The following is a 245,687-nucleotide window of genomic DNA, read 5'->3' as shown; positions in this document are numbered from 1 at the left end:
TGGGCGCACGCACAGTCCAAAGTCGGCTAGTTACTGTTCCACGTTCATTTTTTAAAGCCATTCTTACCGAAAATGGCATTAATTGACTGGAACTTACAGCACCAAAATGGCTACACGGCCCATTTGATCCATGCCAGCGTTTGAGCTCCACACGACGCCTCCCCAATTCACATCATTTAGAACAATTGGAATAAAGAGTAATGCTTTTGGGGAGGGGAAACACAGCAAGAAAATGCACAAGAAACGGGGGTGGGTGGGGGAGATTGAGAGGGGTAGAAGTATTAAGAGACATTGGAGTGCATGCCCACAGGTCCTTGCAGACGGCAGTAGAGGTATGTAGAGTGTTGAAGAAGGCATATGGAATGCTTTCTTTTATTGGCCGAGGGAAAGAATACAAAAGCAGGAATGTGATGCTTGAATTGTATAAAACGTTGGTTAGACCACAGCTTTAGTATTACGCACAGCTCTGGTCACCACATTACAGGAATGACATAATTGTTCGGGAGAGAGTACAGAGGAGATTTACAAGAATGTTGCCTTGGCTTGAACTTTTCAACTAGGAGGAAAGATTGGATCGGCCAGAGTTGTTTTCCTGAGAAGAGAGGAGGCTGAGGGGTGACCTAATTGAGGTGTACAAAATTATGAAGGGCCTAGATACAGTGGACAGGCAGGACCTGTTTCCCCTAATGGACAGGTCAATTAACAAGAGCACAGATTTAAGGTGATTGGAAAAAGATTTTACACCCAGAGGGATGTAGATGTCTGGAATCCACTGCCAGAAATGATGGTGGAGGCATAAACCCTCAACTCATTTAAAAGATACCTGGCCATGCACCTGAAGTGTTATAAACTGGAATGCTATGGACCAGGTGCTGGAAGGTGGGGTTATATTGGGCCGCCACCTTTTTTTCATCCGGTGCAGGTACGTTGGACTGAATGACCTCCTTCCATGCCTTAATTTTTCTGTGGTTCTATGGGTAAAGTTCGATGTTCATTTCTCCCTTTCTGCTTATCTAAGTCAAATGTGTGCATGTGACTCACCTCCAATACACCTTGCGTTAGCAAGTTCCACAATCTAGCCACTCTCTGGTAAAGAATTTTCTGCTAAATTCCCTATTGGATTGGTAGTGACAATTGTATATTTATAGCTGCTGGTTTTGCTTTCCCCGCACATGGAAACATCTTCTCCAGATTTTATCTATCTAATTCTTTCATATACATAGATGGGGATCACATCACTACTCAGCGTTGTCTTATTATTGCTACTATATTTATGCGGTTTGTGGTATATGAATAATTTCAGTCCCACACTAACATGGTTGACATTGTTTGTGTGAGAACCTACTGGATTAGGGATACATTCCGTTCCCTGAAAGCCATGAGTGTAACAATTAGAATTTACCAGCTCTCCAGCAGTTGTGCGCGTTATTTTTGCTCCGTCTTGGCAAATGGCCAGTCATTAGACGTTATTTCTAGTTTAATGGTTCAGTAACGCAACCAACCCAATGACCATTCCCACCTGATCTGCAGGGAAAAGTGACTGGAAATTCTTCCAATGAAACTGCCGTTTGGAACGGTAATGGATAAGGTTTGAGAAGTTAATTATGATGTGTAACTGCTGAAAAGGAAGTACATTAGTTCCGTCAGGATATTGGAAAAGGGGTTGCAATATTAATTCGGATTGAAAGAGTTAAATGTTTGATAAACATGTTACGAACTTGAAACCAGCAGATGCATGACCGCGTTTGGGTTACCAAGCATGCTTAGCCACCATGACTGCAATAGCCACAATTCTTTGAATGATTGATCACTTACGATATCGTTCGTGGAATGATTGACTGCGTGCCTGTTTTCTGGATGACGAGATAACTTCGTGAACGGCAGGAAGTGAAGCAGAAGCGTTATCAGATTGGATATTCCAAAAAAAGGGAAGTGGTGAGAGATCTGTTAGCCAGGAGCTATATTATACAGAGATCTCAAGAGTATTTTGTGCAACCTTGTGTTTGGATATTTAACCCTTTCATTATCAATTCTACTGTCATTGTAAGCAATACTGCCCAGATTTTCAGATCATGCGAATGTATGCAGCAGTGGCCTCAGCAATGTTCCCCGAGCTGTGCAGCTGAAAGTCCAGTGCAGGATGAGCACAAGATGGCCCCTTTTGAGATACCGCGTTACGGCCGCACGAACAAAAGAAAAAAAATGATTGGTGGTTTCTTAAACGAATTGGCCAGACAATGAAAAATAAAAGAGTATGTCTTGGTCCTCAGAAAGAATTATAACAGCCGCTGCTCTTTCATAATGAGCTATGTGGGCGTGGCTGGCAGACCAGCAACTGGTTGCCCATCCCCAAATACCCGTGGACCGAGTGCTTTGTTGAGACATTTCAGAGGGCAGGTATGAATCAAACACATTGCTGTGGGACTGGAGTCTCATGTCAGATAGACCAGATAAGGACGGCAGATTATCTTCCCGAAAGGACGTCAGTGAACCACGTGGCGATTTACTACAATCACTGACAGTTGCAGTACTACTGAGAGTAGATTTCAATTCCAATTTGTTACCTAATTGGATTTAAATTTCAGCAGTGCCCTGGTGGGATTTAAACCCGAGTCCCCAGGGCATTAGTCTGGGCCTCTGCATTCCTAGTCGAGTGGTACTGCCACTACGTCACCATCTCCCACTGGTCCCACAGCCATGGTAGCAAGCTCGGAGGCGACTTGGCTGCAAACTACGGCATTGAGACGGATCCAAGATGGAGTCCCTTCCTCCCCCAGCCCACTGGGGAGGTTTCCCAGGGTAAAACAGAAAGTCATGTGCACCGGCAGCCGAGCCACGGAGGCGGGCAGCTCATTTGCATAACGGAAGACACAATCGGTGTGAGTTTCCGGCGTCGCTGGCGTTTTGCCGGCGGCGAAGGGGCCGCGCCTGAGATGAGGAGGCTAGCAGCTCCGAAGGGGTAGCCCCATTGCTGCAGTCTTGGCAACTATCGGAGAAAGAGACTCCATGCTTCAAAGAGTGAGCCGTGGATAGGAAAGTCATCCCCGAAGGCCAAACAATCCAACATTATTCTTACGCCGTTTTGTTTTCATTTGGAAGACAGTACTTTACAAGTAACTGGGGGGGAAAAAACAACAATAATTTTCAAAATGGATATGGAAATAACTTCGGAAATGATAAGGATGATCTTCTGAGGATGTACTTAGAGCTTGGAGTGGTACTTGGAACTATGATGTTGTTGCCATTTCAGAGACTTGGTTGAGGGATGGACAGGATTGGCAGCTAAATGTTGCAGGATTTAGAAGCTTCAGGCGGGATAGAGGGGGGGGAAAGGGGTGGGGGAGTTGCATTACTTGTTAAGGAGAATATCACAACTGTACTACGGGAGGACACCTCGGAGGCGTCGTGCAGCAAGGCAATATGGGTGGAGCTCAGGAATAGGAAGGGTGCAGTCACGATGTTGGAGGTTTTCTACTGGCCTCCCAACAGCCAGTCGGAGGTAGAGGATAGGATATGTGGACAGATTTTGGAAAGATGTAAAGGTAACAGGGTTGTAGTGGTGGGTGGTTTTAACTTCCCCTCTATTGACTGGGACTCACTTAGTGCTAGGGGCTTGGATCGGGCAGAATTTTTAAGGAGCATCCAGGAGGGCATCTTGAAACAATATGTAGATAGTCAAACTAGGGATGGGGCCGTACTGGACCTGGTATTGGTGAATGAGACCAGCCAGGTGGTCGAAGTTTCAGTAGGGGAACATTTCGGGAACAGTGACCATAATTCCATAAGTTTAAAGGCACTTGTGGATAAGGATAAAACTAGTCCTCGGGTGAAGGTGCTAAATTGGGGGAAGGCTAATTATAACAATATTAGACAGGAGCTGAAGAATTTAGATAGGGGGCGGCTGTTTGAGGGTAAATTGACATCTGACAAGTGGGAGTCTTTCAAACGTCAGTTGATTAGAATCCAGGAGCAGCATATTCTGTGAGGAAGAAGGATAGGTTTTGCAAGTTTCGGGAACCTTGGATAACGCGGGATATTGTGAGCCTAGTCAAAAAGAAAAGGGAAGCATTCATAAGGGCTGGAAGGCTAGGAACCGCCGAATCCCTTGAGGAATATAAAGACAGCAGGAAGGAACTTTAGCAAAGTGTCAGGAGGGTTAAAACGGGTCATGAAAAGTCATTGGCAAATAGGATTAAGGAAAATCCCAAAGCTTTTTATCCGTAAATAAACAGCAAGAGGGTAACTAGGGAAAGGGTTGGCCCACTCAAGGCAGAGAAGGGAATCTATGTGTGGAGCCAGAGGAAATGGGCGAGGTACTAAATGAGTACTTTGCATTAGTATTCACCAAAGAGAAGGACTTGGTGGATGATGAGTCCAGCGAAGGGAGTGCAGATAGTCTCAGTCATCTCATTATAAAAAAGGAGGAGGTGTTGGGTGTCTTGCAAAGCATGAAGGTAGATAGGTTCCCAGGGCCTGATGAGAGCTACCTCACAATACTCCGCGAGGCAAGGGAAGAAATTGCTGGGGCCTTGACAAAAATCTTTGCATCCTCATTGGCTACAGGTGAGGTTCCAGACGACAGGATAATAACCAAAGTTGTTCCCTTGTTTAAGAATGGTAGAAAGGATAATCCAGGAAATTATAGGCCGGTGAGCCTTACGTCAGTGTTAGGGAAATAATTAGAGAGGATTCCTCGGGACAAGATTTACTCTCATTTGGAAACAAGCGAATTTATTAGCGAGAGGCAGCACGGTTTGGTAAAGGGGAGGTCGTGTCTCACTAATTTGATTGAGTATTTTGAGGAAGTGATGATGATGATTGATGAAGGATGTTATCTATATGGACTTCAGTAAAGCCTTTGACAAGGTCGCTCATGGCAGACTGACACAAAAGGTGAAGTCACACAGGATCAGAAGTGTGATGGCAAGATGGATACTGAACTGGCTCAGTCATAGAAGACAGCGGGTAGCAGTGCTTTTCTGAATGGAGGGATGTGATTAGTGGTGTTCCGCAGGGATCAGTGCTGGGACCTTTGCTGTTTGTAGTATATATAAATGATTTGGAGGAAAATGTAGCTGGTCTGATCAGTAAGTTTGCAGATGACACAAAGGTCGGTGGAGTTGCGGACAGTGATGAGGATTGTCAGAGGATACAGCAGGATATAGATCGGTTGGAGACTTGGGCTGAGAAATGGCAGATGGAGTTTAATCCGGACAAATGTGAGGCAATGCATTTTGGAAGGTCTAATGCAGGTGAGAAGTATACAGTAAATGGCAGAAGCCTTAGGAATATTGACAGGCAGAGGGTTCTGGGCGTACAGGTCCACAGGTCACTGAAAGTGGCAAAGCACGTGGGTAAGGTAGTCAAGAAGCCATACAGCATGCTTGCCTTCATCGGTCGGGGCATAGACTATAAAAATTGGCAAGTCCTGCTGCAGCTGTACAGAACTTTAGTGAGGCCACACTTAGAATATTGTGTGCAATTCTGGTCGCCACACTACCAGAAGGACGTGGAGGCTTTGGAGAGGGTGCAGAAGAGGTGTGCCAGGATGTTGCCTGGTCTGGAGGGCATTAGCTATGAGGAGAGGTTGGATAAACTCGGATTGTTTACACTGGAATGACGGAAGTGGAGGGCGACCTGATAGAGGTTTCCAAAGTTATGAGTGGCATGGACAGACTGGATAGTGAGAAACTTTTTCCCAGGGTGGAAGAGTCAGTTACTGGGGGACATAGGTTTAAGGTGAGAGGGGCAAAGTTTAGGTGGGATGTGCGAGGCAAGTTCTTTACACAGAGGGTGGTAAGTGCCTGGAATTTCCTGTCGGCGGAGGTGGTGGAAGCAGGTACGATAGCGACGTTTAAGAGGTATCTTGACAAATACATGAATAGGATGGGAATAGAGGGATACGGTTCCCGGAAGTGCAGAAGGTTTTAGTTTCGGCAGGCATCAAGATCGGCGCAGGTTTGGAAGGCCGAATGGCCTGTTCCTGTGCTGTACTGTTCTTTGTTCTTTGCTCTTGATACACTTGCAGGGCCATGGAGAAGATGCAGATGAGGGGCAATAATTGTCTCATTGTTCAAATGAGCCATCACAACCATGATTGGCCGAATAGCCTCGTTCTGTGGTGTATGCTGCAATAGTTCTTGGAGGAGCTATCATTTCCCTCTGCAAACACCGTGTGGCAGTCGAGCAGAAATGTTGCCCACTTGTGATCTGATTCACAATATCAACCAAGCATTCTTCATGATTCCTGCTTAATAATTGTGAGCTTGCATACAGTTTTGCTCGTTCAGGTACTGAAGCATTCCGTGTAGAAATGCAGCAAGACCTGGACAAAGGGGGAAGGGCAAGAAGAACAAAAGGGAAGGCCATTAACATTCCTTCTGAACAATGCTTTTGTCTTTCAACGCAACTTTGTTTTGTGACATCTTTGTCATTTAATCTCTCCTGCAGGACTTTCTCTTTTGTTCGACTACCCCATACCATTTTTCACTCGCTCGAAGCCTATTAAATTGCTTACCTGTGCCAGTTCCGAGGAAAGGTTACCGACCTTAAACGTTGACTCTGCTTCTTTCTCCACAGATTTTTCCAGACCTGCTAAGTATTTCCAGCACTTTCTGATTTTATTTTGGATAAAGAGTTATGTGAAACTGGGAGGGGAAGCTAATTTTTTGGAGCTCAAGGGTGGTCAGAATTGTGCAGGCAGATTGAAGATGTGCAGTAAGAGACTGCCCAAAGGTAGGAAATACTGACTGGACAGAAGAACCAGCACGTTCGGATATCCCCTTTTAATTGTATCATTTTTAATTTGATGTTTGTTTGGAAGGATGACTACATTTACGATGTCCCAGTGTGTCACTCAGTCGAATTGTGACATTAAATTTTGGATGTCTTTTGATTGCAATATTATTGCCGTTTAACTCCCAGTTCTGTAAATCTCCATTGATCCATCCTCTGGTGTCGAGTGAATCGGAAACATAGTTCATATAACCTGAAATGCGACATTTGCTCCACAGGGGGAGCATTTCACTTACATCGGAAAAAAAGGATCACCTCTGCAGTCCCATAATATTCTGGTACTGCACAAACTGCAAACTTCATCATAGACATCCGAAGCAAACAATCTACAGGAAGCTATAGGTGCCGGTATCCAACTGAGATTCTTGAAAATATGGTGCATTCGCCATTCAGCAAAGACACAAAGATTACTGTAAGATTTATGAGAGTTCGGTAATAACATATAACAAGACAAGGTTTAGGGCGATAATGTCTCAACAATGATCTCGTCGAATTAAAATGTGCAATTAAATAATTAATATGCCAACCGCCTAATAAGGATTTCCCTACAAAAGTAAACTTTGGATAGATGGTTGATAAATTGCGCTAATATTTTCTATCCAAGCTCAATGGGCTGGAGGAACTAAGAGCTGGACATATTTGAGTACTAAAAATATCACAAAAATAAACTGCTACTGTCCCCAAATGTCTTTTTTGTTTCTCTGGCCAGATAACTTTAAGAAAGGCAGGAAGTAAAACAGATCCTTTATTAACTGGATGCTTCATCAAGGAAAGTGGTGTGAAATTAGTTAGCCAGCACATATGATACACTGACATCTCAACATGAGTTTGTGCACCTTGTCTTTGGATATGTAACCCTCCAATTGCCCAAGTTGCTGTCATTGTAAACATTAATGTCCAGCGTGTCAAATACTTTTTTGCATCCTTCTATCCCGCAGCTGCTAGCTCAGGAAACTTGCTAAGAAATTGCAAAGCTCCCACTCGTCTTTGATGCACCACCCCCAAGTGTTTTCGCAATCGTGAGCAAGCAGGAAGGAATGAGTAGGCTGTTGCTGCAGTCTCACAGTCACATTGTTATCAAGAGAAGCTGACAGCTTATGAATTGCTGATGATCTTCTCCTTTGGTCACATTCCACACTGCTTCCCGCTTCATACTGGTGAGTACTCACAAATTCAAATAGTAATTCACACCTACTGCCCAGGTATGTAGACGACTGTCTTTTTTGCTTCCACTCACTGTTGGCATTGTCATGGTATAAGTTTTGTTTTTCTCTTCTGTACAGGCAAAACGCTACAGTTAGCATTTTATGTGATTGTACGAGCTGCAGCAGAAGCCTCTGTCTTCATGATCATGTCAGTTATGGGGCATTTTTGATAATCAAACACTGGTCAAATTTATAGGAACTCCGCCTCTCGAAATGGTGCGTTAAGATCATTGTTTATTTCTCGTCCCTGCCTGAAATTAGCTGACATTGCTACTTAATTGATGCACCGTTTGATGCAACAGGGAAGGTTTTCAGCCTCATTTCTTGAAAATGATTCTTTTATTCTCTTTGGAAATAACTACCTTTGGAAAGAGTAGATAAAACAAAGCTTTTCTTAGATTAATTAATGGAAATTCAAAAGCGTCCTGTGGTTAGATTTCGCCATTTTCTCTTTTATTTCTCTCACGGCATTAGTCATCATCATTTCCCCAGAGCATTAGCCGCACTGCTCATCTCAAATCTCCAAGAAACATGCTGGGCAGCAGAATCTCTTATAAACACTTGGTGCATGATGCCAGCTCTGATCAAACATTGCATGCAATACAAACTCTGCAACTCAACTAGCCATCTCCATATTGCTGAACACCGGTTCTGTAGATCAGAGAAGAGACACACCATCTCTTCTCAACTTCTCCTGGAAATAACCTCTGCATTTGGACAAGAAATGTTTAGATTCCCGACTAACGAATGGTCGTGAATATAAGAGGTATGATCAGTAAGTTCACAGATGACAAGAAAATAGGTGGTGTCGTCAATAGTTAGGAGCATAGTCTTAGATTACAGGAACGATTTCGATGGGCTGGTAGGATAGGTGGAGCAGTGGCAGATTGAATTTAATCCTGAGAAGTGTGAGGTGATGCATTTTGTAAGTATTAACAAGACAAGGGAATATAAAATTGATGGTAGGACCCTAGGAAGTACAGAAGGTCAGAGGGACCTTGGTGTACTTGTCCATAGATCACTGAAGGCAGCAGCACAGGTAGATAAGGTTGGTTAGGAAGGCAAATGGCATATTTCTCTATATTAGCTGAGGCATAGGTTATAAGAGCAGGGAGGTTATGATGGGGCTCAATAAAACGCTAGATAGGCCACAGCTGGAGTACAGTGTACAGTTCTGTGCACCACACTATAAGAAAGATTTGATTGCACTGGAGAGGGTGCAGAGGAGATTCACCAGGATGTTGCCTGGGCTCGTGCGTTTCAGCTATGAAGAGAGACTGAAAAGGCTAGGGTTGTTTTCTTTAGAGCAGATAAAGCTGAGCAGGGACATGATTGAGGTATACAAAATTACGAGGGGCATTGATTGGTTAGATGGGAAGAAACTTTTTTTCTCTTAGCCGAGGGGTCAAATACCAGGGTGCATAGATTTAAGCTAAGGGCAGGAGGGTTCGAGGGGACATGAGGAGAAAAAAATCACCCAGAGGGTGGTTCGACTCTGGAACTCACTGCCTGCCGAGGTGGTCGAGGCAGGAACCATCACGGCATTTATGAGGTATTTAGATGAGCACGTGAAACGCCATAGCATACAAGGGTACGGGCCAAGTGCAGGGAAATGGCATTAGAATAGTTAGGTGCATGATGGTTGGTACAGACACAATGCACCGAAGGGCCTGTTTCTGTGCTGTATGACTCTATGACTCTCTGTCACATGTTATCTGTTATAAGCAAGACCGTGGGTGTACTTTGGAATTACTCATGCATTAGATAGCATCCTGCTTTGATTACACAAAGGATAATGGATATGTTGATGGCATCACGTCTGTACCTCACCATTTTCTCACAGTATTGCTGGAAAAAAAACCTTACATTGGTCAAACATGACTGTTCCTGCAATGAGTTCTCAAGTCCATATTTGCAGGAGAGGCGGAAGCATTGTAGTAATGCCACTGGACTAGCAACACAGTGTTCCAGGCTCCTTCAATGGGGAGAGGGAGTTGAATCTCACTATGGCAAATGGTAAAAAATGAATTCAATTTATCTGGAAATTTTTAAAAAAGGGTAATGTAATGGTGAACATGAAAAAATTGTCGATTGATGCAAGAACAGGTTCACTAATGTCCTCTATGAAAAAAAAGTTACCGCCCTTACTGGATATGGCCCGCATGAGATTCCAAACACACAGGCGTGTGATTGACTCTCAACTGCCCTCTGAAATAGCCTCGCAAGCCACTCAGCTCAAGAGCGGATAGTAAATGCTGGCCGAGGCCGCAATCCAACTTGAAGAAGCATGTTTTGAATTTCTATCGAACTTCATAAGATAGCATCACCCAAGGATATTATTCAGAGCTCTCTCTCTCACTCTCACCGTCCCTCTCACTCCATCCCTCTCCCTCTCCCTCTTTCTTTGCTGGTCGTTTGATGCAGCAATCCGGATGGCATTCCAATACCGTTCTGGTTACCCATAACCTTGCACCTTCCGCTAAAAAAGATGTCTAATCCCTTCTGCTTGGCAATGGACACCGCTCGCCCTGCTGCTGGTGTTGTTACCACTTCAGTATCCTTACTTCTCTTTCTCGACACTCAGTTACTAACTATTACATGTTACTTCTGAAGTCGTGCCTTTTCTTTTGCTTTTTTTGTTTTGGTTTTTTTATGCCATTCCATCAATTCTATTCTTAATGGGGCAGTAAGACCATGGATACAAATGGGTCGACAAACTCGAAGCAGGAAGTTGGAATAATTATTTATCACTCTGGAAGGAACTATATACGGTGTCCCCCAGGGCTTGGTTATTGATAACAATGCTCTTTTTTGATATATATATATATATATATATATTGACAAACCACATATTAACAAATAAATTAAGAGCAGAAGCAGTTGACTCGGCCTCTCGATCCTTCTCCTCCATTCAAAAAGATTGTGCTTGATCTGATTGTCACCTCAACTCCACATTCCTGCCTACGCCCAATAACCTTTCATCCCCTTGTTGATAATCTACCTACCTCTTCCTTGAAACTATTCAAAGACTCTTCTTCAACCGTCTTGTGAGGAAGAGAATTCCAAAGACTGGCGACCCACTGAGAGAGAAAAAATCTCCTCATCACTCTTAAATGGGCGACCCCTTATTTTTAAACAGTGACCACGAGTTCGAGATTCTCCCACAAGGGGAAACATTCTTTCCACATCCACCCTGTCAAAACCCCTCAGGATCTTATATGTTTCAATCAAGTCGCTGCTTACTGTTCTAAACTCCAGTGGATACATGCCCAGCGTGTCCAGCCTTTCCTCAAAACAACCCGCCCATTCCACGGATTCGTCCAGTAAAACTTCTCTGAACTGCTTCCATCACATTGACATCGTTTCTTAAATAAGGAGACCAATACTATCAACAATACTCCAGATGTGATCTCACCAATGCCCTGTATAACCTCCCTACTTTTGCATTCAGTTTCCCTTGCGATGAATGATATCTTCTATTCGCTTGCCGAATTACTTGCTCTATTTGCAAACTAAACGTTTTGTGATTCATGTGCTAGGACACCCAGAACCCTCCGCATCTCAGAGCTCTACAATCTCTCACCATTTAGATAATATACTTTAAAAACAATTATTATTCATGCAAAAATGGACAATTTGACATTTTCCAACATTATAATCCATCTGCCAGATCTTTGCCCACTCACTTAGCCTAACAATATCACAGTGTAGCTTCCTTATTTCCTCTTCAAAACTTACTTTCCTACCTATCTTTGTGTCGTCAGCAAATTTAACAAGCATACCTTGGGTCCCTTCATCCAAATAATTTGTAGAAGTTGTAAAAGGATGTCGCCCCAGCACTAATCTCTGTGGCATACCACACGTTACATCTTGCCAAACAGAAAATGGTCCAATTATGCGTAATCTCTGTTTCCTGTTCGTGAGCAAATCTTCGCTCTATGCCAAAATGTTACCCCCTACACCATGTAGTTTTATTTAATTTTCAGGAAACCTAAGTACAGTACATCCTTGAAATGGACAGATAACATAATACCTTAACTTTAATGTGGAGAATGATGAAGTTAAGCAAATTAAAAGCAATAATGATGAGACGCAATATAAATTAAAAGGAACAATTTTAAAGGTAGTGCCTGCACAAAGAAACCTGTGGGATCATATACACAATCGTGCAGATGATTGGAGGAGCAAATTAAACAAAATGAGTACGCAGGTATAGCCTTCATAAATAGAATTCTAAATAAATTACGGAAACAAGGATGTTATGCTAAACCTTTGCAAATCATTATTTGGAAATTAACTTTAGTATATGTTCCGCATTTAGGCACCATATTTTAAGAAGGGTGTCAGGTAATTTATCAGAATGGTATCGGGGAAGCGGAGTTGCATTTATGTTGGGTACAAGTGAAGTTGGTAATTGTTTCCACTGTGCTGCTTCACTCTATGATTCTGCAACTGTTCATCCAAACCTAATTATTCTAATATCATAATGTGACCTCTGTTTCTTGACAGGACATCAGCCAGAAACGTTAACTCTGGTTCTCCCTACACAGCTTTTATTTCATTCATTCAGGGATGTGGGCGTCGCAGGTTAGGCCAAAAGTTATTGCCCATCCCTTATTGCCCTTGAGAAGGTGGTGGTCATCTGCCTTCTTCAACTGCTGCAGTCCATTTGGGGTAGGTACACCCACAGTGCTGCTAGGAAGGGAGTTCCAGGATTTTGACCCAGCGACAATGAGGGAACGGCGATATAGTTCTAAGTCAGGACGGTGTGTGACTTAGAGAGGAACTTGCAAGTGGTGGTGTTCCCATGCGTTTTCTGCCCTTGTCCTTCTAGTTGGTAAAAGTCGCGGGTTTGGAAGGTGCTGTCTAAGGAGCCTTGGTGCATTGCTGCAGAATATCTTGTAGATGGTACACACAGCTGCCACTGTACGTCGGTGGTGGAGGCAGTGAATGTTTGTAGATGGGGTGACAATCAAGCGGGCTGCTTTGTCCTGCATGGTGTCGAGCTTCTTGAGAGTTGTTGGAGCTGCACCCAGCCAGGCAAGTGGAGAGTATTCCATCACACTCCTGACTTGTGCCTTGTAGATGGTGGACAGGCTTTGGGGAGTCAGGAGGTGAGTTACTCGCCTCAGGATTTCTAGCCTCTGATCTGCTCTTGTAGCCACGTATTTATATGGCTACTCCAGTTCAGTTTCTGGTCAGTGGTAGCACCTAGGATGTTGTTAGTGGGGGATTCAGTGATGGTAATGCCGTTGAATGTCAAGGGGAGATGGTTAGATTTTCTCTTGTTGGAGATGGTCATTGCCTGGCACTTGTGTGGCGCAAATGTTACTTGCCACTTATCGGCCCAAGCCTGGATATTTTCCAGGTCTTGCTGCATTTCTACACGGACTGCTTCAGTATCTGAGGAGTCACGAATGGTGCTGAACATTGTGCATTTTTTATCAGAGTACATCCCCACTTCTGACCTTATGATCGAAGGTAGGTCATTGATGAAGCAGCTGAAGATGGTTGGACCTAGGACACTACACTGAGGAACGTCTGCAGTGATGTCCTGGAGCTCCGATGATTGACCTCCAACAACCACAGCCATCTTCCTTGGCGTTAGGAAGGGTTTTCATCCCGATTCCCATTAACTTCAGTTTTGCTAGGGCTCCTTCATGCCATACTCGGTCAACTTCTGCCTTGCTGTCAAGGGCAGTCACTCTCACCTCACCTCTTGAGTTCAGCTCTTTTGTCCATGTTTGAAACCAGGCTGTAATGAGGTCAGGAGCTGAGTAGCCATGGCGGAACCCAAACTGAGCTTCACTGAGCAGGTTATTGGTAAGCAAGTGCCGGTTTATTGCACTGTTGAAGACACCTTCCATCACTTTACAGATGATTGAGAGTAGGCTGATGGGGCGGTAATTGGCTGGGTTGGACTTGTTCTGCTTTTTGTGTACAGGACATACCTGGGCAATTTTCCACATTGCAGGGTAGATGCCAGTGTTGTAGCTGTACTGGAACAGATTGGCTAGGGAAGCAGCTAGTTCTGGAGCACAGGTCTTCAGTACTATTGCCAGAATATTGTCTGGGCCCATAGCTTTTGCAGTATGCAGTGTCTTCAGTCGTTTCTTGATATCAGGCGGAGTGAATCGAATTGGCTGAAGTCTGGTATCTGTGATGCTGGGGACTTCAGGAGGAGGCCGAGATGGATCATCAACTCGGCACTTCTGGCTGAAAATTGTTGCAAATGCTTCAGCCTTATCTTTCGCACTGATGTGCTGGGCTCCCCCATCATTGAGGATGGGGATATTTGTGGAGTCACCTCCTCCAGTTCTTTGTTTAATTGTCCACCACCATTCACGGCTGGATGTGGCAGGACTGCAGAGCTTAGATCCTAAGTTAAAGCTGCTCTAAGGCCTGCTGAGAATTTCCAGAATTTCCATCTTTCAGTTCAGATTTCCATCATTCACAGTATTTTGCTTCTGCTTTTCAATGCATGTGCACAAACTCAATAAGAGTAATAATATTTCCACTGATCCGAACATAAACCTGGTTGCCACAAGAATCCCATCATTCTTCCGAAAGTGTAATGGCCAGGTCTGGATGCAATCCTCTAGTTGAGACCCGAACAAGAGCTTTTCAAAGTTTCAGGGCAACCTGACTGCTTTGGGACTCACTACCTGTATTTCTGAAGTCAAAAATCCCAAAGGTTTTGCCAAATAATCTCTCGATATGACTGCCACCTTTTAATATCTGTATGCATGAACCCCTGCAAACACTTTAGAACTGTCCCATTCAGTCTATCTTGCCTATGTCAATTCTTTTTTGCCAAAAGTCATAACCTCATAGTTCTCTGTATTAAATACCATTTGTCATTTCTCTGGGTCTATTATGCTCGGCATTCTATGTCCCTTTGCAGTTGATTGGTATCATCCTTCTTGCCTGCATCGACGTTTGGGATCATCGGCATGTTTTGGAATTTCATTCCATCTTCCAATATCCAAGACATTTTGGATATCAAAAAGCAGTGGTCCTAGCAGTGAACCTTGGGTAACATCACTGCCGACCATACTTTGGTCTGAAAAACAAGCATTTCCCAAGACTCATTGTTTTCTTTCCTGAGCCGTTTATTTAAATCCTTGCTCACACTCATCCTCCTATTCCGTGAGCCTTAATTTTGTTCCCCAGCCTTTATGCGATACTTTTTGGAAAGCTTTCTTAAAGCCATATAGACAGCATCCTTTGCAATTCCTTCATCATCCATTGCTGTTACTTCATCAGAACATCAATTAGATTTGTCAAACAGGATCTGCCTTTTACAAATCCGTTCTCCCTAATAACTCACACTTCTTCATCTGCCTCTTGATTTATCCCCTTAATTATTGTTTCTAAAATCGTGTCCACATCAGATGTTAAACTGACCAGCATGTGGTTGCTAAGACTGGCATTAGGCCTTTTCTTGTATAAGGGTGTGACATGATTGGGAAGGGAAGGTGCAGCGAGACTTGGGTGTCCTTGTGCTCCAGTCGCTGAAAGTAAGCATGCACGTGCAGCAGACAGTAAGAAGGCAAATGGTATGTTGGCCTTCATAGTGAGAGGATTCGAGTACAGGGGCAAGGATGTCTTGCTGCAATTATACACGGCCGTGGTGAGACTACATCTGGAGTACTGTGTGCAGTTTAGGTCTCCTTCTCTGAGTAAGGATGCTCTTGCTATGGAGGGAGTCTAGCAAAAGTTCACCAGGCTGATTCCTGGGATGGCAGGACTGACGTATCAGGAGAGATCGGGCCCATTAGGCTTGTATCCGCTAGAGTTTAGAAGAAGGAGAGGGGATTTCATAGAAAGCTACAAAATTCCAACAGGACTGGACAGACTAGACGCAGAAAGGATGTTCCCGACGGCGGGGAAGTCCAGGTCCAGGGGTTACAGTCTAAGGATAATGGGTAAGCCATTTAGGACAGAGATGAGGAGGGATTTCTTCACCCCGAGAGTGGTGAACCTGTGGAATGCTCTACCATGGGAAGCAGTTGAGGACAAATCAGTGAATGTATTCAAGAAAGAGTTTGATATAGTTCTTAAAGTTCAAGGGATACGGGGAGAAAGTGGGAACAGAGGACTGAGTTTAGATGATCAGCCATGATCGCATTAAATGGCAGTATAGGCTTGAAGGGCCGAATGGCCTACTCCTGCTCCTATTTTTCCATGTTGCTATGTTTCTATATGAATTTCACGAACCATTTGGCACCTCCCCGGTATCTAGAGAAGATTGAAAGTTGATGGCAAGTGCTTCCACCATCTCACTTCCACTTCCAAATGGGATGTAAGCCATCCAGACCAAATGTCTTATCCACTGTGAACATAGCCAACCTTTACAATACATCCTGCCCACCAATGTTCAACTCGTATGTTATGTCTACCATCTCTGCTGCCAATGATAATGTGTGCCTTGTTTCAGATTCGAATTGGTGTTGCTGCGACCACACCGCAAAGTATTAACCATTAAATTTTCGCAACTCCAGAAAATTTGCTGTGGTCGTCATACACAGACCACAGCAATACTTGTTAAAGAACAGCAAAATAGCGCAGATGCTGGAAAGTGGAAATAAAAACAGACAATTCTGGAAGTACTCAGCATCTGTTCAGGGCTGGAGAGGAATGTACAATGGGAAGGCGAGGATCCAGTCACCGTGGTCCATGTAGGCACTAACGACATAGCCAGGACAAGTCAGTACGAGGAGCTAGGCACCAAATTAAGAAGCAGAACCTCAAAGGTAACAATCTCTGGATTATTACCTGAGCCACGTGCAAATTGGCATTGGGCAAATAAGATTAGAGAAATCAATATATGGCTCAAAGACTGGTGTCGTAGAAGTATATCCGGATCGTGGGGCAATGGCACCAGTACTGGGGAAAGTGATGGCTGCACCCTTGTGATTGTCTACACATGAACCGTTCTGGTGTCAGTGTTCTAGCGAGCAGCACAACCAGGGAAGTAGAGAGGGTTTCAAACTAAATAGTGGTGGCAAGGGATTAAACTTAGGAAGATATCATAAAACAAGGAGTAGAGACAAGGCAAGAGAGAAAATTATTAATATGGGAAATAATAAACAGACTGTGGCAGAAACGGATAGAGCGTACAAATCTAAGATTAAATCAACAGATAAGGCAACAAAAATAATTTTAAAAAAAATCAAACTAAACGCTCTATATCTGAATGCACGAACCATTCAGAAGAAAACAGATGAACTGAGAGTGCAAATAGAAATAAATGTATAAGTACGATCTAATAGCCATTACAGAGACATGGCTGCTTACGATTATAGGAAATAGGGGCAGGGGTGGGCCATTCGGCCCGTCGAGCTCACTTAACCATTCAAACGAAGTATGGCTGATCATCCAAATCTACATCATTTTCTCCCACGATCTCCATACTCCTTGACAGACAGAGCGGTAGAAAGATACAGCACCGAAACAAGCCTACGGCCCAACGAGTCCACGCCATCCATCAAGGACCATTTTGTACTGGTCTTGCATTAATCACATTTCCCCCCTCTCACATCTCCACCTTCCCTCAAGTTTCCTACCACGTACTTACACTAGGAGCAACTTTTTCAATGGCCAATTTACCTATCAATCTGCATTCCCTTGGCATGTGGGAGGAAATCAGAGCACCCGGAGGAAACCCACGCAGTCACAGGGAGAACTTGCAAACTGAAAACAGGCAGTACCCTGAACCGGACCCAGGTTGTTGGAGCTGTGAGGCTGCGGTGCTAGCCGCTACGCCACTGTTGATTTTGATTTTATTTTTGATTTAGAGATACAGCACTGTAACAGGCCCTTTGGCTCACCGAATCCGCGTCGACCATTTGTACTAATCCTACACTAATCCCTTATTCCTGCCACATCCTCACCTGTCCCGATATTTCCCGACCACCTACCTATATTAGGGGCAATTTCTAATGGCCAATTTACCTACCAACCTGCAAATCTTCTGGCTGTGGGAGGAAACCGGAGCACCCGGAGAAAACCCACGCAGACAGAGGGAGAACTTGCAAAATCCACACAGGTAGCACCCAGAATTGAACCCGAGTCGTTGCAGTTACGAGGCTGCGGTGTTAACCACTTTGCCGCCCCAAATGCTGCGGTGGCTCAGAAATATTGAAGGAGGTGGCTATAGAGATAGTGGCTGCCTTGGTTGTTATCTTTCAAAATTCTATAGATTCTGGAAGGGTTCCTGCAGACTGGAAAGTAGAAAATGTAACACCACTATTTATGAAGGGAGCGAGGGTGAAAATGGAGAACTACAGACCTGTTCGATTGATCTCAGGGAATCTGTTATAGAGGATGAGGTAACTGGACACATGGAAAATAATAATATGGTTGCACAGAGTCAGCATGGATTTGTAAAGGCAAATCATATTTGATAAACATGTTGGAGTTTTTTGAGGATATTTCTTGTAGCATAGATAAAGGACAACAAGTGGATGTGGTGTATTTGGATTTATAGAAGGCTTTTGATGACGTGCCACACAGGAGGTTAGTAAACAAAATTTAAAAAAACATGGGATTGGGGGTAATACACTGCAATGGATTGAGAATTGGTTAACAGGCAGAAAGCAGAGAGTAGGAATAAATGGATCATTTTCAGGAAGCCAGGCTGTTACCAGTGGGATACCACAAGGGTCAGTGCCTGGGCCAGAGTTGTTTACAATCTACATAAATGGCTTGAATATGGGGACCAATTGTAATATTTCCAAATTTTATGAAGACGCAAAACTATGAGGGGATTTCGACGGGCTAAGTGAATGGGCAAGAACATGGTAGATGGAATATAAAGTGAGTAAATGTGAAATGATACACTTTGGTCAAAAAAAATACAGAAAGGCAGAGTATTTCTTAAATAGTGAGTGTTTGGGAAGTGTTTCTGTCCAAATAGACCTGGGTGTCCTTGTTCAGGAGTCATTAAAACTAGTATGCAGGTGCAGCAAGCAATTAAGAAGGCATGTGGTATGTTGGCCTTCATTGCAAGGGGCTTTGAGTGCAAGAGTCAAGATGTCTTGCTTCAAATGTATGAAGCCTTGGTGAGACCGCAACTGGAGTATTGTGTACAGTTTTGGTCGCCTTTTCTAAGGAATGATATACTTGCCATAGAGGGAGTGCACCGAAGGTTCACCAGACTAATCCCAGGGATGGTGGTATTGTCTTAGAAGGATAGATTGCAGAAATCTGTCCTGCATGCTCCAGAACTGCGAAGAATTAGAGATGCTCTCATTGAAACTTACACAATTCTTTCAGGGCATGACAGGGCAGATGCGGGTAGGATGTTTCTTCTGGCTGGTGAGGCGAGAACAGTCTCAGAGTAAGGGGAAGGCCATTTAAGACTGGGTGAGGAGAAACCTCTTTGCTCAGAGGGTGGTGAATCTGTGAAATTCTCTAACCCAGGGGGCTGCGAAGCTCAAACAGTGATTGTGTTAAAGACAGAACTTACTGCTTTTATTCCTGGTGAAATATGGATACTTTTGATGAAACGCAGTTCAGGAAATGCATCATTTGTTTTTCACAAGTTTTTGAGGCTGCCTTGCAAAACACTGGCAGCAGAGTGATTCGAACCCACGTCCCAAATGTGACTGGAGCCTAAATCCAGCCCCTTAGACCACTCGGCCACGCTACCACATGAAAACGCGTTTTACGAGTTGGCTGACAGTCTAAAGTAGTGGTACCGCGAATTCATTGACCTCTGCACGCATTGTTTTGAATTTAACCCTCATCGTTACTGTCTTACAGGATCGCTGTGTTTTATAGTTTTCCAACACATGAAAGAATCTTGCATATGAGTCTCATTATTCCGCAAACCATAATGGGGGCGGGGTGGTGGGCTGTACTTGGTTATTGATTGCATTGCTGTCTTCCTCTGTTTGCTCTCAGCTGCAAATTCATCAGAATTGGATGTGTCACAGTTTTGCAGCCCCTCAGTCCGAGGCTCATCCGAACTTGGCCTCAGAGCACAGTTTAACAGTGGAGCTGAGCCATTGCAGCCTCTTGTGCCTCCACAGGCAGATCGCTTGCGGTCGAGGATCAGATGCGGGGCTGCATGATGGAAATTGCAGGGAAAAGGAAGGGGCACCAGGGAGGTTCAACGGGGAGAGGAGCAATTTCTTTCACCACTTCAGTGGTACTTTTATAGACCCTGTGTTCATAAATGGAATGAAAAATGTTGGGTTCGCACAGTGCAAACTTCCAGTTTCTCAGACATTTGACGAAGGCTCACTGAAACCGAACAAGAAACTTGCTGACACGCTCCAGCCCCAGACACTGTGTGATATCCTCGGGGCCTGGACATTGGTGCCCATTCTCGGGGCTCAGACACTGCTTCACAATCTCGTGGCCCATAAATCTTGATCACATCCTCGGAGCCAAGGCGCAGTGTCACATCCTCGGCGACGAACAGTAGTTTACATCCTTGTATTCCTGAAACCAGTTCACACCTCTGGGTCCAGACGCTGCTTCACATCCTCGGTGCTCAGAAATTGCTTCATATCCTCGGGACCGGCGCACCCTGATGGATTTAGCCCGCTTTATGAGGGTTAAAACAAGGATAACGTTCCAAGCAACCCTGATGCTGTTTCAATGCGAGAAGTATAACAGGTAAGGCAGATGAACTTAGAGATTGGATTAGTGCTTGGAAATATGATGTTGTTGCCATGACAGAGACTTGGTTGAGGGAAGGGCAGGATTGGCAGCTAAATGTTCCAGGCTTTAGAAGCTTCAGGCGGGATAGAGGGGTATGTAAAAGGGGTGGGGGAGTTGCATTACTTGTTAAGGAGAATATCACAGCTGAACTGCGGGAGGACACCTCAGAGGGGTCATGCAGCGAGGCAATATGGGTGGAGCTCAGGAATAGGAAAGGTGCAGTCACGATGTTTGGGGTTTACTACAGGCCTCCCAACAGCCAGCGGGAGGTAGAGGAGCAGATATGTAGACAGATTTTGGAAAGATGTAAAGGTAACAGGGTTCTAGTGGTTGGTGATTTTAACTTCCCCAATATTGACTGGGACTCACTTAGTGCTAGGGGCTTGGATGGGGCAGAATTTGTGAGGAGCATCCAGGAGGGCTTCTTGAAACAGTATGCAGATAGTCCAACTAGGGATGGGGCCATTCTGGACCTGGTATTGGGGAATGAGCCCGGCCAGGTGGTCGAAGTTTCAATGGGGGAGCATTTCGGGAGCAGTGACCATAATTCCATAAGTTTTAAGGTACTTGTGGATAACGATAAGAGTAGTCCTATGGTGAAGGTGCTAAATTGGGGGAAGGCTAATTATAACAATATTAGGCAGGAACAGAAGAATTTACATTGGGGGCGGCTGTTTGAGCGTAAATCAACATCTGACATGTGGGAGTCTTTCAAACGTCAGCTGATTAGAATCCAGGACCAGCATGTTCCTGTGAGGAGGAAAGACAAGTTTGGCAAGTTTCGGGAACCTTGGATAACATGGGATGTTGTGAGCATAGTCAATAAGAAAAAGGAAGCATTTGTAAGAGCTGGAAGGCTAGGAACAGATGAAGCACTTGAGGAATATAAAGACAGTAGGAAGGAAATTAAGCAAGGAGTTAGGTGGGCTAAAAGGGGTCATGAAAAGTCATTGGCAAATAGGATTAAGGAAAATCCCAAGGCTTTTTATACATATATAAAGAGCAAGAGGGTAACCAGGGAAAGGGTTGGCCCACTCAAGGGCAGAGATGGGAATCTATGTGTGGAGCCAGAGGAAATGGGCGAGATGCTAAATGAGTACTTTGCATCAGTATTCACCAAGGAGAAGGATTTGGTGGATGAAGAGCCTAGGAAGGGAGTGCAGATAGTCTCAGTCATCTCATTATCAAAAAGGAGGAGGTGTTGGGTGTCTTGCAAAGCATTAAGGTTAATAAGTCCCCAGGGCCTGATGGGATCTACCCTGGAATACTGAGGGAGGCAAGGGAAGAAATTGCTGGGGCGTTGGCAGAAATCTTTGCATCCTCATTGGCTACAGGTGAGCTCCCAGATGACTGAAGAATAGCCAATGTTGTTCATTTGATTAAAGAATGGTGGCAAGGATAATCCAGGAAATTATAGGCCGGTGAGCCTTATGTCAGTGGTAGGGATGCAATTAGAGAGGATTCTTCTGGACAGGATTTACTCCCATTTGGAAACAAACGAACTTATTAGCGAGAGACAGCATGGTTTTGTGAAGGGGAGGTCGTGTCTTACTAATTTGACTGAGTTTTTTGAGGAAGTGACGAAGATGATTGATGAGGGAAGGGCGGTGGATGTTGTCTCTATGGATTTTAGTAAAGCCTTTGACAAGGTCCCGCATGGCAGACTGATGCAAAAGGTGAAGTCACACGGGATCAGAGGTGAGCTGGCAAGATGAATACAGAACTGGCTCGGTCACAGAAGACAGAGGGTAGCAGTGGATGGGTGGTTTTCTGAATGGCGGGATGTGACTAGTGGTGTTCCGCAGGGATCAGTGCTGGGACCTTTGCCGTTTGTAGTATATATAAATGATTTGGAGGAAAATGTAGCTGGTCTGATTAGTAAGTTTGCGGATGGCACAAAGGTTGGTGGAGTTGTGGATAATGATGAGGATTGTCAGAGGATACAGCAGGATATCGATCGGTTGGAGACTTGGGCGGAGAAATGGCAGATGGAGTTTAATCCAGACAAATGTGAGGTAATGCATTTTGGAAGGCTAATGCAGGTGGGAGGTATACAGTAAATGGCAGAACCCTTAGGAGTATTGATAGGCAGAGAGATCTGGGCGTACAGGTCCACAGGTCACTGAAAGTGGCAATGCAGGTGGATAAGGTACTCAAGAAGTCATACGGCATGCTTGCCTTCATCGGTCGGGGCATACAGTAAAAAAAATTGGCAAGTCATGTTGCAGCTGCACAGAACCTTAGTTAGGCCACACTTGGAATATTGCGTGCAATTCTGGTCGCCACGCTACCAGAAGGACGTGGAGGCTTTGGAGAGGGGACAGAGGAGGTTTACCAGGATGTTGCCTGGTCTGGAGGGCATTAGCTATGAGGAGAGGTTGGAAAAACTCGGATTGTTTTCACGGGAAGGACGGACGTGGAGGGGCGACATGATAGAGGTTTACAAAGTTATGAGCGGCATGGACAGAGTGGATAGTCAGAAGCTTTTTCCCAGGGTGGAAGAGCCAGTTATTCGGTGACAGATGTTGAAGCTGCGAGGGGCAAAGTTTAGAGGGGATATGCGAGGCAAGTGCTTTACACAGAGGGTGGTGAGTGCCTGGAACCTGCTGCCAGGGGAGGTGGTGGAAGCAGATACGATAGCGACGTTTAAGAGACATCTTGACAAATATATGAATAGGAAGGAATAGAGGGATATGGACCCCGGGAGTGCAGAAGGTGTTAGTTTAGGCAGGCATCAAGATCGGTGCAGGCCTGGAGGGCCGAATGGCCTGTTCCTGTGCTGCACTGTTCTTTGTTCTTTGTTTTTTGAATCTGCTTCCACCAGCCATTCAGGCAGCGCATTCCAGATCACAACAACTAACAGTTATAGTTAAAATGTTAAAGTATTTTGTACAATGAACAATTCTATGCTTACTTGTTATCGACTATAACTGGATATGAAAAAAAGACATCCTCAGCTCCTTTCTCACTGTCTCTTTGGCCAATTAATGCCAAGAGCTGGAAGTTGAGAGTAGAATAAATAAAATGTTTCAGCCAGTACGGACATGATGTGCTGAATGGCCTCCTACTGTGCAGAAATGTTTGCATGTTTCTATATTCAATCTCCGTCCTCTGGTAACAGAGAGAGGGGGATGGTGAGAGAGAGAGAGCAGATAGTGACAGATGGAGAAATTGAGAAGCCGAGAGCCTCTTTCTCCCACGTTGGCCTTGGAACTATTTAGAAAATAAAAGGGAAATGATTTGCTTTTTGAAGGTGAACTTAAAACCTTAACAAAATGCTTTCAAGACCCAGTGGTTATTTGAACTCACAGCCTCTCATTTACAAGACCAGCTCTAAACCCTGATGTATGGAGCCACCTGTGCCCCAGTGCTGGACATTCCCCAGTTAGTGCTGCATGTTCGAAAAATCATGTGCATGTCAGTTACGCAAAGATTGTCACAGAATCACGGAATTTTTGCAGCACAGAAGGAGGCCATTCTACCCATCGTGTCTTTGCTGGCACTCTGAACGACCAATTAACCTAGTGCCAGTGCCCCAACTTCTCCCCATAACACTGCACCTTCTTCCATTTCGCAAAGCAATCAAATTAACTCTTGATTGCCTCAATTGATCCTGCCTCCACCACACTCAAAGGCAGGGCATTGTGGAGATACGAGAATAACAGAACCACTCAGTCACTCTCCCTGTGGAGATACTATAATAACTGACCCACTCAGTCACTCTCCCTGTGGAGATTCTATAGTAATAGACCCACCCAGTGACTCTCCTTGTGTAGATAATAAAATAACAGACACATTCAGCGAATTTCTCTGTGGAGATACTGTAATAACAGACCCACCCAGTCACTCTCCCTGTGTACATACTAAAATAACAGACCCACTCAATTACTCTCCCTGTGCAGACTCTATAATAACAGGGCCACTCAGTGACTCTCCCTGTTGAGATACGATAAAAACAGACCCACTCATGACTCTCACCGCAGGGATATAATAATAATAATAGCCCCACTCAGTCACTCTCACTGTGAAAACACTATAATAACAGACCCACTTCGTCACACTCCCAGGGGAAATAATGTAATTACAGACTCACTCAGTGGCTCTCACTGTGGAGATATTATAATAACGGATCCACTCAGACACTCCCATTGTCCTGATACTAACAGAGCCATTCAGTCACGCTCCCTGCGAAGAACCAGTAATAACAGAACCACGCATTAACTCTCACTGTGGAGATACTATAATAACAGACACACTCGGTGTATCTCCTCGTGGAGACCCCATAATAAGAGACCCTCTGAGTCACTATCCCTGTGGAGATAATATCATAACAGACCCACCCAGTGCACGGTTTGGGGTATAAAGGCATAATTACAAAGCTTGTAGCTGACAGGAAATTCAGAAATGTAAGGACGGTGAGGGGTTTCAGACTTCAGGATGACTTGGACAGTCCGTGAAACGGGCAGGCACATGGCAGATAGCATAAATACATACAAGTGTGAAATAATGTATTTTGGAAGGAGAGATGTGAAGAGACAGGGTAAACTAAATGGGATCATTTTAAACGTGGTGCAGGAAGGGAAAAAGACACATGGTCTCATCTGCATAAAGTCAGAAAATTATGTAAGAAATGGGGGGGGAGATAAAGACATTTTCACTCAATCAGTTTGTTTGATATGGAATTCACTGTCTCAAAATGAACTGAAAGCAGATTCACTCTTATCTTACAAACGGCAGGTGGCTGTATACTTGGAAAGGAAACATAGGGAAGGCTTTACTGAAATAATAGGTGAGGGGGAATAGGTGGATATTTCTATCGTGGGGCAGCACATGAAGGAGTGGCCGAATTGCCTTGGTACGGGCTGTATGATGGTACAGTTCCATGAGGAATTGCGTCTCCTTCGTCATCCCTGCCTAATAATTGTGAGCTGGCATGCAGTTTGCACTGCTGAATTCTGCTCGGATGATGTGAATGTGAGCGACAGTGCCAAGAAAACAATTTAATGTTGAGAGTTTTATGTTATTTCAAATTCTTGTCAGTGGTACCAAATTCGCTTGTGACAGGTGTCACGAATGGTCAATGTTGTTTGCTCTGAACAGTACATAATTCTATTAAACGTTTCTCCATCCAATGCACCCTTCTGAGTGGAATGTGGGAATATGACAAGAACCAATGGAAACAGGCAGGAAAGAGCTAATAACGCTGCAGCTGCAGAGTTTCACAGTTGTGAGCGCCCTTAACTGAAGCTTGGCGCTTCAGAATTGCTGATAATTTTCTCCTGTGGTCAGAATCCACATTTCTTGCTGCTGGTGGCCAATGAGTGACAACATGTTGCAACACTAATCTAACGCAATTAACTTTGCCATCTCTTTGGTGTAAAGGCTGGGAGTGGGCAAGGCAGGCAAAATGGTGCAGGAAGGAGTCGGGTGGAGTGTCAGTTGTCTTCCTGCTGCCATGCCATCTTGGTAGCAGTGGCAAAACTGGCTGATGACCCACCTGCCTGGAATCCAATTGAGCCACTGATGTGGCCCATTAAGGCCTTCTTCCTGCCTCTGTTGGCATTTTACCAGCTGGTAGGAGGCTCGCTGCCATATGGGGAGAACGCCCAGTGAAACCTGGCGTCCATCAAGCGGGCTCCTGGGAAGCCTCAATTTTGGGCACTTTGTGTCCCACAGAGGGACCCCCAGGCGACAATGGCAGTTAACAGGGCAATAGCGCTGCCTGCACTCAGCAAACAACAGCCCCCCCCCCCCCCACCCCTCCCCGCCCCCAACCCCCTTGCCGGTACCTGAATGCTGGACCCCAAATTACAAAGGGAGGTATTTTCTTTACTTATTAAAACACTTGAAAACGTCACACTGCACCTATGCAGTATACAACCCCATTTGATGTCAAAAGCCTGGCAGTTAAATGTTGCGAATGCCTCTCCGGTTCAATGATTTGAATCTTCGAGGCATTTCTCAAAGTCAATGTCCTCTTTGCTCACTTCTCCGATCACTTTCGAGCTGGACATCCATGAATAAGGCAATTGCTGGTGATGCTGTTGGGCTTTACCTTCTCGATAAACCTCAACTGTCAAGATAGGTTCAATTCTTTTCAGTAAAGCCTGGCTACCTGATCAGACCCGACTACATGTGTTAGGTTCGGTTCGGGTCAGGCTGGACTGTATTGTTTAGCTTTGGCAGTCTTGGCACCATTTATCATGTCTGCTTATATGAAAACCCCAATATAAATACATATTATGTATTAAAACTTAAGTGTGACATTTTTAAACTAAACATTTCACCGATATGATGTAAAAAATATATGGGAACACCTTTATTTTTCCAGACTGGTTTTAAGTCCGGAAATGTTTGTGAATTACATTTGTAAGGCAATTGTATTCAAAATGAGTTCAGAGTATAAAGTTCAACAACACACATTAGAGGCTGCCTTTTCTGCACAAAGGAAACCCAGGAGTGGATTGTAAGGTCCATTCATATTTCAATGAAAGGGGCTGCCAAATGATATGACATTTAGTGGATAATTTGAGTGACAGTCATGCGAGTTAAAATTAGCCACTGAAGGAATACTAATGACTCATTTTATTCATAACACATGCTTATAATATAATTCATGAACTTGTTTGCTTTAACATTGCAAGAACGGAATTGGAAAAATAGCTGCAGTGCCCTGTCCAGACCACCTGGTTGTAAGTATGTTGATGATTTTTCTTAACTTACAAAAGGCAAACAATTTCAAGAATTCGATCTACCCAGTTATTGAAAGAAGACAAAAACATTAGTCTACCACGAAATTCCGTGATGGGATTGATTATATAGAAAGTCTTATTGCAGCTGTTGTGATGAACATCTGGAAAGCTGCCAAATTATGATTGAAAGCGAGTGTCACTGACCACATCAATGGATGTTGTGGACAAAATTCACTAGGAATTATGTGAAAAGCCAAAATGCAGGATCCAACTTACTTAATTCTCATTACTGAGTGGATGAGACACTAACTTATACCCAAGTTATCTCAGTTTTGATAATCCAGTGTTTCAAATGCAAATATTAAAAATGAAGATGCATAGAACCAATAATTATTGTATCTAGTCTAGACGTTAATTGGCATTGTGCACATTGTGTTTTATCTTGAATATGGGGTTGGTGGGGGCGGGGGATGGAGGTTGAATAATTAACACTGGCCATCCAAGTATCAATTCTAAATCTTCCACAGTAATGAATTAAAACACCCTGGCATATTAATCTGCCGTTACAGTCTATATTAGTCAAACTAATAATTTGTGTTCCTTAAATGAAGTATTCCTCTGATTCTAAAGGGCTGGTATTCTGTTCCAGGGAGTGAATACAGAGTTGGCTATTTCTAGAAACTTCGGTTCATGTCAAAACCATTTGAAGGCATTGAACAATGTAGCATTATTAATGCAATATTTCCCATCAAATGCTGATCATTTCAAACAAGCTATAATGGCTGTAGAACTAATGTTGATTGATTTTCAAAAGCAAGCCTTTGCCCCATTTGGGACCAACTGATTGTTGCACAGTCGCAGACAAGTAAAAATGCAGAGAGAACTCCATCAGATTAGATTAGAGATACAGCACTGAAACAGGCCCTTCGGCCCACCGAGTCTGTGCCGAACATCAACCACCCATTTATACTAATCCTACACTAATCCCATATTCCAACCAAACATCCCCACCTGTCTCTATATTTCCCGACCACCTACCGAGACTAGTGACAATTTATAATGGCCAATTTACCTATCAACCTGCAAGTCTTTTGGCTTGTGGGAGGAAACCCACGCAGACACAGGGAGAACTTGCAAACTCCACACAGGCAGTACCCAGAATCGAACCCGGGTCATTGGAGCTGTGAGGCTGCAGTGGTAACCACTGCGCCACTGTGCCGCCCATCGCTGAGCTTTTTTTTTTAAATGCATATCAGATCACGTATGTTAGCTGGTTCTTTTCCCAGAGAATGTCGAGCCTCGTGAATACATTGTCAGCTGGTGTAGTGGGTGCTGACCTTCTCAGTGGCTGCAAGAGGGAGCTCGATCTGTTCCTGACTGTGAGAAAGATTGTGTCATATAGGAGATACGTTTCTTTATAGGTAAAACGTGGTCCATGTAATCTCCTGGACAGGTTTTGGACTGCCAGGGTAGCAGGGCATTGGCGAGGACGTTTGCTGAGATTTTTCCCCACGTTGGCCCAGGGTTATTAAGTTTTTTTGTGCCACTCCTAGTAGATTTATAGGTGGGTTAGGGAGAAAGAAGAAGTGTTTAGCCGTGATGGTCCAGCGATATTAGTGTGAGACAGTTTTGATGGGCCAGCTAGTCTTCCTGCGGCATTCACATAAGATTGTAAGCTGGAAATTTTCCTCTGTATCGACTCAAATTGTACAGGGACCTTAATGCAATAAATGCTACAAGTGCATCCTTCCTCAATATTGTAGACAAAGAAAGAAGTAGCAGTGGATATAAAACAGACAAAAAGTTGGTTGAGCTCTCTGACAGCACCATGAATGGTTTCCTAAACTGTTTACAATGGAAGCGGAATGTGGATGTCACATTCTCACACTTGTTGATTCATCTTGTCTACCTTCGGCACCCTAACAGAGTTTGGGAACTCTCTGACAAAGTACTACTGGTATAGATTTCCCAATTGTACTACTAAGTGCCGTTCTCATGAGCTGGTGGTATTGTTTTATTTTTAGTCCACATTTTTTTTTCTGTTTCATTAATATGCTTGAGATTTTCGAGTCGTGTTGGGCATCAAAAAAAAAAGACTCTGGTTGGGTTTTGATTGGCTGTTGTCAGGTCGGACACGGTTCAGGTTTTAGCTTTACACCTTAGCCAGGCTTCACTTCACAGCTTTTCACTTTATCGTTATTCTCTGTGAGCAAGTTTTCATTTCTCTGTCCATAGAGGCTGCCACTGCAGCTGTCTTCCTTTCTTTCAGTCTGCTCTGAGGCTGCCAACTGCTTGTCTTATGTCTGTGCCTTCAGAAAAATTGTTACATTTAACTGGAATAAAACGTCAATAGATCATTTTCCCTTTCCATTATGCAAAGTCCAGAAGCCTGGCATCAAATGAAGTTGTGTGTGGAATCAGAGGAGATAGGGGAAGCGTTAAATGAATATTTTTCGTCAGTATTTACAGTAGAGAAAGAAAATGTTGTCGAGGAGAATACAGACTACTAGGCTAGATGGGATTGAGGTTCACAAGGAGGAGGTGTTAGCAATTTTGGAAAGTGTGAATGTAGATAAGTCCCCTGGGCCAGATGGGATTTATCCTAGGATTCTCTGGGAAGCCAGGGAGGAGATTGCAGAACCTTAGTCCTTGATCTTTATGTCATCATTGTCGACAGGAATAGTGCCGGAAGACTGGTGGATAGCAAATGTTGTCCCCTTGTTCAAGAAGGGGCGTAGAGACAGCCCTGGTAATTATAGACCTGTGAGCCTTACTTCGGTTGTGGGTAAAATGTTGGAAAAGGTTATAAGAGACAGGATTTATAATCATCTTGAAAAGAATCAGTTCATTAGTGATAGTCAGCACGGTTTTGTGAAGGGTAGGCTGTGCCTCACAAACCTTATTGAGTTTTTCGAGAAGGTGACCAAACAGGTGGATGAGGGTAAAGCCGTGGATGTGGTGTATATGGATTTCAGTAAGGCGTTTGATAAGGTTCCCCGCGGTAGGCTATTGCAGAAAATACGCAAGTATGGGGTTGAAGGTGATTTAGAGCTTTGGATCAGAAATTGGCTAGCTGAAAGAAGACAGAGGGTGGTAGTTGATGGAAAATGTTCATCCTGGAGTTTAGTTACTAGTGGTGTACCGCAAAGGATCTGTTTTGGGGCCACTGCTGTTTGTAATTTTTATAAATGACCTGGATGAGGGTGTAGAAGGTTGGGTTAGTAAATTTGCGGATGACACGAAGGTCGGTGGAGTTGTGGATAGTGCCGAAGGATGTTGTAGGTTACAGAGGAACATAGATAGGCTGCAGAACTGGGCTGAGAGATGGCAAATGGAGTGTAATGCGGAAAAGTGTGAGGTGATTCACTTTGGAAGGAGTAACAGGAATGCAGAGTACTGGGCTAATGGGAAGATTCTTGGTAGTGTCGATGAGCAGAGAGATCGTGGTGTCCAGGTACATAAATCCCTGAAAGTTGCCACCCAGATCAATAGGGCTGTTAAGAAGGCATATGGTGTGTTAGCTTTTATTAGTAGGAGGATCGAGTTTCGGAGCCACGAGGTCATGCTGCAGCTGTACAAATCTCTGGTGCGGCCTCACCTGGAGTATTGCGTGCAGTTCTGGTCACCGCATTATCGGAAGGATGTGGAAGCTTTGGAAAGGCTGCAGAGGAGATTTACTAGGATGTTGCCTGGTATGGAGGGAAGGTCTTACGAGGAAAGTCTGTGGGACTTGAGGTTGTTTTCGTTAGAGAGAAGGAGGAGGAGAGGTGACTTAATAGAGACATATAAGATAATCAGAGGGTTAGATAGGGTGGATAGTGAGAGTCTTTTTCCTCGGATGGTGATGGCAAACACGAGGGGACATTGCTTTAAGTTGAGGGGTGATAGATATAGGACAGATGTTAGAGGTAGTTTCTTTACTCAGAGAGTAGTAGGGTCGTGGGACGCCCTGCCTGCAACAGTAGTAGACTCGCCAACTTTAAGGGCATTGAAGTGGTCATTGGATAGACAAATGGATGAAAATGGAATAGTGTAGGTCAGATGGTTTCACAGGTCGGCGCAACATCGAGAGCCGAAGGGCCTGTACTGCGCTGTAATGTTCTATGTTCTAAATAACCGCCTGGGCATTCTATTGTTTCCAAGTTTTTACAGATGCCATGCACATTTGCCTCCTCAGAATCACTGACTCCATTTTTACGATCCAAAAGGCTGGGACGGTGAAAAACATTGTTCTTCAGGTGTTATACCCTGGCAATCTCTGTTTGTTTCAGTTAAAAAAATATTATTTGATCTGTGTTCTCTGTTGTCCTGGTAACCAAGATGTCTGCCTTGTCCTTCAGCAGAGTGCTTGTGAGGTCACCTGACTTCTCAGACATTATCTTAAACTTGAAAAAAATCAAAGTATTTTTTTAAACATAATCATTTTAAAAAGTCCAGCGTTCATAACATCATCATGCCCTAAATGTGTTGCAATTCTGCATGCAGAACTTTTCGGACGTTGCAAAAGAATTATTGTGTGTTTCCATTTTTTTTTTCTGAATTTGGCTGTGATGTTGTTTAATTGTTGCATCATGCAACTCAATGTGGTAGATTTCTAACTTCCATTTCCTCAAAACATCTTTTTTAAGTCTGGAAATAACTCCTTTTTGAAGGAGTAATGTAAGCAAAATTTCCCTAACATTGCCAGACACTCAGTCGTTTCCTTGTTGACTGATTCACCTCCGTCGTCAATTTCGCATCTCCCTCAGTATCTACCCCAACTACCTCCCCGTAGCAGTTACCATTTTATTCATCCAAACTTACAAAACATATGATGGGAGCAACAGCTGTATGCAGGCTTGCTCACCTTTTTCCAGCACTGATAACCGACTCTTCAAATCTACTGCAGCCTCCTTCTTAATGCACGACGATTCTGGATGACAGGACAAGTACAAATAGCACTAATTTGCCCCTAATTCTGTTCTCCCAAAGCCTCTCCTTTGTTTGGAAAGGAAACTGTATGATTCAGCAAGAATAATATAATATCGTGTAGCTTGCACTATTGGAAAAGACAAAGCAAGAACTATCACTCAAATGCAGGTATGCATCTCTGACACCGTTCTTCCAGAGTCTTGGTCTTCCTTTGAAAGGAACAGGTAGCATTCATTCAGACTTTGGTCACTTAATATCCTGCAGGTTGCACGATTACACTAGACCAAAAATAAACTGAGATTACTGTTCTTTTTGAAATATATTTATAATCTGCGTATAAACTGCTTAATTTCAAATGGCTAGATATATGACAACTGAAATTTAATGCAGATGAATATGGAGCAATGTATGTTTGAAGGAAGTATAAAGAAATGTTATGAACATTAAGTGGTATGATTTTAAAGCACCAGGAAATACAGCGAGACATGGGATCTCAAGCAGGCAATTGTAAAAGTTTCAGGACAATTTCATTTATCTCGTAAAGGAAAAGGGATACAGAATTTTGGGTTTTATGAATAGACGTATAGTGAGCAAAGTATTCTACATCAAGAATTCCTAGACATTTAAGGCATGCTTGTATTATGAACGCTGGACTTTGTAACATTTTATATTTTTTAAAACTGTCACTTTTAAAAGTTTAAGATGCAGTCCGAGAATCAGATGACCTCGCAAGCATTTTGCCTAAGGACAAGACAAGAATCTTTGTTACCGGGACAACAGAGAACATAGATCAAACACTTTAAAAAAAAACACAGAACCTGCAGGGTTTTCACCCTCCCAGATAAAGTGGAAGTCCTGTACTCAGAGAATACTGATAAAGGGAATGTCTGCGAAGATTGAACGTGTTTTGAAAGTTGAGGTTTGCAGACAAGTAAAATGCCAGCAGGATCACCAGGAATTGACCTATTCACGGACGTTCAGTTCGTTAGTGCATGAAGAAATGAGCGAAGAGGACATTGAATTTGGGATGGTCTGGGAGTTCCATCCCATTGCAACTGGGAGGAGTTTGCGAAGGGTAACCCTCAAAGACGACTGTGTAACATATAGATGTAGTGTGACGTTTAAAATAATAAAAGTAAGGATATTATACCACACTTGTAAAAATCATTGCTTGGAATGTGGGTCCAAATCTGGACATTTCTTTTTCGGAAGGGTGCCATGACTTTGTACATGCTGCAGAGGAGATATGCCAGATTGTGTCCAGGGATGAGGCACTTCAGTTACATAGTAATTCTAGAACATAAAATGGACCTCTTCTCCTTTATAGAGCTGTGCAAAAATATGATTAGATTTAATAGAGTAAATGAGGAAAAACATTTATAGCTGGCTGGAGAGGTGGTAACTATACGAAAACAAAAGAACCTGCGAGGAGATGAGGATTTCTTCAAAGCAGCGAGTTTGAAATTCATTGTCTGAAAGTGTGATCATAGCTGATTAGATTGTATTTTTTAAAGGGAATTGGGAATGAATGACTGACCCTGGTAAAACGGAAGTGGTGGGAGCCTAAATGATAGCTGTTTCAAAGAGGTGTGAGCTGCAGCATCGCCATCTTCTTTGTTTCTTCTCTATATGATTCTAAAACTGTTCAGCTCAAATAATATACTTCTAATATCATGAAGCGACCTGAAACGACCTGTTTATTTATTCTTTTACACTCCACAGATGCGACCATATCTGCTGAGTATCCCCAGCATTTTCTGTTTTTACTTCAGCCTTCCATCATCGGCTGTATTTATCTTCTGCTTATCCATTCGTGTGCACCACATCAGTAAATGTGATAAACTTCCCTGTGCTCCGGATAGTTGACACTGGTTGTCACAACACGGGTTCTGAAAGAATACAGGGAATATATAATTATAGGTCAGGGCAACGGAATATAACAAGGTTGATAGGTTAATTGGCCATTATAAATTGGACTTAGTATAGGTAGGTGGCAGGGAAATATAGGGACAGGTGGGGATGTGGTAGGAATATGAGATTAGTGTAGGATTAGTATAAATGAAAGGTTCATGGTTGGCACAGTCTCGGTGGGCCGAAGGGCCTGTTTCAGTGCTGTATCGCTAAAAAAAAAGCAAGTGGGTTTCCTCCGGGTGCTCCGGTTTCCTCCCACATGCCAAAGACTTGCAGGTTGATAGGTTAATTGGCCATTATAAATTGCACTTAGTATAGATAGGTGGCAGGGAAATATAGGGACAGGTGGGGATGTGGTAGGAAGATGTGATTAGTGTAGGATTCGTATAAATAGGTGGTTGATGGTTGGCACAGACTCGGTGGGCCGAAGGGCCTGTTTCAGTGCTGTATCTCTAAACTAAACTAAACAAGATGTTCCCTATATTCTATTATTAAATCAGCGATCAACAGCCATTACACCGTGCGAAATGTAACTATACAGTCAGAAATAGGAGACTATGCCATTCAGACTCTCGGGGACGCTCAAAGTTCAATTACATTATGTCTTAATGCATCTCAACTCTGTCTATCTTCCTTTACCTCATTTCCCTGAATATCCTTACCGAACCAAAACTATCCAGCATAGTCTGAAAAGTTCAAAGTCACCCAGCATCCATGGCATGTTGTGTCTGTCCTGATGTTGCTGCTAAACGGTCTGGCACTTCTCTTGCGATAATGGCCTCTGGTTCATAACTTTCCCACTTGACTTCAACACGATTTTTGCTTCATGAGATTGTCTCAAGCATCTGCCATAGACAACCTCTCAATCCTCTACACTTCAGGAAATGCAAGCAAAGTCATGAAAAATGTCCTTCCAAGGCAACCGTCTAAGCCCCAGCCTTATTATGATACATCTAGGCTGCAACGCTAAGATGTTCGGCGTCGTGACTAAAGCTGAAAGCAGTACTCGAGATGGGGTCTAATCAGAGCTCTGTCTCACTGTCACATAGCTTCCATACGTTGTTTTCCAGGCCGCTTGGCACCAATGTATCATTCCCCCAGCATTTCTGGTTGTTTTCTTGTACCTCTCTTTTTATTTTAACGATTGAGCACTTGAGCTCCGAAATCTCTGATGAAAGGTCACATAGACCTGAAGCGGTAACTCTATTTGTCTTTCCATAAATGCTGGTGCCTGGTGAGGATATACAGCATTATTTCTGTTTTTTTCCGCAATCTCCTTGCTCCCTAGTCTTTCGTTTATTGCTTTTTTGGGAAATATTCCTCTTTATCTTTATTGGGGGGGTGGGAATAAAACGTGGATGAGATCCTTCTTTCGCAAACTGAACTTAATCCAGCAGGGAATTAACCACTCAATTCATCTGACCATGTCTCTTTGAGACTTCCAGCACTACTTGCTAACCCTCATAATTGACTGCAATCTATAAACAAAACAATGAATTTACAACTCTCCATTCATACTTCTGAGTCATTAATAACTAAGGTGAGAAATTGAGGAACCAGAACATACCCCTGGGGATTACGATTTCCAAATCTTGCAATGGCAGTCTGTCTGTCTATCTATCTATCTATCTATCTATCTATCTATCTATCTATCTATCTATCTATCTATCTATCTAGCTATCTATCTATCTATCGATCGATCTATCTATTTGTATATTTATCTGGTCATCCAAACATCTCTTTATCCATCCATCCATCATATTGCCCTGTATGCTGCAAATCTCCCTTGAATTCTGTGCACATTAACAATATCAACAAGCAGACTAGCTTATGCCTTTTACAGTGGTAGGAGTTTTGTTGCTCAGTCCAAGTGATTGAGTGCTTAAGTCCTACTCCAAAGACATGAGGACATAATATTTTCTTACAGCTCAGTTCACTACATTTCTGCCCATTCTGAAAGCAAGTTAATTTGAGATTCTGTGTGCCATTTAAGGTATATCTGCAACAAGAGAACCTTATGGTTCTCCAAGCTAGTCATGCAATACATCAATTGAAACAAGAATTGAATCAAACTAATTGTTCCTAAACTGATGTGTAACAACAACTACAGCATGCACGTGGTGGATTTCAGGGAGTACATCAACCCCGCAGAGAAGCGGACCACACTCAAGAGTGAATTTTAAATCTGAGGAATTGAAATAGATTTCAAAGGCAACTGACAATAAAATAATACCCATAGTGAAGATCAAAAATGTGTTACTCAGTGGAAAATTAAAAAAGGGAAGTGAAACCATCCCTTAGACTGATGGTAAATGCTTTCTTTTTTTTAAGATTGTCCAGGAGAATAGCTAAGTTAAAACCTCCAAAGCAATGGTTAAAACTACTGTTAGAAATTAATCATAATTTCTCTATTCGATGAATGAGAATTTGATTTTATTTTTGTTACTTACGTGTGGATCTTGGGAACCAGCATAGACTACCACCAGGACAGAATTTGGTTCGGTACGGGAGGTAATGAATCGATCAAGATATCGGACGCCAACTCGGTGTTCATGATTAAGAGGGCTTGCCAGCACTGGCACTCAGATCCTGTGTTATTTCATATCTGTGCCTGCTTGTGCTCTCTACTGCAGAAATTCAGATTGGCAATGTTTTTTTTTGTTGTAAGAATATTGAAGGGTTTATTTAATTGTGAACGCTAACTTTTTATTTAGCTTGTTCCATGTTTATAGTTATATTACATCATCTTTCTCAAAAAAACCTCGTGCTATTCAGTTCAGTGTGTGGTTAATAAGCATTGGTCTGTATTAATTTACGATTATTACGATTACCCTGTTAAGTTTGGAAGACTGAAATTTCATTAGTGGCCACAATGTTTAATCTAAAATATTGTCTTCCCTAATGGAGATGTTTTCTATTGAAGATGATAATGTTACTCATGATTTTTATTGTTTTCAATGCCTAAGGATACAAAAAAAAAGAGCTTTGGGAAAATCTGTTGAAAATTGAGTTTCATTAGTTCTTTTGCGAGTGGGGAAGTTTAGTTTGAAAATAAAAGTTGCATAAATTAGGAATATTTTGCTCCACCACTTTGAAAATGAGCAGAGCCGTTAAACCTTTGTACTGGCAAGATTTTTTTTCTCATTGAATTTGCCACAGACATTTCATATTTCTGAGTGTAAATGTTCGTATTGGACGTTAATAAAATGTAAGTTCCTAAATTAGCACATTTGTTTGGACAAATTAGCCCATGGGATTTTGAGTAGGACCAAATGGATTCGTTGTGATTTTTACAGCAGACAACAATGGTCAGGACAACATGCATACAGATCCTACCACAAGAGATTTCGAAGTTTATTTTTTTAAAGAATTTATCTGCATACGTCAAATGTCACAGCATGATGGCGCTTTGGACGAAAGGTTTTGCCACACAAAGACTTAGCCTTAAGCCGTTCAAGCCATTTGTTATCTTCCAAGGATCATAATTTTAGAAGGATAGATATTGAAGCCAGCTAGAAATATTAAATCATCAGTCCTGGGGATAATTCTTTTTGAGGTTTGAATCGATTAAAATGAATTGATATGGCTAGCTATTTCAAGCGCTCAAAGGCAACATTTACCTGAAATTTAAGGAGATAATCAAATTTTAATTGAAAAAAAAAACCTGATAGCAAGGCAGTCTAGGTGGTGCTTACTTATATAAATAAAGATTTCCTTTGGGGATAAATATATTGAACAGTAACAAAACCTGCCAGCCCAATAACACTGTTATTTCAATTTGGAATAATTTGTAATGCAAAATGGTCAGTGCAACTTAGCAAGCTACTTATAAGAAAATAAAATATACTTGTGATAAAAAAAAACAACAAACAAGATATTTTAGCCCAAATGTGAAAAGAGAAGCAGAGTTAACGTTTCGGGTCAGTGACCCTGGGAGTTCCGAAGAAGGGTCACTGACCCGAAACGTTAACTCTGCTTCTCTTTTCACAGATGCTGCCAAACCTGCTGAGTGGTTCCAGCATTTCTTGTTTTTATTTCAGATTTCCAGCATCCGCAGTATGTTGCTTTTATTTAAGATATTTTAGCCGCCCCCCACCCCCCAACATCCGGGTTTGTGGCGGGGGGACCCTGAAAATACTTCCATGACAGGCCTGCCACGCTACCCGATGCCGGGGAGATCCGAGGCGGCCCGCTGGTGAGGAGGGAGAGGAGTGAAGTGTTCAGCAAAGGAAGGGAGGAGCGAGGAATACCATTGCTATTGGTTTATGGGATGGTGGGAAGGGATTGAAGGTCAACGTTACTAAAGATGGTGAGGTGGGAGAAGTTCGGTATCAGAAGAAATGATTTGTTGGGGGCGTGGGCAATTAATAAACCTATTAGTCATAAGGGGGTGGGTATGACAGGTGCTTGGAACTTTGAATACAATTTTGATCATATTTTCTGAAGAACCGTGTACTTTAAAAATTAAAATGCCTGGGAAAGGCCTGCAAACCTTTATTAATGGCACCAGCGCCTGTGTGCCGGTGCCGGATGCCATTGCCGGGGACAGAGCACATGCACTCTCCATGTAAATGAGCCAGCATACTAAATATCGTGGAGGCTGGGGAGCACATCTGACGCATATGCTGCGCCATTTTTGAAGTTCGCTGCTAAGATCGGTGGCGAGCTGTAAAAATTCAGCCTATGCTAATGCCTGGAATCAAATAGAACTGTTTGATTTCTGTTTAAAAGATAATATGAATATTGGACTGTACGTTCCTCCAGGTTTCATGAATGAGATAGAATGGTAACTAATGGGATGTTTAAAACGGCATGAGACTAAGTGATGAGTGTAAGTGATAGAGGCAGGAAAAATCAAACTAAAGAATATGAATTGGAAGAGTTAGGAACATTTGGTTAGAAATTGCATTTAGTAGTTTTCTCTTGGAGATATTTGCACCATTGCCGATTTTGTTTTAAATTCATTGGCTAGTCTGACTACTATAGCAGGACCATGCAGTGGGAAATAATCAAAGACCTCAGACAACGCACCCCCCACCCTTGATCGTGTGATATGATCAATGGAGAGTTAAGAATATGTGACTTGATGTCGGGACTCCGGTGTAAGTGTGGAAACGTAATTTGCCACGTGTTAAAATAAATAACATGCAAAATGCATGATGACTTGCACAACTGGACGGGTCTCAGACATGCTTCACTATTTGACACAGTACGACAGGAAATGGTTAAAGTGACCAGTGGAGTGAGAAAACAGTTTAAACTATCAAGGCATTGCTGCATACTCCATAGAGAAACTGACTTTAAAATCAGGATAGAATGGTACCTGTCAGAGGGGTAAAATTGTTGGGCGCTTAACATAAAGAGGGATATGGAATCTTGATTAAGGCAATCGAGGGCTAGGTCTAGTACTTAGAAAGAACGATGCACAAAATTAATATAGGTAAAGAGATAGCTGTCGAATCGTTTAATTTTATGTATGATATGTTACTTGAAACGGAACTTTCAACATGACAATAATTTAGAATGAACATCTCTTCAGCAAAAAAAGAAAGAATGAGGAATGTTTTTGAATGGGATGATTTTTAAGTGGGGAGTGCCATTCACTCAAGTATAAGAATAAGCTACACGCAGATCAACCCCACCCACCCCCCCCCCCCCTCAATGAGCTTACATATTTCTAAGGTATTTCATGACAAAAGGTCAACACGCTATGAATATTCAGCTGGGCTTGCGATCTACCCTGGGTTATGCAGTCGTTCGTATGACCTAGTGGGCGCACCTCCTCCAAAAAGTAAAAACAACCTGATTTTTCTGTCTAAGACATTGATGCCGAAGAAAGCAGCTGTCTGTGCAGTGAAGTACCGAAAATAGTGCCTTAAAAATCAGGGTAATTCTATACTTGTGGGTAGGCCAACATCACGTCAAGAGTCACCTCATTATTCGCCCCTCCACCAAAATACGCTTACAAACCAGATACAGACTCTAGCCACCAGATTGGAAAATACCACTAAAAATGTAGATAAATTGCCAACCATTATGCAGGGGTTCATGACCGACCCAGAGCACTGACGGTCAGATGGCTCAGGCTTCGGGACAGTCAGTAGGGGCCAAGGGGGATGCCCCCTCTGAAGGAGACAGCCCCACAAACACATGGCCTGAAGTGGGGTTCAGACGTGATGAGAATGGACGGCTCGTGATCACCGTTATGCTGTCCCGGTGCCAACAACAATTTATGCTGGTGGACGCTGGAACCACTGTGACAATTGCTCGTACCTCAGACCCTGCATGTCAACTCGCAGTGTGTAAGGGTGGCTTTGCTAAATCCAGCGCCAATTGGGCCCAGGCTTTGGTGCGTCCCAATTAATCTACTGTTGTCTCTATTCTTTGGGGGTAATGGGAATTTATATACGACAACCAGGGATAGACGGTGTTGTCTGGGGAGTGATTCGTTACAACATCCCAGCTCACCCAGACTCACAAGTCTGATTCAACAGCCCTCCTCCGCTTTCGCCACTTCTAAAGATGATTGTGGATGACTGATAGGGAAGTATTAATGGCCCAGTCTATCAGTAAACAGTATCTTATTCCTAAAGAGAGCCTCCCCTGTCTCGAAGAGGTTATTGAGTCCTTTGGTGAGCAAAGTGTCTTCTGTGCAGGAACGATCATGAAAGATTTGAGACAATGTTTATTGATCGCAGGTACATCAAGGCTCTTCTATTCTAATCTGATTGAAGGACTGCAAGTAAGGGATTATGACGATTGATAAGGCGTTTGTAGATGGCGCGAGGAATCAGTACATGAATACTTCATTCTCTAGGTGGGGACTATAAGGTGTAGAGAATTCGCAACTTAATTTTATGAGTAACTTTTTAATTCTTTTTTCTAAGGCTGAATGTAATGGCAAGGCTGGATTGCAAAGCATGACGGTCAGAATCGCTGAAATATGACATTTTGTCAATGTTGAGATGTGCTTGTGTGTGGAACTGCATGTAGCCTAAAATGGAAAGGGGAGGCCATGCATCTGCAGAGGGGCTCACATTGTAAAAGCTATGGACATATATTACGTTTGTGAAAAATTAAGGACAGCTAAACAAATAGTACTAATTATATGCTATGTACACTAATGCATTGAAGTCTAGTTGAAATAAAGCCTGCTTTATCATGAAGTGTTTTTTTTCTCAAGGCCATACTCTGTTTAAACCTTTGTGTAAGAACAGTGGGAGAGATGGGCTGAAGAGTCCTTACAGGGGTGGAGATGAGATAAGTGTGAAACTGCAGAATTGACAAAATGTTTAGTATCAGCAATAATCTGGCATTTACGATCCTTGATAAAATAAAAAGAACCAGGAAACATCTGTAAAGTGTATAGTTTGAAGCATTAACTAACATGGGTCCAACAATGATGTCAACCAGGACAATTAGGATACCTGGAACAATTCATAAACTAATGTGGTAAGATCCCAGCACCCCAAGAAGTGTAAAAGAAAGGGTGTTACAGGATACACGTAGAACGAGAAGATAGACTACAGTGAACAAAACACAACATGAGAAGAAGAAGGAGAGAAGTCTAGGGCCCAGTGACCTCTGAAGAGGAACCGGTGTTGATCGTTGCTGATAACCTATCGCCGTTGTTAAGTGTTAGCTTTGTATATGTTAGGTAAGCCTAATAATCGTTCTGACTGGATCACAAAACTTGAATCTGTACCTTGGTCAAGAATCCCATGGTAAGACCTGTTGGGTGTCCTCTGTCTCACCTTTATCCAGATAACACCAACTGAAAATTAAAAATGTAACAACTTTAATCAAGAATGGAGGGACAGGAAAACTGCAGACCAGTTATCCAGACATCAGGCACACAGGAAATGCTGGCATCTATCAGTAAGGACGTCTTAACAATACACGTAGACATTCATAACATGATCAGACAGAGTCAACATGGTTTTAAGAAACAGAAATCGTGATTGACAAATTTACCAGAGTTTGTTGAGGATGTAACTGTTAGGGTAGATAAAGGGGAGTCACTATGTGTCGTATACTTGGATTTCAAAAAGGCATTCTATAGAATTGCCACGTAAAAGGTTAAAATGCATGTTCAGTGCTCATGGGGTTGGAAGTAATATGTTTGTATGGACGGATGATTGTTCAACGGGCAGGAAGCAGAAAGTAGGGATAGACAAAGCATTTTCAAGTTGACAGGCTGTAACTAGTAGAGTGCCACAAGGCTCAGTGCTGCAGATTAGCAATTTGAATCTATATTAATGACTTGGATGAAGAGACTGACAGTGACGTATCCAGATTTGGTGATGATGCAAAGCGAGGCGGGAATGTAAGCTGTGAGGAGAAAGCAAAAAGGCTGCAAAAAAGGTAAATGAGTGGGCAACAAGCTGCCAGATGAAGTGTAACGTGGGAAAGTGTGAGGTCAATGTGAAAGGCATGGAACTTCTAAATGTTGATGCTCCTTGAGACTTGGATGTATTCGTACAAAGACACAGAAAGTTAACAAACAGGTACAACAAGCAATTAAGAAGGCACATGGCATGTTGGCCTTCATGACAATGGGATTGGAGTGCATAAATAACTATTTCTTGCTACAATCGTCTAGGGCTTTGGTGAGACCACACTTGGAGCGCTGTGCACAGTTTTGGTCTCTGTATGCAACAAATAATATATTTTCTTTGAGGCAATACAAAGAAGCTTCACTCGATTGGTTTCTGGGATGAGAATTGTTGCCATATGATCAGATGCTGAGTAAATTATGGCGATACTCTGGAGCTTAAAGCAACGAGAGGTGACCCCATTGAAACAGGTAAGATTCTGAAGCGGCTTGAAAGGGTTGGCACTGAGGGGTTGTTTCCGCTGCCTGGGAAATCGAGAACACAAGGGTGCAGTCTCAGAATCCGAGGTCGATCATTTGGAACGGGAACTGGAGAAATGTCTGCACTCAGAGGGCTGGGAATGTTTGGAGTTGTTGTCCATCTTCGACATTTAAGGCAGAGATAGAATGGTTTTGGTCTCTCAGAGAATCACCGGGAGCAGGCGGGGTGTGGAGAAGGATCATAAAGTCATAGAGTCATACACCACAGGAACAGGCCCTTCGGCCCATCGGATCTGTGCCGGCCATCAAGCACCTAACTATTCTAATCGCATTTTCCAGCATTTGGCCCGTAGCCTTGGATGCTGTGGCGTTTCAAGTGCTCATCTCAATACTTCTTAAATGTTGTGAGGGTTGCTGCCTCTACCACCTCTTCAGGAAGTGCGCTCTAGATTCCAGCCACCCTCCAATCGATTTTTCTTCCATTCAATCCTCACTATTCCTCCTGCCCCTTACCTTAAATCTATGCCCTCTGGTTATTGACCCCTCCACTAACGGGAAAAGTTTCTTCCATACTAACCTATCAATGCCCCTCATAATTTTGTATACTTCAATCATGTCCCCCCTTGGCCTTCTCTGCTCTAAGGAAAACAACCCTCGGCTTTTCTGTCTCTTTTCATAGCCGAAATGCTCCAGCTCAGACAACATCCTAATGAAACTCCACTTCACCCTCACCAGTGCAATCACATCCTTCCGATAGTGTGGTTCCCAAAATTGCACACAGTACTCCAGCTGTGGCCTAACTAGCATTTTATACAGCTCCATCACAACCTCCCTGCTCTTATATTCTATACCTCGGCTAATAAAGGCAAGTATCCCATATGACTTCCTAACCACCTTATCTACCTGTGCTGCTGCCTTCAGTGATCTATGGACAAATACACCAAAGTCCCTCTTACCCTCTCGACTTTCTAGGGTCCTACCATCCATTGTATATTCTCTTGCCCTGTTAGTCCTCCAAAAATGCCTCAACTCACACTTCTCAGGATTAAATTCCATTTGCCACTGCTCTGCGCATCTTACCAGCCCATCAAAATCGTCCTGCAATTTAAGGCTTTCATCCTCACTATTTCGTGCCATCTGAGAACTTACTGATCATACCTCCTATATTCATGTCTAAATCATTAATATAGACCACAAACAGCAAGGGTCCCAGCACCGATCCCAAGGGGCAGAAGACCTGCCATTATCGAATTGAATGGCAGTGCAGGCTCGGGGAGGCTTGTGGTCTATTACTGCACATTTTATTGTTTTTTGTTCTGATCTGAGTCACTAGATGACTGCAGTAGGCACTCAGATCACGATTGATCCAGTATTCTTTTTACATTTGACGTCTTTCCCATGTGAAATGATAGCTGTGGCAAAAGCTGCTGACAACCATTTTCACAGCCACAGCATCAGTAATAAGAAGACGTGTTCACTGTGCAGTTTGTTTTAAATGAAAGAGGGAAGTGCAGTTTATGTACTTACATGCTCTCAAAGGCAGCAGCTAAGGTTATTTGAATCGTATTCATCTCTGCTGTGTTCTTTGAAGGTAGGTTAGTATTGCAGTAGCTGTGAATCTTCAGATATACTTATATATATATATATATATATATATATATCTCGAGATAGCTATCAACCAAATGCTCATCTTGTCTCTCAGGGACACGAAAAAGTTTTAGAGTGAACTAATTAGCGACGGCTTTTCTGAGAACATTGTAGTCAATCATTATCTGAAATGGGAGATGTGTAAAATGTTTTGTACAATATCTCTGGGGTTTTCGTATGAACGTGATCAGCCGTGTCATCAAGCATTCCCTTTCAATACTCTACCGACCACAGTAAAACCACAGGCTGTCTCAAGTAGCACGGGAACTAAATCTGTCACTAAAACCAAAACAGGGTTCTTGCATTTTAGAAGAGATTTTATGAATACAATATATGCACAAAGAACGTGATGAAGTCAGTTATACAACAGACAGAATCTAAAAGGGAAACCACCCAACTCGGCGTGTTCCTATGACAGCATCCGTTACTTTTGACTTCGAATTCGATATCCTTTATTATTAGAACAATGTCTCCAATAGTGAAAAATCTTTAGCGAGGTGAAGGAAAAATACTGTGATTGCCTAAAATGCACACTGGTTTCTTTATGTCTCATGCAAGCATATATACTGGTGTAGCATGCCAAATCTGTGGCAGAAGGAAAAGGTCTGGTAACATTATGTACTGTCCACTGAAGGATGTTCTTTATTCCTCAGTGACTGCTTGACTAATTCTAACACCCTGCTATAATTTGTGACACAGTATTCTTGACTATTATGTTGTAATCTCTGTTCCCGCAGCTGCAACCACGCCATAGGCATTATCCAAAAATAAGTCACAACAAGAAATAACAAAAGCTAATTCTGACAAGAGTGTGCCAACCTGAGTGGAACATGTTTGCTTTCTCAGTTGTTCTTGGGATCGGTGAGTATGGGTCTAACTTTTTTTTTCATTACCGCCTTGAAAGACAAGTTGGCCAGATGTTTATGCCCTGCTCCAGAAGCGGACGCCGGGGGAGTGGGGGGAGGGGCGGGGGGACGGTGAGGGGCGGGGGGGAGTCAAATCCAGCTGCCTAACCACCACCTCCCCCGCCCCTCGCTATTTTACTAGCGAAGGGTGTATGGGAGTGGTGGGTGGTGGTGGCATACGGCCTGTCCGACCCAAGCCAACTGAGACCCAGTAAAGTGCCACTTACGGGCCTCCTTGCTAGTATCTTACCAGCAGCTGACGGGAACTTCAGCACCCGAAGAGGAGCAGGATGCAGGAAAACCTGGCAGCCGACTTGAGGGCTGCAGAAGGGCCCGCCTGATCTGGCACCCTGTGGCTTGTGGTGGGCTCCTCAAGCTTCATGGGCTGTCCCCTGCTAAAACCACCCCTCTGCCATAAACTCCCAGCCCCCTACCCTTGCGGATAAAGCCTGATCCCCACTTTCTTGTTCCGAGGGGAAGTCCATCACACCGCCTCTCTTTGGGTGCAGTCCCAGCAGTAACCGCTGCTCCTGGTTGCACTGCTGAAGAGTTGCCGTCTGACTGGCTGGCAGCTCTTGGAGGCGGGACAGCCAGCCTCAGAGGTGCGGATGTCCCGACCGAGGACAATTAAGGGCTGAGCCACGCGAAAATACTGGCGGCGCCCAACAAAGGTGGAGGCAGCTCTCCCTTGACTTTTAAGCCAAGGATCTTTCTTTCAATAGAACTTTTAACAGTTCAGAAAGCCGCCTGAACTGAAGCCTTGCAGGATCAGGGCTCAGGTCGGAGAAACTACTTTTTCTTCAAAATTCACATATTAGACATACTTATTGAAATTATAGGGATTATAAATACAACTTTACAGGGTAAAGTCCGAAAATCGTGGTCTTAGATCATCACAGAGGGAAACCACATACACTCCAGTCATTTTTTGACCACTCTCCTCATGAAAGCAAGCTGAACGGAAGCAAAGGCAAGATATGTGTTCCCAAAAAAGAAAAATGATATCGATATATTTAACTGGCTTTATGTCCATCACTCACTTTTTCTGTCTACTTCACCTTCCATGTGTATATAGCAATGAATGCAGCTATATTATTATTATATTATTATTATATAATGAATGCAGCTATCTGTTTTCGCCATAATCTAGAGGTTACGAAAAACAATTTAGTTCCACTACATGACAGAGTGAGATTCTTTCAAAAACAAATCATTTTCAACGTGACCAGAGTGAGATGATTTTGTTCATCATGTAATTACGATTCAAGATGTGTGCGTCATAGTTCATTGATGCCATGAGAAAATATTGCCCTTGGCAGGAGTGCTGCGCCTCGTCCCGGACATGTTACCTGGACCCCAACTAATGACGAAAGCTTGCATTGCCTGGAATAGAGAAGGCTAAAAGATTATTTTGATCGGGATTTTTAAGATTTTGACAATAATTGAAAATATAGAGAAAGAAAAAGTTGTTCACTGTTGCAGAATCCAAAACAAGGATCCAAGCACTTGAAATCACCTCCAGACCCTATAGGTCCGAATTAGGGAACTCGTGTTTCCCCAAATGGGCGGTGGAATGCAAAAGATGCTATCTCAATGTTTTTTATACCTTGAGGTGCATAGTGCTTTACGCGCCAAGATGATTAAATTTCTTATTCAGAGATTATGGAGCCAAGGCTTGCATATGGAGTTCGAATGCAAATCAGAAATTATCTTATTGAATGGCGTAACAGGCTAGGGGCTGTTCCTACATTCCTTTGCTCCGAGAAATGCAAACTTTATGTAAAGCATGAGAACAAACTGTGTAAATATGCCTTGCAGTCTTTGAGTATAGAAGATTACAGGTTGATCTGATCGAGACACGAATAATGAAAAAAACTGGTTCTACTATAATGGGGAACCTAAAAGCAAACTAAGTTTTAGAAGAATCGAGAACACACAACTTGCAATTGAGCACTCAGCGATTCAGGAGAGAACTCAGAAAGTACTTCCTAACACAGTGGGCATCTGTCGCATTCTCACCCAAAATAAACACTTGGGTGTAAACCGTCAACTTGAGCCTTCAAAGCTGAGATCAATAGCTGTTACTTTGGGTATTGAGGGCGATGGAGTGAAGTCAGGAAAATGAAGCTGAGATACAGGTGAGCTATTATAAAATTGAACAGTGGGGCAGATGAAAGAAGTTTAATGACCTTCGCCTCTTCCTCATGTTCCTAATACAATGATAATTTAGGAAGTGGCTATATCGATTCTCTGAGAATTGGTACATTTGGTTGGAGATCATTAAAATATCGATGTGCATTTTTTTTTACTTTCTTCGTATTTTGTTTTTTCTGCAGTTCATCTCCATTTGCTAGTCGGACAGGGAACAAACTGTGAGTCTTCAGAAGTAAATATTACTAACCAATTCACTAACCTGAACCTGAGGGTACTTTTGGCATGATACCCAACGACTTAGTACTGGGGAAAGCTGTAAAACTGCAGGGCGCACTGACCCTTTACATAAATTGTTATGGGAAATTTTGCAGTAGTTTCTTCAAGTTCCAATATTCCGAAAGAGATTGTCCTCACTATCCAGCAAATATCGTGTGTTAAATTGTATTAAACAACCATGCGCTTTGCTCTCCAAAAGCATGCAGTTTCGCTTTAGCCTTTCTTGTGGTGTAATAAATAACTGTGTTTAAATTGTTTACAAGTGTTCTTCTTAGGTTCATTGAAACATTTGTATCATTATTACGACCTTAACCATAATCAAAAATTGTTTGATAATTCAAAGCTATTTAAAAGCAGAGGGCGTTCTGTCTTCTGACACTATCGTCATTGCAGCACGGATGCGTTTCTTGTTTTGGTAAAGGTCACATGGAACTTTGTTTATTATAATAAGCGAAAAGCAAATTTACGAAAAGAATTTCGTCGATAAGCTGTTCTATTTGTCCATTCCTCAGATGTTTTACCGAAACCAACCTTATCTCTGAATCCACCCTTCAATGGTTTCCTAATGGGGGAAAAAATAAACTTGACTTGTCGTTGCCAGTGTCCCATCACGAGGATCCACTTTTACAGAAGTCAGGATAGGGTCAACCAAAGTTATATCAACCACGGGAAGTGTGAGATCTCATTAGCTTTCATAGCAGGCCATGCCCATGACGGGAATTACACATGCCAATGTATAGTCTTGAAGAATAATGAATGGAGATATTCAAATGAAAGCGACGTTGTTCAGATACATATTCGAGGTACATATTTGATTAAGGGTTCTAATTGTCATGTTAATTACAGGGGAAACTGTTCTCGTCACTGGTGCTTAAGGCGTAATTCATGGACCCTCGGACGTCAGTTATATTTGCGTGTTCGTCTCGTTATGCAAAGCAATCCGGGGTACATCGATTTGAAACTGACGGTGTTAAGCAGTCTATAGGTCTTTTTAAACTCCAATTTCATATGGAACGGTTTTGGGTTAGGAGCCTGCTAATGGTGGACAGCTCTAGCAGTTGTCGGCGCATATTTGCTCATTCTGAGAAGGCATTTCCGCTGCTTTCCTTCAACCTGCAGAAAATGTCTTTTTTTTAAAATAAGCGACCCCTCTGGCAGTCGGAGAGTGAGTCGAAGGCAGAGCAACCCTTCAATATAATCACTCTTGTCATCTCCTTTTTGGCGCTTCTGGTAGAGGAATAGCAACGGGCCATTGGTGTATTTGCACTTAAATGTATTCATGCATTGTTAAATACTGCAGCTAAGTGAGGATATGATATTGAACTGGAAAGTTTGATATGTGATTCAATCAGTCACTTGGTTTTCTACAGAGAAACTGGAGGCTAGTCAAATCAGCTGGGGCGGAGGTGTAAAACGTGCAGTATCGCATCGACCGACATTACAACATTCAGCCTCTCGAGCCTGCACCACCATTTAACAAGATCATAGCTGATCTGTTTCTGTCTCGAACTCCACACTCCTATCTACCCCTGATAACCTTGATTCCCTTGTGTCTACCTCCACGTTAAAAAAAATACAATGATCCCTGCCTCCACCACCTTCTGAGGCAGAGAGTTTCAAAGTCACACAACCCTCTCAGAAAATAAAAACTCCTCATCACTGTCGTAAAAGGGCAACCCATAATTTAAAAGTGTCCCCTAGTTCTGGACTCACCAACAAAAGGAAACATCCTTTTCCAAATCCACCTTGTTACGGCCGTTCAGGATCGCATATATTTCACTCAGCTCTTCCCTCACTCTTCAAAACTCCAGTGAAAACAAGTCCCGTCTGACCAACCTGTCCTCATAAGAAAATCCTCGCATTTCAGGTGTCAATCTAGTAAACCTCCTCTGAATCAACTCCAACGCATTTACGTCCTTCCTTAAATAAGGAGACCAAAACTGCACGCAGTATTCGAGATGTGTTCTCACCAATGTCCTGTATAACTGAAGCATAGCATCCTTACGTTTATTTCCAATTCCTCTCGTATTAAAGGGTAGCATTCCATTGGCCAACATTATGCAAAATGCCCGTAATTGCAGTGAATGGAATTAAATATGTGGCATGGTATGAAACGTGCACCCGATCCCTTCAGGCCCAGTCTGTAACACTTTCTGAGATCAAATTCTAGTCGGTAGATTTGAAGACGCATCTCAAAGCAAGAAGGAGATGTGGAGAGGTGGAGTGGTTTAGGGGCAGAATTCCAGAGCTTTCAGGTATGGTAATGCAGCATTTATGGTTGAACAGAGAGACAGTTGCAATGTGCAAATCAGGGGCAAAGACTTCAGAAACTGAAGCGTTAGAGGTGAAGAGACCCAGATAAAGAGTGACGTGAGAATCGAAGGGGAATGGTAAACTTTTGAGCTCAAGGATGGTCAAGATTGAGCAGGCAGTATAGACATGTGCACTAATAGACTGTCCAAGGTTCATTCTTGAAAGGCAGCGAAAGGTGACTGGACGAAATAGCCTGCACATTCGTATTTACCCTTCTCAGTATCCGGTTTATTGTTTTGATTCGATGTTTATGTGGAAATAGGATTACATGTTGAATGTCTCAATGTGCCATTCCGTCGAATTGTGCTATACAATTTCATATGTTTGTTTTTTTTCTGTTATGCATTCCAATATTGTTCCAGAGGAAGTCGCAATGCCGAATATTGTCACGAAGCCAGCCTCTGGTGCCGTTTCAATCGGAGAAAAACTCCATATAAGCTGCAAAGGCGACATTCGCTCCGCAGGGGGGACATTTCACTTATACAAAAGTAACAAAAGGTCACCTCTGCTGTCCCATAATGCTTCTGATGCTGCTCGAACTGTGACCTTTACCATCGACATTCAAAACAAACAGTCGGCAGGCAATTACAGCTGCCGATATCAAACGGAGATTCTCAGAAAGTTGGTGCATTCGCCATTCAGTACAGAGGCGAAGATTACTGTGCGAGGTAGGGAGCAACACATATCAACACGTGTTTTAATGTGCTCATGTCTCAATATCAGTCATTTTAGAATGAACGCAGGCGATGAACTAATTTGAATTCCAACCCTCATGTAAGAATTTATCTGCAAAAGTCAACTGTGGCTGAATTGTTGATCTATTGTATTAACATTTACTATCCGAGTTCCATGCGCCGGAGGAACTAAGCACTAAACGGGTTTAGAGCAGAATAATCCTAAAACTGATCCTACAGATGGTCATAGATGGTCGACTGGATCGATGGCGTGAAGAGCTAATGGGAGCCGAATGGAAAAAGATTGGTGCAAGAATGTGAAATTCAATTCACGCCTCTTAATCACAAAGGTTCCACGTTCAGTTCCCGCTCCAAGATTGAGCACAAGAAAGGCTGACACTCCACTTCAGTACTGAGAGAGTGCTGCACTGTCGTAGATGCTATCCTTTGGATGAAAAGTTAATCCGAGGTTCCATTTGCCTGCTCGGTTCAATGTGAAAGACCCCCTGGCAATAGTTCGAACAAAAGCATTGCAGCTAACTCTGGGTCCTGGCCAATATTTAGCCCGCAATCAATATTAGAAACACATAGATTATCTGGTCATTATCACATGGCAGTTTATGGATGTCTGATTGCGCAGGTTGACTGCGACGTTTGCTACATTTCAGAAGCTGCAAAACGGTTTGCACGTCTGGTGGTCATGAAAGGCGCTATATAAATGCAGTTTTTCTTTAAATAAATAGACAGCGGATGGTTAGGACTGTCCATACAGAATTGAGAATCTATGTAAGTGACCACTCTGTGTTCATTATTGAACGAAGACAAAATGGGATGCACTAAATGCCCTGCAATAAAATAAAGAATAGGCACAGTCGGTTTCACGCTTTTTACCATCCTATCTTATATTGTAAATATTACCTAATAGCAACATTTATGTGAAACTTATGTCATATACTTTTAGTTTTAACTGAATGGCACAATTTGCAATATATATATATTGCATAGAGTATAATTTAAGACGCTGGAAACATTTTGTAGGACATTTGTTTTTGAAGTAACTATGTTGCAAATAAACTTCAAGTGCCGGGAATCTCCATGGACCTAGAGTACAATGCAGTTTCAAATGGAGAAACAGTTCATACTACCTGTAAACATACCATGCCCCCCACAAAGGGGTATTCTACTTATACAAAAAGCATAAAAGGGAACCAGTCGCTTAATACATCTGACGCTTAGCCGAATGCGACCTTTGCCATAAATACACTTTATAATGGCTCTAGATTTAATCGTAGTTCTTGATATCAGTCAGTTTAGCGAAGGTCTGATGGAGTCGCCATTCACTTAAGATACAGGGATTACCATGCAATGCATGGGTCAACAAATATCAAATATTTTATAGCAATTTATCTGAAAGAATTATTCCTTCGATCATATCAATGTATAATTGGTAATGGACTTCAAATGCAATACAAACGACATTTACGAACGTGCTTGGAGAGATTCACTTGGGATTAGTTTTGATCAACTGTCTTACCTTTTCCTTGTTGCATGGGCTGCATAAGTTCGCTCCTCACAGTTTTAGCGCAAAATATGTCAAAGCAAAGAAAACTAAAATTGCTGTTTAATTTATTTTTATTATTTAGTCGTTTGGAGGATGTGGGCGTCACTGGTTAGGCCAGCATTTATTGCCCTTTCCTAATTTCCCTTGAAAAGGTGGTGGTGAGCTGCCTTCTTGAACCGCTGCAGTCTTTGGGGTGTTGGTACACCCACAGTGCTGTTAGGAAGGGAGTTCTAGGAATTTGACCCAGTGACAGTGGAGGAACGGCGAAATAGTTCCAAGTCAGGGTGGTGTGTAGCTTGGAGGAGAACTTGAAGGTGGTGGTGCTCCCATGCATCTGATGTCCTTGTCTGTCTAGTTGGAAGAGGTCATGGGTTTGGAAGATGCGGTCGAAGGAGTCGTGGCGAGTTGCTGCAGTGCATCTTGCTGCTGGTACACGTTGCTGCCACTGTATTTCTGTAGTGGAGGGAGTGAATGTTGAATGAGGTGGATGGGGTGACAATGAAGTGGGTGGCTTTGTCCTGGAGGGTGTGTGGCAACTTGAGTGTTGTTGGAGCTGCACTCATCCAGGCAAGTGGAGATTATTCCATCAAACTCCTGACTTGTGCCTTGTAGATGGTGGATAGGCATTGGGGCGTCAGAAGGTGAGTTATTCGCTACATAATTCCGGGCCTCTGACTTGCTCCTTTAGCCACAGTATTTGTGTGGCTGGTGAAGTTCATGTTTAGGTCAATGGTAACTCCCAGGAAGTTGATAGTGGGGGATTCAGCGATGGAAATGTCATTGAACATCAAGGCCAAATGGTTAGATCATCTCTCGTTTGAGATTGCCATTGCCATGCACTTATGTGGTGCGAATGTTACTAGCCACTTATCCGTCTGAGCCTCGATGTTGTCCAGGTTTTGTTGCATCTGGACACGGGCTGCTTCAGTATCTGAGGAATTGCGAATGGTGCTAAACATTGTGCAATCATCAGCGAGGAACTGTGCTTCTGACCTGATGATAGAGGAAATTTCATTGATGAAGCAGCTGAAGATGGTTGGGCCCAGGACATTACCCCAAGGAGCTCCTGCAGTGATGTCCTGGGACTGAGATGATTGACCTCCAGCAACCACAACCATCTTCCCTTGTGCTAATGTAGTGAAAAAAAGTTCACCAAACTAAATATGCCTAATATTGATAATGTATGCAAAACAGTCTATATACACTTAGGAACTCTTACGTTTTCTACATGGTCTGATGGACTTTCAAGTTTTTCCCCAAATAAATAACACCATCTCCATCCAAGCAGCCCTCATAATTCCATAAGTATAGTGAGGAAAATTGGTGCATGTATACAATATTATATATATATAGACTCCTCTAGCCTTAAAATTCTTATCCTTCTGTTCAAATCCCTGCATGACCTCGACACTCCAGTCTCTGCCAGTCCGACAACAATTCGGCATCTGTGTAATCTTCCAATTCTGGACACTTATTCAGCTCCAATTTTTATCGTTCCAGGATTGGTAATGTGGATGTAGTCACCTGCATAGCTAACTTTCGAATTCTGTCTGCAAAATTTCTGCTAAATTATGGTGGGAAATTTACAACAGTTTCTTAAAGTTTTAATATTCCCAATAAAGTCCCTATTACGAAGCGGCAATCATGACGTTTCCCCTATTTTAAACTGCATTTAAAACCCTGCATGTTGCTATCAGAAATCATGTAATTTCCCCTTCAGCCTTTCCTATGGTGTAATAAATAACTGTGTTTAAAATGGCTGCTGTTGCAGTTTTCTTTGTTCGTTGAAACTTTCATGTTATTACGGCCTCAACAGTCATTGGAAATTATTCATTAATTCCAATGATAAAGCTCTTTAAATGCAAAGGCACGTTATTTTTTGGTACTATCGTCATTGCAACACAGATGAGATTTCTGTAAAAGGACACATTGCACTAGGTTTTTCACAACAATATAAATGTAGATTCATTGAAAAAAAATGTTGATAAACTGTTCTGTTTGTCCATTTCTCAGATGCTTTATCGAAGCCAACCTTAACTCTGAATGCACCCTTCAGAGCTTTCAGAACGGGAGAGAAAATAACCTTGACTTGTCGCTGTCAGTGTCCCATAATGAGGATCCACTTTCGCAGAAATCAGGATAGGATCAACTACACTGATCTTAAAGACGGAAAGTGTGAGACCTCTTACGATTTCATAGCAGGTCATGGTCATGAAGGGAATTACACATGTCAATGTTTAATCGCAGAGACTGGAGAATGGAGCCATTCAAAACACAGTGACCCTGTTCAAATATATATTCGAGGTATGTTATGAAAACAGATTCTGTCACTGAGATTACTTGAATTGGGGGGTACTTGCTCGCCCAACAAGAGTTCCAATTGCCCTGTTAAACATAAACGTAGGGAAAACTGTTTTTGTCACAGGTTCTTAAAGCGGAATTCAAGGATGCGTGGGCAGGGGTTATGTTGCCCATCCATGTTGCTGTGCAAAGCAATCCGGGATACATCGATTTGAACTTGCTGGTGTAAGTCAGGGCAGAGGTCAGGTTAAACTGCACTTGCTAGTGCAGTCTGGTTTATAACGGGTTAGGATTAGGAAACTTGCTGGTCGTGGCGAGTTCCAGCAGTTACTGAAACATCTTTCCTCAGTGTAAGAAGGCACTTCAGCCGCTTTCCTTCAACTTCCCGAAAAAACTCCAGCGTTTGGAGTAAGAGACCACGCTGGCAGACAGTGTGTGGGTGGAAACCAGAGGAATCCTTTCATATGATTCCACTCTTACCCAGTGTGCGCACAACTGCGTGTTAATGGTTCTGGTCAAATAATATCTTTCGTAGATTTGTAGTAAACTGTATTCACGCATTTTTCCACATTCTAGCTAAATGAGGACATGGCGTTGAACCGGACATGTCTATATGTGACTCAATCAGTCATTTGAACTTCTGTAGAGGCATCTGCGCTGAAGAAAATTGGGGGCCGGGAAAATTGTATCGCGCAGCTGGTGCAAAATGTGCACTATCTGATTGACCACCATTATGTGCAGTGCCTGATATTCAGTCCCATAATGGATTTGAAGATTTGGCGTGGCTTGGAATGGGCGACCGATTGGATATTGTCCATTTAGCACCATCGCCACAGACCAAATTCTAGCCCCTATGTTGAAAGACGCATTTCAAACGAGGGAAGCGATGTAGAGACGTGAAGTGGTTTTGGGGGTGGACTTCCAGCAGTCAAGGCCTCGACAGCTGAAGGCATGGTCACCAATAGTGGAAGAATTAATATTGAATATTACAAAGATAAGGAGGGAAGAGACCACGCCGGGATTTGAAAACAAGAATTCTTTTTTTTTTAAATTGAGTCCTTGCAAAATACACAGACAGATAATGAGCAGCACTATGATCTTTTGCAGCCGTTAGTCAGTTAGAAGCACCAAATGAAAGTTCAGTAGCAACCAGATAGTATCGACTTGGATACGGTGGAGAACTTTCAGGTGTGGTAATATCAAATCAGTGCACTGAACAGAGAGAGACTTGCAATGTACATATCGAAGGCAAAGACTCAATAACCTGAAGTGGGCAGTGGTGAAGAGAGCCAGATAAACAGTTATGTGAGAAAGTAGAGACAAGGTGATCTTCTGAGATCAAGGGTCGCCAGAATGAAGGCTCGATCCCCACAACCCTGCAAGTCTATTTCCCTTCAAGTGGCCATCTAATTTCCTTTTGAAGTCATTGAATGCCTTCACTTTCGCCGCACTGGGCAGCGAGTTCCATATCATTACCATCTGCTGTTCTTCCTCATATACCCCAGGCATCTCTTTCCCAAAGCCTTCAACCATTAGTTAATAGGAACATTAATCCCTAGCTAACATATTAAAGCCTGTCATAATCTTGTACACTTCTGTTAAAGCTCCCCTCGATTTCGTTTGTTCTTTTAATAAGACTTCAATGGAGGGTTTACATCCAGGGTTGTACAACATGCAGCCTGCAGGCGAGCATACAGCCATTGGTTCCCATCCAGCCAAAGAATATTTTCCTGAGTTGAGAAGTTGTCTTCTTCTTTCAGACCGGCTTTGAAAACATCACGATGTGAGTTTCACAGCTGACAGATGTTTAGGGCGGGGACTGTGTTTTTCCAACTTCAGACAGATTCGGGGCTTGCCAACGGATTCGAACTTCTTTTTTAAAGGCAGCCAGAAACAAACAGCGCGACTTCAAAAAAAAACTAACCAACCTCAAAGCTTATGTGCTGAGCACTCCAGCTCCCAACAACTGTCCGAGATAGAGCGAGAGGGACAGAGAGGGGAGGGGGACAGAGTGAGAGAAACAGGCTTCTGAGCCTGGTGTATCTTATGATCACTGCGTATTTCAATGACTTGGGTGTGGGCGTGGAGGGAGTAATGCCTAGCAGAGAACTGTGTCTATCCCCGCGATTGTACTAACTCCTCCTACCACTGTGTTCCTATTTACTACCCCCCCTCGAATGGCTCCCTGTACCAAGGTGCCATGGTCAGTTTGCTCATACACACGCCAGCCCTCACTATCACCCATACAAGTTGAAAGGACCTTAAACTTGTTGAACAATAGCAAGGGCTCAGGCTCCTCTACTTCTGCCTGCTTGTCCCCTTACCTGCATCACTTGCAGTCGCACATCCCTGACCACTGATCAAATCAGAAGACGCAATCGCACGGGGTGTGACTGCTTTCTGGAGCAAAGTTTCCAGGTATGGTCCCCCTCCCTGTCCCCCTCCCTGATGCCTAAGTATTGCCAGATTCAATCCGCGTTAATGATTCTGAGATGTAAACTTGTTTTGTAAAGACAAACTACACTTAGTAATTGTCATCTGAATCTAAGAATCCTTGGTGCAGTGGATGAACAGCATCAATCGGGATATGGGAACATGAAATTAAAGGTCAATGAAACCATCAGAGTAAAAGATAGGTTTAACAACAATGTAAAAGCCTAACAGTACTAATTATCTACTTAAAAGATTAACACGTTATGAAAGACCCAGGTTAGGACTGGAATGCACTGCCTGAGAGTGTGGTGAGGCATATTCAATAGAGACCTTCGAAAGAGTACTGGATAAATTTATGATGAGAACATTTTCCAGGGCTGCGGAGGAAAGGCAGGGCAATTGGACGAAGTGAGCTGCTTTCGCAGAAAGCGGGCACGGACAGGACAGGCTGAATGGCCTCCTTCTGTGCTGTAACCATTGCATGCTTCTATGATTCTATACATTAATGAAGGTTCCTTCTATTCATCAATTCCAGACAAATAGTTCAACATGTTCTAAGAGAATGTGCTAACCAATTTGACAGAAAATTATTAATCTTCTTCAAGTATTATTATGAATGTAACTTGTTATTACTGTTTTTTATTGTGTTTTTTTAGTAAAACAAGTAATACCAGCGGGTTTTCCAACGTTTTTGAATAAAGAAAAATAAACAATTCTTCTCCATTTATAATTGTTTTTTGGAAAGGTTGAATTGTAACATATGTCACGCATACATCAAAGAAAAATATTTCTCCTTCTCCACAGGACAACATCTCACAGCTGCCCTCGTTCAGCTCTGCCTCAGTATCTTATTGCTTATCGTGATTTTGATCATCATTGTTGACCATTTTGTTAATGTCATTCCGCCAGGAGGTAAGACACTGAAAGAAAATGCTAGATGTTATTTCTCTCTAAATGGATATTCTGTGATATTCTATATCTAAAAAAAGTCAAATCAATGGTGTTCTGTCTAATGCAGAGCCTGCAGGATATCATCTTGCACTCAAACACAGATTGAAGAAGCTAGCTATCTCTCTTTGTTTTCCCCGAAAAGCAACTGTTGTTTGATAGAACAATCACAGAGCCACTGAGCCTAGATGACCCTGCTGCAGTGTCACAAAAAGAAATGCAAGTTAAGGATAAAACTTGCATAAAACCTCCTTCATTCTGATGTGCCAATCTAATGTCCATCTAAAGAAAAGCAAAATATTGTGATTGAAATTATCACCATAAATGCTGGCCATCCCCAGTAGGTCAGGCATCCATTGTGGCAAGGGAAAATGTGTCATTCTTTTAGATATGCGACCTTTCATCAGAATTAGAAAATGCTGGCGAGTAATGGTTTTAAACAAGCTTAGAGGCACGAAAATAGGATAGGAAGGAACGAACTAAATGGAAGGTCTTCCATAAGGTGGAAAGTAAGAATGGTAGAATAATGTAACAGATGATGATGATAACGATGCTGGGCAAATAAAGGATGGCAATGGTCGAAGTTAAGAAACAAAGCACTTGTCTAAATAGATACCTATACATTTGAAATTTCTACAGGAGTAAAGGCATTGGACAATACTGGCTCCCCTTCACTTCGCAAAAGACCAACACAGGACTGAAATTTCCTTAGAATGATTCAGTGTCTCAAGGGTGCCTTTTGAAGATCAGCAGAAGCATGTTTTGCAGTGGATTTAGACCTTTGCATCTTTATTTCTGTCATGGGAAAAGCATTTCTGATCTGATACCCTTCTCTCTAATTTCTGACGTTTCATAGACAATCAAGTGCTGCACAACTTATGCTTATTTTATCAGAACATGGAGCATTTGATGCCATTTTGTGAAAATCAAATGCATTTTGCAGTTGACGTTGTGCCAAGTAATGATACAAAACTCAGCTTCAAGCTCTCTGGCTCTTGGTGTTAACACAATGAATGTTTGTTTCATCCCACATAAACAGCTGCGCAGTGTGAGATTTAAAAGAAACAGAAACCTGTCTATGACAATCAGAAGATGTTTCATTGCTGTCTTTGTGTTCTGACCCTGAGGGGTCCAAATCATACGGATGAGTGCAGCTCCATCAACACACAAGATGTCCAACACAGCCCTGGGCAAACCAGCCCGCCTGAGGCCTCCCCACACCACTTTGGACATTAATTACCTCCACCACAGTAGCAGCAGTGTATATTATCTATATGATGTTTTGCAGCAACACGTCAAGGCTCCTTCGAAACCACCGTCTAATCCCTCGGACTCTGCCACAGAGAAGATAAGGAAAGGCAGCAGGCCTTTCCTTAGAAATAACATTACCTGCAATTCCTCTCCAAATCACAAATCATCCTAACATGGAAGTATACTTTCACTGCGGCTCAGTCAAATACTGGAACTCCGCCCTTAAAAGCATTGTGGGTAACAAACGACATAGACTGACGTTTCAAGAGCATGGGTAGCCACCACTTTCAAATGAGCCGTTAGAGATGGTCAACAAATGTTGGCATTGTCGGCGACAACCACAAACTATGACAAAATGAATGACAATGGCTAAGCGCAGTTATGTTGCTGAGAAAATGGCAGGAGTGTTGATGAGTTGCATCAGCACGGTCCGGTTATTTTTTTTTATTTAGAGATACAGCACCGAGTCTGTGCCGACCATCAACCACCCATTTATACTAATCCAATACTCCTGCCACATCCCCCACCTGTTCCGATATGTCCCAACCTGTACTAGGGGCAATTTATAATGGCCAATTTACCCATTAATCTGTGGGAGGAAACCAGAGCACCCAGCGAAAACCCACGCAGACACAGGAAAAACTTATAAACTCCACACAGGCAGTACCCAGAATTGAACCCAGGTTGCTAGAGCTGTGAGACAGTGGTGCTAACCACTGCGCCACTGTGCCACGCTGGGTATCGCGGCTAAGGAATGGAAACTAATGTAGAAATCTGTCACGAGCCTCACCCTCCAAGGATAGCCCAGAATATCAGACTGTAACTGGCCCTTGATGCTGGGCGTGCAAACAATATGCAAGTCAGATAATGTAGCATGACTCTACGCTTTGACTGATGTTTTGACTGAGAAAATCTATCCTTCCCACAAACCCAGTTTACCTGGGAGGGCAAAATAGAGGTCCGTTCAGAATCTTTTTGTTTATTGCACTTTACATTCAGATTCCCTTTCCTCTCTTGTGCATGGTTAAATGGGTATTTCATTGCAAAACGCAAATCAGTTTAGATTGTCTTGCAAGTGGAATACGACCATAGAAAAAGCTGGATGTGGCATGATATATCAAATCTCTGTTGGGTATTATGTTCAACATTCGACAAATAAATTATCTTCAGGTCCGAGTATACCTGCGTCAGGCTCAGTCTTTCTAATGCAGCACGAGCTTAACAGGGACTGTTTCTGTGTTATAGACAGGTCAGCAAGATGACCCAATTTAAGTAATAGTATTTATGCAGGCGTTGACAACTTCATAATCAGAATTGTTGGTACAAGACAAGGATCAACTCCTGATTGATGGAGTTGAAAACACTGTGATCTTCTCTAACTCTTGTTAAGATTGAATAATATTAAGGAAAAAGTCGGTCTTTCAACACCAATAGCTCTGGTAATAACCACAGAGTATTGGGCGCACGCACAGTCCAAAGTCGGCTAGTTACTGCTCCACGTTCATTTTTTAAAGCCATTCTTACCGAAAATGGCATTAATTGACTGGAACTTACAGCACCAAAATGGCTACACGGCCCATTTGATCCATGCCAGCGTTTGAGCTCCACACGACGCCTCCCCAATTCACATCATTTAGAACAATTGGAATAAAGAGTAATGCTTTTGGGGAGGGGAAACACAGCAAGAAAATGCACAAGAAACGGGGGTGGGTGGGGGAGATTGAGAGGGGTAGAAGTATTAAGAGACATTGGAGTGCATGCCCACAGGTCCTTGCAGACGGCAGTAGAGGTATGTAGAGTGTTGAAGAAGGCATATGGAATGCTTTCTTTTATTGGCCGAGGGAAAGAATACAAAAGCAGGAATGTGATGCTTGAATTGTATAAAACGTTGGTTAGACCACAGCTTTAGTATTACGCACAGCTCTGGTCACCACATTACAGGAATGACATAATTGTTCGGGAGAGAGTACAGAGGAGATTTACAAGAATGTTGCCTTGGCTTGAACTTTTCAACTAGGAGGAAAGATTGGATCGGCCAGAGTTGTTTTCCTGAGAAGAGAGGAGGCTGAGGGGTGACCTAATTGAGGTGTACAAAATTATGAGGGGCCTAGATACAGTGGAAAGGCAGGACCTGTTTCCCCTAATGGACAGGTCAATTAACAAGAGCACAGATTTAAGGTGATTGGAAAAAGATTTTACACCCAGAGGGATGTAGATGTCTGGAATCCACTGCCAGAAATGATGGTGGAGGCATAAACCCTCAACTCATTTAAAAGATACCTGGACATGCATCTGAAGTGTTATAAACTGGAATGCTATGGACCAGGTGCTGGAAGGTGGGATTATATTGGGTCGCTACCTTTTTTCATCCGGTACAGGTACTTTGGACTGAATGACCTCCTTCCGTGCCTTAATTTTTCTGTGGTTCTATGGGTAAAGAATGTTCATTTCTCCCTTTCTGCTTATCTAAGTCAACTGTGTGCATGTGACTCACCTCCAATACACCTTGCGTTAGCAAGTTCCACAATCTAGCCACTCTCTGGTAAAGAATTTTCTGCTAAATTCCCTATTGGATTGGTAGTGACAATTGTATATTTATAGCTGCTGGTTTTGCTTTCCCCGCACATGGAAACATCTTCTCCAGATTTTCTCTATCTAATTCTTTCATATACATAGATGGGGATCACATCACTACTCAGCGTTGTCTTATTATTGCTATTATATTTATGCGGTTTGTGGTATATGAATAATTTCAGTCCCACACTAACATGGTTGACATTGTTTGTGTGAGAACCTACTGGATTAGGGATACATTCCGTTCCCTGAAACCCATTAGTGTAACAATTAGAATTTACCAGCTCTCCAGCAGTTGTGCGCGTTATTTTTGCTCCGTCTTGGCAAATGGCCAGTCATTAGACGTTATTTCTAGTTTAATGGTTCAGTAACGCAACCAACCCAATGACCATTCCCACCTGATCTGCTGGGAAAAGTGAGTGGAATTTCTTCCAATGAAACTGCCGTTTTGAACGGTAATGGATAAGGTTTGAGAAGTTAATTATGATGTGTAACTGCTGAAAAGGAAGTACATTAGTTCCGTCAGGATATTGGAAAAGGGGTTGCAATATTAATTCGGATTGAAAGAGTTAAATGTTTGATAAACATGTTACGAACTTGAAGCCAGCAGATGCATGACCGCATTTGGGTTACCAAGCATGCTTAGCCACCATGACTGCAATAGCCACAATTCTTTGAATGATTGATCACTTACGATATCGTTCGTGGAATGATTGACTGCGTGCCTGTTTTCTGGATGATGAGATAACTTCGTGAACGGCAGGAAGTGAAGCAGAAGCGTTATCAGATTGGATATTCCAAAAAAAGGGAAGTGGTGAGAGATCTGTTAGCCAGGAGCTATATTATACAGAGATCTCAAGAGTATTTTGTGCAACCTTGTGTTTGGATATTTAACCCTTTCATTATCAATTCTACTGTCATTGTAAGCAATACTGCCCAGATTTTCAGATCATGCGAATGTATGCAGCAGTGGCCTCAGCAATGTTCCCCGAGCTGTGCAGCTGAAAGTCCAGTGCAGGATGAGCACAAGATGGCCCCTTTTGAGATACCGCGTTACGGCCGCACGAACAAAAGAAAAAAAATGATTGGTGGTTTCTTAAACGAATTGGCCACACAATGAAAAATAAAAGAGTATGTCTTGGTCCTCAGAAAGAATTATAACAGCCGCTGCTATTTCATAATGAGCTATGTGGGCGTGGCTGGCAGACCAGCAACTGGTTGCCCATCCCCTAATAACCGTGGACCGAGTGCTTTGTTGAGACATTTCAGAGGGCAGTTATGAATCAAACACATTGCTGTGGGACTGGAGTCTCATGTCAGATAGACCAGATAAGGACGGCAGATTATCTTCCCTAAAGGACGTCAGTGAACCACGTGGCGATTTACTACAATCACTGACAGTTGCAGTACTACTGAGAGTAGATTTCAATTCCAATTTGTTACCTAATTGGATGTAAATTTCAGCAGTGCCCTGGTGGGATTTAAACCCGAGTCCCCAGGGCATTAGTCTGGGCCTCTGCATTCCTAGTCGAGTGGTACTGCCACTACGTCACCATCTCCCACTGGTCCCACAGCCATGGTAGCAAGCTCGGAGGCGACTTGGCTGCAAACTACGGCATTGAGACGGATCCAAGATGGAGTCCCTTCCTCCCCCAGCCCACTGGGGAGGTTTCCCAGGGTAAAACAGAAAGTCATGTGCACCGGCAGCCGCGCCACGGAGGCGGGCAGCTCATTTGCATAACGGAAGACACAATCGGTGTGAGTTTCCGGCGTCGCTGGCGTTTTGCCGGCGGCGAAGGGGCCGCGCCTGAGATGAGGAGGCTAGCAGCTCCGAAGGGGTAGCCCCATTGCTGCAGTCTTGGCAACTATCGGAGTTAGAGACTCCATGCTTCAAAGAGCGAGCCGTGGATAGGAAAGTCATCCCCGAAGGCCAAACAATCCAACATTATTCTTACGCCGTTTTGTTTTCATTTGGAAGGCAGTACTTTACATGTAACTGGGGACAGGGAAAAACAACAATAATTTTCAAAATGGATATGGAAATAACTTCGGAAATGATAAGGATGATCTTCTGAGGATGTACGTAGAGCTTGGAGTGGTACTTGGAACTATGATGTTGTTGCCATTTCAGAGACTTGGTTGAGGGATGGACAGGATTGGCAGCTAAATGTTGCAGGATTTAGAAGCTTCAGGCGGGATAGAGGGGGGGGGAAGGGGTGGGGGAGTTGCATTACTTGTTAAGGAGAATATCACAACTGTACTACGGGAGGACACCTCGGAGGCGTCGTGCAGCAAGGCAATATGGGTGGAGCTCAGGAATAGGAAGGGTGCAGTCACGATGTTGGGGGTTTTCTACTGGCCTCCCAACAGCCAGTCGGAGGTAGAGGATAGGATATGTGGACAGATTTTGGAAAGATGTAAAGGTAACAGGGTTGTAGAGGTGGGTGGTTTTAACTTCCCCTATATTGACTGGGACTCACTTAGTGCTAGGGGCTTGGATGGGGCAGAATTTTTAAGGAGCATTCAGGAGGGCATCTTGAAACAATATGTAGATAGTCAAACTAGGGATGGGGCCGTACTGGACCTGGTATTGGTGAATGAGACCAGCCAGGTGGTCGAAGTTTCAGTCGGGGAACATTTCGGGAACAGTGACCATAATTCCATAAGTTTAAAGGCACTTGTGGATCAGGATAAAACTAGTCCTCGGGTGAAGGTGCTAAATTGGGGGAAGGCTAATTATAACAATATTAGACAGGAGCTGAAGAATTTAGATAGGGGGCGGCTGTTTGAGGGTAAATTGACATCTGACAAGTGGGAGTCTTTCAAGCGTCAGTTGATTAGGATCCAGGAACAGCATATTCTGTGAGGAAGAAAGATAGGATTTGCAAGTTTCGGGAACCTTGGATAACGCAGGATATTGTGAGCCTAGTCAAAAAGAAAAGGGAAGCATTCATAAGGGCTGGAAGGCGAGGAACAGCCGAATCCCTTGAGGAATATAAAGACAGCAGGAAGGATCTTAAGCAAAGTGTCAGGAGGGTTCAAACGGGTCATGAAAAGTCATTGGCAAATGGGATTAAGGAAAATCCCAAAGCTTTTTATACGTAAATAAACAGCAAGAGGGTAACTAGGGAAAGGGTTGGCCCACTCAAGGCAGAGAAGGGAATCTATGTGTGGAGCCAGAGGAAATGGGCGAGGTACTAAATGAGTACTTTGCATTAGTATTCACCAAAGAGAAGGACTTGGTGGATGATGAGTCTAGGGAAGGGAGTGCAGATAGTCTCAGTCATCTCATTATAAAAAAGGAGGAGGTGTTGGGTGTCTTGCAAAGCATGAAGGTAGATAGGTTCCCAGGGCCTGATGAGAGCTACCTCACAATACTCCTCGAGGCAAGGGAAGAAATTGCTGGGGCCTTGACAAAAATCTTTGCATCCTCATTGGCTACAGGTGAGGTTCCAGACGACAGGATAATAACCAAAGTTGTTCCCTTGTTTAAGAATGGTAGAAAGGATAATCCAGGAAATTGTAGGCCGGTGAGCCTGAGTCAGTGGTAGGGAAATAATTAGAGAGGATTCCTCGGGACAAGATTTACTCTCATTTGGAAACAAGCGAATTTATTAGCGAGAGGCAGCACGGTTTGGTGAAGGGGAGGTCGTGTCTCTCTAATTTGATTGAGGTTTTTGAGGAAGTGACAAGGATGATTGATGAAGGATGTTATCGATATGGACTTCAGTAAAGCCTTTGACAAGGTCCCTCATGGCAGACTGACACAAAAGGTGAAGTCACACAGGATCAGAGGTGTGATGGCAAGATGGATACAGAACTGGCTCAGTCATAGAAGACAGCGGGTAGCAGTGCTTTTCTGAATGGAGGGATGTGACTAGTGGTGTTCCGCAGGGATCAGTGCTGGGACCTTTGCTGTTTGTAGTATATATAAATGATTTGGAGGAAAATGTAGCTGGTCTGATCAGTAAGTTTGCAGATGACACAAAGGTCGGTGGAGTTGCGGACAGTGATGAGGATTGTCAGAGGATACAGCAGGATATAGATCGGTTGGAGACTTGGGCTGAGAAATGGCAGATGGAGTTTAATCCGGACAAATGTGAGGCGATGCATTTTGGAAGGTCTAATGCAGGTGAGAAGTATACAGTAAATGGCCGAAGCCTTAGGAGTATTGACAGGCAGAGGGATCTGGGCGTACAGGTACACAGGTCACTGAAAGTGGCAAAGCACGTGGTTAAGGTAGTCAAGAAGCCATACAGCATGCTTGCCTTCATCGGTCGGGGCATAGACTATAAAAATTGGCAAGTCCTGCTGGAGCTGTCCAGAACTTTAGTGAGGCCACACTTAGAATATTGTGTGCAATTCTGGTCGCCACACTACCAGAAGGACGTGGAGGCTTTGGAGAGGGTGCAGAAGAGGTTTGCCAGGATGTTGCCTGGTCTGGAGGGCATTAGCTATGAGGAGAGGTTGGATAAACTCGGATTGTTTACACTGGAATGACGGAAGTGGAGGGCGACCTGATAGAGGTTTCCAAAGTTATGAGTGGCATGGACAGACTGGATAGTGAGAAACCTTTTCCCAGGGTGGAAGAGTCAGTTACTGGGGGACATAGGTTTAAGGTGAGAGGGGCAAAGTTTAGGTGGGATGTGCGAGGCAAGTTCTTTACACAGAGGGTGGTAAGTGCCTGGAATTTCCTGTCGGCGGAGGTGGTGGAAGCAGGTACGATAGCGACGTTTAAGAGGTATCTTGACAAATACATGAATAGGATGGGAATAGAGGGATACGGTTCCCGGAAGTGCAGAAGGTTTTAGTTTCGGCAGGCATCAAGATCGGCGCAGGCTTGGAAGGCCGAATGGCCTGTTCCTGTGCTGTACTGTTCTTTGTTCTTTGCTCTTGATACACTTGCAGGGCCATGGAGAAGATGCAGATGAGGGGCAATAATTGTCTCAATGTTCAAATGAGCCATCACAACCATGATTGGCCGAATAGCCTCGTTCTGTGGTGTATGCTGCAATAGTTCTTGGAGGAGCTATCATTTCCCTCTGCAAACACCGTGTGGCAGTCGAGCAGAAATGTTGCCCACTTGTGATCTGATTCACAATATCAACCAAGCATTCTTCATGATTCCTGCTTAATAATTGTGAGCTTGCATACAGTTTTGCTAGTTCAGGTACTGAAGCATTCCGTGTAGAAATGCAGCAAGACCTGGACAAAGGGGGAAGGGCAAGAAGAACAAAAGGGAAGGCCATTAACATTCCTTCTGAACAATGCTTTTGTCTTTCAACGCAACTTTGTTTTGTGACATCTTTGTCATTTAATCTCTCCTGCAGGACTTTCTCTTTTGTTCGTCTCCCCCGTACCATTTTTCACTCGCTCGAAGCCTATTAAATTGCTTACCTGTGCCAGTTCCGAGGAAAGGTTACCGACCTTAAACGTTGACTCTGCTTCTTTCTCCACAGATTTTTCCAGACCTGCTAAGTATTTCCAGCACTTTCTGATTTTATTTTGGATAAAGAGTTATGTGAAACTGGGAGGGGAAGCTAATTTTTTGGAGCTCAAGGGTGGTCAGAATTGTGCAGGCAGATTGAAGATGTGCAGTAAGAGACTGCCCAAAGGTAGGAAATACTGACTGGACAGAAGAACCAGCACGTTCGGATATCCCCTTTTAATTGTATCATTTTTAATTTGATGTTTGTTTGGAAGGATGACTACATTTACGATGTCCCAGTGTGTCACTCAGTCGAATTGTGACATTAAATTTTGGATGTCTTTTGATTGCAATATTATTGCCGTTTAACTCCCAGTTCTGTAAATCTCCATTGATCCATCCTCTGGTGTCGAGTGAATCGGAAACATAGTTCATATAACCTGAAATGCGACATTTGCTCCACAGGGGGAGCATTTCACTTACATCGGAAAAAAAGGATCACCTCTGCAGTCCCATAATATTCTGGTACTGCACAAACTGCAAACTTCATCATAGACATCCGAAGCGAACAATCTGCAGGAAGCTATAGGTGCCGGTATCCAACTGAGATTCTTGAAAATATGGTGCATTCACCATTCAGCAAAGACACAAAGATTACTGTAAGATTTATGAGAGTTCGGTAATAACATATAACAAGACAAGGTTTAGGGCGATAATGTCTCAACAATGATCTCGTCGAATTAAAATGTGCAATTAAATAATTAATATGCCAACCGCCTAATAAGGATTTCCCTACAAAAGTAAACTTTGGATAGATGGTTGATAAATTGCGCTAATATTTTCTATCCAAGCTCAATGGGCTGGAGGAACTAAGAGCTGGACATATTTGAGTACTAAAAATATCACAAAAATAAACTGCTACTGTCCCCAAATGTCTTTTTTGTTTCTCTGGCCAGATAACTTTAAGAAAGGCAGGAAGTAAAACAGATCCTTTATTAACTGGATGCTTCATCAAGGAAAGTGGTGTGAAATTAGTTAGCCAGCACATATGATACACTGACATCTCAACATGAGTTTGTGCACCTTGTCTTTGGATATGTAACCCTCCAATTGCCCAAGTTGCTGTCATTGTAAACATTAATGTCCAGCGTGTCAAATACTTTTTTGCATCCTTCTATCCCGCAGCTGCTAGCTCAGGAAACTTGCTAAGAAATTGCAAAACTCCCACTCGTCTTTGATGCACCACCCCCAAGTGTTTTCGCAATAGTGAGCAAGCAGGAAGGAATGAGTAGGCTGTTGCTGCAGTCTCACAGTCACATTGTTATCAAGAGAAGCTGACAGCTTATGAATTGCTGATAATCTTCTCCTTTGGTCACATTCCACACTGCTTCCCGCTTCATACTGGTGAGTACTCACAAATTCAAATAGTAATTCACACCTACTGCCCAGGTATGTAGACGACTGTCTTTTTTGCTTCCACTCACTGTTGGCATTGTCATGGTATAAGTTTTGTTTTTCTCTTCTGTACAGGCAAAACGCTACAGTTAGCATTTTATGTGATTGTACGAGCTGCAGCAGAAGCCTCTGTCTTCATGATCATGTCAGTTATGGGGCATTTTTGATAATCAAACACTGGTCAAATTTATAGGAACTCTGCCTCTCGAAATGGTGCGTTAAGATCATTGTTTATTTCTCGTCCCTGCCTGAATTTAGCTGACATTGCTACTTAATTGATGCACCGTTTGATGCAACAAGGAAGGTTTTCAGCCTCATTTCTTGAAAATGATTCTTTTATTCTCTTTGGAAATAACTACCTTTGGAAAGAGTAGATAAAACAAAGCTTTTCTTAGATTAATTAATGGAAATTCAAAAGCGTCCTGTGGTTAGATTTCGCCATTTTCTCTTTTATTTCTCTCACGGCATTAGTCATCATCATTTCCCCAGAGCATTAGCCGCACTGCTCATCTCAAATCTCCAAGAAACATGCTGGGCAGCAGAATCTCTTATAAACACTTGGTGCATGATACCAGCTCCGATCAAACATTGCATGCAATACAAACTCTGCAACTCAACTAGCCATCTCCATATTGCTGAACACCGGTTCTGTAGATCAGAGAAGAGACACACCATCTCTTCTCAACTTCTCCTGGAAATAACCTCTGCATTTGGACAAGAAATGTTTAGATTCCCGACTAACGAATGGTCGTGAATATAAGAGGTATGATCAGTAAGTTCACAGATGACAAGAAAATAGGTGGTGTCGTCAATAGTTAGGAGCATAGTCTTAGATTACAGGAACGATTTCGATGGGCTGGTAGGATAGGTGGAGCAGTGGCAGATTGAATTTAATCCTTATAAGTGTGAGGTGATGCATTTTGTAAGTATTAACAAGACAAGGGAATATAAAATTGATGGTAGGACCCTAGGAAGTACAGAAGGTCAGAGGGACCTTGGTGTACTTGTCCATAGATCACTGAAGGCAGCAGCACAGGTAGATAAGGTTGGTTAGGAAGGCAAATGGCATATTCCTCTATATTAGCTGAGGCATAGGTTATAAGAGCAGGGAGGTTATGATGGGGCTCAATAAAACGCTAGATAGGCCACAGCTGGAGTACAGTGTACAGTTCTGTGCACCACACTATAAGAAAGATTTGATTGCACTGGAGAGGGTGCAGAGGAGATTCACCAGGATGTTGCCTGGGCTCGTGCGTTTCAGCTATGAAGAGAGACTGAAAAGGCTAGGGTTGTTTTCTTTAGAGCAGATAAAGCTGAGCAGGGACATGATTGAGGTATACAAAATTACGAGGGGCATTGATTGGTTAGATGGGAAGAAACTTTTTTTCTCTTAGCCGAGGGGTCAAATACCAGGGTGCATAGATTTAAGCTAAGGGCAGGAGGGTTCGAGGGGACATGAGGAGAAAAAAATCACCCAGAGGGTGGTTCGACTCTGGAACTCACTGCCTGCCGAGGTGGTCGAGGCAGGAACCATCACGGCATTTATGAAGTATTTAGATGAGCACGTGAAACGCCATAGCATACAAGGGTACGGGCCAAGTGCAGGGAAATGGCATTAGAATAGTTAGGTGCATGATGGTTGGTACAGACACAATGCACCGAAGCGCCTGTTTCTGTGCTGTTTGACTCTATGACTCTCTGTCACATGTTATCTGTTATAAGCAAGACCGTGGGTGTACTTTGGAATTACTCATGCATTAGATAGCATCCTGCTTTGATTACACAAAGGATAATGAATATGTAGATGGCATCACGTCTGTACCTCACCATTTTCTCACAGTATTGCTGGAAAAAAAACCTTACATTGGTCAAACATGACTGTTCCTGCAATGAGTTCTCAAGTCCATATTTGCAGGAGAGGCGGAAGCATTGTAGTAATGCCACTGGACTAGCAACACAGTGTTCCAGGCTCCTTCAATGGGGAGAGGGAGTTGAATCTCACTATGGCAAATGGTAAAAAATGAATTCAATTTATCTGGAAATTTTAAAAAAAGGGTAATGTAATGGTGAACATGAAAAAATTGTCGATTGATGCAAGAACAGGTTCACTAATGTCCTCTATGAAAAAAAAGTTACCGCCCTTACTGGATATGGCCCGCATGGGATTCCAAACACACAGGCGTGTGATTGACTCTCAACTGCCCTCTGAAATAGCCTCGCAAGCCACTGAGCTCAAGAGCGGATAGTAAATGCTGGCCGAGGCCGCAATCCAACTTGAAGAAGCATGTTTTGAATTTCTATCGAACTTCATAAGATAGCATCACCCAAGGATATTATTCAGAGCTCTCTCTCTCTCACTCTCACCGTCCCTCTCACTCCATCCCTCTCCCTCTCCCTCTTTCTTTGCTGGTCGTTTGATGCAGCAATCCGGATGGCATTCCAATACCGTTCTGGTTACCCATAACCTTGCACCTTCCACTAAAAAAGATGTCTAATCCCTTCTGCTTGGCAATGGACTCCGCTCGCCCTGCTGCTGGTGTTGTTACCACTTCAGTATCCTTACTTCTCTTTCTCGACACTCAGTTACTAACTATTACATGTTACTTCTGAAGTCGTGCCTTTTCTTTTGCTTTTTATGTTTTGGTTTTTTTATGCCATTCCATCAATTCTATTCTTAATGGGGCAGTAAGACCATGGATACAAATGGGTCGACAAACTCGAAGCAGGAAGTTGGAATAATTATTTATCACTCTGGAAGGAACTATATACGGTGTCCCCCACGGCTTGGTTATTGATAACAATGCTCTTTTTTGATATATATATATATATATATATATATATTGACAAACCACATAGGAACAAATAAATTAAGAGCAGAAGCAGTTGACTCGGCCTCTCGATCCTTCTCCTCCATTCAAAAAGATCGTGCTTGATCTGATTGTCACCTCAACTCCACATTCCTGCCTACGCCCAATAACCTTTCATCCCCTTGTTGATAATCTACCTACCTCTTCCTTGAAACTATTCAAAGACTCTTCTTCAACCGTCTTGTGAGGAAGAGAATTCCAAAGACTGGCGACCCACTGAGAGAGAAAAAATCTCCTCATCACTCTTAAATGGGCGACCCCTTATTTTTAAACAGTGACCACGAGTTCGAGATTCTCCCACAAGGGGAAACATTCTTTCCACATCCACCCTGTCAAAACCCCTCAGGATCTTATATGTTTCAATCAAGTCGCTGCTTACTGTTCTAAACTCCAGTGGATACAAGCCTAGCGTGTCCAGCCTTTCCTCAAAACAACCCGCCCATTCCACGGATTCGTCCAGTAAAACTTCTCTGAACTGCTTCCATCACATTGACATCGTTTCTTAAATAAGGAGACCAATACTATCAACAATACTCCAGATGTGATCTCACCAATGCCCTGTATAACCTCCCTACTTTTGCATTCAGTTTCCCTTGCGATGAATGATATCTTCTATTCGCTTGCCGAATTACTTGCTCTATTTGCAAACAAAACGTTTTGTGATTCATGTGCTAGGACACCCAGAACCCTCCGCATCTCAGAGCTCTACAATCTCTCACCATTTAGATAATATACTTTAAAAACAATTATTATTCATGCAAAAATGGACAATTTGACATTTTCCAACATTATAATCCATCTGCCAGATCTTTGCCCACTCACTTAGCCTAACAATATCACAGTGTAGCTTCCTTATTTCCTCTTCAAAACTTACTTTCCTACCTATCTTTGTGTCGTCAGCAAATTTAACAAGCATACCTTGGGTCCCTTCATCCAAATAATTTGTAGAAGTTGTAAAAGGATGTCGCCCCAGCACTGATCTCTGTGGCATACCACACGTTACATCTTGCCAAACAGAAAATGGTCCAATTATGCGTAATCTCTGTTTCCTGTTCGTGAGCAAATCTTCGCTCTATGCCAAAATGTTACCCCCTACACCATGTAGTTTTATTTAATTTTCAGGAAACCTAAGTACAGTACATCCTTGAAATGGACAGATAACATAATACCTTAACTTTAATGTGGAGAATGATGAAGTTAAGCAAATTAAAAGCAATAATGATGAGACGCAATATAAATTAAAAGGAACAATTTTAAAGGTAGTGCCTGCACAAAGAAACCTGTGGGATCATATACACAATCGTGCAGATGATTGGAGGAGCAAATTAAACAAAATGAGTACGCAGGTATAGCCTTCATAAATAGAATTCTAAATAAATTACGGAAACAAGGATGTTATGCTAAACCTTTGCAAATCATTATTTGGAAATTAACTTTAGTATATGTTCCGCATTTAGGCACCATATTTTAAGAAGGGTGTCAGGTAATTTATCAGAATGGTATCGGGGAAGCGGAGTTGCATTTATGTTGGGTACAAGTGAAGTTGGTAATTGTTTCCACTGTGCTGCTTCACTCTATGATTCTGCAACTGTTCATCCAAACCTAATTATTCTAATATCATAATGTGACCTCTGTTTCTTGACAGGACATCAGCCAGAAACGTTAACTCTGGTTCTCCCTACACAGCTTTTATTTCATTCATTCAGGGATGTGGGCGTCGCAGGTTAGGCCAAAAGTTATTGCCCATCCCTTATTGCCCTTGAGAAGGTGGTGGTCATCTGCCTTCTTCAACTGCTGCAGTCCATTTGGGGTAGGTACACCCACAGTGCTGCTAGGAAGGGAGTTCCAGGATTTTGACCCAGCGACAATGAGGGAACGGCGATATAGTTCTAAGTCAGGACGGTGTGTGACTTAGAGAGGAACTTGCAAGTGGTGGTGTTCCCATGCGTTTTCTGCCCTTGTCCTTCTAGTTGGTAAAAGTCGCGGGTTTGGAAGGTGCTGTCTAAGGAGCCTTGGTGCATTGCTGCAGAATATCTTGTAGATGGTACACACAGCTGCCACTGTACGTCGGTGGTGGAGGCAGTGAATGTTTGTAGATGGGGTGACAATCAAGCGGGCTGCTTTGTCCTGCATGGTGTCGAGCTTCTTGAGAGTTGTTGGAGCTGCACCCAGCCAGGCAAGTGGAGAGTATTCCATCACACTCCTGACTTGTGCCTTGTAGATGGTGGACAGGCTTTGGGGAGTCAGGAGGTGAGTTACTCGCCTCAGGATTTCTAGCCTCTGATCTGCTCTTGTAGCCACGTATTTATATGGCTACTCCAGTTCAGTTTCTGGTCAGTGGTAGCCCCTAGGATGTTGTTAGTGGGGAATTCAGTGATGGTAATGCCGTTGAATGTCAAGGGGAGATGGTTAGATTTTCTCTTGTTGGAGATGGTCATTGCCTGGCACTTGTGTGGCGCAAATGTTACTTGCCACTTATCGGCCCAAGCCTGGATATTTTCCAGGTCTTGCTGCATTTCTACACGGACTGCTTCAGTATCTGAGGAGTCACGAATGGTGCTGAACATTGTGCATTTTTTATCAGAGTACATCCCCACTTCTGACCTTATGATCGAAGGTAGGTCATTGATGAAGCAGCTGAAGATGGTTGGACCTAGGACACTACACTGAGGAACGTCTGCAGTGATGTCCTGGAGCTCCGATGATTGACCTCCAACAACCACAGCCATCTTCCTTGGCGTTAGGAAGGGTTTTCATCCCGATTCCCATTAACTTCAGTTTTGCTAGGGCTCCTTCATGCCATACTCGGTCAACTTCTGCCTTGCTGTCAAGGGCAGTCACTCTCACCTCACCTCTTGAGTTCAGCTCTTTTGTCCATGTTTGAAACCAGGCTGTAATGAGGTCAGGAGCTGAGTAGCCATGGCGGAACCCAAACTGAGCTTCACTGAGCAGGTTATTGGTAAGCAAGTGCCGGTTTATTGCACTGTTGAAGACACCTTCCATCACTTTACAGATGATTGAGAGTAGGCTGATGGGGCGGTAATTGGCTGGGTTGGACTTGTTCTGCTTTTTGTGTACAGGACATACCTGGGCAATTTTCCACATTGCAGGGTAGATGCCAGTGTTGTAGCTGTACTGGAACAGATTGGCTAGGGAAGCAGCTAGTTCTGGAGCACAGGTCTTCAGTACTATTGCCAGAATATTGTCTGGGCCCATAGCTTTTGCAGTATGCAGTGTCTTCAGTCGTTTCTTGATATCAGGCGGAGTGAATCGAATTGGCTGAAGTCTGGTATCTGTGATGCTGGGGACTTCAGGAGGAGGCCGAGATGGATCATCAACTCGGCACTTCTGGCTGAAAATTGTTGCAAATGCTTCAGCCTTATCTTTCGCACTGATGTGCTGGGCTCCCCCATCATTGAGGATGGGGATATTTGTGGTGTCACCTCCTCCAGTTCTTTGTTTAATTGTCCACCACCATTCACGGCTGGATGTGGCAGGACTGCAGAGCTTAGATCCTAAGTTAAAGCTGCTCTAAGGCCTGCTGAGAATTTCCAGAATTTCCATCTTTCAGTTCAGATTTCCATCATTCACAGTATTTTGCTTCTGCTTTTCAATTCATGTGCACAAACTCAATAAGAGTAATAATATTTCCACTGATCCGAACATAAACCTGGTTGCCACAAGAATCCCATCATTCTTCCGAAAGTGTAATGGCCAGGTCTGGATGCAATCCTCTAGTTGAGACCCGAACAAGAGCTTTTCAAAGTTTCAGGGCAACCTGACTGCTTTGGGACTCACTACCTGTATTTCTGAAGTCAAAAATCCCAAAGGTTTTGCCAAATAATCTCTCGATATGACTGCCACCTTTAAATATCTGTATGCATGAACCCCTGCAAACACTTTAGAACTGTCCCATTCAGTCTATCTTGCCTATGTCAATTCTTTTTTGCCAAAAGTCATAACCTCATAGTTCTCTGTATTAAATACCATTTGTCATTTCTCTGGGTCTATTATGCTCGGCATTCTATGTCCCTTTGCAGTTGATTGGTATCATCCTTCTTGCCTGCATCGACGTTTGGGATCATCGGCATGTTTTGGAATTTCATTCCATCTTCCAATATCCAAGACATTTTGGATATCAAAAAGCAGTGGTCCTAGCAGTGAACCTTGGGTAACATCACTGCCGACCATACTTTGGTCTGAAAAACAAGCATTTACCAAGACTCATTGTTTTCTTTCCTGAGCCGTTTATTTAAATCCTTGCTCACACTCATCCTCCTATTCCGTGAGCCTTAATTTTGTTCCCCAGCCTTTATGTGATACTTTTTGGAAAGCTTTCTTAAAGCCATATAGACAGCATCCTTTGCAATTCCTTCATCATCCATTGCTGTTACTTCATCAGAACATCAATTAGATTTGTCAAACAGGATCTGCCTTTTACAAATCCGTTCTCCCTAATAACTCACACTTCTTCATCTGCCTCTTGATTTATCCCCTTAATTATTGTTTCTAAAATCGTGTCCACATCAGATGTTAAACTGACCAGCATGTGGTTGCTAAGACTGGCATTAGGCCTTTTCTTGTATAAGGGTGTGACATGATTGGGAAGGGAAGGTGCAGCGAGACTTGGGTGTCCTTGTGCTCCAGTCGCTGAAAGTAAGCATGCACGTGCAGCAGACAGTAAGAAGGCAAATGGTATGTTGGCCTTCATAGTGAGAGGATTCGAGTACAGGGGCAAGGATGTCTTGCTGCAATTATACACGGCCGTGGTGAGACTACATCTGGAGTACTGTGTGCAGTTTAGGTCTCCTTCTCTGAGTAAGGATGCTCTTGCTATGGAGGGAGTCTAGCAAAAGTTCACCAGGCTGATTCCTGGGATGGCAGGACTGACGTATCAGGAGAGATCGGGCCCATTAGGCTTGTATCCGCTAGAGTTTAGAAGAAGGAGAGGGGATTTCATAGAAAGCTACAAAATTCCAACAGGACTGGACAGACTAGACGCAGAAAGGATGTTCCCGACGGCGGGGAAGTCCAGGTCCAGGGGTTACAGTCTAAGGATAATGGGTAAGCCATTTAGGACAGAGATGAGGAGGGATTTCTTCACCCCGAGAGTGGTGAACCTGTGGAATGCTCTACCATGGGAAGCAGTTGAGGACAAATCAGTGAATGTATTCAAGAAAGAGTTTGATATAGTTCTTAAAGTTCAAGGGATACGGGGAGAAAGTGGGAACAGAGGACTGAGTTTAGATGATCAGCCATGATCGCATTAAATGGCAGTATAGGCTTGAAGGGCCGAATGGCCTACTCCTGCTCCTATTTTTCCATGTTGCTATGTTTCTATATGAATTTCACGAACCATTTGGCACCTCCCCGGTATCTAGAGAAGATTGAAAGTTGACGGCAAGTGCTTCCACCATCTCACTTCCACTTCCAAATGGGATGTAAGCCATCCAGACCAAATGTCTTATCCACTGTGAACATAGCCAACCTTTACAATACATCCTGCCCACCAATGTTCAACTCGTATGTTATGTCTACCATCTCTGCTGCCAATGATAATGTGTGCCTTGTTTCAGATTCGAATTGGTGTTGCTGCGACCACACCGCAAAGTATTAACCATTAAATTTTCGCAACTCCAGAAAATTTGCTGTGGTCGTCATACACAGACCACAGCAATACTTGTTAAAGAACAGCAAAATAGCGCAGATGCTGGAAAGTGGAAATAAAAACAGACAATTCTGGAAATACTCAGCATCTGTTCAGGGCTGGAGAGGAATGTACAATGGGAAGGCGAGGATCCAGTCACCGTGGTCCATGTAGGCACTAACGACATAGCCAGGACAAGTCAGTACGAGGAGCTAGGCACCAAATTAAGAAGCAGAACCTCAAAGGTAACAATCTCTGGATTATTACCTGAGCCACGTGCAAATTGACATTGGGCAAATAAGATTAGAGAAATCAATATATGGCTCAAAGACTGGTGTCGTAGAAGTATATCCGGATCGTGGGGCAATGGCACCAGTACTGGGGAAAGTGATGGCTGCACCCTTGTGATTGTCTACACATGAACCGTTCTGGTGTCAGTGTTCTAGCGAGCAGCACAACCAGGGAAGTAGAGAGGGTTTCAAACTAAATAGTGGTGGCAAGGGATTAAACTTAGGAAGATATCATAAAACAAGGAGTAGAGACAAGGCAAGAGAGAAAATTATTAATATGGGAAATAATAAACAGACTGTGGCAGAAACGGATAGAGCGTACAAATCTAAGATTAAATCAACAGATAAGGCAACAAAAATAATTTTAAAAAAGATCAAACTAAACGCTCTATATCTGAATGCACGAACCATTCAGAAGAAAACAGATGAACTGAGAGTGCAAATAGAAATAAATGTATAAGTACGATCTAATAGCCATTACAGAGACATGGCTGCTTACGATTATAGGAAATAGGGGCAGGGGTGGGCCATTCGGCCCGTCGAGCTCACTTAACCATTCAAACGAAGTATGGCTGATCATCCAAATCTACATCATTTTCTCCCACGATCTCCATACTCCTTGACAGACAGAGCGGTAGAAAGATACAGCACCGAAACAAGCCTACGGCCCAACGAGTCCACGCCATCCATCAAGGACCATTTTGTACTGGTCTTGCATTAATCACATTTCCCCCCTCTCACATCTCCACCTTCCCTCAATTTTCCTACCACGTACTTACACTAGGAGCAACTTTTTCAATGGCCAATTTACCTATCAATCTGCATTCCCTTGGCATGTGGGAGGAAATCAGAGCACCCGGAGGAAACCCACGCAGTCACAGGGAGAACTTGCAAACTGAAAACAGGCAGTACCCTGAACCGGACCCAGGTTGTTGGAGCTGTGAGGCTGCGGTGCTAGCCGCTACGCCACTGTTGATGTTGATTTTGATTTTATTTTTGATTTGGAGATACAGCACTGAAACAGGCCCTTTGGCTCACCGAATCCGCGTCGACCATTTGTACTAATCCTACACTAATCCCTTATTCCTGCCACATCCTCACCTGTCCCGATATTTCCCGACCACCTACCTATATTAGGGGCAATTTCTAATGGCCAATTTACCTACCAACCTGCAAATCTTCTGGCTGTGGGAGGAAACCGGAGCACCCGGAGAAAACCCACGCAGACAGAGGGAGAACTTGCAAAATCCACACAGGTAGCACCCAGAATTGAACCCGAGTCGTTGCAGTTACGAGGCTGCGGTGTTAACCACTTTGCCGCCCCAAATGTTGCGGTGGCTCAGAAATATTGAAGGAGGTGGCTATAGAGATAGTGGCTGCCTTGGTTGTTATCTTTCAAAATTCTATAGATTCTGGAAGGGTTCCTGCAGACTGGAAAGTAGAAAATGTAACACCACTATTTATGAAGGGAGCGAGGGTGAAAATGGAGAACTACAGACCTGTTCGATTGATCTCAGGGAATCTGTTATAGAGGATGAGGTAACTGGACACATGGAAAATAATAATATGGTTGCACAGAGTCAGCATGGATTTGTAAAGGCAAATCATATTTGATAAACATGTTTTAGTTTTTTGAGGATATTTCTTGTAGCATAGATAAAGGACAACAAGTGGATGTGGTGTATTTGGATTTATAGAAGGCTTTTGATGACGTGCCACACAGGAGGTTAGTAAACAAAATTTAAAAAAACATGGGATTGGGGGTAATACACTGCAATGGATTGAGAATTGGTTAACAGGCAGAAAGCAGAGAGTAGGAATAAATGGATCATTTTCAGGAAGCCAGGCTGTTACCAGTGGGATACCACAAGGGTCAGTGCCTGGGCCAGAGTTGTTTACAATCTACATAAATGGCTTGAATATGGGGACCAATTGTAATATTTCCAAATTTTATGAAGACGCAAAACTATGAGGGGATTTCGACGGGCTAAGTGAATGGGCAAGAACATGGTAGATGGAATATAAAGTGAGTAAATGTGAAATGATACACTTTGGTCAAAAAAAATACAGAAAGGCAGAGTATTTCTTAAATAGTGAGTGTTTGGGAAGTGTTTCTGTCCAAATAGACCTGGGTGTCCTTGTTCAGGAGTCATTAAAACTAGTATGCAGGTGCAGCAAGCAATTAAGAAGGCATGTGGTATGTTGGCCTTCATTGCAAGGGGCTTTGAGTGCAAGAGTCAAGATGTCTTGCTTCAAATGTATGAAGCCTTGGTGAGACCGCAACTGGAGTATTTGGTACAGTTTTGGTCGCCTTTTCTAAGGAATGATATACTTGCCATAGAGGGAGTGCACCGAAGGTTCACCAGACTAATCCCAGGGATGGTGGTATTGTCTTAGAAGGGTAGATTGCAGAAATCTGTCCTGCATGCTCCAGAACTGCGAAGAATTAGAGATGCTCTCATTGAAACTTACACAATTCTTTCAGGGCATGACAGGGCAGAATGTTTCTTCTGGCTGGTGAGGCGAGAACAGTCTCAGAGTAAGGGGAAGGCCATTTAAGACTGGGTGAGGAGAAACCTCTTTGCTCAGAGGGTGGTGAATCTGTGAAATTCTCTAACCCAGGGGGCTGCGAAGCTCAAACAGTGATTGTGTTCAAGACAGAACTTACTGCTTTTATTCCTGGTGAAATATGGATACTTTTGATGAAACGCAGTTCAGGAAATGCATCATTTGTTTTTCACAAGTTTTTGAGGCTGCCTTGCAAAACACTGGCAGCAGAGGGATTCGAACCCACGTCCCAAATGGGACTGGAGCCTAAATCCAGCCCCTTAGACCACTCGGCCACGCTACCACATGAAAACGCGTTTTACGAGTTGGCTGACAGTCTAAAGTAGTGGTACTGCGAATTCATTGACCTCTGCACGCATTGTTTTGAATTTAACCCTCATCGTTACTGTATTACAGGATCGCTGTGTTTTATAGTTTTCCAACACATGAAAGAATCTTGCATATGAGTCTCATTATTCCGCAAACCATAATGGGGGCGGGGTGGTGGGCTGTACTTGGTTATTGATTGCATTGCTGTCTTACTCTGTTTGCTCTCAGCTGCAAATTCATCAGAATTGGATGTGTCACAGTTTTGCAGCCCCTCAGTCCGAGGCTCATCCGAACTTGGCCTCAGAGCACAGTTTAACAGTGGAGCTGAGCCATTGCGGCCTCTTGTGCCTCCACAGGCAGATCGCTTGCGGTCGAGGATCAGATGCGGGGCTGCATGATGGAAATTGCAGGGAAAAGGAAGGGGCACCAGGGAGGTTCAACGGGGAGAGGAGCAATTTCTTTCACCACTTCAGTGGTACTTTTATAGACCCTGTGTTCATAAATGGAATGAAAAATGTTGGGTTCGCACAGTGCAAACTTCCAGTTTCTCAGACATTTGACGAAGGCTCACTGAAACCGAACAAGAAACTTGCTGACACGCTCCAGCCCCAGACACTGTGTGATATCCTCGGGGCCTGGACATTGGTGCCCATTCTCGGGGCTCAGACACTGCTTCACAATCTCGTGGCCCATAAATCTTGATCACATCCTCGGAGCCAAGGCGCAGTGTCACATCCTCGGCGACGAACAGTAGTTTACATCCTTGTATTCCTGAAACCAGTTCTCACCTCTGGGTCCAGACGGTACTTCACATCCTCGGTGCTCAGAAATTGCTTCATATCCTCGGGACCGGCGCACCCTGATGGATTCAGCCCGCTTTATGAGGGTTAAAACAAGGATAACGTTCCAAGCAACCCTGATGCTGTTTCAATGCGAGAAGTATAACAGGTAAGGCAGATGAACTTAGAGATTGGATTAGTGCTTGGAAATATGATGTTGTTGCCATGACAGAGACTTGGTTGAGGGAAGGGCAGGATTGGCAGCTAAATGTTCCAGGCTTTAGAAGCTTCAGGCGGGATAGAGGGGTATGTAAAAGGGGTGGGGGAGTTGCATTACTTGTTAAGGAGAATATCACAGCTGAACTGCGGGAGGACACCTCAGAGGGGTCATGCAGCGAGGCAATATGGGTGGAGCTCAGGAATAGGAAAGGTGCAGTCACGATGTTTGGGGTTTACTACAGGCCTCCCAACAGCCAGCGGGAGGTAGAGGAGCAGATATGTAGACAGATTTTGGAAAGATGTAAAGGTAACAGGGTTCTAGTGGTTGGTGATTTTAACTTCCCCAATATTGACTGGGACTCACTTAGTGCTAGGGGCTTGGATGGGGCAGAATTTGTGAGGAGCATCCAGGAGGGCTTCTTGAAACAGTATGCAGATAGTCCAACTAGGGATGGGGCCATTCTGGACCTGGTATTGGGGAATGAGCCCGGCCAGGTGGTCGAAGTTTCAATGGGGGAGCATTTCGGGAGCAGTGACCATAATTCCATAAGTTTTAAGGTACTTGTGGATAACGATAAGAGTAGTCCTATGGTGAAGGTGCTAAATTGGGGGAAGGCTAATTATAACAATATTAGGCAGGAACAGAAGAATTTACATTGGGGGGCGGCTGTTTGAGCGTAAATCAACATCTGACATGTGGGAGTCTTTCAAACGTCAGCTGATTAGAATCCAGGACCAGCATGTTCCTGTGAGGAGGAAAGACAAGTTTGGCAAGTTTCGGGAACCTTGGATAACATGGGATGTTGTGAGCATAGTCAATAAGAAAAAGGAAGCATTTGTAAGAGCTGGAAGGCTAGGAACAGATGAAGCACTTGAGGAATATAAAGACAGTAGGAAGGAAATTAAGCAAGGAGTTAGGTGGGCTAAAAGGGGTCATGAAAAGTCATTGGCAAATAGGATTAAGGAAAATCCCAAGGCTTTTTATACATATATAAAGAGCAAGAGGGTAACCAGGGAAAGGGTTGGCCCACTCAAGGGCAGAGATGGGAATCTATGTGTGGAGCCAGAGGAAATGGGCGAGATGCTAAATGACTACTTTGCATCAGTATTCACCAAGGAGAAGGACTTGGTGGATGAAGAGCCTAGGAAGGGAGTGCAGATAGTCTCAGTCATCTCATTATCAAAAAGGAGGAGGTGTTGGGTGTCTTGCAAAGCATTAAGGTTAATAAGTCCCCAGGGCCTGATGGGATCTACCCTGGAATACTGAGGGAGGCAAGGGAAGAAATTGCTGGGGCATTGGCAGAAATCTTTGCATCCTCATTGGCTACAGGTGAGCTCCCAGATGACTGAAGAATAGCCAATGTTGTTCATTTGATTAAAGAATGGTGGCAAGGATAATCCAGGGAATTATAAGCCGGTGAGCCTTATGTCAGTGGTAGGGATGCAATTAGAGAGGATTCTTCTGGACAGGATTTACTCCCATTTGGAAACAAACGAACTTATTAGCGAGAGACAGCATGGTTTTGTGAAGGGGAGGTCGTGTCTTACTAATTTGACTGAGTTTTTTGAGGAAGTGACGAAGATGATTGATGAGGGAAGGGCGGTGGATGTTGTCTCTATGGATTTTAGTAAAGCCTTTGACAAGGTCCCGCATGGCAGACTGATGCAAAAGGTGAAGTCACACGGGATCAGAGGTGAGCTGGCAAGATGAATACAGAACTGGCTCGGTCACAGAAGACAGAGGGTAGCAGTGGATGGGTGGTTTTCTGAATGGCGGGATGTGACTAGTGGTGTTCCGCAGGGATCAGTGCTGGGACCTTTGCCGTTTGTAGTATATATAAATGATTTGGAGGAAAATGTAGCTGGTCTGATTAGTAAGTTTGCGGATGGCACAAAGGTTGGTGGAGTTGTGGATAATGATGAGGATTGTCAGAGGATACAGCAGGATATCGATCGGTTGGAGACTTGGGCGGAGAAATGGCAGATGGAGTTTAATCCAGACAAATGTGAGGTAATGCATTTTGGAAGGCTAATGCAGGTGGGAGGTATACAGTAAATGGCAGAACCCTTCGGAGTATTGATAGGCAGAGAGATCTGGGCGTACAGGTCCACAGGTCACTGAAAGTGGCAATGCAGGTGGATAAGGTACTCAAGAAGTCATACGGCATGCTTGCCTTCATCGGTCGGGGCATACAGTAAAAAAAATTGGCAAGTCATGTTGCAGCTGCACAGAACCTTAGTTAGGCCACACTTAGAATATTGCGTGCAATTCTGGTCGCCACACTACCAGAAGGACGTGGAGGCTTTGGAGAGGGTACAGAGGAGGTTTACCAGGATGTTGCCTGGTCTGGAGGGCATTAGCTATGAGGAGAGGTTGGAAAAACTCGGATTGTTTTCACGGGAAGGACGGACGTGGAGGGGCGACATGATAGAGGTTTACAAAGTTATGAGCGGCATGGACAGAGTGGATAGTCAGAAGCTTTTTCCCAGGGTGGAAGAGCCAGTTATTCGGTGACAGATGTTGAAGCTGCGAGGGGCAAAGTTTAGAGGGGATATGCGAGGCAAGTTTTTTACACAGAGGGTGGTGAGTGCCTGGAACCTGCTGCCAGGGGAGGTGGTGGAAGCAGATACGATAGCGACGTTTAAGAGACATCTTGACAAATATATGAATAGGAAGGAATAGAGGGATATGGACCCCGGGAGTGCAGAAGGTGTTAGTTTAGGCAGGCATCAAGATCGGTGCAGGCCTGGAGGGCCGAATGGCCTGTTCCTGTGCTGCACTGTTCTTTGTTCTTTGTTTTTTGAATCTGCTTCCACCAGCCATTCAGGCAGCGCATTCCAGATCACAACAACTAACAGTTATAGTTAAAATGTTAAAGTATTTTGTACAATGAACAATTCTATGCTTACTTGTTATCGACTATAACTGGATATGAAAAAAAGACATCCTCAGCTCCTTTCTCACTGTCTCTTTGGCCAATTAATGCCAAGAGCTGGAAGTTGAGAGTAGAATAAATAAAATGTTTCAGCCAGTACGGACATGATGTGCTGAATGGCCTCCTACTGTGCAGAAATGTTTGCATGTTTCTATATTCAATCTCCGTCCTCTGGTAACAGAGAGAGGGGGATGGTGAGAGAGAGAGAGCAGATAGTGACAGATGGAGAAATTGAGAAGCCGAGAGCCTCTTTCTCCCACGTTGGCCTTGGAACTATTTAGAAAATAAAAGGGAAATGATTTGCTTTTTGAAGGTGAACTTAAAACCTTAACAAAATGCTTTCAAGACCCAGTGGTTATTTGAACTCACAGCCTCTCATTTACAAGACCAGCTCTAAACCCTGAGGTATGGAGCCACCTGTGCCCCAGTGCTGGACATTCCCCAGTTAGTGCTGCATGTTCGAAAAATCATGTGCATGTCAGTTAAGCAAAGATTGTCACAGAATCACGGAATTTTTGCAGCACAGAAGGAGGCCATTCTACCCATCGTGTCTTTGCTGGCACTCTGAACGACCAATTAACCTAGTGCCAGTGCCCCAACTTCTCCCCATAACACTGCACCTTCTTCCATTTCGCAAAGCAATCAAATTAACTCTTGATTGCCTCAATTGATCCTGCCTCCACCACACTCAAAGGCAGGGCATTGTGGAGATACGAGAATAACAGAACCACTCAGTCACTCTCCCTGTGGAGATACTATAATAACTGACCCACTCAGTCACTCTCCCTGTGGAGATTCTATAGTAATAGACCCACCCAGTGACTATCCTTGTGTAGATAATAAAATAACAGACACATTCAGCGAATTTCTCTGTGGAGATACTGTAATAACAGACCCACCCAGTCACTCTCCCTGTGTACATACTAAAATAACAGACCCACTCAATTACTCTCCCTGTGCAGACTCTATAATAACAGGGCCACTCAGTGACTCTCCCTGTTGAGATACGATAAAAACAGACCCACTCATGACTCTCACCGCAGGGATATAATAATAATAATAGCCCCACTCAGTCACTCTCACTGTGAAAACACTATAATAACAGACCCACTTCGTCACACTCCCAGGGGAAATAATGTAATTACAGACTCACTCAGTGGCTCTCACTGTGGAGATATTATAATAACGGATCCACTCAGACACTCCCATTGTCCTGATACTAACAAAGCCATTCAGTCACGCTCCCTGCGAAGAACCAGTAATAACAGAACCACGCATTAACTCTCACTGTGGAGATACTATAATAACAGACACACTCGGTGTATCTCCTCGTGGAGACCCCATAATAAGAGACCCTCTGAGTCACTATCCCTGTGGAGATAATATCATAACAGACCCACCCAGTGCACGGTTTGGGGTATAAAGGCATAATTACAAAGCTTGTAGCTGACAGGAAATTCAGAAATGTAAGGACGGTGAGGGGTTTCAGACTTCAGGATGACTTGGACAGTCCGTGAAACGGGCAGGCACATGGCAGATAGCATAAATACATACAAGTGTGAAATAATGTATTTTGGAAGGAGAGATGTGAAGAGACAGGGTAAACTAAATGGGATCATTTTAAACGTGGTGCAGGAAGGGAAAAAGACACATGGTCTCATCTGCATAAAGTCAGAAAATTATGTAAGAAATGGGGGGGGAGATAAAGACATTTTCACTCAATCAGTTTGTTTGATATGGAATTCACTGTCTCAAAATGAACTGAAAGCAGATTCACTCTTATCTTACAAACGGCAGGTGGCTGTATACTTGGAAAGGAAACATAGGGAAGGCTTTACTGAAATAATAGGTGAGGGGGAATAGGTGGATATTTCTATCGTGGGGCAGCACATGAAGGAGTGGCCGAATTGCCTTGGTACGGGCTGTATGATGGTACAGTTCCATGAGGAATTGTGTCTCCTTCGTCATCCCTGCCTAATAATTGTGAGCTGGCATGCAGTTTGCACTGCTGAATTCTGCTCGGATGATGTGAATGTGAGCGACAGTGCCAAGAAAACAATTTAATGTTGAGAGTTTTATGTTATTTCAAATTCTTGTCAGTGGTACCAAATTCGCTTGTGACAGGTGTCACGAATGGTCAATGTTGTTTGCTCTGAACAGTACATAATTCTATTAAACGTTTCTCCATCCAATGCACCCTTCTGAGTGGAATGTGGGAATATGACAAGAACCAATGGAAACAGGCAGGAAAGAGCTAATAACGCTGCAGCTGCAGAGTTTCACAGTTGTGAGCGCCCTTAACTGAAGCTTGGCGCTTCAGAATTGCTGATAATTTTCTCCTGTGGTCAGAATCCACATTTCTTGCTGCTGGTGGCCAATGAGTGACAACATGTTGCAACACTAATCTAACGCAATTAATTTTGCCATCTCTTTGGTGTAAAGGCTGGGAGTGGGCAAGGCAGGCAAAATGGTGCAGGAAGGAGTCGGGTGGAGTGTCAGTTGTCTTCCTGCTGCCATGCCATCTTGGTAGCAGTGGCAAAACTGGCTGATGACCCACCTGCCTGGAATCCAATTGAGCCACTGATGTGGCCCATTAAGGCCTTCTTCCTGCCTCTGTTGGCATTTTACCAGCTGGTAGGAGGCTCGCTGCCATATGGGGAGAACGCCCAGTGAAACCTGGCGTCCATCAAGCGGGCTCCTGGGAAGCCTCAATTTTGGGCACTTTGTGTCCCACAGAGGGACCCCCAGGCGACAATGGCAGTTAACAGGGCAATAGCGCTGCCTGCACACAGCAAACAACAGCAACCCCCCCGCCCCCCTCCCCGCCCCCAACCCCCTTGCTGGGACCTGAATGCTGGACCCCAAATTACAAAGGGAGGTATTTTCTTTACTTATTAAAACACTTGAAAAATTGTATTCAAAATGAGTTCAGAGTATAAAGTTCAACAACACACATTAGAGGCTGCCTTTTCTGCACAAAGGAAACCCAGGAGTGGATTATAAGGTCCATTCATATTTCAATTATAGGGGCTGCCAAATGATATGACATTTAGTGGATAATTTGAGTGACAGTCATGCGAGTTAAAATTGGCCACTGAAGGAATACTAATGACTCATTTTATTCATAACACATGCTTATAATATAATTCATGAACTTGTTTGCTTTAACATTGCAAGAACGGAATTGGAAAAATAGCTGCAGTGCCCTGTCCAGACCACCTGGTTGTAAGCATGTTGATGATTTTTCTTAACTTAAAAAAGGCAAACAATTTCAAGAATTCGATCTACCCAGTTATTGAAAGAAGACAAAAACATTAGTCTACCACGAAATTCCGTGATGAGATTGATTATATAGAAAGTCTTATTGCAGCTGTTGTGTGATGTACATCTGGAAAGCTGCCACATTATGATTGAAAGCGAGTGTCACTGACCACATCAATGGATGTTGTGGACAAAATTCACTAGGAATTATCTGAAAAGCCAAAATGCAGGATCCAACTTACTTAATTCTCATTACTGAGTGGATGAGACACTAACCTATACCCAAGTTATCTCAGTTTTGATAATCCAGTGTTTCAAATGCAAATATTAAAAATGAAGATGCATAGAACCAATATTTATTGTATCTAGTCTAGACGTTAATTGGCATTGTGCACATTGTGTTTTATCTTGAATATGGGGTTGGTGGGGGCGGGGGATGGAGGTTGAATAATTAACACTGGCCATCCAAGTATCAATTCTAAATCTTCCACAGTAATGAATTAAAACACCCTGGCATATTAATCTGCCGTTACAGTCTATATTAGTCAAACTAATAATTTGTGTTCCTTAAATGAAGTATTCCTCTGATTCTAAAGGGCTGGTATTCTGTTCCAGGGAGTGAATACAGAGTTGGCTATTTCTAGAAACTTCGGTTCATGTCAAAACCATTTGAAGGCATTGAACAATGTAGCATTATTAATGCAATATTTTCCCATCAAATGCTGATCATTTCAAACAAGCTATAATGGCTGTAGAACTAATGTTGATTGATTTTCAAAAGCAAGCCTTTGCCCCATTAGGGACCAACTGATTGTTGCACAGTAGCAGACAAGTAAAATTGCAGAGAGAACTCCATCAGATTAGATTAGAGATACAGCACTGAAACAGGCCCTTCGGCCCACCGAGTCTGTGCCGAACATCAACCACCCATTTATACTAATCCTACACTAATCCCATATTCCAACCAAACATCCCCACCTGTCCCTATATTTCCCTACCACCTACCTAGACTAGTGACAATTTATAATGGCCAATTTACCTATCAACCTGCAATTCTTTTGGCTTGTGGGAGGAAACCCACGCAGACACAGGGAGAACTTGCAAACTCCACACAGGCAGTACCCGGAATCGAACCCGGGTCACTGGAGCTGTGAGGCTGCAGTGGTAACCACTGCGCCACTGTGCCGCCCATCGCTGAGCTTTTTTTTTTAAATGCATATCAGATCACGTCTGTTAGCTGGTTCTTTTCCCAGAGAATGTAGAGCCTCGTGAATACATTGTCAGCTGGTGTAGTGGGTGCTGACCTTCTCAGTGGCTGCAAGAGGGAGCTCGATCTGTTCCTGTCTGTGAGAAAGATTGTGTCATATAGGAGATACGTTTCTTTATAGGTAAAACGTGGTCCATGTAATCTCCTGGACAGGTTTTGGACTGCCAGGGTAGCAGGGCATTGGCGAGGACGTTTGCTGAGATTTTTCCCCACGTTGGCCCAGGGTTATTATGTTTTTTTGTGCCACTCCTAGTAGATTTATAGGTGGGTTAGGGAGAAAGAAGAAGTGTTTAGCCGTGATGGTCCAGCGATATTGGTGTGAGACAGTTTTGATGGGCCAGCGAGTCTTCCTGCGGCATTCACATAAGATTGCAAGCTGGAAATTTTCCTCTGTATCGACTCAAATTGTACAGGGACCTTAATGCAATAAATGCTACAAGTGCATCCTTCCTCAATATTGTAGACAAAGAAAGAAGTAGCAGTGGATATAAAACAGACAAAAAGTTGGTTGAGCTCTCTGACAGCACCATGAATGGTTTCCTAAACTGTTTACAATGGAAGCGTAATGTGGATGTCACATTCTCACACTTGTTGATTCATCTTGTCTACCTTCGGCACCCTAACAGAGTTTGGGAACTCTCTGACAAAGTACTACTGATATAGATTTCCCAATTGCACTACTAAGTGCCGTTCCCATGAGCTGGTGGTATTGTTTTATTTTTAGTCCACATTTTTTTTTCTGTTTCATTAATATGCTTGAGATTTTCGAGTCGTGTTGGGCATCAAAAAAAAAAAGACTCTGGTTGGGTTTTGATTGGCTGTTGTCAGGTCGGACACGGTTCAGGTTTTAGCTTTACACCTTAGCCAGGCTTCACTTCACAGCTTTTCACTTTATCGTTATTCTCTGTGAGCAAGTTTTCATTTCTCTGTCCATAGAGGCTGCCACTGCAGCTGTCTTCCTTTCTTTCAGTCTGCTCTGAGGCTGCCAAGTGCTTGTCTTCTGTCTGTGCCTTCAGAAAAATTGTTACATTTAACTGGAATAAAACGTCAATAGATCATTTTCCCTTTCCATTATGCAAAGTCCAGAAGCCTGGCATCAAATGAAGTTGTGTGTGGAATCAGAGGAGATAGGGGAAGCGTTAAATGAATATTTTTCGTCAGTATTTACAGTAGAGAAAGAAAATGTTGTCGAGGAGAATACAGACTACTAGGCTAGATGGGATTGAGGTTCACAAGGAGGAGGTGTTAGCAATTTTGGAAAGTGTGAATGTAGATAAGTCCCCTGGGCCAGATGGGATTTATCCTAGGATTCTCTGGGAAGCCAGGGAGGAGATTGCAGAACCTTAGTCCTTGATCTTTATGTCATCATTGTCGACAGGAATAGTGCCGGAAGACTGGTGGATAGCAAATGTTGTCCCCTTGTTCAAGAAGGGGCGTAGAGACAGCCCTGGTAATTATAGACCTGTGAGCCTTACTTCGGTTGTGGGTAAAATGTTGGAAAAGGTTATAAGAGACAGGATTTATAATCATCTTGAAAAGAATCAGTTCATTAGTGATAGTCAGCACGGTTTTGTGAAGGGTAGGCTGTGCCTCACAAACCTTATTGAGTTTTTCGAGAAGGTGACCAAACAGGTGGATGAGGGTAAAGCCGTGGATGTGGTGTATATGGATTTCAGTAAGGCATTTGATAAGGTTCCCCGCGGTAGGCTATTGCAGAAAATACGGAGGTATGGGATTGAAGGTGATTTAGAGCTTTGGATCAGAAATTGGCTAGCTGAAAGAAGACAGAGGGTGGTAGTTGATGGAAAATGTTCATCCTGGAGTTTAGTTACTAGTGGTGTACCGCAAAGGATCTGTTTTGGGGCCACTGCTGTTTGTCATTTTTATAAATGACCTGGATGAGGGTGTAGAAGGGTGGGTTAGTAAATTTGCGGATGACACGAAGGTCGGTGGAGTTGTGGATAGTGCCGAAGGATGTTGTAGGTTACAGAGGAACATAGATAGGCTGCAGAGCTGGGCTGAGAGATGGCAAATGGAGTGTAATGCGGAAAAGTGTGAGGTGATTCACTTTGGAAGGAGTAACAGGAATGCAGAGTACTGGGCTAATGGGAAGATTCTTGGTAGTGTCGATGAGCAGAGAGATCGTGGTGTCCAGGTACATAAATCCCTGAAAGTTGCCACCCAGATCAATAGGGCTGTTAAGAAGGCATATGGTGTGTTAGCTTTTATTAGTAGGAGGATCGAGTTTCGGAGCCACGAGGTCATGGTGCAGCTGTACAAATCTCTGGTGCGGCCTCACCTGGAGTATTGCGTGCAGTTCTGGTCACTGCATTATCGGAAGGATGTGGAAGCTTTGGAAAGGCTGCAGAGGAGATTTACTAGGATGTTGCCTGGTATGGAGGGAAGGTCTTACGAGGAAAGTCTGTGGGACTTGAGGTTGTTTTCGCTAGAGAGAAGGAGGAGGAGAGGTGACTTAATAGAGACATATAAGATAATCAGAGGGTTAGATAGGGTGGATAGTGAGAGTCCTTTTCATCGGATGGTGATGGCAAACACGAGGGGACATTGCTTTAAGTTGAGGGGTGATAGATATAGGACAGATGTTAGAGGTAGTTTCTTTACTCAGAGAGTAGTAGGGTCGTGGGACGCCCTGCCTGCAACAGTAGTAGACTCGCCAACTTTAAGGGCATTGAAGTGGTCATTGGATAGACATATGGATGAAAATGGAATAGTGTAGGTCAGATGGTTTCACAGGTCGGCGCAACATCGAGAGCCGAAGGGCCTGTACTGCGCTGTAATGTTCTATGTTCTAAATAACCGCCTGGGCATTCTATTGTTTCCAAGTTTTTACAGATGCCATGCACATTTGCCTCCTCAGAATCACTGACTCCATTTTTACGATCCAAAAGGCTGGGATGGTGAAAAACATTGTTCTTCAGGTGTTATACCCTGGCAATCTCTGTTTGTTTCAGTTTAAAAAAATTATTTGATCTGTGTTCTCTGTTGTCCTGGTAACCAAGATGTCTGCCTTGTCCTTCAGCAGAGTGCTTGTGAGGTCACCTGACTTCTCAGACATTATCTTAAACTTGAAAAAAATCAAAGTATTTTTTTAAACATAATCATTTTAAAAAGTCCAGCGTTCATAACATCATCATGCCCTAAATGTGTTGCAATTCTGCATGCAGAACTTTTCGGACGTTGCAAAAGAATTATTGTGTGTTTCCAATTTTTTTTTCTGAATTTGGCTGTGATGTTGTTTAATTGTTGCATCATGCAACTCAATGTGGAAGATTTCTAACTTCCATTTCCTCAAAACATCTTTTTTAAGTCTGGAAATAACTCCTTTTTGAAGGAGTAATGTAAGCAAAATTTCCCTAACATTGCCAGACACTCAGTCGTTTCCTTGTTGACTGATTCACCTCCGTCGTCAATTTCGCATCTCCCTCAGTATCTACCCCAACTACCTCCCCGTAGCAGTTACCATTTTATTCATCCAAACTTACAAAACATATGATGGGAGCAACAGCTGTATGCAGGCTTGCTCACCTTTTTCCAGCACTGATAACCGACTCTTCAAATCTACTGCAGCCTCCTTCTCAATGCACGACGATTCTGGATGACAGGACAAGTACAAATAGCACTAATTTGCCCCTAATTCTGTTCACCCAAAGCCTCTCCTTTGTTTGGAAAGGAAACTGTATGATTCAGCAAGAATAATATAATATCGTGTAGCTTGCACCATTGGAAAAGACAAAGCAAGAACTATCACTCAAATGCAGGTATGCATCTCTGACACCGTTCTTCCAGAGTCTTGGTCTTCCTTTGAAAGGAACAGGTAGCATTCAGTCAGACTTTGGTCACTTAATATCCTGCAGGTTGCACGATTACACTAGACCGAAAATAAACTGAGATTACTGTTATTTTTGAAATATATTTATAATCTGCGTATAAACTGCTTAATTTCAAATGGCTAGATATATGACAACTGAAATTTAATGCAGATGAATATGGAGCAATGTATGTTTGAAGGAAGTATAAAGAAATGTTATGAACATTAAGTGGTATGATTTTAAAGCACCAGGAAATACAGTGAGACATGGGATCTCAAGCAGGCAATTGTAAAAGTTTCAGGACAATTTCATTTATCTCGTAAAGGAAAAGGGATACAGAATGTTGGGTTTTATGAATAGACGTATAGTGAGCAAAGTATTCTACATCAAGAATTCCTAGACATTTAAGGCATACTTGTATTATGAACGCTGGACTTTGTAACATTTTATATTTTTTAAAACTGTCACTTTTAAAAGTTTAAGATGCAGTCCAAGAATCAGATGACCTCGCAAACATTTTGCCTAAGGACAAAACAAGAATCTTTGTTACCGGGACAACAGAGAACATAGATCAAACACTTTAAAAAAAACACATAACCTGCAGTGTTTTCACCCTGCCAGATAAAGTGGAAGTCCTGTACTCAGAGAATACTGATAAAGGGAATGTCTGCGAAGATTGAACGTGTTTTGAAAGTTGAGGTTTGCAGACAAGTAAAATGCCAGCAGGATCACCAGGAATTGACCTATTCACGGACGTTCAGCTCGTTAGTGCATGAAGAAATGAGCGAAGAGGACATTGAATTTGGGATGGTCTGGGAGTTCCAACCCATTGCAACTGGGAGGAGTTTGCGAAGGGTAACCCTCAAAGACGACTGTGTAACATATAGATGTAGTGTGACGTTTAAAATAATAAAAGTAAGGATATTATACCACACTTGTAAAAATCATTGCTTGGAATGTGGGTCCAAATCTGGACATTTCTTTTTCGGAAGGGTGCCATGACTTTGTACATGCTGCAGAGGAGATATGCCAGATTGTGTCCAGGGATGAGGCACTTCAGTTACATAGTAATTCTAGAACATAAAATGGACCTCTTCTCCTTTATAGAGCTGTGCAAAAATATGATTAGATTTAATAGAGTAAATGAGGAAAAACATTTATAGCTGGCTGGAGAGGTGGTAACTATACGAAAACAAAAGAACCTGCGAGGAGATGAGGATTTCTTCAAAGCAGCGAGTTTGAAATTCATTGTCTGAAAGTGTGATCATAGCTGATTAGATTGTATTTTTTAAAGGGAATTGGGAATGAATGACTGACCCTGGTAAAACGGAAGTGGTGGGAGCCTAAATGATAGCTGTTTCAAAGAGGTGTGAGCTGCAGCATCGCCATCTTCTTTGTTTCTTCTCTATATGATTCTAAAACTGTTCAGCTCAAAGAATATACTTCTAATATCATGAAGCGACCTGAAACGACCTGTTTATTTATTCTTTTACACTCCACAGATGCTACCATATCTGCTGAGTATCTCCAGCATTTTCTGTTTTTACTTCAGCCTTCCATCATCGGCTGTATTTATCTTCTGCTTATCCATTCGTGTGCACCACATCAGTAAATGTGATAAACTTCCCTGTGCTCCGGATAGTTGACACTGGTTGTCACAACACGGGTTCTGAAAGAATACAGGGAATATATAATTATAGGTCAGGGCAACGGAATATAACAAGGTTGATAGGTTAATTGGCCATTATAAATTGCACTTAGTATAGGTAGGTGGCAGGGAAATATAGGGACAGGTGGGGATGTGGTAGGAATATGAGATTAGTGTAGGATTAGTATAAATGGGAGGTTCATGGTTGGCACAGTCTCGGTGGGCCGAAGGGCCTGTTTCAGTGCTGTATCGCTAAAAAAAAAAGCAAGTGGGTTTCCTCCGGGTGCTCCGGTTTCCTCCCACATGCCAAAGACTTGCAGGTTGATAGGTTAATTGGCCATTATAAATTGCACTTAGTATAGGTAGGTGGCAGGGAAATATAGGGACAGGTGGGGATGTGGTAGGAAGATGTGATTAGTGTAGGATTCGTATAAATAGGTGGTTGATGGTCGGCACAGACTCGGTGGGCCGAAGGGCCTGTTTCAGAGCTGTATCTCTAAACTAAACTAAACAAGATGTTCTCTATATTCTATTATTAAATCAGCGATCAACAGCCATTACACCGTGCGAAATGTAACTATACAGTCAGAAATAGGAGACTATGCCATTCAGACTCTCGGGGACGCTCAAAGTTCAATTACATTATGTCTTAATGCATCTCAACTCTGTCTATCTTCCTTTACCTCATTTCCCTGAATATCCTTACCGAACCAAAACTATCCAGCATAGTCTGAAAAGTTCAAAGTCACCCAGCATCCATGGCATGTTGTGTCTGTCCTGATGTAGCTGCTAAACGGTCTGGCACTTATCTTGCGATAATGGCCTCTGGTTCATAACTTTCCCACTTGACTTCAACACGATTTTTGCTTCATGAGATTGTCTCAAGCATCTGCCATAGACAACCTCTCAATCCTCTACACTTCAGGAAATGCAAGCAAAGTCATGAAAAATGTCCTTACAAGGCAACCGTCTAAGCCCCAGCCTTATTATGATACATCTAGGCTGCAACGCTAAGATGTTCGGCGTCGTGACTAAAGCTGAAAGCAGTACTCGAGATGGGGTCTAATCAGAGCTCTGTCTCACTGTCACATAGCTTCCATACGTTGTTTTCCAGGCCGCTTGGCACCAATGTATCATTCCCCCAGCATTTCTGGTTGTTTTCTTGTACCTCTCTTTTTATTTTAACGATTGAGCACTTGAGCTCCGAAATCTCTGATGAAAGGTCACATAGACCTGAAGCGGTAACTCTATTTGTCTTTCCATAAATGCTGGTGCCTGGTGAGGATATACAGCATTATTTCTGTTTTTTTCCGAAATCTCCTTGCTCCCTAGTCTTTCGTTTATTGCTTTTTGGGAAATATTCCTCTTTATCTTTATTGGGGGGGTGGGAATAAAACGTGGATGAGATCCTTCTTTCGCAAACTGAACTTAATCCAGCAGGGAATTAACCACTCAATTCATCTGACCATGTCTCTTTGAGACTTCCAGCACTACTTGCTAACCCTCATAATTGACTGCAATCTATACACAAAACAATGAATTTACATCTCTCCATTCATACTTCTGAGTCACTAATAACTAAGGTGAGAAATTGAGGAACCAGAACATACCCCTGGGGATTACGATTTCCAAATCTTGCTATGGCAGTCTGTCTGTCTATCTATCTATCTATCTATCTATCTATCTATCTATCTATCTATCTATCTATCTATCTATCTATCTATCTATCTATCTATCGATCTATCTATTTGTATATTTATCTGGTCATCCAAACATCTCTTTATCCATCCATCCATCATATTGCCCTGTATGCTGCAAATCTCCCTTGAATTCTGTGCACATTAACAATATCAACAAGCAGACTAGCCTATGCCTTTTACAGTGGTAGGAGTTTTGTTGCTCAGTCCAAGTGATTGAGTGCTTAAGTCCTACTCCAAAGACATGAGGACATAATATTTGCTTACAGCTCAGTTCACTACATTTCTGCCTATTCTGAAAGCAAGTTAATTTGAGATTCTGTGTGCCATTTAAGGTATATCTGCAACAAGAGAACCTTATGGTTCTCCAAGCTAGTCATGCAATACATCAATTGAAACAAGAATTGAATCAAACTAATTGTTCCTAAACTGATGTGTAACAACAACTACAGCATGCACGTGGTGGATTTCAGGGAGTACACCAACCCCGCAGAGAAGCGGACCACACTCAAGAGTGAATTTTAAATCTGAGGAATTGAAATAGATTTCAAAGGCAACTGATAATAAAATAATACCCATAGTGAAGATCAAAAATGTGTTACTCAATGGAAAATTAAAAAACGGAAGTGAAACCATCCCTCAGACTGATGGTAAATGCTTTCTTTTTTTTTAAGATTGTCCAGGAGAATAGCTAAGTTAAAACCTCCAAAGCAATGGTTAAAACTACTGTTAGAAATTAATCATAATTTCTCTTTTCGATGAATGAGAATTTGATTTTATTTTTGTTACTTACGTGTGGATCTTGGGAACCAGCATAGACTACCACCAGGACAGAATTTGGTTCGGTACGGGAGGTAATGAATCGATCAAGATATCGGACGCCAACTCGGTGTTCATGATTAAGAGGGCTTGCCAGCACTGGCACTCAGTTCCTGTGTTATTTCATATCTGTGCCTGCTTGCGCTCTCGACTGCAGAAATTCAGATTGGCAATGTTTTTTTTTCTTTTGTTGTAAGAATATTGAAGGGTTTATTTAATTGTGAACGCTAACCTTTTATTTAGCTTGTTCCATGTTTATAGTTATATTACATCATCTTTCTCAAAAAAACCTCTTGCTATTCTGTTCAGTGTGTGGTTAATAAGCATTGGTCTGTATTAATTTACGATTATTACGATTACCCTGTTAAGTTTGGAAGACTGAAATGTCATTAGTGGCCACAATGTTTAATCTAAAATATTGTCTTCCCTAATGGAGATGTTTTCTATTGAAGATGATAATGTTACTCATGATTTTTATTGTTTCCAATGCCTAAGGATACAAAAAAAAGAGCATTTGGAAAATCTGTTGAAAATTGAGTTTCATTAGTTCTTTTGCAATTGGGGAAGTTTAGTTTGAAAATAAAAGTTGCATAAAGTAGGAATATTTTGCTCCACCACTTTGAAAATGAGCAGAGCCATTTAACCTTTGTGCTGGCAAGATTTTTTTTCTCATTGAATTTGCCACAGACATTTCATATTTCTGAGTGTAAATGTTCGTATTGGACGTTAATAAAATGTAAGTTCCTAAATTAGCACATTTGTTTGGACAAATTAGCCCATGGGATTTTGAGTAGGACCAAATGGATTCGTTGTGATTTTTACAGCAGACAACAATGGTCAGGACAACATGCATACAGATCCTACCACAAGAGATTTCGAAGTTTATTTTTTTTAAGAATTTATCTGCATACGTCAAATGTCACAGCATGATGGCGCTTTGGACGAAAGGTTTTGCCACACAAAGACTTCGCCTTAAGCCGTTCAAGCCATTTGTTATCTTCCAAGGAACATAATTTTAGAAGGATAGATATTGAAGCCAGCTGGAAATATTAAATCATCAGTCCTGGGGATAATTCTTTTTGAGATTTGAATCGATTAAAATGAATTAATATGGCTAGCTATTTCAAGCGCTCAAAGGCAACATTTACCTGAAATCTAAGGAGATAATCAAATTTTAGTTTTAAAAAAATACCTGATAGCAAGGCAGTCTAGGTGTTGCTTACTTATATAAATAAAGATTTCCTTTGGGGATAAATAAATTGAACAGTAACAAAACCTGCCAGCCCAATAACACTGTTATTTCAATTTGGAATAATTTGTAATGCAAAATGGTCAGTGTAACTTAGCAAGCTACTTATAAGAAAATAAAATATACTTGTGATAAAAAAAACAACAAACAAGATATTTTAGAACATATGTGAAAAGAGAAGCAGAGTTAACGTTTCGGGTCAGTGACCCTGGGAGTTCCGAAGAAGGGTCACTGACCCGAAACGTTAACTCTGCTTCTCTTTTCACAGATGCTGCCAAACCTGCTGAGTGGTTCCAGCATTTCTTGTTTTTATTTCAGATTTCCAGCATCCGCAGTATGCTGCTTTTATTTAAGATATTTTAGACGCCCCCCCCCCCCCGCCAACATCCGGGTTTGTGGTGGGGGGACCCTGAAAATACTTCCATGACAGGCCTGCCACGCTACCCGATGCCGGGGAGATCCGAGGCGGCCCTCTGGTGAGGAGGGAGAGGAGTGAAGTGTTCAGCAAAGGAAGGGAGGACCGAGGAATACCATTGCTATTGGTTTATGGGATGGTGGGAAGGGATTGAAGGTCAAAGTTACTAAAGATGGTGAGGTGGGAGAAGTTCGGGATCGGAAGAAAAGATTTGTTGGGGGCGTGGGCAATTAATAAACCTATTAGTCATAACGGGGTGGGTATGACAGGTGCTTGGAACTTTGAATACAATTTGATCATATTTTCTGAAGAACCGTGTACTTTAAAAATTAAAATGCCTGGGAAAGGCCTGCAAACCTTTATTAATGGCACCAGCGCCTGTGTGCCGGTGCCGGATGCCATTGCCGGGGACAGTGCACATGCACTCTCCATGTAAATGAGCCAGCACACTAAATATCGTGGAGGCTGGGGGAGCACATCTGACGCATATGCTGCGCCATTTTTGAAGTTCGCTGCTGAGATCGGTGGCGAGCTGTAAAAATTCAGCCTATGCTAATGCCTGGAATCAAATAGAACTGTTTGATTTCTGTTTAAAAGGTAATATGAATATTGGACTGTAACGTTCCTCCAGGTTTCATAAATGAGATAGAATAGGAACTAATGGGATGTTTAAAACTGCATGAGACTAAGTGATGAGTGTGAGTGACAGAGGCAGGAAAAATCAAACTAAAGAATATGAATTGGAAGAGTTAGGGACATTTGGTTAGAAATTGCATTTAGTAGTTTTCTCTTGGAGATACTTGCACCATTGCCGATTTTGTTTTAAATTCATTGGCTAGTCTGACTACTATAGCAGGACCATGCAGTGGGAAATAATCAAAGACCTCATACAACGCACCCCCCACCCTTGATCGTGTGATATGATCAATGGAGAGTTAAGAATATGTGACTTGATGTCGGGACTCCGGTGTAAGTGTGGAAACGTAATTTGCCACGTGTTAAAATAAATAACATGCAAAATGCATGATGACTTGCACAACTGGACGGGTCTCAGACATGCTTCACTACTTGACACAGTACGACAGGAAATGGTTAAAGTGACCAGTGGAGTGAGAAAACAGTTTAAACTATCAAGGCATTGCTGCATACTCCATAGAGAAACTGACTTTAAAATCAGGATAGAATGGTACCTGTCAGAGGGGTAAAATTGTTGGGCGCTTGACATAAAGAAGGATATGGAATCTTGATTAAGACAACTGAGGGCTAGATCTAGTACTTAGTAAGAACGATGCACAAAATTAATATAGGTAAAGAGATAGCTGTCGAATCGTTTAATTTTATGTATGATATGTTACTTGAAACGGAACTTTCAACATCACAATAATTTAGAATGAACATCTCTTCAGCAAAAAAAGAAAGAAAGAGGAATTTTTTGAATGGAATGATTTTTAAGTGGGGAGTGCCATTCACTCAAGTATAAGAATAAGCTACACGCAGATCAACCCCACCCCCCCCCCCCCCTCCTCAATGAGCTTACATATTTCTAAGGTGTTTCATGACAAAAGGTCAACACGCTATGAATATTCAGCTGGGCTTGCGATCTACCCTGGGTTATGCAGTCGTTCGTATGACCTAGTGGGCTCACCTCCTCCAAAATGTAAAAACAACCTGATTTTTCTGTCTAAGACATTGATGCCCAAGAAAGCAGCTGTCTGCGCAGTGAAGTACCGAAAATAGTGCCTTAAAAATTAGGGTCATTCTATACTTGTGGGTAGGCCAACATCACGTCAAGAGTTAGCTCATTATTCGCCCCTCCACCAATATACGCTTACAAACCAGATACAGACTCTAGCCACCAGATTGGGAAATACCACTAAAAATGTAGATAAATTGCCAACCATTATGCAGAGGTTCATGACCGACCCAGAGCACTGACGGTCAGATGGCTCAGGCTTCGGGACAGTTAGTAGAGGCCAAGGGGGATTCCCCCTCTGAAGGAGACAGCCCCACAAACACATGGCCTGAAGTGGGGTTCAGACGTGATGAGAATGGATGGCTAGTGATCACCGTTATGCTGTCCCGGTGCCAACAACAATTTATGCTGGTGGACGCTGGAACCACTGTGACAATTGCTCGTACCTCAGACCCTGCATGTCAACTCGCAGTGTGTAAGGGTTGCTTTGCTAAATCCAGCGCCAATAGGGCCCAGGCTTTGGTGCATCCCAATTAATCTACTGTTGTCTCTATTCTTTGGGGGTAATGGGAATTTATATACGACAACCAGGGATAGACGGTGTTGTCTGGGGAGTGATTCGTTACAACATCCCAGCTCACCCAGACTCACAAGTCTGATTCAACAGCCCTCCTCCGCTTTCGCCACATCTAAAGATGATTGTGGATGACTGATAGGGATGTATTAATGGCCCAGTCTATCAGTAAACAGTATCTTATTCCTAAAGAGAGCCTCCCCTGTCTCGAAGAGGTTATTGAGTCCTTTGGTGAGCAAAGTGTCTTCTGTGCAGGAACGATCATGAAAGATTTGAGACAATGTTTATTGATCGCAGGTACATCAAGGCTCTTCTATTCTAATCTGATTGAAGGACCGCAAATAGGGGATTATGACGATTGATAAGGCGTTTGTAGATGGCGCGAGGAATCAGTACATGAATACTTCATTCTCTAGGTGGGGACTATAAGGTGTAGAGAATTTGCAACTTAATTTTATGAGTAACTTTTTAATACTTTTTTCTAAGGCTGAATGTAATGGCAAGGCTGGATTGCAAAGCATGACGGTCAGAATCGCTGAATATGACATTTTGTCAATGTTGAGATGTGCTTGTGTGTGGAACTGCATGTAGCCTAAAATGGAAAGGGGAGGTCATGCAGCTGCAGAGGGGCTCACATTGTAAAAGCTATGGACATATATTACGTTTCTGAAAAATTAAGGACAGCTAAACAAATAGTACTAATTATATGCTATGTACACTAATGCATTGAAGTCTAGTTGAAATAAAGCCTGCTTTATCATGAAGTGTTTTTTTTCTCAAGGCCATACTCTGTTTAAACCTTTGTGTAAGAACAGTGGGAGAGATGGGCTGAAGAGTCCTTACAGGGGTCGAGATGAGATAAGTGTGAAACTGCAGAATTGACAAAATGTTTAGTATCAGCAATAATCTGGCATTTACGATCCTTGATAAAATAAAAAGAACCAGGAAACATCTGTAAAGTGTATAGTTTGAAGCATTAACTAACATGGGTCCAACAATGATGTCAACCAGGACCAATTAGGATACCTGGAACAATTCATAACCTAATATGGTAAGATCCCAGCACCCCAAGAAGTGTAAAAGAAAGGGTGTTACAGGATACACGTAGAACGAGAAGATAGACTACAGTGAACAAAACACAACATGAGAAGAAGAAGGAGAGAAGTCTAGGGCCCAGCGACCTCTGAAGAGGAACCGGTGTTGATCGTTGCTGATAACCTATCGCCGTTGTTAAGTGTTAGCTTTGTATATGTTAGGTAAGCCTAATAATCGTTCTGACTGGATCACAAAACTTGAATCTGTACCTTGTAAGTCTAACTTGGTCAAGAATCCCATGGTAAGACCTGTCGGGTGTCCTCTGTCTCACCTTTATCCAGGTAACACCAACTGAAACTTAAAAATGTAACAACTTTATTCAAGAATGGAGGGACAGGAAAACTGCAGACCAGTTATCCAGACATCAGGCACACTGGAAATGCTGGCATCTATCAGTAAGGACGTCTTAACAATACACGTAGACATTCATAACATGATCAGACAGAGTCAACATGGTTTTAAGAAACAGAAATCGTGATTGACAAATTTACTAGAGTTTGTTGAGGATGTAACTGTTAGGGGAGATAAAGGGGAGTTACTATGTGTCGTATACTTGGATTTCAAAAAGACATTCTATAGAATTGCCACGTAAAAGGTTAAAATGCAAGTTCAGTGCTCATGGGGTTGGAAGTAATATGTTTGTATGGACGGATGATTGTTCAACGGGCAGGAAGCAGAAAGTAGGGATAGACAAAGCATTTTCAAGTTGACAGGCTGTAACCAGTAGAGTGCCACAAGGATCAGTGCTGCAGATTAGCAATTTGAATCTATATTAATTACTTGGATGAAGAGACTGAAAGTGGCGTATCCAGATTTGGTGATGATGCAAAGCTAGGCGGGAATGTAAGCTGTGAGGAGAAAGCAAAAAGGCTGCAAAAAAGGTAAATGAGTGGGCAACAAGCTGCCAGATGAAGTGTAACGTGGGAAAGTGTGAGGTCAATGTGAAAGGCGTGCAACTTCTAAATGTTAATGCTCCTTGAGACTTGGATGTATTCGTACAAAGACACAGAAAGTTAACAAACAGGTACAACAAGCAATTAAGAAGGCACATGGCATGTTGGCCTTCATGACAATGGGATTGGAGTACATAAGTAACTATTTCTTGCGACAATCGTCTAGGGCTTTGGTGAGACCACACTTGGTGCACTGTGCACAGTTTTGGTCTCTGTATGCAACAAATAATATATTTGCTTTGAGGCAATACAAAGAAGCTTCACTCGATTGGTTTCTGGGATGAGAATTGTTGCCATATGATCAGATGCTGAGTAAATTATGGCGATACTCTGGAGCTTAAAGCAACGAGAGGTGACCCCATTGAAACAGGTAAGATTCTGAAGCGGCTTGAAAGGGTTGGCACTGAGGGGTTGTTTCCGCTGCCTGGGAAATCGAGAACACAAGGGTGCAGTCTCAGAATCCGAGGTCGATCATTTGGAACGGGAACTGGAGAGATTTCTGCACTCAGAGGGCTGGGAATGTTTGGAGTTGTTGTCCATCTTCGACATTTAAGGCAGAGATAGAATGGTTTTGGTCTCTCAGAGAATCACCGGGAGCAGGCGGGGTGTGGAGAAGGGTCATAAAGTCATAGAGTCATACAGCACAGAAACAGGCCCTTCGGCCCATCGGATCTGTGCCGGCCATCAAGCACCTAACTATTCTAATCGCATTTTCCAGCATTTGGCCCGTAGCCTTGTATGCTGTGGCGTTTCAAGTGCTCATCTACATGCTTCTTAAATGTTGTGAGGGTTGCTGCCTCTACCACCTCTTCAGGAAGTGCGCTCTCGATTCCAGCCACCCTCCAATCGTTTTTTCTTCCATTCAAATCCTCACTATTCCTCCTGCCCCTTACCTTAAATCTATGCCCTCTGGTTATTGACCCCTCCACTAACGGGAAAAGTTTCTTCCATACTAACCTATCAATGCCCCTCATAATTTTGTATACTTCAATCATGTCCCCCCTTGGCCTTCTCTGCTCTAAGGAAAACAACCCTCGGCTTTTCTGTCTCTTTTCATAGCCGAAATGCTCCAGCTCAGACAACATCCTAATGAAACTCCACTTCACCCTCACCAGTGCAATCACATCCTTCCGATAGTGTGGTTCCCAAAATTGCACACAGTACTCCAGCTGTGGCCTAACTAGCGTTTTATACAGCTCCATCACAACCTCCCTGCTCTTATATTCTATACCTCGGCTAATAAAGGCAAGTATCCCATATGACTTCCTAACCACCTTATCTACCTGTGCTGCTGCCTTCAGTGATCTATGGACAAATACACCAAAGTCCTTCTTACCCTCTGTACTTTCTGGGGTCCTACCATCCATTGTATATTCTCTTGCCCTGTTAGTCCTCCAAAAATGCCTCAACTCACACTTCTCAGGATTAAATTCCATTTGCCACTGTTCTGCACATCTTACCAGCCCATCAAAATCGTCCTGCAATTTAAGGCTTTCATCCTCACTATTTCGTGCCATCTGAGAACTTACTGATCATACCTCCTATATTCATGTCTAAATCATTAATATAGACCACAAACAGCAAGGGTCCCAGCACCGATCCCAAGGGGCAGAAGACCTGCCATTATCGAATTGAATGGCAGTGCAGGCTCGGGGAGGCTTGTGGTCTACTACTGCACATATTATTGTTTTTTGTTCTGATCTGAGTCACTAGATGACTGCAGTAGGCACTCAGATCACGATTGATCCAGTATTCTTTTTACATTTGACGTCTTTCCTATGTGAAATGATAGTTGTGGTAAAAGCTGCTGACAACCATTTTCACAGCCACAGCATCAGTAATAAGAAGACGTGTTCACTGTGCAGTTTGTTTTAAATGAAAGAGGGAAGTGCAGTTTATGTACTTACATGCTCTCAAAGGCAGCAGCTAAGGTTATTTGAATCGTATTCATCTCTGCTGTGTTCTTTGAAGGTAGGTTAGTATTGCAGTAGCTGTGAATCTTCAGATATACTTATATATATATATATCGAGATAGCTATCAACCAAATGCTCATCTTGTCTCTCAGGGACACGAAAAAGTTTTAGAGTGAACTAATTAGCGACTGCTTTTCTGAGAACATTGTAGTCAATCATTATCTGAAATGGGAGATGTGTAAAATGTTTTGTACAATATCTCTGGGGTTTTCGTATGAACGTGATCAGCCGTGCCATCAAGCATTCCCTTTCAATACTCTACCGACCACAGTAAAACCACAGGCTGTCTCAAGTAGCACGGGAACTAAATCTGTCACTAAAACCAAAACAGGGTTCTTGCATTTTAGAAGAGATTTTATGAATACAATATATGCACAAAGAACGTGATGAAGTCAGTTATACAACAGACAGAATCTGAAAGGGAAACCACCCATCTCGGCGTGTTCCTATGACAGCATCCGTTACTTTTGACTTCGAATTCGATATCCTTTATTATTAGAACAATGCCTCCAATAGTGAAAAATCTTTAGCGAGGTGAAGGAAAAATACTGTGATTGCCTAAAATGCACACTGGTTTCTTTATGTCTCATGCAAGCATATATACTGGTGTAGCATGCCAAATCTGTGGCAGAAGGAAAAGGTCTTGTAACATTATGTACTGTCCACTGAAGGATGTTCTTTATTCCTCAGTGACTGCTTGACTAATTCTAACACCCTGCTATAATTTGTGACACAGTATTCTTGACTATTATGTTGTAATCTCTGTTCCTGCAGCTGCAACCACGCCATAGGCATTATCCAAAAATAAGTCACAACAAGAAATAACAAAAGCTAATTCTGACAAGAGTGTGCCAACCTGAGTGGAACATGTTTGCTTTCTCAGTTGTTCTTGGGATCGGTGAGTATGGGTCTCACTTTTTTTTTCATTACCGCCTTGAAAGACAAGTTGGCCAGATGTTTATGCCCTGCTCCAGAAGCGGACGCCGGGGGAGTGGGGGGAGGGGCGGGGGGACGGTGAGGGGCGGGGGGGAATCAAATCCAGTTGCCTAACCACCACCTCACCCGCCCCTCGCTATTTTACTAGCGAAGGGTGTATGGGAGTGGTGGGTAGTGGTGGCATACGGCCTGTCCGACCCAAGCCAACTGAGACCCAGTAAAGTGCCACTTACGGGCCTCCTTGCTAGTATCTTACCAGCAGCTGACGGTAACTTCAGCACCCGAAGAGGAGCAGGACGCAGGAAAACCTGGCAGCCGACTTGAGGGCTGCAGAAGGGCCCGCCTGATCTGGCACCCTGTGGCTTGTGGTGGGCTCCTCAAGCTTCATGGGCTGTCCCCTGCTAAAACCACCCCTCTGCCATAAACTCCCAGCCCCCTACCCTTGCGGATAAAGCCTGATCCCCACATTCTTGTTCCAAGGGGAAGTCCATCACACCACCTCTCTTTGGGTGCAGTCCCAGCAGTAACCGCTGCTCCTGGTTGCACTGCTGAAGAGTTGCCGTCTGACTGGCTGGCAGCTCTTGGAGGCGGGACAGCCAGCCTCAGAGGTGCGGATGTCCCGACCGAGGACAATTAAGGGCTGAGCCACGCGAAAATACTGGCGGCGCCCAACAAAGGTGGAGGCAGCTCTCCCTTGACTTTTAAGCCAAGGATCTTTCTTTCAATAGAACTTTTAACAGTTCAGAAAGCCGCCTGAACTGAAGCCTTGCAGGATCAGGGCTCAGGTCGGAGAAACTACTTTTTCTTCAAAATTCACATATTAGACATACTTATTGAAATTATAGGGATTATAAATACAACTTTACAGGGTAAAGTCCGAAAATCGTGGTCTTAGATCATCACAGAGGGAAAACACATACACTCCAGTCATTTTTTGACCACTCTCCTCATGAAAGCAAGCTGAAAGGAAGTAAAGGGAAGATATGTGTTCCCAAAAAAGAAAAATGATATCGATATATTTAACTGGCTTTATGTCCATCACTCACTTTTTCCGTCTACTTCACCTTCCATGTGTATATAGCAATGAATGCAGCTATATTATTATTATATTATTATTATATAATGAATGCAGCTATCTGTTTTCGCCATAATCTACAGGTTACGAAAAACAATTTAGTTCCACTACATGACAGAGTGAGATTCTTTCAAAAACAAATCATTTTCAATGTGACCGGAGTGAGATGATTTTGTTCGTCATGTAATTACGATTCAAGATGTGTGCGTCATAGTTCATTGATGCCATGAGAAAATATTGCCCTTGGCAGGAGTGCTGCGCCTCGTCCCGGACATGTTACCAGGGCCCCAACTAATGACGAAAGCTTGCATTGCCTGGAATAGAGAAGGCTAAAAGATTATTTTGATCGGGATTTTTAAGATTTTGACAATAATTGAAAATATAGAGAACGAAAAAGTTGTTCACTGTTGCAGAATCCAAAACAAGGATCCAAGCACTTGAAATCACCTCCAGACCCTATAGGTCCGAATTAGGGAACTCGTGTTTCACCGAATGGGCGGTGGAATGCAAAAGATGCTATCTCAATGTTTTTTATACCTTGAGGTGCATAGTGCTTTACGCGCCAAGATGATTAAATTTCTTATTCAGAGATTATGGAGCCAAGGCTTGCAGATGGAGTTCGAATGCAAATCAGAAATTATCTTATTGAATGGCGTAACAGGCTAGGGGCTGTTCCGATATTCCTTTGCTCCGAGAAATGCAAACTTTATGTAAAGCATGAGAACAAACTGTGTAAATATGCCTTGCAGTCTTTGAGTATAGAAGATTACAGGTTGATCTGATCGAGACACGGATAATGAAAAAAACTGGTTCTACTATAATGGGGAACCTAAAAGCAAACTAAGTTTTAGAAGAATCGAGAACACACAACTTGCAATTGAGCACTCAGCGATTCAGGAGAGAACTCAGAAAGTACTTCCTAACACAGTGGGCATCTGTCGCATTCTCACCCAAAATAAACACTTGGGTGTAAACCGTCAACTTGAGCCTTCAAAGCTGAGATCAATAGCTGTTACTTTGGGTATTGAGGGCTATGGAGTGAAGTCAGGAAAATGAAGCTGAGATACAGGTGAGCTATTATAAAATTGAACAGTGGGGCAGATGAAAGAAGTTTAATGACCTTCGCCTCTTCCTCATGTTCCTAATACAATGATAATTTAGGAAGTGGCTATATCGATTCTCTGAGAATTGGTACATTTGGTTGGAGATCATTAAAATATCGATGTGCATTTTTTTTTACTTTCTTCGTATTTTGTTTTTTCTGCAGTTCATCTCCATTTGCTAGTCGGACAGGGAACAAACTGTGAGTCTTCAGAAGTAAATGTTACTAACCAATTCACTAACCTGAACCTGAGGGTACTATTGGCATGATACCCGACGACTTAGTACTGGGGAAAGCTGTAAAACTGCAGGGCGCACTGACCCTTTACATAAATTGTTATGGGAAATTTTGCAGTAGTTTCTTCAAGTTCCAATATTCCGAAAGAGGTTGTCCTCACTATCCAGCAAATATCGTGTGTTAAATTGTATTAAACAACCATGCGCTTTGCTGTCCAAAAGCATGCAGTTTCGCTTTAGCCTTTCCTGTGGTGTAATAAATAACTGTGTTTAAATTGGTTACAATTGTTCTTCTTAGGTTCATTGAAACATTTGTATCATTATTACGACCTTAACCATAATCAAAAATTGTTTGATAATTCAAAGCTATTTAAAAGCAGAGGGCGTTCTGTCTTCTGACACTATCGTCATTGCAGCACGGATGCGTTTCTTGTTTTGGTAAAGGCCACATGGAACTTTGTTTATTATAATAAGCGAAAAGTAAATTTACGAAAAGAATTTCGTCGATAAGCTGTTCTATTTGTCCATTCCTCAGATGTTTTACCGAAACCAACCTTATCTCTGAATCCACCCTTCAATGGTTTCCTAATGGGGGAAAAAATAAACTTGACTTGTCGTTGCCAGTGTCCCATCACGAGGATCCACTTTTACAGAAGTCAGGATAGGGTCAACCAAAGTTATATCAACCACGGGAAGTGTGAGATCTCATTAGCTTTCATAGCAGGCCATGCCCATGACGGGAATTACACATGCCAATGTATAGTCTTGAAGAATAATGAATGGAGATATTCAAATGAAAGCGACGTTGTTCAGATACATATTCGAGGTACATATTTGATTAAGGGTTCTAATTGTCATGTTAATTACAGGGGAAACTGTTCTCGTCACTGGTGCTTAAGGCGTAATTCATGGACCCTCGGACGTCAGTTATATTTGCGTGTTCGTCTCGTTATGCAAAGCAATCCGGGGTACATCGATTTGAAACTGACGGTGTTAAGCAGTCTATAGGTCTTTTTAAACTCCAATTTCATATGGAACGGTTTTGGGTTAGGAGCCTGCTAATGGTGGACAGCTCTAGCAGTTGTCGGCGCATATTTGCTCATTCTGAGAAGGCATTTCCGCTGCTTTCCTTCAACCTGCAGAAAATGTCTTTTTTTTTAAATAAGCGACCCTCCTGGCAGTCGGAGAGTGAGTCGAAGGCAAAGCAACCCTTCAATATAATCACTCTTGTCATCTCCTTTTTGGCGCTTCTGGTAGAGGAATAGCAACGGGCCATTGGTGTATTTGCACTTAAATGTATTCATGCATTGTTAAATACTGCAGCTAAGTGAGGATATGATATTGAACTGGAAAGTTTGATATGTGATTCAATCAGTCACTTGGTTTTCTACAGAGAAACTGGAGGTTAGTCAAATCAGCTGGGGCGGAGGTGTAAAACCTGCAGTATCGCATCGACCGACATTACAACATTCAGCCTCTCGAGCCTGCACCACCATTTAACAAGATCATAGCTGATCTGTTTCTGTCTCGAACTCCACACTCCTATCTACCCCTGATAACATTTATTCCCTTGTGTCTACCTCCACGTTAAAAAAAATACAATGATCCCTGCCTCCACCACCTTCTGAGGCAGAGAGTTTCAAAGTCACACAACCCTCTCAGAAAATAAAAACTCCTCATCACTGTCGTAAAAGGGCAACCCATAATTTAAAAGTGTCCCCTAGTTCTGGACTCACCAACAAAAGGAAACATCCTTTTCCAAATCCACCATGTTACGGCCGTTCAGGATCGCATATATTTCACTCAGCTCTTCCCTCACTCTTCAAAACTCCAGTGAAAACAAGTCCCGTCTGACCAACCTGTCCTCATAAGAAAATCCTCGCATTTCAGGTGTCAATCTAGTAAACCTCCTCTGAATCAACTCCAACGCATTTACGTCCTTCCTTAAATAAGGAGACCAAAACTGCACGCAGTATTCGAGATGTGCTCTCACCAATGTCCTGTATAACTGAAGCATAGCATCCTTACGTTTATTTCCAATTCCTCTCGTAATAAAGGGTAGCATTCCATTGGCCAACATTATGCAAAATGCCCGTAATTGCAGTGAATGGAATTAAATATGTGGCATGGTATGAAACGTGCACCCGATCCCTTCAGGCCCAGTCTGTAACACTTTCTGAGATCAAATTCTAGTCGGTAGATTTGAAGACGCATCTCAAAGCAAGAAGGAGATGTGGAGAGGTGGAGTGGTTTAGGGGCAGAATTCCAGAGCTTTCAGGTATGGTAATGCAGCATTTATGGTTGAACAGAGAGACAGTTGCAATGTGCAAATCAGGGGCAAAGACTTCAGAAACTGAAGCGTTCGAGGTGAAGAGACCCAGATAAAGAGTGACGTGAGAATCGGAGGGGAATGGTAAACTTTTGAGCTCAAGGATGGTCAAGATTGAGCAGGCAGTATAGACATGTGCACTAATATACTGTCCAAGGTTCATTCTTGAAAGGCAGCGAAAGGTGACTGGACGAAATAGCCTGCACATTCGTATTTACCCTTCTCAGTATCCGGTTTATTGTTTTGATTCGATGTTTATGTGGAAATAGGATGACATGTTGAATGTCTCAATGTGACATTCCGTCGAATTGTGCTATACAATTTCATATGTTTGTTTTTTTTCTGTTATGCATTCCAATATTGTTCCAGAGGAAGTCGCAATGCCGAATATTGTCACGAAGCCAGCCTCTGGTGCCGTTTCAATCGGAGAAAAACTCCATATAAGCTGCAAAGGCGACATTCGCTCCGCAGGGGGGACATTTCACTTATACAAAAGTAACAAAAGGTCACCTCTGCTGTCCCATAATGCTTCTGATGCTGCTCGAACTGTGACCTTTACCATCGACATTCAAAACAAACAGTCGGCAGGCAATTACAGCTGCCGATATCAAACGGAGATTCTCAGAAAGTTGGTGCATTCGCCATTCAGTACAGAGGCGAAGATTACTGTGAGAGGTAGGGAGCAACACATATCAACACGGGTTTTAATGTGCTCATGTCTCAATATCAGTCATTTTAGAATGAACGCAGGCGATGAACTAATTTGAATTCCAACCCTCATGTAAGAATTTATCTGCAAAAGTCAACTGTGGCTGAATTGTTGATCTATTGTATTAACATTTTCTATCCGAGTTCCATGCGCCGGAGGAACTAAGCACTAAACGGGTTTAGAGCAGACTAATCCTAAAACTGATCCAACAGATGGTCATAGATGGTCGACTGGATCGATGGCGTGAAGAGCTAATGGGAGCCGAATGGAAAAAGATTGGTGCAAGAATGTGAAATTCAATTCACGCCTCTTAATCACAAAGGTTCCACGTTCAGTTCCCGCTCCAAGATTGAGCACAAGAAAGGCTGACACTCCACTTCAGTACTGAGAGAGTGCTGCACTGTCGTAGATGCTATCCTTTGGATGAAAAGTTAATCCGAGGTTCCAGTTGCCTGCTCGTTTCAATGTGAAAGACCCCCTGGCAATAGTTCGAACAAAAGCATTGCAGCTAACTCTTGGTCCTGGCCAATATTTAGCCCGCAATCAATATTAGAAACACATAGATTATCTGGTCATTATCACATGGCAGTTTATGGATGTCTGATTGCGCAGGTTGACTGCGACGTTTGCTACATTTCAGAAGCTGCAAAACGGTTTGCACGTCTGGTGGTCATGAAAGGCGCTATATAAATGCAGTTTTTCTTTAAATAAATAGACAGCGGATGGTTAGGACTGTCCATACAGAATTGAGAATCTATGTAAGTGACCACTCTGTGTTCATTATTGAACGAAGACAAAATGGGATGCACTAAATGCCCTGCAATAAAATAAAGAATAGGCACAGTCGGTTTCACGCTTTTTACCATCCTATCTTATATTGTAAATATTACCTAATAGCAACATTTATGTGAAACTTATGTCATATACTTTTAGTTTTAACTGAATGGCACAATTTGCAATATATATATATTGCATAGAGTATAATTTAAGACGCTGGAAACATTTTGTAGGACATTTGTTTTTGAAGTAATTATGTTGCAAATAAACTTCAAGTGCCGGGAATCTCCATGGACCTAGAGTACAATGCAGTTTCAAATGGAGAAACAGTTCATGCTACCTGTAAACATACCATGCCCCCCACAAAGGGGTATTCCACTTATACAAAAAGCATAAAAGGGAACCAGTCGCTTAATACATCTGACGCTTAGCCGAATGCGACCTTTGCCATAAATACACTTTATAATGGCTCTAGATTTAATCGTAGTTCTTGATATCAGTCAGTTTAGCGAAGGTCTGATGGAGTCGCCATTCACTTAAGATACAGGGATTACCATGCAATGCATGGGTCAACAAATATCAAATATTTTATAGCAATTTATCTGAAAGAATTATTCCTTCGATCATATCAATGTATAATTGGTAATGGACTTCAAATGCAATACAAACGACATTTACGAACGTGCTTGGAGAGATTCACTTGGGATTAGTTTTGATCAACTGTCTTACCTTTTCCTTGTTGCATGGGCTGCATAAGTTCGCTCCTCACAGTTTTAGCGCAAAATATGTCAAAGCAAAGAAAACTAAAATTGCTGTTTAATTTATTTTTATTATTTAGTCGTTTGGAGGATGTGGGCGTCACTGGTTAGGCCAGCATTTATTGCCCTTTCCTAATTTCCCTTGAAAAGGTGGTGGTGAGCTGCCTTCTTGAACCGCTGCAGTCTTTGGGGTGTTGGTACACCCACAGTGCTGTTAGGAAGGGAGTTCTAGGAATTTGACCCAGTGACAGTGGAGGAACGGCGAAATAGTTCCAAGTCAGGGTGGTGTGTAGCTTGGAGGAGAACTTGAAGGTGGTGGTGCTCCCATGCATCTGATGTCCTTGTCTGTCTAGTTGGAAGAGGTCATGGGTTTGGAAGATGCGGTCGAAGGAGTCGTGGCGAGTTGCTGCAGTGCATCTTGCTGCTGGTACACGTTGCTGCCACTGTATTTCTGTAGTGGAGGGAGTGAATGTTGAATGAGGTGGATGGGGTGACAATGAAGTGGGTGGCTTTGTCCTGGAGGGTGTGTGGCAACTTGAGTGTTGTTGGAGCTGCACTCATCCAGGCAAGTGGAGATTATTCCATCAAACTCCTGACTTGTGCCTTGTAGATGGTGGATAGGCATTGGGGCGTCAGGAGGTGAGTTATTCGCTACATAATTCCGGGCCTCTGACTTGCTCCTTTAGCCACAGTATTTGTGTGGCTGGTGAAGTTCATGTTTAGGTCAATGGTAACTCCCAGGAAGTTGATAGTGGGGGATTCAGCGATGGAAATGTCATTGAACATCAAGGCCAAATGGTTAGATCATCTCTCGTTTGAGATTGCCATTGCCATGCACTTATGTGGTGCGAATGTTACTAGCCACTTATCCGTCTGAGCCTCGATGTTGTCCAGGTTTTGTTGCATCTGGACACGGGCTGCTTCAGTATCTGAGGAATTGCGAATGGTGCTAAACATTGTGCAATCATCAGCGAGGAACTGTGCTTCTGACCTGATGATAGAGGAAAGGTCATTGATGAAGCAGCTGAAGATGGTTGGGCCTAGGACATTACCCCAAGGAGCTCCTGCAGTGATGTCCTGGGACTGAGATGATTGACCTCCAGCAACCACAACCATCTTCCCTTGTGCTAATGTAGTGAAAAAAAGTTCACCAAACTAAATATGCCTAATATTGATAATGTATGCAAAACAGTCTATATACACTTAGGAACTCTTACGTTTTCTACATGGTCTGATGGACTTTCAAGTTTTTCCCCAAATAAATAACACCATCTCCATCCAAGCAGCCCTCATAATTCCATAAGTATAGTGAGGAAAATTGGTGCATGTATACAATATTATATATATATAGACTCCTCTAGCCTTAAAATTCTTATCCTTCTGTTCAAATCCCTGCATGACCTCGACACTCCAGTCTCTGCCAGTCCGACAACAATTCGGCATCTGTGTAATCTTCCAATTCTGGACACTTATTCAGCTCCAATTTTTATCGTTCCAGGATTGGTAATGTGGATGTAGTCACCTGCATAGCTAACTTTCGAATTCTGTCTGCAAAATTTCTGCTAAATTATGGTGGGAAATTTACAACAGTTTCTTAAAGTTTTAATATTCCCAATAAAGTCCCTATTACGAAGCGGCAATCATGACGTTTCCCCTATTTTAAACTGCATTTAAAACCCTGCATGTTGCTATCAGAAATCATGTAATTTCCCCTTCAGCCTTTCCTATGGTGTAATAAATAACTGTGTTTAAAATGGCTGCTGTTGCAGTTTTCTTTGTTCGTTGAAACTTTCATGTTATTACGGCCTCAACAGTCATTGGAAATTATTCATTAATTCCAATGATAAAGCTCTTTAAATGCAAAGGCACGTTATTTTTTGGTACTATCGTCATTGCAACACAGATGAGATTTCTGTAAAAGGACACATTGCACTAGGTTTTTCACAACAATATAAATGTAGATTCATTGAAAAAAAATGTTGATAAACTGTTCTGTTTGTCCATTTCTCAGATGCTTTATCGAAGCCAACCTTAACTCTGAATGCACCCTTCAGAGCTTTCAGAACGGGAGAGAAAATAACCTTGACTTGTCGCTGTCAGTGTCCCATAATGAGGATCCACTTTCGCAGAAATCAGGATAGGATCAACTACACTGATCTTAAAGACGGAAAGTGTGAGACCTCTTACGATTTCATAGCAGGTCATGGTCATGAAGGGAATTACACATGTCAATGTTTAATCGCAGAGACTGGAGAATGGAGCCATTCAAAACACAGTGACCCTGTTCAAATATATATTCGAGGTATGTTATGAAAACAGATTCTGTCACTGAGATTACTTGAATTGGGGGGTACTTGCTCGCCCAACAAGAGTTCCAATTGCCCTGTTAAACATAAACGTAGGGGAAACTGTTTTTGTCACAGGTTCTTAAAGCGGAATTCAAGGATGCGTGGGCAGAGGTTATGTTGCCCATCCATGTTGCTGTGCAAAGCAATCCGGGATACATCGATTTGAACTTGCTGGTGTAAGTCAGGGCAGAGGTCAGGTTAAACTGCACTTGCTAGTGCAGTCTGGTTTATAACGGGTTAGGATTAGGAAACTTGCTGGTCGTGGCGAGTTCCAGCAGTTACTGAAACATCTTTCCTCAGTGTAAGAAGGCACTTCAGCCGCTTTCCTTCAACTTCCCGAAAAAACTCCAGCGTTTGGAGTAAGAGACCACGCTGGCAGACAGTGTGTGGGTGGAAGCCAGAGGAATCCTTTCATATGATTCCACTCTTAGCCAGTGTGCGCACAACTGCGTGTTAATGGTTCTGGTCAAATAATATCTTTCGTAGATTTGTAGTAAACTGTATTCACGCATTTTTCCACATTCTAGCTAAATGAGGACATGGCGTTGAACCGGACATGTCTATATGTGACTCAATCAGTCATTTGAACTTCTGTAGAGGCATCTGCGCTGAAGAAAATTGGGGGCCGGGAAAATTGTATCGCGCAGCTGGTGCAAAATGTGCACTATCTGATTGACCACCATTATGTGCAGTGCCTGATATTCAGTCCCATAATGGATTTGAAGATTTGGCGTGGCTTGGAATGGGCGACCGATTGGATATTGTCCATTTAGCACCATCGCCACAGACCAAATTCTAGCCCCTATGTTGAAAGACGCATTTCAAACGAGGGAAGCGATGTAGAGACGTGAAGTGGTTTTGGGGGTGGACTTTCAGCAGTCAAGGCCTCGACAGCTGAAGGCATGGTCACCAATAGTGGAAGAATTAATATTGAATATTACAAAGATAAGGAGGGAAGAGACCACGCCGGGATTTGAAAACAAGAATTCTTTTTTTTTTTAATTGAGTCCTTGCAAAATACACTGACAGATAATGAGCAGCACTATGATCTTTTGCAGCCGTTAGTCAGTTAGAAGCACCAAATGAAAGTTCAGTAGCAACCAGATAGTATCGACTTGGATACGGTGGAGAACTTTCAGGTGTGGTAATATCAAATCAGTGCACTGAACAGAGAGAGACTTGCAATGTACATATCGAAGGCAAAGACTCAATAACCTGAAGTGGGCAGTGGTGAAGAGAGCCAGATAAACAGTTATGTGAGAAAGTAGAGACAAGGTGATCTTCTGAGATCAAGGGTCGCCAGAATGAAGGCTCGATCCCCACAACCCTGCAAGTCTATTTCCCTTCAAGTGGCCATCTAATTTCCTTTTGAAGTCATTGAATGCCTTCACTTTCGCCGCACTGGGCAGCGAGTTCCATATCATTACCACCTGCTGTTCTTCCTCATATACCCCAGGCATCTCTTTCCCAAAGCCTTCAACCATTAGTTAATAGGGACATTAATCCCTAGCTAACATATTAAAGCCTGTCATAATCTTGTACACTTCTGTTAAAGCTCCCCTCGATTTCGTTTGTTCTTTTAATAAGACTTCAATGGAGGGTTTACATCCAGGGTTGTGCAACATGCAGCCTGCAGGCGAGCATACAGCCAATGGTTCCCATCCAGCCAAAGAATATTTTCCTGAGTTGAGAAGTTGTCTTCTTCTTTCAGACCGGCTTTGAAAACATCACGATGTGAGTTTCACAGCTGACAGATGTTTAGGGCGGGGACTGTGTTTTTCCAACTTCAGACAGATTCGGGGCTTGCCAACGGATTCGAACTTCTTTTTTAAAGGCAGCCAGAAACAAACAGCGCGACTTCAAAAAAAAACTAACTAACCTCAAAGCTTATGTGCTGAGCACTCCAGCTCCCAACAACTGTCCGAGATAGAACGAGAGGGACAGAGAGGGGAGGGGGACAGAGTGAGAGAAACAGGCTTCTGAGCCTGGTGTGTCTTATGATCACTGCGTATTTCAATGACTTGGGTGTGGGCGTGGAGGGAGTAATGCCTAGCAGAGAACTGTGTCTATCCCCCCGATTGTACTAACTCCTCCTATCACTGTGTTCATATTTACTACCCCCCCTCGAATGGCTCCCTGTACCAAGGTGCCATGGTCAGTTTGCTCATACACACTCCAGCCCTCACTATCACCCATACAAGTTGAAAGGACCTTAAACTTGTTGAACAATAGCAAGGGCTCAGGCTCCTCTACTGCTGCCTTCTTGTCCCCTTACCTGCATCACTTGCAGTCGCACATCCCTGACCACTGATCAAATCAGAAGACGCAATCGCACGGGGTGTGACTGCTTTCTGGAGCAAAGTTTCCAGGTATGGTCCCCCTCCCTGTCCCCCTCCCTGATGCCTAAGTATTGCCAGATTCAATCCACGTTAGTGATTCTGAGATGTAAACTTATTTTGTAAAGACAAACTACACTTAGTAATTGTCATCTGAATCTAAGAATCCTTGGTGCAGTGGATGAACAGCATCAATCGGGATATGGGAACATGAAATTAAAGGTCAATGAAACCATCAGAGTAAAAGATAGGTTTAACAACAATGTAAAAGCCTAACAGTACTAATTATCTACTTAAAAGATTAACACGTTATGAAAGACCCAGGTTAGGACTGGAATGCACTGCCTGAGAGTGTGGTGAGGCATATTCAATAGAGACCTTCGAAAGAGTACTGGATAAATTTATGATGAGAACATTTTCCAGGGCTGCGGAGGAAAGGCAGGGCAATTGGACGAAGTGAGCTGCTCTCGCAGAAAGCGGGCACGGACAGGACAGGCTGAATGGCCTCCTTCTGTGCTGTAACCATTGCATGCTTCTATGATTCTATATATTAATGAAGGTTCCTTCTATTCATCAATTCCAGACAAATAGTTCAACATGTTCTAAGAGAATGTGCTAACCAATTTGACAGAAAATTATTAATCTTCTTCAAGTATTATTATGAATGTAACTTGTTATTACTGTTTTTTATTGTGATTTTTTAGTAAAACAAGTAATACCAGCGGGTTTTCCAACGTTTTTGAATAAAGAAAAATAAACAATTCTTCTCCATTTATAATTGTTTTTTGGAAAGGTTGAATTGTAACATATGTCACGCATACATCAAAGAAAAATATTTCTCCTTCTCCACAGGACAACATCTCACAGCTGCCCTCGTTCAGCTCTGCCTCAGTATCTTATTGCTTATCGTGATTTTGATCATCATTGTTGACCATTTTGTTAATGTCATTCCGCCAGGAGGTAAGACACTGAAAGAAAATGCTAGATGTTATTTCTCTCTAAATGGATATTCTGTGATATTCTATATCTAAAAAAAGTCAAATCAATGGTGTTCTGTCTAATGCAGAGCCTGCAGGATATCATCTTGCACTCAAACACAGATTGAAGAAGCTAGCTATCTCTCTTTGTTTTCCCCGAAAAGCAACTGTTGTTTGATAGAACAATCACAGAGCCACTGAGCCTAGATGACCCTGCTGCAGTGTCACAAATAGAAATGCAAGTTAAGGATAAAACTTGCATAAAACCTCCTTCATTCTGATGTGCCAATCTAATGTCCATCTAAAGAAAAGCAAAATATTGTGATTGAAATTATCGCCATAAATGCTGGCCATCCCCAGTAGGTCAGGCATCCATTGTGGCAAGGGAAAATGTGTCATTCTTTTAGATATGCGACCTTTCATCAGAATTAGAAAATGCTGGCGAGTAATGGTTTTAAACAAGCTTAGAGGCACGAAAATAGGATAGGAAGGAACGAACTAAATGGAAGGTCTTCCATAAGGTGGAAAGTAAGAATGGTAGAATAATGTAACAGATGATGATGATAACGATGCTGGGCAAATAAAGGATGGCAATGGTCGAAGTTAAGAAACAAAGCACTTGTCTAAATAGATACTTATACATTTGAAATTTCTACAGGAGTAAAGGCATTGGACAATACTGGCTCCCCTTCACTTCGCAAAAGACCAACACAGGACTGAAATTTCCTTAGAATGATTCAGTGTCTCAAGGGTGCCTTTTGAAGATCAGCAGAAGCATGTTTTGCAGTGGATTTAGACCTTTGCATCTTTATTTCTGTCATGGGAAAAGCATTTCTGATCTGATACCCTTCTCTCTAATTTCTGACGTTTCATAGACAATCAAGTGCTGCACAACTTATGCTTATTTTATCAGAACATGGAGCATTTGATGCCATTTTGTGAAAATCAAATGCATTTTGCAGTTGACGTTGTGCCAAGTAATGATACAAAACTCAGCTTCAAGCTCTCTGGCTCTTGGTGTTAACACAATGAATGTTTGTTTCATCCCACATAAACAGCTGCGCAGTGTGAGATTTAAAAGAAACAGAAACCTGTCTATGACAATCAGAAGATGTTTCATTGCTGTCTTTGTGTTCTGACCCTGAGGGGTCCAAATCATACGGATGAGTGCAGCTCCATCAACACACAAGATGTCCAACACAGCTCTGGGCAAACCAGCCCGCCTGAGGCCTCCCCACACCACTTTGGACATTAATTACCTCCACCACAGTAGCAGCAGTGTATATTATCTGTATGATGTTTTGCAGCAACACGTCAAGGCTCCTTCGAAACCACCGTCTAATCCCTCGGACTCTGCCACAGAGAAGATAAGGAAAGGCAGCAGGCCTTTCCTTAGAAATAACATTACCTGCAATTCCTCTCCAAATCACAAATCATCCTAACATGGAAGTATACTTTCACTGCGGCTCAGTCAAATACTGGAACTCCGCCCTTAAAAGCATTGTGGGTAACAAACGACATAGACTGACGTTTCAAGAGCATGGGTAGCCACCACTTTCAAATGAGCCGTTAGAGATGGTCAACAAATGTTGGCATTGTCGGCGACAACCACAAACTATGACAAAATGAATGACAATGGCTAAGCGCAGTTATGTTGCTGAGAAAATGGCAGGAGTGTTTATGAGTTGCATCAGCACGGTCCGGTTATTTTTTTTTATTTAGAGATACAGCACCGAGTCTGTGCCGACCATCAACCACCCATTTATACTAATCCAATACTCCTGCCACATCCCCCACCTGTTCCAATATGTCCCAACCTGTACTAGGGGCAATTTATAATGGCCAATTTACCCATTAATCTGTGGGAGGAAACCAGAGCACCCAGCGAAAACCCACGCAGACACAGGAAAAACTTATAAACTCCACACAGGCAGTACCCAGAATTGAACCCAGGTTACTAAAGCTGTGAGACAGTGGTGCTAACCACTGCGCCACTGTGCCACACTGGGTATCGCGGCTAAGGAATGGAAACTAATGTAGAAATCTGTCACAAGCCTCACCCTCCAAGGATAGCCCAGAATATCAGACTGTAACTGGCCCTTGAGGCTGGGCGTGCAAACAATATGCAAGCCAGATAATGTAGCATGACTCTACGCTTTGACTGATGTTTTGACTGAGAAAATCTATCCTTCCCACAAACCCAGTTTACCTGGGAGGGCAAAATAGAGGTCCGTTCAGAATCTTTTTGTTTATTGCACTTTACATTCAGATTCCCTTTCCTCTCTTGTGCATGGTTAAATGGGTATTTCATTGCAAAACGCAAATCAGTTTAGATTGTCTTGCAAGTGGAACACGACCATAGAAAAAGCTGGATGTGGCATGATATATCAAATCTCTGTTGGGTATTATGTTCAACATTCGACAAATAAATTATCTTCAGGTCCGAGTATACCTGCGTCAGGCTCAGTCTTTCTAATGCAGCACGAGCTTAACAGGGACTGTTTCTGTGTTATAGACAGGTCAGCAAGATGACCCAATTTAAGTAATAGTATTTATGCAGGCGTTGACAACTTCATAATCAGAATTGTTGGTACAAGACAAGGATCAACTCCTGATTGATGGAGTTGAAAACACTGTGATCTTCTCTAACTCTTGTTAAGATTGAATAATATTAAGGAAAAAGTCGGTCTTTCAACACCAATAGTTCTGGTAATAACCACAGAGTATTGGGCGCACGCACAGTCCAAAGTCGGCTACTTACTGTTCCACGTTCATTTTTTAAAGCTATTCTTACCGAAAATGGCATTAATTGACTGGAACTTACAGCACCAAAATGGCTACACGGCCCATTTGATCCATGCCAGCGTTTGAGCTCCACACGACGCCTCCCCAATTCACATCATTTAGAACAATTGGAATAAAGGGTAATGCTTTTGGGGAGGGGAAACACAGCAAGAAAATGCACAAGAAACGGGGGTGGGTGGGGGAGATTGAGAGGGGTAGAAGTATTAAGAGACATTGGAGTGCATGCCCACAGGTCCTTGCAGACGGCAGTAGAGGTATGTAGAGTGTTGAAGAAGGCCTATGGAATGCTTTCTTTTATTGGCCCAGGGAAAGAATACAAAAGCAGGAATGTGATGCTTGAATTGTATAAAACGTTGGTTAGACCACAACTTTAGTATTACGTACAGCTCTGGTCACCACATTACAGGAATGACATAATTGTTCGGGAGTGAGTACAGAGGAGATTTACAAGAATGTTGCCTTGGCTTGAACTTTTCAACTAGGAGGAAAGATTGGATCGACCAGGGTTGTTTTCCTGAGAAGAGAGGAGGCTGAGGGGTGACCTAATTGAGGTGTACAATATTATGAGGGGCCTAGATACAGTGGACAGGCAGGACCTGTTTCCCCTAATGGACAGGTCAATTAACAAGAGCACAGATTTAAGGTGATTGGAAAAATATTTTACACCCAGAGGGATGTAGATGTCTGGAATCCACTGCCAGAAATAATGGTGGAGGCATAAACCCTCAACTCATTTAAAAGATACCTGGACATGCACCTGAAGTGTTATAAACTGGAATGCTATGGACCAGGTGCTGGAAGGTGGGGTTATATTGGGCCGCTACCTTTTTTTCATCTGGTACAGGTACGTTGGACTGAATGACCTCCTTCCATGCCTTAATTTTTCTGTGGTTCTCTGGGTAAAGTTCGATGTTCATTTCTCCCTTTCTACTTATCTAAGTCAACTGTGTGCATATGACCCACCCCCAATACACCTTGCGTTAGCAAGTTCCACAATCTAGCCACTCTCTGGTAAAGAATTTTCTGCTAAATTCCCTATTGGATTGGTAGTGACAATTGTATATTTATAGCTGCTGGTTTTGCTTTCCCCGCACATGGAAACATCTTCTCCAGATTTTCTCTATCTAATTCTTTCATATACATAGATGGGGATCACATCACTACTCAGCGTTGTCTTATTATTGCTATTATATTTATGCGGTTTGTGGTATATGAATAATTTCAGTCCCACACTAACATGGTTGACATTGTTTGTGTGAGAACCTACTGGATTAGGGATACATTCCGTTCCCTGAAACCCATTAGTGTAACAATTAGAATTTACCAGCTCTCCAGCAGTTGTGCGCGTTATTTTTGCTCCGTCTTGGCAAATGGCCAGTCATTAGACGTTATTTCTAGTTTAATGGTTCAGTAACGCAACCAACCCAATGACCATTCCCACCTGATCTGCAGGGAAAAGTGACTGGAATTTCTTCCAATGAAACTGCCGTTTTGAACGGTAATGGATAAGGTTTGAGAAGTTAATTATGATGCGTAACTGCTGAAAAGGAAGTACATTAGTTCCGTCAGGATTTTGGAAAAGGGGTTGCAATATTAATTCGGATTGAAAGAGTTAAATGTTTGATAAACATGTTACGAACTTGAAGCCAGCAGATGCATGACCGCGTTTGGGTTACCAAGCATGCTTAGTCACCATGACTGCAATAGCCACAATTCTTTGAATGATTGATCACTTACGATATCGTTCGTGGAATGATTGACTGCGTGCCTGTTTTCTGGATGATGAGATAACTTAGTGAACGGCAGGAAGTGAAGCAGAAGCGTTATCAGATTGGATATTCCAAAAAAAGGGAAGTGGTGAGAGATCTGTTAGCCAGGAGCTATATTATACAGAGATCTCAAGAATATTTTGTGCAACCTTGTGTTTGGATATTTAACCCTTTCATTATCAATTCTACTGTCATTGTAAGCAATACTGCCCAGATTTTCAGATCATGCGAATGTATGCAGCAGTGGCCTCAGCAATGTTCCCCGAGCTGTGCAGCTGAAAGTCCAGTGCAGGATGAGCACAAGATGGCCCCTTTTGAGATACCGCGTTACGGCCGCACGAACAAAAGAAAAAAAATGATTGGTGGTTTCTTAAACGAATTGGCCACACAATGAAAAATAAAAGAGTATGTCTTGGTCCTCAGAAAGAATTATAACAGCCGCTGCTATTTCATAATGAGCTATGTGGGCGTGGCTGGCAGACCAGCAACTGGTTGCCCATCCCCTAATAACCGTGGACCGAGTGCTTTGTTGAGACATTTCAGAGGGCAGTTATGAATCAAACACATTGCTGTGGGACTGGAGTCTCATGTCAGATAGACCAGATAAGGACGGCAGATTATCTTCCCTAAAGGACGTCAGTGAACCACGTGGCGATTTACTACAATCACTGACAGTTGCAGTACTACTGAGAGTAGATTTCAATTCCAATTTGTTACCTAATTGGATGTAAATTTCAGCAGTGCCCTGGTGGGATTTAAACCCGAGTCCCCAGGGCATTAGTCTGGGCCTCTGCATTCCTAGTCGAGTGGTACTGCCACTACGTCACCATCTCCCACTGGTCCCACAGCCATGGTAGCAAGCTCGGAGGCGACTTGGCTGCAAACTACGGCATTGAGACGGATCCAAGATGGAGTCCCTTCCTCCCCCAGCCCACTGGGGAGGTTTCCCAGGGTAAAACAGAAAGTCATGTGCACTGGCAGCCGCGCCACGGAGGCGGGCAGCTCATTTGCATAACGGAAGACACAATCGGTGTGAGTTTCCGGCGTCGCTGGCGTTTTGCCGGCGGCTAAGGGGCCGCGCCTGAGATGAGGAGGCTAGCAGCTCCGAAGGGGTAGCCCCATTGCTGCAGTCTTGGCAACTATCGGAGTTAGAGACTCCATGCTTCAAAGAGCGAGCCGTGGATAGGAAAGTCATCCCCGAAGGCCAAACAATCCAACATTATTCTTACGCCGTTTTGTTTTCATTTGGAAGGCAGTACTTTACAAGTAACTGGGGACAGGGAAAAACAACAATAATTTTCAAAATGGATATGGAAATAACTTCGGAAATGATAAGGATGATCTTCTGAGGATGTACGTAGAGCTTGGAGTGGTACTTGGAACTATGATGTTGTTGCCATTTCAGAGACTTGGTTGAGGGATGGACAGGATTGGCAGCTAAATGTTGCAGGATTTAGAAGCTTCAGGCGGGATAGAGGGGGGGGGAAGGGGTGGGGGAGTTGCATTACTTGTTAAGGAGAATATCACAACTGTACTACGGGAGGACACCTCGGAGGCGTCGTGCAGCAAGGCAATATGGGTGGAGCTCAGGAATAGGAAGGGTGCAGTCACGATGTTGGGGGTTTTCTACTGGCCTCCCAACAGCCAGTCGGAGGTAGAGGATAGGATATGTGGACAGATTTTGGAAAGATGTAAAGGTAACAGGGTTGTAGAGGTGGGTGGTTTTAACTTCCCCTATATTGACTGGGACTCACTTAGTGCTAGGGGCTTGGATGGGGCAGAATTTTTAAGGAGCATTCAGGAGGGCATCTTGAAACAATATGTAGATAGTCAAACTAGGGATGGGGCCGTACTGGACCTGGTATTGGTGAATGAGACCAGCCAGGTGGTCGAAGTTTCAGTCGGGGAACATTTCGGGAACAGTGACCATAATTCCATAAGTTTAAAGGCACTTGTGGATCAGGATAAAACTAGTCCTCGGGTGAAGGAGCTAAATTGGGGGAAGGCTAATTATAAAAATATTAGACAGGAGCTGAAGAATTTAGATAGGGGGCGGCTGTTTGAGGCTAAATTGACATCTGACAAGTGGGAGTCTTTCAAGCGTCAGTTGATTAGGATCCAGGAACAGCATATTCTGTGAGGAAGAAAGATAGGTTTTGCAAGTTTCGGGAACCTTGGATAACGCGGGATATTGTGAGCCTAGTCAAAAAGAAAAGGGAAGCATTCATAAGGGCTGGAAGGCGAGGAACAGCCGAATCCCTTGAGGAATATAAAGACAGCAGGAAGGAACTTAAGCAAAGTGTCAGGAGGGTTCAAACGGGTCATGAAAAGTCATTGGCAAATGGGATTAAGGAAAATCCCAAAGCTTTTTATACGTAAATAAACAGCAAGAGGGTAACTAGGGAAAGGGTTGGCCCACTCAAGGCAGAGAAGGGAATCTATGTGTGGAGCCAGAGGAAATGGGCGAGGTACTAAATGAGTACTTTGCATTAGTATTCACCAAAGAGAAGGACTTGGTGGATGATGAGTCTAGGGAAGGGAGTGCAGATAGTCTCAGTCATCTCATTATAAAAAAGGAGGAGGTGTTGGGTGTCTTGCAAAGCATGAAGGTAGATAGGTTCCCAGGGCCTGATGAGAGCTACCTCACAATACTCCTCGAGGCAAGGGAAGAAATTGCTGGGGCCTTGACAAAAATCTTTGCATCCTCATTGGCTACAGGTGAGGTTCCAGACGACAGGATAATAACCAAAGTTGTTCCCTTGTTTAAGAATGGTAGAAAGGATAATCCAGGAAATTGTAGGCCGGTGAGCCTGAGTCAGTGGTAGGGAAATAATTAGAGAGGATTCCTCGGGACAAGATTTACTCTCATTTGGAAACAAGCGAATTTATTAGCGAGAGGCAGCACGGTTTGGTGAAGGGGAGGTCGTGTCTCTCTAATTTGATTGAGTTTTTTGAGGAAGTGACAAGGATGATTGATGAAGGATGTTATCGATATGGACTTCAGTAAAGCCTTTGACAAGGTCCCTCATGGCAGACTGACACAAAAGGTGAAGTCACACAGGATCAGAGGTGTGATGGCAAGATGGATACAGAACTGGCTCAGTCATAGAAGACAGCGGGTAGCAGTGCTTTTCTGAATGGAGGGATGTGACTAGTGGTGTTCCGCAGGGATCAGTGCTGGGACCTTTGCTGTTTGTAGTATATATAAATGCTTTGGAGGAAAATGTAGCTGGTCTGATCAGTAAGTTTGCAGATGACACAAAGGTCGGTGGAGTTGCGGACAGTGATGAGGATTGTCAGAGGATACAGCAGGATATAGATCGGTTGGAGACTTGGGCTGAGAAATGGCAGATGGAGTTTAATCCGGACAAATGTGAGGCGATGCATTTTGGAAGGTCTAATGCAGGTGAGAAGTATACAGTAAATGGCCGAAGCCTTAGGAGTATTGACAGGCAGAGGGATCTGGGCGTACAGGTACACAGGTCACTGAAAGTGGCAAAGCACGTGGGTAAGGTAGTCAAGAAGCCATACAGCATGCTTGCCTTCATCGGTCGGGGCATAGACTATAAAAATTGGCAAGTCCTGCTGGAGCTGTCCAGAACTTTAGTGAGGCCACACTTAGAATATTGTGTGCAATTCTGGTCGCCACACTACCAGAAGGACGTGGAGGCTTTGGAGAGGGTGCAGAAGAGGTTTGCCAGGATGTTGCCTGGTCTGGAGGGCATTAGCTATGAGGAGAGGTTGGATAAACTCGGATTGTTTACACTGGAATGACGGAAGTGGAGGGCGACCTGATAGAGGTTTCCAAAGTTATGAGTGGCATGGACAGACTGGATAGTGAGAAACTTTTTCCCAGGGTGGAAGAGTCAGTTACTGGGGGACATAGGTTTAAGGTGAGAGGGGCAAAGTTTAGGTGGGATGTGCGAGGCAAGTTCTTTACACAGAGGGTGGTAAGTGCCTGGAATTTCCTGTCGGCGGAGGTGGTGGAAGCAGGTACGATAGCGACGTTTAAGAGGTATCTTGACAAATACATGAATAGGATGGGAATAGAGGGATACGGTTCCCGGAAGTGCAGAAGGTTTTAGTTTCGGCAGGCATCAAGATCGGCGCAGGCTTGGAAGGCCGAATGGCCTGTTCCTGTGCTGTACTGTTCTTTGTTCTTTGCTCTTGATACACTTGCAGGGCCATGGAGAAGATGCAGATGAGGGGCAATAATTGTCTCAATGTTCAAATGAGCCATCACAACCATGATTGGCCGAATAGCCTCGTTCTGTGGTGTATGCTGCAATAGTTCTTGGAGGAGCTATCATTTCCCTGTGCAAACACCGTGTGGCAGTCGAGCAGAAATGTTGCCCACTTGTGATCTGATTCACAATATCAACCAAGCATTCTTCATGATTCCTGCTTAATAATTGTGAGCTTGCATACAGTTTTGCTAGTTCAGGTACTGAAGCATTCCTTGTAGAAATGCAGCAAGACCTGGACAAAGGGGGAAGGGCAAGAAGAACAAAAGGGAAGGCCATTAACATTCCTTCTGAACAACGCTTTTGTCTTTCAATGCAACTTTGTTTTGTGACATCTTTGTCATTTAATCTCTCCTGCAGGACTTTCTCTTTTGTTCGTCTCCCCCGTACCATTTTTCACTCGCTCGAAGCCTATTAAATTGCTTACCTGTGCCAGTTCCGAGGAAAGGTTACCGACCTTAAACGTTGACTCTGCTTCTTTCTCCACAGATTTTTCCAGACCTGCTAAGTATTTCCAGCACTTTCTGATTTTATTTTGGATAAAGAGTTATGTGAAACTGGGAGGGGAAGCTAATTTTTTGGAGCTCAAGGGTGGTCAGAATTGTGCAGGCAGATTGAAGATGTGCAGTAAGAGACTGCCCAAAGGTAGGAAATACTGACTGGACAGAAGAACCAGCACGTTCGGATATCCCCTTTTAATTGTATCATTTTTAATTTGATGTTTGTGTGGAAGTATGACTACATTTACGATGTCCCAGTGTGTCACTCAGTCGAATTGTGACATTAAATTTTGGATGTCTTTTGATTGCAATATTATTGCCGTTTAACTCCCAGTTCTGTAAATCTCCATTGATCCATCCTCTGGTGTCGAGTGAATCGGAAACATAGTTCATATAACCTGAAATGCGACATTTGCTCCACAGGGGGAGCATTTCACTTATATCGGAAAAAAAGGATCACCTCTGCAGTCCCATAATATTCTGGTACTGCACAAACTGCAAACTTCATCATAGACATCCGAAGCGAACAATCTGCAGGAAGCTTTAGGTGCTGGTATCCAACTGAGATTCTTGAAAATATGGTGCATTCGCCATTCAGCAAAGACACAAAGATTACTGTAAGATTTATGAGAGTTCGGTAATAACATATAACAACACAAGGTTTAGGGCGATAATGTCTCAACAATGATCTCGTCGAATTAAAATGTGCAATTAAATAATTAATATGCCAACCGCCTAATAAGGATTTCCCTACAAAAGTAAACTTTGGATAGATGGTTGATAAATTGCGCTAATATTTTCTATCCAAGCTCAATGGGCTGGAGGAACTAAGAGCTGGACATATTTGAGTACTAAAAATATCACAAAAATAAACTGCTACTGTCCCCAAATGTCTTTGTTGTTTCTCTGGCCAGATAACTTTAAGAAAGACAGGAAGTAAAACAGATCCTTTATTAACTGGATGCTTCATCAAGGAAAGTGGTGTGAAATTAGTTAGCCAGCACATATGATACACTGACATCTCAACATGAGTTTGTGCACCTTGTCTTTGGATATGTAACCCTCCAATTGCCCAAGTTGCTGTCATTGTAAACATTAATGTCCAGCGTGTCAAATACTTTTTTGCATCCTTCTATCCCGCAGTTGCTAGCTCAGGAAACTTGCTAAGAAATTGCAAAGCTCCCACTCGTCTTTGATGCACCACCCCCAAGTGTTTTCGCAATAGTGAGCAAGCAGGAAGGAATGAGTAGGCTGTTGCTGCAGTCTCACAGTCACATTGTTATCAAGAGAAGCTGACAGCTTATGAATTGCTGATAATCTTCTCCTTTGGTCACATTCCACACTGCTTCCTGCTTCATACTGGTGAGTACTCACAAATTCAAATAGTAATTCACACCTACTGCCCAGGTATGTAGACGACTGTCTTTTTTGCTTCCACTCACTGTTGGCATTGTCATGGTATAAGTTTTGTTTTTCTCTTCTGTACAGGCAAAACGCTACAGTTACCATTTTATGTGATTGGAAGAGCTGCAGCAGAAGCCTCTGTCTTCATGATCATGTCAGTTATGGGGCATTTTTGATAATCAAACACTCGTCAAATTTATAGGAACTCCGCCTATAGAAATGGTGCGTTAAGATCATTGTTTATTTCTCGTCCCTACCTGAATTTAGCTGACATTGCTACTTAATTGATGCACCGTTTGATGCAACAGGGAAGGTTTTCAGCCTCATTTCCTGAAAATGATTCTTTTATTCTCTTTGGAAATAACTACCTTTGGAAAGAGTAGATAAAACAAAGCTTTTCTTAGATTAATTAATGGAAATTCAAAAGCGTCCTGTGGTTAGATTTCGCCATTTTCTCTTTTATTTCTCTCACGGCATTAGTCAACATCATTTCCCCAGAGCATTAGCCGCACTGCTCATCTCAAATCTCCAAGAAACATGCTGGGCAGCAGAATCTCTTATAAACACTTGGTGCATGATACCAGCTCTGATCAAACATTGCATGCAATACAAACTCTGCAACTCAACTAGCCATCTCCATATTGCTGAACACCGGTTCTGTAGATCAGAGAAGAGACACACCATCTCTTTTCAACTTCTCCTGGAAATAACCTCTGCATTTGGACAAGAAATGTTTAGATTCCCGACTAACGAATGATCGTGAATATAAGAGGTATGATCAGTAAGTTCACAGATGACAAGAAAATAGGTGGTGTCCTCAATAGTTAGGAGCATAGTCTTAGATTACAGGAACGATTTCGATGGGCTGGTAGGATGGGTGGAGCAGTGGCAGATTGAATTTAATCCTGAGAAGTGTGAGGTGATGCATTTTGGAAGTATTAACAAGACAAGGGAATATAAAATTGATGGTGGGACCCTAGGAAGTACAGAAGGTCAGAGGGACCTTGGTGTACTTGTCCATAGATCACTGAAGGCAGCAGCACAGGTAGATAAGGTTGGTTAGGAAGGCATATGGCATATTTCTCTATATTAGCTGAGGCATAGGTTATAAGAGCAGGGAGATTATGATGGGGCTCAATAAAACGCTAGATAGGCCACAGCTGGAGTACAGTGTACAGTTCTGGGCACCACACTATAAGAAAGATTTGATTGCACTGGAGAGGGTGCAGAGGAGATTCACCAGGATGTTGCCTGGGCTCGTGCGTTTCAGCTATGAAGAGAGACTGAAAAGGCTAGGGTTGTTTTCTTTAGAGCAGATAAAGCTGAGCAGGGACATGATTGAGGTATACAAAATTACGAGGGGCATTGATTGGTTAGATGGGAAGAAACTTTTTTCTCTTAGCCGAGGGGTCAAATACCAGGGTGCATAGATTTAAGCTAAGGGCAGGAGGGTTCGAGGGGACATGAGGAGAAAAAAATCACCCAGAGGGTGGTTCGACTCTGGAACGCACTGCCTGCCGAGGTGGTAGAGGCAGGAACCATCACGGCATTTATGAAGTATTTAGATGAGCACGTGAAACGCCATAGCATACAAGGGTACGGGCCAAGTGCAGGGAAATGGCATTAGAATAGTTAGGTGCATGATGGTTGGTACAGACACAATGCACCGAAGGGCCTGTTTCTGTGCTGTATGACTCTATGACTCTCTGTCACATGTTATCTGTTATAAGCAAGACCGTGGGTGTACTTTGGAATTACTCATGCATTAGATAGCATCCTGCTTTGATTTCACAAAGGATAATGAATATGTTAATGGCATCACGTCTGTACCTCACCATTTTCTCACAGTATTGCTGGAAAAAAAACCTTACATTGGTCAAACATGACTGTTCCTACAATGAGTTCTCAAGTCCATATTTGCAGGAGAGGCGGAAGCATTGTAGTAATGCCACTGGACTAGCAACACAGTGTTCCAGGCTCCTTCAATGGGGAGAGGGAGTTGAATCTCACTATGGCAAATGGTAAAAAATGAATTCAATTTATCTGGAAATTTTAAAAAAGGGTAATGTAATGGTGAACATGAAAAAATTGTCGATTGATGCAAGAACAGGTTCACTAATGTCCTCTATGAAAAAAAAGTTACCGCCCTTACTGGATATGGCCCGCATGAGATTCCAAACACACAGGCGTGTGATTGACTCTCAACTGCCCTCTGAAATAGCCTAGCAAGCCACTCAGCTCAAGAGCGGATAGTAAATGCTGGCCGAGGCCGCAATCCAACTTGAAGAAGCATGTTTTGAATTTCTATCGAACTTTATAAGATAGCATCACCCAAGGATATTATTCAGAGCTCTCTCTCTCACTCTCACCGTCCCTCTCACTCCATCCCTCTCCCTCTCCCTCTTTCTTTGCTGGTCGTTTGATGCAGCAATCCGGATGGCATTCCAATACCGTTCTGGTTACCCATAACCTTGCACCTTCCACTAAAAAAGATGTCTAATCCCTTCTGCTTGGCAATGCACTCCGCTCGCCCTGCTGCTGGTGTTGTTACCACTTCAGTATCCTTACTTCCCTTTCTCGACACTCAGTTACTAACTATTACATGTTACTTCTGAAGTCGTGCCTTTTCTTTTGCTTTTTTTGTTTTGGTTTTTTTATGCCATTCTATCAATTCTATTCTTAATGGGGCAGTAACACCATGGATACAAATGGGTCGACAAACTCGAAGCAGGAATTTGGAATACTTATTTATCACGCTGGAAGGAACTATATACGGTGTCCCCCAGGGCTTGGTTATTGATAACAATGCTCTTTTTTGATATATATATATATATATATATATATATTGACAAACCACATAGGAACAAATAAATTAGGAGCAGAAGCAGTTGACTCGGCCTCTCGATCCTTCTCCTCCATTCAAAAAGATCGTGCTTGATCTGATTGTAACCTCAACTCCACATTCCTGCCTACGCCCAATAACCTTTCATCCCCTTGCTGATAATCTACCTACCTCTTCCTTGAAACTATTCAAAGACTCTTCTTCAACCGTCTTGTGAGGAAGAGAATTCCAAAGACTGGCGACACACTGAGAGAAAAAAAAATCTCCTCATCACTCTTAAATGGGCGACCCCTTATTTTTAAACAGTGACCACGAGTTCGAGATTCTCCCACAAGGGGAAACATTCTTTCCACATCCACCCTGTCAAAACCCCTCAGGATCTTATATGTTTCAATCAAGTCGCTGCTTACTGTTCTAAACTCCAGTGGATACAAGCCTCGCGTGTCCAGCCTTTCCTCAAAACAACCCGCCCATTCCACGGATTCGTCCAGTAAAACTTCTCTGAACTGCTTTCATCACATTGACATCGTTTCTTAAATAAGGAGACCAATACTATCAACAATACTCCAGATGTGATCTCACCAATGCCCTGTATAACCTCCCTACTTTTGCATTCAGTTTCCCTTGCGATGAATGATATCTTCTATTCGCTTGCCGAATTACTTGCTCTATTTGCAAACTAAACGTTTTGTGATTCATGTGCTAGGACACCCAGAACCCTCCGCATCTCAGAGCTCTACAATCTCTCACCATTTAGATAATATACATTAAAAACAATTATTATTCATGCATAAATGGACAATTTGACATTTTCCAACATTATAATCCATCTGCCAGATCTTTGCCCACTCACTTAGCCTAACAATATCACAGTGTAGCTTCCTTATTTCCTCTTCAAAACTTACTTTCCTACCTATCTTTGTGTCGTCAGCAAATTTAACAAGCATACCTTGGGTCCCTTCATCCAAATAATTTGTAGAAGTTGTAAAAGGTTGTCGCCCCAGCACTGATCTCTGTGGCATACCACACGTTACATCTTGCCAAACAGAAAATTATGCGTAATCTCTGTTTCCTGTTCGTGAGCAAATCTTCGCTCTCTGCCAAAATGTTACCCCCCTACACCATGTAGTTTTATTTAATTTTCAGGAAACCTAAGTACAGTACATCCTTGAAATGGACAGATAACATAGTACCTTAACTTTAATGTGGAGAATGATTAGGTTAAGCAAATTAAAAGCAATAATGATGAGACGCAATATAAATTAAAAGGAACAATTTTAAAGGTAGTGCCTGCACAAAGAAACCTGTGGGATCATATACACAATCGTGCAGATGATTGGAGGAGCAAATTAAACAAAATGAGTACGCAGGTATAGCCTTCATAAATAGAGTTCTAAATAAATTACGGAAACAAGGATGTTATGCTAAACCTTTGCAAATCATTATTTGGAAATTAACTTTAGTATATGTTCCGCATTTAGGCACCATATTTTAAGAAGGATGTCAGGTAATTTATCAGAATGGTATCGGGGAAGCGGAGTTGCATTTATGTTGGGTACAAGTGAAGTTGGTAATTGTTTCCACTGTGCTGCTTCACTCTATGATTCTGCAACTGTTCATCCAAACCTAATTATTCTAATATCATAATGTGACCTCTGTTTCTTGACAGGACATCAGCCAGAAACGTTAACTCTGGTTCTCCCTACACAGCTTTTAGTTCATTCATTCAGGGATGTGGGCGTCGCAGGTTAGGCCAAAAGTTATTGCCCATCCCTTATTGCCCTTGAGAAGGTGGTGGTCATCTGCCTTCTTCAACAGCCGCAGTCCATTTGGGGTAGGTACACCCACAGTGCTGCTAGGAAGGGAGTTCCAGGATTTTGACCCAGCGACAATGAGGGAACGGCGATATAGTTCAAAGTCAGGATGGTGTGTGACTTAGAGATGAACTTGCAGGTGGTGGTGTTCCCATGCGTTTTCTGCCCTTGTCCTTCTAGTTGGTAAAAGTCGCGGGTTTGGAAGGTGCTGTCTAAGGAGCCTTGGTGCATTGCTGCAGAATATCTTGTAGATGGTACACACAGCTGCCACTGTACGTCGGTGGTGGAGGCAGTGAATGTTTGTAGATCGGGTGACAATCAAGCGGGCTGCTTTGTCCTGCATGGTGTCGAGCTTCTTGAGAGTTGTTGGAGCTGCACCCAGCCAGGCAAGTGGAGAGTATTCCATCACACTCCTGACTTGTGCCTTGTAGATGGTGGACAGGCTTTGGGGAGTCAGGAGCTGAGTTACTCGCCTCTGGATTTCTAGCCTCTTACCTGCTCTTGTAGCCACGTATTTATATGGCTACTCCAGTTCAGTTTCTGGTCAGTGGTAGCCCCTAGGATGTTGTTAGTGGGGGATTCAGCGATGGTAATGCCGTTGAATGTCAAGGGGAGATGGTTAGATTTTCTCTTGTTGGAGATGGTCATTGCCTGGCACTTGTGTGGCGCAAATGTTACTTGCCACTTATCGGCCCAAGCCTGGATATTTTCCAGGTCTTGCTGCATTTCTACACGGACTGCTTCAGTATCTGAGGAGTCACGAATGGTGCTGAACATTGTGCATTTTTTATCAGAGTACATCCCCACTTCTGACCTTATGATCGAAGGTAGGTCATTGATGAAGCAGCTGAAGATGGTTGGGCCTAGGACACTACACTGAGGAACGTCTGCAGTGATGTCCTGGAGCTCCGATGATTGACCTCCAACAACCACAGCCATCTTCCTTGGCGTTAGGGCTCCTTCATGCCATACTCGGTCAAATTCTGCCTTGCTGTCAAGGGCAGTCACTCTCACCTCACCTCTTGAGTTCAGCTCTTTTGTCCATGTTTGAAACCAGGCTGTAATGAGGTCAGGAGCTGAGTAGCCATGGCGGAACCCAAACTGAGCTTCACTGAGCAGGTTATCGGTAAGCAAGTGCCGCTTTATTGCACTGTTGAAGACACCTTCCATCACTTTATAGATGATTGAGAGTAGGCTGATGGGGCGGTAATTGGCTGGGTTGGACTTGTTCTGCTTTTTGTGTACAGGACATACCTGGGCAATTTTCCACATTGCAGGGTAGATGCCAGTGTTGTAGCTGTACTGGAACAGATTGGCTAGGGAAGCAGCTAGTTCTGGAGCACAGGTCTTCAGTACTATTGCCAGAATATTGTCTGGGCCCATAGCTTTTGCAGTATGCAGTGTCTTCAGTCGTTTCTTGATATCAGGCGGAGTGAATCGAATTGGCTGAAGTCTGGTATCTGTGATGCTGGGGACTTCAGGAGGAGGCCGAGATGGATCATCAACTCGACACTTCTGGCTGAAAATTGTTGCAAATGCTTCAGCCTTATCTTTCGCACTGATGTGCTGGGCTCCCCCATCATTGAGGATGGGGATATTTGTGGTGTCACCTCCTCCAGTTCTTTGTTTAATTGTCCACCACCATTCACGGCTGGATGTGGCAGGACTGCAGAGCTTACATCCTAAGTTAAAGCTGCTGTAAGGCCTGCTGATAATTTCCAGAATTTCCATCTTTCAGTTCAGATTTCCATCATTCACTGTATTTTGCTTCTGCTTTTCAATTCATGTGCACAAACTCAATAAGAGTAATAATATTTCCACTGATCCGAACATAAACCTGGTTGCCACAAGAATCCCATCATTCTTCCTAAAGTGTAATGGCCAGGTCTGGATGCAATCCTCCAGTTGTGAAACGAACAGGAGCTTTTCAAAGTTTCAGGGCAACCTGACTGCTTTGGGACTCACTACCTGTATTTCTGAAGTCAAAAATCCCAAAGGTTTTGCCAAATAATCTCTCGATATGACTGCCACCTTTAAATATCTGTGTGTATGAACCCCCTGCAAACACTTTAGAACTGTCCCATTCAGTCTATATTGCCTATGTCAATTCTTTTTTGCCAAAAGTCATAACCTCACAGTTCTCTGTATTAAATACCATTTGTCATTTCTCTGGGTCTATTATGCTCGGCATTCTATGTCCCTTTGCAGTTGATTGGTATAATCCTTCTTGCCTGCATCGACGTTTGGGATCATCGGCATGTTTTGGAATTTCATTCCATCTTCCAATATCCAAGACATTTTGGATATCAAAAAGCAGTGGTCCGAGCAGTGAACCTTGGGTAACATCACTGCCGACCATGCTTTGGTCTGAAAAACAAGCATTTCCCAAGACTCATTGTTTTCTTTCCTGAGCCGTTTATTTAAATCCTTGCTGAAACTCATCCTCCTAGTCCGTGAGCCTTAATTTTGTTCCCCAGCCTTTATGTGATACTTTATGGAAAGCTTTCTCAAAGCCATATAGACAGCATCCTTTGCAATTCCTTCATCATCCATTGCTGTTACTTCATCAGAACATCAATTAGATTTGTCAAACAGGATCTGCCTTTTACAAATCCGTTCTCACTAATAACTCACACTTCTTCATCTGCCTCTTGATTTATCCCCTTAATTATTGTTTCTATAATCGTGTCCACATCAGATGTTAAACTGACCAGCATGTGGTTGCGAGGACTGGCATTAGGCCTTTTCTTGTATAAGGGCGTGACATGATTGGGAAGGGAAGGTGCAGCGAGACTTGGGTGTCCTTGTGCTCCAGTCACTGAAAGTAAGCATGCACGTGCAGCAGACAGTAAGAAGGCAAATGGTATGTTGGCCTTCATAGTGAGAGGATTCGAGTCCAGGGGCAAGGATGTCTTGCTGCAATTATACACGGCCGTGGTGAGACTACATCTGGAGTACTGTGTGCAGTTTAGGTCTCCTTCTCTGAGTAAGGATGCTCTTGCTATGGAGGGAGTCTAGCAAAAGTTCACCAGGCTGATTCCTGGGATGGCAGGACTGACGTATCAGGAGAGATCGGGCCCATTAGGCTTGTATCCGCTAGAGTTTAGAAGAAGGAGAGGGGATTTCATAGAAAGCTACAAAATTCCAACAGGACTGGACAGACTAGACGCAGGAAGGATGTTCCCGACGGCGGGGAAGTCCAGGTCCAGAGGTTACAGTCTAAGGATAATGGGTAAGCCATTTAGGACAGAGATGAGGAGGGATTTCTTCACCCCGAGAGTGGTAAACCTGTGGAATGCTCTACCATGGGAAGCAGTTGAGGACAAATCAGTGAATGTATTCAAGAAAGAGTTTGATATAGTTCTTAAAGTTCAAGGGATACGGGGAGAAAGTGGGAACAGAGGACTGAGTTTAGATGATCAGCCATGATCGCATTAAATGGCAGTATAGGCTTGAAGGGCCGAATGGCCTACTCCTGCTCCTATTTTTCCATGTTGCTATGTTTCTATATGAATTTCACGAACCATTTGGCACCTCCCCGGTATCTAGAGAAGATTGAAAGTTGACGGCAAGTGCTTCCACCATCTCACTTCCACTTCCAAATGGGATGTAAGCCATCCAGACCAAATGTCTTATCCACTGTGAACATAGCCAACCTTTACAATACATCCTGCCCACCAATGTTCAACCCGTATGTTATGTCTACCATCTCTGCTGCCAATGATAATGTGTGCCTTGTTTCAGATTCGAATTGGTGTTGCTGCGACCACACCGCAAAGTATTAACCATTAAATGGTCGCAACTCCAGAAAATTTGCTGTGGTCGTCATACACAGACCACAGCAATACTTGTTAAAGAACAGCAACATAGCGCAGATGCTGGAAAGTGGAAATAAAAACAGACAATTCTGGAAATACTCAGCATCTGTTCAGGGCTGGAGAGGAATGTACAATGGGAAGGCGAGGATCCAGTCACCGTGGTCCACGTAGGCACTAACGACATAGCCAGGACAAGTCAGTCCGAGGAGCTAGGCACCAAATTAAGAAGCAGAACCTCAAAGGTAACAATCTCTGGATTATGACCTGAGCCACGTGCAAATTGGCATTGGGCAAATAAGATTAGAGAAATCAATATATGGCTCAAAGACTGGTGTCGTAGAAGTATTTCCGGATCGTGGGGCAATGGCACCAGTACTGGGGAAAGTGATGGCTGCACCCTTGTGATTGTCTACACATGAACCGTGCTGGTGTCAGTGTTCTAGCGAGCAGCACAACCAGGGAAGTAGAGAGGGTTTCAAACTAAATAGTGGTGGCAAGGGATTAAACTTAGGAAGATATCATAAAACAAGGAGTAGAGACAAGGTAAGAGAGAAAATTATTAATATGGGAAATAATAAACAGACTGTGGCAGAAACGGATAGAGCGTACAAATCTAAGATTAAATCAACAGATAAAGCAACAGTGGCGCAGTGGTTAGCACCGCAGCCTCACAGCTCCAGGGACCCGGGTTCGATTCCAGGTACTGCCTGTGTGGAGTTTGCAAGTTCTCCCTGTGTTTGCGTGGGTTTTCTCCGGGAGCTCCGGTTTCCTCCCACAAGCCAAAAGACTTGCAGGTTGATAGGTAAATTGGCCATTATAAATTGTCACTAGTGTAGGTAGGTGGTAGGGAAATATAGGGACAGGTGGGGATGTTTGGTAGGAATATGGGATTAGTGTAGGATTAGTATAAATGGGTGGTTGATGTTCGGCACAGACTCGGTGGGCCGAAGGGCCTGTTTCAGTGCTGTATCTCTAATCTAATCTAATCTAATCTAAAAAAAGATCAAACTAAAAGCTCTGTATCTGAATGCACGAAGCATTCAGAAGAAAACAGATGAACTGAGAGTGCAAATAGAAATAAATGTATAAGTACGATCTAATAGCCATTACAGAGACATGGCTGCATACGATTATAGGAAATAGGGGCAGGGGTGGGCCATTCGGCCCGTCGAACTCACTTAACCATTCAAACGAAGTATGGCTGATCATCCAAATCTACATCATTTTCCCCCACGATCTCCATACTCCTTGACAGACAGAGTGGTCGAAAGATACAGCACCGAAACAAGCCTACGGCCCAACGAGTCCACGCCATCCATCAAGGACCATTTTGTACTGGTCTTACATTAATATCATTTTCCCCCCTCTCACATCTCCCCCTTCCCTCAAGTTTCCTACCACGTACTTACACTAAGAGCAACTTTTTCAATGGCCAATTTACCTATCAATCTGCATGCCCTTGGCATGTGGGAGGAAATCAGAGCACCCGGAGGAAACCCACGCAGTCACAGGGAGAACTTGCAAACTGAAAACAGGCAGTACCCTGAACCAGACCCAGGTTGTTGGAGCTGTGAAGCTGCGGTGCTAGCCGCTACGCCACTGTTGATTTTGATTTTTTTTTTGATTTAGAGATACAGCACTGAAACAGGCCCTTTGGCTCACCGAATCTGCGTCGACCATTTATACTAATCCTACACTAATCCCTTATTCCTACCACATCCTCACCTGTCCCGATATTCCCCGACCACCTACCGATATTAGGGGCAATTTATAATGGCCAATTTACCTACCAACCTGCAAGTCTTCTGGCTGTGGGAGGAAACCGGTGCACCCGGAGAAAACCCACGCAGACAGAGGGAGAACTTGCAAATTCCACACAGGTAGCACCCAGAATTGAACCCGAGTCGTTGCAGTTACGAGGCTGCGGTGTTAACCACTTTGCCGCCCCAAATGTTGCGGTGGCTCAGAAATATTGAAGGAGGTGGCTATAGAGATAGTGGCTGCCTTGGTTGTTATCTTTCAAAATTCTATAGATTCTGGAAGGGTTCCTGCAGACTGGAAAGTAGAAAATGTAACACCACTATTTATGAAGGGAGCGAGGGTGAAAATGGAGAACTACAGACCTGTTCGATTGATCTCAGGGAATCTGTTATAGAGGATGAGGTAACTGGACACATGGAAAATAATAATATGGTTGCACAGAGTCAGCATGGATTTGTAAAGGCAAATCATATTTGATAAACATGTTGGAGTTTTTTGAGGATATTTCTTGTAGCATAGATAAAGGACAACAAGTGGATGTGGTGTATTTGGATTTATAGAAGGCTTTTGATGACGTGCCACACAGGAGGTTAGTAAAAAAAATTAAAAAAACATGGGATTGGGGGTAATACACTGCAATGGATTGAGAATTGGTTAACAGGCAGAAAGCAGAGAGTAGGAATAAATGGATAATTTTCAGGAAGCCAGGCTGTTACTAGTGGGATACCGCAAGGGTCAGTGCCTGGGCCAGAGTTGTTTACAATCTACATAAATGGCTTGAATATGGGGACCAATTGTAATATTTCCAAATTTTATGAAGACGCAAATCTATGAGGGGATTTCGACGGGCTAAGTGAATGGGCAAGAACATGGTAGATGGAAGATAAAGTGAGTAAATGTGAAATGATCCACTTTGGTCAAAAAAAATACAGAAAGGCAGAGTATTTCTTAAATAGTGAGTGTTCGGGAAGTGTTTCTGTCCAAATAGACCTGGGTGTCCTTGTTCAGGAGTCATAAAAACAAGTATGCAGGTGCAGCAAGCAATTAAGAAGGCATGTGGTATGTTGGCCTTCATTGCAAGGGGCTTTGAGTGCAAGAGTCAAGATGTCTTGCTTCAATTGTATGAAGCCTTGGTGAGACCGCAACTGGAGTATTGTGTACAGTTTTGGTCGCCTTTTCTAAGGAATGATATACTTGCCATAGAGGGAGTGCACCGAAGGTTCACCAGACTAATCCCAGGGATGGTGGTATTGTCTTAGAAGGATAGATTGCAGAAATCTGTCCTGCATGCTCCAGAACTGCGAAGAATTAGAGATGCTCTCATTGAAACTTACACAATTCTTTCAGGGCATGACAGGGTAGATGCGGGTAGGATGTTTCTTCTGGCTGGTGAGGCGAGAACCGTCCCAGAGTCAGGGGAAGGCCATTTAAGACTGGGTGAGGAGAAACCTCTTTGCTCAGAGGGTGGCGAATCTGTGAAATTCTCTAACGCAGGGGGCTGCGAAACTCAAATAGTGATTATGTTCAAGACAGAACTTTCTGCTTTTATTCCTGGTGAAATATGGATACTTTTGATGAAACGCAGTTCAGGAAGTGCGTCATTTGTTTTTCACAAGTTTTTGAGGCTGCCTCACAAAACACTGGCAGCAGTGGGATTCGAACCCACATCCCAAATGGGACTGGAGCCTAAACCCAGCCCCTTAGACCACTCGGCCACGCTACCACATGAAAGCGCGTTTTACGAGTTGGCTGACAGTCTAAAGTAGTGGCACCGCGAATCCATTGACCTCTGCACGCATTGTTTTGAATTTAACCCTCATCGTTACTGTATTACAGGATCGCTGTGTTTTATAGTTTTCCAACACATGAAAGAATCTTGCATATGAGTCTCATTATTCCGCAAACCATAATGGGGGCGGGGTGGTGGGCTGTACTTGGTTATTGATTGCATTGCTGTCTTACTCTGTTTGCCCTCAGCTGCAAAGTCATCAGAATTGGATGTGTCACAGTTTTGCAGCCCCTCAGTCCGAGGCTCATCCGAACTTGGCCTCAGAGCACAGTTTAACAGTGGAGCTGAGCCATTGCGGCCTCTTGTGCCTCCACAGGCAGATCGCTTGCGGTCGAGGATCAGATGCGGGGCTGCATGATGGAAATTGCAGGGAAAAGGAAGGGGCACCAGGTCGGTTCAACGGGGAGAGGAGCAATTTCTTTCACTCCTTCAGTGGTACCTTTATAGACCCTGTGTTCATAAATGGAATGAAAAATGTTGGGTTCGCACAGTGCAAAATTCCAGTTTCTCAGACATTTGACGAAGGCTCACTGAAACCGAACAAGAAACTTGCTGACACGCTCCAGCTCCAGACACTGTGTGACATCCTCGGGGCCTGGACATTGGTGCCCATTCTCGGGGCTCAGACACTGCTTCACAATCTCGTGGCCCATAAATCTTGATCACATCCTCGGAGGCAAGGCGCAGTGTCACATCCTCGGCGACGAACAGTAGTTTACATCCTTGTATTCCAGAAACCAGTTCACACCTCTGGGTCCAGACGCTACTTCACATCTTCGGTGCTCAGAAATTGCTTCATATCCTCGGGACAGGCGCACCCTGATGGATTCAGCCCGCTTTATGAGGGTTAAAACAAGGATAACGTTCCAAGCAACCCTGATGCTGTTTCAATGCGAGAAGTATAACAGGTAAGGCAGATGAACTTGGAGATTGGATTAGTGCTTGGAAATATGATGTTGTTGCCATGACAAAGACTTGGTTGAGGGAAGGGCAGGATTGGCAGCTAAATGTTCCAGGCTTTAGAAGCTTCAGGCGGGATAGAGGGGTATGTAAAAGGGGTGGGGGAGTTGCATTACTTGTTAAGGAGAATATCACAGCTGAACTGCGGGAGGACACCTCAGAGGGGACATGCAGCGAGGCAATATGGGTGGAGCTCAGGAATAGGAAAGGTGCAGTCACGATGTTTGGGGTTTACTACAGGCCTCCCAACAGCCAGCGGGAGGTAGAGGAGCAGATATGTAGACAGATTTTGGAAAGATGTAAAGGTAACAGGGTTCTAGTGGTTGGTGATTTTAACTTCCCCAATATTGACTGGGACTCACTTAGTGCTAGGGGCTTGGATGGAGCAGAATTTGTGAGGAGCATCCAGGAGGGCTTCTTGAAACAGTATGCAGATAGTCCAACTAGGGATGGGGCCATTCTGGACCTGGTATTGGGGAATGAGCCCGGCCAGGTGGTCGATGTTTCAATGGGGGAGCATTTCGGGAGCAGTGACCATAATTCCATAAGTTTTAAGGTACTTGTGGATAAGGATAAGAGTAGTCCTATGGTGAAGGTGCTAAATTGGGGGAAGGCTAATTATAACAATATTAGGCAGGAACAGAAGAATTTACATTGGGGGCGGCTGTTTGAGCGTAAATCAACATCTGACATGTGGGAGTCTTTCAAACGTCAGCTGATTAGAATCCAGGACCAGCATGTTCCTGTGAGGAGGAAAGACAAGTTTGGCAAGTTTCGGGAACCTTGGATAACATGGGCTGTTGTGAGCATAGTCAAGAAGAAAAAGGAAGCATTTGTAAGGGCTGGAAGGCTAGGAACAGATGAAGCACTTGAGGAATATAAAGACAGTAGGAAGGAAATTAAGCAAGGAGTTAGGTGGGCTAAAAGGGGTCATGAAAAGTCATTGGCAAATAGGATTAAGGAAAATCCCAAGGCTTTTTATACATATATAAAGAGCAAGAGGGTAACCAGGGAAAGGGTTGGCCCACTCAAGGGCAGAGATGGGAATCTATGTGTGGAGCCAGAGGAAATGGGCGAGATGCTAAATGAGTACTTTGCCTCAGTATTCACCAAGGAGAAGGACTTGGTGGATGAAGAGCCTAGGAAGGGAGTGCAGATAGTCTCAGTCATCTCATTATCAAAAAGGAGGAGGTGTTGGGTGTCTTGCAAAGCATTAAGGTTAATAAGTCCCCAGGGCCTGATGGGATCTACCCTGGAAGACTGAGGGAGGCAAGGGAAGAAATTGCTGGGGCATTGGCAGAAATCTTTGCATCCTCATTGGCTACAGGTGAGCTCCCAGATGACTGGAGAATAGCCAATGTTGTTCCTTTGCTTAAAGAATGGTGGCAAGGATAATCCAGGAAATTATAGGCCGGTGAGCCTTATGTCAGTGGTAGGGATGCAATTAGAGAGGATTCTTCTGGACAGGATTTACTCCCATTTGGAAACAAACGAACTTATTAGCGAGAGACAGCATGGTTTTGTGAAGGGGAGGTCGTGTCTTACTAATTTGACTGAGTTTTTTGAGGAAGTGACGAAGATGATTGATGAGGGAAGGGCGGTGGATGTTGTCTATATGGATTTTAGTAAAGCCTTTGACAAGGTCCCACATGACAGACTGATGCAAAAGGTGAAGTCACACGGGATCAGAGGTGAGCTGGCAAGATGAATACAGAACTGGCTCGGTCACAGAAGACAGAGGGTAGCAGTGGATGGGTGGTTTTCTGAATGGCGGGATGTGACTAGTGGTGTTCCGCAGGGATCAGTGCTGGGACCTTTGCCGTTTGTAGTATATATAAATGATTTGGAGGAAAATGTAGCTGGTCTGATTAGTAAGTTTGCGGATGACACATAGGTTGGTGGAGTTGTGGATAATGATGAGGATTGTCAGAGGATACAGCAGGATATCGATCGGTTGGAGACTTGGGCGGAGAAATGGCAGATGGAGTTTAATCCAGACAAATGTGAGGTAATGCATTTTGGAAGGCTAATGCAGGTGGGAGGTATACAGTAAATGGCAGAACCCTTAGGAGTATTGACACGCAGAGAGACCTGGGCGTACAGGTCCACAGGTCACTGAAAGTGGCAATGCAGGTGGATAAGGTACTCAAGAAGTCATACGGCATGCTTGCCTTCATCGGTCGGGGCATAGAGTAAAAAAATTGGCAAGTCATGTTGCAGCTGTACAGAACCTTAGTTAGGCCACACTTAGAATATTGCGTGCAATTCTGGTCGCCACACTACCAGAAGGACGTGGAGGCTTTGGAGAGGGTACAGAGGAGGTTTACCAGGATGTTGCCTGGTCTGGAGGGCATTAGCTATGAGGAGAGGTTGGAAAAACTCGGATTGTTTTCACTGGAAGGACGGACGTGGAGGGGCGACATGATAGAGGTTTACAAAGTTATGAGCGGCATGGACAGAGTGGATAGTCAGAAGCTTTTTCCCAGGGTGGAAGAGCCAGTTATTCGGTGACAGATGTTGAAGCTGCGAGGGGCAAAGTTTAGAGGGGATATGCGAGGCAAGTTTTTTACACAGAGGGTGGTGAGTGCCTGGAACCTGCTGCCAGGGGAGGTGGTGGAAGCAGATACGATAGCGACGTTTAAGAGACATCTTGACAAATATATGAATAGGAAGGAATAGAGGGATATGGACCCCGGGAGTGCAGAAGGTGTTAGTTTAGGCAGGCATCAAGATCGGTGCAGGCCTGGAGGGCCTGTTCCTGTGCTGCACTGTTCTTTGTTCTTTGAATCTGCTTCCACCAGCCATTCAGGCAGCGCATTCCAGATCACAACAACTAACAGTTATAGTTAAAATGTTAAAGTATTTTGTACAATGAACAATTCTATGCTTACTTGTTATCGACTATAACTGGATATGAAAAAAAGACATCCTCAGCTCCTTTCTCACTGTCTCTTTGGCCAATTAATGCCAAGAGCTGGAAGTTGAGAGTAGAATAAATAAAATGTTTCAGCCAGTACGGACATGATGTGCTGAATGGCCTCCTACTGTGCAGAAATGTTTGCATGTTTCTATATTCAATCTCCGTCCTCTGGTAACAGAGAGAGGGGGAAGGTGAGAGAGAGAGCAGATAGTGACAGATGGAGAAATTGAGAAGCAGAGTGCCTCTTTCTCCCACGTTGGCCTTGGAACTATTTAGAAAATAAAAGGGAAATGATTTGCTTTTTGAAGGTGAACTTAAAACCTGAACAAAATGCTTTCAAGACCCAGTGGTTATTTGAACTCACAGCCTCTCATTTACAAGACCAGCTCTAAACCCTGAGGTATGGAGCCACCTGTGCCCCAGTGCTGGACATTCCCCAGTTAGTGCTGCATGTTCGAAAAATCATGTGCATGTCAGTTAAGCAAAGATTGTCACAGAATCACGGAATTTTTGCAGCACAGAAGGAGGCCATTCTACCCATCGTGTCTTTGCTGGCACTCTGAACGACCAATTAACCTAGTGCCAGTGCCCCAACTTTTCCCCATAACACTGCACCTTCTTCCATTTCGCAAAGCAATCAAATTAACTCTTGATTGCCTCAATTGATCCTGCCTCCACCACACTCAAAGTCAGGGCATTGTGGAGATACGAGAATAACAGACCCACCCAGTCACTCTCCCTGTGTAGGTACTAAAATAACAGACCCATTCAGAGAACTTCCCTTTGGAGAAACTATAATAACAGAACCACTCAGTCACTCTCCCTGTGGAGATACTATAATAAGAGACCCACTCAGTCACTCTCCCTGTGGAGATACTATAGTAATAGACCCACCCAGTGACTCTCCTTGTGTAGATAATAAAATAACAGACACATTCAGCGAATTTCTCTGTGGAGATACCGCAATAACAGACCCACCCAGTCACTCTCCCTGTGTACATTCTAAAATAACAGACCCACTCAATTACTCTCCCTGTGCAGACTCTATAATAACAGGGCCACTCAGTGACTCTCCCTGTTGAGATACGATAAAAACAGACCCACTCATGACTCTCACCGCAGGGATATATATTTAATATCCCCACTCAGTCACTCTCACTGTGAAAACACTATAATAACAGAGCAACTTCGTCACACTCCCAGGGGAAATAATGTAATTGCAGACTCACTCAGTGGCTCTCACTGTGGAGCTATTATAATAACAGATCCACTCAGACACTCCCATTGTCCTGATACTAACAGAGCCATTCAGTCACGCTCCCTGCGAAGAACCAGTAATAACAGAACCACGCATTAACTCTCACTGTGGAGATACTATAATAACAGACACACTCGGTGTATCTCCTCGTGGAGACCCCATAATAAGAGACCCTCTGAGTCACTATCCCTGTGGAGATAATATCATAACAGACCCACCCAGTGACTCTCCATGAGGGGCTACTATAATAATACACCCACTCAGTCACCCTCGCAGTGGAGATAATAAAGTAACAGACTAACTCAGTGACTCACCCTCTGGAGATAATGTAATAACAGATCCACTCAGTCACTCTCCCTATGAATATGCTATAATAACAGACCCTCTCGGTGACTCTCCCCGCGGAGATGCTATAAGAACAGGCCCATACAGTCAGTCTCAACATGGAGATACTATAACAACAGAGCGACTCAGTCATTCTCCCTGCGGAGATGCTATACTAACAGACACACTCAGTGACCCTCACTGTGGAGGTGCGATAAGAGCAGACTGACCCAGTTAGTACCTCAGCCTCACAGCTCCAGGGACCCGGGTTCGATTCTGGGTACTGCCTTTGCGGTGTTTGCAAGTTCTCCCTGTGAACGCGTGGGTTTTCACTGGGTTCTCTGGTTTCCTCCCACAGCTAAAGACTTGTAGGTTGATAGGTAAATTGGCCATTGTAAATTGCCCCTAGTGTAGGTAGGTGTTAGGGAATATGGGATTACTGTAGGGTTAGTATAAATGGGTGGTTGTTGGTCGGCACAGATTCGGTGGGCCGAAGGGCCTGTTTCAGTGCTGTATCTCTAAATAAATAAATAGATACTAAAATAATAGACCGAATCTGTGGCTCTCCCTGTGGAGCTACGACAATAATGGACCGAATCTACCGGTAGAGGTATTATAATAACAGAACCACTCAGTCACTCTCCCTGTTGGGATATTATAATAACAGACCCACTCACTCACACCTCCTGTGGAGAACAATGATAACAGAACCACGAAGTCAGTCTCCCTGTGGAAAAACTAAAACATCAGACCCACTCAGTGACACTCCCTGTGGAGGTACTATCATAACAGACCCATTCAGTCAGTCTCCTTGTGTAAATATTACAGTAACAGACCCAGTCAATGACGATCCCTGTGGAGGTACTGTAATAACAGGCCCAATCTAACTCTCCCTTTGGAGACACTATAAGAGACCCACTCTGTCCACATCCCATTGGAGATTTTATAATAAAAGACACACGCAGTCGCTATCCCTGTCGAGATACTATAATACCAGACCCACTCAGTAATTCTCCCTGTGGAGATACTATAATAACAGACCCACTCAGTGATTCTCCCTGTAGAGATACTATAATAACAGACCCACTCAGCGACTCTCCCAATGGAGATACTATAATAACAGACCCACTCAGTGACTCTCCCTGTGGAGATGCTATAACAGACCCACTCAGCGACTCTCCCTGTGGAGATACTATAATGACAGACCCTCTCAATCTGACTCCTTTTAGAGATACAAAAAAAACGGACACCCTCAGTCACAACCCTTGTAGAGATACAATAATAACAGACCCACTCAGTGATTCTCCTTGTGGAGATACTATAATAACAGACCCGATCAGTGACTCGACCTTTGGGGAAACTATGATAACAGACCCACGCAGTCACTTTCCCTGTGGAGATACGATACTAGCAGAGTCACTCAGTCACTCTACCTGGTGAGCTACTCCAATACCAGACCCACTCAGTGATTCTCCCGGTGGAGATATTATAATAACAGACCCAGTCAGTGTGGCTACCAGTAGAAATAGTATATAACAGACTCACTCGGCCACTATCCCTGTGTCGATAGTCTAATAACAGACCAATTCAGTCATTCTCTCTGTGCGGAATCCTATCAGAACAGACCCACTAAGTGACTCTGTCTGTGGAGATAATACAAGAACAATCCCAGTCAGTGTGTCTCCCAGTAGAGATAATATAATAACATACCCACTCCACCACTATCTCTGTGGAGCTATTATAATAACAGACTCATTCAGTCACTCTTCCTGTAGAGATACCGTAGTAACAGACCCACTCAGTGATTCTCCCGGTGGAGATATTATAATAATAGAACCAGTTAGGGTGTCTCCCAGGAGGGACAATATAATAACAGACACACTCAGCAATTCTCCCGGTAGAGATATCATAATAATAGACCCTAGTCAGTATGTCTCGCACTGGAGACAATATAATAACAGGCCCACTCAGGCACGATCTCTGTGGAGATAATGTAATAATAGACCCACTCTGTCTCTGTGGAGATAATGTAATAACAGAGCAGCTCTGCTCACAGCCCTGTGGAGATACTATAATAACAGACCCACACAGTCAGTCTCTCCCGATGGAGATACTATAATAACAGACCCACTCAGTGATTCTACCCGTGGAGAATGTAGAAAAATAGACACACTCTGTGCCTCTCCCTTTCGAGATACTATAATAAAAGACCCACGCAGTGATTAACTCCTTGGAGATAGTATAATAACAGACCAACTCCGTCACTACCCTTGTGTGGAACTCTATAAAAAGGGACCCACTCCGTGACTGTCCCTTGTGGAGGTACGATAATATCAGATCCACTCAGTCACACCCCCTGTGGAGACACAAGAATATCAGCCCTCGTCAGTGACGCCCCCTGTGGTGATATTATAATAACAGAGCCACTCAGTGACTCTCCCTGTGGTGATACTATAATAACAGACCCACTCAGTCACTCTTCCTGCGAGATACTAAAATAACAGAACCACTCACTTCCTCTCCCTCTGGAGATACTATAATAACTACCCCAATCTGTCATTATTGCTGTGGAGCTACTATAATAACAAACACTCGCTGTCACTCTCTGTGTGGAGATAATGTACTAACAGACCCAATTAGTCACTCTCACTGTGGAGATACTATAATAACAGAGTCACTCAGTGACACTCCCTGTGGAGATACTATAATAAAATGCCCACTCAGTCAGTCTCCCCGTGGAGATACTGTAATAAATGGCTCACTCAGTGACTCTCCCTGTGGAGATACCAAAAAACAGACCCACTCAGTGACTGTCACTGAGAGGATAATATAACAACAGACCCACTCTGTCACTCTCAATGTGGTGGAACTACAACAACAGACCCATTAAGTGACTCTCCCTGTGGAGATACTATAATAACAGGCCCAGTCAGTGACTCTCACTGCGAGATACTATAATACGTGGGGCCACTCAGTCCGTCTCGCTGTGGAGAACTCAATGGCACTGCCGTTGGAGGTATGACAATACCAGTCCCAGTCAGTGACTCTCCCTGCGGAGATACTATGCTAACAGACCCTCTCGGTGACCCTACCTGTGGAGATACTATTATAGCAGACACACTCAGTGACTCTCGCTGTGGATGTACTATTATAACAGACCCACTCGCATAGTTGAGGGATTTTACATATCGACATTGATACTGCTCTCCTTGGTTTGTACCAGTCACCTGAAATATTCCAACGTTGTCCTTTGTGATGATTTGATTGGTGGACAGCTGTTGATAATCTCTGTGAAAATAGAACGTTTTATCGCGACTATCCCCATTCACGGTGCAGGTAATGGTGACTGTCTCTCCAACAGCATACACCCCAGGCGTTTGATCAAGAGATATCACTGGTGTTGTTAGCGGATCAGTGGTAAAATAAATGGAGAGCACAATTAGAAATTGACCAGCGGAATTTCATGTGCAGTGGCATCAGGCATCAGATGCATGGGCATCAGATGCATGGGACCACCACTACCTGAAAGTTCCCTTCCAAGGTACACACAATCCTGACTTGGAACTATGTCGTCATTATTTCACTGCTGCTGGGTCATAATTCTGGATCTCCCTTCCTAATAGCACTGTGGGTGCAACTACCCCACACAGACTGCAGCGATTCAAGAAGGCAGCTCAACACTACCTTTTCAAGGGCAGGTTGGGATGGACAATAAATACTGGCCTAACTAGCGACGGGTCATCCCCTGAACGAATGGAAAAAGTGCGCCTCTCCCCATCTCTTACTGTCTGCTTACAATTTACATGCCGGTAGAATATTTTGGTTTGCCTTTTATGCTAACTGCCATTCTATTCTAGTAATCACAATTTTGCCAGTCACATTTTCTTTTTCACTTCCGCTCTCAACTTATTGTATTTGGCCATGCTCTCTATCTCCCTCGTCATCCCAGATGCCCTGACTTTGTTCCCCTTTCATTTCTCCCTTGTTGGAATCAACCTAGCCTGCTCCTGAAATGTCTCCTCCTTAATGGTCACCCACGACTCCATTGCAGTTTTGGTTGTCAATCTTTCGTTTAATTTTATCTTGGCCAGAAACCATTTTCTTATCACATTGAAGTTAACCCTTCTCCAGTATGTAAGTGTTACTTTAGATACATATGGCATATGAACACACCAATTAGGAGCAGAAGTAGGCCATTCGGCCCTACAAGCCTGCTACACCATTCAATAAGTTCATGGCTAAACTGATTGCTCGACATTTCCACCTACCCCCGATAACCTTCCACCCTCTTGCTTAACAAGAACCTATCTATCTCTGCCTTCAAAAAAATCAAAGACTCTGCTTCCACTGCCTTTTGAGGAAGTGAAGTCCAAAGACTCATCACCCTCTGAGAGAGAAAAAAATGCTCCTCGTCTATGTCTTAAATGGTCGTCGACCCCTTGTTATTATTAAACTGTGAGCCCAAGTTCCAGATTCTCCCACAAGGGGAAAGACCCTTTCCACATCCACCCTGTCAAGACCCCTCAGGATCTTATATGCTTCAATCAAGTCGCCTCTTAATCTTCTAAACTCCAGAGGATACAAGCCTAGCCTGTCCAATCTTTCCTCATAAGACAGCCCACCCATTACCGCTATTAGTCTAGTAAACCTTCGCTGTAATGCCTCCAATGCATTTTCATCCTTCCTTAAATAAGTACCGTACACAGCACTCCAGATGTGGTCTCACCAATGCCCTGTATAGCTGAAGCTTAACCTCCCTACTTTTGTATTCAAATCCCCTCGCAATAAATTATAACATTCTGCTACTTTCCTAATGACGTGCTGTGCCTGCATACTAACCTTTGGCTTTTCTTGCCCTAGGACACTCCGATACTTCTGCATTTCTGAGTTCTGCAGTGACTCACTGTTTAGAAAGTATGCTTTTTTTTATTCTTCCTGCCAAAGTGGACAATTTCTCACTTTCCCACATTATACTCCATTTGCCAGATCTTTGCGCACTCACTTAGCCGACATATCTCCCTGTGTAACCTCCTTATGTTCTCGTCACAAGTTACTTTCTAACCTATCAGCAGCAAATTTAGCAACCATACATTCAATCACTTCATCTAAATCATTTGTATAAATTGTAAAAAGCTGAAGCCCCAGCAAAGATCCCTGTGGAACACCACTCTTCACAATTTACCAACCAGAAAATGACTCATTTATGCCTAATCTCCGTTTCTTGTTAGCGAAACAATCTTCTATCCATGCCAATATGTTACCCCTTACACCCCGAGCTTTTACTTTCTGCAATAACTTTTGATGTGCATCCTTTTCAAATGCCTTCTGGAAATCTAAATAGAATACATCCACAAGTTCCCCTTCATCCACAGCACTTGTAACTCCCTCAAAGAACTCCAATAAATTGGTTAAACATGATTTCCCTTTCACAAAACCATGTTTAGTCTGCCTGGTTACCTTGATTTCCCCCCCCCCCCCCCAAATGCTGTGCGATAACGTCTTTCATAATAGCTCTAACATTTTCCCTAAGACAGATGTTAATCTAACTGGCCTGTAGTTTCCTGCTTTCTGTCTCCCTCACTTTTTGAACAAAGTAGTTACATCCGCTATTTTCCAATCTAACGAAACCTTCCCCAAATCTGGGGAAATTTGGAAATTTAAAACGAATGCATCAACGATCTCACTAGTTACTTATTTTAACACCCGAGGATGAAGTCCATCAGGACCCAGGGACTTGTCAGCCTGCAGCTCCAACAATTTGTTCAGTACCACATCCCTGGAAATTGTAATTTTCTTGAGTTCCTCCCTCCCTTTCATTTCCTGACTTACAGCTAATACAGGGATGTTACTTGTATCCTCAATAGTGAAGACCGATGTAAAATACGTGTTCAATTCATCTGGACAGCTCCTTATTATCCATAATTAATTCCCCAGACTCATTTTTTGTAAGACCAATGCTCACTTTGTTTTTAGAAGAAAATCTACAGAATCTCATACGATATGGTTTTTTTTATATTTCTAGGTAGCTTTCTCTCGAACTCTAATTTTATTTTCTAATCAGTCTTTTAGTCATTCTTCGCCCATTTCATTGTCCATTGCTCTTCTTCATTGTAATTCTAAATCTTTTGATGCAATAAACGCTCTTCCCAAGTGGTCCCCCACAGACAATTGGTCCATTTGGCCCGCATAATTTCCCAGCACCAGATCCAGCAATGTTTGCTTCTGAGTAGGACCGTGAACATACTGATCAAGGAGGCTCTACTGAATACATTTCAGAAATTGTTTCCCTACCTTCCCTTTTATTACAGCCTTATCACAATCGATATTTGGCTAATTAATGACCCCAATATCATCAATTTATATTTCTTGCACATCTCTGGAATTTCCCTGCAGATTTTCTCCTCTCTCGCACTCTCTCTTTCTGCCTCCCTCAATATTTGAAGATCCATAGAATACCGCCCCCCCCACCCCCCGCCAGTCACGGGATCAGCAACTTTATTTATAGGGACGGTAAAGATCACTACGATCGAACAGGTGGTTCTTTTTAATTTTCTTGTTTCATCACGTCATCTGTAGCCGTGCTACAATTTGGATTGTAATGACACATTGAAAAATCAGAAACACTGGTTTAGTGGTAGTCGCAATTTGCCATTCTGTCTTTAGAGGCTGTTTGCCATTCAATTAGTTCATGTCTTAACTGTACCTCAACTCCTTTTACCGGTTTTTACCCCATTTTCTTTGATACATTCACCTACAAAATGATCTACAGCAGGCGTAAAAGCTCAATTTGACCCATCATTCACAGTCTTCTGGGTGATGTGTTTCAACAGTTCGATGGACCTTTGAGCAAAAACCTCGTCCATGATTTCTCTGCTCATTGGCTGTATACTTATCATACCAAGCTATCCCGTTGTTCAAAACCTTCCCATTGGATTCCACGACAGTGTTTGCCTTATCACGTCCTTTTAGGCTTTCAAACATCTAGATTACATTAGCACTAAATTAATATAGTGCATCTAGGCTACATCCTCCTCAAGGTCAATGTCACCATCCTGAGGTGTTGTGGACAAATCTGAAAGCTATCCTCCCGCTGGAGTCTAGCCAGCGCTCTGTACTGCAGTAATATAACTTCGAGAGCTTTCTTTTCCAGCCTCCTTGACGCAAGGGTCATTATTCAGCGAGCTGTTCTCTAATTGTTTCTGTGAACCTCTCCTTATTTTATTCATCATGGACTTGGGTTCCCAAATCTCTTTGTTCCTGTGCAGTATCCAGCTTCCCGGTCTTTAGGAAGTAGCCTTAAATGTCTGTCTTCTGAGCAGCGTGGAGGGGATAATACTTGGTAACATTCAATTTAATTCGTCAAAGAGGTGGCAGTCAATGAATCTCGCCATGCTCCTTTGCCAATTTTTACATGATTTCATAACACTTATACGTTAACACAATCTGCAAAACTGAGCATTTACAATCCAAGTCACTAATAATTAGACTGAGACATTTAAGATGCTGACTCCATCCCTGGGGATCACAACTTGCGCACCATACTTTGCAAACAACATACGTATTGATCTAACTGTCCATCTGTCCATCAGTCAGTCGTTTGTCTATCTGTCTGTCTACGTATCTATCTGGCTATCAATCTATCTGTCTATCTGTAAATCAATCTATCTGTCTATCTATCTATCTATCTATCTATCTATCTATCTATCTATCTATCTATCTATCTGTCCATCTATCTATCTATCTGTCTATCTATCCGTCTGCCTATCCGTCTGTCTATCCGTCTGTCCGTCTGTCTGCATATCTATTTGTCTATCTTTCTAACTACAAACCTAGCTAGATATCTATACCTGTCTATATATCGTCAAATACAATTATTTCCTTCGTGTTGCTCTCCGTGCTATAAGTATCAGTTTACTTCTATGCAAATTAATATATTGAGAGGAAAACTGCACTGCACCTGATCCAATTTTCTCAGCACAGTATCAGTTTTTACTCAGTGGCAGCGGTGTTCCGGCTGAGTCAGGTGATCTTGGTTTTAATTTCCCTCCGAAGACATGAGGATATAATCTAGGTTCACAACTAAGTGCAATGCACTAACTGCCGATTAATAAGAGAGGGTAATCGTAGGTTCCGCCTGCCTTTTAGGGGTATTATTCGAAGAAAACCATCTTCACCACATCTAAAGCGTGAAACAAAGTTTGGAATCTGTCCAATGGATTTAGAGAAGCAGCATATTTAGAAAATGCCTTTACTGGGTTGACTTACTGGAATCGTGTAGGAGGCACTTAAAATAGGTTTGATTCAATCATTGCTAATTTTAACTTGCTTCCTGTGGTTGGTGACAGTCCTGCTCAAAACTGTTGCTGCCTTTTCAGAGCAGCAACATCAGATAAATGGAGGTGCCCTTCAGCAAGAAATTGCACAGCACAGCGATGAGTTAATAACACAGGGAAGTAAAGCTTCTATGGAGGCCTCTACATATAAGGAGAAAAAGAAAGGGAGGGAGGTGAAGAGAGAGAAAGAGAGAGAGAGAGAGAGAGAGAGAGAGAGAGAGAGAGAGAGAGAAATGTACCAACTGTGTTTATGTTATCTGCCCTGGAAGGACCCAAAGTGCTTTAGATTAATTGAATTCTCTGCTGACCTTCTTTGAACAATGTAATGCATCATTCATAGAGATAATGAATTTATAAAATGGTACGTTGAATATCAGTGGGTGTTGCATATGATCATGATAAGTTCAACTTAAAGAGTGTACTGAAAGCAGCTAAATAAATCACTCAATAACAATGTAGTGATAAATGTTATCGTACTGAGAACAAAACAGGTTTCCTGTATTATACAAAAACTACTATAGACTTATATGATTAGAAAATTAGAATGATATCGGTTGAACAACTGAGAGAATCTAAAAAGGAAAACAAACTTTCTGGATTGCTCCGATCATAGTATTCTTCCTTTATTTTCCAGTTAGTCTTTTGCTTTCATTTATCATTGCAACAAGATGTTCAATCGTGAATGAACTTTAGCGAGTAATAGGGAATAAGGACTTGAATGTCTAAAACTGCACACAACTCCACGATCCAGATTACTGCACGGATCATGTCCAAATATATACAGGTGGAATTTAACGAATTCATGTTCAGAGAGAATACCTAGGAACTTTATCTGCCTCCAAGTGAGGGATGATCTTTGCTCCTTAACCTAATGTTGACTAACTGCAACACTGTGATCTCTTTGGTGATGAAAGTGGTCTTGACATTTGACATATGCTCTATGATCATAAGAACTAGGAGCAGGAGTAGGCCGTCCAGCCCCTCGAGCCTGCTCCGCCATTCAATAAGATCATGGCTGATCTTTTCGTGGACTCAGATCCACTTACCCGCGCTCTCACCATATCCCTTAATTCCTTTATTGTTCAAAAAGATATCTACCTTAGCTTTAAAAACGTTTACTGAAGAAGCGTCAACTACTTCACAGTGCAGGGAATTCCATGGATAACAACCCTCTGGGTGAAGAAGTTCCTTTTTCATTCAGTCCTAAATCTGCTCCCTCTAATCTTGAAGCTTTGCCCTCTTGTCCTAGCTTCACCTGCCAGTGGAAACGTCCTCTCTTCTTGTATCTTATCTATTCCCTTCATAATTTTATATGTTTCTATAATATCCCCCCTCATTCTTCTGAATCCCAATGAATATAATCCCAATCTACTCAGTCTCTCCTCATAAGCCAACCCCCTCAACTCCGGAATCAACCTAGTGAACCTCCTCTGCACCCTCTCCAGTGCCAGTACATCCTTTCTCAAGTAAGGAGACCAATAACTGCACACTGTACTCCAGCTGCGGCCTCACCAGTACCTTATACAGCTGCAACATAACCTCTCTGCTTTTAAACTCAATCCCTTTCGCAATGAAGGACAAAATTCCATTTGCCTTCCTAATTACTTGCTATACCTGCAGACCAACCTTCTGCGATTCATGGACAAGGACACCCAGGTCCCTCTGCATAGCAGCATGCTGTAACTTTTTGCCATTCAAGTAATAATACTTTTTACTGTTACTCCTACCGAAATGAATGACTTCGCATTTATTAACACTGTATTCCATTTGCCAGACCTTTGCCCACTCACTCAATGTGCCTATGTTCCTCTGCAAAGTTTCACAGTCATCTGCACACTTTGCTCTGCCACTCATCTTAGTGTCATCTGCAAACTTTGACACCCTACACGTGGTCCCCAATTTCAAATCATCTATATAAATTGTAAATAATTGCGGTCCCAACACCGATCCCTGAGGCACACCACTAGTGACTGATTGCCAACCAGAATAGCACTCATTTATCCCCACTCTCTGCTTCCTGTTCGTCAACCAATCCTCTATCCATGCTAGTACTTTACCCCTAATGCCATGCATCCTTATCTTATGCAGCAGCCTCTTGTGAGGCACCTTGTCGAAGGCCTTTTGGAAATCTAGGTACACCACATCCACTGGGTCCCCATTGTCCACCCTGCTCGTAATGTCATCATAGAATTCCAAAAGATTTGTCAAGCATGACCTGCCCTTCATGAACCCATGCTGCATCTGCCCAACGGGACAATTTCTATCGAGATGCCCTGCTATTTCTTCCTTGATAATAGACTCAAGCATCTTCCCCACTACAGAGGTTAAGCTAACCTGTCTATAATTCCCCATCTTTTGTCTACCTCCCTTTTTAAACAGTGGCGTCACATCTGCTGTTTTCCAATCTGCTGGGACTACCCCAGAGTCCAGCGAATTTTGGAAAATTACCGACAGTGCATCTGCTATTTCTTCCGCCATCTCTTTTAGTACACTGGGATGCATTCCAAAAGGGCCAGGAGACTTATCAATCCTTAGCTCCATTAGCTTGCCTAACACTACCTCTTCCATAATAATGATTGTTTCCAGGTCCTCACCTACGTTCATCTCCACTGTGAAGGCCAATACAAAATCCCTGTTCAATGCCTCGGCCATTTCATCATATCCCATAACTATATTCCCCTTCTCATCCACTAAAGGACCAACGTTTACTTTAGCCACTCTTTTTCCATTTATATATTTATAGAAACTTTTGCTATCTGTCTTTATATTCGGTGCTAGTTTTTTTCTCATGTTCTATCTTACTTTTCTTTATAGCTCTTTTTGTGGCTTTCTGTTGACCTTTAAAGTTTTCCCAATCTTCTAGTTTCATGCTGTTTTTGGCCAATTTGTATGCCTTCTCTTTCAATTTGATAGCCTCCCTTATTTCCTTAGACACCCATGGCAGATTACCCCTTTTCTTCCAGTCCTTCCTTTTCACTGGAATATACTTTTGCTGAGCACTTTGAAAAATTGCTTTGAAAGTCCTCCACTGCTCTTCAACTGTCCCACCATAAAATCTTTGTTTCCAGTCTACTTTAGCTAAGTCCTCCCTCATTCTATTGTAGTCCCCCTTGTTCAAGCGCAGGACCCTGGTATTGAATTTTATCTTCACACTCTCCATCTGTATTCTAAATTCAACCATACTGTGATCACTCCTTCCAAGGTGATCCCTAACTATGAGGTCATTAATTATTCCTGCCTCATTACACAGGTCTAGATCTAGGATAGCTTGATCCTTCATCGATTCCATTACATACTGTTCAAGAAAACTATCACGGATACACTCAACGAACTCCTCCTCAAGGCTACCTTGACTGAGCTTGTTCGACCAATCTACATGTAGATTAAAATCCCCCATGATAATTGCCGTACCATTTTTACAGGCATTAGTTTTTTCTTTGTTTATTGCCCGCCCCAATGTGATGTTATTATTTGGTGGTCCATAGACTACGCCTATCAATGACTGTTTCTTCTTAGAGTTTCTAATTTCCACCCAAATGGATTCAACCTCATTCTCCATAGAACCTATATCATCTCTCAGCACCGCCCAGATGTCGTCCTTGAATATCAATGTTCCTGCAGGTGCAACCGCATCAGATTCATGATCTATAAACCAATCACAAAGAGAAATAAAATAAGCCAGCAATTTCAAACAGAGCGTGTGAATTTCACTGAAACATGTTTACTCTCTCAGTTCTTCTTGGGATCTGTGAGTATGGGTCTCGTACCTTTTATCTTGAACTCTCAGAGAGACAAAGATCCTTATTTCAACAGAAACTTTAAACACTTCAGAAAACTGCCTGAATTGAGGAATGGCAGAACCAGCGGTTAGTTCAAAGTTGTGTTAATGTATGTGTATTTGAGCTATTTAGTCAAATTGTACGAACTGTGAACACAGTTTTACAGGATGAGAAGTTATTGGATCTGAACTGAAAGAAGCCACACGTGTTTCGCTCATGGTCCGACCCCTCTCCTAATGTAGTTTTAAAGAATGCTGTGTGGAATCGAAGGCACAACATGTATTTGATGAATAAAAAAATTTGTGTTTAAATCATGAGAACAGGTTGTATATTTCTGCCATATATCACTTGATTATGGAAGATGGGAGGGTAAGATTTGATAAAATAAGGGTGATTTCTCGCCTCTGTAAGGTGGGAACAGATTTGGTAGCAAACATCTTGTTGTGAATCGACTGTATTGAGGTCCAGGTAAGAGAAAATTTATTAAGATTTCAGATAAAGCATAGTCACAAACTCAGGCAGTGATTAACAGTCTAACACAGATATTAGCCATATTAGAGACTGGACGGCAGAGCGCACAACTCTTTCCCTTGCAGCTTACGGTCTTCAAGTTTTTTGGTCGGTCTCCCTATCTCTCTCTTCTCTCTTCACCCTCCCTTCCCCTAATCATCTTCAGTCTTGTGTTAAAAGATGTCGTTCTTAACTAATCAGGATAATTTTTGGCTGCTTCGGTTTTTGGATTTACGTTGGTAATATCGATTGTGTTGACACGTTTATCTCAAGGCTTTTTCATTTCATGGTCCCTTATCTCATTGGGAGACATATAAACATTTTGTTCTTCCAGAAAATGCTTGCACTGTATGCTCTTAAGATCTCACACTTGAACAGTAAGTAAGTTTTCTTTTAAACTTGACAATCTCCCAGAATCCCTCTACTTTGACATTAGCATGTTGCACCACGGATATGTGATTCTGCCACGGATATGGGGGCAACCAATCCGTATGGCAAGTGTATAGCCGACCGAACGCCATCAAATGACAATCCGATTTGAAACGCATTTCTCCTTATTTAGTCAGATACCTGGCATTATTTTGGCTTGCCCAGTCGTCAATGACTTCCAGCGCTCTTGATATAGGGATGCATAAAAAAAATCCAGATAAACGGGCGGCACAGTGGTTAGCACCGCAGCCTCACAGCTCCAGCGACCCAGGTTCAATTCTGGGTACTGCCTTTGTGGAGTTTGTAAGTTCTCCCTGTGTCTGCGTGGGTTTCCTCCGGGTGCTCCGGTTTCCTCCCACATGCCAAAGATTTGCAGGTTGACAGGTAAATTGGCCATTATGAATTGCTCCTAGTACAGGTAGGTGGTAGAGAAATATAGGGACAAGTGGTGATGTGGCAGGATTATCGAATTAGTGTAGGATTTGTATAAACGGGTCGTTGATGGTCAGCACAGACTCAGTGGGCCGAAGGGCCTGTTTCAGTGGAACGTTTCACAACAGTTTGTTAAATCTCTAACACTCTCAAAAATGGTGTCTTTATTAATCCACGATAATCATGACTTTGCCCGCAAGTCTTAAATTGGATTGAGTCATTATTTGTCCAAAATATATGCAATCTCGCTTTGAGACTTCACTGTTGTGGTATTAATAACTGTGTAGGATGGCCACAGTTGCACTTAAATTTTATAGTTTCTGCACCCAAAATATTAATATTACCTCAACAATAATCAAAAATTGCTTGCTGCTGCCAATGATGAAGCTCTTTAAAAAGCTTAGGCCGCGCTGTCTTCTCACACTGTTCTCATTGCACCACGGATGCACTTTTTTCTGCAAAGGCCGCATTGAACTTTATTTATTACAATAATATAGACGTAGATTAATTAAAATAATTTTGTTGATAAATCGTTATGTTTGTCCATTCATCAGATAATTTGTAGAAACAAACGTTATCTTTGAATCCATCCTTCAGAATGTTCCTACCAGGAGAGAAAATAAACTTGACTTGTAGCTGTCAGTGTCCCGTCACGAGGATTTACTTCTACAGATGTCAGAGTACGATCGACGACATTAATCTTAAAGACGGAAAGCGTGAGAACGCTTTCGATTTCATTGCAGAACGTGAACAAAAGGGGAATTACACATGCCAATGTTTAACAAACACTGAACGTTGGACATATTCAAAACCCAGTGACCCTGTTCAGATATCTATTCGAGGTAAGTTATGAAAACCGATAGTGTCACTGACATTGCGTGAATTGCGGATGCTTGCTCAGCCAACAAGAGTTCCAGTTGTCATGTTAAACACAAGGGAATCTGTTCTCGTCACTGGTGCTTAAAGTGGAACCCATGGAAAAGTGGTCATTGTGTGTTCAGGTCATTATGCAAATTTGTAATCAATTTGTAAATTCTGGTGTAAGTCAGTGTATATGTCAGTTTAAACTGCTTATAACGTTTTTGGAGACAGAAAACTTGCTGATCCTGGTCGGTTCCAGCAGTTATTAGCACATATTTTCTCATTGTGAGAAAGCAGAAAGCCGCTTTCTTTCAATCTGCAGAAAATCTCAAGCGACCCTCCCGGCAGACAGAGTGCGGATGGGAGCCAGAGGAATCCTTCAATATGATTCCACTCTTACTGGGGGCGCTCACAGCTGCCTATTTACGTTTCAGGTACAGCAATAACAGTATTCATGCATTCCTAATCATTCTAGATTAGTGAGGACATGACAATGAACCGGAAGTGTCGAAATGTGATGCAGTCAGTCATCTGATTTTCTGCAGACTCCTAAATGCTGAAGGGAATTGAGGGCTGGATAAATCCTCTATGGCGGTGGAGCAAAACGGGCACGATCAGATCGACCACCGTTATGTGCAGTGACTGATAATCAGCTCCATCGGAGTCAATGAAATTAAGTATCTGGTGCGGCTTAGAATGGGTGGCCGAAACCCACATAGCTCATATTGCACCACCGCCTGAGAGCAAATTCTAGTGCTTAGTTGCAAAGGTGCATTTCAAAGGAGGTTAGAGATTAGAGAGGGAGAGATGCCGAGGGGCAGAATTCCAGAGCTTAAGGCCAAGAGATGAAATATTTCTCGGCAGCTGAAGACATGGCCACCAATGGTGGAGGAATTAAAATTGGATGTCACAGAGATGAGAAGAAGGGAGACCATGCAGGAATTTGAAACAAGGATGAAAAAGTTAACCTTGTGCCGTTGTTCAACACTGTCGCCGACATAATCAGCCACAATGAGCATTGAAACATTTGCAGCCACTGGGAATTAAGCAGCGCCAAATGAAAATCAAGCCAATGTTTCGGAACCAGATGGAATCGATTGGAAAGCGGTGGACAACTTTCAGGTGCAGTGATGTCAAATCTATGCCCTGAACGCACAGAGGGCTGCAATGTGCATATTGGATGCAAGAGATAAGAATATGGAGCGGGCAGAGATGAAGAGAAACAGATAATGAGTTTAATGAGAATGGGAAGACAAGTTAAACTTTTTGAGCTGAAGCATGGTCAAGATTGTGCAGGCAGTATAGAGATGTGCCGTAAGATACTGTCCAAAGGCAGAAAAAAACTGACTGCACACAATAACTGGCACATTTAGATTTAACCTTTTATTTACATCCCTTTCTATTAGGTGCTAATGTGGAAGTTTGTTTACATCTTTGATGTTTCAATGTACCATTCAGTCGAATCTTGATATGGAACTTTAGATAAGTTTTAACTTATTCCAAATATTGTTCCAGATATCGTCGCAGTTCCGAGAATCTCCATGCATCCAACCCCTGGTGTATTTTCAGTCGGAAAGAGAGTTCTTATCACCTGCAAAGGCGACATTCGCTGCACAGGGGAAACATTTCACTTATACCGAAATAACGAAAGATTACTGTCCCGTGATGTTTCTGACGCTGCTCGAAATGTGACCTTCCCTATCGACATCCAAGGCACTCAATCTGCAGGAAACTATAGTTGTCGTTATCAAACTGAGGTCCTTTTAAATATGAAGCATTCGCCATTCAGCGAAGATGCAATGATTTCTGTACGAGTTATGAAAGGTAGGTAAGATCATCGATCAAGAGATGGCTTAATGTGCTCAAACCTCAATCACAGCATCACAGAATAATACAGCGCCGAAGAGACACTTCGCCCCATCGAGTCTGCACCGATGCATTAAAGACACCTGACCTGTCTACCTAATTCCATTTGCCAGCACTTGGCCCATCACATTGAATGGAATGACGTGGCAAGTTCTCATCCAGGTATTTTTTAAAGAATGTGAGACAACCCGCCTCGATCACCCTCCCAGGCAGTGCATTCCAGACTGTCACCACCGTCAGGGTAAAAAAGTTCTTCCTCAAATCCCCTTGAAACGTCCTGCCCCACACCTTAAACTTGTGCCCTCTAGTAACTGACACTTTAACTAAGGGGAACAGCTGTTCCCGATCCACCGTGTCGATGCCCCTCACAATCTTATACACCTCGATCAGCTCACCACTCGGTCTTCTCTGCTCCAGCGAAAACAACCCAAGCCTATCCAAAATTAAAGCAAAATACAGCGGAAGCTGGAAATCTGAAATAAAAACAAGAAATAAAAACAAGAAGCCAGTGTCCAGTGGCGTACCACGGATCTGTGCTGGGTCCCCTATTGTTGGTCATTTATATAAATGACATAGATGACTATAGATGTGGGGGTAGGATCAGTAAGTTTGCGGATGACACAAAGATTGGCCGAGTGGTTCACAGTGAGGTTGAGTGTCTTGGGTTACAGGAAGATATAGATGGGATTGCCAAATGGACAGAAAAGTGGCAGATGGAATTTAACACTGAAAAGTGTTAGGTGATACACTTTGGAAGGGTTAATGTGACATGGAAGTATTCAATGAATGGCCTGACACTGGGATGTTCCGAGGAACCAAGTGACCTTGTCGTGTTTGTCCATAGATCTCTGAAGGCACAAAAGCAGGTTAATAGGGTGGTGAAAAAGGCATAATGGATACTTGACTTTATCAATCGAGGCATAGATCACAAAAGCAGGAAGGTCGTGTTGGAGTTGTATCGAAGTTTGTTAAGGCCACAGTTGGAGTACTGTGTGAAATTCTGGTCGCCACATTATAGGAAGGATGTGATTGCACTGGAGGAGATGCAGAAGTGATTCAGCAGGATGTTGCCTGGGATGGAACATTTAAGATATGAAGAGAGGTTGGATAGGCTTGGAATAAAAACAAGAAAAGCTGGAACCACTCAGCAGGTCTGGCAGCATCTGTGGAAAGAGAAGCAGAGTTAACGTTTCGGGTCAGTGAACCTTCTTCTACTCTTTCCCTGGTTATCCACTTCCCATTGATATACTTGTAGAATATCTTGGGATTTTCCCTACTTTTACCAGCCAGAGCTTTCTCATGTCCCCTGCTTGCTCTCCTAATTTCTTTCTTAAGCACCATCCTATACTTTCTGCACTCCACGAATGTTTCCATTGATTTGATCTCATTGTATTTGCTCAAAGCCTCTCTTTTCCTACACATCGTACCGAATGTTTCTGTTCATCCATGGTTCTCTGGGAATGTTGCTCCTGCATATTACCTTAGAGTTACCAGGTTGGGCCTGTACCCTCCTATTTCCTTTCTGAACGCCCCTTACTGCTCTTCTGTAGATTTCCCGACAAGTAACTCTTGACAGTCGACCTTGGCCAGATCCTGCCTTAATTTACTAAAAATTCGCTCTCCCCCAATCTAAAACCTTTCTTTCTCCATAACAACTTAAATTGTACCATGTTGTGGTCGCTGTAACCAAAATGCTCCCCCACCAATACATCAACCGCCGGTCCAGCTTCATACCCCAAAATTAGGTCCAGCACTGCACCCTCCCGTGTTGGATGCTCTACATATTGAGCTAAAAAGTTCTCCTGTATACATTTTAAGAACTTCACTCCATCTAAGCCCATAACACGATGACTATCCCAATTAATGTTGGGAAAATTGAAATCACCTAATATAATTACCATATTATTATTTTTACACACTTCTCCCAATTGCGTACATATTTGCTCCTCAATTTCCAGCTGACTATCTGGGGGTCGATAATAAACACCTTGCATTGTGGCAGTCACTTTTTTTAAATTCCAAACTCTACCCATCAAACTTCATTTGATGCCCATTCCAAGATATCATCTCTCCCTACTGCAGTAACTGACTCCTTAACTAATATTGCAATGCCCCCTCCTCTTCTACCCCTCCTCTGTCTCGACTGAAGATTCGACATCCCGGGATATTGAGCTGCCAATCCGGCCCCTCCCTCAACCATGTCTGCGTGATGGCTACCGTATCACAATTCCACGTGCCCTTAACACATCCGTTTTACCTGTAATACTCCTGGCATTAAAGTACAGGCCATCCATCCTGTTCTTACTCCCTTGAAACTTACTACCGTTGTATTCCCTCTGACTTGTTTGCTTTCCTGTATTTAGATGTGTCCCTATTCTGCAAGGAGGCTGCGTCCCCTCCTCCTGCCAAATTACTTTAAACTCCTCCCAACAGCATTGGCAAACCCGCCAGCAAGGATGTTAGTCCCCATCTGGTTCAGATGTAGATCGTCCCGCTTGTACAGGTCCCACCCTCCCCACAAACGGTCCCAGTGTTCCAGGAATCTAATATGCTCCCTCCTGCACCAATTCTTAAGTCACGCATTCATCTCCTATTTCTATACTCGCTAGCACGTGGCACTGGGAGTAATCCAGAGATGACAACCCGAGAGGTCCTGCTTTTTAGTCTGCTGCCTAACTCCCTGAATTCTTGATGAAAGACCTCATCCCTCTTTCTACCTGTGATATTGGTACCAACATGTACCATGACCTCCGCCTTGTCACCCTCCCCCTTCAGGATGTGCTGCAGCTGTTCAGTGACATCCCGGAGCCTGGCATCAGGGAGGCAACATACCATCCTGGATTACACTGACGGCCGTAGCAGCGACTATCCGTTCCCTTGACTATAGAATACCATATTAATATTTTTCCTCCTCTCTTGCTCCATTCCTCTGCTGACTGGCTGCTTGCGGTGCCAGAAGTTTGCATCTGTCCACACTCCCTGGAGGAACCAGCGTCATCAGCCTCCAAAATGGAATACCGATTTGCAAGCGGGACCGCAGAGAACTCCTGAACTACCTGCCTGATTCTCTTGGACTGCCTGGTAGTCACCCATTCCCTTCCTTCCTCAAGTCCCTTCAGCTTTGTGTGACCACCTCTCTATACGTGCTATCCACGATGCTCTCAGACACACGGATGCTCTATAGTTTTGCCAGCCGCCGTTCTCGCTCTGAAACCCGAGCTTCCAGGAGCTGCAACTGGACACACTTCCTGGATGCATGCTGGTCCCGGGGACTGGAAATGTTCCCGGATTCCCACATGCAGCAAGAGGAGCAAACCACGGCTTTAAGCTCTCCTGCCATGACTAAAACATTAAAATGTAAAACTTTAGAAGACTACTACAATAATAAATAAAATCAACTAATTCTTGCTAAAACAATGACTTACAATACAATCCAGTTTGAAAAATATTCACCAGGACTCAGTCCCTAGTCAGCTGAGCTCTGTGGAAACTCTTGGCTCCCCTCACGCTCTTTGAGGACAGGCAGGAACTGAAGGGAGCTCCTCGCGCCCTCCTCAACGACCTCCCTCAGTCACAAAACTCACACTTCAGCACTCGAATGCAACCCAAGTCAGCACTCCTATATCGGGAACAAAAACAAGAAATGCTGGATTCACTCAACAGGTCTGGCAGCATCTGTGGAAAGAGAAGCAGAGTTAACGTTTCGGGTCAGTGACCCTTCTTCGGAACTGACAAATATTAGAAAAGTCACAGATTATAAACAAGTGAGGTGGGAGTTGGGCAAGAGATAACAAAGGAGAAGGTGCAGATTGGACCAGGCCACATAGCTGACCAAAAGGTCACGGAGCAAAGGCAAACAATATGTTAATGATGTGTTGAAAGACAAAGCATTATTACAGATTAGGTGTGAATCTGTACTAATGCTTTGTCTTTCAACACACCATTAACATATTGTTTGCCTTTGCTCCGTGACCTTTTGGTCAGCTATGTGGCCTGGTACAATCTGCACCTTCTCCTTTGTTATCTCTTGCCCAACCCCCACCTCACTTGTTTATAATCTGTGACTTTTCTAATATTTGTCAGTTCCGAAGAAGGGTCACTGACCCGAAACATTAACTCTGCTTCTCTTTCCACAGATGCTGCCAGACCTGCTGAGTCAATCCAGCATTTCTTGTTTTTGTTTCAGATTTCCAGCATCCGCAGTATTTTGCTTTCAATTTACTCCTATATCGGGCTCGTTTCAACTAATGCTAGTAATAAAATAATTAAAATTCCAACAGCAATGTAAGAATGTCTCTACTAAAGTCAATAGATTGTTGATCTATTTTAATAGCGTTGTCTATCCAAGCTGCACGAGCCGGAGGAACCAAGCACTTGATAACGTTTAGATATACAATAGTCACACGACTGAACCAGTACAGAACCCCTAATATGTCCGATGCTGCACGGAATGTGACCTTCACCATAAATGCGCCAAAAAAAGGTTCCAGAGAAAATTATAGTTGTTGATATTGCTTTATCGGTCGTGCGGTTGATTTGTCATTTAGTGATGATATAGGGATTAATGCGAAAGTAGCGGCCAACAAATTTCAAAACGGTATTTTATGTTATTGTGTCTGAAATAATGATCTCCTCGCTCCCATTTAAATTTAAAATAGGTAATGTAATTAATTTACAATCTAAGCAGGAATTACGAATTACCTTGCAGAGGTGAACTGTGGATCTGTTTTGATCGACTCTCTTACTGTTGTTTTTTGTCTTTCCTGGGCTGGAGAAGCTAAACCCTCAATCGCTTTCCTTCGAAAATATGCCAACGAAATGAGCTCCATAATTCCTGTTTAACTCATTTCCAATTTATGCCTTGGATAACAAGATAACTCCCTTTGGCATCTTATGTTCTCTTCCTGTACCTTGTATTGGTCTAATCACTGTCCCAACACAGGAGGCATACCATGAATATATGTTTGCATTCATTCAATCAATTCTGCTGAATGTAGTGAAATGAAGTTCACGAAGTGAGCTGTGGTGAATATTGGCAACGGGAGGAATTTAATGAGCTCCGCACCCCACGGTCGGAGTCGTGTTTGGAGGCGTAGATGGGGCCAGTAGAATTGGGGAGTGATGTGGGGGTGGAGTGCCTATTGCCTTCCCGTTGCACCGGATTTTGTCAGGGGCGGGATAGGTTGACGATTCTTTCCCCCACTCTCCCCCATCCCCCCACCCCTCCCAGAGGACAACTGAGGCCCAAGGTGTCATACTGCAGGCAACTTAAGAGCCTCTTCCTGACACCACTGCGATTTAACCAGTAGCAGGGTAGGCGCCTCTGCCACATGGAGAAGTCACCCAGTGAACCGGGACAACCGTCCTGCCAGCTTGGGATGCTCTGCTGTGTGGGCAATCTGAGGTCAACGGAGGGCCACGCTGGGAAATATTCCATCGACATGATCTCCCTGCACTAAACGCCCACCGTGATCCACCCTCTCCCACCTCTTCCCGGTACTGCACTGACTCACTTACCTTGGGCACATGCGACAGCTCTGAGACGGGGTCCAAGGCCTCCTGCAGTACCGGCAATGGCCACCGCTCCGGGTGGATGCAATACTACTGCTTCGCTGGAAGCTCTTGAGTCATCGAGTCAGAGAGAGATACAGCACAGAAACAGGCCCTTCGACCCACAGAGTATGTGCCGACCAACAACCACCCATTTATACTAATCATACATTAATCCAATATTCCCTACCACATCCTCACCATTCTCCTCCCACCCACTTACACTCGGGGCAATTTACAATTGCCAATTTAGCGATCAACCAGCAAGTCTTTGGCTGTTGGAGGTAACCGGAGCACCTGGCGGACACCCATGCTGTCACAGGGAGAACTTGCAAACTCAAAACAGGCAATACCTAGAACCGATCCCGGGTTACTCACAGAAGTTGGGATCTCCTTCTGTCTGGGAAGGAGATCACATCACCGTGCCCCTAAGTGCCTGAGCGATATTAAAGTACACCGTGCGTGAGTGTGCGGAGGTGGGCCATCAGCGGGGTGAAGCGGTTGGGGGGGATTGTGGTTGTTGGCTCTGAAAGGCCGATGTATGGTCCCCCTCACCTTTTCAGCCCAACAGCAGGAGCCAAATCGCCACAGCGAAATGCAGGCTGCAAAGCCCTCTCTACGCACTTGTGCATTCCCTTATTTCCTATATGGCCTGATAGATGTTGTTCAAGATATTCGCAAAATCTGTAGCACCATCTTTATGCAAGCAGTTCTCATATTTCCAGAATGATAGTGATCAAAGCTCGTGGATGTATACCATCATATCTATGCAATCTTCTCTAGCCCTACGCTTCTTATCCTCAAGTACACATCCCTACATGGCATCACCACTCAAATCACTACACACAAATCCTAGAGACTTGGAACGTAAGAACTGGGAGTAGGAGCAGGCAATTCAGCCCCTCCAGCCTGCTCCGCCATTCAATCTGTTCATGTCTGATCTCATTTCGGTCTCACCTCCACTTTCCTGCCCGTTCTCCATAACCCTTCAACCCATTACTAATTAAAAATCTGTCTATCTCCTCCTTAAATTTACCCAATGTCCCGTTCCTTCCTATTCTTCCGACCAAAATGGATAACCTCACACTTTTCCACTTTAAAATCCATCTGCCAAATTTTGGCCCATTTATGTAATCTATCCATATCCATTTGTCGAGTTCTCATTTCTTTATTGCAGCTTTATGTCTCACCTATTTTCGTGTCATCTGCCAATTTTGCTAATGTACTTTCTATCCCTGCAGCCACGTCATTTATATAGATAGCGAATAGTCGGGGCCCGAGGACCGAATCCTGTGGCATTTCGAATGCTTCGAAATCTCTGCGCTCCTCAAATTCTGGCCCCTTGCACATATTCAATTTTCAATGCAGTAATGTAGTAGTAGGGAGCAGTGCAGTTATTTCTCTTACTCCCGAGAGCGTGAGTCCCAAAGGATGTGTTGTCTGTTCCTGTGCCATAGTTCAGGCCATCTCTTCGGATGTAGAGAAACTTGGATCGGGAGGGGAAGGATCCAGTTGTCGTGGACCATGTGCGGCCGAACGACATAGGCAGGACGAAGAAACAGGTTCTGCAGACAGAGTATGAACAGCTGGAGGCTAATGTCAAAAGCAGAACATCAAAAGGAATAATCTCTAGAATACTACCTGAGGCAGGAACAATTGGCAGAGGGTAAATCAGGACAGACAGTTGAATGCGTGTCTCAAGGATTGGTGTGCTAGGAATCGATTTAAATTCATGAGACACTGGCATTAGTTCTGTGGAAGCAGGGAGCTGTGCTGTTTGAATGGGCTTCACGTGAACTGCAATGGAACCAGTGTCCTGGTGAATCGTATAACTCATGATATTTTGAGGCTTGAAAGTAAGTAGTGTGGGGGAGGGTTGAGATGAGGGGACATTTACGAAGCTAACGATAAAGGACAAGGCAATACTGCAATATTGCAATAGAGATGGTGATAACCAGTGTATGACAGGAAGGATTAGCGTACAACCATAAGAATGCAGCAGCAAGTAAGGTCAGTGCAGGGGACAACGTTTAAAAGACAGAATTAAAGGCTTTTATCTGAATGCATGCAACATTTGTTACAAGATGGTTGAATTGATCAGACAAATAGAAATAAATACTTATGATATGATATCCGTTGCAGAAACGAGGTTGCAAGAGAACAACGCTGGGAGCTAAAGATTCAAGGGCATTTGACATTTTGGATAATAGGAAGAAAATTAAAGGAGAAAGAGCTGTATTAATAAAGGCTGAGATCACTACAGTAGTGAGGAATTATAGTGGTTCAGAAGAGAAAGAGTTGTTCAGAATTAAAAGCAAAATACTGCAGATGCTGGAAATCTGAAATAAAAACAAGAAATGCTGGAAATACTTAGCAGGTCTGTTAGTATCTGTGGAGAGAGAAGCAGAGTTAACGTTTCAGGTCAGTGACCCTTCATCAGAATTGGGCAGAAACAAACTAAACAAACTAAAATAAAATAACGAAGAAAAATAAGTAAACAAGACATAATAACTAAAAATAAAAAGGGGGGCCGTCATGCTCTGAAGTTATTGAACCATTTTTTGTACAACGGCACAACATTCGCAGACCTCCAATCATCTCTTATATCGCCTATATCTAGTGAGGATTAGAAGATGATCCTCAGCACAACCTCCATTTCCTACCTGGCATCCTTTAACGGCATGGGATGCAGTCCATCCAGCCCTGGCAATTTATCCACTTTCAAGGATGTCAGACGCTCTGGTACTTTATGTTTTGTTCTGCTTTTAGAGTCATAGAGAAGTACAGCACTGAAAACAGGCCCTTCGGCCCCCCACGTCTGTGCAGACCAACAACCACCTATTCATACTAATCCTACATTAAGCCCATATTCCCTACCACATCCCCACCATTCTCCTACCACCTACATACACTAGGGGCAATTTACAATGGCCAATTTACCTATCAACCCGCAAGTCTTTGGCTGTGGGAGGAAACCGGAGCACTGGGCGTAAACCCATCGGACCTAATATTTCACCTTCCTCCTCTTTAACTACAATGTCTGCAACAACCATTACCTTTGTGAAGAGAGAGAAAAAATATCTCATTAAAAACCCTGGCGACATCTTCTGCATCCATGCGCAAGTTCCCGTGTACATCTGCGATAGGCCCTACCCTTTCCTGAGTTATCCTCTTGCTTTTAATGTACTGATAAAACGTCTTTGAGTTCTCCTTGATTTTACCTACTTCACCCCTGTACTTTCGATACTGCTGAAGGCTTTCTAAAGTATTAAGTATGTTCTGATGGTCCGAAGCATTCTGTTTCTTATACTCTTAATATTGGGATATAATTTGAAAGGCCAAATGAGGGTAAGTAAGTGTAAGGCGGAAATGTGTCGTCAACAGTGCATCAACAATGTTAGCCTGTGTAGAAGCGTGCTTGTTGTTGTGCTGGAATAGATTCGTTGATGGCATATGCCCGACGGGCACCAAAGGCAAAATCGCAAGTTGATAGGTGTTCATAAAAATCTCATGGCATACTAAATGTAATGATATAATGTGTATAATGTGAACGTTAACGGGCAGTAATGAGTTGTATCATTTTGTTATGCAGTCATCAAGTCATTTACGGCAACAGAGGAGGCTAGCCGGCCCCTTGAGCCATGCTGGCGATCCGCATAACTATCCAGTCAGACCCTATCCCTCGCTCGGTCCCGTTCTCCGCATGACTATTTACTTCAAGGTGCCATCCAATTTCCTCTTGAAATCACTGATTATCTCGACGTCTACCTCGCAAATGGTCAGCGATTTCCAAGTCATTACCTCCCGTTGCGTAAAACAGTTCTTCATATTCCCCATGCATCTCTTGGCCATATCCTTAAATATGTGTTCCCAGATCCTTGTACGATTCGTTAACAGGAACATTTTCCCATATCTAAATTAACAATTCCTGTTATAATGTTGGACGCTCGATTAAATATCCCTTCAGTCCCCTAGATCTTTTCAAAAGACTTTAGTGGAGGGATTACACGATTGGAGACCAGTTGTAACGAATTGTCTCTTTGAATGTTCTAACTTGTGTTTCAAGTGATTGACTACTGGTGGCCTGTAAATCCGGTGTGTCTTCAGTTATTTCTGCAATCCAATGACTTGAGTGCAGATGTAGAGGGAGCAATGCTGAAATCAGCAGATGATACCAAAATAGGAAATCTATTGAATTATTTTGAAGGTCAAAAGAACTGCAAAATGATGTTGATAAGGCCATGTAACTGCACAGGCAGTGCCAGATTAAATCCACGTTATTAATTTTGAGATAGAACCTTTTTTTTAAGTACTATCAGCAATTGTCATCAGAATCTAAGAATGATTGGTGCAGTGGAAGAACAGAGTTAATAGGGATAGGTTCCACAGGGAATGAAAAGTCGATAAAACCATTCAAATTGGAAGCTAGGTTTAATAATAAGATGTATCGAATATAAAAGCCAAACAGTAATAGTTAGCCTACACAAAACCTGAAGACTTTACTCCAGCCCCTGGTTAGGATCTGGAATGCGCTGCCTGAGAGTATGGCAGAGGCCTTGAAAAGGGAGTTGCATAATTATCTTAAGAGAAAACACAATCAAGATCTACGGGGACAAGGTTGTGGATTGGATTAGGTGTGTTGCTCTTGCAGAAAGCCGGCATGGACACGAGGGGCTGAATGGCTTCCTTCTATGCTGTAACTATCCTATGCCTCTATAATAAAATAACAATTGCCTCCATTCATCAATTCTAGCCAAATAGTACACCGTGTTCTTCAAGAATGTGCTTATCAGCCTGATGAAAATTTGTTAATCTTTTTCAAGCATTAATATTTACTGAACTTGTTGTTACTTTTATTTGTTTGCTGCAAAATAAGAAATGCCAGTGTTTCCCACCCCCACCCCCCAACGCTTTCACAAAAGGAATAACAAGTCTTCCCTTCCATTTGTAATTGTCATTGGAAATGTTGAGTTCGAACATAAGTCGTAATTTCATCAATGCCAGATGCTTTATTGTTGTCCACAGGACAATATCTCACAGCTGCACTCATCCAGCTCGGACTCAGCATCTTATTGTTCATCGTGATGTTGATCATCGTTGTTGAACACTTTGTGAATGGAATTCCGCCTGGAGGTAAGACACTGAAATAGAAATTGAGGTGTTCGTTCTCTCTTAAGATTATTCTGTGGGCTTCTATGAAAACGACAAATCAACACTGTTCTGTGTAACACAGAGCCTGCTACATATCATCCTTCATTCAAACACAGATTGTTTTCAACGCTACTAGAGGCAGGGAGAAATGCTGGGAAGGTACGAACTAAATGGATGTTCGCCGATAGGTTTGAAGGTGGCAATGATAGAATGAAAGAAGGGATGATGATAACGATGAGAATGGGCAAAAAAATAGAATGTTAATGATTTAAGTTAAGAAACAAAACATCGGTATAGATATATCCATAAATGTTTATTATTTCTACAGGAATGAAGCCATTGGAGCATTCTGCTTCGCCAGTACTTCGCAACAGACAAAGCAGGACGATCAACTCCTTGGACTGATTCAGTGTGCAATTGGGGTTCTTTCAAAGATCACCAGAAATATACGCTTGCTGGTGGATTGAGACTTTCGCATCTTCATTTCTGTTACTAGACAAACATGTCCGCACTGACGACCTTCTTTCAATAATATGTATTGCAATTTCAGGGAACAGTATGTACTGTACACGTTACGCTTATTTTATGAGAGTATGCAGGAACATTTGGAAGATTTGACGCTTGCTAAAAATCACATGCATTTTCCAGTTAAAAGTGTGGAATGGATGGTGCACGGCATCAGCGCCTGCTTCAGGCTCTCTGTCTCTTGGTGTAACCACAATGAATGACTGTTTCCTCAGCCCTGAACAGCTTAGCACTGTGAGAACTAAAATAAATAGCAACAAATCTATGACCACCAAGAGATGTTGCATTGTTGTCTTTGTGTTCTGAAACCTGAGTGATCCAAATCAGAAATGGGAGAGTGCTACAGCATGAATTGCCTGGATGAGTGTGGCTTCATCAATATGCAAGAAGCTCGGCACCAGCGAAGGCAAAGCAGACTGCTTGACTGGCCTCCATGCAGTATCATGGACATTCACTGGCTGCACTACTGATTCACAGTGGCAGCAGTGTTTTCCATCTCCCAGATGTGAACAGCAATGCGCCACGTTTCCTTCGACAGCGCTTCCAAAGCAGTGACATCTGCCACTGAGAAGAACAGAGGCAGCAGGTACATGCTAAAACCATAACCTGCAATTGCCTTTCAAGTCAGAAATGGTCCAGACTTGGGACTATCTCGCCGTTCCTTCACTGTGGTCGCGTCGAAATCCTGGACCATCCTCCCTAATAGCACTGTGGGTGTACCTACACCACTGGGACTGCAATGGTTCAAGAACATGTTTCTTCACTACTTTCTCAAGAGCATTTGGAGATGAACAGAAAAAGCTGGCCCTGTCAGCTATACACACATGGCATGAATGAAATAAAATATGGCAATCGGAAAGTGCAGTTGTGAAGCAAGCTTGAGCACGATAAGGGAACGGCCCGCAGATGCATGGAGAGGACTGTCTATGAGATTGCAACAGCACAGTCTGAGTGCTGTAGATAAAGAGTGGAAGTTAATTCAGAAATCTATCACGAGCATCATCCTGCAAGTGGAGCCTCGCAAAATCAAATTACACCTAATTCATGAGGGTGGGCGTGTGATATTGCACAATGAACATCATATGACTGATCCCTATGCTTTGACGAATAACTGACTGAGAATTTCTACTCTTCCTTGTTTTCCGGGGAAGGGAAAAACTAAACGCCATTTATAATCTGCTGTATTGAAGCTTGTTATCTATTTGTGTTTAGCGGCATGATTGGCCTCATATAATTATCAACTCATGACCGATGGAGTTGAACACGCTGTGACTTTATTCATTCTTGCTAAGATTGAATAGAATTATAGAAAAAGTACGCCTCTTAATATCAACAATTACGACCTGAGAGCACATAGTAATCGACAGGCGCGCAGTTCAAATTTGGCCATCACATGCCCTGGCTCAGTCATTAAATTTCTGTCTTTCATAGAATTACATTGTGGCATAGGAATTACAGCGCAGTCATGGATGCCGGGACCAAATGCTCCATGCCATTATTTTAGCTGCATATTGGCCTCCCCCCACCCTTCTTCATCCAAATCTATCAGAATAAGTTTCGATTCCTATTTCCATCGTATGTGTAGCTGACTTTTCCTTAATGCATCGATGCAATTCGCCTCCACTAGACCTTTTCATAGGAAGTTTCTCATTCTGAGCGCTCTCCGGTAAAACATTTCCCCTGTTGCCCTATTGAATTTGTTATTCTCTTATATTTGTGGCTTTTAGTTTTGCGTTGCCCACTTCTAAAATCATTTTCACCATGTTATTCTTATCAAATTTTCTCATAATCAGTCTTCTGAACAATGCAATCTACCTTTAACATGTGCTCAAAAGTGCGACCGCTGTTCCCACCTAGGTTTCCGACTGTCCCTGCTGTAAAATGCAACTCACCCAGAGTTTCATCCCAACGACAACACCACGCAATGTTACATTTACAGCATTTTCTGCTTTCATTTAAGATTTCCAGCATGCACAGTATTCGGCTTTTTCCAATAGGAGCATTAATGTCTCGGTCCCTCTACTCCCATTGGTTCCTCTCCTCACCGCCCCGAGCTGTCTGGCCTCCATTTCCCACCCACACCATTGATCGTCCAGCTTGCTGGGCCCCTCGCTACTCAACCCACTGCGATAGCACGCCGAAGATAGAAAGGTCAGACTGCCAGCAAGGTAGAGAATGGAAATGACAAGCAACAGGAAGCTCGTGGTCACACTTGAGACCAGAACGGAGGTGTACCGCAAAGCGGTAACCCAATCTGTGTCTCTCTACCTAATCTTGAGTCCCCATTGAGAGCAACAATACATTATACCAAATTGAAAAAAGCGCAAATAAATCGCTGTTTCACTTGCCATGAGTGTTTGGACCCTGGACGGAGGTAGGGATGAGTTATAAGGGCAAGTGTTGCATCTCCTGCACATGCATGTAAAACTGCCATTGGAGAAGGGGAGATGGTGGAGGGGACTGAAGAGGGCACCAGAGAGTAACCGATAAAATGGTCCCATCAGAATGTTTTCAGGGGATGGGATGGGAATATGTGTTTTGTGGAGGCATCATGCTGGAAGTAGCGGAAAAGGCAGGGGATGACCGGTTGCAAATGGAGGTTTGTGGGGTAAAAGGTGATGACAAGGGGAACACCATCTTGGTTCTAAAAGGGAGGGGAAGGAGTGAGAGCAGAAATGAGGGATATGGGCCGTACACAGTTGATCAGCCTGTCAACCACGGTGGCTGGAAATCCCCATTTGAGGGATTAGGTAGACACATCAGAAGTGCTACTTTAGAAGTTCTCATAGTCAAAGAGATGCAATGGAGACAGAGAAACTGGGTGAATGTAATCGTGTCCTTGCAGGAAGTGGACTGTGATGTAGCGTAGTGCAGGTCCTTGTTGGAATCCGTGGCCTTATAGTGAACATTGGTTGACGGCCTATCACCACAAATGGGCATAGAGACGTTGAGGAAGGTAGGAGTCAAATATGGACGATGTGAATAAAAGACAAGGGAGTAAATTGGAAACAAAGTCAACGAAATGTTTCAGTTGAGGATGAGAGGAGGAAGCAACACAGCAACAGTCATCGATGTAGCAGGAGAATAGATGAGGGAGGGGCCTGAATAGGACAGGAACGAGCATTTTCACATATCCCACAAAAAGGAAGGCATAGATAGGAACCATGTGAGTGCCCAAAGAAACACATTTATTTGGAGGAAGTACGGGAAGTTGAAGGAGAATGTGTTCAATGTGGGAACAAATTCCTCAAGGCAGAGAAGGATGGAGGTGGATGGGAACTGGTTGGGCCTCATTTCAAGAAAGAAGCAGAGTACTCTCAGAACATCCTGGTAGGGGATGGAAGTGTATGCGGATTGGGCGTCCATAGTAAATAGGAGACAGGGAGAGCGAGGAATCTGGAACTGGTGAAGTTATGGAGGACATTGGAAGAGCCACAGTTGTGGTTGGGAAGCCACTGGACAAGGGGAGTAAAAATAGATTTGAAATAGGAAAATATCATTTCAGTGGGGAAGAGAAACAGGCTGAAAATATGGGTCACGCAGGGCCGTCTTGTTCGTGGGTTTGAGAAATGAGGTATGAGTGTTTGGGGAATTCTGAGGTTGGAGGTCTTGGATGGAAGATCCCCAGAGGATATGAGGACATGAGAGTCCCAGGCAGGACTTGATGTTCAGTAGTTGGTACATGGACCAAGGGGAGGCAGTAGGATGTGCCAGAGAGTTGGAATTCGGCCTCTGTTGGGTAGAGGGCACGACGCCGACAAAGACGACTGGTGGTCTGAAGTGCATTTGTTTCAATGCGAGAAGTATAACAGGTAAGGCAGATGAACTTAGAGCTTGGATTAGTACTTGGAACTATGATGTTGTTGCTATTACAGAAACTTGGTTGAGGGAAGGACAGGATTGACAGCTATATGGTCTGGGATTTAGAAGCTTCAGGCGGGATAGAGGGGGATGTAAAAGGGGTGGGGGAGTTGGTTAAGGAGAAGATCACAGCTGTACTGCGGGAGGACAACTTGGAGGAGTCATGCAGCGAGGCAATATTGGTGGAGCCCAGGAATAGGAAGGGTGCAGTCACGATGTCGGGGGTTCACTACAAGCCTCCCAACAGCCAGCGGAAGATGGAGGAGCAGATATGTAGTCAGATTTTGGAAAGATGTAAAAGAAACAGGGTTGTAGTGGTGGGTGATTTTAACTTCCCCTATATTGATTGGGACTCACTTAGTGCTCAGGGCTTGGATGGGGCAGAATTTGTAAGGAGCATCCAGGAGGGCGTCTTCAAATAATATGTAGTTTTTCCAACTAGGGAAGGGGCCAGACTTGACCTGGTATTGGGGAATGAGCTCGGCCAGGTGGTCGAAGTTTCATTAGGGCAGCATTTCGGGAACAGTGACCATAATTCCATAAGTTTTAAGGTACTTGTGGATAAGGATAAGAGTAATCCTCGGGTGAAGGTGCTAAATTGGGGTAAGGCTAATTATAACAATATTAGGCAGGAACTGAAAAATTTAGATTGGGGGCGGCTGTTTGAGCGTAAATCAACATCTGACATGTGGGAGTCCTTCAAACGTCAGTTGATTAGAATCCAGGACCGGCATGTTCCTGTGAGGAAGAAGGATAAGTTTGGCAAGTTTCGGGAACTTTGGATAACGAGGGATATTGTGAGTCGAGTCGAAAAGAAAAAGGAAGCATTCATAATGGTTGAAGGCTGGGAACAGACGAAGCCCTTGAGGAATATAAAGAAAGTAGGGAGGAACGTAAGCAAGGAGTCAGGAGGGGTAAAAGGGGTCATGAAATGTCGTTGGCAAACAGGATTAAGGAGAATACCAAGGCTTTTTATACGTATATAAAGAGCAAGAGGGTTGCCAGGGAAAGGGTTGGCCCACTCAAGGACAGAGGAGGGAATCTATGCGTGGAGCCAGAGGAAATGGGCGAGGCACTAAATGAGTACTTTGCATCATTATTCACCAAAGAGAAGGACTTGGTGGATGATGAGTCTAGGGAAGGGAGAGCATATAGTCTGGGTCATGTCATGCTCAAAAAGGAGGATGGGTTGGGAGTGTTGAAAAACATTAAGGTAGATAAGTCCCCAGGGCCTGATGGGATCTACCCCAGAATACTGAGGGAGGCAAGGGAGGAAATTGCTGGGGCCTTGACAGAAATCTTTGCATCCTCATTGGCTACAGGTGAGGTCCCAGAAGACTGGAGAATAGCCAGTGTTGTTCCTTTGTTTAAGAAGAGTAGCAAGGATAATACAGGAAGTTACAGGACGGTGAGCCTTACGTAGGTGGTAAGGAAATTATTGTGGAGGATTCTTCGAGACAGGATTTACCACCATTTGGAAACATAGGAACTTCTTAGCGAGAGGCAGCATGGTTTTGTGAAGGGGAGGCCGTGTCTCACGAACCTGATCGAGTTTTTTGAGGAAGTGAGGAAGATGATTGATGAAGAAAAGGCAGTGGATTTTGTCTACATGGACTTCAGTAAAGCCTTTGACAAGGTCCCCCATGGCACACTGGTACAAAAGGTGAAATCATAAGGGATCAGAGGTGAGCTGGCAAGATGGATACAGAACTGGCTCGGTCATAGAAGACGGAGGGTAGCAGTGGAAGGGTGCTTTTCTGAATGGAGGGATGTGACTAGTGGTGTTCCGCAGGGATCAGTGCTGGGACCTTTGCTGTTTGTAGCATATGTAAATGATTTGGAGGAAAATGTCGCTGCTCTGATTAGTAAGTTTGCGGACCCCACAAAGGTTGGTGGAGTTGCGAATAGCGATGAGGATTGTCAGAGGCTACAGCAGGAAATAGATCGGTTGAAGGCTTGGGCAGAGAAATGGCAGATGGAGTTTTATCCGGACAAATGTGAGGTAGTGCATATTGGAACATCTAATACAGGTGGGAAGTATGCAGTAAATTGCAGAACCCTTAGGAGTATTGACAGGCAGAGAGATCTGGGCGTACAGGTCCACAGGTCACTGAAAGTGGCAACTCAGGTGGATAAGCTAGTCAAGAAGGCATACGGCATGCTTGCCTTCATCGGTCGGGGCATAGAGTATAAAAATTGGCAAGTAATGCTGCAGCTGTGCAGAACCAAAGTTAGACCACACTTGGAATATTGCATGCAATTCTGGTCGCCACACTAGCAGAAGGATGTGGAAACTTTCGAGAGGATACAGAAGAGGTTTGCCAGGATGTTGCCTGGTCTGGAGGGTATTATCTATGAGGAGAGGTCGGATAAACTCGGATTGTTTTCACTGGAACGACGAGGTGGAGGGGCGACATGATAGAGGTTTGCAAAGTTATGAGTGGCATGGACAGAGTGGATAGTCAGAAGTTTTTCCCAGGGTGGAAGAGTCAGTTACTAGGGGACATAGGTTTAAGGTGTGAGCAGAAAAGTTTAGAGGGGATGTGCGAGGCAACTGTTTTGCACAGAGAGTGGTGAGTGACCAGAACATGCTGCCGGGTGAGGTGGTGGAAGCAGGTACGGTAGCGACGCTTATGAGGCATCTTGACAAATACATGAAAAGATGGGAATATAGGAATATGGACAATGGAAGTGCAGAAGGTTTTAGTTTAGACAGGCATCAAGATCGGCGCAGGCTTGGAGGGCGAATGGTCAGTTCCTGTGCTGCACTGTTCTTTGTTATTTGTTCATTTGGCAGCAGGTTTGATGGCAATGTTGGTTTAGATTTGAGGGAACGACGTTGTCAACGTTCAGAGGGAGACTGGTTTGAACGATTGAGGTGAGCAGAGAAAATGAGATGGCCAATGTCAGGCCTGCAGTTCTCAACGAAAAGAGGCCAGAGGGAGGGATCCAGGTGGAGACAGAATGCTGGAGATGGGTGACAATTTCGCTCTGAGGTTTAATGACTCCTGGCCAATAAGTGGGAGCGGAGGTGGAGGCGATAGAAGAAGAGCCTCATCTGGAGCTCCAAATTCATTGAGGTGAGGATATAAGATGATGAGGCTGAGTCTATTGCTGTAGACAGGTCGTTCAGTGTCAGAGAGGGGAAGGTCAGAGGGTATCATCAATACACAGCAAGCGATGAGATTCTAAGAAGAGATGAGGTCAGAGGGAACGGAAGGATCCAGATGTGTGCCTGTACACAGGAACTGTTGAAGCTTGCAATCATTCACATCTGAAAGAAAACTATAGATATATATATATTTTGTTAATGTGCAGATGGGACGAAGGATGAAATGAAACTATGCACCAGGATGTCTTTGAGATAGAGTGAGTTGGTATTGCTTTAGATAGAGGTCGGGAATGTGGGTTTGGTGGCGCATGACATTTAGAGTGGATCTTGAGATGTGGTCAGACAAACGGTTTAGGAATGCTGAAGGTTTAGGAGATATCTATCATCGTGGGTGAATGGAAATCCCAACGGGGAATAAGTTGGAGCCGGAGAAAATAGCTGAGGAAGGGGATGTGGCTGCGATGGAAAGATTTTGATACTCACCTGATCAAACAAAAGAAGGCAGATAGAAAACAATGAAGGTGAAAATGTTTAAGAGCCAAAGGAGATTGCTGTTGGAGAGAACAGCAGAACCTCTGCAAGGCAGGCATTCCTGGAAGAGAAGCGGCAATGAATTAAACACAAATGCAAAAGCAAAATATTGCGTAAGTTGGATATCTGGGACAAAAACAGAAAATGCTGGAAAGAATCAGCAGGTTAGGAAACATCCTTCTAATAAAAATCAGAATTAAAGTTTCTGGTCTGTAATATTTCATCTTAACTGGCAATAGTGAGAAAGCAATCCTAATGATGTGTTTCAATGTTGCAGGAAGCTGTGGGCACGTCTGCTGCTCAGTTAATTCTCTGCAGTGCACTGATAGCGGAATGAACGTCCTCTTCATTGAACTGTTGCTGATAAAAAGAGGATTTGTAGAAGCAAAGAAAAAGGAAGCTTATGACGATCACCAATATTTTAATACTTTAGAAAGCCTGGAGTAGTATAGAAAGTGCAGGGGTGAAGTAAAAAAGGAAATTGGAAAAATACAAAGAAAGGTCATGAAAAATTATTGGTACGTAAAATCAAGGAAAACCCAGTACATTAAGAGCAAGAGGACAATTAAGGAAAAGGTAGGGCCTATTATAGATGTAGAAGGGAACTTATGCGTGGATGCAGAAGATGTGGTCAGGGTTCATCATGAGTTTTTTTGCCTGTCTTCACAGAGTAGAGGGTACAGATATTGTAGTTAAACAGGAGGAGTGTGAAATATTAGATACGATAAGAATAATGAGAGAGGAAGTATCAGAGGTCTGACATCCTTGAAAGTGGAACAATCCTTCGGACCGGATGGATTGCATCCCTGATTGTTAAAAGAAACCAGGGAAGAAGTAGTTGATGCGCTGAGAATCATCTTCAAATCCACACTAGATACAGGCCATTGCAAGCCTGTGAAGGTTGTATCATTGTTTAAAAAGTGTGCGAGGGAAGGCCAAACAACTGTAGGCTGTTCAGTCTGATCTCGGTGTTGCGTAAATTGCTAGAATCAATTATCAGGGACAGCATAAACTGCCAGTTAGAAAGACAGGGATGAATCAGCGACAGTCAGCATGGATTTGTTAGGGGAACGTCATGTCTTACTAAATTAACTGAGTTTTTTGAGGAAGTAACAGGGAGGATTGATGAGGGTAGTGCAGTGGATGTAGTCTACATGGATTTTAGTAAGGCATTTGGGTTGGCCCTGCATGGCAGTCTGGACAGTAAAATGGAAGTCCAAGGGATACAGGGGAATGTGGCAGGTTGGATCCAGAATTGGCTGAGAAACAGGAAGCAAAGGATATAGTCAACAGATGATTGTTTGCGAATAGAAAGCTGCTTCCAGTGGCGTTTCACAGGGCTCTGTCTTGGGTCCATTGCTGTTTGTGGTATTTATTAATGATTTGGACGGAAGTGGGGGAAGCATGATTGGGAAATTCGCTGATGACACAAAAATTGCTGGTGAAGTTAATTGTGAATAGGATAGCCATAGACTCCAGAATGATATCAATGGTTTGGCTGAGTGGGTAGAAAAGTGGCAAATGGAATTCAACCCAGATAAGTATGAGGTAATGCATTTGGGGAGGGCAAACGGGGAAATACACAATAAAGGGGAGCATATTGAGAGGGGTAGAAGAAGTGAGAGACCTTGAAGTGTTTTTCCACAAGTCCCTGAAGGTAACAGGACAGGGAAATAGAGTGATGAAGAAGGCATATGGATTTCTTTCCTTTATTGGCACAGGTATTGAACAAAAGGCACGGATGTGATGCTGGAACTGTATAAAGCGCTTGAGTATTGCATACAGTTCTGGTCAGCACATTACAGAAAGGACATAATTGTTCCAGTGAGAGCACAGAGGAGATTGACAACAATGTGGCCGGGGCTTGAAAGTTACAGCAATGTGGAAAGATTGGATAGGGTAGGGTTGTTTTCCCTGGAACTCAGGAGGCTGACAGGAGACTTAATTGAGGTGTACAAAATTATGAAGGGCCTAGATAGAGTGGAGAGGAAGTACCTCTTTCACCTAGCAGGGAGGTCAGTTACCAGGGGAGACCGATTTAAGGTAATTGGTGGAAGGATTAGAGGGGACATGGGGAAAGCCTTTTTTCACCTAGCGGGCGATGGTGTAGGGAATTCACTGCCAGAAACTCTCATTATTTACAAAAGCTATCTGGACATGTTCCTGAAGTGTTGTAACCTGCAAGGCTACGGACCTGGTGCTACTGGGTGGGATTAGATTGGGCGGCTATTTTTGTTCCCCAGAAGGCACGAACACGACGGGCTGAATGGCCCCCTTCTGTGCTGTATTTGTTCAATGGTTCTGTGGTTAAAAGGAATATTTTCGTGTAGATTTAGCCACTGCGGTCTGTGCTGTTGCTGAAGTGTGATGTTTACAGGTGGCTGCAAATGCTGCCGGTGATTTCATCCCATCGTGTTACCTAAGTTGACTCCCGGTTTTATATTTTGGAGCTGCAATCTCCTTTTTTAATGTAAGCGACATTTCGTATGAATTGAGTGGTTCTTGAATATAAATGGACCAGTAGGCATTACCAACTGAAGAGGTAAAATTTTGAAAAGAAATTGTGACAATTCAGGATCGAGACATTGCTGTCACAAAATTCAAAAAGAATGAGGAATGAATTGCTGCATAAGCTTATGAACATTCAATGAATAATCGAACGTGATTGACTGGGAGTGACAGATATCGAGGCTTTGGCAAACCGGGCATGGATAATGATGGCAGAACTGAACATTCCCTTTTACACTGAGCATGGTGAATGCTGGAGATGGCCTGGTCATTGCATGCATTGAAGGTGAGCTGCAAAGGAAGTTGACTGCAGTCGCGTTTTCCACCAGTAAACATATTTGAAGGGCATGGAGATAATCAACTGAACTGTCGATACATCTGAAATTTGTCTCTCTGCCAGCCTTTGGTACATATTGAATCCATATGCAGGTTTCACCAACAGGTTGTGTCAATAGGTAACTTAGACACAAATCGAATGTATGCTAATCACCACAGACAAGCATTAATCTTCTTGATTAAACTTTGGTTATCACTCTGCAGGATGGCTTCCATTGCAGGCTGGGTAAGTTTACAATTCAACGCCTGTTCATGTATTTAATTTTATGAGTAGTTGTTGAAGCTTGTTAAAAGTATTTAAATATTTATATTTTTTGCCAAAGTTTAGCAAAGTATCTAACGTGATTAATCGTATTTAATAGTTTCAAAAAGTTCACTGCAGCTTAAAATCATCCCAAAACACCAACTTGAAAAGTGATTGACTGTTTGCACTCAAGGGGAGTGACTTCGTCCTGTGACACCATTAGTGGCTTCTTTGAGAAGCCGCTTGTCTGCTCGCCTTGGACAGGAGTCCTGTTCGACCCTTGCTGCAGTCGGGAAAGCAAGTTCCTGCAAAGCAAATTGCTGCTGCACCCGACGGACTAGGTTAGTATGGACTATTTTTTTCATGCAGGCAGTGGCGACCGCCGACTGTTCGCCTCCGACTGCAAAATCCAGGTGCATTATTTCTACTTTAACGGTTAAATGCAACAAACAGCCTCATTCCCAGCTCATCTGCTGGTCGCATGTTAAAGTGACTGGAAGTCTTTCGAATGTTCCCGTTTGTTCGAAGTGCAGACAATGTTGTCTTAGATATTTATTATGATTTGTAACTGCTCAAAAGGTAGCACAGTAGGAAAGTTGAGAAAATGACAACTCGGAGTTAAATGACTGAATGTTTGAAAAACGTGTTCCTGACTTGAAGCGAGCAAACCTGCATGGTAACAATGACCACAATACTTCCCCTCTCGAATGATTAAGTGCATGGCTGGTGTTTCTCTGGCCAGATAACTAAGAAAGGCAGGAATTAAAACAGAACCTTTATCTAACTGAATGGTGCATCAGGGGAAGTGGTCTGAAATCAGTTAGGCAGCACATATGATATACTGACATCTCAACATTAGCTTGTGCTGTCATTGTAAACATTAATGTCCAGCGTGTCAAATACTTCCTTCTATCCCGCAGCTGCAAAGATCTTGCAAAGCTCCCACTCGCCTCTGATGCACCACCCCCAAGTGTTTTCGCAATAGCGTGCAAGCAGGAAGAAATGAGTAGGCTGTTGTTGCAGTCTCACAGTCACATTGTCATTAGGAAAAGCTGACAGATTCCGAACTGCTGATAATCTTCTCTGATCACATTCCACAATGCTTCCTGCTGCTGAGTGGTGAGCACTCACAAATTCAAACAGTAATTCATTCCTACTGCCCAGGTAAGTAGACGACTGTCCTTTTAGCTTCCAGTCAATGTTGGCATAGTCATGGTATACGTTTTGTTTTTCTCTTTTATACAGGCAAGATGCTACAGTTAGCATTTTATGTGATTGTAAGACCTGCAGCAGAAGCCTCTGTCTGCATGATCATGTCAATTATGGGGCATTTTTGTCAATCAAACATTCGTCAAATTTATAGGAACTCCGCTTATATATTTAGAAATTATGCGTTAAGATCATTGTTTTTTGTCGTCCCTGCCTGAATTTAGCTGACATTGCCACTTAATTGATGCGTCCTTTGATGCAACAGGGTAGATTTTCAACCTCATTTCTTGAAAATTATTCTTTTATTCTCTTTGGAAATAATTACCTTTGGAAAGAGTAGATAAACCAAAGCTGTTCTTAGATTCATTAATGGAAATTCAAAAGTGTCCTCTGGTTAGATTTCGCCATTTTCTCTTTTAGTTCTCTCATGGCATTAGTCATCATCATTTCCCCAGGGCATTAGCCGCACTGCTAATCTCAAATCTCCAAGAAACATGCTGGGCAGCAGAATCTCTTATAAACACTTGGTCGCATGTTACCAGCTCTGATCAAACATTGCATGCAATACAAACTCTCCAACTCAACTAGCCATCTCCATATTGCTGCACACCGGTTCTGTAGATCAGAGAAGAGACACACCATCTCTTCTCAACTTCTTCTGGAAACATCCTCTGCCTTTGGACAAAAATTTTTTAGATTCCCGACTAACGAATGGTCGTGAATATAAGAGGTATGATCAGTAAGTTCACAGATGACACGAAAATAGGTGATGTCGTAAATAGTGAGGAGGAAAGTCTTGGATTACAGGACCGATTTCGATGGGCTGGTAGGATGGGCGGAGCAGTGGCAGATTGAATTTAATCCTGAGAAGTGTGAGGTGATGCATTTTGGGAAGACTAACAAGGCAAGGGAATATAAAATTGATGGTAGGACCCTAGGAAGTATAGAAGGTAAAGGGGACCGTGGTGTACTTGTCACTGAAGGCAGCAGCACAGGTAGATAAGGTGGTTCGGAAGGCATATGGGGTACTTGCCTTTATTAGCCGAGGCATAGAACATAAGAGCAGGGAGGTTATTGTGGAGCTGTATAAAACGCTAGTTAGGCCACAGCTGGAGTACTGTGTACAGTTCTGGTCACCACACTATTGGAAGGATGTGATTGCACTGGAGAGGGTGCAGAGGAGATTCACCAGGATGTTGCCTGGGCTACAGCTATACAGAGAGACTGAAAAGCCTAGGGTTGTTTTCCTTAGAGCAGAGAAGGCTGAGGGGGGACAAGATTGAGGTATACAAAATTATGAGGGACATTGATAGGTTAGATAGGAAGAATTATTTTTTCCCCTTAGCGGAGGGGTCAAAAACCATATATTTTAGGTAAGGGACAGGAGGTTTAGAGGGCATTTTAGGGGAAAAAATAACCCAGATTGTGGTTGGAATCTGGAAAGCACTGCCTGAACAGATGGTAGAGGCAGGAACCATCACGATATTTAAGAAGTATTTAGATGACCACTTGAACCACCATAGCATACAAGGCTACGGGCCAAGTGCTGGTAAGTAGGATTAGAGTAGTTAAGTGTTTGGTGGCCGGCACAGACACGATGGGCTGAAGGACCTGTTTCTGTGCTGCATGACTTCATGACTCTATGACACAAGTCATGTTCTATGCACAAGACAACAAAACAAAATATCTCCCAGATGCTAAGTTCAAATTATTGAACGTCAAAATCGTAAAATTACTTATCTTTCAACAGATCAACATGCCTTTGAAAGTGGAACAGATGTTGCAATATTGGATCAGTTACATAGCTTTTGCATTCTATTCATTCGATCGCACATATCGATGCGGGTGTAATTTTGAATTACGCATGCATTGGATAGCATCCTGCTTTGATTTCAGAAAGGATAATGAATATGTTGATGACATCACGTCTGTACCTTACCATTTTCCCAAAGTAGTGCTGGAAAAAACCTTATATTGGTCAAACATGATTGTTTCTACAGTGGATTCTCAAGTCCATCTTTGCAGGAGAGGCAGTGGTATTTTAATATTGTCACTGGACTAGTAATGCAGTGTTCCAGGTTTACTTCTCTGGGGAGAGGGAGTTGAATCTCACCATGGAAAATGGTGAAATTTGAAATCAATTTATCTGGAAATTAAAAAAAAAACGGTTGTGTAATGGTGAACATGAAACAATTGCCGATTGTTGCAAAAACTCACCTGGTTCACTAATGACCTCTATGGAAGAAAAATTACCGCCCTTACTGGGTCCGACCTGCATGAGATTCCAAACCCATAGGCATGTGATTGACTCTCAACTGCCCTCTGAAATAGCCGAGCAAGACACTCAGCTCGAGAGAGGATATTGATGAGCAGTAAATGCTGGACGAGGCAGCAGTCCAACTTGATGAAGCCTGTTTTGAAGTTTTATTGAACTCTAGAAAATTTAAGCACCCAAGGATATTATTCAGAGCTCTCTCTCTCTCTAAATCTCTCTCTCACTCTCTCTGTCCTTCTCTCCCCATCCCTCTTCCCCTCTTTCTTTGCTCTTCGTTTGTTGCAGAAATCCGGAAGGTATTGCAATACCCTTCTGGTTCCCCATAACCTTGCACCTTTTACTGATTAAGATGTCAGCTCACTTAAATTTGACAATGTACTCTGCTTGCCCTGCTGCTGGTGTTGTTACCACTTCCGTATCCTTCTCGACACTTAGTTCCTAACTATTATATGTTACTTCTGCAGTCGTGCCTGTTTTTTTTTTGTTTGTTTTTCTTTTGGGGGCTTTTTTGGCATTCCATCAGTTCTATTCTTAATGGGACAGTAACACCGTGGATACAAATCGGCCTACAAACTCGAAGCAGTAAGTTGGAATACTTGTTTCTCACTCTGGAAGGAATTATATATGGGGTCCCCCAGGGCTTCTTTTTTTTTTAAGAGATACAGCACTGAGACAGGCCCTTCGGCCCACCGAGTCTGTGCCGACCATCAACCACCCATTTATACTAATCCTACACTAATTCCACATTCCTACAACATCCCCACCTGTCACTATATTTCCCTACCACCTACCTATACTCGGGGCAATTTATAATGGCCAATTTACCTAACAACCTGCAAGTCTTTGGCATGTGGGAGGAAACCGGAGCACCTGGAGGAAACCCACGTAGAAACAGGGAGAACTTGCAAACTGCACACAGGCAGCACCCAGAATTGAACCCGGGGCGCTGGAGCTGTGAGGCTGGTTATTGAGAACAATGCTCTGTTTTGATATATATACTGACAACCTACATACGAACATACATATGAACAAATAAAGCACGTTATGAGCCGGAGCAGATCACTCGGCCCCCACGATCCTGCTCCGCCATTCAACAAAATTATGCTTGATCTGATTGTAAACTCAACTCCACATTCCTGCCTACGCCCAATAACCTATCATCTCCTTGCTTATAATCTACCTACCTCTTCCTTAAAACTATTCAAAGACTCTGCTTCCACCGTCTTTTGAGGAAGAGAATTCCAAAGACTGGCGACCCTCTGAGAGAAAAAAAAATCTCCTCATCGCTGTATTGAATGAGCGACCCCTTATTTTTAAACAGTGACCACGAGTTCGAGATTCTCCCACAAGGGGAAATATCCTTTCTACATCCACCCTTTCAAAACCCCTCAGAATCATATATGCTTCAATCAAGTCGCCACATACTCTTCTAAACTCCAGTGGATACAAGCCTAGCCTGTCCAGTCTTTCCTCACAAGACAACCCGCCCATTCCATGTATTAGTCTAATAAAACATCTCTGAACTGCTTCCAACACATTCACATACTTTCTTAAATAAGGAGACCAATACTGTACATAATACTCCAGATGTGGTCTCACCAATTCCCTGTATAACTGAAGCATACCCTCCCTACCTTTGCACTCAGTTTCCCTTCTGATACATGAATACATTCTATTCGCTTTCCTAATTACTTGCTCCATTTGCAAACTAACGTTTTTGCGATTTATGCGCTAGGACACCCAGAACCCTCTGCATCTCAGAGTTCTGCAATCTCCCACCATTTCGATAATATATACATTTTAAAATAATTGCACATGCAAAAGTGGACAATTTTACATTTTCCAACATTATACTCCATCTGCCAGATCTTTGCCCACTCACTTATCCTAACAATAACACTGTGTTGCTTCCTTACGTCCTCTTCAAAACATACTTTCCTACCTATCTTTGTGTTGTCAGCAAATTGAACAAGCATACCTTCGGTCCCTTCATCCAAGTCATTTATAGAAGTTGTAAAAAGTTGAGGCCCCAGAACTGATCTCTGTGCCATACCACACGTTACATCTTTCCAACCAGAAAATGGCTCATTTATGCCTAATCTCTGTTACCTGTTGGCTAGCAAATCTTCGCTCTATGCCAAAATGTTACCCCCTACACCATGTGGTTTTATTTTAATTTTCAGGAAATCTAAGTACAGTACATCCTTGAAATGGCATAATTTCAAATGGACAGATATTATGGCACCTTAACATTAATGCAGAAAATGATGAAGTTAAGCATTTTATAAGCAATAATGATGAGACGCAATATAAATTAAATGGACCAATTTTAACGGACGTGCCTGCACAGTGAAACCTACGTTTTCAGATACACAATCGTGCAGATGATGGGATAAGCAAATTAAACAAAATGACCACGCAATTACAGCCTTCATAATTAGAGTTTTAAATAAATCACGTAAACAGGGATGTTATGTGAAACCTTCGCAAATCATTACTTTGAAATTAATTAGAGTATGTGTTCCAAATTTAGGCACCATATTTTAAGAAGGATGTCAGGTGATTTATCAGAATGGTATCTGGGAAGAGGACTTGCATTTATGTTGGGTACAAGGGAATCTGGTAATCGTTTCCTCTGTGCTGCTTCATTCTATGATTCTGCAACTGTCAAAACTGATAATTCGAATATCTGCATCAAGAAATGAAATCAGCCAGAAACGTTAACTCTGGATCTCTGTACACAGCTGTTGTAAGGCCTGCTGAGAATTTCCAGAATTTCCATCTTTTCGTTCAGGTTTCCAGCATTCACAGTATTTTGCTTCTGCTTTTCACTTCATGTGTACTAAGTCATTAAGAGTAATAATAATTCCTCTGATCCGAACAGAAACATGGTTTCCACAAGAATCCCATCATTCTTCCCAAAGTGTAATGGCCAGGTCTGGGTGCAATTCTCTAGTTGTGACCCGAACAAGAGCTTTACAACTTCTGAGGGCGACCTTATTGCTTTGGGACTCACTACCTGTTTTTCTGAAGTCAAAAATCCCAAAGGTTTTGCCAAGTACTCTCTCGATATGTCTGCCACTTTTAAAAATCGATGTGCATGAACCCCCTGCAAACACTTTAGAACTGTCCCGTTCAGTCTATATTGCTATGTCTATTCTTTTTTGCCAAAAGGCATCACCTCACAGTTCTCTGTATTAAATTCCATCTGTCATTTCTCCAGGTCCTTTCTGCGAGGCTTTCTATTTCCCTTTGCAGCTGCTTGGTTTCATCCTTCTTGCCTGCATCGACGTTTGTGTTCATCGGCAAATTTTGGAATTTCATTCCATCTTCCAATATCCAAGACATTTTTCATATCAAAAAGCAGTGGTCCTAGCAGTGAACCTTGGGGAACACCACTGTCTACCATCCTTCAGTCTGAAAAACAAGCATTTCCCAGGACTAATTTTTTTTCCTGAAGGCATTTATTTAAATCCGACCTGACAGTCATCCTCCTATTCTGTGAGCCTTAATTTTGTTCCCTAGCCTTTATAGCCTTTACAGGTACTTTGTAGAAAGTTTACTTAAAGCCATATAGACAACATCCTTTGTATTCACTTCATCAGCCATTTCTGTTTCTTCATCATGACATCAATCAGATTAGTCAAACATGATCTGTCTTTTGCAAATCAATTCTTGCTTGCTCCAGTAACACACACTTTTTCATCTGCCTGTTGATTTTCCTCCTTAATTATTGTTTATAAAATCGTACCCACATCTGATGTTAAACGTACCAGCAGGTGGGTTCGAGGACTGGCATTGCACCCTTTCTTGAATAAGTGTGTCACATGATTGGGAAAGGGCAGGTGCAGCGAAACCTGGGTGTCCTTGTGCACCAGTCGCTGAAAGTAAGCAGGCAGGTGCAGCAGGCAGTTAAGAAGGCAAATGGTATGTTGGCCTTCATACGACAGGATTCGAGTACAGGGGCAAGGATGTCTTGCTGCACTTATAAAAGGCCTTGGTGAGACTACATCTGTAGTATTGTGTGCAGTTTTGGTCTCCTTATCTGAAGATGGATGCTCTTGCTATGGAGGGAGTGCAGCAAACTTACACCAGGCTGATTCCTGGGATGGTAGGACTGACGTAACAAGAGATATCGGGTCTATTAGGCTTGTATTCGCTAGAGTTCAGAAGAATGAGAGGAGATCTCATAGAAACCTACAAAATTCTAATTGGACTGGACAGACTAGATGCAGGAAGATGCTCTCGATGGCGGGGGAGTCCAGGACCAGTGGTCACAGTAAAAGGATAATGGGTAATCCATTTAGAACTGAGATGAGGAAGGATTTCTTCACCCCAAGAGTGGGGAAACTGTGGAATTCTCTACTACGTAAAGCAGTTGAGGCCAACTCATTACATGTTTTCAAGAAAGAGTTAGATATAGTTCTTCGAGCTCAAGGGATATGTGGAGAAAGTGGGAACAGAGTACAGAGTTTGGATGATCAGCCATGATAGTGTTGAATGGTGATGCAGGCTCGAAGGGCCGAATGACCTACCCCTGCTCCCATTTTTCTCTGTTGCTACGTATCTATATGAATCTCACGAACCATGTGGCACCTCCCGGTATCTAGAGAAGATTGGAAGCTTATGGAAAGCACTTTCACTATCTCACTTCCACTTCCATATAGGATAGAGGCCATCCTGACCAAGTGCCTTATCCACTATGAACATAGCCAGCCTTTATAATACATCCTGCCTGCGAATGTTCAACTCATACATTATGTCTACCATCCCTGCTTCCAATGATAATGGGTCCACATCTACTTTCTTAGTAAACACTGATACCAAGTGTTCATTTGTTCAGTACACTTGCCCTGCACCCTACATATTTATAGATGACAGTGACTGCCCTTGACATTAAGGCAGCATTTAAACGAATCAAGGAGCCCGAGTAAAACTGAAATCAATGGGCATCAAGGAGAAAACTTTCCACTACTTCGAGCCATAGTTAATAAAAAGGAAGGTGGTTGTGTTTGTTGTAGTTAAATCATCTCAGTCCCAGGACATCTTTTCAACAGTCCCTTTCGGTAGTGTCCTAGGCTCAACCATCCTCAGCAGGTTCATCAGTGACCTTCCCTCCATCGGAAGGTCAGAACACGGATGTACGCTGATGTTTACACAATGTTCAGCACATTTCGCGACTCCTGAGAAACTGAAGCATCCTGTGTCCAAATGCAGCAAGACCTGGACAACATCCAGGCTAGGTCTGCGAAGTGGCAAGTAAAATTTGTGTCACTCAAGTGCCAAGCAATGCACATCTCAAACCGTAGAGATTCTAACTCTCTCCCCTAAATGTTCAATGGCATTACCATCAATTAATCCCAAACTATCAACTCCCTGGGGGTTGCCTTTGAGCATAAACTGAACTGGAGGAGCCCTATTAATACTGTGGCTACAGGCACAGGTCTGAGGCTGGTAATTCTGCGGCGAGTAACTCAGCTCCTTCTCCCCCAATGACTGTTCACTATCTACAAGGCATGAGTCAGGAGTGTTATGGAATAATCTCCACTTGCCTGGATGGGTGCAGCCCCAACAACACTCAAGAAGCTCATTATACTGCATCTTCTCACAACTCACCCTCCCACCCAGATTTGTGTCATTTGCAAATTTGGAGATATTACATTAAGGTCCCTGATATAAATCATTAACATTTTTTGTGAGTAGCTGCGGCCCTAGCACTGATCCCTGTGGGATCCCACTAATCACTGCGTGCCATTCAGAAAAAGGCCTATTTATTCCTATTCTCTGTTTGCTGTCCGCCAACCAATTTTCTATCCATCACAATACACTACGCCCAATCCCATGCGCTTTAATTTTACATGCTAATCTCTTATGTGCGACTTTGTTGAAAGCCTTCTGAAAATCCAAATAAACTACATCCACTGGCTCCACCTCATCAACTCTGCTAGTTACATCCTCGAAGAATTCTAGTAGATTTGTCAAGCCTGATTTCCCTTCCGTAAATCGATTCTGACTCGACCCGATCCTACCACTGTTCTCTAAGTGCTCTGCTACAAAATCATTGATAATGTGCTCTAGAATTTTCCCCACGACCGACGCCAGTCTGACTGGTCTTAATTCCCTGCTTTCTCTCTACCTCCTTTTGTAAATAGTGTGGTTACATTAGCTTCCCTCCAATCTGTAGAAACTGTTCCAGAGTCTATGGAATCTTTGAAGATGACTACCGATGCATCCACTATTTCTAGAGCCACTTCCTTAAGTACTCTGGGATGCATATCATCAGGCCCTGGGGATTTATCAGCCTTCAATCCCATCAATTTCCCAACACCATTTCTCTACTAATACTGATTTCTTTCAGTTCCTCTCTCACACTAAGCCCTGCGTTCCAAAACATTTCTGGTATGATATTTGTGTCCTCCTTTGTGAAGACAGAACCAAAGTATGCATTTAATTTGTCAGCCATTTCTTTATTCCCCATAATAAATTCCCCTGTTTCTGACTGGAAGGAACCTACATTTGTCTTCACCAATATTATTATCTTCACATACCTATAGAAACTTTTACAGTCAGTTTTTATGATCCCCGCAATCTTGCTTTCATACTCTATTTTCCCCTTCTGAATCAATCCCTTGGTCCTCCTTTATTGAATTGTAAACTGCTCCCAACCCTCAGGTCTGTTGCTTTTCCTGGAAAATTTATATGCCTCTTCCTTGGATCTAATGCTCTCTCTAATTTCCCTTGTAAGCCATGGTTTGGCTATCTTTCCCGTTTTACTTTTGCACCAGACAGGGATAAACAATTTTTGCAGTTTATCCATGTGCCTTTGAAATGTTTGCCATTGCCTATCCACCGTCAATCATTTAAGTCACGTTTCCCAATCCGTCATGGCCAACTCGCGCCTCATAACCTCGTAGTTTCCTTTATTAAGAGTCCGAACCCTTGTCTCAGAATCAACTACATCACTCTGCATCGTGATGAAGAAGTCCAGAATATTATGATCGCTCGTCCCCAAGGTCTCTCGCACCCCTAGATTGTCAATTAGTCCTCTCTCATTGCACAATACCAAGTCTTGGATAGCCTGTTCTCTAGTTGGTTCCTCAACGTATTGGTCCAGAAAACCATCCCGTATACACTCCAAGAATTCCTCCTCTACGGTATTGAGACTAATCTGATTTGCCCAATCAATATGCAGATTAAAGTCACCCACAATTACAAATGTTCTTTTATGGCATGCATCTCTAATTTCCTGTTTAATACCATTCCTAACATCGCCACTCCAGTTTGGGGTCTATATACAACCCCCACTAACGTTTTTTGCCTCTTAGTGTTTCTCAGCTCTACCCATACAGATTCCACATCGTCAGAGATAATATTGTGTTAATTGCCTCTTTAACCAGCAATACAACTCCACCGCCTTTTGCTTTTTGTCTGTCCATCCTAAATACTGACTACCCCTGGATTTTATTTTCCCATCCCTGGTCACCTTGCAGCCGTGTCTCCGTAATTTCTACTACTTCATACCCGTTTACATCCATTTGCACGATTAATTCATCTGCTTTATTGTGAATGCTCTGTGCATAAAGGCACAAAGCCTTAAGGCTTGTCTTTTAAACAATACTTACCCCGTTCCCACTATTCTACACTGTGGCTCTGTTTGATTCTGGCCCTTGATTTCTCTGCCTATCACTTTCCTTATTCCCCTTACTATCATTTGCTCTTGTCTTTGATCCCCCCTCCTCTGACTCCTTGCAAAGGTTCCCATCCCCCTGCCATTTTAGTTCAAACCCTCCCCAACCGCTCTAGCAAATGCTCCTCCTAGGACATACGTTCTGGTCCTGCCCAGGTGTAAACCGTACAGTTTGTACTGGTCCCACCTCCCCCAGAACTGGTCCCAATGTCCCAGGAATCTAAAACCCTCCCCCTCACACCATCTCTCCGGCCATGTATTCATCCGATATATCCTGCTATTTCTACGCTGACTAGCACGTGGCACTGGTAGTAATTCTGAGATCACTACCTTTGAGGTCCTACTTTTCAATTTATTTCTGAGCTCCCTATGTTCTGTTTTTAGGACCTTATCTGTTTTTATTTACGTATGTCGTTTGTTCCAATGTGTGCCACGATCACTGACTGTTCACCCTCCCCCTTCAGAATGTCCTGTAACCGCTCTGAGACATCCTTGACCATAGCACCAGAGAGGCAACGTACCATCCTGGGGTCTCTTTTGCGGTCACAGAAACGCCCATCTATTCCCCATACAATTGAATCCCCTACAAATATTGCATTCCCACAATGTTTGCTCCTCCTCTGTGCAGCAGAGCCAACCGTAGTGCAACGAATTGGGCTGTTGCTGCTTTCGTTTGAGAGACCATTCCCCCAAAAAATTATCCAAAGCAGTATACCTGTTTAGCAGGGGAATAGCCACAGGAGATTCCTGAACTGCCTGCCTAGTCCTCTTGCTCGGCCAGGTGCTCACCCAGAGCTTTCTTTTCCAGCCTCCGTGACGCAAGCTGGTCTCTATTTGTTCCCGTGCATGTTTCCTTATTTTATTGATCATGGAATTGGGTTTCCAAATCTCTTTGTTCCTGTACAGTATGCAACTTCTCGCTATTTAGGAAGTAGCCTTACCTATCTCTCTTGGGAGCATGGTGGAAGGGATCATATTTGGCAACATGCGATTTAACTCATCAAAGAGTTGGCAGTCAATGAATCTCTCCATGCCCCTTTGCAAATTCTTACATGATTTCATGACAGCTATACCTTACCACAATCTGCAAAATTGAGCATTTACAATCCAAATCATTAATAATTAGACTGAGACATTTAACACGCTGAAGCTATCCCTGGGGATCACAACTTGCACACCATACTTTGCAATCAATCTACATACCAGTCATATTGTTCATCTGTCAATCAGTCAGTCGTTCTGTCTGTCTGTCTTTCTATGTATCTGTCTGGCTATCAATCTATCTATCTATCTATCTATCTATCTATCTATCTATCTATCTATCTATCTATCTATCTATCTATCTATCTATCCAACTATCTATCTATCTATCGAAAGCCCCCAGTCAGTTAACATTCATAGCACTTAAAGCAGAAAGAAATGCTGCACAAAGAACAGCCAGGCGCTGCGCAAATGACTACCGGCAACATCTGTGCAGTCATATTCAGCTGGCCTCTGACACCAGAAACATCAGAGGAATATATGATGGCATTAAGAGAGCTTTTGGGCCAACCATCAAAAAGATCGCCCCCCTCAAATCTGAATCAGGGGACACAATCACTGACCAATGCAAGCTAACGGACTGCTGGGTTGAGCACCACCAAGAACTGTACTCCAGGGAAAATGTTGTCACTGAGACCACCCTCAATGCAGACCAGTCTCTGCCAGTCATGGATGAGTTGGAGGTACAACCAACAAAATCGGAACTCAATGATGCTATTGATTCTCTAGCCAGCGGAAAGGCCCCTGGGAAGGACGGCATTACCCCTGAAATAATCAAGAGTGCCAAGCCTGCTATACTTTCAGCACTGTATGAACTGCTTTGCCTGTGCTGGGATGATGGAGTAGTACCACAGGATATGCGCGATGCCAATATCATCACCCTCCAAAAGAACAAGGGTGACCGCGGTGACTGCGAAAACTACTGTGGAATCTCCTTGCTCAGCATAGTGGGGAAAGTCTTCCCTCGATTCGCTTTAAACAGGCTCCAGAAGCTGGCTGAGCGTGTCTACCCTAAGGCACAGTGTGGCTTTCGATCAGAGAAATCCACCATTGACATGCTGTTATCCCTTCACCAGCTACAGGAGAAATGCCATGAACAACAGATGCCCCAGTTCCGAAGAAGGGCCAGTGACCCGAAACGTTAACACTGCTTCTCTTTCCACAGATGCTGCCAGACCTGCTGAGTATTTCCAACATTTCTTGTTTTTATTTCTGGTGCCTCTCCACGTTGTTTTCATTGATCTCACCAAAGCCTTTGACCTCGTCAGCGACATGGTCTCTTCAGTCTACTAGAAAAGATTGGATGTCCACCAAAGCTACTAAGTATCATCACCTCATTCCATGACAATATGAAAGGCACAATTCAGCATAGCGGCGCCTCATCAGACCCCTTTCCTATCCTGAGTGGCGTGAAACAGGGCTGTGTTCTCGCACCTACACTGTTTGGGTTCTTCTTCCTCCTGCTGCTCTCACAGCCCTTCAAGTCTTCCAAAGAAGGCTTTTTCCTCCACAAAAGATCAGCTGGCAGGTTGTTCAACCTTGCCCGTCTAAGAGCAAAGCCCAAAGTACAGAAAGTCCTCATCAGGGAACTCCTCTTTGCTGACGATGCTGCATTAACATCTCACACTTAAGAGTGTCTGCAGAGACTCATCGACAGGATTGCGGCTGCCTGCAGCGAATCTAGCCTTACCATCAGTCTCAAGGAAAAGAACATCATGGGACAGGACGTCAGAAGTGCTCCATCCATCAATATCGGCGACCACGCTCTGGAAGAGGTCCAAGAGTTCACCTACCTAGCCTCAACTATCACCAGTATCCTGTCGCTCGATGCATAAATCAACAGCGCACGGGAAAGGCTACCACTGCTATGTCCAGACTGGCCAAGAGAGTGTGGGAAAATGGCGCACTGACATGGAACACAAAAGTCCGAGTGTATCAAGTCTATGTCCTCAGTACCTTACTCTCCGGCAGCGAGGCCTGGACAATGTATATCAGCCACGAGCGACGTCTAAATTCATTCCATCTTTGCTGACTTCAGAGAATCCTTGGCATAAGGTAGCAGGACCGTATCTCCAGCACAGAAGTCCTCGAGGCGGCCTACATCCCCAGCATATACACCCTACTGAGCCAGCGGCGCTTGAGATGGCTTGGCCATATGAGCCACATAGAAGATGGGAGAATTCCCAAGGCCACATTGTACAGCGAGCTCGTCACTGGTATCAGACCCATCGGCCGTTAATGTCTCCACTTTAAAGACGTCTGAAAACGCGTGACGTGAATTCCTATGACATTGCTCACAAGTCGTGGGAGCCAGTTGCCAGTAATCGCCAGAGCTGGCGGGCAGCCATAAAGGCAGGGCTGAAGAGTGGCGAAAAAAGAGACATAGCATTTGGCATGAAAAAAGAAAGAAGCGCAAGGGGAGAGCCATCTGTGTAATTGCCCCGACAATCAATTTTATCTGCAGCACCTGTGGAAGAGTGCGCCATTCTCGAATTGGCCTTCATAGCCACTCCAGGCGCTGCTTCACAAACCACTGACCACCTCCCGGGTGCTTACCCATTGTCTCTCAAGACAAGGAGTTCAAAGAATATCTTCCTAACTACGTGGCCAGATATCTATATCTATCTTTATGTGGTTACATTCATTTATTTCTCTCGTGTTGCCCTCAATTCTGTATATATCAGTTTACTTCTATGCAAATTAAGATATTAAGAGGAAAACTGCACTGCACCTGTTCCAATTTTCTCAGCACTTTTATCTTTGGTATCAGTTTTTGCTCCGTGGTAATAGTGTTCTGGCTGAGTCAGGTGGTCTTGGTTTTAATTCCCATCCAAAGACATGAGGACATAAAGCAAAAACAAGAAATGCTGGATTCACTCAGCAGGTCTGGCAGCATCTGTGGGAAGAGAAGCAGAGTTAACATTCCGGGTCAGTGACCCTTCTTCGGTTCCGAAGAAGGGTCACTGACCCGAAACGTTAACTCTGCTTCTCTTTCCACAGATGCTGCCAGACCTGCTGAGTGAATCCAGCATTTCTTGTTTTTGTTTCAGATTTCCAGCATCCGCAGTATTTTGCTTTTATTACATGAGGACATAATATAGGTTCACAACTAAGTGCAATGCACTGACTGTCGATTAATGAGAGAGGGTAAACGTCGGTTCCGCCTGCCCTTTAGGGGTATCATTCGAAGGAAAACATGTGAAACAAAATTTGTAATCTGTCCCATGGATTTAGTGAAGCAGCATATTTAGAAAATGACTTTGCTGGGCTGACTTACTGGAATCGTGTAGTCAACACGGAAAGCAGGGTTGATTCAATCATTGCTAATTTTAACTTGCTTCCTGTGGTCGATGACAGCCCTGCTCAAAACTGTAGCAATGTGTTTTCAGAGCAACAACATCAGATAAGTGAAGGTGCTCTTCAGCTAGAAACTGCACAGTCCAGAGATGAGTTAGTAAAGCTTCTATGAAGACATCGACACATAAGGAGAGAAAGAAAGGGAGGGAGGTGGAGGGAGAGGGGGGGAAGGAGAGAGAGAGAGAGAGAGAAAGAGAGAAATGTACCAACTGTGTTTACGTTCTTTGTCCCAGAAGGACCCAAGGTGCTTTAGATTAATTTAACTCTCTGCTGACCTTCTTTGAACAATGTAATGTATCATTCACAGAGATAATGAATTTATAAAATGTGCATATCATCATGATAAGCTCACCTTAAAGAGTGCAGTGAAAGCAGCTAAATAAATCATTTAATAGACAATGTGGTGATGAATGTTATTGTCCTGAAAACAAAACAGGTTTCTTGCATTTTACAAAAAACTACTCAAAAGATTGTATGATTATAGAATTGGGATAATCTAAGTTAAACAATTGACAGAATCTAGAAAGGAAAACAAACATTCTGGATTGCTCCCATTACAGTATTCGTCCTATTTCTTTTCCCAGTCGTTCTTATGTCATTTTTCATTGTAACAAGTTCTTTAATAATGAAAGAACTTTAGCGAGAAATAGGGAATATGTCCTTGAATATCTAAAGTGCACACAACACCAAGATCCCATTTACTGTTCGGATCATGTCTAAATATGTTCAGAGAAAATGCCTGGGAACTTTATCTGCTTGCAAGTGAGGGATGATCTTTGCTCCTTAATGTGATGTTGACTAACTGCAACACTGTGGTCGCATTGGTGATGACAGTGGTCTTGACATTTGCCCTATACTCTATGTTCCTGCAGCTGAAACCGCATCAGATTCATGATCTGCAAACCAATCACAAAGAGAAATAAGATAAGCCAGCAATTTCAAACAGAGCGTGTGAATCTCACTGAAACATGTTTACTCTCTCAGTTCTTCTTGGGATCGGTGAGTATGGGTTTCGTACCTTTTTAACTTGAACTCTCAGAGAGGCAAAGATCCTTATTTCAACAGAAACTTTGAACTCTTCAGAAAGCTGCCTGAATTGAGGAATTGCGGAATCAACGGTGAGACCCGATGTGTGTTAATGTGTGTGTATTTGAGGTTTTTGGTCAAATTGCATGAACTGTGAGTGCAGTTTTGCAAGATGTGAAGTTATTGTTATGGTCTTGGATCTGAACTGAAAGAAGCCAGACGTGTGTCGCACATGATCCAACCCCTCTCCTAATGGAGTTTTAAAGGATGCTGTATGGAATCGGAGGCACAACATGTATTTGATGAATAAAAAAATTTGTGTTTAAATAATGAGAACAGGTTGTATATTTTTGACATATATTCTTTGATTCTAGAAGGCGGGAGTGTAAGATTTGATAAGTTAAGGGTGATTTATCCCCTCTGTTAGGTGGGAACAGACTTGGTAGCACACATCTTGTTGTGAATCGACTGTGTTGAGATCAAGGTAAGGCCAAGCTTATTACGATTTCAGATAAAGGATAGTCACAAACTCTTATCTTTATCCTTGGCCTCCTTATCTCGAGAGACAATGGGTAAGCGCCTGGACGTGCTCAGTGGTGTGTGGAGCAGCGCCTGGAGTGGCTAGAAAGGCCAATTCTAGAGTGACAGGCTCTTCCACAGGTGCTGCAGAAAGATTTGTTTGTCGGGGCTGTTACACAGTTGGCGCTCCCTTTGCACCTCGGTCTTTTTTTCCTGCCAACTACTAAGTCTCTTCGACTCGCCACACTTTAGCCCCGCCTTTGTGGCTGCCCGCCAGCTCTAGTGATTACTGGCAACTGACTCCCACGGCTTGTGATCAATGTCACAGGATTTCATGTCGCATTTGCAGACGTCTTTAAAGCGGAGACATGGACGGCCGGTGGGTATGATACCTGTGGCGAGCTCGCTGTCCAATGTGTCTTTGGGGATCCTGCCATCTTCCATGCGGCTCACATGGCCATGCCATCTCAAGCGCCGCTGACTCAGTAGTGTGTATAAGCTGGGGATGGCGGCCGCCTCGAGGACTTCTGTGTTGGAGATACGGTCCTGCCACCAGATGCCAAGAATTCTCCGGAGGCAGCGAAGATGGAATGAATTGAGACACCACTCTTGGCTGACATCCATTGTCCAGGCCTCGCTGCCATAGAGCAAGGTACTCAGGACACAGGCTTGATACACTTGGACTTTTCTGTTGAGGTTAAGGTAAGGCCAAGTTTATTAAGATTTCAGATAAAGGATAGTCACAAACTCAGGCAGTGATTAACAGTCTAACACAGATACTAGCCATATTAGAGACTGGATGCAGAACGCACAACTCTTTCCCTTGCAGCTTACGGTCTTCAAGCGTATTTGGTCGGTCTCCCTATCTCTCTCTTCACCCTCCCTTCCCCTAATCATCTTCAGTCTTGTGTTAAAAGATGTCGTTCTTAATCAACCAAGGATCATTTTTTGGCAGTTGCTCAGCTTTTCGATTTGTGTTGGTAATATCCGATTGTGTTGACTAGTTTATCTCAAGGCTTTTACATTTCATGGTCCCTTATCTCATTGCGAGACATATCAACATTTTGCTCTTACAGAAAATGCTTTCACTGTCAGCTCTTAAGATCTCACACTTGAATTGTAAGTAAATGTTTTAAAACTTGACAATCTCCCAGAATCCCTCTACCTTGACATTAACATGTTGCACCACGGATATTTGCCAACATTATTGACTCTGCCACGGACATGGGGGCAACCAATCTGTATGGCAAGTGCATCGCCGACCTAACGCCATCAAATGACAATCCGATTTAAAACGCATTTCTCCTTATTTAGTCAGATACTGTCATTGTTCTGCCTTGCACAAGTCGTTACTGTCTTCCAGCACACTTGATGTAGCGATACATAGAAAATCTGAATAAATGTCCAGATGACAGGAGTGATCTTGGTCTCTTTCGCTACCCTCTCGCTCACTCTCTCCCATTCCACCAATTCCCTCGCTGTGTCCATCTATCTCCCCCACTATCTCCCCCTCTCTCTCCACTCTCTGTTTTGATCCCTCTCCCCTTCTGTCCCTCTCCACGCCTCTCTCTCTCTCTGACCCTCTCTCCCCGTCTCTTCCCCTCGCTCCCCCGTCTCTTTCTCTCCTCCATCGCTCTCTCTTTCTCTCTCTCCCTCTCTCTCTCCCCTCTCTTTATCCCCCCTCTCCCACCTCCTCCCTTTTGTCGGCCTTTCTCTTCTCTTCTCTCTTCGACCTCTCCCTCCACACTCCCTCCCCCTCCCTACTCCCTTCTCTCTCTCCCTCTCCCCTCTCTCTATCTCACTCTTTCTCTCCCCTGACTCTCCTCCTCTCTCTCATCCGCTCTCCCACACTCTCTTCCTCCTCTCCCTCCCAGTCTCTCTCTCCCTCTCGCTCCTTCTCTCTTTCTTACCCCCCTGTCTCTCTCTCTCACACATCTCTCTCTCTCTCTCCATCTCTCTGACCACTGAGAGTGTGAACAGGAGTTTCAGAACTTCGGACATATTCGAGGTTTTCCGGTGGCATTTTAAAAGATATTCTGAACACCCCGGAAAACCTCGAATGTGCCCGAAGTCCAGAACCGGTGTCCTCTCCCTTAGCATGCGACATCTGTCTGCAGTAAAACTTACACTTCTGATGTTTTATAAACTGGTCTGAAAACGCCATTGGGAAATCTCTTGCTCCTGAAATTACCAGTCTTGGAGCTCAAAATCTTTTACCACAGAAACTGGTCTCCATGTATGTTGCCGACACCTGACTGACATCTTGTCTATATTGTGCCCTGTTTCCTAAGTTTTCCCAATTTACCATACTATAAAGAAGAGTTTTAATAAATGTAAATGTCAGTTTGTAATAAGTTAGTTGTTAGATTATAATAGCTAGATTTTAGCAATTTGTATTACGGTTTGCAATGGAGAAAAGTCTGATATTCACAGATAAGGCATTTGAAAGAAATCAAAAAGTATTGTTAACACAAAAGTGAGCGGAAATTTGCAACACACTCCCAGAACCCCTCCTCCTCCAAACACTAATCTAATCATAATTTATGAAGTGCCTGAATCCAAGCTGGGAGAATCGGTGGATTTGAATGGAGATCATGACAATTTTGATGTGAAGAATTGTTCGTGTCTTACATGTGCATCTTTTTTTCTTTTTTGCAGTTCAGCTCCATGCCCTGCACGGACAAACAATTGACAGTAAGCATTTAACAGTGAAATTACTAACCAATTCACTAACCTGAACCTGAGGACATGGCAATCAGGAAGGCTGTGAAGCTTTGATTTATTGCATAAATTCGTTACATTTCTAACACTCTCAAAAATGGTGTCTTTATTATCGCACGATAATCATGACTTTGCCCACAAGTCTTAAATTGTATTGAGTAGCACTCCGCTTATTTGTCCAAAATATATGCAATCTCGCTTTGAGACTTCACTATTGTGTTATAAATAACTGTGTAGGATGGCCACAGTTGCACTTTAATTTTATAGTTTCTGTACCCTACATATTAATATTTCCTCAACAATAATCAAAAATTGCTTGCTACTTCCAATGATGAAGCTCTTTAAAAAGCTTAGGCCGCGCTGTCTTCTCACACTGTTCTCATTGCACCACGGATGCACTTTTTTCTGCAAAGGCCGCATTGAACTTTATTTATTACAATAATATAAACGTAGATTAATTAAAATAATTTTGTTGTTAAATCGTTCTGTTTGTCCATTCATCAGATAATTTGAAGAAGCCAACGTTATCTTTGAATCCACCTTTCAGTGTTTTCCTACCGGGAGAGAAAATAAACTTGACTTGTCGCTGTCAGTGTCCCATCACGAGGATTCACTTCGACAGAGGTCAGAGGAGAATGAAATACATTGATCTCAAAGACGGAAAGTGTGAGACAGCTTTCGATTTCATTGCAAAACGTGAAGAAAAGGGGAATTACACATGCCAATGTTTAACAGAACCTGGACGATGGATACATTCAAAACCCAGTGACCCTGTTCAGATATCTATTCGAGGTAAGTTATGAAAATCGATATTGTCACTGAGATTGTGTGAATTGCGGGTGCTTGCTCAGCCAAAAAGAGTTCCAATTGTCATGTTAAACACAAGGGAAACTGGTCTCGTCACTGGTTCTTAAAGCGGAATTCATGGACAAGTGGGCACCAGCGATAATTGTGCGTTCAGGTTATTCTGCAAATTGGTAATCGATTTGTAATTTCCGGTGTAAATCAGTGTACATGTCAATTTAAACTACTTATAATGTCTTTGGAGCCAGAAAACTTGCTGATCCTTGGCAGTTCCAGTAGTTATTAGCACATATTTTCTCATTGTGAGAAAGCAGAAAGCCGCTTTCTTTCAATCTGCAGAAAAACTCAAGCGACGCTCCCAGCAGACAGAGTGTGGGTGGGAGCCAGAGTAATCCTTCAATATGATTCCATTCTTACCGGGTGCGCTCACAGCTGCTTATTTACGTTTCAGGTACAGCAATAACAGTATTCATGCATTTCTAGACATTCTAGATAAGTGAGGACATGACAATGAACCAGAAAGGTCGATATGTGACTCAGTCAGTCATCTGATATTCTGTACAGTCCTGTGCGCTTAAGAAAATTGGGGGCTGGATAAATTCTCTGGGGCGGTGGAGCAAAACGGGCACTATCAGATCGACCACCGTTATGTGCAGTGCCTGATAATCAGCTCCATCATAATCAATGGGATTAAGTATCTGGCGCGGCTTATAATAGGTGGCCGAAACCCACGTAGCTCATTTTGCACCACCGCTTGAGAGCAAATTCTAGTGCTTAGTTGCAAATGTGCTTTTCAAAGGAGGAAAGAGATGAGAGAGGTAGAGTGGTTGAGGAGCGCAATTCCAAAGCTCAAGGCCGAGAGATGAAATATTACTCGGCAGCTGAAGACATGGCCACCAATGGTGGAGGAATTAAAATTAGATGTCACAGAGATGAGAAGGAGGGAGACCATGCAGGGATTTGAAACAAGGATGAAAAAGTTAACATTGAGCCGTTGTTTAACACTGTAGCCGACATAATCAGCAACAATGAGCATTGTAAACATTTGCAGCCACTGGGCTTTAAGAAGTGCCAAATGCAAATCAAGCCAACGCGTAATAACCAGATGGAGTCGATTGGAAAGCGGTGGGCAACTTTCAGGTGCAGTGATGTCAAATCTATGCCCTGAACGCACAGAGGGCTGCAATGTACATATTGGATGCAAGAGATGAGAACATGGAGCAGGCAGAGGTGAAGAGAACCAGATAAAGAATTATGTGAGAATGGGAAGACAAGTTAAACTTTATGAGCTCAAGAATGGTCAAGATTGTGCAGGCAGTATAGAGATGTTCAGTAAGAGACTGCCCAAAGGCAGAAGAAACTGACTGCACACAATAACTGGCACATTTAGATTTACCCTTTTATTTACATCCTTGTTGATTCGGTGCTAATGTGGAAGTTTTCTTGCATCTTTGATGTCCCAATGTGCCATTCAGTCCAATCTTGACATAGAATTTTAGATAAGTTTTTACTTATTCCAAATATTTTTCCAGATGAACTCCCAGTTCCGAGAATCTCCATGGATCCATCCTCTGGTGTATTTTCAGTCGGAAAGAGAGTTCTTATCACCTGCAAAGGTGACATTCGCTGCACAGGGGGAACATTTCACTTATACCGAAATAACAAAAGATTACTGTCCCGTGATGTTTCTGACGCTGCTCGAAATGTGACCTTCCCTATCGACATCCAAGGCACTCAAACTGCAGGAAACTATAGTTGTCGTTATCAAACTGAGGTCCTTTTAAATATGAAGCATTCGCCATTCAGCGAAGATGCAATGATTTCTGTAAGAGTTATGAGAGGTAGGTAATATCATCTAATGTGCTTAATGCGCTAATAGCTCCATGTCGGCCTCGTTTGAATGAATGTTGGCAATGAACTAATTAAAATTCCAATGTAAGAATGTCCCTAGTAAAGTCAATAGATTGTTGATCGATTGTATTAGCGTTTTCTATCGAATCTCCTTTTTTTTAATGTTGCCTGGGCTGTAGATGTTAAACTCTCAATCGTTTTCTTCCCATACATGCCAAAGAAGTGAGCACCATAAGTACTGTTAAACTCGTTTCCAATTTATGTTTTGGACACCCAGGTGACTCTCGATGTCATCTTCTATTCTCTTTCTGTCCCCTGCCTTGGTCATTCACTGTCCAGAGGCTGGAAATATATCATGGATATTTGTCTGCATTCGATCAATTTTACCCATTGTAGTGAACTGAAGTTTTGGAAGTGAGCTATGGCGAATATTAACAAAGGGCGTATTTTACTGCACCCCTCCCCCTCCCCGCCCCGCCCCCCAACCCCCGCTGCCGAAGACGTGTTTGGAGGCGGAGATGAGGCCCATAGAACTGCGACGTGAGGTGGTGTTAGAGGGCCCATTGCCATCCTGTTGGACAGGAATTTTGTCAGGGCTGGGTATGCCACCGTTGGGCTTCCCCCCTAGAGACCAATTGAGGCCCAAGGTGTCCTATTGCTGGCTTCTTAAGGGCCCATTCGTGCCGCCGCTGTGAATTAATCATCAGCCTCTGCCACATGGAAAAGTCACCCAGTGAAACGGGACGACCTTCCTGTCGGCTTGAGGTGTCCTCCTCTGTGGGCACTCTCAGGCCCATGGAGGCCCCCCACTGGGAAATATTCCACCTACGAGATCCCCCTGCACTTTACGTCCTGTGCCCCCCAACCGTTTCCCGGTCCTGCCTGTCCGGCGACGGTGTCCCTGCCTCACTTACCTTGGGCACTGGCTCCAGCAGTGTGACTGAGTCCAAAGTCTCTTGCAGTACCGGCAGTGGCCACCGCTCCCAGTGGCCTGCTGTACTACGGCTTGGCTGGCAACACTTGGAGGTGGGATTCTCGTCTGCGTGGGATCACAGTGCCTGAGCACCATTTAATTACACCGTGTGTGGTTGTGCGGGGATGCGGGCGGTTGAGCGTGGCGTGTTGGCTCCCAAAGACCGAGGTCGAGTTTTCCTCTGCTTTTCAACACAATGCTGGGATACCAACCGCCACAACGAAATCTAGCCTACAATGGACTCTATATACACATAGGCACTGCCCCATTTCCTGCATGAATCTGCTGGATATCCCAGATTTTCCCCAAATCAGTGGCACCATCATCATCCAAGCCGCTCTCCCGTTTCTGGAATGATAGACTGGTGGATGTATCCCATTATATCTATGCAATCGTCTCTAGTCCTACAATTCGTATCCTCAAGTTCAAATTCCCACATGGCCTGGCCACTCAAATCTCGCCCCAAGAGATTTAACCCCTACCATTCTACTTATGTATTTAAAGAGACAAATAATAAAAAAATACATTTATTTTTGCCCCTGTACCAACCCCCAATGATAATTAAATTAATTACTTTCCTTCTACCACCAAAACACTAACCTTGTCCAGCTGACCTTTCCCCATGCAAATTAAATAAACTTTGAACTTTAACCCTTCCTGTCATCTCCTACACCAATGATATTACTTTGACCCCACACTGAGAAATGTACCTTCTCCCCCCTCCCCACCACTGTTGCGCCTCGGTTCCCTGGACTGGGATCCGAAGGCGCAGGAGGGCCAGCCAGCAGCACCAAGATCGCAGTGGGACAGATGGCAGGAGCGTAGGTGTAATTAATTTATTGATTTTAAATAATTCACATATTTAAATGGCGGTCCAGTCGCCAAGCAGCGGGGGTGGGGGTGTGGGGGTGTGGGGGTGGTCGGGGTGGTCAGGGTGGTGGCTGCGCAAGAGGCCTCACAGCCGCCCGTAATATTATGCTGGGCTTTCCCAGCAGTGGAGTGCATGGCGGTCCATTCCCAGCGTATTCTGCCCCCCCAAATCCTGCCGGCACGACCCCCGACGTCGGGGACGGGGCAGGGTTGGCTGTCTCTAAAATGCAGCCCATAAAAGTAAATGGGCATGATATGTTGGTCATTACAGAGACGTAGCTGCAAGGTGACCAAGCAAGGTCATTAACTACTCAAGGGTATTTGACATTTTTGTGAGGATAGGAAGAAAGGAAAAGCAGGTAGGGTGGTTATTTTAACAAAGGATGAGATCAGTATAGTAGTGAGAAATTATCTCGGCTCTGAAAAGCAAAGATGTAAAATTAGTTTGGGTGGAGATAGGAAATAGTCAAGGGAAGAAGTCAATGGTGGGATGAGTTTATTGGACAGGGTATAAATCAGGAAATAATGGGGGCTTGTAGGAAATGTACTGCATTGATCATAGTTGATTTAAATTTTCATATAGATTGGACCAATGAAATTCCCAAAGACAGCCTGGAGGATGAGATCATTGAATGTATTAGGCACAGTTTCTTAGAATAACACGTTCTGGAACCAACACGAAAGTAGGCTATTTTAGACCTGGTAATGTGTCATGAGACAGGAATAATAAGTGACATCATAGTAAAGGATCATCGAGGCAAGAGTGATCATAGAATTATAGGGTTTCACATACAGTTTGAGGGTAAAAGTTTTTGGTCTGAGAATAGTGTCTCAACTTAAGTAGAGACAATGACAAGGGTATGAAGACAGAGTTGGGTAAAGTATGTCAAAAGGTAAGACAATAGAGAAGCAATGGCAGACATTCAAGGACATATTTCATAGCTCTCAACAAAAATATGCTCCATTGAGAACGAAGGACTCTTTGAGAAGGACACACCATCCGTGGTTAACAAAGGAACCTAAGGATGGTATGAAATTTAAAGAAAATGCCTACAATATTGCAAATATTAGTGGTCGGCCAGAGGATTGGGATTTTTAAATAATCAAGCACTAAAAATAAAGAATACAGAGAGACCAATTACAGTGTAAGCATAAACTATCAAGACAAATAAAAACAGACACTAAAAGTTTCCATAAATAAATAAAAAGGGACGGGAGTAGCTAAAGTAAGCGTTGGAGCCTTGGAGGACGAGCCTGGAGATTTAATAGTGGGAAACAAGGAAATTTCAGAGACTTTAAACGAGTATTTTGTATCCGTATTCACAGTAGAAGGCACAAAAAAGCATCCCCAGAATAGTATAACATCAAGAAGAAAAAGGGAGGGAGGAACTTAATGATTGGAGAAAAAGACCTCGGAAAATTAATGTGAAAAAGGCTGGAAAGTCCCCTGGACCTGATGGCCTGCATCCTCGGGTCTTAATAGAAGTAGCTGCAGAGATAATAATTACAATGTTTGCAATCTTCCAAAATTCCTTAGATTCTGGAAAGGATCGCGTGGATTGGAAAACCGCAAATGTAACAAAAGCAAAATACTGTGGATGCTGGAAATCTGAAATAAAAAAAAGAAATGCTGGAATCACTCAGCAGGTCTGGCAGCATCTGTGGAAAGAGAAGCAGAGTTAACGTTTTGGGTCAGTGACCCTTCATCGGAACTGACAAATATTAGAAAAGTCACAGGTAATAAACAAGTGAGGTGGGGGTGAGGCAAGAGATAACAAAGGAGGTCTAGATTGGACCAGGCCAGATAGCTGACCAAAAGGTCACGGAGCAAAGGCAAACAATATGTTAATGGTGTGTTGAAAGACAAAGCATTAGTACAGATTAGGTGTAAATACACTGAATATTGAACAGCAGCAAGTGCAAACCTGAAAAAAAACAGTGGGTAAGCAAACTGAACAAACAAAGATGAAATGAAATAAATGCAAAAAAAAGATTGTAAAAAATGTAAAAAGGAATGTTAAAAAGAAGGAAGAAAAAATAACTAAAAATGAAAGTAAAATGGAGGGCTGTCATGCTCTGAAATTATTGAACTCAATGTTCAGTCCGGCAGGTTGTAGTGTGCCTAATCGGTAAATGAGATGCTGTTCCTCGAGCTTGCGTTGATGTTCACTGGAACACTGCAGCAATCCCAGGTCAGAGATGTGAGCATGAGAGCAGGGGGGAGTGTTGAAATGGCAAGCAACCGGAAGCTCAGTGTCCTGCTTGGGGACTGAGTGGAGATGTTCCGCAAAGTGGTCACCCAGTCGGCGCTTGGTCTCCCCAATGTAGAGGAGACCACATTGTGAGCAGCGAATACAGTATACTACATTGAAGGAAGTACAAGTAAATCGCTGCTTCACCTGAAAGGAGTGTTTGGGGCCTGGGATAGTGAGGAGAGAGGAGGTAAATGGGGAGGTATTACACCTCCTGCGATTGCAGGGGAAGGTGCCCTGGGACGGGGATGAGGTGGTGGGGGTAATGGAGGAGTGGACCAGGGTGTCGCGGAGGGAACGATCCCTTCGGAATGCTGATAGGGGAAGGGAGGGGAAGATGCGACTGGTAGTGGCATCACGCTGGAGGTGGCAGAAATGGCGGAGGATGATCCTTTGGATATGGAGGCTGGTGGGGTGAAAATTGAGGACAAGGGGAATCCTGTCACGGTTCTGGGAGGGAGGGAAGGGGTGAGGGTAGAGGTGTGGGGAATGGGTCGTACACGGTTGAGGGCCCTGTCAACCACAGTGGGGGGAAATCCTCGGTTGAAGAAAAAGGAGGTCATATCAGAAGCACCGTCATGGAAGGTAGCATTATCAGAGCAGATGCATCGGAGATGGAGAAACTGGGAGAATGGAATGGAGTCCTTACAGGAGGTAGGGTGTGAAGAAGTGTAGTCGAGATAGCTGTGGGAGTCGGTGGGCTTATAATGGATATTAGTAGCCAACCTATCCCCAGAGATGGAGACAGAGAAGTCGAGGAAGGGAAGGGAAGTGTCAGAGATGGACCATGTAAAGGTGAGAGAAGGGTGGAAATTGGAAGCAAAGTTGATAAAGTTTTCCAGTTCGGGGCGGGAGCAGGAAACGGCACCGATACAGTCATCAATGTACCGGAAAAAGAGTTGGGGGAGGGGTCTGAGTAGGAATGGAACAAAGAATGCTCGACATATCCCCCAAAAAGACAGGCATAACTAGGACCCATGCGGGTACACATAGCGCTACCTTTTACTTGAAGGAAGTGCATGGAGTTGAAGGAGAAGTTGTTCAATGTGAGAACAAGTTCAGCCAGGTGGAGGAGAGTGGTGGTGGATGGGGACTGGTTGGGCCTCTGTTCCAGGAAGAAGCGGAGAGCCCTCAAACCATCCTGGTGGGGGATGGAGGTGTTGAGAGATTGGATGTACATAGTGAAGAGGAGGCGGTTGGGACCAGGAAACTGGAAATTGTCAAAATGACGTCGGGCGTCAGAAGAGTCACGGATGTAGGTGGGAAGAGACTAGACCAGCGGAGAAAAGATAGAGTCTAGATAGGAAGAAATAAGTTCAGTGGGGCAGGAGCAGGCTGACACAATGGGTCTGCCAGGGCAGTCCCGTTTGTAGATTTTGGGAAGGAGGTAGAAGCGGGCTTTCCGGGGTTGTGGGACTATGAGGTTGGAAGCTGTAGAGGGAAGATTTACAGAGGGGATGAGGTCAGTGACAATCCTTTGGACGGTGGCTTGATGTTCGGTGGTGGGGCCATGGTCCAGAGGGAGGTAGGAAGAAGTGTCCGTGATTTGGCATTGAGCTTCTGCAAGGTAGAGGTCGGTACGCCATATGACAACAGCACCACCTTTGTCTGCAGGTTTAATGACCATGTCGTTGTTAGACCTGAGAGAACGGAGTGACTCAAGTTCAGAGGGGGATAGGTTTGAGTGAGTGAGGGGGGCAGAGAAATTGAGACGACCAATGTCTCATCGACAGTTTTCAATGAAGAGATGAAGAGCGGGTAAGAGGCCAGGGGGAGGGGTCCAGGTAGAGGGAGAATGCTGGAGATGCAAATGTAACACCTTTGCTCAAGAAAGAGGGGAGACAGAAAGCAGGAAACGATAGGCTAGGTAGCTGAATGTCTGTCATTAGGAAAGTGCTAGTTTGAATTATTAAGGATGTAGTCGCAGGACATTTAAAATATGATCATGCAATCAGGCTGAGTCAACATGGTTTTATGAAAGGGAAATAATGTTTCACAAATGTATTAGCGTTGTTTGAGCATGTAAAAGGCAGGGTGGGAAAAGTGAAACTGGTAGATATAGTGCATTTGGATTTCTGACAGGCTTTCGGTAAGGTGCCAAATAAAGAGGTCCTTACATAGGAAAAGATCTCATGACGTCAGGGGTAATATATCAGCATGAATAAAAGGCTGGCTAACTAACAGGAAAGAGATTCGGGATTAATGGCACATTTTTAGCTTGGCAAACTTTTTCAAGTAGAGCACCACAGGAATAAATGCTGGGAATCAACGTTTTAACATCTATAGTCATGATTTGGATGAAGGGACCGAGTGTATTGTAGCCAAATTTGAGGACAATACAAAAATGGATAGGTAAACAAGGTGTGTAATGGGCACAAACCATCTGCGAATATATGTAAATCGGTTAAGTGAGTGGGCACATAGGCACAGCAAGTAATTAGGAAGGCAAATTGAATGTTGGCATTATTGCAAGGGAGATGGAGTATAAAAGTACAAGAGAAGTCTTGCTGCAACTATGGACGGCACTTGTGAGACCTCACTTAGAGCACTGTGTACAATGGTGGTCTCTGTACTTAAGGATATAGCTGCATTGGAAGCTGTTCCGAGAGGGTTCACTCGGTTGATTGCTGGGATGAAAGGGTTCTCTTCTGAGGAAAGATTGAGCATGTTGGGCCTATACTCATTGGAGGCTCGACAGTTTGCGCCTGAACAGAGCTGGGACTGAGTTTCTTGCGGAACTTTTTGCTAGTGCTGTTGGGGAGAGTTTAAACTAGTTTGGCATGGGGGTGGGGACCTGAGGGTAGACTTGGCTGGGACAAAATCATAAGTTAAAATGGAAGGCGGAAAAATAATGGAAAACAAAAACAGAGGAAACAAGAGTTGGAAAATTTAAAAAGAAGAGTTTGGCAATGCTCAAGCTTTTCTATTTCAATGCAAGGCGTATAGTAAATAAAGCAGATGAGCTGAGGGCAGCGATAGACAATGATATCACAGCTATTGCAGAGATGTGGCTTAAGGAGGGTCAGGAATGGCAGCTCAACGTTGCTGGTTACAGGGTTTTCAGACACAATAGGGAGGGAGATACGAAAGGAGGGGGACTGGCAATTTTGGTCAAGGAAACTATTACAGCTTTGAGGAGAGATGATATGTTGCAAGGTTCAACAAATGAAACCATATGGATTGAGCAAAGGAACAAAAAAGGGGCTATCGCACTTCTGGGAGTGTACTATAGGCCTCAAACAGAGGGAGATAGAGAAGCAGATATGTAGTCAAATCTCTGAGAAGTGCAAGAACAATAGGGCAGTAATAGCATTGGATTTTAATCACTCCAATATTAACTGGGATAGTTTGAGTATGAAACGAATTGAGGGAGCAGAATTCTTGAGGAGCGTTCAGGAGAACTTTTTTTGTCCAGTATGTCGCAAGTCCAACAAGAGAGGGTGCAGTTTTAGACATAGTTTTATGAAATGAAGATGGGCAGGTGGAAGGAGGGGCAGTTGGAGAGCATTTTTGTGGTAGTGATCATAATTCAATCACTTTTAACATAATTATCGAAAAGAACAGAGATGGAACAGGAGTTAGAGTTATCAATTGGGGCAAGGTTAATTTTACTAAACTGAGGAGTGATTTAGTGAAAGTGGACTGGAAACAGCTACTCCAAGGTAAATCAGTTTCAGAACAGTGGGAGGCATTCAAAGGGGAGATCCAAGGGCTTCAGGGTAAACATACACCCTCAACGAAAAAGGGTGAGGCGGACAAATCTAGAGCCCCATGGATGTCAAGGAGTCTACAGGGTAAGATAAGGCAAAAAAGGAAAGCTTATGTCAGACACCGAGAACCCAATACTACAGAAAGTCGAGAGGAGTATAATTAGTGGAGGGGATAAATCAAAAAGGAAATTGGGAAAGCAAAGAGAGGGCATTAAAGCATACTGGCAAGCAAAATCAAGGTGAACCCAAAGGTGTTTTATCAATACATTAAGACTAAGAGGATAACGAAGGAGAGAGTAGGGCCATAAAAGACCAAAAAGGTAACCTACTTGTAGGAGCAAAAGATATTGGTATGGTTCTGAATGAATTATTCATATAAAAGAGAAAGAGGGTAACTAGAGAAAGGATTGGCCCACTAAAGGACAAAGGAGGAATGTTATGCTTGGACTCAGAGAAAATGGGTGAGATTCTAAACGAGTACTTTGCATCGGTATTCACCGAGGAGAGGGACATGACGGATGTTGAGGTTAGGAACAGATGTTTGATTACTCTAGGTCAAGTCGGCATAAGGAGGGAGGAAGTGTTGGGTATTCTAAAGGGCATTAAGGTGGACAAGTCCCCAGGTCCGGATGGGATCTATCCCAGGTTACTGAGGGAAGCGAGAGAGGAAATAGCTGGGGCCTTAACAGATATCTTTGCAGCATCCTTAAACACGGGTGAGGTCCCGGAGGACTGGAGAATTGCTAATGTTGTCCCCTTGTTTAAGAAGGGTAGCAGGGATAATCCAGGTAATTATAGACCGGTGAGCCTGACGTCAGTGGTAGGGAAGCTGCTGGAGAAGATACTGAGGGATAGGATCTATTCCCATTTGGAAGAAAATGGGCTCATCAGTGATAGGCAACATGGTTTTGTGCAGGGAAGGTTATGTCTTACCAACTTAATAGAATTATTTGAGGAAGTGACAAAGTTGATTGATGAGGGAAGGGCTGTAGATGTCATATACATGGACTTCAGTAAGGCGTTTGATAAGGTTCCCCATGGCAGGCTGATGGAGAAAGTGAAGGCGCTTGGGGTCCAAGGTGTACTAGCGAGATGGATAAAGAACTGGCTGGGCAACAGGAGACAGAGAGTAGCAGTAGAAGGGAGTTTCTCAAAATGGAGACGTGTGACCAGTGGTGTTCCACAGGGATCCGTGCTGGGACCACTGTTGTTTGTGATATACATTAATGATTTGGAGGAAAGTATAGGTGGACTGATTAGCAAATTTGCAGACGACACTAAGATTGGTGGAGTAGCAGATAGTGAAGGGGACTGTCAGAGAATACAGCAGAATATAGATAGATTGGAGAGTTGGGCAGAGAAATGGCAGATGGAGTTCAATCAGGGCAAATGCGAGGTGATGCATTTTGGAAGATCCAATTCAAGAGTGAACTATACAGTAAATGGAAAAGTCCTGGGGAAAATTGATGTCCAGAGAGATTTGGGTGTTCAGGTCCACTGTTCCCTGAAGGTGGCAACGCAGGTAAATAGAGTGGTCAAGAAGGCATACGGCATGCTTTCCTTCATCGGACGGGGCATTGAGTACAAGAGTTGGCAGGTCATGTTACAGTTGTATAGGACTTTGGTTCGGCCACATTTGGAATACTGCGTACAGTTCTGGTCGCCACATTATCAAAAGGATGTGGATGCTTTGGAGAGGGTGCAGAGGAGGTTCACCAGGATGTTGCCTGGTATGGAGGGCGCTAGCTATGAAGAGAGGTTGAGTAGATTAGGATTATTTTCATTAGAAAGACGGAGGTTGAGGGGGGACCTGATTGAGGTGTACAAAATCATGAGAGGTATAGACAGGGTGGATAGCAAGAGGCTTTTTCCCAGAGTGGGGGTTTCAATTACTAGAGGACACGAGTTCAAAGTGAGAGGGGAAAAGTTTAGGGGGGATATGCGTGGAAAGTTCTTTACGCAGAGGGTGGTGGGCACCTGGAACGCATTGCCAGCGGAGGTGGTAGATGCGGGCACGATGGAGTCTTTTAAGATGTATCTAGACAGATACATGAATGGGCAGGAAGAAAAGAGATACAGAACCTTAGAAAATAGGCGACATGTTTAGAGAGAGGATCTGGATCGGCGCAGGCTTGGAGGGCCGAAGGGCCTGTTCCTGTGCTGTAATTATCTTTGTTTTGTTCTTTGAATACTTTATGAATACTTTGCATCTGCCTTCAGAAAAGAGGGTACAATGCAGATATTGTAGTTAAGGAGGAACAGTGTGAAGTATTATATGTGATAAACATAGGGAGAGAGGAAGTATTAATGGGATTAGCATTCTTGAAAGTTGATACATCACCAGGGCCAGATGAAATGTATGCTCAGCTGTTAAAAGAAGCAAGAGAGGAAATAGCAGAGGATCTGACCATTATTTTCCAGTTCTCACTAGATACAGGTGTGTTGCTGGAGGATTGTAGAATTGCAAACGTTGTACCTCTGTTTAAAAAGGGAGTGAAGGATGGACCAAATAATTACAGGCCATTCAGTCTAACCTCAGTAGTGGGCAAATTATTGGAATCTATTCTGAGAGACAGGATTAACTGTCACTTAGAAAGGCACATGGTAATCAAGGGTTATCAGCGTGGATTTGTTAAGGGACGATCGGCCGGCACAGATACGGTGGGCCAAGTGGCCTCTTCCAGTGCCTTAAACTTTCTGTGATTCTATTCTGTGCAGAACACTAAAATTCGGTAATAGAATCATAATTGAGCTACGGGCAGTGTGGGCTTGTAATTATTTTTATCCTCGGATTAAAAACAGTGTGGGCCTTTAAGGCTTTGTGCACCTTTAAGGGGGAGAAAGTTCTATAATTTCTGAGGCACTGTGTGCCAGCCAGCTATATTTTGTTACCTAGGCGACAGTAGGCGGGAGAGAGGTCACATGGTGTGGTGTTTAGACTTGACTGTGTGTAAAACTGGCAGAAACCGGTTAGAACCAGCATTTTTTGAGAGACATTGCAGCCAGGGTGCTCACTGAAGGAAAGAACTGTCTATTTCTCTCAACTAAAATTCTAGCCACAGGTTAGCTAATTGCCTAAGGAAAGAAAAAGCCTTTTATTTAAAGAGACCATTGAAGGTAGGGAAATTCCTTTCCTTTCCTTCTAAGTCAGGAAGTATTTTCTTCAAGATTGAATGTCCCTGGAATGATTGAGTTTGCTGGAATTCGAAGTAAAGTTTCACTGAACTACTGTCAGCTTTGAATTCAAGTCAACCTATTCCTGTGCTCATAGTTGAAGGAAATGCTGATGCCAACTGCAGCTGAAGAATATTGAGTGCTGATTCAGAATAGAAAATGTCATCAATTCAAGTGACGACTTCGAGTAGCGTCTGATTATTTCCACATTAGCATACCTCATCCATCGGGAACGTAACCCTAAAATACTTATTATTTACTTCTTAAGAGACAGCTGATATTTAAAGAAAACACCTTTAAAAACCGGTTAACTACTTTTAGTTTTGACTGTAAGTGTGTGAATGGGGGAGTTAGATTGAAATAAGAAGTTATAAGGTCGGAACACTACAGCAACTAACATTGGGGCCAATTACCAAAAAACGTTGTCATCAATGTCCCCTTTCTGCAATTAAAATTAGATCAGATGCTTGTTGAGTCATAGCATTTTGCAACAGATGTGAAACTTCCCAATTCCAGACCAGTCTGTTGCTTATTTTCGAGGCGATTTTTCTTTTTTATTGCCTGTCCCACATTGTTCTCCTTCTTGCACATTCCGTGACCAAACATCTCACTGAAACTGTTCTATTGGCTGCGGACTCGCCGAAGTGCCTGCAATTGATTATCCTTGAGCTAGATATGCAGTTTGGGCCCGATATTTAGTTCAGTTGAAACCAATGGGTTTTCCTGTGGTACCTCATCTACTTTACCAGCAAGATTTGAGTTTGCTGGCTAATAATTTGCAGCTGGGAATTGGTGATTGGAAGTGATCACTGCTTGTCTTGGTCTGTGGACTATTTACTCTGAAGGAGATAGTAGAACGAGCCCATAAAATCGCCTTTACCGTGTGGGCACGACAATCGCCTGTGCAGAGAGCAGAGAGGAAATGCAACCAGGGAAGACAATGAGAGGGTCACCGAATCTGTCTGTTGCTGCTAATATTTAACTGGATGGAAGGAAGGATCCAATATATTCTATAAGGGTTGTGCTAGTTTACTGTCGAGGGGATGCGTAGCACCAAATAGCATGAAGAAGCTGCTAATGCCATTTGAGGGATATAATTCTGTTCTGGGGCAGGGGGCGGGGATACTGAAACACATTATTCCTATCAAATCTTACAGATTTTCTTTTTAATTCTTGTGCATAAATGCAGGAAACGGCTTGTTATTATATGTAGGCCTTGGATGTGCAGCCGGGATATTGCTTCTGATCTTTGTGGCAATTCTGTGCTTCTTGCTCGTGAAGAGAGGTAAGTGGTAGTGTAAACAAAAACGGTGCGAATGTGCATGAATATGGCGTAAACGCTGGAGGGATATTGCCAACAGTCAACAATCCACATCCAGCATGAACGGTTAAACACATGTTGAAGATTTCTGTCTGTCTGAATTCTTTGTTTTATCCTTTCATGGGTTATGGGCGTCGCTGGCAAGGCCAGCATTTGTTGTCCATTCCTAATTGCCCTTGACAACTGAATGGCTTGTAAGGCGAATTCAGAAGGCAATTAAGATTCAACCACATTGCTGTGGATCGGAAGTCATAAGTAGGCCATACCAGCTAAGCATGGCAAATTTCCTTCTCTAACGGACAGTAGCAAACTAGATTTTTTTTAAAGACATTCAATGATAGTTTCACGGCACCATTACTCAGACGAGCTTTCAATTCCAGATTATTAGTAATTAACTTGGACACTTGATTGCTGTTCCAGCACCACTGTCATCCCTTACCAAGGGTGAATCTTTTCTCCTGTGTATCATGCCATCCTGCACCTCACAGCCGCCTCCACTCACTCTGTCCTCTTCCCTCACTTCACAGTGTTATGCAGAAGGCGAGCTTCATACAGAACGTCATGTGACACATGTGATACCTTGCTGGCTCGCCCTTCCCTGCTGCAGATCCTTGTTGGTCCCTTTCACCAGTTTATGGGCTTCTAACCGTTCCTGCTATTTGGAAAAAAGTGCATCACCTTTCTGTGCCACATTACACTCTTAATATTATCCAGCCTTACACAATGCCTGTCAGTTTTATTTAGAAATACAGCACTGAAACAGGCCCTTCGGCCCACCGAGTCTGTGCTGACGAAGAACCACCCATTGACACTAACCCAAAGTAATCCCATATTGCCTATCACCTACCTACTACACTACTTGAAATTTACAATGGCCAATTTAACTGCCACTTGCAAGTCTTTAGCGGTGGGAGGAAACCGGAGCTCCCAGCGAAAACCCACACGGTCATAGGGAGAACTTGCAAACTCCGCACAGGCAGTACCCAGAATTGAACCCAGGTTCCTGGAGCTGTGAGGCTGCGGTGCTAACCACTGCGCCGCCCACTGGGGCTCATTCCCTATACTCCACTTCAGTGAACATTGTCACAGCATAACCATTTTACCAGAACCCTCTGAAATTTTACAAGTCCTCAAAAAATCTACTTCTTTAACCACATATCTGGCCATCTCTCTTTTATTAAAGAATTCAGGAGGACTTTCCTTTCACCGAGAGGGGCAGAACTTTCTGCCAAGTGGATTTGTCAAAGCAGATAGCACTGATGTATTTAAGGGGGCACTTGATACATACACGAGGACAAGGGGGATAGAGTGATGTGGGGCAGGGAGAGAGCGGCAGGAGTCAACATCTGGAGTTTAAACAACAGCATAGAATTGCTTGTTTCGATGATGCAAGACTCTGTATGTAAACCAAATCCTTGGTAACGAACTGGGACAGTTTGCTACGTTCAGGCACTGAACTTGTATTTGACACCTATTGAAAGTGATACCCAAGTGGAGGAGATAAAAAAAGAAAGTGTGGGAAATACTCAGCAGGTCTGGCAGTATCTGTGGAAGTAGAAGAGACTGTTTTCATAGTCATTATTACCTCGTTTTATATTTGCTTACACCACAATAAGTTCATTACTCACTGTTCTTTGATTTTTTTTTGCAAGGGATACATAAAACCTTTTAATTTACTTAATGCATAAAACTGATTGAATAGTGGAAATTATGATCATTTGCAAAAGGTTACAGAGGTTTTTATATATTACCCCGTTTTTATTTCAGGGAAAACAAGAAGACAGAATATTAAGAGGTAATGCCATCATAGAATGTATCCTATATCTTTTATAGGTTTAAGCAAAATATACCACAAAATAGAGTTGTTTTCGAAGCTTTTCGTCTTGCACTCATCAGAATGATACAAAAGAATATCAATTTAAGGGGGACAAAACGACATTATACTGCATGCGAGGTATAAAGTTGTTATTTTCCCTTACATTGGTATTCTCTCGATTGTCCTGATGAGTGCAAGACGAAGAGCTTCGACAACATGTCTTTCTTTTCAGCAATACTCAAGTTCTGTACTACCAAAAGACTATGTATACTACAAAACATCACTCACTCAATTTAGGCAAGTTTAATGTTTTCTTAGACACCAGTACCAGAGATTAAAGTATTAATTTATGCCTATATTTACGATAATCTAATATGTTTATTTTATTGTACAGTAGTCCAACCTCGGCAAGTCTTAGTGCAAGTAAGGAAGCCAGTGATAACAATTGTAAGTACAATATTGTTGACTTTGACTAACTTTAACAGTCAAGCTGAAAGTATAGCATTGCTCGATTTGATTTCCATTATCTCAGTTGTCTTAATGGTTTCAATAGTTCTATGTAATATGCACAATGGGGTTATTTTTCAATTAGTATTTATTCAGTAGAACTAATATGGAATAATAAACATTTCTGAAGAGAAGTAAAGACCTGCACACGAGCAAACTGGGTAGTATGAGAATGAAATTGGACATGGGCCGCCACATAAAGGAAGAGCCATCAATTTTAAACTGTTATGTGGCAGGCCCAATATTCAGTTCTATTAAAGTTATGGTACTGAATGTCAGGTGAAGTGCAGAACAAGTGCCCAATGCTAGATTGTCTGTTTTGCACTGCCACTCTTTTCCAATGTCTTCCGTCAAGAAATGTCAATAATGACATGTGCTATAGGGATAGATTTTTCTTCTTTACTGCCTCGGCATCATCTGAGCATGGGAGTAGGTAGGTAAAAATCACACATCTGTAACACAACCCACCTGACCTTCCTTCCTTTGAAATTAGTGAGCATGTTTACCTCACTGGCATATATGTTCTTGCTGTATCTGCACAGGCGGTGCTTTGTAATGATTTTTAAAAAACACGAACTGTCTTCATTTTAAGATTTGTTAACTGGTTAGTTCCTCTACATTCCTTAATCCGATTACTTTCCAAAGGTATAACAGATGGAACTCATGCCCTGTGCACAAAATAGCTGTTATAATCAAAGCATGAATGTGATAGATGTTATATCCTTGATATCGACTCAAAACAACGGAATGCCTGGTCCCCGATCAGTTTGCTACTTGGGAGCAGATATACATATTGCAAAAATGCACTGTTCAGTGTATTTTCATTAATCAATAAATATTTGGGAGGTGTATCAGTATCTCGTAGGATTCTCAAATAAGTTCATTAATTATGAATAGGGAATAGGAGTTACAGTCTGAGGACACATCCATATGAAATTCAACACTTCCCTTATCTTATTTATTTAGAGATACAGCACTGAAACAGGCCCTTCGGCCCACCAAGTCTGTACCAAACAACAATTTATACTAATCCTACATTAACCCCATATTTTCTACCACATCCCCACCAGTCTCCTACCACCTATTTACACTAGGGGCAATTTAGTATGGCCAATATACCGATTAGCCTGCAAGTCTTTGGCTGGGGGAGGAAACCAGAGCACTCAGCAGAAACCCACGCAGACACAGAGGGAACTTGCAAACTCCACACAGGTAGTACCCAGAATTGAACCTGGGTCACTGGAGCTGTGAGGCTGCAATGCTAACCACTGCGCCACCCCAACTACGCCAGATTTTGTTTTTCTCAGCCTAATAGAACGCCAGAAATATTCGAGTCCATGTTTATCATTAACTCCCATTCTTAAGCATTCGTTGGACTGAAGCATAGAAAAGTTATGGCACAGAAAGAAGCCATTCAACCCATTGTGTCTGTGCCAGCTGAAAAAAATACTAGCTGCCCAATCTAATCCCAACTTCCAGCACCTGGTCGATAGCCTTGCTGGTTACAACACTCCAGGTGTATGTCCAAGTAACAGTTAAATGAGTTAAGAGTTTATGCCTCCACCACCGATCTGGGCAGTGAATTCCAGCCACCGACCACCTCTGGGTGAAAAAAGTTTTTTATGTCCCCTTTAATTCTTCGAGCAATCATCTTAAATTTGTGCCCCTGGTAATTCACCTCTGCACTCGGGAAAACCGGTCCTTCCTGCCTGCTCTATCGAGGTGCTTCATAATTTTGTGCACATCAATTCAGTCACCGTTCAGCCTCCTGTCTTTTAATGCAAACAACACTAGGCTGTCCAATCTTTTCTCATAGTTGCAACTTTCAAGCCCTGGCGACATTCTTGTAAAACTTCTCTGTCCACTCTCCAAAGCAATTATGTCCTTCCTGTAAGCAATACTCCAGCTGTGGCCTAACCAGCGTTTTATACAGCTCCAGCGTTACATCCCTGCTTTTCTATTGTATACCTCGGATTTATGGTGGAAAAGAGAATTTGGCGGGAGGATCAGGCAACCCTTTCAGAATCTGCCAGAGGTTCCTGTCAGTAAGGTCAAGTGGAGGGCAATCAGATTGGCTCTGCAAATTGGGAGCTGTGCAAACCGCCCGAATTTCCTTTTTTGCACTCGGTCGACGTAATACTGAACATCCTGGTGCTCAGGACCAACATTTGCTCATCTTGGAGGAACCCCATGAGGTAGTCCTGAAGGAGCATATTCTCGGGTTCTGTATGTTACAATGTGGCCAATGTACTTGATGTCACAAGTGGCATTGGAAGGCAGTTTTTTTCTGAATTACACAGTGGTGGTGATCCTCTCTTATACCTCTGCATGATACAGCAACAACGGGTGGAACATTCGGCTGGAGCATAAAACTGGGTCTATATTCATTGAGGTGGAAAATTGAGAAGTTTCTAACTGTTAGTTTTACGGCTTCACTGAAGTTGACATTTCTGCTTAACATTTCTTTCTCTTTCTGTCGCAATACAAAAATAATTACTTGATTTTGCAGGGAGCACAAAACACTCAGGAGCAACTCGCTGATATTCTGCTTTATCACTTTGGGGGTAATTGGAACATTTCAACGGCGTGTTCCACGCGTGGTATTTTTATTTATTTATTTATTTTATTTAGAAATACAGCACTGAAACAGGCCCCTCGGCCCACCGAGTCTCTGCCGACCATCAAACACCCATTTATACTAATCCTACATTCCTACCACATTCCCACCTTTCTGATATTCCCCGACCAATAACCTATACTCGGGGCAACTCATAATGGCATATTCACCTATCAACCTGCAAGTCTTTGGCTGTGGGAGTTAACCAGAACACCCGGTGAAAACCCACATGGTCACAGGGAAAACTTGCAAACTCCACACAGGTAGTACCCGGAATGGAACCCGGTGCTAACCACTGCGCCAGTGTGCCGCCCAATGCTGAGGAAAGAGGCCGTTCTACTGTCCACTCCTTTTCCGGACAACAGTGCCTGCAAATGATTATACAGAAAGGATAGAATGATCATTGATGCTGTTTAACATATCGGGAAGTCTTCCAAACATGCTCCATGGGCAGGAAGTAGGCCGTCTGGGTTGCCTGCCCCTCAACTGTTTACAATGGAATTTAAAATTAAGCGGCTTCCATAATGGTACAAATGTATGTAATGGTGGTTTTACCTGCAGGTAGCAAGGGACAAATTGCAGTAAAGCATAATGAAATTGAAACTAAATACACCTCTGTCTCTTTTTTTTCCAGATGTTAACACGAGTCTTTCCTCTTATCCAGAGACAAATGTAAGCATATTTTCTGCACATTAGTTATTAATCTAATCCACCAGCTGTAGAGATAGTTGGAACATAAAATATAATGAGAATGAGATATAGAGGTAACATAAACAGACAGATAGGTGAGGAGGGGGAACAGGGTGAGAGTCAGACAGAGACAGATGAAGGGACATGTAGAGCTAGTTAGAGGGTGAAAAGAGACAAAGGGAGAGACAGACAGAAAGTCAGAGACAGAGAGAGACCGACACAGTGTGACAGAGTGAGATAGAGAGAGACAGAGAAGGGAACAGACTGAGAAACACAAAGAGAGAAAGAGAAAAACATCGACAGAAGGATTGAAGCAAAATCTGCATCTGGAATCAGTAAAATATAGAAACGGGTAGCATAGAAGGAGGCTATTCGGCCCGTCGCCACTGTACCCCACCTACAAAATGCCTAAAGGGATAGACAGGGTAGATGCAGCGAAGACGTTTCCCCTGGTTGGGGAGTCTAGAACGAGGGGACAGAGATGAGGAGACATGACAGAGATGAGGAGACATTTCTTGACTAAGAGGGTTGTGAATCATAGAACATAGAACATAGAACATACAGCACAGAACAGGCCCTTCGGCCCACAATGTTGTGCCGATCCTTTGTCCTCTGTCAAGGACAATTTAATCTATACCCCATCATTCTCCTTTATCCATATACCTATCCAAAAGCCTTTTGAAAGTCCCTAAAGTTTCTGACTCAACAACTTCCCCGGGCAAGGCATTCCATGCCTCGACCACTCTCTGGGTAAAGAACCTTCCCCTGACATCCCCCTTATATCTCCCACCCTTCACCTTAAATTTATGACCCCTTGTAACGCTTTGCTCCACCCGGGGAAAAAGTTTCTGACTGTCTACCCTATCTATTCCCCTGATCATCTTATAAACCTCTATCATGTCACCCCTCATCCTTCTCCTTTCTAATGAGAAGAGGCCTAGAATGTTCAGCCTTTCCTCGTAAGACTTATTCTCCATTCCAGGCAACATCCTGGTAAATCTCCTCTGCACCCTCTCCAAGGCTTCCACATCCTTCCTAAAATGAGGCGACCAGAACTGCACACAGTACTCCAAATGAGGCCTTACCAAGGTCCTGTACAGCTGCATCATCACCTCACGGCTCTTAAATTCAATCCCTCTGCTAATGAACGCTAACACCCCATATGCCTTCTTCACAGCCCTATCCACTTGAGTTGCAACTTTCAATGATCTATGCACATAGACCCCAAGGTCTCTCTGCTCCTCCACATGCCCAAGAACCCTACCGTTAACCCAGTATTTTGCATTCATGTTTGTCCTTCCAAAATGGACGACCTCACACTTTTCAGGGTTAAACTCCATCTGCCACTTTTCAGCCCAGCACTGCAACCTATCCAAGTCCCTTTGCAGACGACAATAGCCCTCCTCGGTATCCACAACTCCACCAACCTTTGTATCATCTGCAAATTTACTGACCCACCCTTCGACTTCCTCATCCAAGTCGTTAATAAAAATCACAAACAGGAGAGGACCCAGAACTGATCCCTGCGGCACGCCACTGGTAACTGGGCTCCAGGCTGAGTATTTACCATCTAAGACCACTCTCTGCCTTCTATCAGTTAGCCAATTCTTAATCCAACTGGCCACATTCCCCACTATCCCATGCCTCCTGACTTTCTCCATAAGTCTACCATGGGGGACCTTATCAAATGCCTTACTAAAATCCATGTACACCACATCCACTGGTTTACCCTCATCCACTTGCTTGGTCACCTGCTCAAAGAATTCAATCAGGCTTGTGAGGCAAGACCTACCCCTCACAAAACCGTGCTGACTGTCCCGAATCAAGCAGTGTCTTTCCAGATGCTCATAAATCCTATCCCTCAGCACCTTTTCCATCAACTTGCCTACCACCGAAGTAAGACTAACTGGCCTGTAATTCCCAGGGTTGTTCCTATTCCCTTTCTTGAACAGGGGCACAACATTTGCCACCCTCCAATCACCTGGTACCACCCCCGTCAGCAGAGAAGATGAAAAGATCATTGCCAGCGGCTCTGCAATTTCATCCCTTGCTTCCCATAACATCCTTGGATATACCCCGTCAGGCCCGGGAGACTTGTCTATCTTCAAGTTATTCAAAAACCCCAACACATCTTCCCTCCTAACGAGCACTTCCTCGAGCTTACCAGTCTGTTTCACACCGTCCTCTTCAGTAATACACCCCTTCTCATTCGTAAATACCGAAGAGAAGTACTCATTCAAAACCTCACTTATCTCTTCCGGCTCAACACACAGTCTCCCGCTATTGTCCTTGACCGGACCTATGGTCCCCCTAGTCATCCTCATATTTCTGACATACGCGTAAAAGGCCTTGGGGTTTTCTTTTATCCTACCCGCCAAGCATTTTTCATGCCCTCTCTTAGCTCTCCTAATCCCTTTCTTCAGATCCTTCCTGGCCATCTTGTATCCCTCCAGAGCTATGCCTGTGCCCTTTTTCCTCAACTTTATATACGCATCCTTCTTCTTCCTAACAAGACTCTCAACCTCTCTTGTCAACCACGGTTCCCTCACATGACCATCCCTTCCCTGTCTGACAGGGACATGCTTATCAATGGCCCCTACTATCTGCTCCTTGAAAAAGTTCCACATTTCGACCGTGCCCTTCCCTGCCAGCATATGCTCCCAACTTATGCTCCTCAATTCCTGCCTGACAGCATCATATCTACCCTTCCCCCAATTGTAAACCTTGCCCTGTTGCACATACCTATCCCTCTCCATTACCACAGTGAATGCTACAGAATTGTGATCACTATCTCCAAAGTGCTCGCCCACCAACAGCTCTATCACTTGCCCTGGTTCATTACCTAGTACCAAATCCAATATTGCCTCCCCTCTGGTCGGGCAGTCTACATACTGAGTCAGAAAAGCTTCCTGGACATACTGCACAAACACTACCCCATCCAAACTATTCGATCTAAAGAGTTGCCAATCAATATTTGGGAAGTTGAAATCCCCCATAATTACTACCCTGTGACTTCTGCTCCTTTCCAAAATCTGTTTCCCAATCTGCTCTTCCACCTCCCTGCTGCTATTGGGGGGCCTATAGAAAACTCCCATCAAGGTGACTGCTCCTTTCCTGTTCCTGACCTCAACCCACAGTGCCTCAGTCGGCAGATCCTCCTCGAAAATTCTTTCAGCAGTTGTTACACTATTTCTAACTAACAATGCCACCCCCCCACCTCTTTTACCACCATTCCTAATCTTATGAAAACATCTATAACCAGGTACCTCCAAAAAACATTCCTCCCCCTCACCTATCCACGTTTCAGTGATGGCCACAACATCGTAGTCCCAAGTGCCCATCCACGCCTTCAATTCACTCACCTTATTCCTGATGCTTCTTGCGTTGAAGTATACGCACTTTAACCCTTCTCCGTGCCCATCTGTCCTCTGTGACAGTGCTACCTTCCCCAATACCTCACTACACTCTTTGTCTTTCTGAGTGGACCCACTGGTCCCTGGATTACAAGTCCGGTTCCCATCCCCCTCCCAAACTAGTTTAAACCCTCCCGAACAGTACTAGCAAACCTCCCTCCCAGGATATTGGTGCCCCTCTGGTTCAGATGCAGCCCGTCCTGTTTGATTTGGATTTGGATTTTTTTCCCCAGAGGGCTGTGGAAGCTCAGTCATTGAGTATGTTTAAAACAGAGATTGACGGATTTCTAAGATCAAATGATATAAGGGGATGTGGGAATAGTTGAGGAAAAAATGGGTGATAAGCCATGATCATATTGAATGGCGAGGCAGGTTCGACGGGCTGAATGGCCTACTTCTGCTCCTATGTTCTTTTCCATTACCCTGTAAGTTCCTCATCCTCAAGTACATATCCAATTGCTTTTGTATTTATTTATGGTATCTTTAAGTATTGCATTCCAGACCCTGTCAACTCTCTGAGTAGGGGAAAGTTCCTCAACTTCCCTCCAGATTTTGTACCAATGATTTTGAACCCATGACCTCTAGTTATGGTCCAGTTGTCAGAGCATTTTCCCCCGCTACCAACTCTATCAAGATGTCTCATCAGCTTGCAAATCTCTATTCCGTCACCTCTTAATCATTTCTGTTCTCAGACGAACAGTCATAACCAACCAAGCTGCCTTCAGAAGTTATGTCCCACATCTCTAGAACAAAGATGAAAACAATCTCTTTACCCTTTCTAAGGCCTTTACATCGTTCCTAGTGTAGTTCCCAAAGCTGTCCACAATACTCCATTTAAGCCCGAATCAGTGATATATCAACTTCGAGCCAGGTCTCTTTTTAAAAATATTCTGTTCCTCTTTTTATAACCCCTGACGCGCTTTCTAAAATTATAAAAAGAGGCCACTTGGCCCACTGTGTCTGCGCTGGCTGAAAAACGAGCCATCCAATCTAAGCCCACCTTCCAGCATTTGGCCTGTAGCCCTGCAGGTTGTTGCTCTTGAGGTGCATATCCAGATACCGATTTAAATAAGTTGTGGGTTTTTGCCTCTACCAACCTTTCAGGCAGTGATTTCCAAACACCCACCACTCTGTAGTGAAAACATTTTTCCTCATCGCCCCTCTAAACTTTCTACCAATCACTTTAAATCTATGCATCACTGACTTCTCTGCTAAGGTAAGTAGGCCCTTCACACAGATTCTGTCCAGGGCCCTCACAATTTTATACTTTTCAATCAGATCTCCTTCTCTAGTCTCTGGTCTGCCAACAGCCGTCTCAGTTCCATGGAGAACAAACCCAGCCTGTGCAATCTTTCCTCATAGCTGCATTTTCCAGTCCTGAGAAACATGCTCATAAATTTCCCCTGTACACTCTCTCTAGTGCAAGTACATATTTTCTGTAATGAGATGACGGGAAATGCACACAGTACTCAAGTTGTGGCCTTACTAATGCGTTATACAGTTCCAGCATAATCTTCCTGCTCTTATATTCTATACCTTGGCTAATAAAGGGAAGGATTCCATATGCTTTCTTAACCGCTATCACCCTGTCCTTCGACATTCAGGGATCTATCGGCATTCACTCCAAGGTCCCTCACTTCTCAGTATTCTCCCATTAATTGTGTATTCCTTTGCCTTACCTCCTCCATTGCACCGCCTCACACTCAGAAAAAAAAAATCAGTCCACCACCTATATTGTTTCTTGACATTGAGTTAAATTTTGTGACCATACCACCACTTTCTCATTTATTCCTTGACCTTCAATCTTCTCAATAAGCCTCCTGTATGGTATTTTGTCAAATGCCTTCCAAGCATCCATTATATATAAAATCGACTGCATGGCTACCAGCTGTGACTCAGTTGGTGGCATTTCTGACTCTAACCCAGAAGCTTCCAAGTCCAAGGACTCCGGGGCTTGAGAACACGAGTCAAGTTTGACTTTGTGGGCTGTATTTTAACAGCGATCTAGGGCAGGCTGGGAGGCAGGGGGTGTGGTGTAAAATAACGAGGGATGGCAGGGAGCACTTCCATGGAATTTTATCTTTGTATAAAAGTGATCGGGGGGGCAGGGGGGTTGGGTAGACAGGAATGTGGAACTGAGGTTACAATCAGATCAGCCACGATCGTGTTGAATGGCGGAGTAGGCTCGAGGGGCCGAGTGGCCTACTCCTGCTCCTAATTCGTGTGTTCACATGTGCTACCTTGTTCAGCACTGTCTGTTGCCTCATCAAAGAATTCAACCATTTCATTCAAACACGTTTTGACTTTACTAAAATGCATGCTGGTTCCCCTTGGTTCACCCCTGCCTTTACAAATGAAAAGGCCCTGATGATCAACTTTTGCCTTTGTTTTCGTGTTGGGCTTGGCAGCGACTCCTTCCTGAAGCACCGGAGAATGTCAAGGAGGAGATCACCTACGCATCTTTGAATTTGGAAGCCATCAATCGGAAAGCTGCAACCTCTGGCAATGCTCCAGACACCAGATTCGGCGCCAAAGTAAGAAAACAAAAATCTCACCAGTGGGTGCTTGCATTGTGTTATTAACCAAGCCCCATGGACACGACTGTACCTTGAGCTGAATAGAGGGAGGGCAGGGCGATTGTCCTCTCTAGGACCCCGACTTTGCACCTTAACTGGGCTGATTCCCGAAACATGGATACAGCATTGGCTAGCTGGCAGGAACCAGAAATTGGCACACGAGGGTAATTCTCAGATTGGAAAGCTGCAAGTAGTGGAGTTCCTCAGGGATCAGCGCTGGGGCCTCAACTATTTGCAATCCATGTCAATGACTTGGATGAAGGGACAAAATGGATGATTGCTAAATTCGCTGATGACACAACGATAGGTAGGAGAGTAGTTTGTGAAGAGGACATGATGGGTCTTCAAATGGATATAGACAGGTTAATTGAGTGGGCAAAGATTTGGCAGATGGAGTATAATGCGCGAAAATGTGTACGTGTCCACTTTGGACGGGAAAAAAATGGAATATCAACATATTATTTAAATGGAGGATGGTTGCAGAACTCTGAGATGCTGAGGGATCTGGGTGTGCTAGTACACGGAAATCAAAAATTTAGCCTGCAGGTACAGCAGGTGATTAAGAAAGCAAATGCAATGTTGACGTTTAGAGCAAGGCGAATGGAATATAAATGTAGAGACGCATTTGCAACTGTATTACAGAGCATTTGTGAGATCACATCGAGAGTATTTTGTACAGTTTTGGTCTCCTTACTTAAAAAAGGTTATAATTGCATTGGAAGCCGTTCAGAGAAGGTTCACTAGACTGATTTCTGGGATGAGAGGGTTATCTTATGAAGAAAGGTTGGTTACTTTGTGTCTGTATTCATTGGAGTTTAGAAGGATGAGAGGTGATATTATTAAAACATGTGAGATCCTCAGGGCTTTTGACAGGGTGGATGCTGAAAGGATGTTTCAACTCGTGGGGGAGACCAAAACCAGGGGATACAGTTTAAAAATAGAGGGTATTCCATTTAAGACAGAGATGAGGAGATTTTGTTTCCCCCTCAGAGAGTCATGAGTCTGCAGAACTCTGTACCCCAGACAGAAGTGGAGGCAGGGTCTTTGAATGTTTTTAAGGCAGATGTAGACAGATTCTTGACAAACAATGGAATCAACGAGTTGGCAGGAAGAAGGAGTTAAGTCCACAATCAGATCAGCCGTGATCTAATAGAATGGCAGAGCAGGTTCGATGGATCGAATAGCCTACTCCTGCTGCTGGTAACACACCACCTGCAAAGCCAGTCAGAATTTCCATCCGTTGATTTCACAGAAGGGAAAAGGAGGCTTGGGGTGTTCCATCTGTGTGATCTGATAGTTTATCCTGCTTTATTCATTCTTGGGATGTGAGCATCGCTGGCTGCACCACCATTAGTGCCCATCCCAGTTTGCCCTTGAGTAGGTAGTGGTGTGCAGACTGCAACCGAGTGGCTTGATAGGCCATTTCAGAGAGCAGTTAAGAATCAACCACATTGCTGTGAGTCTGGAGTCACATGTAGGCCAGACCAACATTTTACAATTTATATCAATAATTTAGATGAGGGGAGGATGGCATGGTAGCTTAATATGCAAATGACACAAAGATATGTCGGAAAGTAGGACAGTGAAGAGGACATATGGAGGTTGCAGACCCATACAGACAGGTTGAGTGAATGGGCAAAAATCTGGCAATGGAGTATAATGTGGGAAAATGTGAAGTTGGTCACTTTGGCAGGAAGAATGAAAAGTAGTGTATTACTTAATTGGGGAATGACTGCAGAATTCTGAGGTGCAGAGGGATCTAGGTGTTCTACTGCATGAGTCACAAAAAGTCCGTTTGCAGGATCAACAAGTAATAAAGAAGGCTAATGGCATGTTATCCTTTACTAAGAGAGGAATTGAAAATCAAAATAAGGATGTTATGCTTCAGTTATACAGGGCATTGGTGAGACCACATCTCGAATACTGTGTGCAGTTTTTGTCTTCATATTTAAGGAAGGAATTAAATGTGTTGGAGGCGGTTCAGAGGAAGTTTACTGGATTGATACCTGAAATGAATGGGTTGTCTTATAAGGAAAGGTTGGACAGACTGGGTTTGTTTTCACTGGAGTTTAGAAAGGTGAGGGGAGACTTGATTGAAGTATATAAGATCCTGAATGGTCTTGACAAGGTGGATGTAGAAAGGATGTCCCCTCTTGTGGGCGAGCTCATAACTAGAGGGCACTGTTTTAAAAGTGGGATCGACTTTTTAGGATAGAAATGAGGAGATTTTTTTTATCTCTTGTAGACTTTGGTTGTGCGACTTTGGAACTCTCTGCCTCAGAAGGTGGTGAAGGCGGGGTCATTGAATATTTTTAAGGTGGAAGTAAATATATTTTTGCTTGGCAGAGGAATCAAGGGTTATTGGGGTTGATGGGAGGGTGAATTCGAGACACAGACAGATCAGCCATGATCTTATTGAATGGCAGAGAAGGCTCGAGGCTTGAATGGCCTACTCCTGCTCCCAATTTGGATGTTTGGATGTATGTACAGGTAAGGATAAAGGACGGTGTTAAACAGGATGGGCTTTTTTGACCACCTGGTAGTTTTACAGTTATTATTAATGAGACTAACATTTTATCCCAGTTTAATTAATTGAATTTAAATCCCCACCAGCTGTCGTGGTAGGATTTGAACTCATGTCTCTGCAGCATCAGTCCAGGCAGCCCATTACATTGCCCTTCTGTGCTTTGCTCTGAACGCTTTGATTTTAAAGGTGAAAGTCTTTGCCAATGTGACGATCAAAATATGAATTACCATTCTGTTACTGGTTCTAGTGTTGCCTGCGTGTCGCGTTTCTATAAGTGTAATGAAAGAGAGTGAGAGTGAGAAAGACAGAGAGAGAGAAGCAGAAAGTGTGAGTATAAGAGAGAAAGGAAAGATAGTTGCAGAAAGAGACAGAGGACGAAAGAAGAGAGAGTGAGAGACAAAGAGAAGCGAATGATATGAACAGAGAGAGTGAAACAAGGATAGAAAAACGGCAGAGAGAGAAAGACTGGGAGAGACAGACAGAAATGGAGACAGACAATAATACAGAGAAAGTGAGAGAAAGAGCATGTTATATCGGCAGACAGATGGATACTGTTATGACCAAGGTGGGAGGACTATTAATTCAGTCTCACTTCTCCACAGGTCACGATAGATTCTTTAAAATGTTCTCACTTATTGAAACAGTCAATCAGATGCACTATTTTCCCCAGAATACATCACACTAACCAGGTTTCTTTGCTGAACAACAAAATTGACACTTTATGATAAATCAAGTCTTAACTAGTAATAAAGTATAATATAAATATGTAGATCGACTTTTTTTACAGTTCCAACATTACATTCTAAAAGTCCCCTTTCCGACCTTAACCAAATTTTGAAGTATCTTTTAACTTTAGTCCTTCACACTCACATACACATATATTCCGAAAAAAAAGATTAAAAGGGGATTTTTGGATCAGAGCTCTATTACAGGCAAAAAGAAACACAGCAAGACAAATCACTTGCCCACGTCTAAAGAAAAATAGCAGATGAGAGACGCTGCATCAAACTGGCATACAGTACAATCACCGAGCACACATAGGCAGGCCACGAGAATCTTCCAGAATAGTTCTCTTCAGGCGACATTGAAAAATAATTTAGCAGGCCTTTCGCAAAAACAGGTCACAAGATGAATAAACACTGGACGCCACATAACATTTTAGGGAACTGCGGGAAAGTGAGCTGGGTTGTAGTCTTCTGTTTTTCCTTGGAATTCTCTTCTCCCTCTGTCCTTTTTGGCACTTGACTTGATCTCCTTCCAGAAGGTAATGCACGCACGCACTGACTTACAAGCAGAAAGCTTGGTGAGTTTTTTTTTCTGCCCATCCCAGGTGTTCTCTGTTACTACTGGGCGTTTCCAATCAAAGGAGCTTTTGTAGTTTTAATGTCCCTGTTACCAGGGTTTCTTCTCTAAGCCTAACCCGAGCCATGTAACAATTAGCAACACTGTTTCCTGTCCGGCTCCCTCAGTCCTCTTGATAAAAAAAAAACTGATCCAACATTCATTTATCTTAGCTATAAATTCTTTTTTTGAAGTGAACGAATTATTTTTAACAAAACAGAATAACTCTCATAACAATACAAAAAAAGAGAATACAGAGAGGGAGAGATTGTGTGAAAGACAGAGGGAAATCTAGAGAAGAGATGATACAACTTATACGTATATACTCTAATTTTGACTTATTTCCTTCTTATTCATCGCAGAATCTCCAGCCTAACAGCAAGAATGAGGCCATCACCTCTCCATCTGTGAGATCAGAAGCTCAGAATAGGAAAAACGCTGCTCCAGCCACTGCTCCCGAGGCAAGCGTGTATGCTGAAGTGAAAAAGATTTAATAGCTCTTAGCCGTTGGTGCTTGCTGTAGATTACTAGCCAAGCCCCGTGGATAGAACTGCCCCCCCCCCCCCGAGACTAAGAGTGGGAATGTGGTCGCCATTTTTATCTTTGCCTCCTGCATGACTGCAAAACCCTGGGGTAAATTACAATGAACAGAAAATACGGTGCAGTCTATTCCTTATATACCTCACAGTGAGCATTCATCAGATCTTGACGCTAGATACGAATATCTGCACCGACATAATCTTTAGTAGCTGCAGTATTTATAGATTTTTCAGAGGTTACAACATTGCATGCATATAACATTGCCGTGGTTTTCAAGGACGCAATATATTATTTTTACCTGTGTGCTTTGCTCATAACATGCCTTGTGCGAGCTTTTTCATATTTGGCAGCAATAAAACACAGCGATTTGATTAAAGAACAGATTTCAGTACAACTTTGAATGAAGAGGTGCCCGGAGCAGGAACAGCAAACAATAAATGGGAGGATATTGAGAGGTTTAGAAGAAGTGAGGGACCTTGGAGTGCGTGTCCATAGATCCCTGAAGGTAGCAGGATGGGTTGATATGGTGATTAGGAAGGCATACGGAATACTGACATTTATTAGCTGAGGCATAGAATATAAGAGCAGGAAGGTTATGCTGGAGCTATCTTAAACTCTAGTTAGGCTGCAACTTGAGTACTACGTGCAGCTTGGGCACCTCATTACAGAAAGGATGCAATTGCACTGGAGAGGGTGCAGAGGAGATTTACGAGGATGTTGCCGGGACTGTAAAAACGCAACTATGAGGAAAGATTGGATAGGCTGAGGTTGTTCCCCTTGGAACAGAGAAGGCTAAGGGAAGTGTTGATTGTGAGAGGGATAGAGTGGATGGGAAGGACCTATTTCCCTTAGCAGAGGGCTCAGTGACTAGGGGGCATAGATATAAAATTATTTGTCGAACGATTACAGGGGAGATGAGGACAAGTTGTTTTCTTTCACACTGAGGGTGCTAGACGTCTGGCATTCGCTGCCTGAAAGGGTAGTAGAGGCAGAAACTCGCAACTCCAGGGATATGGACAAAGTGTTGGAAAGTGGGATTAGTCTGGGTGGTTCATTTTATGCTAGGCGCAGACACGATGGGCAGAGTGGACTCCCTCTGTGCCTTAAATATTTCTACATTTTTTAAAATATTCTAAATATCTAAAGAGGAGGAATGTGCAGGGATGTGAGGAGAGAGTGGCGGAGGGGAAGTATGTGAATTGCTCCTTAGGAGGGCCTGCATAGACACGAGGGGTCGAATGGCCCTCTTCTGTACTGTAACGATTCTCTGATTCTTGTAAACAATATTGATGTGCTGGAAATGTCTATTTAATATGCTAGAAAAGAAAAGCATATGTAGAAGGCAGCTACCCTCCTATAGTAAGTTCAGGAGCAAGAACACTTTGGAGTAGAAATCCTTCGTGGCAGTAGCTCAGTACAGTCGGCAAACCATTCGCTGCGTGCTCTAAGCCCTGCAGGCTGTTCGGTTCCTGGGCGTTGGGTTGAAATTGCACAGTTTGCCCCCTCCCCCACTTTTTCTGTTACTAGATGTAGCTGCCTTTTGGGCGTCTTCCATGTTGGGTAAGAAATGGGGTTCTGCACACGTTTATTTCTAGATACAGCACTGAAACAGGCCCTTCGGCCCACTAAGTCTGACCATCAACCACCCATTTATACTATCCCTACACTAATCCCATATTCCTATCACATCCCCACCTTCCCTATATTCCCCCACCACCTACCTATACTAGGGGCAATTTATAATGGCCAATTTACCTATCAACCTGCAAGTCTTTGGCTGTGGGAGGAAACCGGAGCACCCGGCGAAAATCCACACGGTTCACAGGGAGAACTTGCAAACGCCGCACAGGTAGTACCCAGAATTGAGCCTGGGTCGCTGGAGCTATTTGGCTGCGGTGCTAACCACTGCGCCACTGTGCCGCCCATTGTAAAACAGAATTCTGTGTACTCCTTTCGATGACTTTTCCTCCTATTTTATTTGAGCCAGTTGAAATCTCCCATAATTATTATTCTATGTCCTTTACTCATTTCATATATTTGCTCGTATATTTCCTCCACCAGATCCTTTCCCGTTTTAGGTGGTTTACACTGTGCATCTATTGGCTTGATAGATCCGTTCTTGCCATTATTTCAAAACTTTACTTCTAAACCTACCCCAGTTATGTCCCTTCCAAAACAGTCATTTCGTAATAATTTTCCAGCACACATCCGAGTGCTCATCGTGTCTGCTATGCGTGAGGACACAGGTTTGGAGCAAGAGGATTTTTTTTTTTGGTAAGGAATTACACAGGATAAAGCGGAAGACACTGAACGAGTAATAGGGCACCCGTGCTGTGGGGCGGGTCCTGAGTAGAAGTTGACTGCAAGGTGGCTGAATTAAGAGGAAGCGGTGAACATTGCTGATGGGGATCTGCCGCAGTGACCAGTAAATTAAAGGTTTTCTGCGTTCTTTGAAAGTAGGAGGATATTATTATTTTTTTTTAGAGATACAGCACTCAAACAGGCCCTTCGGCCCACCGAGTCTGTGCCGACCATCAACCACCCATTTTACACTAATCCTACACTAATTCCATATTCCTACCACATCCCCGCCTGTCCCTACATTTTCCTACCAACTACCTATACTAGTGGCAATTTATAATGGGCAATTTACCTATCAACCTGCAAGTCTTTTGGCATAAGGGAGGAAACCGGAGCACCCGGAGGAAACCCACGCAGACACAGGGAAAACTTGTAAACTCCACACAGGCAGTACCCAGAATTGAACCCGGGTCACTGGAGCTGTGAGGCTGCGGTGCTAACCACTGCGCCACTGTGCCGCCCAATATGGCCAGGCCCAATTCATTGCTCATCACCAGATACACTTATAAATTAGTATTGCTGAAAATAGAGACATGTTGTCGAAGCATTTCATCTTGCACTCATCAGAAAAGCCCACAAGAATACCCAATGTAAAGGGAAATGACAACTTTATACCAGATGAGAAGAGAGTGCTGATTGTGTGGCAAGTGAACTCTGATTGGTCAAGGCATTGTCCCGAGAAATGAACCAGTGAATGGCTGTCATTTATTTTGCTGAGCTGAAACAGGCACAATGTTTGTACATGTTCTTTCTGTCTGCAAAGTCCAGGGACCTGTGTATTAATATATGTAGCTTCCAGTGCACCCAAATGCACCACACTGGGAGCCCTACTGGAAACCTTGTATTGGTTCTTTTAAATTGTCACTATTTTCAGCAATACTCTAGTTCTGTACTACCAAATGACTATTTAGAATAGAAGGTAGAGGTGGGACTATTCCCTTGAACCGCTGCTGTCCTGGTTGTGATGGCGATCCCAGAGCAGGATACTGAGCCAGTGACGGTGAAGGGACGGTCATTTATTTCCAAGTCAGGATGGTGTGTGCCATTCTGGGGAATAAGGAATTGACATCGATATGAAAAATGTTGGACTACATATCAGAGCAACTGCAAAAGGAGGGATGTGCAGGCACGGGGGTGGGGTTATGGTGGATCTACAGTGGTCAATGCATTTTGATTAGTACTGGGAAGAAAAGGCATCTAGGGTCATGCCACTCTCGCAGGTCAGTTTATGCGCCACAGATGTTCTTATGGAGGGAAAACCATGAGTGATGAACAGTGAAACTGTGTCAAAAGCAATACCACAATCGCGTTGCTTGCACTTTCAGAAATGAGGAAAGCAATGGAAAGCAAAGCGGGGGAGGGTTGGGCCGTATTGTATCAGCAAAAAATAGCTTGCTAGCAGTAAGTGTGAATGTCACTGAGTTCCCCTGATGTCCAGGGTGTCAAAACGGAGTGGGTGTATTTCCGTTCAGTTGCAAGGCTAGGCAAAACTCCTGTTGCTGGTGCAATAAGTTAAATTAAGCTTTACTACTGCGGCCCATCTAACTGGAAACAGTGTTAAGTAACTATTTCCTCAGCCAATGGCTTTATCCAACAGTTGGTGTGGAAATAGTCATGAGCTAGCAGCTGCTGGAATAGCTACACAGTTTAATGTTCACTGCTCTGGATTGTAAAGACAGGAATGTGCTGTTCACTAAGCCAATGAAGAACCCGTACTCCATTGAGCATTTCAGAGGAGGCAGTAGCAGGGTTAAAATATGTATTAAAAGCACCCCCTCCCCCCACCCCCCCAAAAAAAGATAATGGACAGAAGGATTTCCTATTAAAGCCGATGGCTTTCTCCTCCTTGGTATCACCTCTATGTTGAATTTAACAAAACAAAACCTCAGGATGTTTGCGCACAGCTAGAACCCACAAGCAGCAATGTGGCAATTGAAAAAAAAATGCATTTACATAGAGCCTTTCACGACCTCAGGATGTCCTAACCCGCTTTACAGCCAAGACGCTACATTTGATGTGTACTCTCCGTTGTAATGTACGAGATGTGGCGACTGACTTGAGTAGAGCAAAGCTCACATAAATAGAGACAGGACAAATGGTCAGATAATGTGAAATAAAAAGAAGAAATGCTGGAAATACTCGGCAGGTCTGGCAGCATCTGTGGAGAGAGAAACAGAGTTAATGTTTCAGGTCAGTGACCCTTCTTCAGAATGGATGATATGCTTTTTTTACGCTGTTGATTGAGGGGTAAAGTATGGCTAACACACCGAGGATAATTCCCCCGCTCTTCTTCAAAAAAGTGTCATGGGATCTTTTACATCCACCTGATAGGTTATATCTATTTAAATTGTCGTCCAAAAGACAACCCTTCGATAATGCAGCACTCCCCCAGTACTGCAATGGAATATAGGCTTGTATTATGTCCCCAAGTCTCAGGGCCGCAGACGTTTAACACAGGGATGGCAATGCTACAACGAGAAAAGGATGACACCCTATTGCCTGCAGTGCCTGAGAAGGAAATATTACTGATGTTAGGAAAACAGAGCTCAGAAACGTAGTGCATACACTTACTGACAGAATCACAGAATTGTCACAGAGGCCATTCGGCCCATCGTTTCTGCACCAGCTCTTCGAAAGTGCCAGCCCCTCAGTTCCACTCTCCCGGAATCTCCCCATAACCCTGCACATTCTTCTTTATCATATAATAGTCTAATTCCCTTTTGCATGCTTCAGTTGAACCTGCCTCCACCATGTTCTTCGGCAGCGCATTCCAGACCTGAACCACTCGCCTCATGAAAAATAATTTCCCATATCACTTTTGCTTCTCTTACCAAATAAGTTAAATCTGTGCCCTCGTGAATCTTTTCTGTACTCTCTCCAATGCCCTCACATCTTTCCGGAAGTGCGGTGCCCAGAACTGGATGCAATACTCCAGCTGAGGCTGAACTATTGTCTTATGCAAGTTCGACATAACCTCCTTGCTCTTGTACTCCATGCCCCCATTAACAAAGACCATGACACTGTATGCTTTATGAACTGCTCTCTCAACCTGCCCTGCCACCTTCAATGATTTAAACCCGCAACGATAACACAAATTGCATCAATCATAAACAACGAAGGACCCACCGTTTACATGCACAAGCTTTTATATCGTCATCAAACCTTGCATTTACTGCAACTTATCTCTGTATAGTGTCTTTAACATAATTAAATGGCTCAAGGAGTGTTACATAGGGAAAAAAAACCTCGACACCGAGTCACATAATGCTATATTAGGACAGATGGCCAACAGGTTGGTCAAAGAGTTAAGATTTATGGAGTGTCTTAAAGGAGGAAAGAGAGGTCGAGAGATGCAGAGGATTGGGGAGAGAATTCCAGAGCTCAGCCTCGAGGCAACAGAAGTCATGGTGACCAATAGTGGAGCGTTTGAAATCGGGGATGCTCAAGAGGCCTGAGTGAGCTGTGTTGCGGGGGGGAATTGCTGGGGTGTTAGAAAAAGCAAGAGAGAAAAGATAGAAAGAGAGAGAGAGAGAATAAGAAAGTGAAAAAGAAGGGAGAGAAAAAGAATGAGAGAAACGATAAAAACAGTCAGAAGTCAGAAATAGAGAAAAGATAGAAATAGAGAAAAGACAAAAATAGAGAAAAGACAGAAAGTCAGAAGTAGAGAAAAGACAGAAAGTCAGAAACACAGAAAAGACAAAGTCAGAAAAAGACAGAAAGTCAGAAATACAGAAAAGACAAACTCAGAAAAAGACAGAAAGTCAGAAATACAGAAAAGACAAACTCAGAGAAATAGAGAAAAGACAAAGTCAGAAATACAGTAGACAGAAAGTCAGAGGAATAGAGAAAAGGCCGGAAGTGACACAGAAAAAGAGGAGGGAAAAAAGTGGAGGGAAAGAACTGAGACACAAAGAAATTGCAGGCAGCAAAGAGACAGACAGAAATCCAGTGAGAAAGGCACACAGAGAATCACAGAGAGATTGAGAGAGAGAAGGACAAAGAAATCCATTGAGACAGAAAGACACACAATCATTCAGGGAGAAACAGAGAGAGAGAGAAACACAAAGTGAGAGGGAGAGATGGAGGAAGACAAAGGGAGAGAGAGAACCAGAGAGAGAGAGAGAGAGAAAAAAAAACTGAGAGAGAGAAAAAAACAGAGAGAGAGAGAGAAACAGAGAGAGAGAGAGAAACACAGAGCGAGAATCAAGAGAGAGAGTGAAACACACAGAGAGAGAAACACAGAGAGAGAGAAACACAGAGAGAGAAACACAGAGAGAGAGAAACACACAGACAGAGAAACACACAGACAGAGAAACAGAGAGAGAGAGGTTGAGAGAGAGAGAGAAACACAGAGAGAGAAACAGAGAGAAATAGACACAGAGAGATTGAAAAAGAGTTTGAGTCAAAAGGAGAGAGAAAGGCAGAGAGAGACAATAAAGATGTGATACTTACCATCCCACACGGTCTGCGCTCCATCGTTGGACTCTAACACCTTGCCTCCATCAGCTCACCCATGGGGAAAAGTTCCTGGAGAGGGAGATTGGGGTGGGAATTGGAGACAAGGGTCAGGACTGGGACAGAGAGGGGGATTCAGACTGGACTCTCTCACACACGCACACTGTCATCAGCTTGCAATTCACCTGGGCACAGAGACACAGAGACTGAGACACATAAACTCACCTTCACAAACCAGCCGCATGGAAAGAAAGAATGGAGGCTGATGTTATCCTAATATATCCCAGAACCTGTCACTCAAAACAGACAGTCCACCCCAAATACAGCTCACCCAACCAGCTATCAGCTTCCTTCATCTGGACACTGCCTCCCAGGTATGGGACAGTCCAAGGTGAGTCTCTGTGTAAAAAGGGAATGGGGGAGAGAGGGATATTCCAGCCATATCCCAAATGGACCATTCCAGACAGAAACCTGTCTGTCTGTCTCTCTCTCTCCCTCCCCCAAAAACCTCATTAACAGAGCAGAAAAGCTGCTGTCATTTAAAACCTGGAGGGGCTGGTTTGGATAATGGCCTTTTAACACTAATTGTATTAAATGTCGTCCACTATTCACCTCCAGTTAACAGAAAGTTCAAAAAATGACTGAAAATGTCTCACTGCAGTTACCTTGAAATTCTGGCAATGAGTTTTTGCTGGAGAGGCCTGTTTGCCTGCAGTATAAACAGGCAGTTTTTATTCAGATTTTCAATTCCACTGTGTTTCAAACTAAACTAGAGCCCGGTTCATGGTGCAGCCAAGAGAACTTTAACAACTGGTGACATTTCACACAACAATTCTCACTCATATTTACAGTTATATTTCTCAATGATACTTTGCACATTATTTGCTGCTGCTGTATTTATGCATTAGGCTGTAATCAATTAAAAATACCTTCTTAATATTTACCAGTTTAATTTTACAAGGGTTTACAAAGCTGGGAAATGGACATTTAACACAAATTGTATGAAAGATCTTCCACTTGTCACCTCCAGTTTATATAAAGCTCAGCGAGAACGACCTCCACATGCTGACGAAGAGTATTTTGCTGCTGTAATAAAGTGTCGTTTGTTTCCATTTGCTTCCTGACTGTTTCTTTCCTCTGCTCTCCTGGGGGATTCAGAGGGATTTGTGTTCATTGCTTGTCCACATTCAGGAGGTTCCAGCTCGTCTGCGGTTGCTGTCCTGGAGAAATTAATTGTATTCAAAATCTTTCCCTTAGTTTGGAGACGTGAGAAGAGACTGTTTACACTAGCAGAGGGGAGAAACAAATAGGCAGGGAGTTATTCTGGTCTGGAATTCACTGACAGGTTTCTGAAAGCAGATTCAAAATTAACTTTCAAAAGACAATCGGATCAAAACTTCAATTACTCTGAGTTATAGTACAGAAGATACCAGCATAGAAAGAGAAGTGAGAGAGAAAGAGAGATGTCATAACGTTAGTGATGAAGAACTCAACACAACTTATTTCGAAAGTTTTTATTTGTAAATGACTGTTTGAGTTTAATTTGATGCTGTTGTTTTATTTATAAATTATCTTTAATCACGAAAAATACTTTTCCAAACAGGAACCAGTTTAATGTTACAAGTGTTTACATAGTAGGAAGTTAGCCATTTAACACAAATTGTACTGAAATTATTTCATTCAGCATCTCAAGTTTACAGAAAGTAAACTCCTAAAACTTTTGGAAACTTTCAAACTCTCAGTCAGACAGAATCTCCCATCAGCAATGGCTCAGCATCTCCATCTGCTGGTGTCCCTCTCTCACTGCAGTTACGGTCCCCCCACTCATCATCTCCATCTGCTGGTGTCCCTGTCTCACTGCAGTTACTGTCCCCCCTCTCACCATCTCCATCTGCTGGTGTCCATGCCTCACTGCAGTTACTGTCCCCCCTCTCACCATCTCTATCTGCTGGTGTCCCTGTCTCACTGCAGTTACTGTCCCCACTTTCACTATCTCCATCTGCTGGTGTCCCTGTCTCACTGCAGTTACTGTCCCCCCTCTCACCATCTCCATCTGCTGGTGTCCCTGTCTCACTGCAGTTACTGTCCCCACTTTCACCATCTCCATCTGCTGGTGTCCCTGTCTCACTGCAGTTACTGTCCCCCCTTTCACCATCTCCATCTGTTGTTTTATTTATACATTATCTTTAATCACTGAAAATAATTTTCCAAACAGGAACCAGTTTAATGTTACAAGTGTTTACATAGTACAAAGATAGTCATTTAACACAAACTGTTTTGAAATAATTTCATTCAGCATCTCAAGTTTACAGTAAGTAAACTTTTGGAACCGTTCAAAGTCTCAGTAACAGTGATGCCCACATCCCATGAAAGAGTATCTGTAAAGATTGCTGTTAGCATGTAAGGCCTTGCAATCAGTTTGATGCTGAGCGTGCCCTTGACCTTGCTGCGGCTCGTTGCTCAGTGCAGTGCAGTTGAACTTTCAGAGAAGGCAACAAGCAGCACAGATCACAACCAATAGCCCGATGAGTTTGAGCAGCGGCAGAAGGGAGGCACAGTCCTGACTGCCCATCAAGGTGCGCATTTTGGACGGCTTAATGCCGCGGTCCCACTGGGTCAGGATGGCCTCCTTGGCTCCGCCCCAACATCCCGGGCCCGCTCAGGCGAAACTGGTATGGGGTGCATGGATTTTTTTTTTAGAATCAGAACATTAGAGCGCAGTACAGGCCCTTCGGCCCTCGATGTTGCGCCGACCTGTGAAACCATCTTTCCTACACTATTCCATTTTCATCCATATGTCTATCCAATGACCACTTAAATGCCCTTAAAGTTGGCTTGTCTACTACTGTTGCAGGTAGGGCGTTCCACGCCCCTACTACTCTCTGTGTAAAGAAACTACCTCCAACATCTGTCCTATATCTATCACCCCTCAACTTAAAGCTATGTCCCCTCGTGTTTGCCATCACCATCTGAGGAAAAAGACTCTCACTATCCAGCCTATCTAACCCTCTGATTATCTTATATGTCTCTATTAAGTCACCTCTCCTCCTCCTTCTCTCCAACGAAAACAACCTCAATCCCTCAGTCTTTCCTCGTAAGACCTTCCCTCCATACCAGGCAACATCCTAATAAATCTCCTCTGCACCCTTTCCAAAGCTTCCACATCCTTCCTATAATGTGGTGACCAGAACTGCATGCAATACTCCAGGTGCGCCCTCACC

At 43.3% G+C, this 245,687-nt stretch overlaps 4 protein-coding genes and 2 non-coding genes across 16 annotated transcripts; 4 read left to right on the top strand and 2 right to left on the bottom strand.

Annotated features, from left to right (window-relative positions):
• The first annotated feature begins 7,870 nt into the window (after positions 1-7,870).
• On the top strand, positions 7,871-60,639 carry LOC137356451 (immunoglobulin superfamily member 1-like). Of its 4 annotated transcripts, none has more exons than XM_068022339.1 (8): positions 7,871-7,952; positions 45,389-45,512; positions 47,893-47,928; positions 48,499-48,789; positions 50,662-50,967; positions 54,548-54,838; positions 58,073-58,180; positions 58,856-60,639. In XM_068022339.1, exons 2-8 carry the CDS (start codon positions 45,482-45,484, stop codon positions 58,915-58,917), a joined length of 1,125 nt encoding a protein of 374 aa, XP_067878440.1. In that variant the 5' UTR covers positions 7,871-7,952; positions 45,389-45,481; the 3' UTR covers positions 58,918-60,639. The 4 variants fall into 4 exon arrangements, with proteins under 4 accessions (XP_067878440.1, XP_067878443.1, XP_067878442.1 ...); XM_068022342.1 differs by lacking the exon at positions 7,871-7,952 and adding an exon at positions 8,200-8,216; XM_068022341.1 differs by lacking the exon at positions 7,871-7,952 and adding an exon at positions 20,556-20,630.
• Positions 60,640-68,727: 8,088 nt separating this feature from the next.
• LOC137356494 (immunoglobulin superfamily member 1-like) lies at positions 68,728-128,430 on the top strand. 6 transcript variants are annotated; one of them, XM_068022383.1, is made up of 9 exons: positions 68,732-68,873; positions 105,789-105,912; positions 107,109-108,094; positions 108,293-108,328; positions 108,899-109,189; positions 111,062-111,367; positions 114,948-115,238; positions 118,473-118,580; positions 119,256-121,038. In XM_068022383.1, the coding sequence occupies exons 5-9, from the start codon at positions 108,952-108,954 to the stop codon at positions 119,315-119,317; spliced, it is 1,005 nt and encodes a 334-aa protein (XP_067878484.1). In that variant the 5' UTR covers positions 68,732-68,873; positions 105,789-105,912; positions 107,109-108,094; positions 108,293-108,328; positions 108,899-108,951; the 3' UTR covers positions 119,318-121,038. The 6 variants fall into 6 exon arrangements, with proteins under 6 accessions (XP_067878483.1, XP_067878484.1, XP_067878479.1 ...); XM_068022382.1 differs by lacking the exons at positions 107,109-108,094; positions 119,256-121,038 and adding an exon at positions 128,339-128,430 and having other exon boundaries at positions 68,728-68,873; XM_068022378.1 differs by lacking the exon at positions 107,109-108,094.
• Positions 80,498-80,579, bottom strand: trnal-uag (transfer RNA leucine (anticodon UAG)). Its single transcript has one exon. It is a non-coding gene; the product is annotated as a tRNA-Leu (tRNA).
• Positions 128,431-141,195: 12,765 nt separating the features above from the next.
• On the bottom strand, positions 141,196-141,277 carry trnal-uag (transfer RNA leucine (anticodon UAG)). Its single transcript has one exon. It is a non-coding gene; the product is annotated as a tRNA-Leu (tRNA).
• Positions 141,278-160,886: 19,609 nt separating this feature from the next.
• On the top strand, positions 160,887-175,484 carry LOC137356423 (uncharacterized). The gene is made up of 4 exons (XM_068022314.1): positions 160,887-161,130; positions 162,665-162,973; positions 173,591-173,698; positions 174,045-175,484. The coding sequence occupies exons 1-4, from the start codon at positions 160,887-160,889 to the stop codon at positions 174,119-174,121; spliced, it is 738 nt and encodes a 245-aa protein (XP_067878415.1). The 3' UTR covers positions 174,122-175,484.
• Positions 175,485-185,075: 9,591 nt separating this feature from the next.
• On the top strand, positions 185,076-236,029 carry LOC137356143 (immunoglobulin superfamily member 1-like). 3 transcript variants are annotated; one of them, XM_068021954.1, is made up of 12 exons: positions 185,078-185,174; positions 185,754-185,997; positions 201,275-201,401; positions 204,606-204,641; positions 205,216-205,460; positions 207,005-207,313; positions 219,492-219,587; positions 221,391-221,418; positions 221,834-221,886; positions 225,198-225,235; positions 231,075-231,200; positions 235,473-236,029. In XM_068021954.1, the coding sequence occupies exons 5-12, from the start codon at positions 205,304-205,306 to the stop codon at positions 235,602-235,604; spliced, it is 939 nt and encodes a 312-aa protein (XP_067878055.1). In that variant the 5' UTR covers positions 185,078-185,174; positions 185,754-185,997; positions 201,275-201,401; positions 204,606-204,641; positions 205,216-205,303; the 3' UTR covers positions 235,605-236,029. The 3 variants fall into 3 exon arrangements, with proteins under 3 accessions (XP_067878054.1, XP_067878055.1, XP_067878053.1); XM_068021952.1 differs by having other exon boundaries at positions 205,173-205,460; XM_068021953.1 differs by lacking the exon at positions 185,754-185,997 and having other exon boundaries at positions 185,076-185,174; positions 205,173-205,460.
• Positions 236,030-245,687: the final 9,658 nt, after the last annotated feature.

The sequence above is a fragment of the Heterodontus francisci genome, chromosome 45 (assembly GCF_036365525.1).
Source record: "Heterodontus francisci isolate sHetFra1 chromosome 45, sHetFra1.hap1, whole genome shotgun sequence".
Classification (NCBI taxonomy): domain Eukaryota; kingdom Metazoa; phylum Chordata; class Chondrichthyes; order Heterodontiformes; family Heterodontidae; genus Heterodontus; species Heterodontus francisci.
The sequence above is the reverse complement of the archived record's forward strand: the minus strand, read 5'-3'. Positions and strand labels throughout refer to the sequence as shown.

Coding starts and splice junctions, on each gene's coding strand:
- LOC137356451 (XM_068022339.1), top strand. CDS start 45,482: ATGTTTGCTTTCTCAGTTGTTCTTGGGATCG. Junction 45,513..47,892: donor CTCAGTTGTTCTTGGGATCG/GTGAGTATGGGT, acceptor TTTTTTCTGCAG/TTCATCTCCATTTGCTAGTC. Junction 54,839..58,072: donor TGTTCAAATATATATTCGAG/GTATGTTATGAA, acceptor CCTTCTCCACAG/GACAACATCTCACAGCTGCC.
- LOC137356494 (XM_068022378.1), top strand. CDS start 105,882: ATGTTTGCTTTCTCAGTTGTTCTTGGGATCG. Junction 109,190..111,061: donor TGTTCAGATACATATTCGAG/GTACATATTTGA, acceptor ATATTGTTCCAG/AGGAAGTCGCAATGCCGAAT. Junction 111,368..114,947: donor GGCGAAGATTACTGTGAGAG/GTAGGGAGCAAC, acceptor TCCATTTCTCAG/ATGCTTTATCGAAGCCAACC.
- LOC137356423 (XM_068022314.1), top strand. CDS start 160,887: ATGTTCCTACCAGGAGAGAAAATAAACTTGACTTGTAGCTGTCAGTGT. Junction 162,974..173,590: donor TTCTGTACGAGTTATGAAAG/GTAGGTAAGATC, acceptor TGTTGTCCACAG/GACAATATCTCACAGCTGCA. Junction 173,699..174,044: donor GAATGGAATTCCGCCTGGAG/GTAAGACACTGA, acceptor TTATTTCTACAG/GAATGAAGCCATTGGAGCAT.
- LOC137356143 (XM_068021953.1), top strand. CDS start 201,371: ATGTTTACTCTCTCAGTTCTTCTTGGGATCG. Junction 207,314..219,491: donor TTCTGTAAGAGTTATGAGAG/GTAGGTAATATC, acceptor GCATAAATGCAG/GAAACGGCTTGTTATTATAT. Junction 219,588..221,390: donor CTTCTTGCTCGTGAAGAGAG/GTAAGTGGTAGT, acceptor TTTTTATTTCAG/GGAAAACAAGAAGACAGAAT.